Source organism: Felis catus, chromosome D1 (genome assembly GCF_018350175.1).
Source record: "Felis catus isolate Fca126 chromosome D1, F.catus_Fca126_mat1.0, whole genome shotgun sequence".
Lineage (NCBI taxonomy): Eukaryota > Metazoa > Chordata > Mammalia > Carnivora > Felidae > Felis > Felis catus.
Genome location: NC_058377.1, coordinates 65,822,026 through 66,054,503, shown reverse-complemented (window position 1 = coordinate 66,054,503; position 232,478 = coordinate 65,822,026). Strand labels below are relative to the sequence as shown.

At 39.7% G+C, this 232,478-nt stretch overlaps 2 protein-coding genes, 1 long non-coding RNA gene and 1 pseudogene across 8 annotated transcripts; all 4 read left to right on the top strand.

Annotated features, from left to right (window-relative positions):
• The first annotated feature begins 44,571 nt into the window (after positions 1-44,571).
• Positions 44,572-49,678, top strand: LOC109491995. Its single transcript, XR_002145677.3, has 2 exons — positions 44,572-46,826; positions 49,001-49,678. It is a non-coding gene; the product is annotated as an uncharacterized LOC109491995 (long non-coding RNA).
• A 6,291-nt stretch (positions 49,679-55,969) lies between these two features.
• TMEM41B (transmembrane protein 41B) lies at positions 55,970-80,453 on the top strand. The gene is made up of 8 exons (XM_023239553.2): positions 55,970-56,110; positions 56,235-56,357; positions 67,231-67,348; positions 69,587-69,715; positions 74,696-74,789; positions 75,347-75,451; positions 76,564-76,702; positions 78,543-80,453. The coding sequence occupies exons 2-8, from the start codon at positions 56,237-56,239 to the stop codon at positions 78,710-78,712; spliced, it is 876 nt and encodes a 291-aa protein (XP_023095321.1). The 5' UTR covers positions 55,970-56,110; positions 56,235-56,236; the 3' UTR covers positions 78,713-80,453.
• Positions 80,454-92,134: 11,681 nt separating this feature from the next.
• On the top strand, positions 92,135-93,588 carry LOC101091399 (annotated as a pseudogene).
• A 6,327-nt stretch (positions 93,589-99,915) lies between these two features.
• DENND5A (DENN domain containing 5A) lies at positions 99,916-218,733 on the top strand. Of its 6 annotated transcripts, none has more exons than XM_023239547.2 (24): positions 99,917-100,365; positions 139,098-139,169; positions 139,937-140,046; positions 141,767-142,424; positions 152,016-152,203; positions 163,754-164,071; positions 172,520-172,735; positions 173,125-173,359; positions 173,824-173,922; positions 187,919-188,069; positions 188,742-188,835; positions 191,923-192,054; positions 197,389-197,541; positions 203,323-203,407; positions 206,171-206,255; positions 206,937-207,065; positions 211,394-211,515; positions 212,727-212,872; positions 213,445-213,563; positions 213,974-214,155; positions 214,781-214,863; positions 215,357-215,480; positions 216,025-216,193; positions 217,698-218,733. In XM_023239547.2, the coding sequence occupies exons 1-24, from the start codon at positions 100,248-100,250 to the stop codon at positions 217,879-217,881; spliced, it is 3,972 nt and encodes a 1,323-aa protein (XP_023095315.2). In that variant the 5' UTR covers positions 99,917-100,247; the 3' UTR covers positions 217,882-218,733. The 6 variants fall into 6 exon arrangements, with proteins under 6 accessions (XP_023095319.2, XP_023095315.2, XP_023095320.2 ...); XM_023239552.2 differs by having other exon boundaries at positions 173,773-173,922; XM_023239551.2 differs by lacking the exon at positions 163,754-164,071 and having other exon boundaries at positions 99,916-100,365; positions 173,773-173,922.
• The last annotated feature ends 13,745 nt before the right edge of the window (positions 218,734-232,478 follow it).

Here is a 232,478-nt window from a genome sequence, read left to right as displayed (position 1 = left end):
AATGGAATATTACTCAGCAATCAAAAAAACGAAATCTTGCCATTTGCAACAATGTGGATGGAACTAGAGTGTATTATGCTAAGTGAAATAAGTCAGAGAAAGATAAATATCATGATTTCACTCATGTGGAATCTAAGAAACAAAACAGGTGAACATAGGGGAAGGAAAGGGAAAGTAAGATGAAAAGAGAGGGAGACAAACCATAAGAGACCCTTAAATATATAGAAGAAACTGAGGGTTGCTGGAGGAGTGTTGAGTGGGGGGATGGGCTAAATGGGTGATGGGTATTAAGGAGGGCATTTGTTGGGATGAACACTGGGTGTTACATGTAAGTGATGAATCACTAAATTCTACTCCTGAAATCATTATTACACTACATGTTAACTAACTTTGCTTAAAATAAAATTTTTAAAATTAAAATAAATAAATAATAAAAAATAAAAAAATAAAAATTGAAGCATGGGGCGCCTGGGTGGCTTGGCTGGTTAAGCATCAGACTTCAGTTCAGGTCATGATCTCATGGGTCATGAGTTCAAGCCCTGCATTGGGCTCTCTGCTGTCAGTGCAGAACCTGCTTCAGTTCCTCTGTCTTCGTCTCACTCTGCCCCTCCTGCAACACACTCTTTCTCTCAAAAATAAATAAGCGTTTAAAAAATTAAAATTATCAAAATTGAAGTATAATTTACATATAATATTGTGTTAATTTTAGTTGTACAACATAGTGATTTAATAATTATATACATTCCTAAATGCTCACCATGATAAAGTGTAGTTACCATCTGTCACCCTACAGGGTTATTATAGTATTATTGACTATATTCCCCATGACTTCTTTATTTTATAAATGGAAGTTTGTATCTCTTTTTAAAAAATTTTTTTAATGTTTATTTTTTTTGAGAGAGAGACAGAGTGTGAGAGTGGGGGAGAGGCAGAGAGTGAGGGAGCCAGAGTCCAAAGCAGCTCCAGGCTCCAGGTGTCAGGACAGAGCCAGATGTATGGCTCAAACTCAGGAACCGTGAGTTCATGACCTGAGCCAAATTCGGATGCTTAACTGACTGAGTCAACCAGGTGCCCCTGGAAGTTTGTATCTCTTAATCCTCTTCACCTATTTAACTCATTCGCCCACCTCCACCCCTTTAGTAACCACTAGCTTGTTCTCAGTATTTATGAGACTGTTTCTGTTACATTTGTCTGTTTGCTTTGTTTTTAGATTACACATATAAGTGAAATCACATGGTATTTTTCTTTCTCTTTCTGACTTATTTTACTTAACCTAGTACCCCTTTCTCAATCTATGTTACCACAAATGGCAAGATTTCATTTTTTTAATGGCTGAGTAATATTCCATTATTTATATTGACAGAGAGAGGAGGAGATCTAAAATTTCCTAGCTTTGGAGTACCTGGGTGGCTCAGTCAGTTGAGCATCCTTCAGCTCAGGTCATGATCTTGTGGTCTGTGAGTTTGAGCCCTGCGTCAGTCAGGCTCTGCACTGACAGCATGGAACCTACTCGGAATTCTTTGTCTCCCTCTCTCTCTACCCCTCCCCACCCATGATCTGTCTCTCTCTCTCTCTCTCTCTCTCTCTCTCTCTCTGTCTCTCTGTCTCTCTCAAAAAAAATAAATGTTAAAAAAATTTTTTTTAATTTCCTAGCTTTGACATGACTTAATGCTTCAATGTTTTATTCTGTAAAATAGGAACAATAGTAGTTCTATCATTAGATTATTGTAAGATCATGTATACCAAACAAGCCATGCACAGGTACAGGAAACTCAACAAGTGATAATTTGAACAGACACCTCACCAAAGAAGATAAACAGATGGGAAATAAGTACATGAAAAGATGCTCAACATCATATGTCATTAAAGAATTGCAAATTAAAACAATGAGATACCACGGCACCTGGGTGGCTCAGTCTGTTAAGCATCCAATTCTTGATCTCAGGTCAGGTCATGATTTCATGTTTTGTGAGATCGAGCCCTGTGTCAGGCTCTGTGCTGACAGCATGGAACCTGTTTGGGATTCTCTCTCCCTCTCTCTGCCCCTCCCCAGTTTGTGCACACTTACTCTCTCTCTCTCTCTCTCTGAAAATAAAATAAATAAACTTAAAAAAGAAAAAAACAATGAGATATAGCATTACACACCTATCAGAATGGCTAAAATAAAAAACACTGACAACATCAAGTGCTGGTGAGAATGTAAAGCAACGGAAACTATCTTTCATTGCTAGTGGGAATGTAAAATAGCACAGCCACATTGGAAGACAGTTTGGCAGTTTCTTACAAAACTAAACATATTGCTACCACACAATCCAGCAACTGCATTCCTTAGTATTTACCCAAATAAGTTGAAAACATATTACCATACAAAAATCTGTAAATGAATGTTTACTGTAGATTTATTCATAATTGCCAAGCTTGGAAGCAACTAAGATATTGTTCAATAGGTAAATGGATAAATAAACCACGTCCATCCATGAAATGGTATATTACTCAGCAATGAAAAGTAATAAGCTATTAAACCGCAAAAAGAGGAACTTTAAGTGTATGCTAAGTGAAAGAAGCCAACATGAAAAGACTACACACTGTATGATCCTAACTATATGACATTCTGGAAAAGGCAAAAACATGGGATAAATGAAAAGATTAATGGTTGGCAGAGGCTCAAGGGATGGAAAGAAAGAAGAACAGATGGAGCACAAGGGATTTTTTAGGTAGAAAACTATTCCACATGAAACTGTAATAGTGGGTCCATGTTCTTATATATTTGTCAAAACCCATAGAATGTACAACACACAGAGTGAATCCTAATGTAGACCATAGACTTTAGTTAATAATATGTCAATACATGCTCATCAATTATAACAGATGCACCACACTAATGAGAGATACTAATGAAAGGAGAAACTATGTAGGGAGCAGTGAAGGGACAAATGGAACCTTTGTACTTTCTGTTCACTTTTTCTATAAACCTAAAACTACCCTGAGAAAAATAAAGTCAATTCAAAAGTAAACAGTGGTAAAATGATAAAATTATATAAGTAGAGAACAAATTGGTGGTTATCAAGGGTTAGAGATGGTAATGGAGAAGGGGGGAAAGAAGTTGTGTGACTGTAAAGGGGGTAGCACAATGGAGATATGGTGATAAAATAGTTCTATATCTTTATTGCAGTGGTAGTTACACAAATCTATGCATGTGATAATATAACACAGAACTACACACATACATTACACCAATGTCAATTTCTTGGTTTTACTATTGTGCTACTTAAGATGTAATGGCAGGGCGCCTGGGTGACTCAGTCAGTTAAGCATCCAACTTCACATCAGATCTCATGTTTCATGGGTTTGAGCCACAAATCGGGCTCTGTGCTGACAGCTCAGAGCCTGGAGCCTACTTCTGATTCTGTGTCTCCCTCTTTCTTTGCCCCTCCCCCACTCATGCTCCATTTCTTTCTCTCTCTCTCTCAAAAATAAATAAAAATTTAAAAAAAGATGTATTGGGGAAACTGGGCAAGGAGTACACAGGATTTCTCTGTACTCTTTTTTTTTAAATTAACAATATTATATTAGTTGCAGGTGTACAATATAGTGATTCAACAATTCTACACATTACTCACTGCACATCATGATAAGTGTACTCTTAATCCACTTCACCTATTTCATCCATTCCCCCACCCACTTGCCCTCTGGTAACCACCAGTTTGTTCTCTAGATTTAAGAGTCTGTTTTTTTGTTTCTCTTTTCTTCTTGGTTCATTTGTTTTGTTTCTTAAATTCCACATATGAGTGAAATTTTATGGTATTTCTCTTTCTTTGACTTATTTTGCTTAGCATCATACCTTCTAGATCCATCCATGTAGTTGCAAATGGCAAGATTTCAACTCTTCTTCATGGCTGAGTACTATTCCATTGAATTATATAGATACATATACAGATGATGTAGATATGGATATAGATATCCATCTTCTTTATCCATCTTCTTTAACCATTCATCTATATGGACATTTGAGTTGCTTCCGTATCTTGGCTATTGTAAATAATGCTGCAATAAACACAGAGGTTTATTGCACAGAGGTGCATATATTTTTTAGAATTAGTGATTTCATAGTCTTTGAGTAAATAGTAGTAGAATTACTGGATTATATGATAATTCTATTTTTTTAAGTTGATTTTTATGTATTTTGAACGAGACAGAGGGAGCGTGCATGTGCACACACACATGGCAGCAGGGGAGGGGCAGAGAGAGGGAGAGAGAGAGAAAGAAAGAGAGAAAATCGTAACCATGTTACATGCTGTTAGCGTGGAGTCCAACTCGGGGCTATCTCACAGACTGTGAGATCATGACCTGGGCCAAAATCAAGAATTGGATGTTTAACCAACTGAGCCACCCAGATGCCCTGGTAATTCTATCTTTAATTTTTTAAAGAATCTCAATATTATTTTCCACAGTTTCTCTGGACTATCTTTGCAATCTCTTGTGAATCTGTAATTGCACAATAAAAAAACGTTTTTAAAAAAATTTTTAAAACGTTTATTCGTTTTTTGATAGAGACAGAGCAGGAGTGGGGGAGGGGCAGAGAGAGAGGGAGACACAGAATCCGAAGCAAGCTCCAGGCTTTGAACTGACAACACAGAGCCCGACACAGGGCTCGAACTCATGGACCGGGAGATCATGACCTGAGCTGAAGTAGGACGCCCAACCGACTGAGCCACCCAGGCGCCCCTAATAAAAAAAGTTTTTAAAAATGGATAGCATAACCAAGAGAAATCTAAGTAGATATAAATGTTAAATGCCACTTAGTATCCTAGGTGGGATCCTAGAAGGAAAAATGGACTCTAGGAAAAAATAAGACATCTGAATAAAATATGGACTTTAGTTAGTAATAATATACCAGTAGTGGTTCATTAATTGTAACAAATGTACTATACTAATATAAATGTTAATAATAGGGGAAACTCGGTCTGGGGTATAGGGGAGCTTTCTATACTATCTTTGCAATGATTCTGCAAATCTAAAGTTCTTCTAAAATAAAATTGTTATTTAAAAATAACAAATAAATAGTGGCAAGCTAATAAGATACATAAATCTAAATCTAAGTAGGACTTATATCCAGAGTAATAAAGAATTCCTACAAATCAGTTTTTTTAAAAAAAGACAGACAACTCAATTTAAAAATGCACAAAAAATTAAATAGACATCTCAATAAAGAGAAAAACAAAATTGACAAGAAACGTAAAAAGATGTTCAACATTATTAGTCATCTAAGAAATGCAAATTACAACCATTAGGTAGCATTACTCACCAAAGAACCTCTAAAATTTAAGGACTGACAATTCAAAGGGTTGATTAAGATGTGGAACAACTAGAACTCTCATGCTTTTCAGGTGGAGTATAATTTGGTACAATCACTAGAAAAATGTTTGCCAGTGACTACTAAAACTAAGCATACAAGGGTATGCCTGGCTGGCTCAGTCAGTACAGCATGTGACTCTTGATCTTGGGGTTGTGAGTTTGAATGCCATGTTGGGTGTAAAAGATTACTTAAAAATAAAACCTTTAAATAAATAAATAAAATTAAGCGTACATATGACCCTGGATATACATCATAAAGAAATCAATGTTTGTGTCCATCAAAAGACCAGCATGAGAATACTGATGGCAGTTTTCTTTGTAATTGCTCAAAACTGGAAATGACCCAAATATCCATTAATAGAATGGATAAATAAATTCATACAATAGAATGCTACACCGCAATGAAAAAGGACAAACTATTGATATACACACAACATGGATGAATCTCCGTGACAATGTTGAATGAAAAAAGTCACACAAAAGACAGTACATATTGTGTGATTCCACTTATATTAAATTCAAAGACCTGCAAAACTAATCAATGGTTGTAGAAGTAAGAATAGAAGCTACCCCTGGAGGAGATACTAACAGAGAGAGGGCACAAGAAAACTTCTGGGATGTTTTCTATTTGTGTAGATAGTGGTTATAACTGTTATATATACACAACCAAAAATTACCTAACCCTTCATTCTTAAGTGAATCTCAGTTTGTATACTCCATTATGTATGTTATATCTCAATAAAATTTTTTAAAAGAAACAATCAATAGCATTTGCCTATGTCAACCATAACCAATTAGAAAAGATAACAGAAAATAAGATATGATTCACTATAACACCATATTGATTTCTGTAAAACCATAGTAATTAAAAACATGCATCAACATCACTGGCTCAGAAACAGATAAATAGGAAAATGGGACAGAACCAAAGGTATAGACTGGATCCTTATATAAATGGGGATTTCATAAATGACAAAGTTGACACCCCAAAGTAATAGGGAGGTACAGGTTGTAGAATGAGTAGTTTTGGAAAAAATTGGTTCTTTATAAGGAAAGAAATAAAACTGGCTCCCTCACACTATGTACATAAGTGGATCCCAGATAGATCAAAGACATCATTTTGAAAAGCACAATTCTAACTAATAGAAAAAGTGTAACAGATTTTTTTTTTTACTTAGAAAAAGGGAAAGGTTTTTGAAACCCAAAACCAAAAATGTGTCTACATGAAAGTAAGGACTTCTGTCTAATAAAAGATGACATAGACAAGGTCAATAGACAGATGCCAGACTCTGTAAAGATATTTACCACATCTAAAACCCACAGAGGACTATTACTATGGGTTGTCACATACATGTGGAGTTTTTGAAAATCAGTAGAAATAAAACCCAAAAGAAAAATAAGAAAATGTTATTAAAAGGCAATTCATGGAAGGGGAGGCTTGAGTTACAAAATGGGACATACAGAAATGATCAAGGTCACTAGTAATTAGTGAATCATAAAACAATGAAATACCATTTTTATTCTGTTAGAATAAAGATAAAGTTGTATGATACCAAGTATTTACAAGTATATGAGAAAATTGGCACTCTTGTGCACTGCTCATGAGAATATAAACTGGTTCAACTATTTTGGAAAATAATCTGTTAGTGCTTTGCAAAATCAAATAGTGCTTACATACTATAAGGCTGTACTCCCAGTCCTAAGGTTTATATTTCAGAACTTAGTCTTCATGGCTTTTTGTTGTTATAGGGGGAAGTAGGAGGCAACCCAGATATCTATCACTAGAGCACCGGAAAAGATAAAAGTAATAAATTCACACCATGGAACGCCATGCTGCAAGTAAAAGCAACAGTATTTATGTTCCTATCTACAGCCATAGGAACAGATCTTTGAAAACACACTGTTGTGTTGGAAAGGAAGCAACTCAATGAAATTTATAGCATAATGACATTGATGTAAATTACAAACTCATACACATGCCAATTCTGATCACAACGGAATAGCTATAGGAATATCCCTCTCACTGTGAACAACTACAAAACTGTACCAAGTATGTGAGGTATTGATTTTTTGGCAAAGATAAAGAAAAAGAGAGTGTAGGACTGTGATCCCTGAGAGTAAGGAAACTTACAAAGTGAGTCCCATGATTGTCCATTTACCTGTCTAAGAATAATTCTTACCTATAGTTCACAGAACTAGGTTTTGATAGAACACAGGGATCCTGCCAAACTGAAAAGGCAGAGATCAGAGTTCAAGACAGGTGAAATTATTAGAATCTTTGGGATGAAATTTCATGGAGGAGAGAGCTTTATCGAGATGATCCCTGGAAGTCTGTGTAGTGGTCTCCCGTGAGAACACGGTTGCTGGTTGTACTGCACACACACACAGTGAGACCATTGAAGTCTTGCCAGAGAGAAGCTCCTAGGAGCTTAAGAATGGAACAGAGATGCTAGAGATCAGGCAGTCTGGGTGTCCTTGGAATTTTAGCCCTGAGAAAATGGAGAAATCTCGTCAACACCCCTGGACTTCAGCTGAAACACTAGAAAGGAAGTGCCTTAGGTGTAAAGACCATGTCTTAAAGAAAAATCTACACTGGATTCACCTTAACAAAATCTAGAAACAAGCCCTTAAAAATGTCTAATGTGCTTTTAGGAAATACACATGGAAAAATTAGTAGTAAAGGTGTATCATGTCTGCAACTCAATCTCAACCTTTTTGAAAAATATACAGAAAGAGAATGATAAAGCAAATGAGGTAAAATGTTAACATTTGGAGAATCAGGGTAAAGGATATACAGGAATTATTGGAGTCTTTCTGTAAAGTCTGAAATTCTTTCAATGTAAAGAGTTACAAAAGTAAAACATAATGAAAAAATATATCACATTGTCACTTAAATTTTTTTTTTTTAAATAACAGAAATTTATTCTCTCACAGTTCTGGAGGCGAGAAGTCCAAGATCAAGATATTAGCAGGGCAGTGTGCCTGGCCGGCTCGGTCAGGAGGAGCATGCAACTCTTTATCTCTGGTTGGGTGTAGAGATTACTTAAAGAAAAAAAAAAGTCAACAGGGCTAGTTTTTCCCAAGGCTTCTCTCCTTGGCTTGGAGATGGTTGCCTTCTCACCATGTCCCCACATAGTGTTTCCTCTGCATATCTGCTTCCTGGCATCTCCTTTTGTATGTCCTAATCTCCTTTTCTTATAAGAACACCCACCAGTCAGATTGGATGAGGGCCCACCCTAATGACTTCATTTCAATTTTGCCTCTTTTAAGGCCCAAAGAGGTCCAAATATAGGCACATTCTGAGGTACTGATAGAGCTTCAACATATGAACTCGGTGGGGGGACACAACATAACATCTCTAATCCTCTTATTTTTTCTAAATCCTCTTTGTTTTTAAAAAATTTTTTTTATTTATTTTTATTTTTTATTTTTTTAAGTAGGCTCCATGCGCAGCATGGAGCCCATGTTTTTTGAAACTTTTTTCAAAATAAAAATCAACTATGATTATGGATTCCTTTTCTTTTCTTTTCTTTTCTTTTTTTTGGTGGCAGGAGGGTAGGGAAGAGTGCAAGTGGGGGAGGGGTGGGGTAGAGAGAGGGGACAGATGATCCGAAGCAGGATCTGCACTGACAGGCTGACAGCAGCAAGGCTGATGTGGAGTTCAAACTCACAAACTCAGAGATCATGACCTGAGCTGAAGTCAGATGCCCAACCAACTGAGCCACCCAGCTGCCCTGATTGTGGATTTCTAAATTTGTCCTTATAATTCTGTCAATAAGTTTTTTACATTACATATTTGGGGCTATGTTATTTCCTGGTGAACTGAAACTCTTTAGGTTTTATTTATTTAAGTAATCACTACACCCCACGTAGGACTTGAACTCACAATCCTGAGATCAAGAGTTGCATGGGTGGCTCAGTGAGTTAAGCATCAGATTTTGGCTCAGGGCAAGATCTCTCTGTTTGTGAGTTCAAGCCCCACATCAGGGTCTCTGCTGTCAGCACAGATCCCACTTCGGATCCTCTGTCCCCCTCTGTCTTTTCCCCTCCCCCACTTGCGCCCTCTCTCTGTCTCTCTCAAAATAAATAAGTAAACTTAGAAAAAAAAGTTGCATGCTCTTCTAACCGAGCCAGCCAGGCACCCTGAACTGAAACTTTTATTATTATGAAATAATTCTCTTTATCTCAGTAACTTTTCTCATTAAAGTATATTTTACTTGACATTTAAAAATTTATCCTCACACAAAATAATATTATATATTCTACAAGGATTATAAATATTGGGGTGCCTGGGTGGCTTAATTGGTTGAGTGTCCAACTTTGGCTCAGGTCATGACCTCGCGGTTCGTGAGTTCGAGCTCTGTGTCAGGCTCTGTGCTGACAGCTCAGAGCCTAGAGCCTGCTTCAGATTCTGTGTCTCCCTCTCTCTCTGACCCTCCCTCACTCACACTCTGTCTCTCCCTCTCTCTCAAAAATAAATATTAAAATTTTTTAAGGATTATAATTATTTAGGGATGCATATCAAACATATTAAAGTGCTTGCCCGTGAAAGGGAATGAGATGCTAATGTGAGAGATGAAAAGAGGAAAAGTAGAAGAGTCTCACATGGGCTGATGATGATATGCACTAAGAACTGAGATTATATATAATTAAGTCAACTTTTCACATCTGAGACCCAAAAATTAAAGAATGAAACAGAGAAAGAAAGCGAGGTAGGGAAGGTAGAAGGAAAAAATATTAAGCCTAGAAAGATGGAAGAACAAACTATAGTTCAAAATTGCTAATTTTTTTTAAGTTTATTTATTTATTTTGAGAGTCAGAGGACATGTGCAAACAGGGGAGAGGCAGAGAGAGGGAGGGAGAGAGAGAATCCCAAGTAGGCTCCATGCTGTCAATGCAGAGCCTGATGTGGGGCTCCATCCCATGACTGTGAGATCACTACCTGAGCCAGAATCAAGAGTCAGATGCTTAACCAAATGAACCACTCAACGCCCCCCAAGATTATTAATTTTTAAGGTGTTCAGGAGGACTTTTCAGATGACTGTATGTCATGGTTTCTGAACTTAGAGGATGAGAAAGAGATGCTTCTGCAAATGGAGTTAAGACAAAGGATGTTTCAGGACATAGAGTAATGAGAGCACAGAACACGTTGGAGAGGAAAGCGGAGGACAATAATGAGAGTTGAGTTCAGAAAGGTCAGTTAGTGTGAAAACGTTAAAGTATTATATTAAACTTTGTGCTATAGATAAAAATACTTGTTAAGACACTACTGTGGAGGTGCCTGGGTGGCTCAATTGGTTGAGCAAATGACTCTTGATCTCAGCTCAGATCTTGATCTCAGGGTTCAGGTCCCTCATTGGTCTCCATGCTGGGTGTGGAGCCTACTTAAAAAAAAAAAAAAGACAGTACTGTGGAGTGGTTTAAAAGCTCAGACTTAAATAAAAAAGTCTTGGAATTTAATTTGAACTGTCCCATATGGCAGGGATATGATGGGGGGCAAGTTATTTAATCTCAAGGAGACTCAGTTTCTCATCATGAACATTTAAATAATAATGATATTTATCTCAGTGAGTTGTGAAAAATGAGTAAATGCACATGAAGCTCATGAAGCTCTAAATACTGCACCTGGCATATAGTAAATGACATGATAGTTATTATTAGTGTTATTATTTTGTCATCACCATCATTGTCATCACCATCATTGTCATCACCATCATTTTGTCATCATGATTATTATTTAAACCAGAGAATTACATATATTTTAGAAAGGGCATTCTGGTAGTACTATGAGTGCTGACTTGGAAAGAGTGAGACCAAGAGCAGGTAAACCAGATAAAAGTGAGCTGCAGTTGATAGTAAGGATCTAAGTGTTGCCAGAGAGCAATATTTCAGGAAGTAAAGTTCATGGGTATTTTTTAAAAAATTTTTTTCAACGTTTATTTATTTTTGGGACAGAGAGAGACAGAGCATGAACGGGCGAGGGGCAGAGAGAGAGGGAGACACAGAATCGGAAACAGCCTCCAGGTTCTGAGCCATCAGCCCAGAGCCTGACGCGGGGCTCGAACTCACGGACCGCAAGATCGTGACCTGGCTGAAGTCAGACGCCTAACCGACTGCGCCACCCAGGCGCCCCCATGGGTATTTTATATACCTCTTATGCACCACTTCAAAACCTTATAGCTACTGCTGTATTGACCAATTCCGTGCAGTTTTCATCTATCTTCACGTCAGGGTGCAACTTGACAACACTTCATTTCAAGCCTGCAATTTACCTCTCACTTTCTGCCCTAAGACTTCTCTATTTCCCATCTTGGGATCCTCGGGGCACCTGCTTGGGTATTTGTACATGTGTAAAACTCAAGTGCCCAGGCGGGTTTAAGCCTTGTGGGGCAACCCTTACCCAATGAAAACAGGAATGAGCAAATGTTTCCTCTCTCTTCCCTAAGGTGGATGGTCCTGAGATACATTTCAAATAATTCCTCAGATGTCCTCATGGGATCTAGCACCCAGTTCTCCAGAACATTATATATTTATATATATAAAGGTTGTCTTTTACTTCTGCCCTCTAGAATCACACTATAAAATAAACACATAAGCCTTTGTCTCAGGGTCTGCTATCCTGGCAACCCAGGCTAAGAGCATTGCTATATAAAATAGTCTTAAAAAGCAGACCCTAAGGGGGTTCCTGGGTGGCTCAGTGGGTTCACTGTCTGATTTCGGCTCTGGTCATAACCTCATGTTCAAGAGATAGAGACCTGAGCTGGGCTCTGCACTAACAGCATGGAGCCTGCTTGCGATTCTCTCTCTGCCCTTTCCCTGCTCGTGCACGCACACACACACACACTCTCTCTCTCAAAATAAACTTAAAAAAGAGAGAGAGAGAGAGAGAGAGAGAGCGAGCAGACCCTCAGGAAAGAATTGTATCACCTAATGAGGACTTCATTGCTGGTGATAACAAGTTTAGTTAGAGGGCTTAGATGACCTCTGACCTGCCCAGGAATCACATTTACTAAGAATCTCACCTGTGGTTGATTGGCATGTGGTGCTGGTGAAAGGGAAGTATTGGTTATGTATACAATGGCTGTGGCACTTGAAGAGCATAGGACAATGATAGCTATGAGATTATGGTTGGAGTTCACTTTTATTAGTACTGGAAAAGTGGAATTAAAAAGGAAAAGGACAGGGACACCTGGGTGGCTCAGTTGGTTAAGTGTCCAACTTTGGCTCAGGTCATGATCTCATGGTTCGTGAGTTTTAGCCATGCATCAGGCTTTGCACTAACAGCATTCTGGAGCCTAGAGCCTACTTCAGATTCTCCCTCTCTCTCTCTGTCCTTCCCTCCTCATACTCTCTCTCTCTCTCTCTCTCTCAAAAACAAATAAACATTTAAAAAATCAAAATAAAAAAAGGGAAAAGGACAAACTCCTCTAAGCCAATCAACCACTCTATGCTATGAAAGTGAAGGCTCCTATGACAGCATTTCAGGAGACCCTCAATGCCTGTGAAAAACTGTAGCCTGTGCTGAAAATCAGGCCTGTATTATGATCATCAGAGTACTATTGCTTCAAAGCCTCAACCTATCTCTTACATCAAAGTCAGTCCCTGATAGAAAGTGGAACTCTGAGATCTAGGATAAAGATAATTAGATGGGTAAGCATGAGAATTTTGAACCCCTGGATTCTCTTAAATCCTCCAAGCTAGTAGAAGCAGGAAGGAAGAAGCCTAGCTAGGAGAGGTCCCTCCCTTCACCTGAGGATCCTGCTAAGATCTAAGCTGAGGCAGATGTCTCATAAGATGACCCCTTCCTTCTTAAGATCTAAGTCTGTCCCCCTTCACTGCTCCAGGCTCATACTAAACTAGAGTTTAGTTTTTTACAGTTCAGAAGCTAAAAATGGTTTTTACATTTTAAAAGAGATTATACAAAAGAATATGCAACAGAAATTGTATGTTGTCTACAAAGTGTAAAATATTTACTACCTGACCCTTTAAGTAGTTGTTTGAGAAACAGTTTCCAATGTGTAACTGGGACCCAGTAGAGCCCAACTGCTTTTCCATGGGACATGAGTGACAATGCAATCAGAGTTCCCAATCACATGCTGCATGTTACAAAATCTGCTATGTCATAAGGTCAAGCATTCTGGGGCATCTGGTTAGCTCACTTGGTAGAGCCTGAGATTCTTGATCTCAGGGTTGTGAGTTTGAGCCCCACGTTGGATGTGAACAAATCAGAAGACTATAGATGCTGGAGAGGATGTGGAGAAATGGGAACCCTCTTGCACTGTTGGTGGGAATGCAAACTGGTGCAGCCACTCTGGAAAACAGTGTGGAGGTTCCTCAAAAAATTAAAAATAGATCTACCCTATGACCCAGAAATAGCACTGCTAGGAATTTACCCAAGGGATACAGGAGTGCTGATGCATAGGGGCACTTGTACCCCAATGTTTATAGCAGCACTTTCAACAATAGCCAAATTATGGAAAGAGCCTAAATGTCGATCAACTGATGAATGGATAAAGAAATTATGGTTTATATACACAACAGATTACTACTTGGCAATGAGAAAGAATGAAATATGGCCTTTTGTAACAACGTGGATGGAACTGGAGACTGTTATGCTAAGTGAAATAAGTCATACAGAGAAAGACAGATACCATACGTTTTCACTTTTATGTGGATCCTGAGAAACTTAACAGAAGACCATGGGGGAGGGGAAGGAAAAAAAAAGGTAGAGAGGGAGGGAGGCAAACCATAAGAGACTCTTAAAAACTAAGAATAAACTGAGGGTTGATGGGGGTGGGAGGGAAGGGAGGGTGGGTGATGGGCATTGAGGAGGGCACCTGTTGGGATGAGCACTGGGTGTTGTATGGAAACCAATTTAACAATAAATTTCATATTAAAAAAATAAAATATTTTTTTAATTTTTATTTAATTTATTTTTTAATTTGCATCCAAGTTAGTTAGCATATAGTACAACAATAATTTCAGGAGTAGATTCCTTAATGCCCCTTACCCATTTTGCCCATCCCCCTCCCACAACTCCTCTAGTAACCCTTGTTTGTCTTCCATATTAAAGAGTCTCTTATGTTTTGTCCCCCTCTCTGTTTTTTATTATTTTTGCTTCCCTTCCCTTATGTTCATCTGTTTTGTACCTTAAAGTCCTCATATGAGTGAAATCATATGATATTTATCTTTCCCTGACTAATTTTGCTTAACATAATACCCTCTAGTTCCATCCATGTAGTTGCAAATGGCAAGACTTCATTCTTTTTGATTGCTGAGTAATACTCCATTGTGTGTGTGTGTGTGTGTGTGTGTGTGTGTGTGTGTGTGTGTATACACATCCCACACCTTTTTCCATTCATCCACTGATGGACATCTTTCCACACTTCGGCTATTGTTGATAGTGCTGCTATAAACATGGGGGTGCATGTGCCCCTTCGAAACCGCATACCTGTATCCCTTGGATAAATACCTAGTAGTGCAATTGGTGGGTCGTAGGATAATTCTATAAAATAAAATATTTTAAAAAATAAGCTCAAGTATTCCATTGTACAATAGAAATGCTAGATTTGGGATTGGGTCTAGGCAGGATGAGAAGGCATGAGTAAATTATAATTAACAAGTAACCTAAATTCCTGTGTCACTTACCTCTGTAGTACTATAAAGCCTCTCTTTCAATTCACTTCAATGATGGGGGCAGGAAACTTAGGCCTGGTTCACAGAAAGATCAGCTACTATGTTGGTCCTAATAAAAAATGGACTATGCTAAACCACAACTCTACTCAGGTGCAGTCCTAAAGAACCCCTTGGTGGTGAAGGAAAAGTCTCCGAGCAGGTAGAGTTGAGAACAGTATACTTGTTCATCACTTTATATGGAGGGATAAGTGGCCTGAGATATGGATATATATGGATTCTAGTGGTGAATGTTTTATCTGGTTAATAAGGGTTCTGGATGAAGAAAAATTGGGTGATGGGACAAAGAAAACTGGGGAAAGGTAAATGGGTGGAATTAAAGAAATATGCACAAAGTGTATAGATCTTTGTGCCTCATTATGATACCCACTAGAGACTAAACATTACAAAAATGCACTCAGAAACCAGGTAGGCAGGATGTCTTGTCCTATGGATGCCAGCCAGACTCTCCTTGGCCATGCCAGTGCTTAAACAACAGGCCTCTTAAGGGAGTGGCCAAAATAGCAGGGATGGAGACTATACAGCAGAAGAGACTAATGTGGAGCACTCAATATCACTCCATCCCTTGAGGAAACCAGCCAGACACTTGGTAGCAGATTGATTCCATAAGATCCCTTCCACCCTGGAGGGGCAGCAATTAGTTCTTACTGAGATTGACAACTAGTCCAGAAATGGAGTACTGATACGAACATAAAACTGATGCTGCCGAGGGCACCTGAATGGCTCAGTCAATTAAGGGTCTGACTCTTGATCTCAGGGTTGTGAGTTCAAGCCCCACATTGGACTCTGCACTGGGTGTGAAGCCGACTTTAAAAAACAAAACAAAACAAAACAAAACAAAACAAAACAAAACAACCTGATGCTGCCTACTGTGTAGTGAGTAATAAATTCCTTTGCCTCTGGCCTAGGAGTCTCAGATCTTCTGTCAGCATCCCTGTAACTGTGGCTTGTAAATACAGCTCTTGACATATACCTATACAACCTGTCTGTGTGGCTGGGCCTTACCTCATGCCTGAACTCAGGCCTCTCACTTCCTACCCTAGGGCTTCTGTAATGCCATCTTACAGTATGCCCACAGAAACATGCTTGGCTCTTATGCATGTGCAACCTGGAAGCACAGGGAAGTTAACAGTCTGTGAGGCAATCCTTGACCAATGAGGAAGGAGAGTTGACTCTTCTCTTTTTTCTCTTGGTTAGATGGTCCTGAGATGCATTTCATAAATCTCACAGTCCCACAGGCCAGTCTTCCATAGTAGGAGACAACCAAAAGCCTTTCTTTGTATTGGCTCTTTCCCCTTCCTAGTTTTAGTCCTCACTCCTGCTCTCTGGAATTATACTTCCAAATAAATTACCGGCATTATGTCTCAGGTTCTACTTTGGGGGAAACTCAGACTATCACAATGGAACTTTAGATGTAGTAGCAAGACAACTTAAAGGTTTGTGTTTTTTTTTTAAGTTTATTTATTTTGAGAGAGAGAGAGTGTGTGTGTGCGAGCTGCAGAGGGGCAGAGAGAGAGAGAGAGAGAGAGAGAGAGAGAGAGAATCCCAAGCAGGCTCCACACTGTCAGCACCAATCCCGACTCAGGGCTCAAACCCACAAACTGTGAGATCATGACCTGAGCTGAAGTCGAGTCTGACACTTAACCAACTGAGCCACCCAGGAACCCCAAGACAACTTAAAGTTTTTAAGCCTGAGTGACTTAGAGGGTGCTCAGCATTGCAGTAGGAAGAACATGTTTGTTACTGAAAACATTAATTTGAAATATTGGGTATATCTTTTTGATGCCCAGGGCACAGGATGTGATGCTTACCGGGTATCAAGTAAAAGATAGATCTTCCTTTCAGCTGACATATATTAAAAATCCGCTATGTGCAAACCAGTTTTGGTTCAATGCCATGTTCTTGAGGATAGTTGACACCATGAAACAGGGAGAAGATAAGCAATATATCAGTAGAAGGAGCAGTAAATAATGAAGCATCTACTCTGCGCATGTTTAGCTCTGCTGCGAAGGAAACATATAATAGTCTTTGTATTTACTTCGAGGTGCTCATAATCTAATAGAGACGATGTTCTTATATAATACAGAGTTGGGCGTGATGTTTAAAAAAAAAGATTTACTTATTTACTTATTTATCTCTACACCCAACATGGGGCTCAAACTCACAACCCCAAGATCAAGAGTTGCATGCTCTTCCGAGCCAGCCAGATGCCCTGGGAGTGAAAAATATTCTTAAAAGCGGCAGAAATGGGGGCTCTGAGGAGAGAGGGGGTCTTTACTTGCAGCTGAGATATTAGGGATAGGTGGCTGGAGGAGGTGGCATCTGAGCTGGACTCTGGATACAGAGCGCTGAAAGCTGCAATAACAAGACTGAGGGCAGAACAATGCAAGCAGAGGAGACGACAAAGACACAGAAATAGGAGAGCATGCTTTATGACAATGTGGTAGTTAGGATCTTTGATTGCAAAGATCACATTACTTTAAGTGATAAAGATTTCTTCCAACACTATGTGGGAAAATAAAGAAGACAGGAATGTCACTCATGCAGGACTGAGACCTCACGAAAGATTGAATTCCATCTGGGAACTAGAGGTTATACCAGATCCAAGGCAGCTCAAGGGATCAGGTATTTTATCCGGATTCCTGTCTATGGTCTGTCACTATATGGGGATTTTCTCACTGTATCTACTACCATTTAACTTCTCATTTTGTTTCTACATACTCAAGACTGTCTATTCTTTATTCTGCTGTGTCCTAACTTCTAGTTACACCTGTTTCTCTGTATGCCTTTCATCTTCTGACCCTGCTATTAACCACTTTACTGTCTGGGTCTCAAATTCAATCTTTGCAAGAGAAAATTTTATTGATCTAGTTAATTATTATCAGTCATATTGAGCAACTCCCTTAGGCAATTGGACAGGCTATGAATAGAATGGTCAATTAGATGTGTCAAAGGTGACAGGGTCCTGTGGTATAGAACAAGGTGACCTCACAGCTGTGGGAGTAGAAGGCACCGCTCAAAAACTAGGCATATTAAGTAAAACAGCTTGGCCTGATCTTAGATATAACAAAGAGGAATAAACCTGGGACAAGATAATGATGGCCATAAGTGCCAGGATAAGTCACTTAGATTTATTTAACTAGGCCATTAGTTCCCAACCCTATCAGATCCCTTTTTGTAATGCTCTCTCTACTATTCCTAAATGGGGTACATACATACTATAGTCTAACTACACATACACACATTTTTAAGAAAATCAACAATGTTCTGTTTTACCAACCCCCTCCAAAGAAACAAAAACAAAACAAAAAGGAAAGTTATTTATAATAAAATAGTATGTACTTCAAAATGTAATTGTTCATGCATGGCTATACCAGAAGTCATAAAGCAGTAGTCAGATGCTTACAACTATACATAGCAAAACTATAAATGTTACAGTTGCAATTTGAACTGATATAAGCTGGTTGTGTTGGTGACTCAGATGCCATCAACAACACTGCAATCAGCAATGCAGCTTTTTAAAACGGTATCATCAACCCCTAGCAAAGTGTCCAGTTAAATTTGTGTTTTTTGAGATGATAAAAAATCTGAAAGCAGAAGATACACATTAAAGATTTTAAAAAGACAAGTGTCTGATTCAGAACAAACTTCAGGAAAATTTAAGACTCCTAAAAGACTATAAGCTTCAAGCTCTGGGCTGTTTTCATCTTTGGTTCAACTCCTACTCCTACCCCAGTGCTTATAAGTAGTACTCACTCAATATGTGATTTTGAATTGAATTGATTTAAATCAAATAATTTCTCCAGCAAAGTACCCACAGGGCCCTTTGGCATCACATTATCTTAGGGCAGAGCTCCAGAAAGACAGTATTAGTGGAAGTGACTCCCTCACCACAGCTATTTCCCATGTGCAGGACCCTGGAGTCTGAAGCAGAATTTCTAGGTCCAGGTCTATTGAAAACAAAACAAAACAAAACAAAACAAAACAAAACAAAACAAAACAAAACAAAAACCTATATTTTATTAGGTCATCTTAAGATTCACTAGCAACAAACCCAAGGACCCACAATAACAGAAGTCTTTAACAAAAATCCATTATATGTAGCTGGCACACATGTTCCAAATTTTGGTTGATTATTTAAAAAAAAAAAATCTTGGGGCGCCTGGGTGGCTCAGTCGGCTGGGCGTCCGACTTCGGCTCAGGTCACGATCTCACTGTCCGTGGGTTCCAGCCCCGCGTCGGGCTCTGTGCTGATGGCTCAGAGCCTGGAGCCTGTTTCAGATTCTGTGTCTCCCTCTCTCTGACCCTCCCCCGTTCATGTTCTGTCTCTCTCTGTCTCAAAAATAAATAAACGTTAAAAAAAAAAATTAAAAAAAAAATCTTCAGTACATAGCATAGTGTCTGGCTCATAATAGCCACTTAACAAATATGTGTTGAATAGATGAATGAATAACAACAGTTGAAAAAGTGCCTAAGAAGGAGAATGAAAAAAGCAAATTCTAGTGTGTATCACACCAGAACCAGATCTAGGACTCAGATTAGTTTTGAAGAACTGTTCAGCTTACTGACTCAGGCCACACATTCAAAACAAAACAAGAAATAAGTAGTATATTTGCATACTTACAATGTAGTACTAGAGAGTTTAAGATGAAAAGTAGCAGCTTCTTGATCTCCTTCTCTCCGCCCTCCCCCTTCACTCCCACTGTCTCCAATAGGTCCGAGTTTCTAAATATAAACTTTGTTCCAAAGATCTTGTGATATTATCTCTTTTCAGTTTTATCCATTATCTCTAACAACAAAATCACTGAGTTGATAGAAAAGGTTTACACATTTGAGTGATTTTTAAATGGGGGGGGGGAAGTTTGTGAGGAAATACTTCTATTATTTCAGCCTTGGTAGCCATGGTAGATGTGCCTGTCACTGCTCAATACACAGCTATTGTTGTCTTTAATAGCAGACAGTATTTATAACACTTCTGAACTACTCTGTGCAGGCATCATTCTTAGCACTGTACAAATGTTATCTTATCTAGGTCTCACAACAGTATATGACGTGTTATTATTAAAATTTTTTTTTTCAACATTTATTTATTTTTGGGACAGAGAGAGACACAGCATGAACAGGGGAGGGGCAGAGAGAGAGGGAGACACAGATACGGAAACAGGCTCCAGGCTCTGAGCCATCAGCCCAGAGCCTGTTGCGGGGCTCGAACTCCCGGACCTCGAGATCGTGACCTGGCTGAAGTCGGACGCTTAACCGACTGCGCCACCCAGGCGCCCCTGACGTGTTATTATTATTCCCATTTTTCAAATGAGAAAATGGAGACTGAGATAGGTTAAATAATTTGTTCCAAGTCACACAGAAGACTGTTAACAGTGGCACTTCAGCATAAAGGGCTTGATGAAAATCTGAAAATGTCTCAGACACAACTCTGAATTCCACTTCTGTCACACTCCTGCAAAGGTCTAGCCTTTTCAAATGTATACCTTAAAGCATTAAAGAAAGGCTATGATGGGGCTCCTGGGTGGCGCAGTCGGTTAAGCGTCCGACTTCAGCCAGGTCACGATCTCGCGGTCCCGGAGTTCGAGCCCCGCGTCAGGCTCTGGGCTGATGGCTCAGAGCCTGGAGCCTGTTTCCGATTCTGTGTCTCCCTCTCTCTCTGCCCCTCCCCTGTTCATGCTCTGTCTCTCTCTGTCCCAAAAATAAATAAACGTTGAAAAAAAATTAAAAAAAAAAAAAAGAAAGGCTGTGATTATCCAAGTGGGATAAAATATTAAAAGAATATTTGGGGAAATTATGGCAGCTCTTAAAAAGAAAATAAGCTTTCCTATAGTGCAATGGTCCACAGCCACTTTTCCACGTTAGATTCCACCATTTTGCCCAGTGAGGTTTCCTGATGGAGGACAAACATGGACAATCGGAAACAAAAAAAGAGCAATTCCAGTCAATAATCTACAAGCACACCACAGGAGGATTACTTAGTAGTTTATGCATAATGCAGTTATTTAAAATAATGATCCCGAAGATCTGTGAGACATGGGCAAATGTTTATATAACATTACCTTAAGACAGTAAAATAGAAGATGATACCTCTGATGCAGCTATATAAAAAACTTATTGTGAACAAAAATGTAAGGGGAGAAGCAAAAGTAATTGTGGTTTCTAGTTTCAGGGACTATGTAATTGGGTACGATTCCCTCCCCCTCCCCCCCCCCGGGATTTCTATAGTATCTTTTTTGACTAAAAAAAGAAAACTTGAATAAAAACAGTAAAATATAAAAAAATGGGCTTCTGGCCTCAGTAGCGTAGTAGTGGGGAGAAACTGGAGAAAGGTCTATGAATCAAGTTTATCAGGGACCTCTAGAAAGTCCCTGTGCAATGTTCCCATCCTGGGAGAACTTTATTTTCTGTAAACCTTTATTGCAAGGTTTATCCTCTCTTGGGATTCCGGATTTTTCGCTTTTGCATTAAAAAATAATTGTGTGTGTGTGTGTGTGTGTGTGTGTGTGTGTGTGTGTGTGTGTTGTTTTAATTATTATTTATTGCATTTTGGAACTGAGGCAGACAAATCACTTTTTGGTCCCGGGCAAGTCCTTTTGATCTTCAAAATCTTCCCCGTCTTAGACCCAAAGCTTGTCTCCTTTCACAAGGTCAGTAGCTTCCACCGAAACATGCGTACAGGATCCGCTGCTTGGGGCCATCTCAAGACTTCAAATTTCAGTCTCGGCTTCCAGCGTGTGGGCGCGATCGCCGAAGCCCTGCGCCCAACCGCGTCTCCGCGGGGCCGTGCGGATGGCTGGCCGGGATCCGAGCGCAGCCCCGGCGCCCTGGAGCTGCGGCGCGCGGCCCCCGCGGGCGTGCCCGCTCTGACTCAGCTCTTCCGGCCTCCGCCAGCCGCCGTCCGCTTCCCTGCGTGTGCCGACGCCGGGCGTCACGGCTCACCAGTGCGGGAGCAGCCGGCCGCCGGGCCCTGTCTTCGCGTGCTGCGTTTCTGCCCTGCGGTGACTCAGCCGCTTCCGCCCCGGGCCGCGCGCTGAGTCGCCGCCGTCGCCGCCGCCCCCGCGACGCGCCTTCTTCCGCCCTTAGGTGCGGGCCTTCAAGGTCCTGACCGCTCGTTTAAGCGTCCCTGTGCGGTGCTTGGGCCCTGCAAGGTCCTTCTCCGTAAGTAGAGGAGTTGAGGCCTCAGCTCAGGAATATTCCTCAGCCCGCAGTGCAGAGAGTGTGTAATCTTGACCCGGGCAATTGAGGTCTAGGTCTTCAGAGCCTGACGACCTATATTGGAAGTTCAGCACTGCCACTTGCATGGCGTGTGACCCCCAGAGAGTCACTTCATCTAGCCAAGTCTCACTTCGCACGTGGGCGAAATGGGGGTGAGTCCATACCCACCTTAGCGGTGTTGGCACTTGTAGCAAATCTGGAGAACTCAGCGAATCCCAGTTTTTGTTATTTTTCTTTTGAAATACCTTGTAGATGTAGTTCTTCCTCTCCATGCCACCGCAGCCATCTTGCATTTCTTACATCTCAGTGCTGGGTCACTGCAGGGACTTCCTAACTGGTTTTGCCACATTCCCATCCAACTCACACAATGACCTGGTACATTGTTACACAGCACACCATAGTCTCCAAGACCCGCTTAAGAAAATGTAACACTTTTCCTATTGTCCTTTCCTTAGTATTTAAAGCATAAAGCCTGGCTCATTCACAACCCCCATGCCTCCCATAAATATTTTATGCTTAGTCTTCATCCTACATTGTGGTACATAGATTCTTGTCCTGCAGAAGCTGGGGGCAGGGAAGATAAACACATAAGCACATACTTATAATACTGGGTAATAAGTGCTCCCATCTAAGTATGAGCAGGACAGGGAGCAACTACAGAGGGGAAAGAGGAAAGGTTTCACTGAGGAAGGGGGTGGGAGTGGGGTTGGCTTGACAGATGAGCAGTATACCAGCACTCTGATAGTGTATCCAGCAGTACCGTGGTTGGTACACAGCCTGGAGGTTGTATTGTGCTCTGGACTGTTACTGTTGTGGAATGCTTGCAACACTGAGCCCCTTTTCTTGATTTTTTTCAGGTCTAGAAGTACTATGGGAAATAAAATTTGGGTTGAGAAATGAACATCGCAGGGACACCTGCGTGGCTCAGTACATTAAGCAGTGGAGTCTTGATTTTGGTTCAGGTCATAATCCCAGGGTCATGGGATCAAGCCTGACATGGGGGCTCTGCACTGAGCATGGGGCCTGCTTGGGATTTTGTCTCTCTCTCTCTGTCTCTCTGTCTCCCTCTCTCTCTCTCTCTCTCTCCCTCCCTGCCCCTTTCCCCTGCTCTCTCACACACACACTCTCTCTATATATAAAAAAAATTTAGAGTGCTATGGTGTGTGTTGGGTGTCTGGGTGGCTCTGTTGGTTAAGCGTTAAATTAGGCTCAGGTCATGATCTCACAGTTCGTGAGTCCAAGCCCCTGCATGGGGTTTGTGCTGACAGTGCAGAGCCTGTTTGGGATTCTCTCTCTCCCTCTCTCTCTGCCCTTCCTCTGCTCCTGCTCTCTCTCTCTCTCTCAAAATAAATAAATAAAAACCTAAACAAAAAGAATGCTATGGTGTGTATCTCTGGGAATTAGGATTATAGAATTAAGGTTGTGTCAGTTGGGTTCTTTACGAAGCAAATGCTGAACTGGAGTTAGTGAAAAAGTTTGTTGGGGAGCTACACCAATGAAAAGAAAGGGGAGGAAGTAGAATTGGGCAGACGTGATATAAAATCTTTCCCAGCCCAGCAGGGAAATTTGGAGCAAAGAATGCCAACTGGAGGTGTCCTATGATGGGTAGAAATAAACAGGCCTTTGTACCACCACCTTCCACAGTCATTGGTTGGGGCCACTCTGAGAACAGACTGACCTTGGCTGGATAGCTGAGGATGACCAAAAAGTTAACAGCTGAATTTTGTCACTGCCTGCAGCTGGACATTACCTTTTCTTTTTTTAAGTTTATTTATTTATTTTGAGAGAGAGAGAGAGAGTGCACACACAAGCAGGGGAGGAGCAGAGAAAAGGAGAGACAGAATTCCAAGCAGGCTCCATGCTATTGCCATCAACACAGAGCCTAATGTGGGTCTCGACCCCATGAACCATGAGATTGTGACCTGAGCTGAGATCAAGAGTTAGACGCTTAACCTACTGAGCTACCAGGTGCTCCAGTAAGTCCTTTCTTGAGGGGAAGTCTGACCAGTGTATCTCTCTAACTGCAGTGAAGGGTGATTTTTTTTTTAAACCTATTTTTAGACATTTTTCTGTGATCTCCTAATTTTGGCCCCGAATATGCCATGTTTTTATAATGCAAATTTGAAAATTGTAAATAGACTCCAAATAAATAAATATTCCAAAGGGATCTCCTTAGGTAAAGTACATGTGTTTTTAAAGCATTGATGATTTTTTTTTTTTTTTTGGTCAGAGGTCATTACTGTCCCTTTCTGGTTTGCAGGCTATGTTCCAAATAGGTAAGGTTGCCAGAGCTGAGTTCTAGTATCTCATCTGTGTGATAAGAAAATCTTATCTCACCAAAATTGTGAAAATATTATTATTCCTCTTGATTGATTAGTTCTTTCATTTATTCAACAAATATTTGTTAAGTCTCTACCTGTTAAACTACTATACTAGGCACTTTGCTCAATGTAAAAATTAATGAGATGTTGATCATACACTTACAAAGCTTATAGTTTAGTAGATGAAATAAGTCATGCCCTTAATATGTTAAAAATGTACATACCCTTGGAGTTTCAGTTTTGCAAGATGAAGAGTTCTGGAGATTAGTTGCACAACCATGTGAATGCACTTAACACTACTGAACTTTATACTTAAAAATGGTTAAGATGGTAAGTTTTATGTCATATATATTTAAAATTATTTTTAAAATATTTTATTTTATTTTATTTTATTTTATTTTATTTTATTTTATTTTATTTTATTTTATTTTATTTTATTTTATTTTATTTTATTTTGTTTTTGAGAGAGAGAGAAGGAGAGAGCAAGCTGGGGAGGGGTAGAGAGAGGGGGATAGAGGATCCAAAGCGGGCTCTGCGCTGACAGCAGTGAGCCTGATGTGAGGCTCAAACTCATGAATTGTGAGATCAGATGAAGCAAAGTTGGACGCTCAACCGACTGAGCCACCCAAGTGCCCCCTAAAAAAATTTTTAAATGTACATACCCTATGACTTAGTAATTAATACTTCGAGGTATGTATTCCAAAGAAACTCTCACCCATGTGTACAAAGAAACAAGTATGAGGATGTTCTCTGCTCCATTGTTTATAAAAGCAGAAAGATGGAAGCAGCCTAAATTTTTATCAAAGAGTAATGGGTAGTAGTGCCTGGATGACTCAGTCAGTTAAGTGTCCAACTCTAAGTTTCAGCTCAGGTCATGATCTCATGGTTCAGATGGTTCGTGAGTTTGGGCCCTTCATTGGGCTCTTTGCTGACAGTTCGGAGCCTTCTTGGGATTCTCTCTTTCTCCCTCTCTCTGCCCCTCCTCCACTTGCACTATCTCGGTCTCTCTCAAAATAAATAAACAAGCTTAAAAAAACAAAGAGTAATAGGTAAATAAAAGTATATTCATAAATCAACCTGAAATAGTCTCAAAAAAACTTTGGGTGATAAAAGCAAGATGCAAAATGACACATTCATCATGATACCATTAATGTAAATTTGAAGACACAACATCATAATCCATTGGTGATGGATACATATATGCATGCAGATAAAATTATAGAGACTAGAATGGAAAGATTCACACAAAACTCATGTTAGCAATTGCCACTGGACATTGAGAGGAGAAATGGGACTAAGTGGGAGAGTATGTGGTTAAAAGAAACAATTTTATCTGTAATATTTCACTTCTATTAGAAATATGAAAGCAAATATGAAGCTTAAAAACTGGTGATTTTAGTGGCGCCTTGGTGGCTCAATCGGTTGGGGGTCTGACTCTTGATTGCAGCTCAGGTCATGATCTTGCAGTTGATGGGTTCAAGCACCGAGACAGGCTTCACGCTAGAGGTGTGGAGCCTGCTTGGAGTTCTCTCTCTCCCTCTCTCTCTATCCCTCCACCACTCATGCACATGCGCAAGTGTTAGTTCAGTAGTATTAAATGCATTCACATTGTTGTGCAACAAATCTCCAGCATTTTTCATCCTGCAAAACTGAAACTCTAAGGGTATGTACATTTTTAACATGTTAAATAAATAAATGGATAAATAAATATGTTTAAAAAATTGGCAATTCTCGGTGGTGAGGTTATAACAACTTTTATTACACTGTCTTGTACTTGTAAAATGTATTACCAAATTTTAAATTAAAAAAAATGGTTTTTTTTGAGAGAAAGTGCAGGGGAGGGGCAGAGAGAGGAGGGGACAGAGAATCTGAAGCAGGCTCTGTGCTGACAGCAGAGAACCCGACACAGGGCTCAAACTCACAAGCTGTGAAGTCATGACCTGAGCCAAAGTCGATGCTTAACTGGCTGAGCCACCCAGGTGCCCCAAATTAAAAATTTTTTACTTAAAAAAAATAAACGACTACAAGTTTTTTTGTTTTAAAGTAAATGATGCATACATAAACAGAGATACAGGTAAAGTTCTGTGGGAGCTCAAAAAAGACATTATCAAAGGCAGAATAGGAGAAAGAGGAGATCAGAACATGTGAACTGAGCCTTCAAGGATGGAGAAGTTGGAAATAGGTGAGTAGGGGACTGTGGAGTGGTATTCCAGCCAGGAGGAGTGGCACAAAAGAGGCATGGAGACAGGAAAGCAAGGGACTCTTGAGTAGTCAGATTGGCTAGACCAGAAGATACCTGGAAACATGTAGCAGGAAGTGAGGTCTAAAAGGTGGTTTCAGCCTCATCCAAAAAGACCCTTCTATAGGAAACCAAAGAATTTCAGTCTATTCTGTAGGGAGTGGCTTGTGACTTATCATTAAGGGTTTTGAAGTTGGCATGACAGGATCAGAACAGGAAGATTAATCTGATAGTGAAATATAAAATAGAAATAGAGAAGGACCAGGGGCGCCTGGGTAGCTCAGTCGGTTGAGTGTCCGACTTCGGCTCAGGTCATGATCTCACAGCTTGTGAGTTGGAGCCCCACATCGGGCTCTGTGCTGACAGCTTGGAGCCTGGAGCCTGCTTCGGATTCTGTGTCTTCCTCTCTCTCTGCCCCTAACCCACTTGTATTCTGTCTCTGTCTCTCTCCAAAATAAATAAACATTAAAAAAAAAAAAAAAATAGAGAAGGACCAGAGGCAGAAAGAGCAGCTAGGAGGAAATGATTGTACGAATCCAAGGGAGGGATGAATGCAGGCTGTCTCTTCTCCTTCCCCCTTTTTTTCACAGCTTTACTGATCCTGGTGCCCTTTTGACCACACACAATATTCTCTGAAAAAGCATGTCTGCCTCTGGGCAGATGTTTCCCAACCATTTTTCATGTCCCCACATGCAGTTGAGAGTTATAACATGCTCTCCTTAGTTACAGCGGTTCATTGAGGCAGGGTTTCTAGGGACAGCTGGTAGAAATGTGCAGTTTGGAAGAGGATTCAAGTGATTTGCTGATCAATCAGAACTTTCATCCTGTATAAACGCTGTCCAAAAATGTTCAAAGGTTCCCATCGCCTGGGTCTATTGAAAGATTCTAAGTCCCTGAGGACAGGATAGAAGCTGCACCCCTCAGCACACCCCACCCCTGAATTGGCAGCAGTTAACTCCTCCAGCTTTAGCTTCCTCTTCTATGTGGATTCTATACTTCAGCCATGTTGCTATGCCTTGTAATCCTGAAGATAGAGCCATTTTCTCACTCCTGCCTCTTAAAAAAACCATTTTTTTAAGTTTATTTATTTTGAGAGTTAGTGAGCAAGAGAGGGGCAGAGAGAGAGGGAGAGAGAGAATCCAAAGCAGACTCTGAGCTGTCAGCACAGAGCCTGATGTGGGGATCAAATCCATGAACTGTGAGACCATGACCTGAGCCAAAATCAGGAGTCAGATGCTTAACTGACTCATCCACCCAGGTTCCCCCGCCTTTTGTTTTGTTTTGTTTTTAACTGGAATGCTCTTTCTCCCAATCTCCGCTTACCAAAACTTTTGTTCATTCAAGGGCCCAGATTTGACTTCTTCCATGAGCCTTTTTTTGATCACCCCAGAAAGGAATTATCTCCTTCCTTTGAGTTATGGAGGCTTCTGCCAATCACAAGACAGCTTACACTGCCTCTCTGTCTTTAACATTGTGTTTCTTTCTTTAGTTAAAATTTGAATCTCTGGAGGTAGTGATCAAGTTTTTTTGCTTTTTTTTTTCTCTAATTTTTTTGTTTTTTTAAGTGGGTTCCACACCCAATTTGGGCCTTGAACTCATGAGCCTGAGCTCAAGAGATGATCTATGGACTGAGCCAGCCAGGTGCCCCTTGTTTTTATTTTTTTATTTTTTTTATTTTTTTTTTCAACGTTTTATTTATTTTTGGGACAGAGAGAGACAGAGCATGAACGGGGGAGGGGCAGAGAGAGAGGGAGACACAGAATCGGAAACAGGCTCCAGGCTCTGAGCCATCAGCCCAGAGCCTGACACGGGGCTCGAACTCACGGACCGCAAGATCGTGACCTGGCTGAAGTTGGATGCTTAACCGACTGCGCCACCCAGGCGCCCCTTATTTTTTAAACCCCTTAGCCCAAAGTCCTTGCAGCTCAAGATGTTATGTATTTTTTAAAAAAATTTTTTTTTGGGTTTTATTTATTTATTTATTTATTTATTTATTTATTTATTTATTTTGAGAGAGCATAAGTGGAGGAGGCACAGAGGTAGAGGGAGAGAAAGAATCCCAAGCAGGCTCCACACCAGCAGCACAGAGCCTAGTGTAGGGCTCACACCCATGAACCGTAAGATCATGACCTGAGCTAAAACCAAGAGTGGTCACTTAACTGACTGAGCTACCCAGGCGCCCCAAGATGTTTTGTAATGAAAATAAGCACCATTTATTGAAAACCTTTTAGTGCCAGGCACCATATACATTATATCTGTTTCTCATAATAACCCTAGGACATAGGTAATATTATTCCCATTTTACAAAAGGAGAAACAGAGGCTCAGAGATATTAATTAACATGCCCCATATAGGCAGCTAGAAAATAGAAGATTTAAGATTGAACAGGGATCTGATAGGCTCTGAACCTTGTGTTGTTTTTCATTGTATTATGCTGCTATTCTTATGTAATAGTTGAATGAATGAAAGAATACATTTTTGGGGCACCAGGGTGACTCAGTTGGTTAAGTGTCTGACCCTTGATTTCAGCTCAGGTAATGATCTCATGGTCATGAGATTGAACCCTGCATCAGACCCTGTGCTGACAGCATGGAGCCTGCTTGAGATTCTCTCTCTCCTTCTCTCTATGCCCCTCCCCCACTCTTTCTCTCTCACTCTCTCAAAATAAATAAATAAACATTTAAAAAAAAGAAGGGGCACCTGGGTGGCTCAGTTGGTTGAGCATCTGACTTCGGCTCAGGTCATGATCTCACAGTTTGTGGGTTCAAGCCCTGCATCAGGCTCTGTGCTGACAGCTTGCTCAGAGCCTGCAGCCTGCTTCAGAGTCTGTGTCTCCTTCTCTCTCTCTGCCCCTCCTCCGCTCATGCTCTGTCTCTCTCTGTCTCTCAAAAATAAATAAATGCTAAAAATAAATTAAAAAAAAAATAAATAAATTTTTAAATTTAAAAAAGAATACATTTTTGAGCATTTTTTTTCAACTTGCTTTTCTTCACTATATTTTCAGCCTAGAGGTTTAATCAGCTGGTCAAGCAGAAGGAAATACCAGTCAGTCTTGTCAGCTGTATTAATTTAATTTAATTTAATTTAATTTAATTTAATTTAATTTAATTTTAAGTAGGCTCCACACCCAGTGTGGGACTTGAACTTACAACACTGAGATCAAGAGTTGCACACTATCCTGAGCCAGACAGCCCCAACTGTATTAATTTTAAAGTAATGGAAATCCAAGTCCTACTGACTTACACACTAAAAGTAAATATGTTGTCTGATAAACCAAAGAGTCCATTGATGGATTGCTGGCTTTAGAATTGGATCAATGTTGTAACCAATTTGCTTCTCTCTTTCAGGTTTGCTTTCCTTTGAGTTGACTTCATTCTCAGGCAGGCTTTCCCTATGTGGGAAAAAAGATGGCCACCAGTAGCTCCAGGTTACATTCTACCAATTTAGTAACCCTAGCAGAAAGCATCTCTATCATTCTCAGGTAAGACTGTCATTGGTCCAGCTTGGGTCACGTGGACATTTCTGAAACAATCACTGTGTCTGAGGTGTGTTGTGTTGCTCTGGTTGGCCAGGACTAATGCTGGAGTTTGGGTCAGCCCAACCAGAACTTTATGGATTGAGAATGGGGATGGAAAAGTCATGATATCAGAAAAGAAGGGATGATGGGCAGGTAAAATGGATGTCCATCACACACACATCCATTGAACTAGTGGGACTCAACAGTCTCTGATACAGGTTGCCTATGCCTGAATAGACACTATGGGTGATTCTCTGATCTATCCTCAAAGGGCTCACTACACAGGGCTGTGCTTTTCCTAGTTTGGTCTCAAGGGTTGCACTGTTCTGCAGACCAGTTATATAACAAAGCATTCTGTTCAAGGGAAATGGCTCATGCCTGGCTTGAGTTCTGTGGTGGCCTGGGCCAGCTGAGTGAAAGAGACAGGTATCTAATACCACAAGGGGACAAGTGTCAGCTGCAGAAGCACTGAGCAGGCCAAATCTGCCATTGGGAGGGCATACTGACAGATAGCAAGCTGTAACATAGGCCAGCAGTTGGTATCTGAAGCCAAACAGAAAATGATGTGTTGTCTTACTGAGAAGAATTCTGAGATAGTAGATACTCAGGATTTCAGACAAATAGATAAGTCTGGTCAGCTGGTAGTAGGACCCCAGTCCCTGGACTAAAGTTCGGGGACATTCCAGTCCCAAGGAGTGGGTAATTGAAAGGAACAGGCAGGCATGCCCCAGTTGCAGGGTTATCAGGATTGGATGTAAGGCACTAGGACTGGGTCTGGAGTCCAAGGCAGGGCTGAGTCTTAATGAAACTGAAGGTCATCTATCTGATAGAACTTGGGTATAAGTTCAGATGAGCAACCCTAGCTAGAGTGAGGGACTAAAGTGCCATAAATTCCTCCTTCTGTGTGGGATCCAATGACCAGATCAAGCCTGAGCCTACAGGTGCTATTGATGGCCTCAGCTAAGGGGAAGGAGGGAGACAGAAGATGGCCCCACCACAAGGTCTAACACATTACAAAATATAAAAGGCATATGTTCTCTCATTGGAATGCATAACTTAGTAAAAATTAAATTGAAAAATTTCAGCTGGAATGTATTAAGAAACAAAGAACTGGGAAAGAAATAGATGCACTTCTAATTGGATGTTAAATGAGATATCCCTATTTCCTTAGTTCAGAGCTTAGAATAATAGGTTACAAGTGCCCACGTGTTGCAAGGAGATGTGTCAGATCATTTAAGCATGACTTGCTCAGGAGGTAGCCCCCTAATTGGTTCTAAAACCTGTAGACTGTCACCCACTTTTGTCCTGAGAAAAGAAAATTAAGGAGAAGAGGGTTTTTTTTTTTAAGTTTATTTATTTTGAGAATGAGAGTGTGCAGGCAGGAGAGGGGCAGAGAGAGAGGGAGGGAGAGAGAGAGAATCCTAAGCAGGTTCAGAGCTGTCGACGCAGAGCCTGAGGTGGGGCTTTAATTCACAAACCGTGAGATCATGACCTGAGACAAAACCAAGAGTTGGACGCTTAAATGACTGAGCCACTCTTGCACCCTAGGAGAAGAGGCTTAAAAAGCAAGGATTTCTTTGAAGACAATTTTCAGAGTGCTGTGTTTGTCTCACTTTCTAGTCAAGGGAAGGGAAAGAGTGGGGATCTGCCAGGAAAGGAGACTGACTGACATCTCATGGCCATGTGTGCTGAGTGGAAGAAATGCCCCCGAGGTAGCTGGGAGGTAGAGCAGAGTGTATGGAGATAGAGTTTTTGGGACAATCTGACCTGAGTGTCCAGAGTTGTGAGGTAGAGGGACTGATGTTTTATCTCAGTCCTGAGGGCTAGGTCAGAGGCTGGAGGACCAAACACTATAAGTTAAAGGGATTGGAAGGGAGAGTTGACAGAGTGAGTTTGAAAGGCAGTAGTAAGAAAGAATAAATTAAGAAAGAATAAAATTGTTCTTTCCTTTGTATAAAAGGGAAGATTGAGTTTTTTTTTTAGCTGTGCCACAAATTAGCTGGGCGAGTGTGGAAAACCACTTGATCTTTCTGGGTCTCAGCTTTCTTTTCTATAAAAAGAAAAATTGGATTAGACTGTCTTTTTTTAAATTAAAAAAAATTTTTTTTAATTTTTAGAGAGAGAAAGTGAGTGGGGAGAGGGGCAGAGGGAGAGAGAATCTCAAGCAGGCTCCATGCTCAGCATGGAGCCTGATGCAGGGCTCGATCCCATGACCCTGGGATCATGACCTGAACCAAAATCAAGAGTAGGACACTCAACCCAGTAAGCACCCCTGGACTGGACTGTCCTTAAGTTACCTTCCATGACTTTCTAATTCCATGGGTGTATTCGGCTGAACTCTATGGTGACTCCTGGACTAGAGCAGATTATTATAGTATATATACATTCTATTACACTAGATGCTAGAAATTCGGGTCAAGGGTACAGCATTATCCCCTTCCCCACCCCCCTTTTCTCTTAACAAGTATTTAAAAGATGAACTAACTTAAAAACTTCATAGGAAAAAGTCACCCATAATACCACCAACCTGACATATAACTAATTATATTTTGGTACTTTCCTTTCCAGATCTTGACCACTTACACATGTATTTGCTCTGGGTGCAATCACTACCACACACTTTTTGTGTTCTTATAGCACACCAGTTCAATAATAAACTGTTCATGACCAAGAGGAAAAAGCTTAGAGTGCTTCCAATTATTGCACAATAAGAGTAGGCAAGGAACAAGCTGGCCTTTGATAATACAGTCTTTTGGGGCACAGGACTACTCTGGTGTAGCCTCTCTTTCTTCTTAAGTCCCCTTCCCCCCATCCCCACCCTCACTTCCTGATCCTTTAGCAACAACAGGAACTCAAGAGGCCCAGTAGGGCTAAGCCACAGCAGCCTGTGATCTACATGACATTCATTCTGAGGTTGTTTCTGGGTTAGAAATACCAGATGATCCATTTAGCAGACATCACGACAGCCACCAGAGAGTTATGTCAAGCCCTGAAAACCACAGAGAAAACTAGTGTCAAGGGGGATAGAGAGATGTACTGGTGATTCTACTGTTGTTAAGGTAGGAATGAGGAGATGTTTGCAGATGATCAGTAGGGTGATGACACTCCACCCACTTCAGTGCCAACACTTCTGCCTCCATCCCTATGACTTCAGTCTTAATCACAGGAGAACAACTGAGTCCAGTGCCATCAAAGTCAAGTTTTTGGAGCAGCCTTTGTACTTCCTCACCTACACAGAGAAGGAGATGTCTCAGTTTAAACCTTGAGATGCTGTGTCTTATAACAGTCTGGTATTATGGAAACTTAAAGAACAGAGCTGGACGTAAAGGGCAATGGGGCTACAGAAGCAGGTAGGTAGGACTGGTTCATGGAGTCCCTGGGGCTTGCAGGGGCGGAGGAGTCTCAGACAATTTGAAGCAGGGATGTGACATGCTCAGATTTGTGTTTTAAAAAGATCACTCTGGTAAAAGTGTGGGTAATTACTTGAAAACGCCAAGACTGGAGGCAGAGACCTGAAGTTATCATAATTCCGTTAAGACATTAAAATTTGTAGAAAAAACATAGGATTTCATCATTAGAAGAGAAAAAGGACAAAATGTGCAAGATGCTAGAGAGAATACCATCCCCTTGGAGAGTTCCACAGCTGAAATATCTTCTGTGTGGGTTGCCTTCTTATTTGGCATTGAACATGCTAAAGAAATATGAGTTCACATTATATTCTGATTACAAAAACAATTGATACTCATTGTAAACATTTCAAACATTTCAGAAATATTTCATTTAGGAAGTAAAAGTCCTGCACAATCCACCCCTTACCCCTCACCCCGAGGTAACAGCTGTTGCTAGTAAAATACCTTTCTCACAGTGGGAAATCCTGCTCTTACCAAAGGACTTCAAATGCCTTACAACCAGATCTCAAAAGGCAATGCAATGCTCAGATTCCCCAAAGAGTAAATGATGAAAGAGTATTCAGAGAAGGAAAGCTATACAGAAATAACTGGGTGAAAAAGATTAAATGCTAAAGGAGGTAATTCCCAATTATATCTCCTGCTCAAGGGTTCACTTGCCTGAAGCAATCTAGGGTACTTGGCTAAGTGGGTAGCTAGTGTTCACTTCAGTGGAATAAATAAGCTGTAAAAGTTTACCTTCATTCTTGTTAACTGTTGATATGTTGCAGTTTACTTTTGGAAAGAAAAAAGTGTATTCCTGAGGCTAAAAAGGGTTTTCTATTCCTAGCAGGTGTGTTGACCTGGTAGATAACAATAGAAAATAATTAAGATCACAGGAATCTACCCCCAAAACCAAGAGTACACTGTATATGCTTCATGTTAGCCAACTTGACAATAAATTATATTTTAAAAAAAAGGAAACTAATTCAGGATCTTTGTGCCCATGTGTACTTGTCAGATTGGGATATTAACACCTCCTGACTCCCTAGACAGGTAATGAAGCAGTTGGGTGATTTCTTCTTGGTCACTTGCTTTTGAAATGACAGGGAAAAATCTAGATTTGAGGCCTTTTTAAGAAAGGAATTGTCCATTCTAGACAATTCTTGGAGAATTTCTTTAGAAAGAAAGCCTTTCTTGGAACCCATCCTGAGGTTTAACAATTTTTACCATCAGGAATCCTGAACTTTTTCAGGGCACCTGGCTGGCTCAGTTATTTGAACCTCCAACTCTTGATTTTGGTTCAGGACATGATCCGAGGGTCATGGGATCGAGCCCTCAGTTGGGCTCTGTGCTGAGCGTGGAGCCTTAAGATTCTGTCTGTCTTTCCCTCTGTCCCCTCTCCCTAACTCATGTGTGCTCTCTCTCTCTAAAATAAATAAATAAGTAAAAATAAATAAATAAAGTAATTAATTAATTAAATAAATAAAATAAAAATAGAAAGAAAGAAAGAAAGAAAGAAAGAAAGAAAGAAAGAAAGAAAGAAAGAAAGAAAGAAAAAGAAAGAAAAATTCTGAACTCTTTCGATTGCTATAACAGAAACTTAATTCAGACAATCTTCTGTGAAAAAAGGAAGGTTACTGTTTCATGCCTCTAACACTTGACAAAGGTAGAGTTGGTTTCAGGTATACAAACTTCTTTGGGAATTATAATTAGATTCGAGAAATTCTACTTCAGTACCTGCATGATGCTTGAGTGGAGGAGGCACATTCTTAGAAGTTGTGGAATGGTCATGTTTGGCCATATGCATGGTCAAAACATTGAGAGCTAGTCTGATGGCAGAGGATGCCAAAACAGCTGTGCAGAAAGAAATAGAAAGATGGTAAGGGGATGATGCTTTGCTGAAATACCTTTTCTTTGCACTAGTTTGATGTGAATTTCTCTTAGTTGCAACCCAAAGAATCATGACTGCTATGGATTGAATATTTGTGTCCCCTCAAATTTCATATGTTGAAGACTTTAATCCCCAATATGATGGTATTTGGAGGGGGGAGGCCTTTGAGAGATGATTAGATTTAAATGAGGTGATTGGGTGGAGCCCCCATGATGGGTTAATGCCCTTCTAAGCATTGGAAGAGATACTAGAACTCTCTTTCTCTGCCAGATGAAGAAGGAAACAAGAAGGCAGCTGTCTGCAAGTCAGGAAGAAAATCCTCACCAGGAGCCAAATCAGCAGGCACCTTGGTCTTGGACTTCCCAGCTTCCAAAACCGTGAGAAATAAACATCTGTGGTTTAAGCTACCTAGTCTAGGTATTTTGTTATGGTAACCTGAGGTGACTAGGACAATGACTAAGAAAACTACTAGAGAAAATTAGTAATAGCCTTTGTTGTATACTCTCTAAAAGATGTAGAGAAAACATCTATGCTTTGAGAGGGAAACCTCTCAAAGGTCATCAATTTCTAGTTGCCAAACCCAATGATTCTCATTCAGTTTCCATTCTTCTTTGCCATGTTGACTGTCCTTGCCTTCTTTTTGTTTTTTTTAAGTTTGTTTATTTATTTATTTTGAGATAGAGGGAGCACAAGCAGGGGAGGGGCAGAGAGAGGGAGAGAGAGAATCCCAAGTGAGCTCCATGCTGTCAGTGCTGAGCCCAACTCAGGGCTCAATTTCACTGACCACAAGATCATGACCCGAGCCAAAATCAAGAGTCAGTTGCTTAACTGAGTCACCCAGGTGCCCCATCTGTCCTTGCCTTCTTGAATCTCTTCTACTTTGGCCTCTGTGACTCCCCCATCCATGGATTCTCCTTTTACTTTTCTGACAGCTCTCTCTCTGTATCCTTCAGTCTTTTCTTTTCTCCACTTGCCCTATACAGATCTCTGAGATTTGTTCTTGGACATCCTATCCTCTTGCTCTACCCACTTTGCTGAATAATTTTATTTACTCCCACAATTTTCTGTCTCACTCATAGGCTGTTCCTACGTATCATTTCCTCATTTATTACTCATAGCCTTAAAGTTTGCTGAGCTTTAGGTCCTGATTTTTACTGTCCTGGTGAATACCTCCACCTGCATAAGATGCAAAGACTATAAATATGTCCCAAACTGAACTTCTCCTTACCCTAATCTAGTCTCAAAACACTTTTTTAGTTACCAGTACCTCTAATACTGGCAATCCACACTCTCTTCCAGGCTCTAGCTCAGTTTTATAGGCTTCCTTCACCAACACCGCTTCTCCTCTACCCCATTCCATTCTCACTTTCTTGTCTAAATCCTGCCTTGTCCAATATTCATTTTCCTCCTTTTGCTTTGTTGACTACTGCTTTCCAAGAACATGCCATACATTTTTATGCTTCCATGAGTTGCTTATGGTTTCCTTCTCCTTGGAACGCTGTTTCCCCACTGTTACCTATCTAAATCCTACTCATCTTTCAAAATCCAACTCAAATGCTAATTCTTCTATGGAGCCTCCTGACACACCTTGTCAAAACCAAGCATTCACCTCTTTGGGCTCCCACAGAACCACCAGAACAAGTACTATAAACCTTTTGGAGTTATCGTGAGTTATGTATTTTCTTTTCTCTCCTGGTAGCGTGTGATTTTTCTTGAGGGAAGGAAGCATCATAACAGTGCACTGCACAATTCAGATGCTCAATAACATTTGTCAAATTGAATCAGAGAAGAAAATAATTGAAAAAAATGAAGATATCTTTAATAAGAGGCAATGTTGCTTAAGAAAGACATTAATACTTTGGAGGACTATTCTCTTATATAAAGTCTTTGCTGTTAAAAAAATTGAGTGACAGGGGCACCTGGCTGTGTCAATCGGTAGAGCATGTGACTCTTGATCTTACGGTCGTGAGTTTAAGTCCCATATTGGTTGTAGAGCTTCCTTAACAAATAACAGTAGAGTGAGAGACAGGCAGTAGCACACAGGGCAGATTCCTTCTTAACTCTTCTTAGCAGGTGATTTTCATTTGGCCTTTACCCTGCAACCCAAGTGGGCCTTCCCTTTAAAATGTTTTGTTTGAATAAGCTGAGATTTCTTAAAATTCATATCTTGAGAGATTTTATTGTTTAAGCAGAAGAGAGAACTCTGAACTCACACATTATCACATTATATGGTTTTGATATGTGGTGGGCTCCACATATATTACTAATTGGCTTATGACGAAATCTAAACCTATCAGGACAGAAGAAGCAGTAGAACATGTTAAGTGAAAGCTTGGCTCTGGAGCAGGACTGCCAGAGCCTGAATTAGGCAAATTAACTTCTCTGTGCCTCAGTTCCCTCTTGCGTCCAGTGGAGATTGTAATGGACCTACTTCACAAGCTTATGAAGATTAGACAGATTGATGTATGCAAAGTTCTTGAACAGGCTAGGCACATGGTAAGCATTCAGTAATTATTCTGTGTTATTATTATTTTCAATTACCACTTTCAACTGGGATGGCAAATCCCTGTCTCCTGTACCTTAATGACACCCCTGGAAGATTCTATGACTTGACTACTACAATTCAGTTCAATCTGGTTTCAAACATCAGTCTCATGATTGGTTCAAAGTTCTCTGCCTCACCCAATACAAGCTAGACTTACTGGCAGGAGGACACTGTTTGACTTTTTCAATCATCCTCCTGTTGTAGTGACCTAGAGGGTGCCTGGAGGGGGGTGGCGTTGGATCATGTTCTGGGGCACTGGTTCCCCTTCCCAGTTCTTGGGACTGGGTCAGGAAGAGAGATGAGACAGTCAGAGCTCTCCTTATATAGCTAGCTTCCTCTTGTTAGGAATGCATCCCTGAAACTCACTGCTGTGGTTCTCTTTTGTTCTGCTCCTGCTGTGGCCTCTGATGAAATGGTAGCCTCCACTGGATGGGTGCACACTGTTTAGTTTTACCCTAGGTACCTCTTAGCGTTAGATTACTGAAGCACAGTTGATGCTGGAGAGGAGACTGGAAACGATGCTTGATTTTGTTGTTTTATTGTTCTGACAAGAGGGACAGCTTACAATTAGAACACTCTTATTTCCCACCATGCCTGCTGAATAAGCCTCCAGGGAGGATGTAGAATAAAGCTCAGTGTGGCTGAAGCAGATCACAGACCAGAAGCCCAGATGCTACTCAAAGGGTTTCTGGATCTCAAGTATCTTTATATTTTTATTTTAAAGCTTTTTAAAATGTTTATTTGACACAGAAAGAGAGAGAGAGAAAGAAAGAGAGAGAGAGAGTGAAAGGGGGAAGGGCAGAGAGAGAGGGGGACAGATCCTGGGCTCGAATTCATGAACCAGGAGACAATGACCTGAGCTCAAGTTGGATGCTCAACTGACTGAGCCGTCCAGTTGCCCCATGGATCAATTACTTTAAAGAGAGTGATAACCCAAAAATAACATTTATTGAATATCTACTAAAGCTAGGTACTTATGCCTAAAGCTAGGTATACATTATCTATTGTATATGATAAGGATAGTTCTATTTTACAGATGAGGAAAGTGAAGGTAAGAGGAATGAAATCAATTGCCATTATTTTTGAGGGCCTTGCTCCTTACATAAAATTTCCACACTGATCCAAAAAGATTTCAGAGAGGAGAGGTGTTTGAGTGGCTCAGTTAAGCCTCTGACTCTTGATTTCAGTTCAGTTCTTGATCTCACTTGTTCGTGAGAGGGTTTGTAAGATGGAGCCCTGAGTTGGGGTCTGCACTTGCTGTGGAGCCTGCTTGGGATTCTCTCTCCCTCTCCCTCTGCCCCTCTCCATTCACAGACTCAGTCTCTCTATCTCTTAAAAAAAAAAAAAAAAGATTTCAGAGAGGCAATATTACCAAAGTCATATTTTGGACATTTAGGATAAAGCTGTGATTGGTAATGTTAATTTTTTTAATGATGCAAATATACATCTTTACTTGGTATTAATTCATCACAAGTATAAAGGCCATAAAATATCTTAATTTTTACCATTCTTATAGTATTTTCCCCCAGTATTTACTTACTTACTTACTTACTTACTTACTTAATTTATTTATTTATTTATTTACTTACTTACTTATTTATATTTAAAACTCCAGTATAATAAACATACAGTGTTATGTTAGTTTCAGGTGTACAATATAGTGATTCAACAATTTTATACATTACTCAGTCCTCATCACAAAAGGTATGCTCTTAGTCCCCTTCACCTATTGCACATCCCCCTATATTGCCTATCCCCACCTCTCCTCTGGTAACCATTAATTTGTTCTCTGTAGTTCAGAGTCTGTTTCTTGGCTCGTCTCTCTCTCTTTTTTTTCCCCTTTGCTCATTTGTTTTGTTCCTTAAATTCCACATATGAGTAAAATCCTATGGTATTTGTCTTTCTCTGACTGACTCATTTCACTTAACATTATACTCTCTAGCTCCATCTGATGCGGTTTTGGAGTGGTGGTGGGGTCTGGAGCCTATGGCCAAGAAAGAATTCTTGAGACATCTTTGGAGCAAAAGGTGATTTTATTAAAGCATGGGGACAGGACCCGTGGGCAGGAAGAGCTACACTGGGATTGTGAAGAGTGACTGGTTATATATATACCTTGGAGTTGGAAGAGGTAAAGGCCAAAGGGAGATTTCCACAAGGACTTTGATATGCTAAAGATGACTCATAAGATACTGGAGGCCTAGCTATTGTCAAGCTAAGGTTGTTTTTCCCTGTAGCCAATCATTAACATTAAGATAGTTGGGAGTTTCTGGAGAAATGGTATATTTCTCCTGCCTCAAGTATTAGCCAATGGGCTGCACATTATAAAGGAATTTAATTGTATCTACCATTTCCGTCTTGTCTTTGTTCCTCACATCACTGTGGAAGGGATGGTGATGATAGGGCTCCAGGAAGCAGAGTCTATGGGTTTCTAGAGACTAGGCTATTGATAAGATTGCCTTTTTTTCTGGTGATTTACAAAGACATTTATAAACTGATGGAGACAGGAATATCACACATACCCCACCTGAGGGAGGAGGGTTTTGTAGGGCTTCAGCTTGATTTATGGTCCCTCATCACATTTACATCATTGAAAATGGCAAGATTTCATTCCTTTTTTATGCTAAGTAATATTCTAATATATATATATATATATATATATATATATATATATATATATTACTTCTTTATTCATCTAAAGATGGACATTTGGGATGCTTCCATATCTTGGCTATTGTATAATGCTGCTATAAACAAAAGGGGTACATATGTCTTTTTTTTTTTTATTTACATCCAAATTAGTTAGCATATAGTGCAACAATGATTTCAGGAGTAGATACCTTAGTGCCCCTTACCCATTTAGCCCATCCCCTGCCCTTGCACAACCCCTCCAGTAACCCTCAGTTTGTTCTCCATATTTATGTTTTTGTATTCTCTGGGTAACTACCCAGTAAGTGGAATGACTGGATCATATGGTAATTCCATTTAATTTTTTGAGGAACCTTCATATTGTTTTCCACAGTGGCTGCACCAGTTTGCATTCCCACCAATAGTGCACAAGGGTTCTTTTTTCTTTACACTCTCACCAACACTTGTTGGTTCATATCCATCTTTATAGTCTTTTCACCAGAGAACTAAAGAAAAGGATGATCTTATTGATACTAGTTCAATGCTCCCCCCCCCTTTTTTTTTCTGGTGGGCACTTTTTCTATCCTTTTTTTTTTTTTAATTTTTTTTAACGTTTTTTTATTTATTTTTGAGATAGGCAGAGACAGAGTATGAACAGGGAGGGTCAGAGAGAGGGAGACACAGAATCCGAAACAGGCTCCGGGCTCTGAGCTGTCAGCACAGAGCCCGAGGCGGGGCTCGAACTCACGGACCGTGAGATCATGACCTGAGCCGAAGTCGGCCGCCCAACCGACTGAGCCACCCAGGCGCCCCTTTCTATCCCTTTAAAATGTGTCTTCTCAGGGCGCCTGGGTGGCTCAGTTGGTTAAACGTCCAACTTTGGCTCAAATCGTGATCTCATGGTTTGTGGATTTGAGCCCTGCATTAGGCTCTGTGCTAACAGCTCAGGGCCTGCTTGGGATTCTCTCTCCCTCTCTCTCTCTGCCTCTCTCTCTCTCTCTCTCTCTCTCTCTCTCTCTCTCTCTCTCTTTCTCTCTCTCAAAATAAATAAACTTTAAAAAAAGTTTTACTGAAAACTATAGAAAGCTTATGAAAGAAATTGAAGAAGACACAAAAAATGGAAAAACATTCCATGCTCATGGATTGGAAGAACAAATATTGTTAAAATGTTGATATTGCCCAAAGCAATCTACATATTCAATGCAATCCCTATCAAAATAACACCAGCATTCTTCACAGAGCTAGAACAAACAATCCTAAAGTTTGTATGGAACCAGAAAAATGACCCCAAAGAGCCAACGCAATCCTGAAAAAGAAAACCAAAGCTGAAGAAGGCATAACAATTCTGGACTTCAAGCTGTATTACAAAGCTGTAATCATCAAGACAGTATGGTACTGACACAAGAACAGACACTCAGATCAATGGAACAGAATAGAGAACCCAGAAGTGGACCCCAAAAGGTATGGTCAACTAATCTTTGACAAAGCAGGAAAGAATATCCAATGGAATAAAGACAGTCTCTTCAGCAAGTGGTACTGGGAAAACTGGACAGCAACACGCAGAAAACTGAACTTGGACCACTTTCTTACACCATACACAAAAATAAACTCAAAATGGTTGAAAGACTGAAACGTAAGACAAGAAGCCATCAAAATCCTCGGGAAGAAAGCAGGCAAAAACCTCTTTGACCTTGGCCGCAGCAAATTCTTACTCAACGTGTCTCCAGAGGCAAGGGAAACAAAAGCAAAAATGAACTATTGGGACCTCACCAAAATAAAAAGCGTCTGCACAGCGAAGGAAACAATCAGCAAAACTAAAAGGCAACTGGCAGATGGGAGAAGATATTTGTAAATGACATATCAGATAAAGGGTTAGTACCCAAAATCTATAAAGAACGTATCAAACTCAATACCCAAAAGACAAATAATCCACTGAAGAAAAGGGCAAAAGATATGAATAGACACTTTTCCAAAGAAGACATCCAGATGGCTAACAGACACATGAAAAAAATGCTCAACATCACTTATTATCAGGGAAATACAAATCAAAACCACAATGAGATAGCACCTCACACCTGTCAGAATGGCTAAAATTGACAAGTCAGGCAACAACAGATGTTGGCAATGATGGGGAAAAAGAGGAACCCTTTTGCACTGCTGGTGGGAATGCAAACTGGTGCAGCCACTCTAATAAACAGTATAGAGTTTCCTCAAAAAATTAAAAATCAAATTACCCCATGACCCAGCAACTGCACCACTAAGTATTTATCCAAAGAATACAGATGTGCTGTTTTGAAGCACATGCACCCCAATGTTTATAGCAGTGCTATTGACAATAGCCAAAGTATAATGGAATATTACTCGGCGATCAACAAGAATGAAATCTTGCCACTTACAACAACATGAATGGAATTAGAGTGTATTATGCTAAGTGAAATTAGTCAGTCAGAGAAAGACAAATATATGAATTCACTCATGTGGAATTTAAGATACAAAACAGATGAACATAAAGGAAGGGAAGCAAAAATAATATAAAAACAGGGAGGGGGCAAAACATAAGAAATAATATAACATAAACATAGAGAACAAACTGAGGGTTGCTGGAGGGATTGTGGGTGGGGGGATGAGCTAAATGGGCAAGGGGCATTAAGGAGGATGAGCACTGCGTGTTATATGTAGGGAATGAATCACTGGATTCTACTCCTGAAATCATTATTGCACTATATGCTAACAAACTCAGATGTAAATTTTAAAAAGTTTTACAATGTGTCTTCTCCATACATGTGTAATCTCTTCATCTTAGTTGAGCAAACTTTTTCATTATTAATTTGCATGTTCCATTGAATAACAGTATGTTTTAGGGAGACTCTTGCAAGAGCTAATGAGGAAAACATGTATAATGGTTTCTAAGATTTGCTAATGGTTTTTGATTTCCTCTGATCTCAGATCCAAGTGGTGAAACTAGCACTCTGTGTTTTATACACTCATACCATGTAAAGAAACTGGGGCCAAGAGCACAGTTAGAAGTTGGCAATGGACACAATAATCCCAATTCATTTCTTTTTCTTTTTGGCAAGAAGATAATTCACTGAAAATTAAAAATTTTTCTTTTTAAATCTTTAAATAAATCACCCTTCCAAAGCTCTTTCTCTTAGTCACTTGCTTGCCATCTGTGAACCACCACCAATTCAATTATAAATAAATATTTATAAAAATCCTGCTGTGTACCAAGCAGTGCTGGAATACTGTGGTCACCAAGGGAGACAAGGTGCTTGCTTTCATGGTGCTTAGGTCTTACCTAGGGAAATGGACAATAATCAGATGAATAATAAAATTTCAGGTGACGTGATATAAGGACAACAAGACTAAGTGTCATGAAGCAGAGTGATGAGAAGAGGGTAATAGCAAGTAGGATAGTCAGGAAGGACCGACATTTGACTGAAACCTGAATGACGAGGAGGCAGCTACTCAAAGATTTGGGAAAAGAGCCTCTCCAGCCAAGGAACTAGCAGGCACAAGGGCCTGGGAATTATTTGGCAATTGTAATGTTTTGGATACTGAGAGTATGAGTCCTCTCTTCATTCCCCCCAGCCCTCACTGACAGAACCCGATGGCAAGTACAGTGTGAGATTGAAAGATTGTGTTGAACTTCTGGAAGTTAAAAGGCCTGTAGGGAAATATGCAGAAGTCAAGAAGAAAATAAAGGTGAACTGAAGCCCAAATTGTAGTCCAGGCCTACTAAGAAGCTTTCCTATGATGAAGGTAAATTCTACAATTTGATTCCGTTTTATTGATTCAATGATGTTATTGACTAGCAAAGAATCCACCCTAAATCACTCTTCTGTGCTCATTGCATCACTTTATTTATAACTAAATGTTTCCTGAAGTAAAGTAGAAAACAACTACTTTGCTCTCCATATTTATGCTCCTCAACAGAGATCCCATAGTAGACTTTCTTACATTTGTGGTAAACTACTTTTAACCGTGCATCAAGGCAATAAAAATAGTTTTCATATGATTATGCCTTTGGAAATCTGGCGCAAAATGTGATTTCACTTAGTGAGTGTGGTGTGACAGCTGTAAATTGCCACATTCCAGCTTAATGCTTCAATATTGTATTTTCAGTGTGGCTGAGTTGCTGGTTTTTTCTGGCTTTGATTGCATTTTCCACAGAGAAGCTGGCACTCAGACAAATCCCCTGAGACACCCTCACAAAGAGATGCTGACAGATCTCTGTCTCTCAGAGGTTCTAACTGGGCAGTGTTCCATCCAGACATGCTGGGCATGAGCCTGGGTTATCTGTGTCTGTTGGCCTATGGGAGGGTCTTCTCATTTTGTTTTGCCAACAGCCAAGAGATATAGAGAGCCCCTTGGGATGGGAGTTCTGTCCTGGGGCCAACATCTCTGGTAGGAAGGCACTGGACCATTTTAATAGGGCAAAGAGTCTTATTCAAAGAAGCCAGAAGTATTTGAAGAACCAAATTTGTCTACCCAGTATGAGGGTGGGTCATTGACTAAGTGCTTAATAAATAATTGGTAGAGTGTTCAGGCATTCTCCTCAATACTAGTGATGTATAGCTGAATACCTAATTCAAAGAACTCACCCTAACTTGTTTGGGGAAGTAGCCTGTAGTGGCCAGCCCTTTTTTGGCTGCCCCTTCCCAACCCTAAGACTGCTTATAACCCATTCAATGAATTTTCAAGTAGTTATTATCAAGTACTTCTTATGGGCCAGGGACTGTGGTCTGCCTAAGATGTGCAGAAATGAGCAAGACAGATTTTTCTAGGAATAGTATTGTACACACCAAAATGTTATAATGGTTATCTTAAGGGGGTAGAATTAGATGGAGACATGGTGAGGACACTTAATTTTTCATTTTGAACTTTACTATTTGAACTTTTTGTGACAAGCTGTTGGCCATGATACTTTTTTGTATCTCGACAAAAATCTTCCCTGGGTTCCTGGATGGCTTAGTTGGTTAAGTGTTGGACTTCGGCTCAGGTCATGATCTCACAGTTCGTGAGTTCAAGCCCCATATTGGACTTTGTACTGTCAGTGCTTCAGATCCTCTGTTTCCCTCTCTCTCTGTCCCTCCTCCTCCTCTCTCTCTCTCTCTCTCTCTCTCAAAAATAAATAAACATATTTTAAAAAGTCTTCTGAGCAACTGTTTGTGCCACTCTTCTGAGCTTTGAGAACACAGCAATGAATGAAGCAGAAAAAGTGCCCTGTTCTCACAGAACTTCCATTCCAACTGGAGAAGCACCACAAAACAAAACAAAATAGTCCACACAAGTATGCCATATAATGATGATCAATGATATGTCCTATGGAAAAAATAAATACTTTTTAAAAATAAAAGAGTTATTCTGATTTGTTCAGATACTCTTGACTCTTTGGAGACCAGGATTCTTCACTGGCCTGGGCAAATAGCATTGACGGAAGTGGGCCAGAGGGCCAACCCTCAAAGCCTTGAACCATTTGGACTCATTCTGCACTCTTTCCAGCCAGCATAAATGAAAAGGCAGTCTGACCTGCCTACATTCTTTGGGCATAAGAGTGATGTCAGTCCAGAGAGTCTGACCTGGCTAGTTGCTCTTGATTGGAGCCCAGGCCTTTCCCCACCCAGTCTGGGGACAGAACTCACTGCTGTGCCAGTATTTGAAGGTACTGACCCTGCCTACCCCACATTCATTGCCTGCTTCTTCTTTCCAACTTCACCAGCTGGTTTCCAGGGACCTGATCCTGCTGGCTTTTGGCCTGCCCTGTCTGACAGCTGCCTGAACACTGGGACTTAAAAATTAGTTCTAAATGCCTGAGTCCAGCCACCACATTCCAATCTATTTTTAGGACCAATCCTCCTTCTTTGGCTCCCTGAGAAACCACTCTTCTTTTTCTGTTTCTTAAACTACTTCCATTCCCAGTTCAGACTGAGGTCTCCTCACCTGGGAATGCAAAGCTTAGGGTTTCCAGTTCCCGGTCACCAGCCAAGGAGAAGATGCTGTTTTCATTCAATTTCTCTAGTCTGAGAAGAGGTAAGACTTGATATGATAGTAAGTTAAAGAAAGACAGCCAAAATTGTATGCACATGGACATTACTAACATTTAAAAATTATTTTTATTTTAATCATGAAAGTGACACAAGCGTATTGCAAAAACTTTAGAGAATACAGTAAGAATAATTTATATTTTAATTATTATTTTCTTCTTGATCTGTTCTTGTGCTCAGAAGTTTGTTGTTATTGGTTAAATATATTATTCGTGCACACAGGATAAAATTCAAGTAGTAAAACATCACTGTTCCCCTGCCATCCGGTTCTTCTCCTGAAGGGAATTGTTCATAATATTCTTTTATAATCCTTTTTATTTCTGTAAAATCTGTAGTGATGTTCTACTTTCTTTCCTGATTTTGGTAATGTGGTTTTTCTCACTTTATATTTCAGTCAACCTAGGTAAAGATTTGTCAATTTTGTTGATCTTTTTTAAAGAACCAGCTTTTGGTGTTGTTGATTTTCTTCATGTCGTTTTTCTATTCTCTTGTTTTTGCCTCCACGCCATTGTTCTCTTTCTACTGCTAGCTGTGGACTCAGTTTGCTCTTCTTTTTCTAGTTTCTTAAGGTGTAAAATCAGGTTGTTAATTGACTTTGCCACTCTTTCTAATATACATGTGTATGTATTATTTTTATTTTATTTTAATTATCCTACGGTATAATTGAGTTTTTGCAATGCTGTTTTATGAATTTTAGCAAATAAACAGATTTACATAACTAATGTCACAATCAGGATACAGAAGATCTACTTATTTTGTTAGTTACTGAGAAATGAATTGCAAAATCTTCAACTATAATTGTGATGTGTGCATTTATTTCTTTCATAATTGTTACCAGCAGTTGTTGATATGATATATAAAGTTACTTTCTCCTTTTGTAATTAATCATATTTTATGGTGTTTTGAAACTATGTAAATATTATATTTTCATCAAAATTTTAATTTATTCATTGATTTTAAATTTTTATTTATTTTTTATTTCATTTTAGAGAGAAAAAGCACATGAGTGGGGGAGAGGAGCACAGGGAGAGAGGGGGTGGGGGGAGAGAAATCTTAAGCAGGCCCCAAGCTCAGAGCAGGGTCAGGCTTAATTCTATGACCCTGGAATTATGACCTGGAATTATGAGCTGAAATCAAGAGTAAGACACTCAACCGATGGAGCCACCTACGTGCCCCTGATTTTTTATTAATATAAATTCATAATTTCATATTTTATCTGATGGGCTATAGTCTGTTAAAATATCATTATTTATTTTGCAGCTCACATTACATGTGATTTCATCACTAGAGCTTCTTCAAGCTTCCTCGAGTCCCTTTGATATGTCCCTGTCATTCTTTGAGCACTTCCTTGTTTCTTGCACAAGGTGTTCCAGTCTCACTTGTATTTTTCCATGCCCCAAACTTGCAATCAGCCATTTCTCCAAGAAATGGAGAATGTTATTTAGAACCAAGATCTTGACACTAAGTATATTGATTGTTTTTGGGTGTCATTGCCCCTAAGCTCTTTTATTTTTTATTTTATTTTATTTTTAAGCAAACTCTATGCCCAGTGTGGGAGTCAAACTCATGACCCTGAGATCAAAAATCACATGCTCTAGGGGTGCCTGGGTGGCTCAGTCGGTTGGGCGTCCAACTTCAGCTCAGGTCATAATCTCACCGTCCGTGGGTTCGAGCCCTGCATCAGGTTCTGTGCTGACAGCTCGGAGCCTGGAACCTGCTTCGGATTCTGTGTCTCCCTCTCTCTCTGCCCCTCCCCTGCTCAAGCTCTGTCTCTGTCTCTCTCAAAAATAAATAAATATTTTTTAAAAATTAAAAAAAAATCACATGCTCTATCATCTGAGTGAGCCACGCACTCCTACCCCCAGGGCCTTTTAGTAGACACACTTATTTATATTTATATTCATTCCTACATCGATCCATCATCTATTGATCTACCTATTATCTATCCATGTACTGAAAACTATGATTTTGCACCAATACCTCCAATTTCAATCCAACATCACGGGTTTCATTCCACTTTTCTACCTTTCCGTGTTTCTAACTCTAATACTGGTAAGAAAATCCAGGCTTCTATTATTCCTAATACTATTACTTATTTTTTATCGATCTACTAGTTTGTAACCAATCTCTTATTCCTGTACCCCTCTCTCTCCTGTGCAGATGCCCACCTTATCCCACTTGAACTCCAACAGACACCTTGCACCAGGTTGCCCTACATGGAGGCACTTTCACCCAGTTTTGCCTCTGACTTCTTGTGCCATCATTGCCTCCTGTGGGGACACTCTCCTCATCCTCCTTTGGCATTGAAAACCTGGTTTGAGCTGCTGCTTCTGAGGGATACCCTTGTCACCTGGTGAGCAGAGAAGAGTTAATATAGCAGACCTGAGACTGCTCTCCATAGAAGAGCCTGCTTGAAAGGTTGGCCTGTGGCTAGCATCTGGTAACTTGGATTTCAGGAGGGTTTCAGCATTCCCGTGAGAAGGGTGGCTCACTGTGTCCCAACTGTTTGTATAAATAACATGCTTTATACTGAACAAACTGCTTTCCTTGTGGGTATCTGGGATTCTGGCTAGGCATAGAGTGCCTATATGACCAACTTCCAACAAAAACTTTGGGCCCTGAGTCTCTAATAGGCTTCCCTGGTAGACAACATTTCACACATGTTGTCACAATTTGTTGCTGGAGGAATTAAGCATGTTCTGTATGACTCCACTGGGAGAGAGAACCCTCAGAAGCTTGTATCTAGTGTCCTCTGGACTTTACCTCATGTACCTTTCCTTTTGCTGATTTTGGTTTGTATCATTTTGCTGTAATAAATCCTAGCCATGAGTATGACTATGTGCTGGGTCCTGGTTAATCATTGAACCTGGGGGTAGTCTTGGGGACCTCTGTCAAACCTGGCTTGGGTTCTGAAAACTTGGAATGGGCTGCCTCTCTGTAAGGACACTCTCTTCACTTGCCTGGGTTTTAAACTTCTATGCCAAACCAGCCTCCTCATTCTGTCTGGGCTCTGACACCCTATGCCAGCCCACCCCACTTCAGGGACACTGTCCTCACACCATTTGTTTCCAGTGATTTTAGCTATTGTGATTATAGCTGCTACGAATATTTGTGTATAACTCTTTTTGTGGACACTTGTTTTCAGTCTTGATGGGTGAATACTTAAGAGTGGCATTGAGGGGTCATAAGGTAAGTGTTTATTTAGTTTTATAAGAAGTTGCCAAACCTTGTTCCAAAGTGGTGGCTGTACCATTTAAAACTCCCACCAATAATGTATGATTACCAATTATCTTCTAAAAATTATATGAGGAAAAGTTCTTTTATAGTTACCTGTGTTTTAGCATTTGGGGCACTCTTCATTCCTCTGTAGATCTGCATTTCCTTCTATATAGAAGGAAAATTTTATATATATATATATATATATATATATATATATATATATATATACATATATATACACATACATATATAAATATATACATACATATATATTTTTATATATATAATTATTTTTGAGAGAGAGAGTGAGCAGGAGAGAGGGGCAGAGGGAGCGAGAGAATCTTAAGCAGGCTTCATGCTCAGCAGGGAGACTGACATAGGGCTTAATCCCACAACTCTGGGATCATGACCTGAGCCAAAATTGAGAGTCACATGCTCAACTGACTGAGCTAGGTCAGCTAGGTCAGGTGCCCCTCCCACAACATTTCTTATGTTCCAAGTCTGCTGATGACAAATCTTTCATCTTTCGTTAAACTGAAATATCCTTATTTTACCTTTATATTTTAAGATATTTCTGCTGGATTTAAAATTCTCAGTTCACAGTTTTGTTTTCTTTAAGCACTTTAAAGAAATCATTCCATTTTCTTCTTATTTGCGTTATGTTTTATAAGAAGTCCACATTTGTTTTTATTGCTGTTCCCCTGAATGAAATGTGTCTTTTCCCCCAAGTCCCCTCTGGCTGTTCCAAAGATTTTCTTTTTATCTTTGACTGTCAGTATCAATATGATATACCTAACTATGTTTTTCTTTATGTTTATCCTGCTTGGGGTTCAATGAATTTTTTGGTCTTTGGGCTTATTATTTTTTTTTCAACAAATCTGTAAAAACATTGGCCATTATTTCTTAAAGTACTTCAGATACTTTAATTCTTTCCTCTCTCTTTCTGAAGTTCTAATTAGGCTTATGTTAGACTCAGCCTTTTTCTTTCTGTGCTACAGTTTGACAGATTCTTTTGCCCTGTCTTCAGGGTCACTGACTGGTCTTTTGTTCAATGGTGTCTGGTCTGATGTTAAATTCATCTAGTGAATTTTTAATATCAGATATTGTGTTTTTTAATTCCAGAATTTTTATTTGGTTCTGTTTTATGGGTTACATTTCTTAATGACCTCTGCAATCAGACAGCACAAAGAAATAAAAGGCATCCAAATCGGCCAGGAGGAGGTCAAACTTTCACTCTTCACAGATGACAAGATACTCTATATGGAGAACCCAAAAGATTCCACAAAAAAACTGCTAGAACTGATTCATGAATTCAGCAAAGTTGCAGGATACAATATCAATGCACAGAAATCGGTTGCATTCCTATACACCAACAATGAAGCAACAGAAAGAGAAATCAAGGAATTGATCCCATTTACAATTGTACCAAAACCCATAAAATACCTAGGTATAAATCTAACCAAAGAGGTGACAAATCTATACACTGAAAACTATAGAAAGCTTATGAAAGAAATTGAAGAAGACACACACACACACACACACACACACACACACACACACAAAAGGAAAAAGATTACATACTCCTGGATAGGAAGAATAAATATTGTTAAAAAGTTGATATTGCCCAAAGCAATCTACACATTCAGTGCAATCCCTATCAAAATAACACCAGCATTCTTCACAGAGCTAGAACAAACAATCCTAAAGTTTGTATGGGACCAGAAAAATGACCCCAAAGAGCCAACACAATCCTGAAAAAGAAAACCAAAGCTGAAGAAGGCATAACAATTCTGGACTTCAAGCTGTATTACAAAGCTGTAATCATCAAGACAGTATGGTACTGACACAAGAACAGACACTCAGATCAATGGAACAGAATAGAGAACCCAGAAGTGGACCCCAAAAGGTATGGTCAACTAATCTTTGACAAAGCAGGAAAGAATATCCAATGGAATAAAGACAGTCTCTTCAGCAAGTGGTACTGGGAAAACTGGACAGCAACACGCAGAAAACTGAACTTGGACCACTTTCTTACACCATACACAAAAATAAACTCAAAATGGTTGAAAGACTGAAACGTAAGACAAGAAGCCATCAAAATCCTCGGGAAGAAAGCAGGCAAAAACCTCTTTGACCTTGGCCGCAGCAAATTCTTACTCAACGTGTCTCCAGAGGCAAGGGAAACAAAAGCAAAGATGAACTATTGGGACCTCACCAAAATAAAAAGTGTCTGCACAGCGAAGGAAACAATCAGCAAAACTAAAAGGCAACTGGCAGATGGGAGAAGATATTTGTAAATGACATATCAGATAAAGGGTTAGTACCCAAAGTCTATAAAGAACATATCAAACTCAAAACCCAGAAAACAAATAATCCACTGAAGAAATGGGCAGAAGACATGAATAGACACCTTTCCAAAGAAGACATCCGGATGGCTAACAAACACATGAAAAAATGCTCAACATCACTCAGGGAAATACAAATCAAAACCACAAAGAGAAACTACCTCACACCTGTCAGAATGGCTGAAATTAACAAGTCAGGCAACAACAGGGGTTGGCAAGGATGCGGAGAAACAGGATCTCTTTTGCACTGCTGGTGGGAATATAAACTGATGCAGCCACTCTGGAAAACAGTATGGAGATTCCTCAAAAAACTAAAAACAGAAATACCCTACGACCCAGCAATTGCACCACTAGATATTTATCCAAAGGATACAGGTATTCTGTTTCGAAGGGGCACATGCACTATCGACAATAGCCAAAGTATGGAAAGAGCGCAAATTTCCATCGATGGATGAATGGATAAAAAAGATGTGGTATTATATACAATGGAGTATTACTGGGCAAACAAAAAGAGTGAAATCTTGCCATTGGCAACTACATGGATGGGACTAGAGGGTATTACAGTAAGTGAAATTAGCCAGATAAAAACAAATATCATATGAGTTCACTCATATGAGGACTTCAAGGTACAAAACGGATGAACATAAGGGAAAGTAAGCAAAAATAATATAAAAACAGGGAGGGGGACAAAACATAAGAGACTCTTAAATATGGAGAACAAACAGAGGGTTACTGGAGAGGTTGTGGGGGGGGGATGGGCTAAATGGGAAAGGGGCATTAAGGAATCTACTCCTGAAATCATTGTTACACTATATGCTAACTAACTTGGATGTAAATTAAAAAATAAATAATTAACAAAAAATAATTTCTTACCTTGTCTTTCTGCTGCTATTGGGACACTCCTCAATTCTATCACCGAGTAGTCAGAATAAGATTTGTAAATACTAATCTTAATATGTCCCTTTCCAGTTAAAAGTTCTTCAATGACTTCAGGTATCCTTGAGCATTAAGTTCATACTTCCAGCACTTTGTGACAAGTCCTTTGTCTTATCTCTCTCATCTCATTTCTTTCCATTCTCCCACTCTTTGCTTGCACTTATTTTTCAGAGATTAGTAGTAGCTTCCAGCTTTTGCAAGTTTCTTTCTGCTTTCTTTTGCTAATTCCTAGCCATCCTATATTTGTATTTAGAGAGAGAACAAGCTTGTGAGCAGGAGAAGAGGGGAAGAAGGAGGGAGAGAATCTTAAGTAGACTCCATGCAGGGGTTTTATCTGGCACCCTGAGGTCCTGACTTGAGCTGAAATCGAGTTGAACACTCAACTGACTGAGCCGCCTACGCACCCTTCCTATTCGTCCTTTAAATCGGCTTAATATTCATTCTACCTAAGAGACCTTCACTGCAACCCACTCTAATTTAGCTACTCCTCTTCTGCTAATGCATTCTATGTACCTCTCAGTCAGTGTTATCACACGGCATTAATGAGGTTGTTCATCTTTTCCTAATTTGTTGGCTATTTAACTTTTTCTTCTGAGAACTGACTATTCATATCCTTTGTTTGCTTTTCTGTTGAGTTGTGCTTTTGTTATTAATTTGTAGTAATTATTTAATTTTTAAATTAATCTCTGCACCTAATATGGGACTTGAACTCACGACCCCAAGATTGAGTCATATGCTCCATGGATTGAGCCAGAGAGGCACCCCCCCAATTTGTAGTAATTCTTTTTTATGTGGCAATATTTTTTCTCAGTCTATTTCTGGGTTTTGGGTTTTTTTTTTTCTTTTGGTGCTTTTGTTATACTTTTAACTTTTTTATGTAATAAAATATATCAAATGCTAAAAAATCGTTGTATCTTACTGAAGACTCTCTATCCTGGGATGCCTGGCTGGCTCAGTGGGTGGAGCATGTGACTTTTCATCTTGGGGTATGAGTTTGAGCCCCAAGTTGGGCATAGAGATTACATCACAAAAATAAATAAAAATACAGAAACAAAACAAAAATACTTTATCCTAAAATATAAATTTACTTTCTTAAGTATTTCATAGTTTTTGTTTTTTATACTTCTTTCAATTTTTGTCTTTTCTTTTTTTTAAAGTTTTTTATTTTGAAAGAGTGCGCTAGTGTGGGCACACAAGTAGGACAGGGCCAGAGAGAAGAGAGAAGCCCAAGCAGGCTCCGCACTGGGGGCTTGATCCCACCAACCATGAGATCATGACTTGAGCTGAAATCAAGAGTCAGTAGCTTAACCCACGTGCCCCACTTCTTTGAATTTTTGAATAAGCATTTTCCACATTATTAATCTCTTCATAAATATAATTTTCTATGGTTGAACATTTATTCAGCGAATTTATTGAATGCCCACTTAGATGCTGGCATTCTGTCAGCTGCTGGGGGATACAATGGTGAACAAAAAGACAAGGCCCTTACATTGTAGAGGTGGCAGACAATGAACAAGTAAACAAATAACCCAAATAATAATTGCTTTTAATGACGATCATGAAGGAAATAAAATGGGGAGCTACCTCCTAGAGTGGTCACTGAAGGTCTTTGAAAAAAAAATTTTTTTTAACGTGTATTTATTTTTGAGAGACAGAATGCGAGTGGGTTAGGGGCAGAGAGAGAGGAGACACAGAAGCAGAAGCAGGTTCCAGGTTCTGAGCTGTCAGCAGAGTCCCACACAGAGCTCAAACTCATGAGCTGTGAGATCATGACCTAAGCCCAAGTCTGACGCTCAACCGACTGAGCCACCCAGGTGCCTCTGAAGGTGTTAATGCAAGTAGGCAGAGGTTGTGTACATAGAACAGTTCCCTTCAATAAGCTCCCATAATTTAGTCAACTATTGTTTAGCGTTGGGTTTTTAGGTTGCTTCCACATTTACCATTATACTAATAAATAATGCTGTTAGGAATAACTCCCTGTGTATCCTTACTTCCATGAAATAGTTTCTTAGAAATATAATTACTGGATAGGAACAGTATTTTATACAGACTGCCAAGTTGCTCTCAAGAGGAAATTCCAATACACTCACCAGTAACCTGAACACTGTTCTGAGATTTAAGTGTGGAAAAAGTTAACAGTCAACAACGGCACGTTTGGGCTCAGTGAAAGAAAAAGCTAAATGAGGTGACCTGGGTTTGCTAGTGAGGGGCGACAGGGTGAGGCAATGGGAAAGCTTCTAAACCCTTCTCTGCCATCCTGTGACCTTCACAGGTTATAGCTCCTCTCTGAGCCTTAACTTTCCTTAAACTCGATCGGTTCGCTTCAGGCTTTGTATTTTTCAACATTTTCAGACGAAACATCTAGATCCGACAGAGTGAAGACAGCCGCTTGGAGAATTGGTGAAGTCAGTAAGCTGAATCACCATTCGCTGCGAAACGCCAACTAATCACTCGCGGGCACTTCCGGCGGCCGGGACAAAGGGTTTGAAGTTTCAAGGACCGCACTTCCGGATAATTAAAGCTGCGCATTAGATGCCTCTTGTCCTCGAGCTACTACCGACTCCGGGACTGCGACTGCGCATGCTCTATACAGTCGTGAGCAGGGGCGGGACAGTGAACGGGGCGGGCCAGGGCCCTGACTTGTCTCGCGGTTACTGGGCGAGCGTGAGCGCGCGAGGCACGGGGGTGGCGCGGGGCGGAGCCTACTCCGAGTGGGCGCTGTAGGTTTCAGCAGAGCGTCGCTGTGCTCTCCGGGCTGAGGTCGTCTCAGGTGAGGTGGTCGCCCCGGAAGTGGCTGTGGCTGCGGCTGCGGCCCCTGGTGTAAGGAGCCTGAGGCGGAGGTGTTGTTAAGCGGGGGCAGCATCACCTCTCTTCCTTCACCTTCCCTGCAGCAGCCATGGCGAAAGGCAGAGTCGCCGAAAGATCGCAGACGGGGGCACTCCACACGACCCCTGTGGGGGACAGGGTAGCGGGGACGCGCGGTCTCATGACGCCAGGCAGCGGAGACTACTTGAAGGGTGAGTAGAACCGGAATCAGAGCTGGGGTTGGCCCAGAGGGGGTAGTGTGCCGGAGGGGCTTCGGAGTAGAAAGGACCCCGGTCTGTCCCAGGGATTTTCGAGGGGGCCTGCTTGGCGCCCAGGGGCGCGGGAGCAGAGAGGTTTAGGGACCTGGGCTTGCTTGGGCCGCTGCCCACCTCAAGGCCAGACACTTAGGAGGTGGCTCGTAAATGCTGTTGTAGTTGAATTCAATTAAAAGAAGTGATGACACTGGCTTGTTTGAAGCTCAGGGAGGTTGTAAGCTTCATAATATTGAAGCTAGACAGAGCTGGAAGGAACTTAAAGACTCTTGCCTTATTTTCACTGATGAGGAAACTGAGGCCCAGAGTGGATATGGAACTTGCATAAAGTCACAAGATTAGTCAAGTAGTAGTTAAGAGCAAGGATTTAACTATGTCCAGGTGCCACTTCCAAGTAGCCTGCTCAACCACTTATGACTTTGGACTTGTTATCTTTAAAAACTCAGTGTCTAAACTGTACAGTGGGGATGACAAAGGTGATAGTAATAATAGCTTAGCTTGCCGTGTGAATTACGCAAAAATAATGGATGTAAAGCATTTAGTGTAATGGCTTGTGTGGAGACTAAATAAATGTTAATTATTATCATAGCTGAGATCTCCCATTCTCAAGCTTTTTTCCATTACACCATTCTGGCATTTCTCTGAACTTTAAATATTATTTTAAGAAGAAAGCATACCTGGAAGCTAAATACTTTGATTCCATCTTGGCATAGAGGTTTTCACTGCTTTTCAAAAGTTGAAATGATTAAATTCTTTAAATATTTTTTTAAAAGCCCATAAACTTGAAGGGATCGTAACAAATGGCCATTGTGGTCCACCACCGGTGATGAGTAGGGAGAGGGTCTTTGAAGACTGTCTAGCAACATCATAAGCATAGACAACAATAATGTATTGCACACTTTAGTTTAAAATGTCTTTAGTCTAATTTGACTTTTTAGGCTTTATGTATTTGGGTATTTCTCCATCTTATAGACAGTAGAGCCAAATAACTTCAAAACCCCAGAAATGAATTGTTGTTTAAGTATAAATACACTCTAAATTAAAGGAACATTGTTTTGAAGATGCTGTTATGGAGAGTGACAGTAATCCAAGTGTGTCCTGAAGACTTCTTCAGGAAGTCTTTCCAGATAGATCATTTGTAAAGATTGTCATTTGGTTTGCAGTAGCAGTCATTTTTTTTTATTGCTGATTTTTGTTGTTTTAACCTAAAGCTATTTGGAAAATAAAACCTTGAAACCTCCAAAATGCTTTTATAATTGTTTATCTTTTATCATTAGAATAACCCATTAACACAATTATTTTTATGATGCTATCAAACGACTTCTGTGCACTACACATCTATAGAAGCATAGAGGGAGATGTGAAGGCATGCCTTCAGGAAGAAGTAGGGTTTGCATTGTTAGAGAGAAGGTAAGGGATTCTGGGCGGAGGAAACATTAAGCTGGAAAGTTAGTGTGAATCTTTATGTCAGCAAACTTATTAACATTAATTTGTCAGGAATGGAGGATTTCTGTTGGGTATAGTAGGAGATAAGGTTGGCTATGATCAAAATAATGTTGGTACAGAGGGATTTAAGTGCAAAGTTAGTGGTTTTTTTTTTTTTTTAATGTTTATGTATTTATTTTGAGAGAGAGACAGCAGGGGAGGGGCAGAGAGAGAGGGAGAGAGAGAATCCCAAGCAGGCTCCGCACTGCTAGCGCAGAACCAGATGTAGGGCTCAAACTCACAAACCATGAGAGATTACGACCTGAACTGAAACCAAGAGTGGTTGCTTAACCGACCAAACCACCCAGGTGACCAAACCACCCCGGCGCCTCATTGCAAAGTTAGTTTTTTGATCCATCCTGTTAACTAGTGATTTCCAGTGTTTTCTTTTCCTTCTCTGCCTCTCAGTTTCTGTCTCTGTGTCTCTCTCTTTAATTAGTGTTAGGAATTCTTTCTCTGGGCAAAAGATTTTGTAGATCCCTTACATGATAGGGTTTGGTTGCTTATGGTAATGGTAATGAGCCAGTGATGTGGTGTCATTAGTAACTACTTAGCAACCAATTTTCCAGATTATGAAAAGCAATTTTTGTTAATTGCAGATGGTATCTAGTTTAACATCTCAAAAAAATTAAAGGTTTTGGAGAAGAGATAAAAATTTTAATAACTTTTTTTTAATGTTTATTTTTGAGAGAGAGAGATAGAGAGCAAGTGGGGGAAGGGCAGAGAGAGGAGGAGAAGAGCTTGATGTGGGGCTGGCTGAGTGTTGTGAACTGTGAGGTCATGACCTGAGCCAAAATCAAGAGTTGGACGCTTAACTGACTGAGCCACCCAGGCGCCCCAAATTTTAGTTAACTCTTGATTGAGAAATACATCTATGTAACTTTGACAAATAGTTGTCATTGTGTGTATGCTTGAACTACTTTACATTCTACATGCAGTGTTTGGTATGTTTTAGTGGATTCCTTGCTATGACTCTGATCTCTAGTCTAACATCTGAGCCTTACAGACTGAGGACCACTGTGAAGACTTGACCAAGATAATAACACTGAGAGTCTAATTCTTGCATGATGAGGAAGAGTAAGTAAGAAGCACTTATGAGGCTCTTGATCTAATCTACATGCAAGAGTGCCTGAATGAGGGTATTTTATTTTCTTCTGTGTTATTTGTTCTGGCTGATTTGTTTACTAGCAAGTCATAGAAGTTTCCCACTTCGATTCAAGAGAACTGCTAGGACTGTGTTTTTTAAATATATATAGATCATCATCCTTGTGAGCAGCGAGAGCACTGTGAGATCAGTTGATGGGTAATGATGAGTCATTTTAAAAAATGGAAGAGAAAATAGAGTGCTTCACATGTAGTAGGGCATAAGTGTTCTTTGAATTTTATTTTTTGTTTTATAGATTTTTGTGTGTACTACTCATGATATAAAGCCGTGTATTATGATTGCAGCCAAAAATGTTTGAGAAACATTGTCTCAAAGTTGATTTTACTACTTTTAGAAGACAATATTGTTCAACTTTGGATAATACACCCCTCTCAGATGCCTGTTCTAGATCCTGCCTTGTTTATTTGGTTCAGTAAATATTCTTTGAGCATCTGCTGTGAGCAAGGTACTGGCTTAGAGGAAGAAAGAAGCTCTGATTACTGATAACCGGGAGTTAAGACTAAAATTGGCAACTGGATGTCAACCAAGGTGTTAGTATAATTTGTTGAGACAGTCTCAACCAAAATATTATGTATCAGGATTTTTGTGCTTATCAATAGAAAATACAATTGAAACCCTTGCTGAAAGAAGGTTGATTGATATATATAACTAAAAAATTGATAGATTAAGTGGGATTCCCTGGCTTCAGCCTGGAACCAGTGGCCCAATGAGCCCAGTGATCAGGATCCGATTTCTTTCATATCTTTGATGTCAGCTTTACCTTAAGGTTGATTTCTTGTGAAAGTCCAGGTAAGCTAAATACGTCCTTGATAACTTTGTTAATGTTTTTCCTAGCACTGCCAATAAAAAATCTAAATATTCACACTGATTAGACTGTCTCAGATCAAATGCTTGTCCCTGAACCTATCACTGTTATCAGATTGGCTCAACCTGATTCATGTTTGACACCTAAAAAAAATGGGAGTAGGAATGAGGCTAACTCAGTTTTCCCAAAGATGGATCTCTGTGATGGGTCACTCATGATTTTTCTATTTGTGCTCAACCATCTTCGTGAAGAAGGTGAATTTATGTTACTGGTATTGGGTTAGATTAGATATAAGAAAAGGGTAAGGATTCTAATCAAAGGTGTTGCTTCAGATGATACATCATGAAATCGAGGTTGGGCATGGAAGGAAGAAAAGTGAGGAGCCCAAGAGAAGGGAGAAAGTGGAGGGAATAAGCTCACGAAAGAATAAAGGTGATCAAGGAATAGCATGTTGGAATTTAAAATGTCCAAGGTAGAGCTGTCTCGGGATGTGAGAACTTAGTGTGTTGCTGGAAGTGGGTGGCTAAAGTTGACTAGAAATGAACCTTAAAGACTTTTGAGCCTGGGTGGATCATCTAAATGGATGATGAATCTTTTAGGATTACGAAGAAATTTATTATAAGCTTGATCTCAGTCTTTGGTGAATGGAGGTGGGAAGCATCTGAAAATGGTTAACTGAGTCTGAAGGTATGTGGATTGAATGGTACCACGATTGCAGAGCATAATCCTTAGAGAATGAGCTTTCGTACAAAATTGGTAGTGCCATTTTGTCTGCTACCTACAAACATGTTTTGTGTGTGTAATAGTCAATTATTTGTATTTTATAGTTAGCTGTTTACATTTATACTTGATACTGCTACCATTTTTTTATTTTTAAAAATTAAAAATTCTAAAGCCCTTGAAATAAAATTTACTTACAAAAATACTGCAGTAGATTCTTGTGACCTTGAACACTTGTTAGAGTTTCTGTAAAGAGATGGGTCTTTTGCTTCTTCATGGTAGAATCAAGTAAGTTTAGAAAACATTAAATGTTGAGAACCTGATGACCTGATGGACCTGATGACCAGTAGAGTCATTCCTAAAATCTTGCAGATTTAGGAAGATTTTGCTTTTCAAAGGTTTTTTTTTGTATGTATGTATGTATGTATGTATGTATGCATGTATGTATGTATTTAAGAGAGAGTGAGCATGGGAGAGGGAGGGAGAGAGAGAGAGAGAGAGAGAGAGAAAGAGAATCTAAAGCAGGCTCCATGATCAGTGTGGAACCTGACTCGGGTCTTGATCCCATGACCTTGGGATCATGACCTGAGGCGAAATTAAGAGTTGGGTGCTCAACTGACTAAGCCCCCTTATGCCCCTCAAAAGATTTTGATATGAAAATAACGAAAATAGGGAGCTACTATAGGGCCATTAAGGTTATGACTTTTCAGAATGGATATATGCATATTAGGAGTTAGAGAAAAGGTGATCTTAAGAGGAAGAATTGAAGATATTGGGTGCATAGAGAAGAGACAATTCTTTGAGCAGAATCTGGAAGGAAGTGTGTTGGCATTTAATGCAAAGATAAGGGGAAAGGAGCAAGGGACGATAATTTGAGGAATAGATCTTAAGGTAGAGATTGGGAAGCTCACTGAAGTGTGGAGGGAGTGTCATTGTTTGAGAATTGATGAAGATAGAATTAAAGGCTTGAAGAGACTTGAAATAGCCCTTTTGGAGTGTGCTGTGAAAGGATTATTTGCTAGTGATAACCTTATTTGAAGATAGAAAAAATTGTGAATTTGGAGGCTAAGAGAACATAATCTTGACTTTCTCTAGTAGTCTAATAGTAATTTTCCCCTGGGAGGAGGTTGGAAAGCAAAATATGGGGATAATTCAGATTGGGAATTAGTATGATGGAAGATGTGAAGGTTAATGAATGTGTAAAGTACTGTTGTGGGTAGCTCTAAATGCTAAATGACATGGCACATTATAAAAATGTATGCTATACATGTAGATGTATAATTATTATTAAAACAAGATTTTCAACTTTTATTTGTGTAGAACTCTAAATCAATTACATGTTAGTCTCTGGACTTAATAGAATTACACTCAAGAATAATTGTTGAATCATAATATCTAACAACCCCTAGTTACCAGTTAGTGTGAAAGAAAGGAGAACTTCAGGGGCACCTGGGTGGCTCAGTGGGTTAAGCAGCCTACTTCCGCTCAGGTCATGATCTCGCGGTCCGTGAGTTCACGCCCCGCGTCTGGCTCTGTGCTGACAGCTGAGAGCCTAGAGCCTGTTTCAGATTCTGTGTCTCCCTCTCTCTGACTCTCCCCTGTTCATGCTCTGTCTCTCCCTGTCTCAAAAATAAATAAAACGTTAAAAAAAATTTTTTTTAAAAGAAAGGAGAGCTTCAATATTGAAGGTCATTTAGTTTCTGCATTCTCATCAGTTTGTTTTCTGTGTTACTGTTGAACACAATGCTTGACAAAATTTTCCTAATTTTAAAGAGAGCAGAAAATAGGTATCAAGTTAAACATGGAGGTTAATTTTATTCAAATGTCTATGTGTTTCATCATCCAACTGTAAGACAACAAGTAGCAGTCAGAGAAATGTGTACTCTGGGAGCATTCAGGGTAGTGTTCTGTAGTCCAATTAAAGGTTGCCTGACACCTTTCTTCCCTCTGACTCCTTACTTAGGACTGGCAAATGAATAATGGGAAGAAAATATTATAGTTTAACTTTAAAGCTAGGTTGCTTAATGTCTTACTTAATTTTTTTTTTAAAGATTTTATTTTTAAGTAATGTCTATACCCAATGTGGGGCTCACTCACAACCCAAGATCAAGAGTCTCTTGTTCTACTGACTGGGCCAACCAGGCACCCCTAATTGTTAATTTAAGAGAACTGTATAACCTGTTGAAATCTTTTTATATTTAACTACAGTATGGATTAGAAAGCTGTAAATTCTTCTTATCTTTTAGTCTTCAACCACGTTTCTACCTGCTCTGTGAATCTTGCCTCCATTACTCCAGCCCAGTAATCTTGCTTTCCTATATACTCAAAACCCCTTTGTGCCATTCATTCCTTGGTAATCTAGCTAATGGTGCTATCAGTTTCTTAGAAGCAGAGATTGAGGAAAACATTTTGTACATAATAGATGCTCAGCAGATCGTCCTAAGCAACTCTATATTTGACTGCATACCTTGCAGAGGAGAAGTCCTAAAGGAAAGTACCAGGAAAGAGGTGGGGGTTGGGGGGATATCAGCCATTTATTCTTACCAGTAATTCTTGTGTGCACAAATGTCTGCCATATGAAAAACAAACAAACAAAAAAAAAACCAGTGGTTTTGAAGAGTTTAAAAGATGCCAGTAATATTAAATTATTTGTATCAGTCCTTTTTGTACTGTGGACTTGATTCAAGCAGGGAAGTAAGTGAAAAGTGAAGGCTGAGCAAGTTAATTCCAGGTAGATTTAAAAGTAGCATGCCTTTAAGAAGTAGCAGACCTTTCGAATAATTGTACAGAGTATGTGTGTGTACATAAACTTTGCTTTGATGTCAGCCCATAGAAAACTATGCCATAAACCTCAATGTTTATATATTACTTTTATTTCTTTTCCTGTGGATTACCTCTTTATTTAACAAAGTAGGAAAATAAAATTTTAGCCTTGTGAGAAGTTTGTGTTTCAGTAGATTTTCTATTTAAAATCACATTTTTGGGGGCGCCTGAGTGGCTCAGTCAGTTAAGCGTCTGACTCTTGGTTTTGGCTCAGGTCATGATCTCACGGTTCATGAGTTCAAGCCCCACATCAGGCTCTGTGCCGAGCTCCCTGAGGCTCCCTCTCTCTCTGCCCCTCCTCTGCTCTGTCTCTCAAAATAAAGAAACTTTAAAAAAATAAATAAATAATTTAAAAATTTTAAAAAAATACATTTTTGGTTGAATTGGTTTTATCGCACACTGATTTTTTTTGTCACTTTTGGCTGATTATTCTTTTCTTTTTAGAGTGAGTAAATATGATTTCTTAAATTCTCAAGAGAAGCATTGAATTAGATATCATAACCAAGGCACAGATATGGACAATTAGGCATTTGTTATCATAAGATTCTGCAGAGGTCTTTTCATATTATGCCCACCTCAGATGTTTAAGATCTCTGTTTAATTTTCTGTGCTGCAAAACATACAAATACATTAGTGGATTAATGAACTATAGTGTTCAGTGGCAGGCATCCTGGTTTATTACTCCATTGAAGCCATCTTTTGTAGTATTTTATGATCCCATTGCTTCCTGCAGTAAATTTTAGAAATATGATACGAGTGGAGTGCCTGGGTGGCTCCATCAGTTAAGCGTCCAACTCTTGATTTCAGCTCAGGTCATGATCTCATTGTTCATGAGTTCAAACCCTATGTGGGGCTCTGTACCAAGTCTGCTTGTGATTCTGTCTGTCCCTCTCTCTGCCCCTCTGCAGCTCATGCTCTCTCTCTCTCAAAATAAATAAACTTAAAAAAAAAAAGAATATTTAAAAAAAAGTATGATATGAGCAAGTAAATTTCTATTTGTAACTTGGTTTTTGAAGTACAGTCCTTTTTTTTTTTAACGTTTGAAGTAAAGTCTTTTTTTTAACTTTAGTGTTCACATACTAGAGCTTGATAAACCTAATATTGTCTTTCAGAAAGTCAGCTTTAATGAACAGATAAGAACAATTTGTATCTGGTATATCAAAGCACCAAACCTAAGCAATTTGTGTTATAGCAGAAATTATGAGTTGATTATACATGGATATTAAAGGGCTTTGGGGATATACTTTATGCCATTCGGTTCCTTAGGAATTTTTTTAATAGCGCAACCTCCTTAGGGCCTCTATTTACTTACCTATAAAATAGGCAAAGTGGGCCATATTGTTTTCCCTTAAGTTTTAATGTACATGCAGATCACCTGGGTATCTTATTAAAACACAGATTCTGATTTAGTAGTTTTGGCATGTTGGCCTGAGAATGTGCATTTTTTAATGTTTATTCTGAGAAACAGAGAGAGTGAGCTAGCAGGGGAGGGGCAGAGAGAGAGGATCTTAAGCAGGCTCTGCTCTGTCAGCATAGAGCCCAGTGCGGGGCTTGATCTCAAGAACCAGGAGATCATGACCTGAGCTGAAACTGAGAGTCGGATGCTTAACTGACTGAGCCACCCAGGCGCCCTCTGAATCTGCATTTCTAACAAGCTCCTGGTAATACCAATTCATGTAGTTCACACAATACACCTTGCGTGGAGCTAGGTGGTTTGTATTGGTCCATGTTTAACATAGAATTGGGCAAAATCTTACCAATTCAGTTGTAAAATATATAAAACTACAATAAAATGAGACAAGGTATAAAAATGAAGTTTGTCTTTTAGTTAAGGCTTTTTGGTTGAAAGGAGCAGAAATAAGTTTAAACTAGCACCAATAAAAAAGGAGATTCTTCTAAATATGTGAGACAATCTCGGGGCTCCTGGGTGGCTCAGTTGGTTAAGCGTCCAACTTCAGCTGATGTCATGATATTGCATTTTGTGAGTTCAAGCCTTGCATGGGCTCTGTGCTGACATCTCAGAGCCTGGAGCCTGCTTTGGATTCAGTGTCTCCCTCTCTCTCTGCCTCTGCCATGCTCACTCTCTCTCAAAAATAAACGCTTAAAACTTTTTTTTTTTTTTTAAAGAGGCAATCTCACTGGCATCCGTGAGCAAGAAATGAAATATAGCTAGGCTTTAAGGGAAGTGGAAAGTTAGAAGTTAACAAGTAGGTTAGCTATAGCTCCCACTTGGGCTCTCTGGGTTTTTGTTTTAACCTCCACTCTTAGATTTTCTGGTACATGTCTTTGGCCTGCCTTGTCATTATCTGTGGCTTTCACTGCTTGATCTTTCAGCCTCAAGACATACCACCTCTTGACAACAGTATCTCTTTTAGTTCAAATTTTCGAGAGACAATTTGGTCAGCCAATAATGAGTTTCTACTTGAGTCAGGTGTCCAACCTTGGGCAAGTTAGCCTTCTGTTGTTTGGGAAGGTAGAGTGTTGGAATCAAACTGTAATAGGGCCAACGAGATTAGCCCCTTTGAGAGGAAGGGGAATATGAGAAAGTTTCCCTGAGGAGGAGGGTGTTACTCAACTGTGCAGTGACACCTATCTAATACGTTTATATAAATGTTTGAGAAGAAGAATTTGCCAAATGAATGAATAGAGTACAGGCATTTGTTTTAGGATACTTCATAAAAAGTATGTATAAAAGTTACACAGGCAGTAGTTAGGGAGGGGCATAGTGGTAGATTCATTCTCAGAGAACTAAAAGTAATTCTTATGGTATACATATATTTTTTAATCCCCTGAGCATTAAAAGTATGTACATGGAATAATGGTAGATGTGCGCAATAAAAATTATGCCACCACTTCTGTTTCCACAGAGAGCACTACTAAGGTATCTTGCTCTTGCCTCCCCACTATTGACTACTTCCTGATAAAAACAGCTCATTCTTGCTCATTCTTCTACTTGCTCTTTCCTGGATCTCATTCCATACTTTTATCTTTTTATTTATTTATTTATTTATTTTTATTTTTATTTTTAGAGAGAGAGCATGTGAGCGGGGGATAGGGGCAGAGGGAGAGAGAGAGAGAGAGAGAGAGAGAGAGAGAGAGAGAGAGAATCTTAAACAAGCTCCACACTCAGCAAGGAGCCTGACACTGGGCTCAGTCCCATGATGCTGGGATCATGACCTGAGCCAAAATCAAGAGTCAGACGCTCAACCGACTGAGCCACTCATGGACCCTATACTTTTATGTTGCATATAATTTTTTAGATAACACGAAGAGTACCTTGTGAGGGAATGTGAACAAATTCTGCCATTCTTGGAGTCCCAGAGAGCCACCCAAAACATTTGAGGCTCAACTATATTCTGAAGCGTTTGGTGTAAAAAGTACTGTATTAACATTCACCAGTTGTATTAGTCAGTTTCTGGGTTCTTGTGACAGTTGAAGTAATTGCCACTTTACCTCATTTTTCCTAAGAGGGCATTCTGTCTATGTTGTCAGCTCCCAATATAAATACATTTGAAAGTCAGTGATAGTAACTAGAGCAATGCCCTCTTTTCTCCTTTGGCTTATCAGCAAATCAGTGCTGCAAATTCTGGTGTTCTGTTTTTTCATGCTTCTGAAATGGGTATATCCCCCCGAAGCAATATGCCTGGTTAATAAATGGCAAATACATTAGTAGTTAAATTTTTATGTTAAAACTGAGCAAAAGTATGAACAGTTTATTGGGGAGGAAAGTTGTTAAGGAAATTATTTGCTGACTTGGAATACTGTCTTTTAAAAATATTTATCTTAATTATAGCTTTTTTTTTTTTCCCTTTCAGAAAAAGCCTGTGCAGAAGCTGGGTCAGCAAGAATGTCACTTCTTATATTGGTGTCCATTTTCTTATCTGCAGCTTTTGTTATGTTTTTGGTATATAAAAATTTTCCTCAGCTTAGTGAGTAAGTATACAGAAAGAAACTGAAAAATGCCTAGACATTTATAGATAAAGTAGATTAAAAGTTAAACTAATTTGAAGCAACAGAACTGTCATGGTGAGTGTATATTAGCTATCATGATTTGTAGCAAGTCTCTAGTGACACTTATTTAAATACTCTTTCCCAAATATGCCTCCTGATTTTCTGTGCAGGGTTTTCCTAGCACTGCTCCTGTAATTAAAGCCTCATCTTTCTAATGGCTTTCAAATTAAAAAAATATATATAACTATATTAAGAAATAGATTTTTATGTCATGATCCTGCAGGCATGTGCCTGTCCCTTGTACCCCGCTCACTTGCATACATGTATACATACAAAATTAAAGTTTCCTGAAACAGGTGGTGGTCTCTGATATTTTCTAAACTATTCTATTTATTTAATTTTTCATGCTAGTAGTGACCAAGCAAGCTTATTTTAAAATCCATAAAAGACACCTGTGGTTTGAAAACCATTGATGCTCTTTTTCTCTGCTTTCCCTACCTTTCCATCTATGTTTCTCCCTTCCTTCTTGTGATCAGTTTGTCTGCTTCTATTCATTCATTTCTATCCCCATCACATCTCTCTCTCCTAGCTCTTTTTCTTTTCTCTGTTTTATGGAAATGATATGACCTGAATAGGTAGTTTTCACAATGAAATGGACTTTATAAAAAAAATAACTTGTATTATCTTAAATACATCCAAAACTCCTTAGCCAAAACCTTGGGGTGAAATGTGTTTCAGAATTTAGAATTTTTCCATTTTTGGACAGATAACATGGAACAAATACTGTCTGTTATGTAGTACCTGCAGCAGGATCTGGGGAAGGATCCCATTATCAAATTTATTAATATTTTTTGCAGAGGAATGGGCATGATAAAAGACTATGATATTTAAGTGTGGGTCAATTTTTGCTGACAAAAATATGAAAAACTTTTGGTTTTCAGAGTTTTTTTGAATTTTAGGGAAGAGATTATGGAACTGAAACATACTTTAAGAAGGCAGAATATCCCAGGGCTGTTTAACCACAGTAATACCAACCTATGTTAATCATAGATTACATAAAAGACTTTAAAATGCAGTTAGACTTTCAACCAGAGCCAGACTAGTGTGGTAATGGAGAACTGTGAAATATGATTTCAGGGTGTTTGGAAGTTCCCGTTTCCTCTAAATTCCTTTCGATAACAATTCCTCATGCTTGAAATTTTTGTAATTAAACTTATTTTTATTTTCATACTTTGATTTCTTATGTCAGTGTAAATGCCTTTGGGAGGCTAGCATGTTATATTGTTAGGTTACTATTAGTGTTATTGAATTTTAGATCCTTTCTGGTTTTGATCAAGGAGGAGGCAGTTAAGAGCTGACTGAAAGAGGGCTCTTAAGGTTGTCTTTGCTCCCAATCTGCTCTAAGAATGATAACATCACTTGTGTACAAGTGTGCTGTTATACACCTGTGATGTTCCGCTTATTTCTTTGTGTGTGTGTGTGTGTGTGTGTGTGTGTGTGTGTGTGTACACACCCCTATAAAGAGTTTTTTGGTTTTTAAATTTATAAATGAGAAATCAGTTTACCTACTATTTTTATAGAAATTAGGCAGCAGTCTATCATTGTTCTGCAAGATTGGTTAAATTGTATCATGTAAACAAATGGGCACAATATACATTAAACACAAACATAATTATTTGAGCCTTTTATAAGTAAGAAATTTAGTTCCAAATAAGGCACCAAATATAAAGTAAGATTAATAGAAAAGGAAAAATGTGTAAGTTTTTATCTGAACTTTGAGTCGAAATATTCCAGAAGATATATGAACTGTAAATTCATCAAAAATTTTACTTAATTTTAGTTGTAATTAATTATTGATTTTAGCTTCTCATGAGGATTACCCAAAATGATGTTAAATATGTTTTGAATATGCTAACATCAGTTCACTTTTTAACTCAAAATTTATACCAGCGTTGGAGCAAATGCTTTTAATCTAATTTAGTTTGGGTCATTCTGAACTTTCATACATAGATAACATATCTCAAGAAATTATACTAAATCATTAAGAACAAATATTTATAGACTTCTGAACTTAAAACTTATGAATTTATGGTTAATATAATACAGATCAAAGCGCCAAATCATTTTGGATAAAACTTCATGTTTTGAACTTGATTTTGATATTAATTATCTTGGCAAATTTCTGCTTTAAAATTTTTCACTTTAATTTTATTTCTTTAGAGAAGAAAGAGTGAATATGAAGGTTCCCAGAGATATGGATGATGCCAAGGCTCTAGGAAAAGTTTTATCCAAATATAAGGACACCTTTTATGTACAAGTACTTGTAGCTTATTTTGCTACATATATTTTGTATCCTTTTAACTAAAAAAACTGTTAATCTAGTTTTGTTCAAGAAAGAGGTCTTAAAGGGTCTGTTTAGTTATGCATAACTATTTTTTTCTTTTAAAAGTTATTAATTTCATGTAACATTAAATAAAATATTGAAAAATTAAATGGAAAAATTCTCACTTTAAACCTATCTCCTCAACTCAGTTATTATTTTTGAATATTTACTACCAGTTTTTTTGTATTCTGCTTATTTCACTTATCATAAACATTTTCCTCTCCTCTGTATTATTCAAGATAATTATCTATTTAATTTATGATTGTATTAGTTAATTGATTATTTTAATTTAGTTTATTTATTTTGAATAGTCACCACAGCATAATTTTTAAAAATACTCCCTTAGGTTTGAAGATATAATTTGTAATTAACTTTTTGCTTTTATACATGTTGTGTTATAAAACTTCCTGTTTGTGATTTTTTTCTTCCATTTAATGGTTTCTTTGTAAAAAGATCTTAAGTGGAAAATTAGTCATTCAAAGGATATAAATTTTTAAAATAACTCTTGGATGTATTTCTTTGTTTTATAGAAATATATGTTGTATTAATTAGTCAGGAAAATAGCTTTATTCTTCCTGCGTATTTTCAAACTGCTTATGCTACTGGTGATTAGTCTTCCAGTTACGGGCTTTAACTTCAATCTGATTTTTGTATCTTTTATTTTAATCCAACCTATTTTCAAATCTTCTCGTTTAATGAAACACATTATCTCTTGATCCTGTAAAGGTAATCATTCTCCTTTTGAAACCAACATTTATTTTTAAAAGTTAAACTAGTTACTTTATTAATTCTCTCAAACTATATTCTTGCTTCCTGTTTTATTTCCTGAATTTCTTTTGGCTTATGGGACTTCGCAATTAAAACTTTTTCTTGTAAAATTCATTAGCATTTTCTTTTCTTGGATTTATATTAGACTAGATATTATGTATTTAACATATATATATGTTTTTCTATACTTGCCTCCTTATATAAATGTTGTCAGTATATTCTTAAATACCCTGAAGCAGTTATTCCTAGCATAAACAGTTTGTTATTAAGTATGTTAACAAAAACTTTTGCTGATAATACAAACATTATTCCTTTATCTACCTGGTGAGAATACATTTTTATTTAGGCGCTTTGTCATCTTATTTATTATGAGAAAAATCCAAATTTGGGAAAAATTTAGAGAATAATTATTATGCATCTGTCTTTCAGCAGGTTATTTGGCAGCTATTTGTAAAGTGATTTAATAATAATAATAAACTGTTTTAAGAAATCCATCACTGCTCCCCTTTCCTACTAATTCCATTTTAGAACCTATCTGGGAAAACCATAGTGTTAGTGTTAGACTTAAAGGTTATTTTGCCTCTATACACTTTAACTATAAATTAAAATATTTTCCTCAAGTAAGATAAAAACTTGATTCCTTTTTTTAATTTGGCATTTATAAGGTTTTTGTGAACAAGGCATATAGTTTTTGTTGACTTTGGAAAGTCATCTTTTTTTTTTTTTTTTTTTTTTTTTTAACCCTACTTTGCCTCTCAGCTTTGGGAGGGATAACATGTCTGAGGGATAAAGGAGATACCCACTCATAAGGTCAGTCAACCAGTTAGCATAAATGGATCTTGACAATCTCTGGGGTTATAAATGTTATAGCCTAGTTGTCTTAATATCCATATGCAAATTAGTAGAAAAGGATAAACTGTCCTATAGAAAGTGAATTGAAAGTATAAGAAGGGCTTTATTATTACAAAATACATTTGGTTTGAAGTTTTAAATTTTATCAATTTTTTAATTTTTTTTAATGTTTATTTTTGAGAGAGAGAGAGAAAGACAGAGAGTATCAACAGGGGAGGTGCAGAGAGAGAGAGAGGGAGACACAGAATCCGAAGCAGGCTCCAGGCTCTATGCTGACAGCTCAGAGCCAGACTTGAACTCAAGGACTGCGAGATCATGACCTGAGCCAAAGTCAGACGCTTTACCGACTGAGCCACCCCAGGAGCCCCTAAGTTTTACATTTTAAATATTGGTTAATAGTAAAAATACATATATTGGTTAATATTGTCAATTCAGGAGGTTTTATTGCATATTGTTATTGTTGCCTTGATATGTAAGTGATTGTAATGATTTCACATCTCATTTTAGATTTTTATAACATAACTTGTTAAATTCATGTTGTCTTATAATTTTCTATTTTCACTTTTGAATCTTAAGCTCTTTATTAAAAAGATACTTTTTAAAATTCAGTGAACAAAAAAGAGAAAAGACTTTATCTTAGGGCATATAACTGATACAGTGTTAATTAATAGAAGTATAATTGAACAACATGTAATTTTTACATTTTCTAGTTGACATTAGAAAAAGTAAAAAAACACTTGAAATCAATTTAAGTAATACATTTTACTTGAACCAATATCTCAAAGTATTATCATTTTAACACGCAATCAGCATAAAAATTGAGGTATTTTTACATTCTTTTTTCACACTAAGTCTTTGAAATTTGTGTGTTTTGCACTCATAGCACTTGAGTTCAGACTACGTACATTTCAGTGTCTCCATAGTTACATATGGCTAGTGGCCACCGTCTTCAGCAGTGTAGTATTAGTACCTTCACTGGTATTATGTAATGTCAAACTTGAATATAAATGGCTTTTTACATTATAATTATTTTATTCATAATCAGTTTTCTAATTTACTAATTATATTCTAAGTACAAATCTAGTGTTTTGAGCATTCAAAGGTAGAACAACTATTTCCATCTGGGGCACTAGGGAATTATGGGTAGAGATGGCACAGTCTCATTCTGAGCAAATCTAGAGCAGAGCTTACAAGCACAGGGTGTGGCTAACAAGTGATCAGTTATCCAGTTTAGTTGGACTATAGGGTGTGAAAAGGGGAGGATAGAGACACAAGTGTAGGGAGATAGAACAGACACTGCACTCAGACTGTAGAGGACTTTGAGTACCAGGCTGAGGAATTTAGAATATTCAGTGGTATTGGGTAGTCACTGAAGACTTTTGAGCTATGGATGACATTAAATGTGTCACCATCATCTCTTTTTTTATTTCCCTAAGGCTAAAATCTTAGGGTAATTTAAAAATTTCTTTTATTATGGAAAATTTTAAACCTACACTAAAGTAGAGAAAAATCATACAGTGGACTCCTGTGTACCCATCATCCAGCTTCAGTAGTTATCAGTATTATACCAGTTTTGTTCTTGGTGGTTACCTTTCTTTGGCTTTGTATTTTGGGCTGTTTAGAGAAAAAAGGGAATAGGTAGAGGACCCTGTTTAGGGTTGGGAAAGGAAGATAACATTTACTTTGATTTAGGACATGCAGAATTTTAAATATTCAAATAGAAGTATCCGTACCCAAATGTCAGTAGGGAACTGGTTGCATAAGCCATGGCAAGTCTAAACACTGGAGTGTACTCTAGCTATTTAAAAATGAGAAATGTCTCTCTATGTGGTTAAGGCATTCTTACCTCCAGGATATAATGTTAAATGAAAAGAGCAAGGTGCAGAATAGTAAGTCAGTATGCAATGTTTTATCTAAGCAGGGGAGGATGATATGAGTACACACATACACAAGGAGATAATTTATCTGTTTTTAAAAAGAAAAATTATTTTTTTTAATGTTTATTCATTTTTGAGAGAGCACAAGCAGGGGAGGGGCAAAAAGAGAGAGAGAATCTGAAGGAAGCTCCAGGCTTAAAGCTGTCAGTGCAGAGCCAGTCGTGGGGCTCAAACTCACAAGCCTGATCATGACCTGAGCCGAAGTTGGATGCCTAACCGACTAAGCCACCCAGGCGTCCCAAGAAAGGGTATTTTTAAAAGCCAATACAATGTTTACCTGTGGGGAGAGAGATGACAGAGGGATGGAAGTCATTCTCTAGATGTACTTTATTGTGTAGATTTGACTTTAGAACCAAGTAAATATTTTACATAATTATAAAATGAGTTAAATCAGAGTGAAAAAATAAACAGGAAAAAATCATTACTTTTGTCCGTGAGACGGGTGGATGAGTAAGTCAGGTTGCAAGGAGACAGGGAGAGAATCTCCTCTGAGGAAGTGAAGGTGAGGCACACTAGCTGGATAGAATATGATGGTCAAGGAAAGCCTAGGTTTTCTTGAGTTCATAGGCATCAGAGTGGGTTTATACAGCAGGGATCCTGTGGAAGAGCAAGAAACTGAAGATGAAAGAAGCCAGAAAAAAGAAAGGAGATTGAGATGAAAACATGAATAGAGTAGGAGAATGGGTGAAGATAGAAATTTTAAAAGAAGCATAGACGTTGAAGGAATTCACTCTGACTTGTAAGTAAATCATGTTAGGGGTTTTTAAAAGGGGGTAGGGGGCTTCCAGACTAAAACTGGGAGCAAACAGGAAGTAGTAAAAAGCATAATTCTTAAAAGTAAGGTTTGTGATGTTTATTCTGTAACCCCTATCCTTTTTTTTAATGAGTAGTGCATTGAGGTAAATGTTTATAAGTTAAATTAGAAACAAGTAATTATCATACCCTAGATTTCCACAGAAACCATGTTTCTTGAACACATTTAGGAGTAAATGCAGTGCATTAGAGAAGCATATAAGATTACTGAAGACCTTTGTTCTCTCTCTTTCTCTTTTTTTTTTTTTTTTTCCCCTCCCTTTTGTTTCTTTTGCCAAAGTGCCCAGTTCTTTATCTGGAACACATTGGATATTTGTCTTGGTTTTTCTTTCAGTAACACACTCTTAATAGCATTGTATTTATAATGCTAGAAAATGGTCAATTTAGAGTTAAAGGCATCATAACTGATGGTTTTTTAAACTTTTAGATACAATTTTGCTTTCTTAATACTGAGATACAGATATAATCTTATTAACATGATAACTTCTGTATTGATACTTGTTTTCTGAAATGTTTGATTTGTCTTTTAAAAATTCCATTGTATTATGTTTTAATCCTTAACTTAGAAGTTAACAGCTTGCAAACATTTGCTATTCCAGGCTCTATATTTCTCAGTATACTCTCAGGGTTTCTTTATCCCTTTCCGCTAGCCTTATTTCTTGTTTGTTTGGTAAGTATATAAAATGAATTTGGGAGACTAGAAAAAAAGTAGCTTTTGATAGAATGATGAGGGAGAAGGATGGCATCTGGTCCCACTAGTTTGTGTAAACATAAACTCGTTAGTTTTAAGAGGTGATTAATGTTTAAGTAATATCTTTTAAGTCCCCCCATAAGCAGATGTTATAGTTTGCTTTTTTCCTAGAACAGGGGCATCACAGACTTAAGTCCAGAGCTGGAGGTGGTATTTTCAAGCATAGCAGTTGAAAAAAAATTCGCTTTTAAATTTTATTCTTAGGCTAGCTAGATGCTATTATTAACTATTTGGATGTAATCACTAAGTTTAATCATAAGTGCCAGTTTGTTTTAGTTATTCTCATTTTAGTTATAATTTGGTCTGAGAAGGGACTGGATCAGATGGGTTCTTGTTCTCTGCACGAGAGATGTCATGTAGAGTACCCTCCCTTAACCCCCAAAATATATACTAGTTGAGCTTTGCTTTAAGTGACTATATCCATGTGACTAAGATGGAAAAGTACACAATGCTTATGGCTTTTTGTTATTTCCTAGTGTTCTGGACTCGGTGCCTCATTCTGCTATATGCTCTCCTATTTAGTTGGGAGGCCAGTTGTATACAAATACCTAACAGAGAAAGCAGTAAAATGGTCACAACAGGTAAACATGTATTTTTTTTTTTTAAGTTGTTTAGTGTCATTCTGTGCCTAATTGGGAGGTCAGTGTATAGTCCCTACATAAATTAACCCAGACTCAGGGCTTTAATAAAAATGATTTTTGACCAAAGTAAATTATAGTAGTAGTAGGCAAATAATGAATGTTAATCATTTCAAATATGCAGTTTCTGTACTGTAACAGTAATTGTAATTCTTCATTCCTAGTAAGTTCAGTCAGAGCAGAGAAGTCATCATTCTGGTGAAGACATTCACATATTTGGACACCTCACCTGTTTTGTGTTGATGCAGTCCACTGTCAGGGGGTCACTGAAAAACTTTTATCAACCAACTCCTTGAATGTATTTCATCAGTAGAAATGACTGTTCTCTTTAGTCAGGATTTCTACAAAGACATGCAATGACAAATATAGGCACCACTACACGGAAAGGTTTAATATGATGTTGCTAAGAAAATCTTATTTTTAGAAAGAATTGGAAGAAACAACCTGTTAAATCTCAAAGGAATTGCAGAAATCGTTCTGCCTTACCCTTTTGTTTTACAAACCAGGAGATGAGAAATTAAGCATTTTGCTGCAAATCACAATCATTATTTGTAAAGCAAGATTTAGAAGTATAAACTGCTTTTGTTTAATTGACTAAATATCTCCCTATACTTGTTCAATCTCACTTATCTAATGAATGAATTACTTATGTAATATATATCATAACACAAAAATAAAGATTAAATTAGAAGCTAGGTTTACTGATGTGCTATACTAGCCTTTTACATTATAGGAAGTTAAAAATTAATCACATGATATGTATCTTATGTATAGTTATAAATTTAATTTTGCTCTTTCAGGTGTAAAGGGTCATTGTTGAGCCATCTAATAGTGCAACATTAAGCTATATGTACAATTAAAAAAACAAACAAACTCATCTCATGTTACTTAGCTTTGGTAATGAGATCATTGTCATTTTCAGGTTCCTATGTTGATCATTTCTGCTGGATAGATTCTGAACTATCAGGGAATGAGAATTTGAAATAAGTATATTAAGGAACTTTTTCTCGATATTGGCCTTATCTTGATCCTAACTGGTTTCTTTCTTATGACAGGTTGAGCGTCATAGAGAACATCTCATTAACTACATTATATTTTTGAGAATAACACCATTTCTGCCGAATTGGTTTATTAATATCACATCCCCTGTGATAAATGTGCCATTGAAAGTTTTTTTTATTGGCACTTTTCTAGGTAAGGCCTCTGGTTCACGCTGTGTTAGAACTCGTGTACATACCTAACAGTGTCCAGCTGGGCTAGATTTCATGTTCTTTGCACATATTTCAGCACAGAGCCTGGCACACATAAATAGCTATCCTGAAATGTTTGCTGGATTGTGTTGATTTAAGTGTTCCTTCTTTTAAATTTTTTTTTTAATGTTTATTTTTGAGAGAGAGAGACAGAGAGCATGAGTGGGGAAGGAGCAGAGAGAGGGAGACACAGGATCCGAAGCAAGCTCCAGGCTCTGAGCTGTCTGCACAGAGCCCAGTGCGGGAACTGCGAGATCATGTCCTGAGCCAAAGTCGGACGCTTAACTGACTGAGCCACCCAGCCGCCCCTGTGTTACTTCTTTTAAAGAAGACTACTTTATTGGATATTTTTTTAATCATACTAAAGTGCCCATTTTAAAATACTGAACTTTAATTTTCAATAGAGTTGATTCTATTTTCTTTTTATTGACATTAGTATTTATTATGGGCATTACGAAAAGTATGGGGGATACAAGGATTCTTGCTTTCAAGGAGCTGGCACTTAATTCTGAAATTAATTAGTGGACGTAAAGATGCTTATGTATTTTGTGAATTCTGATGGTTCTTTAGTAAGAGTATTCTGCTTTTCTTTCAAATTTAATTTGAGTTGTTTAGATACCAACGAAGTGAACAGACCTCTTGTATTAAGTATCAGTTAAAGTTTAAGTTAATACTTACAGATCTTGAAAAGAATAATCAAAATCAGTTTTTTGTTGCTGCTCTTAAAGAATTCATTGAGAAACGTAAAAATCTTAGGGATATTTTGGATTTTGTAAAATAATGTTACAGAATCAGAAGAGAGAATTTTGTCCCCATCTCTTTAATTTTACAGATGGAATACCCACAGATTTAGTTAACTTCAACTTTGGCTAAAGTGACTTTTCCAATTTGTTCTGGTTTTTAGTAAAATGTAGTTGTTCCATCCATGCTGTGGTATAAACTGTTCTTACTCATATTTTGAGTATCTTTCCATATCTGAGTATCTCCTACCACTTCATTTTTATTTTAAGTATATTCTGTCAAGGATGAATGACAGTTTACTCAATCTTATTGTTGAACATTTAGATTGTTTCCAGATTTTTTGTTGTTTATAATGCTTTGATGGACATCCTTGAGCCTAGGTCTTTGCTCAGGTACATTAGTATTTCCTAAAGTGCAAATTGCTGGATCAAAGCACATTCTTTTTTTAAAAGCTGTTAAGAAATGTTCTAAATTATTTTCTAGAAAATTTTCTTGAATTTTTAAATTCCTTATCCTCCAGAGGTAGTTGAAAGATTGAATTCTTTATATGGAAATAAACTTGAGGGGCCTTATTTATTTTTAATTTATTTTTAATGTTTATTTATTTTTGAGAGAAAGATAGAACACAAGCTGGGGAGGAGCAGAGAGAGAGGGAGACACAGAATCAGAAGCAGGCTCCAGGCTCTGAGCTGTCAGCACACAGAGCCTGACACGGGGCTTGAAACCACAGTCTGAGGTCATGACGTGAGCCAAAGTCGGATGCTTAACCGACTCAGCCACCCAGGCACCCCGTGGGGCTTTAAATTAAATAACAATGTACCAAACAGAGATTACTATATTCTTGTAAGAAATTTTATACACACAGAAAATTTTAATTTTTTAAAATTTAAACATGGGTTTATTTGAATCAGTTTAAAATAGTACATTACAAAGTGTTAGAATAATGTCAGTGCTGTTTTGAGTTCTGAATAATTTTGTGAATATAAAATACATTATAAAATTTTATTTTTTAAAAATGGTTATGTTTTTCTTTTTTCTTTTAGGTGTTGCACCTCCCTCTTTTGTAGCGATTAAGGCAGGAACAACACTGTACCAGCTTACAACAGCAGGGGAAGCTGTTTCCTGGAACTCAGTATTTGTTCTAATGATTTTGGCTCTTCTTTCTATTCTGCCAGCCATCTTCCAAAAAAAACTAAAGCAGAAATTTGAGTGAGAAATCATCTGGGTTTCAGTTTTCCTATCATCATCATCATCATCCTCATCATCATCATCATCTCAGGATTGGCAGGCTTAGGTGTTAAAATCACCTCTTCAGTAATTGAAATGAGTTTGTAAAATAAAATTTCCTGTCACACAGTTAAAATAATTCATGTAAGAGGTAAGGGAGAGAAGAAAGTAAAAGTGGAAATTGATATATTACGAAAAGTACTGTCAGTAGTTACGATAGACATCTTCTAAATTACTACTCCAACGGTAGCTGTAGATAATCAGTATCTGTGTAGTGGGAAATTCTTGATCCAACTGATTCAGTTTAATAGTTTCATGAACTGGCTATCATATTTATTCTTGACTTGATAATTTAATATTTTCCTCTCTTTTCCCTTACTAATAACTGAAATAGGGAAAGCAAATACAAAATACAAAAGGAAAGATGCTAGCTTTGTAAAAATAGTATTGCAGTTCTTGCTAATGTTAGCCTTCTTCAAGAGCGTAAACTTGAAAACTAAAGCTCAAAAAGGAGATTTACGTTTTCTTCCTTTTTTAACTTTGAGGTAATGGATTTGTTTAGAAGGTGCATCTGGTGGACTACTGAATTTGGAAAGGATATCAAGCTGTATCTGTTGTGTAAATTTTATTTTTGTTTATTCCTGTTCTAGATTATCATGGGTTAGTCTGAAATTTAAAATTCTGGCCAGTCTATTTCCATCTTTTTTTCTAGCTTTCACAGTATTTCTACTGTGCATATAAAAATGACATTTACATGATAATTGTATTATATTGGTGTTGACGATTTATATTCAGATAATATTTTGTTACACAGTCCCCCTTTACTATCTCAAAAGGGGATCAAAAACAAACATTCAAAGTATGCAGTTTTTAGATGATAGGTTAATTATATTACTTTATATTTTGAAACGGAAGCAGTGGCAGCGCAACACTTAAGTGGTTAAATATAGTTTATTTGTTTCAATAACTGTAAAATTTACCTCATTTATTTATTGGTCTGGTCATTAAAATATGTATTATATAATTATCCTTTTTATGCATGATATAAGAATGCCTTGTTTTGGGTTTTTTTGATAGCTTTTTTGTTTGGGGCTGCTTTTGATTAATGCAGTTACCCAATTTAGTGTGTTTACTTTTTATAACTCCAAGTAAAATTAAATCCTTACATGGTAACTACTCTATTTAAATGGTCCTGGAAAAGCTTAAACAGCTTTCTGCTGCTTGCTTAATGGTAATACCCTTGATTTCCTGATTCTAGGACATAGCTGATATCTAAGGTACTTTGTCAGTTTTACCTTCACCCAAGACTGTCATGTTGAAAAGTACTTTAGCTGTGGGAGAAATCCTTGTATGTTTTTATTGTGAGAGGAATGGTCATCCTCAAAGCCTGTTTCTACTACATAATGTGGACTGATTATTTTTTCTATCACAGTATTAACAAATGGATTTATTGTAAATACAAAGAAAATATATTAATTAATATACTATTCTTACGTCACCTGGCCTTTTGTGTGAAATTATTTGTATTCATTTCTAGCAAGGTTTTTCTTCCTTCCTTATTGGCCAGAGATTGAGTGATAAAGCTTTTGTTATTTTTACAAATGAACTTAAAAACAGAAGTCTTTTTGGACAAAGTTCACTAAATATTACTGTATAAAATGTAATTGAGTACATTTTTATCAGACTTTTAAAAATAAAAGTAAGAGTTTGGACTCAAGAGAAGCCTATTTACTCCAGTGTGTATATATTATGTTTATTCTCAGAGTATTATCCCTATCCTTATCATTGATTCTATCCCTTCGCGGATTATTTTTTTCTGAGTTTCTTAGAAAACTGAGCTGCCACTTGGGTGGGGTATATATTCTTCTCCCAAGAGAATAGCCAGTCTTTTTTAGATTCATCGTAATTGGCTGCACCCTAAATGTAGTCAGTGGTCTATATTCATGGATATGTAGACTTGGTCTGATACCAGATTCAAGCTTCAGCCACATCTTGAAGACAATTACATAATAATAACCACCAGAGAGCAAGTATGTGTACACTGGGAGAGGCAAATAGGCTAACTAGGTAGCTGACCCACTGAGACTGCTAAATAATTAGTTAATGGCCTTTCTCTGGAGTTCTATTTGAATATAATATTTCCAAGATACTTAATAAATGCAAATTAAAATGTAATAAGAATAAGAATAAATTGTACTGAAACATTTAAATGTAGTACTTGGGATTTATTTCATGGAAGTATTTATGTTAAAACAAACTTGCATTGAATAAAAAGTAACATTCTCCTACAATTCTGATGCACATTTTCACCTCTAAGAACAAAGAAAATTTTGAAGACCTTTTATTTTTATAGTTGGCTTTTGAGAGTCTTAAATCAACTTTTCAAATCGTAGAGGTGGGGCGCCTGGATGGCTCAGTTGATTAAACATGCATCCGTGTGCTGACAGAGTGGAGCCTGCTTGGAATTCTTTCTCCCTCTATCTTGCCCTTCCCCCACTTATGCTGCTCGCTCTCTCTCAAAATAAATAAATTAAAATTGTAGAGGTAAGTAAATACAGGTAAACTTCTAAGTTTCTAGTTTATATAATGATTTCTTTATAAAAATTCTTTGTTCTTTTGAAAATGGTTAGAATAAATCAAAAGGACTGAAGCTTTCCTCATGTTTAAATGATCATTCACCGCTTGTAGTTTTAGAAAGCGGATCTTAGTGCAAAAATATTTTACGTATTTTCTTCCTTACCTGGGAAAAACTTGCTAGGCTGGGTGACATTAGGAGGGATTGTTTAAACTCTAGGCCTCATTTTTCTCATCTGGAACAAGTGAGTTCTAAGGTCCAGGTTCCCTACAGCTCAGACATGATAGAATTCTGAAATTAATGAAAAATATTAATAAGCCTCTTTTTTAAATGTTCATTTGTTTTGAGAGAGACCGCACGCATGAATGGGGGAGGGACAGAAAGCGAAGGGGAGAGAGAATCCCAAGCAGGCTCTGTCAGTGCAGAGACCGATGCGGCCTCGATCCCCATTGACCCTGGGTTCATGACCTGTGCCCGAATCAAGAGTTGGATGCTTAACCCCATCGGTGGCACCCCAATAAGCCCTTCTAAATAAAAATATTTAAGCATATCTTGCCTTCTATAGCTTGTTTTATAGCTTATAGTGTGCTTTCATGTACATTATCTCATTTAGACAAATTAGCCATTTTATTTGTAATGAAATATTTCAGAAAACAAAAGGGCTATTTCCATTTGCTTACTTTGCTAGTAATACAAAGTAGGGTAAGATGGAAATTGTATAGGGGGCTAAAAGGACTCTTCTAATAGAAAAGTCTTCTTGTCCTGGAAATATTTGGTATGAAAAGCAGAAACCATAATATCAAGTCTTATGATGACCACTAAGTATTAGCAGGGACTGTATTTTGAGAGTAGAAGGTGGGGAGACTCACTGAATTCCTAAATCCAAGGTTCAGTATCATCCAGCATCTGGAGCTGTGCCAAATGGGTACTCTTGTCATGATGACTGAACTGCTAGGTAAAGAGGGCTGGGGAGTAGAATTGACTCAGTATATTAACCATGAGAGTTCTGGAGCATTACCTCAACGTCTCAGGGGAGTTTTAAAAACTACTCAGATCAACATAATAACATGGAAGTCAAGGGAGGGAGGGAATATACTGTTCAAGTTTGTACATTTTAGATGGCAAACTAGTCATATTTTAGCATTGTCTCAACTTTCTAGAATGAGTCTCTAAGAATCTTCATCATGAAATTATAGTCTGGAAGATGATATTTTGTCCAGCATTAACTGATACTTCTTTGAGAAAACAGGTTCTTTCCTGGAAAACTAACAGGCCCAAGGCAGACATGAGTGTGGGTTCAAAACACCTACTTTACCTTGACCTTTGAGACAGGATTTCCTGGTGACTAGGTCAGCAATTGGGCTTGCTTTTAAATTGTTAGAATACCAGTCAAGGTTTGTGATAGTTAATTTTATGTGTCAACTTGTCTGGCCAAGGGATACCCAAATAGCTTGTTAAACCTTTTTATGTGTGTCTGTGAGGGTGTTTCAGAAGAGATTAGCACTTGAATTGGTCAGAGTAAAGCAGATAGCCTTCCCCAAGTCATTGAGGGCCAGAATAGAGCAAAATGGTTGAATTCACTCTGTCTGACTGTTGAGCTGAGACATTGATCATCTGCCCCTGCCATTCCTGTATCTCAGGCCTTCAGACCTGGACTAGAAACTGCCATCGTTGACTCTCAAGCCTTCCAACTATGCCACAGGCCTTCCTGGGTCTCCAGCTTGCAGACAGCTAATGGTGGGCCCTCTCAGCCTCCATAATCACACTAACCAATATCTTCTAACAAATCTCTTTACATATCTATATATCTATATCTGTATCTATGTATCTCTTCTTGGTTCTGTTTGTCTGGAGAGCCCTAATTCAAGGTTCTAAGCTACTGTTAACTAGAGACGTGAAGTAGCAATACATATTGCAGAGGAAACTTGGAACTTCTGGCTAGAACATGCCAAAATGTTATATAAGTAGAGGCTTTGGAAGTGATGAAGGAGTAGTGATTGATACAAAACATTACAATTTATCATCAAGAATTATATGTGGTCTTAAAGGTATAAATGCTCATGTCACTGTACTGGTATGCATGACTTCTCATATAATGTATTTGGTAACGTGGATAATCATCAGAATTTATACATACAGCTTCTGGCTACACAAAAGTAGAAAGGAAGAAGAATCTATGTAAGGCTTGGGAGATTTTACATCAAGTCATGTGATAAGGGTGCTATGGGGATGCATCGTAGAACATCAATCCTAGCTGAACTCAAACCTTACAGGAGTGAAGAGTTAAGTGTAGGAACTAAGACCACCAAAAACCTGAGAAGCAGTCAAATCATCTTTCTTAGGGCTGTAATCTGGGTGGAGGAGAAGCAGGATGAGAGACTGGTCATCAGATAGTAATTCTAACCAGTCTTGTTGGGAAGGGAGGCCTCAGTTCAGACTTGAGCTGGAATTGAGTTCAGAGGCCCACGGGGTAAGGTTCTGGGCAGTGGAAATAACCACATTCCTGTTTGGTCAAAATGCTGCCTGAATGCTACCCTGGACATCAATTTACTTCGGCTATGAATGTGTGGAAAGGCATGGTTATGAACAAAACAGAAGCCTAGGAGGCCTTAGAATACACGGGGAAGGTTCTGAGAAAACAAAGGGCTGCTTGGGGGTGGGAGGGCAGGGGTTGGGATCAACACTAACTCATTTGTTACTGTTGTGGTGAAGCTGGACATTTGGGGGGCAGGTTGCATTCATGTCCTGGTACTTTATAAACTGATTATTATTAGGTTTCATTGATTGCAAGCAACAACACTTGACTCTGGCTTGAGCAAAAGGATTTTTATCAGCATCTCTGGAGGCTGGAACCCAGAAACACCGGAATAACCTCATAGCAGGATGAAAGGCTACTGCTGATGGAATGAATAAATTACTGTCTTAACCATGTTGTCAGTTGCTCTGCATTCACATTCCAGGAGTCACATGCCCACCATTCAGCCAGGGCACCTGATTACAGTTCACCAGACTAATGCAAAAAGAAGTTGGAATGCAGACAGGGAGGAAAAATGGATTCAAGGTAACTAAAAAACAGCAAATGGGAAATTTGAAAAGAGCTGCAGTGACTGAAACTTATGAGTAGAAAACGTGGAGGTCATAGATGCCATGCCATGTCCTTTCCCCTAACAGTGACAGAGACTCTGAAATGAAACCCTAAAACCATCAGGAAGTCCATCTATGATATGCTTTCTTGGCAAGGGACAGAGACAAAAGAGAGACCTGGTTCTGAGGGTGAGGAGAGTGGCAGGCAGAAGACCCTGCCTGGGAACTCACCCAATTTGGAGGTTTTGCTGTTTATGCAATAAGAATATGCAATACAGAACTCTAAAAGTAAAAGTCCCCCAATTTTGCCTCTCTGTCAGTCTTTATCCTAAAATGGCTCCATGCACACATCCAGTTTTTTATGCCAAATAGTAGCCATTCTTTATTCTCTCTTCATCCAAATACAGTTAGTTCATCAGCAAGACTTATTAATTGTACCTCCAAAACTCTTGAATCTAACTTCTTCCATTTTTACTGCTAGCATCCTAGTTAGTCCAAGTCCATCATGACCTTGTTCGGAAGTACCTCAATAACCTCCTAATTTGTCTGCCTTGTCCCAAGCTTGCTTCCTAAACTCCAGTTTTTACACAGCAGCCAGCACAATCTCTTCAAAACTCAAGTTACCTATCAAAATGGTGAACTAGAATAGCCTGCTGGCTTCCTCTCCAAAATCAACCCTAGAGAAACGATGGAAGCAAGAGAGAAGCACAATTCTGAGAAGTCAACAACAAACCATGAGAAAGCCCTGGGGGGGAGAATGAAAGCTTTAGTTAGCTCTGTGTCTGTGTGCATGTGCGTGGTCACTAATATTAGCAGCTATAGCCATGGTGGAAGACTAGAGGGCAATGAGACAATGGAGTTTTAAAGTTCTGTTTTTCCCTTCCTGCATTAAATGATAGCTCAGACTTGCCATGTCACCAGAATAACAGGATGGTGCAAAAGCCCTGTTGGGGTGAAGAATTGGTAAATATCACTTCTCTCTCCCTGCTCCTCCATCAAGGACTGGGCAATCATAAACTAAGGAGACTACCTCCTACACTAGGGTTTCTGACCAAGAGTTTATAGGTAACCTGTTGCGAGCCCTTTTGGTTCCACATGTCCTTGGTTCTGCCTGTACAGACCCCCACCACTGTGACTTCCTGCAGAGCCAGCTCCTGGATGAGGAGATGAAACTCAGCAAGAAGCTGGCCATCACCTGACTAATCTCTGCAGGCTTGTTCCCAGACTGGGCTGGGCGAGGATCTCTTCGAAAAGCTCATCCTCCTCATTAGATTTATTTACTCTTCTGCTTCTCTTAACATGGGAGATCCTTGGGCACAGGACCTTTGCTGGTGGGAGGGAAGGTTGATGAGGTCTCAACCAACTGGTATTGCTTGAAGAAATGAAGGGGTAAAGGAACTACAAACCCTCAGGAGGTGGGAGAGCAAGTAGTATGAGTGTGGACAAAGTGTAGTTGGAGGGACAAGATGTGGGGCCAGCGTTGTGCAACTTCAGAGAGTGGAAGCTGGGCCTGGAGCTTTTCTATTTACGGTCAAAGCCTGGATCTGAGGCTTCATAAGAAGATCTTGAGCAGAATGGACTTTTCAACTCATACTTTGAAAAAAGAGAAGTGCTGTTGAAAAAGCTCTGAACATGAAGTCTGGGAGTTGGGACCATCACAGCAAGGGATCAGTGTCATCAAACTACTCCAGGTTTGTTTGTTTGAAGAAAGGGTTTAATGAATAAATGCATACTTACAAGTTGTGCATTGTATTTTTTTTATTGACCAGATGGTTTAGCTTAGTTTCATCATTATTAATGGTGGTATGGTAGGGGTGTATTCCAGTAGAACGTGTGATGTTTGGGAGCTGATTTCAAGCAAGTTGATTTTGAGCAAATTCTAGAAATTTTAAACGCAAAAGAGAACCTAATGAAGGGAATTGTAGGTTTTATGAAATTATTGAAACGTTTGGAGGAGCAGGTGTTAGACTGAAGATCAAAGAATGACTCCTAGAAAACTCCAGAACTGGCAGTAATTGTGTTCGGGAATTCACCAAATAGCTATGATTCAGAATTTAGGAGGACAGGATCTAAGCTACTGTATCAACCATTGCTGCTTCTTAGATCCTGGAAGAAAGAGGCTGCTACTTTTGTCACTGAAATTTTGTCACATCATCCACAAAGCTGGAGATGGACCATTGGCATCTCTACAATCCTTCCTGCCAGTGGAACACTGCCAAAAGCAGCAGGAAAATAGCCTTTGTTTTTCTTTTCCATTCAAATTTCTTGCAAGGGCATCTAATTTGTGAAAACTATTTTGCATGCAGAATTCTAGTTTTTAGCGTTTGTAGCTTTCCAGCCTCTGCGATATAGAAATAATCAGGGCCACCTACATAATTTGCAGGGCTCAGTGCAAAAATGACAATGCAGAGCCCTTTATTTAAAAAGCAGGAAAAAAAAGTTACCATTAAAGGTAGTAAAATATAAAGATTTTTCTTCTCTTCCAGGGTCTCCTCTTGACTTGGATATGGTGTTTGTCTTTTCTTTCTTACTTTTTTTTTTTTTTTAAGTAGTCTTTATGCCCAGCACGGAGCCCAATGCGGGGCCTGAACTCATAACCCTGAGATCAAGACCCAAGCTGAGACCAAGAGCCAGCCGCTTAACTGACTGAGCCACCCAGGTGCCCCTAGTGTTTTTATTTTCTATTTAATGTTGTTCTAAGTAAAGAAAAATTAAAATTGTAATTTGTTAGCTTGAAATTTACATTTATTTTTATTTTGTGCCATGCCAGCCTTAAATGCAAATATTAAGAGTATTTAACTGCATGTGGAATCTCTGAAATTATACGGTTCTACTTTAAAGCTCATACATGCATATGTATTTAATTCTAACATGAATAGTAGAAATGCTGCAGAAGGTAACTCAACTGTTTTTATTTCATTTCTGATGTGAGCACATTCTACCAACAGCTTCTACTTTCAACTTAGTGATGAGTAAAGAAGGACTCAAAGGAGAAGGAACTATGGGTGCCCTATTTTTCCCTTTCCTTCTATGTCATCATTTTTAGCAAGTGATTGTTACAACATAAAAATGTGGTAGCATTCCTCTGTCGTTTGTGTCTTAGAATGCCATTGCCTTCTTTCTGTGTTAGAGCCTGGGTGGCTCAGTTGGTTAAACATCTGACTCTTGGTTTCTACTCAGGTCACGATCTCACAGTTCATGAGTTCGAGTCCTGCATTAGGCTCTGTGTTGACAGTGTAGAGCCTGCTTGGGATTCTCTCTCTCTCTCTCTCTCTCTCTCTCTCTCTCTCTCTCTCTTTCTCTGCCCCTCCCCTGCTCCCTCTCTCTGTCTCTCTTTCAAAATAAATAAATACAGTTAAATTTTTTTTTTAAAGAAGCAAGTTCTGGTTTAAATGGAAAGCATGTCCTGTCAGGACAGTCAGCACCCCTGCTTATGCAGTTGTGGATATAACATGCTAGTTTTTGGGGTTTCTTTAATGTTTATTTCTTTTTGAGAGGGACAGAGACAGAGACAGAGCATGAGCAGGGGAGGGACAGAGAGAGAAGGAGACACAGAATCCGAAGCAAGTTCCAGGATCCGAGCTGTCAGCACAGAGCCCAAAGTGGGGCTCAAACCCACGAACCGCGAGATCATGACCTGAGCCAAAGTCAGAGCTTAACCGACTGAGCCACCCAGGCACCCCATAACATGCTAGTTTTGCTGAGCCCTCAGGTATCACAGGCACACTGGAATTGTCTGCTCATGGAATATTGCAAATGCTATATGGGAATGAAGCAGCAAGGAAGAGCAGGTGTGCACGTTGCCTACATAGCATCTGCTCATGTGCACGCCACTTTGTCCCATCAGACTTCACTTACAAAATACATGTTCAGAGATAAAGTTATTAAGAATTTTAAAACAGCAACAGCAAAGCATTAAACCAAGTTCATGGGCCTTCTGAATACAGAGCCCTGTGCATAGGAAATACCCATGAAGCTGGCCCTGGGCATAACAAAAGGAGGTAGGAATGGATGTTGACTGTGAACCACTTTCTACTTTTGTGAAGCCCGGTTATGCTTACTGTGTCCTGCTGTTTACTGGCACCACTTTGGGCAATGTAGAAAAAAAGCAGTCCCTCTGTTAGACCTTACTGATTTTTGAGTGAACTAGAAAAAGGTGCCCTTTCTTAAGATACTTTACTGCCATCTGTTGGAAAACTGTCATAACTTTATAAATTAATGCTGACTACAGTGAATGGTGTCTCTTGGGCAATGCTCAATCTGTAAAAATGTGAGTGGCAGCCCTGCCTGTTACCTTCAGGGTCCCTGGGCACCAGAGGCATATACGCTGACAACTCACGACCTGAGCTTGGCAACTTCAGTGGGCAGAGGGCAGGGGTTGAGGTGGCAGACCTACAGGTGGCCCAGGCATACCTCTGAATTCCAGCCTCAGAAGCATTCGGTTGAGAATCAAGACCAGTTGTTCCTCTTTTTACATTGTCCCGCCCCTTGGCAGCCCATGAAGATTGTCACGGTGGGGGCTTTTGGCCAGTTCCAACATCTGACAAAGCCTAGTGGATGGAAATAGTATTTTTTATCTAGAGCAAGACTATACAGGTGAAAATAAAATTTAAAAAAATTTCCTTTTTTTTTTTTTTTTTGGCTTTTGGCTGGAATTACATTAACTCTTTGTGATCCACATATCTTGTGCTAATGAAAAAATCTTAACATCAGATAAATGTACCTTTGTTTATAAAAAATAGGAAAACTGACTATAAATGCAATTTGTTCAGAGATTTTTCTAATTATAGGGCCCTTGGGGTGGGAAAGCAATAAAAGGACTCCCAAAGATGCAGTTATTGGAAACCCTGCTCATGCATAGGCCCTTCTTCACAGATGTGGGTAAGCCAAAGACTTGAGGGAGCAATGGGTCTGCCTGAGGTCACAACATCTGAGTAAACTGCAGAGTTAGGATTCTGACTTGGGCATCAGAATCAAGTGGCTCCTGAGCCTGGCACCTTTTCAATCCCCAAGAGTGGAAGAGTGGGCATCTGCTTCTTTCTTCCTCCTCCTTCTCTTCTTCTTCCTCCTGAAGTTTCATGAACCTTTATTCAGATTCAGAAAGAACCCAAACCATTTCATTAACATTTGCCAAAAGATTACTGGATATTGTGACTGCATTGCATTTAATAACAGTGGCTAAGAATTCTTTTGTAAGCTCCACACTTACTAGTGAACCAATGATATCTCTTCTTTGTCCACAGACTACATTAAACTGTACTTTTAAAAGTGGAGCATCTCCTTATGCATGGGTAAAGACAAAGTGTTCTCCAAATACGGTCTAGGACATATTGTTCTGAACTTTGGAAATACAGTTCATTTTGTGATTACAGTTAATTTTTTTTTAAGTTTATTTGGGGGCGGGGCACAGAGAGAGGACAAGAGAGAGAATCCCAATCAGGCTCCACACTGGCATCGCAGAGCCTGACACAGGGTCAAACTCATGAACCGAACTGTGAGACCATGACCTGAGCCCAAGTTGGATGCTTAACTGACTGAGCCACCCAGACGCCCCTTGATCTGCTGTTTTAATTCTGTCAATATTATTACTGTAAATTTAACCATCTCAATAATTAAATACCATTAGTTTTCTCTATAGTAATTCTGGTATCATTTTTCTGTCACACTAAAAGCAGATTGATATAACTTGGAAAACTGATAGTATAACTGTATGTTTTTGTTTACAGTCAGCTGGGAAAAAAGTTCTAAAATATTCAATTATCAATTCTATATGTGTTTTCCCATTTTTTATTAAGGTATCATTTACATATAGTTAAATTAACCCTTTTTAGTGTATGGTTTCATGAGATATGACAAATAGAAACAATTATGTAACCTCCATCACAATCAAGTTGTATTACAATTCCATCACCCCCAAAGAAATTTTTGAGAGTTCAGCCACAGTTAAATATATCTTCCTTTTGGGATCTTGTCCAAGGGCCTTTCACTTCCCTCACTAGACCATCTGGCCTTTCCCAGGAAGTTCTTAGCCCTCAAGTTGATGGGAATAGCGAGGCCACTGTGTTCACAGTCCAAGGGAGAGGGCTGGCAACAGCACATATAAGGCCATGTACCCAGACTCTCAAAAGAGTCCTCAACCTAGGAGGATTGAGGGGAGGAGTGGACCACCAGTGAGTCACTCCTGGGTTTGTCAAGAGGCAAAGGTACCCTATACTTACCTGTTCTTGCCACTCTGCCCTGCCTTAACCTCCTCAGGTACACACAACACACTGTTATTTATTTACATGTGCGCATACACAAAAATATCTCTAATATACGTAAATACATACATATACATGATCAACCCTATGCACAAATGTTCACTGACATATAAACTCAGACATGTACATAGACATGCACATGCATGTGCTCATGAACGACTTCTGGGAAAGTTGCAACATGTGTGGACATTATCTGCAATTTGCTCTTCCTGTTGCTCAACTTCATACTTCCCCATGCCAGAAGACATCAGATGCTGCTTGATTCTGACTCTTCTTTGGGGCTTCTCTCTTGCTATAGGTTATGGTAGCTAAAGGGTGATTTCTAATTTTCAACCAATTCAGGGAGTTTGTGTCATTGAGAGACAGAACGAGCCTGATGCTTATTATGAATGAGATATTGGGGGCTGGTGGGACAATAGGGCATGGGAAAGTAAAGCCTGTGTGACTTCTTTTGTAGACGTGGATCACTGTGCAGAAGCAGCTGGCTGCCAGAGATGGCTGTGAGGGTATCAGTCTATATCTAGCTGAATTTGTGTCTCTAGTCTTAAGAAAGCCCATATTGTAAAGCTTACATTTCTCTGGATCATCAATAGGATGGTGCACATGGTGAATTTTGCACATGGTGAACTCTTCACTGAGCATTGGAGAGCATTTTGAGCACCTGTGGGTTCATCAGCTGATCTTTCTTGAATACTGTGCTGTGAGCTGGGGAGTGGGCAGGTTCTACTTGGGTGGAGTCAAGTTAATTCCGGTCTTGCTAGAGGAAGTGCCCCTGCTAGTATAGGCCATAGACTATTTCTGGAAGGATAAACAAAGCATTGTGAACATTGATTGCTTTGGGGGAAGGAAACTGAGTAGCTGGTATCAAGGCCCTGTGTGGTGAGATGGGGAGGTCTCTGGGAGTTCTCAGTGGAGGACCCTCAGAAAAGGCAGGGCATGAGCTCAGCCATGAATGGGGTCAATAAGTGAAGGAGGACAATTAATCTTGTATTAGCTTGGAATCCAGCATTGGCCCTACCTCCTTTTCAGAGGTTCTACATAGAACCAAGGCAAGAATGTATAGATGAAAAGGTTAGGGAGGTTGTCCCAACCTCCTTGCCTATCTAGTATGTCAGGCCAGCAGAGGGTCCTCATATTTGCCTGGCACAGTGTCCCACAACTTGCTTTTCCCTTTTGGCCCAGGACAGGCCTAGCTTAGAAGGAGAAGGTGAGGATGCCCCTGTTCCCTGAGTTTTTTGTGGACAAAGACCATTGACCCAGTGATTTTTGGACCCACATAGCTCTTCCTTTTGGAATTACAAGTCTGAGTTGGAGCAGCAGGGCCCCATTCTAAAGCCTGAACTGCTAGGGCTGTTATCAGGGAGGGTCAGGGAGAAGGTTTTATACATGTTTGCTGACACAAATCAGAGAAAATGAGGTGGGAAAGGAGGTGCAGGGCAGGAGCTATAAACATGTGGTTCACTTTGGACTTTCCAAATTCTGAGGGGGGATGGGTAATGGACACTTTGGTCCCAAGGAGGTTGGCCGCTTGGAAAATAGTGAGCAGTAAGGCTTGACTAGACATATAGATGGTGTGAAGGGAGATTCTTGGAAGAATAATAGGATGGGTGGGTTGAGCCTGGATCAAAGAGAGCCTTAACAGTCACACTAGAAAGAGTTAGTATCCTACTAGCAATTTAGCATGACCAGAGTTGCATGGATGGCACATTAATCTTGTGTGAGTAGGCGAGACCGGAGAAAGGGGATGGCATTTAAAAAGTTTTAATATTATTTATTTTTGAAGAGATAATACATTAAAATGGTTTAAAACTCAAAAAAGTACAAAACAATATAAGATGAAATGTTTCCCTTCTATTTCTTATTCCAGCCATTCAGTTTCCTTCCCTAGGAGTAACCAACTTTAATAATGTCTTATTTTTCCAAAAATAGTATTATGTGTATACAAGAAAGAAAGTACATAGTTCTTTTATTTTCTTTTTTTTACACAGACGCTAACATATTATACACCCTTCTTTTTCTTACATGTTTCATCTCATTTAATTAATGCAGCAAACATGTAAGCAAGTAATATCTCTATTTTACAGATGAGGAAATCGAGGCATAGAGGGGTTAAAAAATTTACCTAAAATTACAGATTTTATAAATGGTAAAGTTGAGATTTGAACCTGGAGAGTCTGATTTCAGAGACCCATATTATTATAGGAATACATTATAATACCAATATTTATTGCACCAAAAATCCTAGCGGTAAAATTTATAAATCAGGAAACTGATCCCTTTCACATCAATTAAGAAGTGCTATCTTAGCATAAGTGTCTGTAAGGTAATTTTCAATTATTGACAGAATTTTCAGTTCTAGTAAGAGCTGTCTTTCGTCTATCTCACCTAGAGCCTTCTGGTCGCAGACCTCCTCCGAGAAGTTTCCTGTCCATAGCAGAGGCTCTTCAGGTTTTCCTCGGTCATTAGGTTCACAGTCTCAGTCCATTTGAGGAGGAACATTGGTATTATAGCAGCAGCATTTACTAAGGAACTTGATCCTGTACAGAAACTTTTCATCGATAAGATTAGAGAATAGAGAACTAAGCACAGGCATCTGGAGGACGTGTTGATATTGGCCCAGAGTACCAGCAAGAGCCGGAGAGGGAGTTTTTCAAAACTTAACCAAATGTATGGTAAAGCAGACATGAATACATTCCCTAACTTCACATTTGAAGATCCCAAATCTGAAGCCATCGAAAAACTCCAGTCCTGCAGAAATAATGTAAAATTTATTTGGTAATTTGTCCTAGATTAGTTGCACAACTGGTCAGAAGTATCAGAATAAATATGTATTTCTCAACTGTCAAAAAGAAATAAAAAGCTGTCTTTCAATACATGAGTGTATTTTCTCTACATTAAAAAAAAAATTCTCTGATGGGGTGCCTGGGTGGCTCAGTCAGTTAAGCATCCAACTTCGGCTCAGGTCATGATCTTGGTGGTTCAGGGGTTTGAGCCCCCCATTGGGCTCTGTACTGACAGCTTAGGGCCTGGAGCCTGCTTTGGATTCTATGTCTCCCACTCTCTCTGCCCTTACCCTGCTCATACTCTGTCTCTCTTTCTCTCTCAAAAATAAACGCGAGTGTGTAAGGGTCAGAGAGAGAGGGGAGACACAGAATCTGAAGCAGGCCCCAGGCTCCGAGCTGTCAGCACAGAGCCCGACACAGGGCTCAAACCCATGAGCTGCGAGATCATGACCTGAGCTGAAGTCAGATGCTCAACTGACTGAGCCACCCAGACACACTTACTTTTTCATTTTTAAAAACTAGTGTCCAGGAAGTAAGTTCAGAACAACTAAATAAAGATGAGTTACCTTGAAATTGCATTATTTTTCCAAATGTGGGATTTTTCTCAATTTAAAAATTAAAAATTCTCAAATTTAAAAATTTGTGGCAAAATAAATGTACATAACATAAAATTTACCATATTAATAATGTTTAAGTGTACAGTTCAGTGGTATTAAGTACATTTATAATGTGTAACCATCACCACCGTCCATCTCTAAAACTCTTTTCATCTTGCAAAATGGGAACTCTATACCCATTCAATAATGACTTCTCACTCATTCTTCTCTCCCCTGGCAACCACCATTCTACTTTCAAGTCCCTAGGATTTTGACTAGTCTAGGTAACTCAAGTAAGTGGAATCATATAGTATTTGTCTTTTTGTGACAGGCTTATTTCATCTAGTGTAATGTCCTCAAAGTTCATCCATGTTGTAGCACGTGTGTTCTTTTCCTTCTTTTTAAGGCTGAAAAATATTCCATTGTGTATATATACTACATTTCACCTATCCATTCATTCATGGATGGACATTTGGGTTGCTTTCACATTTTAGCTATTATACACACTGTTTTGCACTTGCTTTTTACATTAACAGTGTATCTTGGATATTTTTCCACATCAGTACACAATGTGTCTCCTTTTTTTATCTTTCCTTCTTTTTATTTTTTTGTTTTACAAAATACTTCAATTTTTTGCACGAACTGTAGTTTCTTTGACTTGTCCCCTATAGCTGGATATTTGGATTGTTACACATTGGTTTTGTTTTTGTTGCTACATACTATGATGTATATATTTACTTATCTCTCTCTCTATCTAAATATGATCCATCCTATATATGATCCAAGATACACCAATGACCTCATCCCATCCTTCAAAGCAGGGTTTGGCTCTGCTGTTGGGCTGATCTGTTGTGATCATATCCTCCTTCCCCTTTACTTTGCTATTGCTTTTTCAGGCTACAGGCTCACAAGGTACAGCCCTGCTGTTCCTACATTCCTTCAGGGCAGAGCCAACATTCAAGGGAGTAATAAAAAGGCAAATAATTTGGTGTCCCTTCAAACTGTTTTTTTTTTTTTTTGGCAGGAATTCTCTTTTTTTTTTAATTTTTTACTTTTAGAAATTTTTAAAAGTATTTTTTTATTTTTTAATTACATCCAAACTAGTTAGCATATAGTGAAACAATGATTTCAGGAGTAGATTCCTTAATTCCCCTTACCCATTTAGCCCATCCCCCCTCCCACAACCCCTCCAGTAACCCTCAGTTTGTTCTCCATATTTATGAGTCTCTTCTGTTTTGTCCCCCTCCCTGTTTTTATATTATTTTTATTTCCCTTCCCTATGTTCATCTGTTTTGTCTCTTAAAGTCCTCATATGAGTGAAGTCATATGATTTTTGTCTTTCTCTGACTGACTAATTTCACTTAGCATAATACCCTCCAGTTCATCCACGTAGTTGCAAATGGCAAGATTTCCTTCTTTTTGATTGCCGAGTAGTACTCCATTGTGTGTGTGTGTGTGTGTGTGTGTGTGTGTGTGTGTGTGTATATATATATATATATATATATATATATATATATATATACCACATCTTCTTTAACCAATATCCATCTATCTTTCCATACTTTGGCTATTGTTGATAGTGCTGCTATAAACATGCGGGTACATGTGTCCCTTCGAAACAGCACACCTGTATCCCTTGGATAAATGCCTAGTAGTGCAATTGCTGGGTCGTAGGGTAGTTCTGTTTTTAGTTTTTTGAGGAACCTCCATACTGTTTTCCAGAGTGGCTGCACCAGCTTGCATTCCCACCCTTCAAACTAGTTTAAAATACTTGTTGAGGGGTGCCTGGCTAGTTCAGTCAGTAGAGCATGTGACTCTTGATTTTGGGGTCATGAGTTCAAGCCCCACATTGGGCACAGAACTTACCTAAAAAAATAAATTATTAAATAGATATATATCAAGCAAAAAGAACTGATTTATTAATAAAAATGGTATATTTTTATATTAAAATGAGGGATTTATTACATTCATTGTATATATCATTGTGTTTTATTCAATGTGAATTTGTTTTTATTTCCCAGTTTTTCCACTATTGATATCATTATCTAGCAACATTCATTAAAAGTAGAGGTAACTTATAAAGTTCCAAAGTATTTTTTGAAATATGCTTAGTAATTTTCTGGATTTCATATAACCAGAATGTTTCACACTTTCAGTAGCTTGTTCTTTTTTCAGTTTCCTTTTATAATTTTCTGAGCCAGACAATTTTAAAGGGATTATAAGTTAGAAAGCATTGTGCTATGCTTTAATCATTATTTTCTGTAACTAAGAGAACTTTCTAACGTGTGTGGAGAGAGAGAGAGAGAGAGAGAGAGAGAGAAATCAAGAATGAGTGTAAGGTTTTTGCATGAGCTGAAAGAATGGGTTTTCCATTTGCTTATATGGGGAAAGAGTGTGGAAGGGGCAGCATCATGGAGACAAATCAGAAATACAATTTGGAATATGAAATGCCTTTTAGACCTCCAAACAGATGTTAAGAAGTCAGTTAGATATACAAATCTTGAGTTCAGGGACAAGTTCTAGGCAGAGTTAATATACATAAAGTGCTTAAAACAGTGTCTTGGAGATATATATAAAGTTTATTTATTTGGAGAGAGAACATGAATGGGGGAGGGGGGCAGAGGGAGAGAGAGAATCACAAGCAGTCTCCATGCTCAGTGCAGAGCCCAGCAAGGGGCTCGATCCCACAACCCTGGGATCATGACCTGAGTAGAAATCAGGAGTCAGATACTCAACTGACTGAGCCACCCAGGTGCCCCTCAATCTTTTATATTATGGATAGTGCTTTCTGTAACTTGTTTACAAAGTCCCTACCCAGAGGTTAGAAATGTATTTGTTAATATTATCTTTAGAAGATTTAAACTTTTGTTCATGATATTTATAACTTCTTAATACATCTCAGGTTGATTTTTGTTCTGGAGCCTTTCCTCTACATGCTTGATTCAGAGATCCAGGCTCCTTCTGTCTTCTGTTTCACCTTTCCTTAGAACCTCAGAATTCTTCTACATGGTGAAAAGCCTACAAGAGAGACTGAAGCCTCATTTACTTCTTAAATACCCTGACCCAGCAGTGACACACATAAATTCCTGCACATATTCCATTGGTAAGAACTAGTCACATGGCCACATCTAGATGCAAGTGGGACTGGGAAATGTTGCCATGAGCAGACAGTTGTTTCCTAGGGACAATGCGACACATTGTGTTAAGGGGAAACATGATTTTTTGAGCTACAAGGTAACTCCACAACTTTTTCCGTCTTCTACCGCTCTTCCCACCCCAACCCTTCCCAGCCACCTTAGGCTTCTTATAGCTCCTTGCACACTCCAGGCACACTTCTGCCTTCTGCCCTTTCCTGGAATTACCTTCCCTTACATGTTCACTTGCTCTCTCTAATGTCCTTCATTTTGAAATGGGTGCCCTGGAATGCCACTTATTAAGAATGTATTATGTCCCAGATATCTGAAATTCCTTTTTTCATTGATTTTTAAAAATTAATTTAATAATCTTCAAATCAATCTTGTGAAAAAGGTTAAGAATGATTATTCTTACTCCAGAGAGGTTAATTGATGTGCCTCAGTTCACACAGCTAGTAAAAGCAGGAGTGGGGATTTAAACACTAAATCTAAACAACATCCAGCTTTGTTTTCTCTCTGACTCTCAATAGAAGCAATCACTCTGCCAAACATATTTCCTACTGGGAAGGAGATCACTTTACAATTGAGTATTCTGGGCCTCTGAGCAGTTACATTTCCCAAGGCAAATTAATACAGTTGGGGTTTTGTTTCGAATTTGTGTTTTATGAGTTGACTTGGTGTGAGAGATCTCCCAGCACCTGATTGCCTTGGATGTATTGGATAAAAAGTCTCTGGACTAGAGAGAGCACGCAAGCTGGGAAGGGGCAGAGAGAGAGGGAGACACAGAATCCGAAGCAGGCTCCAGGCTCTGAACTGTCAGCACAGAGCTTGACGTGGGGCTCAAACTGACCAACTCATCAACATCTAACCAACTGAACCATCCAGGAGCCCCAAAAGTCTCTGGACTTTTAAACTGAGGACGTTTAAGCTTTTTTTTCAAGTCTCTTTTTCCATATCACCCTCAGTAATCGTTTTAAGATGTCAGTCAGATCTTGTCATTCTTCAGCTTAAATTCCTCTAAGTCACCATTCCTCACACACACTTCACAGAGTAAATTCTCTAGCCTGGCATTTGAAGACTTTCCTGCTCTGTCCCTCTTCTCTTTCCCTGGTTTCATCCCCCTTTAATTCTCCATTTCCCATTAAAATGAATTACTTGCTGTTGCCTGAATGTACCATTTTAATCTGTCACTCCCTGTTGTTGCCCATGCTTCCTGAAACATCTTCTTTCTCTCCCTTTTTACCTGAGAAGTTCCTTTTGATCCTCTGGAACTCAGGTCACATTATACCTCCTTCTGGGAACCTTCCCTGACCATCTCCCAACCTGGGGAGATGCCCAGATGCCTTGTAATTATTTAGCTCCCTAATCCCCCTCTACTGTCTGTGTCTCCAACATACAGCATGGGGGAGGATTATTCATATCATCCTGAATAAACTTTGTGAAGCTACTTTCTCCTCCCCACTTTTTGTCCCCTCAGTTCAGCCAGGTTACATACAGGGAGGGGCAGGTGCTATGGTTCCCAGTGATGTTGGTTGTGACCTCCAGGCCACCCTCCCCAAGGGAACCAATGCTTGAGAGAAGTACCCAGGAGAGAACCCAGGAGAGAGCCCAGGGTTAGTCCTTGGGGAAACCAGCTGCCTTCCAGAGTTCTTAGTAGCAGCCTGCCAGATCAAACCTTTTGCTGGAATAATAATAATTTATAATAATTATGGGGTGCTTTTTATGTTCCAGGCACTATTATGACCATTTTACCTGTTTGCACACTTATGTAATCTTCACAAAAACATGATGGCTGGCACCTGGAGAGTGCCCAAGGTCACATAGTAAATGACAAAGTCAGGATTCAAATCTGAGCATTCTGTTTCTAGAGCCCATGGTGGTAACCAAGATACTATATTACCTTCCTGGCTTCTGATCTCCAGTTTCCTGCCTACCTTCTACGGGAACCAAATCAGAGGGTCCCAAGACAAGGAGCAAGAAGCAAGTTTCTCTCCTCCTCATCCCCCACTTTTTCTCAGGAGGACCAGCTCAGAGACGGATCTGAGATTTCTCCTAAGTAGAAAGGGAGCTCCTGAGTGGCTGGGGCCTCTGGAGGCCCTAGGAGAGAGATGAGGACAGCCTGGTGCATGGGAAAAGGCCTGGCTGAGGTGGTGGGTGAAGGAGTTGGGAGCTGGCAGCGAGCCCAGGATTCCAGTCCGGGTTTTGTCTCTTAGACTCTATATAAAGTTGGGGGGGAAGTCTTTGCTTCTTTCTGAGCCTTAGTTTTCCCCATTTGTAAAACAAGGGTAAATACAGGACTGGCCGATCCATCTCCACCAAAAGAGGCGGCATCTTCAGCTCTCCTGCCCGAGGAAAGGGCAGGGCACGGAAGCCAGGGAGCAGGGGCAGGGAGAAGACGCTATCTGGGGTCTAGGTCTAGTCTGGAGATGGGAGCAGGTGGGGTGTTGAGCTCAGTCTTGCGACCCCATTCCTGTGACAGGGCCGGTTAAGGAGACGTCTGGACCGCCAAGTAGGAGGAAGAGGTGGGGGGACAGAACGTGGGCCAGGCTCTCGGCTCTGCAGGATGCGCCCACTCATCCCTCACCTCCTTATCCTCTCAAAAGGAGTCGCAGCCTGTAGAAGGTAGCGGTTGCCGGCGACCCGGCAGTGGCCGGCGGCGCTGCGGCTGCCGCCTGGGAAGCTGCCGCCCTCCGGGCCCGAAGAGCATCACGTCATCCTTTCCGCCAGGCTCCCGCCCCCCTCCCCGACGGCGCCTGCGCAGGCGCGGCGGGAGGGGGTCGCGGTGGGGGCTCCCTCCTCAGCGCTTTCCGCCCTTCTCCAAGCTCGCTCGGGTCGCGGCGCTCTCGGCGGGCGGCAGCGGCGGCGGCGCAGAGAGGAAGGCGTCCAGGATGCGGCGCGGGGCGGCCCGGTGCCCCCCTGACCCGTCACGGCAGCCGCGGCGGCCGCGGGGACCGGGCCAGGGCCGGGGGCGGCGGCCCGAGCCGCGGTAGCGGCGGCGGCGGGAGGGGCAGCCTGAGGGCGGACGGGCGGGCGCCCTGGTGCGGGGGCTCCGCACTCCGCACGGCCCGGCCCGGCTCGGCCCCGGCGCCATGAGCGGCGGCGGCGGCGGCGGCGGCGGAGGGGGCTCGGCGCCCAGTCGTTTCGCCGACTACTTTGTCATCTGCGGGCTGGACACCGAGACCGGGCTGGAGCCGGACGAGCTGTCGGGTGAGTGCGCGCGGAGCCCGGTGCTGCCTCCCTGCGCCCACTGCGGCCCGGGACCCTCGAGGAAACCTCCCCGCTTTGTCCCGGGATCTGGGCGAGGGCCGGTCCGCAGGACCCACGGCTGGCGCGGAGGAAGGGGGCATCGGGCTGGAGGTGGGGAAGCGAGGTTAGAGGCTCTGAGCCGCGAGGTGTCCGAACGGCCCCTGTGCTTCTCTGCGCGTTGTCCTGTAGTAGGGGACGAGGAGGAGAGGGAAGCGTTGTGTGATCTGTCTGGTGAAGGTAGAGTGACTTAGTACAAGATAAAGGTGAGCTTGTTCTCGAACACCCGTTAGGTGAGGGAAGAAGGTATTTCACGATTAGTGCAAGTAAGTTCTACCCAGACTTTTAAAAAAAACCAAGGAGAGCAAAACAGAAACTTGGTGAGTTTTTCTGGCCCCTTCCCAAGAAGCCAGTTCCTCAAAACCAGCCCTGGGATGGGCCCCCTGTTTGATAGGACATGAAGTAAAGTTGAGCCATGAAGTGAAGTTGAGCCACACGAAGAAGGGTAAGAACTCTCTTAGTTCTAGAAGGTCCTGTACCCCGAGGCTGTGCCTCTTTTTATGAAAAGTAATTGGTGGCCTTTTATGAGATCAGTGTCATCTGTGAATAAAAGCGCAGCAACCTAGTGGGAGAGTCTGGGTTGGGTCGTTAGGCTTCTCAAGTCATCTTTCAAAGAGGAAGTGGTAGGGGAGCGAAGATGGGGCCCAGATCAGATTTGGAAAGAATTGCAGAAGAATGTCATAATTGTAAAATCCCCATGAATTCCACTGCACCGTCATTGGAGCCTTTGAATTGCAACAGTTTTGAAAAAGTTTTTGTCCGGAGTGTCCAGTTTGTAGGTGTCACGTGAGTGGAGGTTTGTTGTTGTCATCCTGGCTTGAGAGAGGATCCAGTGCTCTGTCATGATGTATTCACTTAAGTTTCCTGAAAGTGATTACGCTGTTGACTAATTTTACTTCGTTTCAGAGATAATGGGACAAGGTTGTTGGTTTATTTTTTAATTTTTTTTAATTAAAAAAATATTTTTATGTTATTTATTTTTGAGAGAGACAGAACGCGAGCGGGGGAGGGGCAGAGAGAGAGGAAGACACAGAATCTGAAGCAGGCTCCAGGTTCTGAGCTGTAAGCACAGAGCCTGATGAGGGGCTCGAACTCACCAACAGTGAGATCATGACCTGAGCCAACGTTGGAGGCTCAACTGACTGAGCCACCCAGGCACCCGTTTGTTTATTTTTGTCACCAGAAAAATTTCCATGTTTCTTATAAAAAAAAAAAAAAAATTAGGTGCATACTTCAAGTGACAAAAATAGATCATCTTTTAAAAAACATGATAAATTGATGACTTTTATCAAGGTCAAAACAAATATTATTTTCTCAAATTTATAGCAGATGGAAAAGAATATCATGAAGCAGTAATGCCGTTAATACTAGGCCTTTTGTTGGGGTTGCTTTAGTGTTTCAAGTTCACTCTTTTAGGTCTTTAAATTCTTACAATAAAGATGCTAATTTTTCATCTCTGTTTCCTATTTATTAAATTTTTGACTTTATGATGTAGTTGTTGGAATTCAGTTCATGATGTTGGAGTTGGGAGGGACCTCAGAGAGGAAAATGAGCCCCAGGAAGGACTGTAGAGCCTACATCCTGTTACTTAATTGGCTGACTTTTGGTTCATTGCTCCTTACACTAAGCTGCATCTCTGCCTGGCTGGGTCTTTAGAAAACGCAAACATGTTGAGAAAGAATAAAAATAACAAAGTTGTCCCCAGTGAAAGAAACTTTAAAGTGGTGGAATAAACAAGTGTTATTTTTATACTGTGCTTTTGAGTGTCTATTAAATTATATAGAAACTTGATTTTAGAAAATAAAGAGAATGGTTTGCAAATGATAAAGCGTAAGAATGAAGCCGGGAAGTGATTTGTTAGAGCATGGATTTTGCGGTTAATCATTCCCCCTCTGCCAATACATTGGCTATCTTGGTGACTAGCGGCAATTCAGGTAACTGCTGGCATCTTCATGTATAAAACAGGTAAAGTAAATAAAAAGCATCTCATCAAGTAGACCTTCAAAAACGTTACTTTTCTTTTAGCGAATATCTGTTAATTATCTGTTTTTTCAGCAAGCTAAAATTATATCCCTGTGAAAGCTTGGGAGAATAAAGAAAAGGCGATCAATTGTATAAAATGTGTGAAGGAAGGGTGTTTTTTTGTCTTTTTAAGTGTGGTTGCAGTGGTGGAATGCCAAGACCATTTATTCAGTAGGTGGCCTTTGTTCGAATAGGCACTGATTGAAGGTTTTCTTTTTTCCTTCATTTCATTTCTGGTGAGTTGGTAGGGGAATCTGGACGACCCAGAGGGAATCTGAATAAAATAAAACAGAATACAAATAGCTCTATGCAGGTCAGTATTGAGACTCTCCAGGGTGTATTTTCTCTCCTTAGCGAGCCTTATAGCTCCCAAACTGATGATGTCATAGTAAGTGAAACTATAGTAAATTGTGAACTGTACCCAGGTTCTTTAGGGAGGTATGAGGAGTCTATGTTCTCTCCAGGCAAATTAAGTTCTATACCTCACATAGCTTCTATGCTTTTAAAAAAGTGAGTCCTGAACAAGCAAATCAAAGACATTCAGTGTTCCTTAGTTTTGTGGAGAAGGATTAAGATTCATTCTCTGGTTGCAACAATAAGTGGAGAGCTTAGATTCAATCTCTGGTTGCAACAATAACCATAGAGCTTGCTGCGTTGAATATAAACTCAAATCATTGGATTTTATAGGAGTCTCTCCCTGTCACCTCTTCCCCTTTTTTGCAGATTTAAGTATTTAGGCAAGTCATTTAGTTACTTGTGCAGGGAACGGAGGAAGGTAAGAAAATTGTTTTCTTTCTGGTTAGTTGAGGAAGTATTTTGGGTTGTGAAGAGAGGAAGGTAATCAATGAATGAATCCTAAGTCTAGCCAGCTTTAGGAAATAGTATCTGCTTGTTGGCTTTTTGAGTTTGTGGGATAGATAAGCAAATCTGTAAGAATTGCTTTCAACCTACGTTTTCATTACTGTTGGCTCAGCCTGAGTGGGGAGGCAGATGGCAGTAGAGTCCATTCCCACTCTTATCCTTTGATGGATGGGTGTCCTGGGCATTTTTGTTTCTCCCTTTTCTTCTTATGGTCACCACCACTGACTGCAGGAGAAGGCTTACCATGAGATAGGATTCCTGAGTTTACTTTCCCTGTTTCTGAGTGAGAATTAAGATTCTAGAATACTTGCGACCTGTTTTTTACCTTTTTTAAGTTCCTCTGAACTACCTGTGCCCAGCGTTGAGATGTGAGTTTTCTTGGTTCTTGCATCCACTACTCCAGTTGTCCCAGGCTCTGAGCAAAGGACTTTGCCAAGAATTGAGGAGAAGGGCTTGGGAATATAGAAATGAGACTGGCCAGTATCCTGCCAAGAATTGAGGAGAAGGGCTTGGGAATATAGAAATGAGACTGGCCAGTATCCTGCCAAGAATTGAGGAGAAGGGCTTGGGAATATAGAAATGAGACTGGCCAGTATCCTGTATGAGCCTATTTAGAACACTGAGAATACACTGAAATCATCTCTTAATGTCACCGTTTGAAGAGAGGAAAAAATGTTTACTGACTAGGAAGGTCAGAGGCCTGGTGAGATCATACTCCTCCTTAACCATATTGAGCAATGAATTTAGAACATTAAGAATCATGGCATGTCAAACATGGAAGCTCTCTTCAAGAGATTATATAACCTTATGATTTTACAGATGAAGAAACTGAGGACCTGAGAAAGAGAATATTTTTCTCCCTTGCCACATTTCATTCTTCTTTTCTGCTACTTGAGTGATGCTTTGAAGCAGTCCATTGAGTAGAGGGGACAAATAAAAAGGCAAGTAAAATATTTGTTTGGCAGGGGCAGGAGCAGACATTATGTCAGTTTTTCTAGTACAGGTTTCTGTTTCATTTTTTTTTTTTAATGTTTATTTATTTTTGACAGAAAGAGAGAGACAGAGCATGAGTGGGGTAGGGGCAGAGAGAGAGGGAGACACAGAATCCGAAGCAGGCTCCAGGCTCTGAGCTGTCAGCACAGAGCCCGATGCGGGGCTCGAACTCACAGACCACGAGATCATGACCTGAGCTAAAGTCAGACGCTCAACCGACTGAGCCACCCAGGTGCCCTGGTTTCTGTTTTATGTTAAGAAAGAATACTGTGTGTGATTCTCATGAGAGAGATCTTATTTTTTTTAGCTTTTTCTTTTCATATAATTTCACACTGAACATTCACATGAATAGTAGAAAGATCTTCAACATATCCTTTTTCCAGATTCACTGATTAACATTTTGCTCCATTTGTTTTGTTTTATCACTTGTATGCGTATGTTCTCTCTCCTTAACATATATATAAACAACTTCATTGAGATATAATTCATCTACCGTATAATTCACTTATTTAAAGTGTACAACTCAGGGATCCCTGGCTGGCTCAGTTGGAAGTGCATGCAGCTCTTCATCTCTGGGTCGGGAGTTTGAGCTTCATGTTGCATGTAGAGATTACTTAAACTTAAAAAAATATATATATAATTGAGTAATTTTTTAGTATATTCACAGAGTTGCTCAATCATGAGTGTAGTCAGTTATTTATCACTGGTGCTCCTCCCCCCCCCCAAGACCCACACCCATTAACAGTCACTCTCCATTTCCTTCCAACTCTCTCTCAGCACTAGCCAACCACTAATCTACTTTTGATATCTATAGATTTGCCTATTCTGGACATTTCATATAAATGAAGTCATATATGGTCTTCTGTGACTGGCTTTTTTCATTTAGTACATTTTTAAGGTTAATCCATGTTGTAGCATGTATTAGTATGTTATTTCTTTTTATGGCTGAATAATATCCTGCTGTATGAATATGCCATGTTCTATTTATCCATCAGTTGATGGACATTTGAGTTGTTTATAGTTTTTGATCACTATGAATAATGCTGCTGTGAACATTTGTATAATTTTTTTTTAATTAATTAATTTCAGTAGGGCCCACACCCAGTGTGGGGCTTGAACTCACAACTCTGAGATCAAGAGTTATATGCTCTACCAACTAAGCCAGCCAAGTGCCCCACATTTGTGTATATGTTTTTGTGTGGACATATATTTGCATTTCTCTTGGGTATATACCTGGGAGTGGAATTGTTGGGTCATACGGCATCTGTTTAACCTTTTGAGAAATTGCCAGACTGTTTTCCAGACCAACTATACCAGTTTACATTCCCACTAGCAGTGTATGAAGATTCTACTTTCTCCATGTCTTCACCAACACTTATTATCTTTATTTTTGATTATGGGCATCCTGGTGGGTGTGAAGATACCTCATTGTAGTTTTGATTTACATATGCATGCTGGCTAAGAAGGATATCTTATATTTAAAAAAAAAAAAAAAAAAAGAAGGCTATTTCTTTCCAGAGATGAAGTGGCTGTAAAAAGTTTGATGAGCCAGGTTCAAACAGAGAGCCAATACGAGTTATTTATTTTTTTATTTTTTTAATTTTTATTTATTTATTTATTTATTCATTCAAAAACCACCCAGAGGTATTTATTTATTTATTTATTTTTAATGTTTATTTATTTTTGAGAGAGACAGAGACAGAATATGAGTGGGTCAGGAGCAGACAGAGAGGGAGACACAGAATCTGAAGCAGGCTCCAGGCTCTGAACTGTCAGCACAGAGCCCGACACGGGGCTTGAACTCACGAGCTGTGAGATCATGACCTGAGCCGAAGTCAGATGCTCAACCGACTGAGCCACCCAGGCACCCCCGAGGTTTTTTTTTTTAAGGTTTATTTATTTTTGAAGGAAAGAGAGACAGAGCGTGAGCAGGGGAGAGGCAGAAAGAGAGGGAGACATAGAATCCAAAGCAGGTTCTAGGCTCTGAGCTGTCAGCACAGAGCCCATTGTGGGACTCACGAACCATGAGATCATGACCTGAGCCGAAGTCAGAAGCCTAACCGATTGAGCCACCCAGGTGCCTCAAACTAATTTTTATTTTATTTTTATTTTCCTCTACCAGTCTGTCAATTCTGTGCAGATTCTCTTATGGTCATTGTATAAAGTGTTCTCTGCTCTGAATCCCAGACTCCTAACTGAAGCAAAACTCAAATCCTGATAGCTTACCTTAGGCATCTTTGATAACTTACAGAGGTCAAGGTTGCTATAACAAGAGATTTCCTAAGTTAGTCATGTATTTCCTTTTCTAAAGTAGAGTAAAGGAGAGGTCAAGAGAAGAGACCAACACATAGAAAGCAGAGCAGTCCAAGGCAGTTTAAAATTACATGCTAAATTTAGTTGTAGAGACTGTATATTTTTCTTTTAATTTTTTTTAATGTTTATTTATCTTTGACAGAGAGAGAGAGACAGAGCATGAGCAGGGGAGGGTCAGAGAGAGAGGGAGACACAGAATCTGAAACAGGCTCCAGGCTCTGAGCTGTCAGCACAGAGCCCGACGCGGGGCTCGAACTCAACAAACCTTGAGATCATGACCTGAGCCAAAGTTGGAGGCTCAACCGACTGAGCCACCCAGGTGCCCCAAGACTGTATATTTTTAAACAGAACCTCACTTTGCACTCCCTCAGGTATGGAGGATCACACTGAAAGTAAGTGGATTTTGCTTGAATGGCACTGGAGCCTTGCTCTTCTCTTCTGAGAAGGAAATCCTGAGTCACAGTGTTCGGTGCTTAAACCAGATTCTCTTAGACTCTGCTTGGTCCTTTCTTCCTTCCTAGATTAGAAATAGTTTTCTTTGCCTAAGGCGTCCTTTGGCAACACCCATTTCCAGTTTTATGTCTTTTGTAAGCTTGTTTTCTGGCTGACTCTGGCAGACAGGAATTCTTGGACTTGGCTCCTTAATTCCCTGTTGCTATCCCTGGATATGAATTACTGTCAAGAGGTCTTAGAAGTCTCTCAGAAACCTAGGTACACATGAGGGAACCTGCTGGATATGGCATAGGATCCAGCAAAAGAGAGAAACACTTACTTTTTAGAAGCTGGTAACTTCTTAGGGAATTTAGTGCTTACACATAGGCTTTTATTGTTAGATTTTAAGATGTAGTTCTCAAAAGTTAACTAAAAAATTTTTTTTAATGTTTGTTTAGTTTTGAGAGAGAGACAGCATGAGTGGGGAAGGGACAGAGAGAGAGGGAGACACAGAATGTGCAGCAGGCTCCAGGCTCCAAGTTGTCAGCACAGAGACTGACTTGGGCTCAAACCCACGAACTGTGAGATCATGACCTCAGCTGAAGTTGGATGCTCAACTGACTGAGACACCCAGGTGCCCCTAGTTCTCAAAAGTTATTAAGTGAGGCAGATATTGAACATATGTCTGTGTTCCAGATGTTCTGTGATGACTGATTTTAGTTTGGAGTATATGGAGTCCTGAACTGTAAATTTAGGAGTGACAGAGTCTTATTATGGTAGAAAATGAGAGCATATGCCAGCTCTCAAGCCATTTTCAGTATGCTCCCAGAGGTTCAGATATGACTCCATGAAGTAAGATGGAAACAGGTATAGGTATAGTTTAGATTATCAGGTTTCTCAGATATTATACTTAGGATATTTGCTTGATGGTGATCCATGGAATCTGTCATAGTTTCCTATTAAAGAGAGCCAGGTTAGTAATATTTTTTTGTTCATTAGTGTGATGGGTAAGTCGGGTCAGACTTTTGCTAGGCCCTCTGTTATCTACTGTATGGGCTGAACTAACTGGGTTAGTCTATTTTTTTTTTTTAAGTTTATTTATTTATTTTGAGAGAGATAGAGCAAGCAGGGGAGGGGGAGAGGGAGAAGGAGAGGGAGAGAATCCCAAGCAGGTTCCACACCGCCAGTGCAGAGCCTGATATAGGGCTTGAGTTCATGAACTGACATTTCGACCTGAGCCAAAACCAAGAGTTGGATGCTTAACCAACTGAGCCACCAGGGACTGCTAGCTGAGTTAGTCTAAAATAGAGTTTCATGGAGTGCTGAGAGGCCTCAATAGGGAGAAGGTCTTTGGAGGTTCCTCTTGTTAAGCTTCATTCCTCTGTGAGTGTGGGATTCCGTGACTTCTAAACTATTTCTAGTTGGCACAACACACTAAAAAATGAGCATGCATTCATTAATATTGGTCATAGAATTTAAAAAGTCAGAGCTAGAAATCAGAGATAGTCTAGCCACCACTTGTGGCAGATGGTAATGATTAATATTTGCAAGTGACTTCATAGTTTTGCAGTGTACTTTTAAATAGTTTTTTAATTTTTTCAGCACCACTTGAAAAAAAAAATTTGGTCCATTGTTACCCAACAAGTTGGAAAGAACTATTAGAATCCAGGTCTTCTGTCTTCTGTCACCATTGATGAGATTATTGTTTTGAGTCATAGATTTGGGAAAACTGAAGCAATGGCTTAATCATTGAATAGCAAGAGTTTTATATGATGTGACCTCTTTAATTCAGTCCTCAGCCCACATTGCAGTAGAGGAGCTCTGTCAGAAGAAGAATCAGGTCACTCATTTTCTGAATTGTTGTTAGGGCTGGTTGTTATATATATATTTTTTCAAGTCTACGCCACTCTTAATCAGTTCCGAAAATGTTTTTCATAGATCAAGTAGTTACCAAGGCTTTGTTTCTAAGAAGCTCCCTTTTTTTGTGTGGCTATTTCAGGATGTTTAATGCTTCTTTGTCTGAGGTTTCTTTTCTTTGAAAAAAAAAAAAAAAGGTTTGCATCTGTTAGCCACAGACATCACTCAGTATAGGCTGCAGTTTGTATATTTTGTGGTTGTAGTTTGTGTGCTGGCTGTGACTTTTGGTTTACCACATTCATTCATACATTCATTCATTATTTATTTATTTATATTGTTTATTTTGTTTTTGAGAGACAGAGAGAGAGAGAGAGAGAGAGCACGGGAAAGGCAGAGAGAGGGAGACACAGAATCTGAAGCAGGCTCCAGGCTCTGAGCTGTCAGCACAGAGCCTGATGCTGGGCTCGAACCCATGAACTGTGAGATCATGACCTAAGCCAAAGTCTGATGTTTAACTGACTGAGCCACCCAAGTGCCCCCCACCCTGCTTTTTTTTAAGTTTATTTATTTTGAGAGAAACAGACACAGCATGGGTGGAGGAGGGGCAGAGAGAGAGGGAGAGAGAGAATCCCAAGCAGGCTCCGTGCTGCCAGGGCATAGCCCGATGTGGGGCTCAAACCCATGAACCGTGAGATCATGACCTGAGCTAAAACCAAGAGTTGGACACTTAACCAACTGAGCCACCCACATGCCCCGGTTTATCATATTCTGTATAATGAAAGAGTATGATGGGATACAACAAAGAAAGTTTCAGAATTCTTAAAGGCAGGAAGAGATGAGGAGATGATTTAGAAATAATAATCATAAGCCATGATTTATAACATAAGTGAATAAAACCAATTTATAACAAATTACATGCATTTTTATTATCATAACTTTAGAATTACTTTCCAGGAATGTCAAAGGATTTGGTTCTTTTCCCCATTGTGTTGTCTCTGATGCCCTTTTCCTCTTTTTGCTTTTGTACTTTTAAAATAATGGCCCCCGACCCTGTTTTAGCCTAGTTGTGAAGATAGATATTATTGTTAGATTGTTGAAGGAAACTAGAGATTTTATTTTAGGTGAGTTAGGTGTCTCTTCTTGTTTTTCCCAAAGTCTTTATTTGGCAATGACCATTAAAAAATTTCTTCTTATTTTTTTTGCTGATTCTAAAAACTATAGGTCATTATAAAAATTAAAACATTACAGAGCAATGTTATATTGGGGCACTGGGGTGGCTCAATTGGTTAAGCGTCAGACTTTTGCTTTTGGCTCAGGTCATAATCTTATAGTTTGTGAGTTCAAGCCCCATGTCAGACTCTGCACTGATGGTGTGGATCCTGCTTGGGATTCTTCCTCTCTCTCTGTCCTTCCCCTGCTTGTGTTCTCTCTGTCTCTCAAAATAAATAAATAGAAATTAAAAAAAATAAACAAAACAAATAAACAAAACAAAATATTACAGAGCTATGTTACAAATTCCTTTTGTCTGAGAGTCAGCTAGACAAATTTCTTAGAAGACAGTGCTTATACATAATAGTTGCTTGATAAAAGATTTGCTCTATTAATTATGAACTGATAGAGGCTGCCTATTCAGTTTTTTTTTAATGTTTATTGATTTTTGAGAGCGAGAGAGTGATCATGAGCAGGGAAGGGGCAGAGAGAGAGGGAGACACAGAATCTGAAGCAGGCTTCAGGCTCTGAGCTGTCAGTACAGAGCCTGATGCTGGGCTCGAACCCACAAACCGTGAGATTGTGACCTGAGTAGAAGTCAGATGCTTAACTGACTGAACCACCAGGTGCCGCCTCTCCACTTTTTTCCTGATATAAAGCATAGGACTTAACTTTTAGCATTCAAGCCAAGCTTCCACAACTTTTCTAAGTGCTGAGTAAGTGAAGAAATGTGGAGGTCAGTAGAAGAGAGGAATAGTATTGATTGTTTTCCCATACTCAAAAAGTCCAGGGCCAAAGTCAGGTGTGGCAGTAAGATGGTGATGGAAGAGACATTTTGTACTGCATTCCAATTGTTTTATAAATTTTAATTTATAAAGCTGAATTTTAGGGGCACTTGGGTGGCTCAGTTGGTTAAGTGTCTGACATCAGCTTAGGTCATGATCTCATGGTTTGTGGTTCGAGCCCCATGTCAGAGTCTGCGTTGACAGCTTAGAACCTGGAACTTGCTTTTGATTCTGTGTCTTCCTCTCTCTCTGCCCTTCCTCTGCTCGCACTGTCTCTCTCTCAAAAAATAAATAAACATTAAAAAAAATTTCTTAAGCTAAATTTTATAATAGTTAAGATGAACCTGATTTTTTTTTTTTTTAAATGAATCTGGTTTTAATTTGTCTAACCAGTTCTTTTGACTTAGGATCACAATCTCTTGTTGGGGAAAACCAAAACAAATATCTAGAAATATCAACTGCTAAACTGACATCCATTAAATTTGCTAACTCTGAAGTTCTATATGTCCAAATAGTATTTAATCCCTTTCATTGCTAGAGTTGTTTAATATTCTTCTCCTAGGCCATATTTTTAAAGTTTACTTATTTATTTTGAGAGAGAGAAAAAAGCATGAGTGGGAGAGGGGCAGAGAGAGAGAGAGAGAGAGAGAGAGAGAGAGAGAGAGAGAGGGAGAGAGAGAGAACCCCAAGCAGGCTCCAAACTGTCAGTACAGAGCCCCGTGTGGGGCTCGAACCCAAGAATCATAAGATTGTGACCTGAGCCGAAATCAGACACTTAAATAACAGCCACCTAGGCACCCCTCCTAGCCCAATTTTTTCACAACATCTATATGAAACACATTCTTTCCCCAGCATTTCTATTGTGTGGAAAGTAGTATGTAAGCACTTACGGTTTTATCTTTTAGGAAGGTATTTAGTGTTTTGTGAAGGATTGTTGGTCTGCTGATCCAGTTCTGTGGGCTGCTTAGCTCAGTTGGTTATGAGTGTGGTGCATTTAATGAGGCCAAGGTCATTGAGTCAGTTTCCATAAGGACCAGTTAGCTTTGTTCTATCTACGTTTGTGCTAGTCTTAGCCTGCCATCCCACTGACAAGGACACTGTAGGTCATAGGGAACACAGGAAGAAAGTGAGGTTAGAGTAGCATTTCATCCTTGTTATAATAGATGATAATTAAATTAATAAGTATCTATTGTTTATTGAGTACACTTCAATGCCAGGTGTGAGAGGGCATTATCCCCATTTTATAGATTTGGGACGTAAAGTGCAGAGAATTTAAATCATGTGCAAGAATTATATAGCAAGAATTGGAAGCCTGTTTTCCCTGTCTCCAAAGTCCGCTACCACAAACCTTTCTCTTACTGAAAGACCAACTTAGTGATGGGACACTTGTTTGCATAGCTGTGAGATACAATTGCTAATAGTCTTCTGAGGAGTCAGGAATGTAAACCACTTGTAACTGCAGAAAAGGTCAGTTCCTTGAGAGAGAAGCAGATTGTGGTGTGTCCTTGGGGTTCTGGAGAGTGAACAAGTTCTGTTCTCTAGCTTTGTCGTTTATATCTGGCAAAATTTACTACGGAAGGCTTAGCTCTGGTGTGACCCTGAAAAAAAACATGGCCTCTGATTTATTCATTTGTGCAAAAACACTTGTGGACCTGTACATAAATTATAGAATCTGAGGGTTAGAAAAAACATGTTTGAAGATCATGGTATTTTTGTCTATCTAAAAATAAAACAGTTATAAAATACATATTTCTTATAGGGAATTTAAAAATTTTAGAAAGGTATAGAAATAAGTGACTCATAATTCTTCTATCCAGATTTAAGTTGTTAGTATTTTGATGTCTTTATGTAGTTCCTTCTAGTTTTAAACATTTTTATTGCAGTAAAATTTAAACACAGATCCTAAGAATATAGCTTGATATATTTTTATATGTGTATGCATGTGTATAACCATCACCCAGATCAATTCTTTCTAGTTTTTACTATGTGTGGGTGTATGTATATATACTTTTACATATTGTGATAAAGTGAAATGTAAAATTTTGTGTTTTGATTTTTTTCAATTAATGTTGTCATGAGTTATTTCTCAATATGAAGTATTCTCTTGAAATTTTATTGATCCCAGTGAAGAGTTAATTCTAAGGAGCAGAAACTCATTCAGACAAACTGAAGTAAAAAGGGTATTTATTTCAAATTATAACATGTAATGTATTTATAAATAACATCTTAAAAGAATATCCCACGTCAGGAACATCTGGATGGTTCAGTTGGTTAAGCCTCTGACTCTTGATCTCAGCTCAGACCTTGATCTCTGGGTTGTGAGTTCAAGCCCTGCGTTGGGGAATTTCCTACATCAATATATAAATCTATGGAATATTTCAAATTTAATTATTTTTGAGAGAGAGGGCGCAAGTGAGCAAGGGGCAGAGAGAAAGAGAACCCTACGAGGGGCAGAGAGAGAGAGAGGGAGAGAGGGAGGGAGAGAGAGAGAGAGAAGCAGGGCTCACCTGGAGTCAGTTAAGGATCTGACACTTGGTTTTGGCTCAGATCATGATCTCACAGTTAGATCCAGCCCCACATCGGGCTCTGTGCTTACAGTGAGTGGAGCCTGCTTGGGATTCTCTGTCTCTTCTCTCTCTGCCCTTTCCCCACTCGCGATCTCTCACCACCACTTTTTAAGATTCCAGTTTCTCTACATCTGTAATAAAATGTTCTGGTTTTTCTAAAATGTTTCCATTCTGCTCGGAGGAAAATATCTTGTTTTAATCTGAATGTAATTATTTGTGAGGCTGAGCATCTTTTCATATATTTCATGTACCTTTGTATATTCTAGGAATTACCTGTTCAGGTCTTTTGTTCATGTTTCCATTGTGTTGATTATCTTTTTTTCATTCATTTGTGGAAACTGTGTATTAGGAATATTTTGTCAGGAAATAAATCAAAACTTGAAAAATGCTTGCAGTGAAAAATACATATGTACACTAGTATGTATTTATAAATTGGGGTCATAAGAGAAGTGCAATTGTGTATATACTGCCTTTTGAATTATATGTCCATAATTTTCCCATGGTGATTAAAAATGTCTTAATTAAAAATATTCTCATGCCATTAAATATTCTTCATATATACGATTTTAAATGTTATTTAATTCCAAAGTACGGGTGAACTGTAGGATTTGTTTTTAATTTAAATCCAAGTTAGTTAAAATAGTATAATAATGATTTTGGGAATATAATTTAGTAACTCGTCATTTACACATAACACCCAGTGCTCATTCCAACAAATGCCCTCCTTAGTGCCATCTCCCATTTAGCCCTTACCCCCACCCAACACCCGACCAGCAACACTCAGTTTGTTCTCTGTATTTAAGAGTCTCTTGTGGCTTGTCTCCCTCTGTTTTTTATCTTATTTTTCTTACCTTTCCCCCTCAGTTCATCAGTTTTGTTTCTTAAATTCCACATATGAGTGAAATCATGTATTTGTCTTTCTCTGACTTATTTTGCTTAGCGTAATACACTCTATAAACTGTAGAATTTTTAATGATTATTTGGCACTTGGGTGATTTATACTTTTTATAAATAATTTTACACTGTATTACTTTATACAAATCTTGAGTATCTTATTGCTCTTTTTTTAAAAAAAAGTTTATGTATTTATTTGAGAGAGAGGGAGAGAGCGTGAATGAGAGAGGGGCAGAGAGAGAGGGTGAGAGAGAATCCCAAGCAGGTTCTGTGCTGTCAGCACTGAGCCCAGTACGCTCAATCCCATAAACTGTGAGATCCCATGAACTTGTGAGATCATGACCTGAGCTGAAATCGAGAAAGAGTTGGACACTAACTGAGTCACCCAGGCACCGTTGCATCACTTAACTTTCTATATAATTTTGACATGGATGCAAAGTGGACATAGGGTAATAGTACTACATACATTATCTCATTTGGGCCATTAGCAACCACATGTGGTAAGTTCTGTTATTCCCATTAAAATTTTTTTTAAACATTTATTTATTTGCAAGAGACAGAGACAGAGTGCGAGTGGGGGAGGGGCAGAGAGAGAGGGAGACACAGAATCGGAAGTAGGCTCCAGGCTCTGAGCTGTCAGTGCAGAGCCCAATGCAGGGCTCCAACCTACTGTAAAATCATGACCTGAGCCGAAGTTGGACGCTTAACCGACTGAGCCACCCAGGCGCCCCTGTTATTCCCATTTTATATGTGAGGACACTGATGCACAATATGGTTAAATAACTTACGTAAGACTATTCAGCTAACAGATGGAAAGACTGGGATTCAAACTCAAATCTGTCAGAATGTGGAGTTTAGTTTTTTTAAGAGTAAAATACTTTATTGAAATCAATATATAATGCGGTAAAGTGCACATATCAAAGTGCACACTGTGGTGTATTTTCACAAACAGATCATACCTGTGTTTCCAGTACCCCAAAATCCTTCCTGTGCCCTTGTCAGTCAGTATTTGCTCTTTCACCTACCAAGGGTAACCTGACTTCTAACAGGATTGATTAGTTTTGCCTGTCTGTAATTTGTATAAATGTAATCAAAAGCTGTGCTATTTTGTGTTTGGATTCTTTTGCACATTATGTTTGAGAGATTCATTCATATTGTTATAAGTAGCTTTAGATTCTTACTGCTGTATAGTTTTCCATTATGTACCTGTATCACACTTTATCTCTCAGTTCTACTGTTGATGACACTGTGGGTAGTTTCTAGATTTTGAGTATTACAATAGTGTTATATTATGAACATTGCTGTATGTGGCTTTTTTGTGAACATTCCCTTTGTTCTTTTGCATGTTTACCTAGGAGTGAAATTGTTGGGTCATAGGTATATGTTCAGCTTTAGTAAGTACATGTACTGCCATACTGTTTTCCACAGTGGTTGTACCACTTTACAATCTCTCCTGCAGTGCAGTGAGTTGCTCCCTGTTCTCATCAATACTTGGTATTTTCCTTCCTTTTTATTTTAGCCATTCTGGTGGTTGTGTAGTGGTATTGCATTACTTAAATTTGCATTTCCTGGATGACTATTAAAGCTGAGCACCTCTCAAAAGTTTATCAGACATTTGTTTTTTGTTTTTTTAAAGTAGGCTTCATGCCCATTGTGGGGCTTGAACTCACAATCCTGAGATCCAGAGTCTTATGTTCTACTGACTGAACCAGGCAGGTGCCCTATCAGACATTTATTTGTATTCCCTCTTTTTAGAAGTATCTGTCTTTGGCCATTTTTCTTTCAGGCGGTCTTTTTTTTTTTTTTCTTATTGATCTAATGGATCAATTCTTTATATGTTTTATTATTTTTTTTTAATGTTTATTTATTTTTGAGAGTGCATGCACAAGTAGGGGAGAGACAGAGAGAGAAGGAGACAGAGGATCTGAAGCAGGCTGTGCAGTGACAGCAGAGAGCTGATGTCAGGCTTGAACTCACAAACTGCAAGAACATGACTCTGGCCGAAGTCAGATGCTCAACTGAGAGAGCCACCCAGGGGCCCCTATATGTTTTAGATAAGAGTCTTTTGTTAGTTACATGTACTGAAAATATTTCCTTTTAAAAATATTTTTACTTTTTTAGAGAGAGAGAGAGAGAGAGCTAGAGCAGGGGAAGGGGTAGGGGTTGGGGTGGGGGAGAGCTTCTCCAGCAGGCTCCACGCTTTGCTTGATTCCATGACCCTGAGATATGACCTGAACCAAAATCAGGAGTCTGACACTCAACCAACTGAGCCACCCAGGCGCCTCTGAAAATATCTCCTTCTAATCTCTGTGTTTCATTTTCATTCTCTTAATGGTGGCTTTTGAGGAACAAAAGTTTTTAGTTATAATATAATCCGATTTATCAGTTTTCTCTCTTTATGTTTATTGCATTTTATATTCTGTTTAAGATATTTTTGCTGTTGCAAAGTCACAAAGATGTTCTGTGTTTCCTCCTAAAAGCTTTATTGTTCTGTCTTTCACATTTAGATTTGCAGTCTCAGAGCTAACCCTCTTAATCACTATGCTGTGACACTACTCTGTACTGCCTGAAAAACGCTCTTACCCTGCTCATGCGCGCATGCGCATATGCACCACTTTTCAATATTCTGCACAATGGAAGAGAAACATTTCCATTGCTCTCACAGCTGGGCCTGTGGTACAACAAGGCTTTGATATGACCAATACAGTGCTTTTAATAGCAGTTTAGTAAAACAAATGCGTGTCTTTGTGCTTTGATTTAGTACCAGCTGGTAAAATTTTAGTGCTTAGGAAACTGAAAAAAAAAAAAAAAAAAAAAAAAGAAAAACGAATATTACATAAGAGGTAGAGGTCTGAAGGGTAAAGAGAACTCACTTTTGTTATTGAGGGTAACCTGACAGGAGATTCTTAAATCTCCTTGTACACTCTAGAGGAAGTGAGGAGGTGGTCCTTTATTATAAACTGTGGGTTGGAATTTGGATTTAGGGATATGTTAGTGTTCTTGGTACAGCCATGTTTGCTGCTCTGAACTCTGCTTTGGGCAGATACACGATATATGTTGTCACTTCTATGCAGAAGAGGCTTCCTTGGGAAGAATTTGGGAATTTCTAAGGCATTTCTGTGTCATTTTCATGGTTAAAGATTTAGAGGTGACTCTTGCATGTATGGCTGTCCTTTTGGGAGGAAAGGAGCTAATATTTGTTGGGTAGCTCTTGTGCTCTTTACAACTATGTCCCTTTACATATGTTAACTCACTTAGTCCCTTAATGGGCCTATCAAGGTATTATTATCCCTGTGCTAAAGATGAGGAAACAGATTTATTGAAGAAAGAGCTTGGGCAGGTTACTTAAAATTCATCAGGGTATGCAACTAGTATTTGAATCTAGATTTGCCTGTGTTTAAAGTCTTGTTTCCTTTACCAATCATAGTGTTTATATCACAGGATATACTGTAGTACCTTCCTAGCTTCATCTGGAAGAGAGGCTTCTGTAGATTTGTAAGTCCTGTCTACCCAGAGAAGGAGATACAGATTTGTTCACATGTCTTCATGAATTCCAGGAGGTGTTGGTTTTTAATGATAAATTTTTATGTCTCTATACCATTTAGCTTAGAGCTGTGTACATAGTAGGAACTCAGTCAAGATTAATAAATTGTTCGAGCATGGAATAATGTAGTAACGTAGTAGAACGGCTGAGTGTGGGGTAGACAATTCTCTATCCCATGGTGGCTGAATGGAGAAAACATCACTCTGTGCTTATATTTATAGCTTGAATTTGATGGGAGGGTATAAGATGTGAGGTTTTGGGTGAATTGTTTTAAATGTCTTGCACATTCAGTAAATATTTGTAGGTTGATAATATTGATGAGTTATGGAGATATTTTCCACCTTGAGGAAGAATTTAAATTTTTGGCTACACATTTTCTTGTCTCTGTGGTAGCAGAGGTGTATTCATTTTTAGAATTCTTCTTTAGCCTTATTTTGTAATAGATTGGCTAGTTCAGTTTTTGCTGCTGTGGTAAAAAGAACTGTTATAATTAGCATCTCTGCTTCCTCTCACAGTTTTATGGATTTGTTTTGAAGAACCTAAAAAGAAACAAACAAAAAGAAATGTTCATTGTGCTAAGTATTTCTTCAAGAAGGGTATTTTATGCTAGGTAGTACTCTAAATGTGAAATCCCAGGTAACCACATTTGAAAAAACCAAAAATCCCAGGACTGAAATGAAATGGTCCCAAAAGCTCCTCCCTGCATTGTCATGGTAAATTATCTATAGATTGGAAAGGATAGAACTGAGTTACTGAGAGGAGACTGAAACCTGAGATCATTAAGCATTTATATTGGAGCATTTAATTCCTGTGAATGAATTCAAGTCTCTAGACCCAAACAAATTATACCCCAGAGTTCGGAAAGAGTTTTGGGATGAGATCATTTAGTTGCTGTCAGTAACATCTAAGGAATATGGAATTACCACAAAAGGACATATTTTCAAGACTCAGAAGGTAAGAGCTTGACATTTCTAGTCAAAATCTAGAATGGCTTATTAAGGATGTAGTATGTGAATTTAGAAAAGGAAACTGATGATTATTATTTTTTTAAGTTTATTTTACTTATTTTAAGAGGGAGCAGGAGAGAGAGCACAGGAGGGGGTGGGGGGTGGGTATGGAGGGAGGGAGGGAGGGAGGGAGAGAGAGAGAGAGAGAGAGAGAGAGAGAGAGAGAGAGAGAGAGAATGAGAGAGAGAGAGAGAGAGAGAGAGAGAGAGAGAGAGAGAGAGAGAGAATGAATCCCAAGCAGGCTCTGCACTGACAGTGGGGGAACTCAACGAACCATGAAATCATGATCAGGAGTTGGTCGATTAACCAGTTGAACCACCCAGCTGCCCCAGGAAACTCGTTATTAAGAGCCCTTAAGGGGCTCCTAGGAACATGTTAGGTCAGATCAATCACATTTTCTTTAAGGGAGTAGACTGGTAGAAGTGGGGAATATTTCACCACCATTTTTGGATTCAGGGATTTATAAAAAAATTTTTTTAACGTTTATTTTTATTTTGAGAGAGAGAGAGTGCATGCGCACAGGGGAGGGGCTGTGAGAGATTTTTATTTTGAGAGAGAGAGGGAGAGAAAGAATCCCAAGCAGGCTCCATGCTGTCAGCACAGAGCCTGATGTGGGGCTCAATCCCACGAACTGTGAGGTCATGACCTGGATTCAGGGATGTTTTGATGGGAATGATTAGGATATACATGGAGTAGGAGAGAGATTTGAGCTGTATGATGAAGCAGGTGATACAAAAGTAGCAGTATAAAAAGAAGATTTTCTAAAAAAAAAAAAAAATGTGACTTAATAGCTGTTACATCCACACGACTCCTGAAACAGAATGATACGGGCACCAGTGACAGTCACAACAAAATTTATTGCAATGAGAGGCAACGCCAACCGATTGGGACCTACACTCTTGACCAGAGTGCGGTCTCGAACAGCCGGGGTACAGAGTTTTTATAGCCCACCAAAGCGTCTTATCATCACCTGGGAACAGAACAAAGAAATAGTTCCCAGATGGGGGTGGAAACAGTTCAGACATGCCCTTGCCCCAATCCAATCAAATACTAATCCAGATGATTTTCCTTGAACTTGTGTTCCCTTGATTGATAGGGCAAGGCTGTTATCTCTTAATCTACAGTGTTAAAACAAAGTTGTTATTTCTTAAGGCTACAGGTTAGCCCTACACTACAATTTAACCCTTACAATAGCAGCACTAAAATGTAAGGCTTTTGGTTGGCTGCAACTTTGATTTATGGCAAAAGTTGTGATTTTAGCTTGTGTTAATGGAGAGAGATTGTCAAAAAAGAGAAAATGGATAGTCCTGTTTTAAATGACATCTGTTAGACCACACACCTAGATTCTAGTTCTAGGAGCTAGGGTAGTGAGGGAACTGAAAACCATGTTACATTCAAAGGAGATTTGTTTATGACCAGTAAAATGGCTCTGACAATAGCTCCCACAGAGAAGTTTCAGAAGAACTTGGAGCTGCAGAATTGGCAACATTGTTGGAATACCTTAGATTTTGATAGCAGTCACTTGAATAAATGTAGATTGGCCAGTCAGGCAAAGAAGGGTTTGAAGGTTATTCTAGGCAGAGAACAGCATCTACAAAAGAATGAAGACATGATAAAGCATGCCAAATTTTAGGAACTACAAGTGATTTGGTGTGGATAATATCTATAGAGGGAAGGAGGGGGTAGGTAGGAGGTAAGACTGGAAAGTTGGCAGGAGGTGCCTTATGGAAGGTGGAGAAATTGGAGCCTAGGAAGAGAAGATTTGCATAAGGCTCAATTGATGGTATTGAACCAGGATGAATTCCAGGCTTCCTTTCTTACTTCCCTTCAGTAGCTCTCTCATTCCCTTCCTTCAAGTATGTTGTTTTAGGTTTACTTTAAAATGGTCACGGGATACCCCGTGTTTATAAAAGGATTCTAAATAAGCACACAGGACTATCTTTTACATTCTTTAGCAAGCTAAAAGAACTTATCAGAAAAGCTGTGACCTACAAGCAGTAGATTGAAATGTATTAACATTCCTAATTATCATTGCCAGATATTATGGTTTTAACTTTTAGAGACAGGCAGCCGATGGTCTAGGTTATGCTAGAATCAAGACCTTTTTCCACTTTACCATGCTATTTGCTTAAGAGAATTCTTTCTTTGCCTAGTTTAAATGATAGATTCAAGGATAAATAGTTGCATCTATAGTGATCCAGCAGTTAATAGCTGTACGAAGAAGATGTATTTATCAAGACTTTGGGATAATTTAGGTTGTGACTGATGTGGTTGTAGCTTATTGTTCCACTGCAGGTAGTGTTGAATTTCAGTATGGGAAACACGTTCTTCAGGCTTCTCTTCTCATTCTTTAGTCAGGGCTCTATCTAGGGTTGATATCTAGACTATATACCATATGTGTATGGCTAGCATTTGTTCTCATTGGTTGGTGCCCACACTGTACTGATAGTTAAATATTTTGAAAATCATGTCTACTTCTAACCATCCCTATTCTCTTATTTTATCCCAGATCTAAAGTTTCTTTGATTTGTTTGTGGTTTGTTTATATAGGGAAATTGACTTTTTCTCCTCATGCTCTTAACTTTATAAAAAAAAATTCCTGTAAACATTTTTTTTTCTATTAAAGACCATGATACAGTATTTTTCTTTATATCCATTCAGCGATTTTTTAAAGTTTATTTTTATTTTGAGAGAGAGATAGAGAGCAAGTGGGGGAGAGACAGAGCGGGAGACAGAATCCCAAGCAGGCTTCATCCAAGCAGGCGTCACACTGTCAGCACAGAGCCTGATGTGGGGCTCGAACTTACCAACTGTGAGATGATGACCTGAGCCAAAATTGAGAGTCAGACGCTGAGCTGACTCAGCCACCCAGGCACCCCTATTCAGTGATTTTTTTTTAAAAGCTAGTTTCAAACATGTATGAGATAACCAAGGAAATTTCAACACTGACTAGAGATTTGGCATTAATGTATTCATCATCATATTATGGTTATCTTAAAAGGAAAAAAGGTCTTTTAGAGACACATGCTTAAATATAGATAAAATGATATGTCTAGATTTGCTTTAAAATAATTTGGTATGAGGGAGTATAGATGTAAAGTATATTTGGACATGCATTGATCATTGTTGAAACCAAGTGATGGATACATGTTAATTCATCGTACTTTTCATAATAAAAAGTTAGAGGAAGGTTTTGTCCTCTAAAAACCCCTCTGTGTTTATAAAATTACAATTAGATTTTTAAAAATTCTCAATCAGATACATTATTGGTAGTTATAACTTTTTTTATGTTTATTTTTATTTTTATTAAAAAAATTTTTTTTTTCAACGTTTATTTATTTTTGGGACAGAGAGAGATAGAGCATGAACGGGGGAGGGGCAGAGAGAGAGGGAGACACAGAATCGGAAACAGGCTCCAGGCTCTGAGCCATCAGCCCAGAGCCCGACGCGGGGCTCGAACTCACGGACCGCGAGATTGTGACCTGGCTGAAGTCGGACGCTTAACCGACTGCGCCAACCAGGCGCCCCAGTTTATTTTTATTTTTGAGAGAGAGAGCGCGTGCGTGCGTGCTAGCATGAGCAGGGGAGGGGCAGAGAGAGAGCTGGGGGACAGAGGATCCAAAGAGAGCTCTGTGCTGACGGTAGAGAGCCCCATGTGGGGCTGAACTCATGAACTTGAGATCATGACCTGAGCTGAAATGGGACGCTTAACCAACTGAGCCACCCAGGCACTCTGGCAGTTACAATTTCTGATTGCTTTGTGCTATTTAGAAGTACAACTTGGGATTAATATACTTCTAGCCAAAGGCAAAGAAATTTGACCTTTTAGTTAGTTTATGTAATATTTTCACATATATTCCAATACAGCTTTTTGAAATATTAAAAATGATACCCCCCCATCCTTACTATTTCCTTTTGGACCTCTAGGTGGGAGCCATTGGCTTTAAAATTTTTGATCAACCTTGTTTATATTTAGATTTTTTTTTCTTCTTTTTAGAGAGAGAGAAAGAGTGCATGAGGGGGAGGGGCAGGGGAAGAGAGAGAGAATGCCAGGTAGGCTTTACACTCAGCACGGAGCCCGAAGTGGGCTCGATACCATGACCTTGGGATCATGACCCAAGCTGAAATCAAGAGTCAGATGCTCAACTGACTGAACCACCCAGGTGCCCTTGTAGCCAGATTTCTTAACTCAGCTGTAATTAATAAATGTTTTTCATTTTCTTTCTTTTACTGTGTGGATTGTTTTAATGGTTGGATTGTATTCCATTGTGTTGATGTATTACACTTTGCTCTAGTTATACATTTGCTCTTCTTTTTCTTGTAAATAGCTCTACTATGAGAAATTGTTTTTTCAAAAGTTTTTTTAAAAGTTTACTTATTTATTTTGAGAGAGACAGAGACAGCATGAGTGGCGGAGTGGCCGAGAGAGAGAGAGAGAGAGAGAGAGAGAGAGAGAGAAATCTCAAGCAGGCTCCTAGCTGTCAGCACAGAGCCCGATGCAGGGCTTGAACTCATGGAACCGTGAGTTCATGATCTGAGCAGAAACCAAGAGTCTGACTCTTAACCAACTGAGCCACCCAGGTGCCCTGAGAAATTGCTTTTTTAAAAAAGTGTTATTGGGGTGCTACGTTAGTGGGTGCTAGTTTTTTTTTCTGGTTCCTTTTTGGTGGGATATAGAAGCAGATTAAAGGGCATGGATTTTTTTTTTTTTTAAGCTTTTATGATGTCATGCTAGTTTGGTTGAGCTTCTGTCAAAGGTGTCATTTTGTTGGTTTGAACCATTTTCAATGTTTGATTCTCTGACTCCCATACCAAAGTTTTAAGGCATATTAACAGGCTGGAAAAAAAGAATAATTTGTTCTGTTCAAAAGAATTGAGCTTTCATTGGAAACCAGTTGAAGGATGGAAATGAATTAACTGTAATCTTGCCTTTAGTGAATTCATAGTTTGGTACAATACTGCCATTTAAATAGGGAGAACAGTTGCATATGTTGGCAGTGATCAGGGAAAGCTGCATAATAAAGGTGACATTTGAATACAGTTTTGAAGGATAGGAAGGACTTAGACCTAGAGGATATGGGTAGGATATGAATGGAGATTGGTAAAAGGTGGATGAACAAGGAACTGCTGGGCATGTTTAGGCACTATGGAGTCATCCTGTTTGGCTAGAAATATGCCATTCAGAGGATAGTAATGGAGGCTAGAGTGAACAAATAAAGCCAACAAGGATGTATCAGATAGATAGTATGAAAAAAGAATAGTGGGGGGAAATGGAGACATGATGGTATTTGACTGTAATAGCTTCAAGAGCTTGAAGACTATTCGCTGTCTCTGTTGCCTAATTAATAACTCAGTTGCAGGAAAATTGCTACTCTGTTAGTCATTCTGCTAGGATCCTCAGCTTAGCATTTAGTAGACCTACTGATTTTCCAGAAAAAGGGGGTTCTGTGTTTGTACAGTTGTTGATCTAAGTGGAACTGATTCATTTTCAGAGTTTGTGCAGACAAGAGAGCGTGAGAGAGAAGATGCTGGACATTGAGAAGGTGGAGAGAAAGAATTGACATAGTTTGCTCTTTAGACTCTTTCTAAGAAGCTGTGGTGGCTTTTCACCTAAAGCTTTGACAACAGTGGTGGCTTTTAGTCTTAGTTTTCTTCCAAGGACTGATAGAAGGCTCTAGCCTCATGTCTGTGTTTTCCTCTCAGTAAGCGCTCTCTCGCTCTCTCTTTTTTTGTTGTTGTTGTTGTTTCAGTAAGCTCTCTTACTGGCAGGTTGTCTCCTCCCCCATTCTCCACTCTCCACCTCCTACCATTTTAGCCTCATTTGTTACTCTTCCTGGATGTCTGCCATTCCAGGAGCAAGGAAAGGCTCTGAGGGGCCATCTGCTAGAGGGTCCTAACTGCCAGAGAGTAGGGCAGCTTAGAGATTGATATTGCTTGGTGCAGTGAAAGGATCCAGGAGATTTTGGGTTGATTTTAGTTAGGGAGGAAGCCTCTCATGACCTGTGGGTTGAGTATACTACTCTGTATTACAGTAGAGAATTTGTGATTTTATGGTTTTTAGACTTCTTGATGAAGATTACATCATCTATACTCTTAGAGTATTCCTTACACCAAAACTGTATTTCTTAACTCCTTTAAATTCTAAAGTTCTAATTTAAAATTTTTTTTTTCAACGTTTATTCATTTTTGGGACAGAGAGAGACAGAGCATGAACGGGGGAGGCGCAGAGAGAGAGGGAGACACAGAATCAGAAGCAGGCTCCAGGCTCTGAGCCATCAGCCCAGAGCCTGACGCGGGGCTCGAACTCACGGACCGCGAGATCGTGACCTGGCTGAAGTCGGATGCTTAACCGACTGCGCCACCCAGGCGCCCCTAAATTCTAAAGTTCTAAGAGATATCCACTCTGGTGTAGTAGGTGAAAAGAATATTAGAGTAGTAGGTGAAAAGAGTATTAGACAAGAGTGTCTGGAGAGGTTTCTAATCCCATTTTGTGTCCTACTTGTTGGGTGATTTATTATCTCTGAGCCAGTTTACTTATCTGTAAAATCTCTTTTAGGGTTGTAATGAATCTTAATGAAATAATATTTGTGAAATATATATATATAGGCGTCTGACTCTAATTTCGGCTCAGGTCATGTCATGATCTCATAGCTGTGAAATCAGGCTCTGTGTTGGGCATGGATCCTGCTTAGGATTCTCTCTATGCCCTTCCCCTGCTCACTCTCTCATAAAAAAAAATTATTTATATTTTTTAGTGTCATCTCTTTGTCATAGAGATTATACATGTTCATAGTAGGAAGTTCAGAAAATACAGAAAAGTATAAGGAAAAAATAGCAGTCACACATACTTCTACTTTTCAGAAGTCATGTAACAACATTTAATATTTTGTGTATTCATTTCTATAATTTTTTCTGTGTTGAATTTCTTAAAAATATATATTTCAAGAAAGCTGTCATTTGCAATTTTTAAGTTATGCCATAGGTGCTTACGAGCATGTTTCTTTGCTTTAAAAATGTTGTGATTTAAAATTTTTTGTATTGTTTTTCTTATATGTCTTATTTTTTGAGGTAGGTAGGACATAAATTATAAAAAAAACCACCTCTCGCTTCAGGATTTTATAAGCTCTGTAGAATAAGGTATCACGTTTCATCTGGAGTCATATTCACTAGGCTTTAACTGTGCCTCTATTTCCTTTCTTTTTTAAAATTCCTACCTGATGATATGCAGTCAGGAAAACTGTGTTGATCTGCTTCATTACTGTCTACATTTCTTCTCTTTGAGATTTGCAGTATCTGAAAGATTCTTGTTTTTTTCTTTGTTTGTTGTTTTTTTAATAGGAGTCTTGGGGTGCCTGGGTGGCTCAGTCGGTTAAGCATCTGACCTTGGCTCAGGTCATGATCTTGTGGTTCGTGAGTTTGAGCCCTGCATCCGGCTCTCTGCCTGCTTTGGATCCTCTGTCCTTCCTCTCTCTCTCTCTGCCTCCCCCTCCCCCGCCCCCCCCCCCATAAACATTTTTTTTTTTTAAAGAAAGAAAATAGGAGTCTTGTAGTTTGTCCTTTGGGTGGGACTTATTATAGATACCTTTAAAGCAGTGGTTTATGGAAGTTTTGGTTCAAAAATCTCTTTGAGAATCTGATACAAGGTATGGATTCTTGCCCTAGCTCCATCAACCTGGGTTGTTTGATATATTGGCTCTCTAGGCCTGTTGCACAGTGAACAGCTTGGGATGTTCCTTTACTTTATCTTGGAGTTATCCTTTGCCACTCTCTTGTGATGGATCCAGCTTCCTGCATCCTGTATGTACATCTTCCCTGGTTGATTCTAGTTTTGGCAGAGCACCTCTTTAATTTCCATAAACTTATTGTTGTCTTTTTATTTTACACAGTTTTATTGAGATGTAGTTTACATACCATAAAGTTACTCCATAGCCCCCCATTGCAGGCAAATACAACTCTATCTTCTGTCTCTATGGATTTGCTTATTCTGGACATTTTATTTATATGGGATATAATTTTTAAAACCTTTTCAGTAACATTTTAATTTTAGAATGGTTTCAGTTTTACAGAAAAGTTGTGAAGATAGTACAGGGAGTTCCCATACACTCCCACACCCAGTTTCCCCTAGTAATCACATCTTACAGTAGATGGTACATTTGTCACAAATAATGAACCACTTTTGATACATTATTATTATTATTGTTATTACTTACTGAAGTGTGAGTCTGTTTTCATTTACTGTGTTAGATCTTTGGAGACCACTTTCATTTTGGGAATTCATGCCCTTTATTTCTGGAGAAGTTTTGTTGAATTATTGATAATATCTTCCCTTTTATTTTCTCTCTTTTCTCTTTATGGAGTAGTCCTATTTGGATAGTAGACTTCTTGGACTGACTCCATACATACTTTATTCAGATTTTCTTAGTTTTTTGCATAATACTCTTTCTTTCTGTTCCAGGATTCCATTCAAGATACCGCATTGTGATGAGTTGTTATGCCTCCTTACACTCCTTTAGTAGTACACTTTCTTAGACTTTCCTTCTTTTTGATGTCTTTGGCAATTTTGAAGAATATTGGTTAGCAGATTTGTAGAATGTCGATCAGGATATGTGTGATGTTTTTCTCATGATTAGATTGAGGCTATGGTTTTTTTGAGATGAAGACTACAGAGGTAAAGTGCCATTCTCATCATATTACATCAAGAATACATGCATATTAGCAACATGACATCACTGTTAATGTTTAATTTTTTTTTAATGTTTATGTATTTTTGAGAGAGAGAGAGAGAGAGAGCGAGCGAGAGCGAGAGCGAGCGTGCACGCGCGCATGAGCCGGGGAGGGGCAGAGAGAGTGGGAGACACGGAATCTGAAGCAGGTTCCAGGCTCCTAGCTGTCAGCACAGAGCCTGATGCTGGACTCAAACTCACCAATCGTGAGATCATGACCTGAGCCGAAGTTGGATGCTTAACTGACTGAGCCACCCAGGTGCCCCCAACATCGATGTTGATTTTAATCTTGATCATCTGGTAGTGTTTGTCAGGTTTCTCCAATATAAAGTTACTCTTTTTTTCCTATGAGCAACCCATACTTAAGGGAGTTATTTTCCACCTCTTTGAGATCAGAGTATCTATGTAAATTGTTTGGTGTTCTTCTGTATAGGAAATTTGTCTATTGTCCCTCTATTTACTTACTTAATCATTTATTAAAAAATTTTTTTTTCCAACGTTTATTTATTTTTGGGACAGAGAGAGACAGAGCATGAATGGGGGAGGGGCAGAGAGAGAGGGAGACACAGAGTCGGAAACAGGCTCCAGGCTCTGAGCCATCAGCCCAGACCCTGATGCGGGGCTCGAACTCCCGGATCGCGAGATCGTGACCTGGCTGAAGTCGGACGCTTAACTGACTGCGCCACCCAGGCGCCCCAATCATTTATTGATATTAGTATGGATTCATGGATATTTATTTTATACTTTGGGTTCTAATTCAGTGTGTTTGTTTTGGTCAGATTATCCTAGATTTGGCCAGTGGGAATCTTTTAGTTGGCTCTTTGATGTGTCCTCATCACCATGGGTTTTTTTGAGTACTTCCTTGCTTTTTGGCACTCCAAAATACTCCAGGCTCCTCCCATGTATTTCCTGCTCCAGTTAAAGAACGAACCATTTCTTTAAGCAATCCTGGTTCTTTTTATTGGTGAATAGTATTAGAAACCAAGATCTGGGTGCTAGCTGTGCTTGTCACTCGGGAGTTGTTGCTTCTAGGCCCGAAGATAGTCCTTTTTTTTTTCTTTTTTTTTTTTTTAATGTTTATTTTGTTTTTTTGAGAGAGATAGAGCACTAGAGCAGTGGAGGGGCAGAGATAGAGGGAGACACAGAATCCAAAGCAGGCTCCAGGCTCTGAGCTGTCGGCACAGAGCCCAATGCAGAGCTTGAACCCATGAGCCTTTAGATCATGACTTGAGCTGAAGTTGGACGCATAACAGATTGAGCCACCCACGTGCCCCAGATAGTAATTTTTGAAGCTTTTTTTTTCTGCATAATTTTCTATTTTCTCAAAGTTGCATTGATTGATTGGCAAGAGGTGTCTTTCTTTAATCTTAGAGCCTTTCCCCATATATCTCATGATTCTCTGGCTATCCATTTACACTTAAGAATAATGCACCAAGAAGCTTGATGTTTATAATAGTGGGGCATTGGTTACTGAGGTTCACTATAGAATGATCTGGCTGCATAGTTTCTTCCCTGTAGTATGAGTATCTCTTGGTCTTTTTTCTTGGGCTCGTCAGATTCACATAAAACGTTCCTCTAAATCTCTGCCTCAAGGGAGTAATTCTAGCCGTCAACTTTGTGAGAGCCAAATAGTGGAAGAGCACCGGGAAGTCTCAACATTCAGTATGTAAGATTTTTCTTATTTTTCTGTTTTTAGAATGATACCCTTGCTCTCAGCTGTGCCTGTGGTTTCCCAGATGTTGATGCTTGATGCCTCGACTATAATCCCAAGTATAGATACCCATTCTTTAAAATTTGTTTTTATTTTTCAGTTGATATATAAATTTTTTTTTTCAACGTTTATTTATTTTTGGGACAGAGAGAGACAGAGCATGAACGGGGGAGGGTCAGAGAGAGAGGGAGACACAGAATCGGAAACAGGCTCCAGGCTCTAGGCTCTGAGCCATCAGCCCAGAGCCTGACACGGGGCTCGAACTCACGGACTGCGAGATCATGACCTGGCTGAAGTCAGACGTTTAACTGACTGCGCCACCCAGGCGCCCCATTCAATTGATATATAATTGACATATAATATTGTATTAGTTTTAGGTGTACAACATAACGATTTTTGATATATGTACATGTATGGCAAATGATTATCACAGTAAGTTTGGTTAACATCTGTCACCACATAGTTACATTTTTTTTTCTTGTGATAAGAACTTGTAAGGTCTACTCTCTTAGCAACTTTCAAATATACAATATCATATTGTTAACTATAGTGACCATGCTGTACACTACAGCCCCAGGACTTATTTATTTCATGACTGGAAGTCTGTACCTGTGACTACCATCACCCGTTTTGACTGAGACCTCACTCATTTCATTTATCCCTTGTGGGAGTAGTATGGGAGTAAGGTGGGGTCTAGTTCTTTTATTTAAAAAAATTGAGATACAATTCATGTAACATAAATAAACCATCTTAAAATGTACACTTCAATGGTTTTTAGTTTACTCACTGTGTTTTGCAGCCGTCACCACTATCTAGTTCCAGAACATTTCTGTCATCCCAAACAAACTGCACACCTATTAGCAATTAGTCCCCTGGCAGCCACTTTCTGTTTCTATTTATGGCTATTCTGAATATTTCATATAAATAGAGTAATACAATATGTAGCATTTTGTGTCTGGCTTCTTTCACTTAGCATAATGTTTTCCAGGTTCATTTGTATTGTAGCATCTAACAGTACTTCATTCTTTTTAATGGCTGAATAATGTTCCATTTTACAGTTCTAAAACAATTTATATCTTCATGAGCTGATGCCATCTTCAATAGACTTTCAACCAGTCCTTCTGTTTTTAGTTCCATTTCTATCCCTACTTCCATAAGTGCCTGATGCTACAAGTTCCTGAGCTTTTTGGAGGTTGTATTATATCTTAGCTTTCTCTAGTCTGTTGTCAGGAACCACTCATCCATCTCCTTTTCAGCTTCTAAAATTTTGCTGCTCTCACCTTCATTTTCATTCTGTGGCTATGCCACCCTGACCCCTACCCTTATGTTGTTCTCATGGGGTTTTGGGGAGAGAGGCAGCAGAGGGAGAACTAAAGCATGCCTTCTCATAATTCAAAGGGGACAGTTTCCATGCTGGGTCAGACTTGAGGCCCAACAGTCTTTAAGTCATGAAATGATGAAGCTAGAAAAACCTTTATAGATCGTCCTCTACTTCTTTATCTTTTAGGTGAGGAAAGTGAGACCCACAAGACTCAGTAAATTGTTTAGGTCACACAACTAGTGAGTAGCCAAGGTGGGATCTTAACTCTGTCTCCTGCGTTCTGGGTTAGTTGCTTACAGTTAATTTAGGCTGATTGGTTTACAATTTGGTGTTAAGGAGAGCATGAAGATTGCTCATATTTGTCCTTTGCCATTTCTTACTTAGAGATCCCAGTTCACTGGGTTTGCCTAAGCCTGTTTTACTGGAGGGGCTAGCTTTTAGAGAAAAGTGCCTATAGCATATGTATAGCCTCTGGGAGTTCTTACTCTATTTTAGTAATTCAGTATAGTATGTACTGTATGTAATTCAGTACAGTATATGTATATCCAGCTCACAAGAGGGGTTGGTTAGACTGCTCTGAAAGACCATGAATTTGATAGCTTGTTGCTTCCCATACAAAACAGAACAGATTATCTAAATTACAGATGTTAGCCCAATGGATGTGTGCCCTGTAGGGTTTTTGGCTGGGCTAAAAGGGAGGCAATGCCTATACTTGACACCTTGTTACCAAAGTTTTGTCCTACTTGTTTGGAGCAGTCCTATCTGGATCGGTTCTCAAACCTCTGACTCTTGTTTTTTTTGTTTTTTGTTTTTTAAACCTCAGACTCTTGTTAAAACTGGGTACATCAGGGGCTCCTAGGTGGCTCAGTTGGTTGGGTAACTGACTCTTGATTTTGGCTCGTCAGAATCTCACAGTTCAAGCCCTGCTTTGGGCTCTGTGCTGAGCATGGAGCCTGCTTGGGATCCTGCTTGGGATTCTGTGTCTCCCTCTCTCTCTGCCCCTCCCCTGTTCTCTCTCTCTCTCTCTCTCTCTCTCTCACACACACACACACACACACACACACACTTTCTCTCAAAATAAAGAAATAAACTTAAAAAAAAACAAAATTGGGTATCTGAGAAGTTCAGCCATTTTAGAAATATTAGATGCAGGAGTTGGACTAGGTATGGTGCCTGGAAGATGTCAAGCAGGAGGTAAAGCATCAAAAAAAGTAATGGCTGTATACCTAAATTGAAAGTTATCTGACAAAGAAAATATGTTGAGAAAGAAAGTGAACAAATGTACCTCAAGGGGAACACAAAGGGGTAACAGATGGTTTCTGTTGCTTTTATTGAAAAGTCTGGTGAGCAGCTTTTCTGGGTTATTGCCTTAGAAGAGGCCTTGTGGTGTGTCCAAAGTGGGGGGCAGCTCACTCCCTGCATTTTGGGTATTTGTAAATGTCTGACTCTTGAGCACAAGTCACCTGGTCATGTGGGCCAGGGTACAGCCTGTCTCTTCAAGGAGCAGTTACCCTCTTTCTGCTGCAGAAGCTGTAAATTTGCCTCAATTTCATATGTAGAAGACGTGAGGGAGAGCGATGAGTATAGTGTTAAATGGTTTTCTGTAACTACCAAAACATACCTAGTCTTACTGTGTTTTTAAAAAATGTTTATTTATTTTGGGAGAGAAAAAGAATGCATGCAGGTGAGCGGAGGAGGGGCAAAGAGAGAAGGGGAGAGAGAGAATCCCAAGCAGGCTCCATGCTCAGCACAGAGCTCAATGCAGGGCTCAGCACAGGGCTCAATCTCCCAAATCGTGAGATCATGACCTGAGCCAAAATCAAAAGTCAGATGCTTAACAGACTGAGCCACCCAGGCGCCCCCTTACTGTGTTTTTTAAGCTATCTCCATTTAAAAAGTGCTGATAGTAATAAAATGGCCATCTAAAAGGAATAGCAATGTTAATTTTTGTTTAGGTAGAAATTTGCATTCCCTTCTCTTACTGCACTGTGTCCCATCAGTCAAAGATGGCAGGAAACGATTTCTGATTTACAGGGGTTCAGATAATTATCTGGAAGATAAGGAGAATGCTGAGGCAGCAAGTGAATTAAAGGTAAAACACAAGCTGGGTTTTCAGCATGAGCGAGAAACCAAGTGTAGGTTGGTAGTAATACAATTTTCATGGTCAGTCTGTTTTAGAAATGTTTCTAACAGGAAAAATATAGTGACATCTTTTAGTACAGGAAGTAAACTTTATAGCACGAGTGGCCCTGAATTGGTCACCATTGTCACCAAAATGATCAGTTTTAGGACATCCCAGAATGCCAGTATGCAAATGAAGGCATAATAACCTGGTTGTATCCATTCCCAGAGGAAAAAAATTCTACTACTCTTGCTGTAGATAATGTGAATTAGACCTTATAGGATTGGTGTGGATGTGGTGAGATGAGGCAGCCCATGTGACACTTCTGTTTTGGGCCTGAAGGGAAAGATAGAGTTCAGCTGTCTTTGAAGAGTTCAGTCCAAGGTATAGCTTTGAATGCTTGAATTGTATTGCTTGAAGCCTCTGCTTTAAAACCTTGACAGGTTGTTAAAATCATTAAAAGTTTTTTTATTTTATGAGAGAGAGAGAGAGAGAGAGAGGGAGCGCAAGCGGGGGAGGGCAGAGAGAGAGACGGAGACAGAGACAGACAGACCAAAGTAGGCTCAAGACTCCCAACTGTCAGCACAGAGCCTGACGTGGGGCTTGAACCCACAAACCATGAGATCATGACCTGAGCTGAAGTCGGGTGTTTAACCAACTCAGCCACTCAAGCGTCCCTAAGAGAATTTTTTTTTTTGAAATTTTTTTTAACATTTATTTCTTGTTGAAAGACAGAGACAGAGTGCGATCAGGGGAGGGGCAGAAAGAGAGGGAGACAGAATCTGAAGCAGGCTCTAAGCTCGGAGCTGTCAGCACAGAGACCAACATGGGGCCCGAACCCACGAATCGGGAGATCATGACCTGAGCCGAAGTCGGACGCTTAACTGACTAAGCCACCCAGGCACCCCTAAAAATTTTTTTTTAAATTAAAGAATGTAGTTTTTAAAGACATTAAACTTTTTATTTGAGGTAATTTTAGATTCATATACAGTTGAAGAAATAATACAGAGACGACTCTCTACCCTCTACCAAGTAGTAACATCTTGCAATGCTATTGGATGCTCTCACAACCAGGATATTGACATTACTGTACTCAAGACACAGAATAATTCCATCACCACAAGGATTCTTGTGGGTTGCCCTTTTATAGACACCCCCTACTCCCCATTTCTGGCCTTTGGCAATCACCAATGTGTTCTTCATTTCTAAAATGTAATTTCAAAATGTTATGTATGTGGAATCATATAGTATATAACTTACTGGGATGGGCTTTTCTTGTAGCAGTACACTGCATGGTAGCAGTGAATTCTCTTAGTTTTGTTTTACTTGAAAATGTTTTGATTTTTCCTTCATTTTTGAAAGATTTTTTTCTGCTAATAGAATTCTGGGTTGACAGGTTTTTATTTGTTTGTTTCAGTACTTGTATGATGGTGTTCCAGGTCTTCTGATCTCTATTGTTTCTGGTAAGAAAGCCATGGTAATTTCAATCATTTCTTTTCCTTAATGTATCATTTTTCTCTGTCTCCTTTCAAGATTTTCTCCTTAATAGTTTTCTTCTTTCTTTCTTTCTTTCTTTCTTTCTTTCTTTCTTTCTTTCTTTCTTTCTTTCTTTCTTCCTTTTTTTTAAAGTTTGTGATGTACAGTTTTTATTTTCTTGGTATGTATCCTGCTTGGAATCCACTGAGCTTTTTGAATCTGTAAATCTATGTCTTTTACCCAATTTGGGAAATTTTTTATTATTATTTCTTCAATTAAAAAAACTTCTTTGAAAACCTCATTTGCTCTCTTTTTTTTCCGGGGCTTCAATTATATGTATATCAGGCTTGTTGCCCCAGAGATCTCTGGGGTCCTCTCCCCCACTCTCCTTTTCTCCTTAATCTTTTTTTCTCTTTGTTTTTCAGATTGGATACTTTTTTTGCTCTTTTTAAGTTCACTAACTCTTCTGCATCCCCAATCAGCAGATTGTTAAGCCCATCTTCTGAATTATAGTCTATTTTTGCTGTTGAGATCTACTATTTGTTCATTTATTATGATCATAGCTGTTTTCAAATCCTTGTCTGTTAATCCCAGTATTTGGAGCAAGTCAGGATCAGTTCCTGTTGACTGACTCTTCTTTTGAGAATGGGTCAATTTTTCTTCTTTCTTTTTTTTTTTTCTATTTCTTTATATGCTGAATAGTTTCGTTGGGTTGTGTCCTTGTTATTGAGTATGACATGTTGTAGACAGTCTGGATTCCATTACCTTCCTCCAAAGAACACTGAATTTTGTTTGTTTTGTCCCCTGCAGTGAATGGCAGTTTAAATCTCAGTTCAGTTCTTTTAGCCCTAACTTGGTTGCCTGAGGTCTGTTCCATGCATGCATAGTTCAGGGATTAGCCAGAGATTTCAGCAGAATTTATACACAGAGTTTGAGGCACCTTCTTCGGGTTCTCTTTGGAATTTCCCTCCCTCACTTCTCTGTGTTGGTTGCCTTACAGTTTGTCTTCTGGTTTGTGAAGCTAGTAAGACTGTGAATTTTTATCTGAATTTTAGCCATCTTTCATGGCACAGACTGGGACCTGCCCAGCCAAAAGCTATAAGAAGGGACACTTGGTGTCATTACCTTCTTCCAAATTTTGACCCTCTCTTTCCCTCATGATCTGCCTGACTTTTGTTCCCTAGTATCTTCAAGTAGTTGTTTTTTTTTATTTTCTGCCTAGAGTTCATAGTTATCTGCAAGAGATTTGGTCTCATAGGAGCTACTCTTCTATGACTGGAAGCAGAACGTCCATCATGCTAGATATTAATTATTCTATTGACAGAGTCATCTTTTTTTCAGTTGTAGTTTCACAGATATTTGTATTATCCTTCCCATCTCTTTTAAGGGATGAGATACAAAAATGCCCTTAGCTCTTGCTCTGTTTTCTCTTTTTTTTTCAGACTTCAAATTTTATGGAAAGTTTCTTAAGTGTATGTCAACTCTGATTACTGTTAGGTTTAGAAATTGAAATACTCCTTTTATTTGGTATATGTAATCCAAGATGTAGGTATAACAAATGTGTCCTGTAGACACTTTCCTAGGAACTGATGGTTACTTTTGTTTTGCTTGAATTTAAGCTAACACTGTGTTCTGGAGAAGTTTCGTGTAATTTAACATAAACCAGATGGAGATTTGACTGTATTGGGTCTTTCTCACGTTGTTGTTTGGGACATGCCTTTTTATATCTGCTCTACCATTTCAAAACTGTTGCTTTCCCCACAGATTGAAACTTGGTGGACATTTTCTGATGATTTTTCAGATGACTTCAGACAGAAGTTTTGAGGATAATATTTTTTTAACTTGTTCACATATATGTGTATATTTAAAGAGAGAAATTTGCATCCATAGTCTTCTTATGATAAAAAAGGAGAAAATAATGTCCTGTTTTGAGTCAACATCAACCCAGAAAGCAGTTATTTAGTAGTGAATATATTTTATTTTAGACTGTATGTAAACCTACCCATTTAGGTTAATCTGTAAGTGGTCAAATGTTTCCTGCCCAAAATAGAAACACTTGGAGCTGTGGTTTCTGATTTTTTTGGGTCATGGAACCCTTTGAGAATCTGATGAAAATTGTGTTTTATCTTGAGAAGAATGCACATATTTTCATACAAAATTTTGTAAATAATTTCAGAGTTTAGGGGCTCCTTTGAAGCTTCTCATTTGTAAGCATCCTACATTTAGGGTTATTCAAATCAACCTAGTACCAACAGGCTAATAGCAATACAAATGTTAGCTTGTTTCTGACTTGGTCAAAGCAGAACAAGTAAACAAAAGAACCTAATAGAAGTCCTTGTAAGGCGTGCAGTCTTAAAAAAAAATCTGTTATGATTTATTTGAATTGTACTTCCCCAGGGACAGATTCACAAAGATAGATCTATACCTAGTTGACTATTTTTTAAGTTGCTATTAGAAATGGGCCTTAGTTCTTGGTATCCAGAATTGCTGACATTTGTGGACTCTTTATGTGTTGGGCAAATAAGTAGTTACGGTTTCAGGACAATAGGACGGTTGTGGTTGTGATATCTTATTCCTAATATTGTTTGAATTTCCAAAGGTCTGAATAATTAAGGATTTAAGGGACCTGTGACATATGTACAGGTCTCAGGAGGTGGGGTATGTAGGTGTTTCTGTGGCATTAAGTCCCTGCCGCTTATTCTCAAAATTCATCCCTCACTATATTATGAAAGACTGAAATGTTTTAATAAAAATATCTTAGGTTTGTGAATCGTTTCACCCTGCGACTTTTCTAATGCTCTTCGTAGGATTCTTTAATAAACATAATTTGATCTCAGGGCTCTCATACCTCTTTATACATCCCCTTTCCCCCTGCAGTGAAAACACTAGGCTTCTGATACTGGTCCAGTCTAATACACAGAAAGACTTATGTCTAAGATTGGCACTCTCTTTGGTGCCTTTACTCAGAACCTGACTCTTTAACAAGAAATTTTTACTTAGCTTGTTTGAAGAAGGGGCAGGAGGTAGAGAGGTGATGGGGACAGAGGATCTGAAGACCATTTCTCCTTGTGATTCTTAGCTTCTTCCTCCTCTTTGTACTCCAGGTCAGCTCATCATTTTTACCTCTGGCTTCATCTCTCTGCTGTTTAAAATAGTCCCCTGTTCCATCTTTTGAATGTTCATCATGTCTTAAGGGGCACAGCCATCTTAGAAAAATATCTTTCTCTAAAGGCTTTCATTAGGGACAGTGGTAACTGCCCTGATTCCTGTTTATGTTCAAATATTTTGTGGTTTTTAGTGAGGGGATTTTCTGGCCTAGTAAGGAAGAAATGAGCAAACTGACAACTAAAAGTAATGAAGCTTAGAAGAAAGACATAGTTATCTTCTTAGAACTGAATATAGTTTAAATAAACATTCTGAGACTCTCAGACTATAGACAAGATCATTATGTCAGCTGCTTGCTGTTTAATTTTTTTGTACAGTAAGTGCAGGCTTGCCATGGTGGGCTCTTCGCAGGTATTACCGAAAGCTTGAGATTAGCTGTATATAGCTATAGGGCTTTGTTACTACCACTGTTACCAGCTGCCTGCTGATTTTGCCACTCTTCTTTAGTGACGATTACCAGATGTATTTTGAGAGATGAAATTTGCTGGAGAAGAGCTTCAGAAAACTAAGTTTGGAAGAAGGATCAGGAAATGGGAAGTATTGAAATTGCTCTACTGGCTTATTAATAGAAGGAAGGTTGAGTCTTGTCAGAAGTTGAAAATTATGAATAAGTGGACTTCTGATGATGGACAAAACCTGAGAGAAAGTGGAAGTGAAGGTTTTAGTTATAAAAGTGATAACTTTCTGACTGGAATCATTATTAATTTCTGGAACAGGCACTTCAGAATTGTTATAAATTCTTTAGAAACTTGAGATGCCTCTGGGATGATTTAGAGTGAAGGACTATCTGACTTTACATTTATCCCAGCCCTGTGTTTGTGGACAATATGTCTTCCTTAATCACCAGATCCTTTGTGTTCCAAACCAACTTAGAAAAACTGTAGTTGGAATAGAATTTATATTATCAACTAGAACATGTAAACAGGGTCCTCTACAAGCGTGCTCTGAATGGTTGGACCACATAGACTAAAAATCTGGAGCATGCCAGACAGTAACCTCTCTCTGAAGTGGTTATTTGTGTATGTTCTTTTTCCTATACAGTTAAGAGTATAAGGTCCTGAGGATGGGTACTTGATTTGGTTCATTGCTATCTCCCACAGTACCTCGGGCCCTTGTATGACATAATTACTCAATAAACAGGTATAGAATTCAGTTGAATTGTTTTTGATCATGTTTTCCACATATTTTTCCATGAGTCCTACTAAATTTATTTATTTGAAATATTTAGGTGCATTTAATTTGCCCCCTACTCCTTAACTCCTTTGGAAAAGCAGTATTTGGGACAGGATACTTTTGGATAAAGTACCAGTGACTTTATAGTAATTTTATATCTGTTGAGCGCTTCATCTTATTATGCTGTATTGTAATGTTTTTTCAAACCATGAATTGTGTTAGTAGGTCTGCAATTAGTATATTTGGTTTTAATGATATAGAGTAGAAATTATGAGAGGGCATCCCACAAAGTAAGGTAAGTATTATTTTGCGAAATTTGTTTTAGACAAATTTATATGCACGCATCATGTATGTATTTATTGCTCCATGATGTGAAGCTTGTTTCATACTGGAGTCATGGTCAAAAAAGTTTGAATAACATTGCTTTATTGTAATACTCTGTTATTTCATTTATCATATAGCATTATGCCAGTACATACAGGCTTCTAAAGCCAGGGATGGTGCCAGCCCTTTCATTTCCAGTACGACTGAAGGTAAAAACAAAACAAAATTGAGAACACCCAAAGCTTTCTGGTGGCTCTTACATATGTCTCTACAGTGGCATTTTGTACCCTTTGACCTTCTAACTTTCTTGTGCCTTTTTTGACCAGTAGGTTTTTCATATTTGTGTCCCTCTAGGTGGTGGGTTCTTTGGTTCTTCCTTTTTTCACTTTAATGTTCTTTATTTCAGTATACTCTGTTTTTAGGGGGAAAGGAGGAACAAAGGAGAATTTCAGAATTTCAAATGATTCTGAATTGACAAAATGGCTCATTAGATTTACCCTGAAATCTGCTTTCTTAATGTTCTTGAATCTTTTAGTCCCTTTGTGTTTTTTTCTGAGATCATAGAAATGCATACTTGATTCTGAATTTAAAATCATTTATGCTTCTATGTTATCAGTTGACTTAAAGCAAACTAAATTGTGGTTTTTTGGGGGGGAAAAAAGGATGGATATAATCCTTTGTCATTCCTTGCACTTTCTCCACTGTCCCAGGAAGGTTAACCATTGGGTTTGTAGTAATAATTCATTTTCAAGAAAAGAAAAGATAGTTGTGTCCAGTATTAACCATGCTAAACCTTTTCAGCTTCTTGCTTACCTAATGACTTTAATACCTTTCCTGTTCTTAGATGGTTGGCATACTAACCTAACCCCTTTGCCTTTACTTCTGTACCTTGCTGGACTACCAAGCTCAGACATTCATAACATTGTGATTTCAAGGGACTTTGTAGAGATGATTTGCTTCATTCTTTTTCTTGCAGGAGAAAATTTTGAGCAGACACCACTGAGACGAACATTCAAGTCCAAGGTCCTTGCCCGATACCCTGAGAATGTAGAATGGAATCCCTTTGACCAAGATGCAGTGGGAATGGTTAGTATTTGTTAGCTACAAGTATGAAGTAATTTACAAAGTAATTTATAGTGGAATTGTGAGTCCAGGCTGTGGTAGCAGTGATTCCACTAACTACCAGGAACTTTTGAAGAAGGGGTTATATGATTATTATTTATGATTCTACATTTTGATCAACAAATCAGATATTCAGGATGTATGAAATACACTGAAAAGTCACAGTGTGTTTCTGTTTTGTCAGACAAATACATAGTACTGGGTCATTGAACTTTGTGGTACTGAGCTACTGGTTGCTTATAGCATTGAGATTGCATAGTGAGTCCGATTTAAAGCAGTTTTCTCTCAATCTGGGTTGTATATATGTCTGAGTGATACTGCAGAAATGGGTATTTTGTTTCATCATAATTTTAGATAGGACAACATTTTAAATCTCATGTAGAAGAATACTACTGTGAATAATCTAACTTTTATTGAGTATTCACCTTGTGCTAGGCAGTGTGATAAGCATTTTACATGAATTAACTCACGTAATCTTCATAATACCCCTTACGTAGATGATAATACACACACACACACACACACACACACACACACACACACACACATATTTATACATGAAGAAACTAAGATCCAAAGAGTGATGTGTTTAAAGTCACATGACTAAGAAGCAGTTGAGCTACGATTTGATCACTATGCCATAGTCTGGTTCCAGTGCTATGCTTTTCATCACATCTTTGTACTGCCTGTATTAATTCTTAATAGCTTTCTGTACTTTTTTAGAGGATGATCTTGTTTGATGCACATAATAACCCTGTGAAGTAGGCAGAGTAGACTGTATTATCTTCATTTCACAGATGAGGAAACTGAGTATTAACCTCAAGTTTTTTGACTCCTGGTTCAGTGCTTATTTTATTTTTGACATGCTGTATTCTAGAAACATCTAGGTTTTGGGAAGTCAAGTCCAAAGGTAATGGATATACCATAAGGTTATATGTTATATCCTTTTATTTGTTAACCTAGGCTGCTGGTAGATCATTTGTATAGCCTGGTTTTTGTAAGCCTGGAAAATGGGGACCAATTGATGTAGGTCAGTTTGATTAGCTATCCAAGTTTCTTTATATAACCCATCTGAGGTAAAGTGAAAAAAACTGCATCTTTATCCTGATTATGTCATCTCCTTTATGTGCAATGCTCCCTTTTTTCTGTGAAAAGAGAAGGTTCTCTTGATGGCAGAATTTTGTGAGCTGATAAGAATCTAAAACTTTATGTTTATTTTTAGGTGCAAAATTTTATCTGTCTAGTTTTTAGGTATATTTCTAGCATCCTTTCCCAATAAATGCTGTCATGCTTAACCACCTACTTAAATTCTCCAAGCTTTCTCTTACCTCCTTATCTTTGGGCATTTTCTCCCTGTCCCTGAAATACCCTTCTCTCCCTTGTCTACCTCATGAATTCTAACATAACCTCATCAACAAGCCTTTTCTGATGTTTTTGGGTTGGGTTATCCATTCTGTGTTACCCTAGCACTTTGTTTCTGGATAGCCCTGATAACTGCATTGTAATTTTATTTACTTGCACGTCTTAGAATTGACGATCTTGAGGACAGATCTTTTCCTGTATTGATCTTGATCTCTCAAACACCTAGCATAATAGGTACTCTGTGAGTAAATCAACAGCGATGGTATTCTGAAGAGGACCAACAGTGAGTTCTCACCACTTGTTTCCTTGTTGTCTTTTGCAGCTATGCATGCCCAAAGGGCTGGCATTCAAGACCCAGGCTGATCCCAGGGAGCCCCAGTTCCATGCCTTTATTATCACAAGGGAGGATGGCTCTCGGACATTTGGGTTTGCCCTCACATTTTATGAGGAGGTGACTAGCAAACAGATCTGCAGTGCAATGCAGACCCTCTACCACATGCATAATGCTGAATATGATATCCTACATTCTCCGTCTGCTGATGGGCAAGATGACAGTGGCATGGACGATGGTGAAGGCACTCCTGGGACTAAGCTTCAGCGCTTCAACTCCTATGACATTAGCCGGGACACGCTCTACGTCTCTAAGTGCATTTGCCTCATAACACCCATGTCCTTCATGAAAGCATGCCGGAGTGTGCTGGAACAACTTCACCAGGCAGTCACTTCACCTCAGCCCCCTCCACTGCCCCTTGAGAGCTACATATACAATGTACTCTACGAGGTGCCACTTCCACCTCCTGGCCGGTCCTTGAAATTTTCTGGAGTTTATGGGCCAATAATCTGCCAGAGACCAAGTACTAATGAGCTTCCCTTATTTGACTTTCCTGTCAGAGAGGTCTTTGAACTGCTTGGGGTGGAAAATGTGTTTCAGCTTTTTACTTGTGCTCTTCTGGAGTTTCAAATCCTGCTCTACTCACAGCGTAAGTCGGTGCTTACTAGAGTTCTCTCCCTGCACAGGGCCTCCCTTCTTTCCGTATCAAATGCAGTGGCGCTGATGGCAAAGGTCCAGGGCTGTTAAAATTTGAGCAAAACTCAGATCTTTTGCAGGTAGGTGGTAGATGGAAAACCGATAGAACACAAGAGGGTCACAGTTTTTACTTGGCTATCATCACCATGGCCTTTTGCTGGACACTTCAGTCTAGGAGGGGATTCCTGCTTCCTGACATCCCTTCTAGTTGATGCTGAAAAGAGGGGTAGGAGGTGATGGTTCTGGGAAGCTGACTTTCTAACATTCTGCAGAGTTATTTCTGCCCCTTCCACAGCCTGACAGTAAAACTGAGGATTCACAAACAATGATTCTTCATATATTTGAAAAAAATATATTTGATAAAAGGAGGATGTGTTGCTTCTTCTTTCTGTTGTTTGTTATAACTGAATTGTTTTTTATAAATGAGAAGTGTACTGAATGTGAGCAGCAGATTTGGACAAAATAGTAAAGTAGATCAGAAGGAAACAGATGTTTATTAAATGAACCAGAAAAGTAACATAAAATGTATTCATTCAGTACTTATTTATTGAGAGCCTAGTGTGTGCCAGGCATTGTTTCAGGGTCTAGAGACACAGTGATGGACAAAACAGATAAAAACCCTTCCTATAATGGAACTGATATTTTAGGGGGGAAGGAGAGGTGATTATATAAATAAATAAAGCTTATAGTGTGTAAGGTGTTAATAAGGTCTGTGGAGAAAAGTAAAACAGGAAAGAGGGTGGTATTTGGAGAAGGGAAGTTCCAATTTTAACAGAGTGATTAGTTCAAGCCTTCTCCGAGTGACCCATGTCATATCTGTAAGAAAAATATTCTAAGCAAAGGGCATAGGACATATAAAGGTTTTGAGACAAGAATGTGCTTGTTATGTTCAAGAACAGTGAGAAAAATGGGTGGATGGAATGGAGTGAGAGAGCAGGGATATAGAAGCAGATGTTAGAGACTTAACAGCAGCCTAGATTTTTTTTTTTTAATTTTTTTAATGTTTGTTTATTTTTGAGACAGAGAGAGACAGAGCATGAGCAGAGGAGGGTAGAGAGAGAGAGGGAGACACAGAATCCGAAGCAGTCTCCATCCAGGCTCTGAGCTGTCAGCACAGAGCCTGACGTGGGGCTCAAACTCACGAGCTGTAAGATCATGACCTGAGCTGAAGTTGGACACCCAACCGACTGAGCCACCCAGGTGCCCCTAGATTTTATGGTCTCATAAGGACTTTGTTACTCTGAGATGCATAGTCATTGTAGGTTTTAAGTTTTTTGACTTTTTATTTTGAAGTAGTTTCCAGCTATGGAAGAGTTGGAAGAAGTGTTCAAAGAACTCTTGTATGCTCTCCCACAATTCACCAATTGTTAACTTTTGTTGGCCACATTTGTTTTATCATTCTCTCTCTGTATATGTGTGCACATAACTGAACCATTGAGAATCATTGCAGACACCATGGCCCTTGACTCCTAAATGCTTCGGCTTTCATTTCATAAGAACAGGAACATTTTCTTACATAACCATAGTCTGATTATCACATTTAGGAAACATAACATTGTTACAATATTGTTATTCAGGTTCTACCATTGTCCAATAATGTCTGCTTTGATAATTTTTTTTTTTTTTTTAAATTCCTGATCCAGGATCTAGTTGAGTAACATGCATTGCTTTTACTTGTTACTTCTTCATGTCTTTCATGACATGGACATTTTTGAAGAGTGTAGCAAGGCATTCTGTAGAATGTCCCTCAATTTGGGTTTGTCTGATGTTTCTTCATGATTAGACTCAGGTTATATAATTTTTGGCTGTAATACACAAAAGTGATGTGATTTTCTCAGTGCGTTACATCAGGAGGCACTTGATGTCAGTTTGCCCATCTTTGGTAATGTTAATTTGATCACTTGGTTAAGGTTATGTCTGCCAAGTTTCTTTCTTTCTTTCTTTTTTTTCTTTTAACATTTATTTATTTTTGAGAGACAGAGACATAGCACAAGTGGAGAGGAGGGGCAGAGAGAGAGGGCGACAGAATCCAAAGCAGGCTCCGGGCTGTTAGCACAGAGCCCGACACAGGGCTAGAACCCACGAACCATGAGATCATGACCTGAGCTGAAGTCAGACGCTTCACTGACTGAGCTACCCGGGCGCCCCTGCCAAGTTTCTTAACTGGAAAGTTATCCTTTTTCCCTTTGTAATTAATAAGTACTTTGTGGGGAGTTAATTTGAAACTCTGTAAGCATACTACTCCACTTTGAAGTTTGCCCAGTAGATTTAACATCCATTAATGATTCTAGTCTGAATTAGTTATTACCATGATGGTTACAAAATGGTGATTTTTCTAGCTACATCTATATTTATTGGTTGGCATTTTACTACAGGGAATAACATTCATTCTCCTTTGTTTATTATTATATGGGCTCATAGATTTTTATTTTATTTTATCTTATTTTACATATATATATATATATATATATATATATATATATATATATATATTTAATGTTTATTTACTTATTTTTGAGAGAGACAGAGTACAAGCAGGGGAGGGGCAGAGAGAGAGAGAGGGAGAATTTGAAGCAGGCTCCAGGCTCTGAACTGTCAGCACAGAGCCTGATGTGAGGCTTGAATGCACAAAGCTCGAGATCATGACCTGAGCTGAAGTCGGATGCTTAACTGACTGAGTGAACCACCCAGGCGCCCTAGATTTTTATTTTATTCAGTAGCGTAGATACCTGTAATGAAGTGCGAATGTTATAGAGGTGGAAAAAGGAGGATTAAAACCAGAAATATGATAGGTGACATTTTTCCATCAGAGTTTCTTCTTATTTTCCAAGAATATGGGTTATTGTATCCATAATAAGAATTTTAAAGAGGTTTGAAGGCAGTTGAGAAGATTTGTGTATAGAATCAAATGGAATTCAAGATCCAAAGTCATGTTTACAGTAAGGTCAAGAAAAAAGCTTTTTCCAAAAAATTCCTGGACATTGTGGAGCATGGCTGACCATAAAATGCAGTGGCCTTCTATTGGCTGTAGGTTATGTTCTGTATTAATAGAGTACTTTAAACAATTCAGGTTGGATTTCTTGAAATAGTTTTTATTTATGATTCAAAGGCCTTAGGTAGATGAAAATCACTCTGGACTTCCAAAAACATGTCATCACCACTCAGTTAGTTTTGACCACTGCTTGTCCTGCCTTCCGAATAGAAAATAAGCATTACTTAAGGAAAAAGAATGCAGGCAAAATTGTAAGAATCTCAAAATATAATCCACTGGGTGACTGAAGTGACATTTTTAGGAATTTTTAACTTGTACAGATCATTTTACCTACTCCTGGATATTTGTTCTTTGGTCCATATATAGCTTTTTAAAATAACTTAATTTTTAAAAAATATTTAAATGTTTATTTATTTTGAGAGAGAGGGAGACAGCACAAGCTGGGGAGGGGGAAAGCGAATCCCAAGCAGGCTCCATGCTGCTGTCATTGCCAAGCCTGACGTGGAGCTTGATGTCACGAACTGCAAGATCATGACCTGAGCCAAAATCAAGAGTTGGGCACTTAACTGACTGAGCTACCCAGGTGCCCCTTTAATAGCATATTATTCACTGGTTGGTGCAAAATTGTACATAGAGCAGAAGTTTTTTATCTGAGTTAGTAGGGTAGTAGATTGGATAATTGGAAAAGTCATTTCAGTCTGAGAATCCTAAAAATGATACATATATCCATTAAACATTGTATTTTAGTGTAAAACATGATTGTATAGTCACTAGTCTTTTGATGAAGGGTCTAGCTATTTCCTTGGATTATGGGTCCACTAATCTAATGTCTGCAGTTTTTCTTGCATAAACCACACCTATAATTCATTAACTAGGTTTTCCAGATACATTTTTTTTAAAGGGAAGTGAGAACTTAATGAACTTTACAAAAGAACTGGAATGGAGACTACCTGTAGATTTTTGTAGTTTTCCCTAGTTTTTTGCGCTTAATTGCCTCATGATATGCCTAATTCAATTATAGTATTTTTTAGCCACTTTGCATTATTCAGTCTTTTTAAAGCATTTAATTTTGTTTTCAGAGAAAATTCTTTTTTTTGTCCTCATTTCACCATTTATTTACATAATATTTGGTTAAATTATATAATTTATCTGTGTACACAGATACGTTATGTGCTAGTTGAACTAGCGCAGATAAGTCTTGTAACAAATGTAACTGATTTTTGATAAGCATACATTAGTTTTTATTGCAAAAGTAATGCATGCTGCTTAAGGCATACAATCAACACAATTCCAAAGGGAATAGAATGAACTCTCCTTTCCTCTCTCCCACTGGTGCTAGCAAGAGATCAAGTTTCTTGTATATCCCTGGTGAAAATAATCGTTTTTTAAAAATGTCTATGTATTTATTTATTTATTTATTTATTTATTTATTTATTTATTTTGAGAGACAGAGAGAGAGAGTGTGTGTGTGTGTGTGTGTGTGTGTGTGTGTGTGTGAGAAAGAGCGGCGGAGGGGCAGAGAGAGAGAGAGAGAGAGAATATCCCAAGCAGGCTCTGCGCCACCAGCGCAGAGCCTGACACGGGGTTCGATCTCACAAACTGAGATCATGACGTGAGCCAAGATTAAGAATCATATGTTTAACCAACTGAGCCACCCAGGTGCCCCATAAATAATAGTTTTTAAATAACAAATAAATAATGTATGGGCAAACAAGGCAAAGAACGTTGAAATTTTCCCTTTTTCACCTAGAATTCTATTTCTATGAAGTGACTTCTTAATTTCTTAGTGCCTTCCACCCCCCCAGATTTTTTTAAGCAATTAACTATTTTTATGTTAAGTGTTGAGTACATATGTATTAATTGTAATGTTCTTTAAAGTATTCATATACATTATGATACATGTATGGTATATTAAAAATTGATGCTAAAATTTAATATACATATGTATATGTTTTAAATATGGTATATTAAAACTTAGAAAAAAGCCTTTCAGTTATGTGATAGGAATTTTAACACATTGCTAAAGGTTATATAATGAAGTGTACCCCTGGTTATCCTTTAGAGAGATTACCACTGTCTCCTGTTTCCTTCCAGACATAATCATGCATATATGCCTTTTAGAAACAACACAAATGGGAGCATGCTAGTCATTGTTTTGCAATTTCTTTAATAATGGATCTTGGAGATATTGGACATAGAGATTAGTTTATTTCCTAAGAACAAAGAATACACAAGAAACATCCTTGTTCATACAGTTTTCACAGAAGTGTGAGTATGCAAGGGCAGTTTATGATTCGGTTTCTAATGTGCAGGACTTGCCCTGTAGATTGTTTAGGAGTGGACTTATCTGTAGAGTGTTCCCAAGGCTATTATCTTTCTCTGCACAGAGACAAGTCATAAAGACAAGCAAATTCCTCCCTCCTTCCTCACCACGAAGCAGTGGTCATTGTAATCCCACTATGCTTTGCATTATTACCTCTTTTTGTTAAAAGTAATTGCTCAGTTAATGTTAGGGGAGCCATAAGAGAACACAGTTGTCTAGAGCTGAAGTGTTTCCAGTTAATTTGATTGTTTGAAATGGTTTGGATGCACATGACCTTCAGCTGCATCCTATTTATTGGTTTTGCCTTCTTGGAATGATGAACACAGACACAGGCAATGGCAAAGGAAGTGCTGATTTGATCATTTGTGTTGTGTACACAAACGGGTTTTTGCTATTGCATACAGCTCTTGGAGGTCAGCATCCTAGTGTGGGTACCACAGATTACTGGAACCCTGAGGTATTGTTTGCTAGGCCATCCTTCAGGTGGGATGTTGCTTTTTAAAAATATAAATATAGAGAGAAAAAGAAACTCAGAACTCACATAGACCAGAAAGGCCATACAATTCCACGTTTCTAGTATCAATAAAGTTAAGCCACATAGATGGAAAGCAGCTTAGTCTTGAGAGGAGATTATGTCTGACCTCAAAAAGTGTTTTGTTTCTAAGAATCTCATAATTTCAAGTGCATCACAAGGAATTCTTCAGAGATTTCAATCTGAAGCAAATAAAGTTATCCACTTTTACAAAAATAAGTGGTCTGAGTTTTAGATGCTAGATTACATTTATCCTGAAGAGTAGGGAAAAACCAGAACTAGATTTCTGTGATACTGAAAAACTTGCTTTGATGGAGCTGAGAAGGCCTCTTTCTTCAGACTCTAGCATGCTCTGTGTTATGGTTATAGAGCAGATGTTCCCAGACCTGCAGCTAGGAACCATACATAGTAGTCCAGTGCCAGGAAGTCTCATGACAGAGGCATTTTTGGGACTCCTTTACTTAGACTGTCTGTTGGCCTTCTGTGAGATGTTACTGTCCCTGAGCAGACATGCCAGAAATGCCAGCCACATAAAACACCTGCTTTACTGACTTTGGGTAAAGGAAGGAGGAAGTTGTTTGGTTTTCTCATGATTAAAAAGACCTCTGGTACCCCTGACCCCCACCCCCTAAGATTCAGAAGTGTGTGTGTGTGTGTGTGTGTATACACACTGAAAATGGGGGTGGGATGTTTCAGTGAATATTTATTCAGAATACGTGTTTGAGAGCCAGTGTTCAGACATAGTAGTAAGACTAAACCAGCTTTAAATACCACTTGAAGGTTTTCTCCCACGCTTTTACATTCTTTTGATTCATCTTAATTTTGAATTTAAAAAAAAATTCTTAGGATGTCTGAGATTCTCAAGATTGTTGCTCTTGAGTAGATTATTTACAGACATTCACATGTAGAAGAATATAGGAATTGAAGTCTCATCTGGAGAATCATGAGAATTTGTCTTAATAACGATTATTGGGGCGCCTGGGTGGCTCAGTTGGTTGAGCGTCTGACTTTGGCTCAGGTTGCAGTCTCGTGGTTCGTGGGTTCTAGCCCCACATTGGGCTCTGTCCTGACAGGGTGGAGCCTGCTTTGGATCCTCTATCCTCCTCTCTCACTTCACCTCTCCTGCTCACATTCTTTCTCTCAAAAATAAATAAACATTAAAAAAATAATGATTGTTGGAGTAGTCATTGAGCAGAAGAATTTCAGCAGAAAGATAAAATAATAAGTTGTATGGTGTCCCATGGAATTGGGGTATCAGGTGAAGAAGAGGCTGAGGATAGAGCTTGCAATGGTGTAAATTTTGTTCCTCAGTTTTTGTTTACTTTCATGTGGGACTAAATACTTTTTCTGAAATTATTTATATTATTTATATAAAACCTAATTTAATTCTTCAAAGATTGCTTTTTTTTTTTTAATTTGGGAAATGTTTTTGTTGTTGCTTGAATGAGGTGGGGAATCTTGACAAAGTAGTTTTTTTTTAAAAAGTTTATTTACTAAATATTAAAAAATTTTTTTTTCAATATTTATTTTTGAGATACAGAACATAAGTGGGGGAGGGGCAGAGAGAGAGGGAGACAGAATTTGAAGCAGTCTCCAGGCTCTGAGCTGTTAGCACAGAGCCTGGCCTGGGGCTTGAACTCACAAACTGTGAGATCATGACCTGAGCCGAAGTCGGATGCTTAACCGACTAAACCACTTAGGCACCCTTTTACTAAATAGTTTTTAATACAGGAATGACGATGCTTTGTGTGGGCACAATGAAAAATGAGACAGACTCTCTCCTTGAACTCTTATTAGTTTGCCCTGATCTTTAGTGAATATGAGAAGCTCATGTTCTTTTGTCCTTCTGCTAAACTGTTTTTTTTTTTTAATTGATGTTCAAATCTCTGAGTTTACTTTTATGCACTGATTGGTTATATCACTCATTTGTCAAGTGCCTTAGTTTCCCCACAGAAGCATATGAGGCATTTTCCTGTAGTACCTTTAAAATGTTCAAGATAATGAAATTTTAGTCATTAATCTCTATTTATTTATTTATTTTTTTTAATTTTTTTTTTCAACGTTTTTATTTATTTTTGGGACAGAGAGAGACAGAGCATGAACGGAGGAGGGGCAGAGAGAGAGGGAGACACAGAATCGGAAACAGGCTCCAGGCTCTGAGCCATCAGCCCAGAGCCTGACACGGGGCTCGAACTCACGGACCGCGAGATCATGACCTGGCTGAAGTCGGACGCTTAACCGACTGCGCCACCCAGGCGCCCCATTAATCTCTATTTATTTGCATTACTAGTTAAAAGGCTATTTGTAGGTCATGTTCTTTTTTGCTTAGCTGAGAGTAAGGTGTTAGGCAGTTTTCAAAGCTTTATTAGTGAGCAAATGTAGGGTACTTTACTGAACTTCTACATAGTTGGTACATATCAGCTTTTGTTCATTTTTACTCAACCTTCCTCATTTTCTGGAAAGCTTTTTGTTACTTATAACTCTTTTATGAACCAAGCTGTGATTTGTTTAAATGATGGGGTGGGTTTTTAGTATATGAAACCACTTTAACCCTAATGAAAGCTCATTTGAAATCAACCATTCCAAAGGATATTACTCATATGATTTTAAAATTTATGTTCCTGCTTTGTCCTTAAATGCCTGAAACCATTTTACCATTTGTGAAGAGTAATTTAAAAAAAAGTTTTTTTAATGTTTATTTATTTTTGAGAGAAATAGGGACAGAGTGCGAGTGGGGGAAGGGCAGAGAGAGAGGGAGACACAGGATCCAAAGCAGACTCCGAGCCGAGCCATCAGCACAGAGCCCAATGCGGGGCTCTAACCAATGAAGCGCAGGATCATGACCTGGGCCGAAGTCGGCTGCCCAACTGACTGAGCCTCCCAGGTGCCCCTGTGAAGAATAATTTTTAAAATTTCACTTGTAACTGGTCCATTTTATTGGCTTTGCCAGTGTATTTATTACTTATTGTTTTGTAAAACACGTCCAGAAATTGTGTTCTAAAGGAAAGCAAAACTTTGAACACAAGCCTTCCCTCCCAAACTAAGATCCCTGACCTAGAGTTAAGAGTTTTGAGGCCTGAAAGTCAATGTTTTGAGTCTTTCACATCCTCGGGAAGCTTTTCATTGATCTGTTAAAATAACATATTTGTGCTGTTCCCATTGAGGAAAAGTTCCAGGTGAAAGACAGACTTGGCTAGTGTAGAAAACCAGCTGCTGCATGCTGTGTGGTTCTTTGGTCTTGATCTTGAAGGCAGAGCTCACATTAGTTCCTTACAGGATGCAGACATATCTGAGTGGTAAAAGAGCCTGTTTTGGCTTCCATGCTGAATGAAGACCCTTTTTTTTGTTGTTGTTCCAGTTCCCCAACCCCTTTCTACTTAAGAGAATCTACTTAACATTCTGGTTTAGTATTTGGAGCAAGGTGGTATTTAGGATTTCTACTGTATTTCCACACTAAATTTTATCACTTGCGAGAACCTGTATGTGAGGGTTAAATTTCAGCTTGTGGTCCACTGAGGTCTCTGGGTTGTCTTTCTGGGTACCCACAAGGGAATCACACTCTGAGCATACCCTTGCTGAAGTTTATCCTGTTTCTAAATGTGAAATTGTATTGAAGTTTTTAACTTGTTATTTGGCAAGCAGGTGCTTTGTTTTTGACTGGTTTGTTTTTTGTTTTTTGTTTTTTGTTTTTACCTAGATTACCAGAGATTGATGACTGTGGCGGAGACAATTACAGCTCTCATGTTTCCTTTCCAGTGGCAGCATGTCTATGTCCCTATTCTCCCGGCTTCTCTCCTACATTTTTTAGATGCTCCTGTTCCATACCTGATGGGCTTGCATTCCAATGGCTTGGATGACAGGTCAAAGCTGGAGCTGCCTCAAGAGGTAAGAGGAATGTGGAGCTTGAGTGCTGGTGCCTTTGGTCCCAATCCAGGATTGGAGGGAGGATGGCTTTGGGATGAGCCCAGGGTGGTGTCTCCAAGTTTATTTTATTTTATTTTGAGGAACATAAATTACTTTCCAGGAAATAAGTAAAAATGATGAACATTTAGCTTAGTTTATGTTGTTCCAGAAACACTTGTCATCTTTATTATATGGCATACATACATTGTAATCCCTGTGTTTATACTATCGTGAATTGCCTTTTTCATTTGCAGTTTTTCTTTTTTTTTTAAGTTTATTTATTTATTTATTTTTTAATTTTTTTTTTTTTAACCTTTATTTATTTTTGAGACAGAGAGAGACAGAGCATGAACGGGGGAGGGTCAGAGAGAGGGAGACACAGAATCTGAAACAGGCTCCAGGCTCTGAGCTGTCAGCACAGAGCCTGACGCGGGGCTCGAACTCATGGATCATGAGATCATGACCTGAGCCGAAGTCGGCCGCTCAACCAACTGAGCCACCCAGGCGCCCCTAAGTTTATTTTTATTTTGAGAGAGAGTGCACGTGTGCACCAGTGGGGGAGGGGCAGAGTGAGAGGGAGAAAGAGAATCCTAAGCAGGCTCCATGCTGTTGGCACAGAGCCTGACATAGGGCTCCATCTCACAAACTGTGAGATCATGACCTGAGCCAAAATCAAGAGTCGGATGTTTAACCGACCAGGCCACCCAGGCACTCCATATGTAGTTTTTCAAGCCAGTATTTTACATACTTTTCAAGACATTTATTAGAAAATCATTTTATTATGTAAAACTTTTAAATATACACAATGCATAATGAATTCTTGTGTTCTTAACACCTAGCTTCAGCAGTTACACATATTAAATTATATTTAAGAAATTTTTTATTTTAGAGAGAGACAGAGCTTGAGTGGGGAGAAGGGCAGGGAGAGAGAGAGAGAGAGAGAGAGAGAAAGAAAGAAAGAAAGAAAGAAAGAAAGAAAGAAAGAAAGAATCTTAAGCAGGCTCCATGCTGAGTGTGGCTTGATCCCATGACGCCAGGATCGTGACCTGAGCCCAAATCATGAGTCAGCCACTCGACTGAGCCACCCAGGTGCCCCTAAATTGCATTTTAATTCTATACCTCTCATTCCCTTATTATTTTAAGGAAATCCCACATAATATAATTTCATAATTACTTCATTATACCAAGTATTAATAAATCAGTGAGTTTCTTTTATAGGCCAAGTTTATATGTAATAGTTGACCTGATCATAGTAATTCTTGTGGTGCTGAACCAGCTTTGAAAACTTTCCTTTCAAGATAAGGAAGACCTTGAGAGAATGCTTTTCCTCTCTTTCTATGAAGATGGTCTCCTCCTCTTTGCTATTGTTTCAAATACCAAAGAATTAATTAAAAATATGTATTTACTTGTTTATTTTTTACTTTATCCAAAATATATTTAAAGCATGATTAAAATAAGATTGTTTTATTTTTTTATTTATTTTTCTTTTTTTAATGTATGTTTATTTTTGAAAGAGAGAGAGTGTGTGTATGTGAGCAGAGGAGGGGCAGAGAGAGCGAGAGAGAGAGAGAGAGCCACAGAATCTGAAGCAGGCTTTGAGCTGTCAAGCACAGAGCCCGACGTGGGGCTCGAACTCACAAACTGTGAGATCATGACCTGAGCTGAAGTCGGATGCTCAACTGACTGAGCCACCCAGGTGCCCCTTATTTTTCTGGAATTATCCATAGAACTGGTCTACCTTTTTATGTCATTTTGTGGCTGGTATGAAACTACTTGGGGAAAGGGCTTTCGTACGCTGAATTTCTCAGTCATTAGAAAGGCCTGGGAACAAGACTTTGGAGGATACATACACTGGTGTTAACATGGCTTTATTTCCTCACTTCATCAAAATGTTTTTGGAGGGAGATTTTTGCATAATTGAGTAATATTAGTATTAGTAAGGAGACCTCCAAAGAAGAGAACAGTCGCACGGACTTGTTTCTGAGCTTCATTCATGTCGTTGGGCATGTCTGGGCAGCATCCTTGATGAAACCCTGATAATTAGATCACACCTGTAATATTTAATATAGTCAAATGCATCTCTTTTTTTTCCTCTCTCCTTTGGTTTTACAATCAAAATGTCTTCCTCGTAGCTTCTTCTGTTTCCACCCCCTTTGCTTCTTTGGTTTTATAGAGCTTTGTGTTGTTTGGAGTAGGACAAGATTGATTAAGGAAGAAAAGATCTAAATGATAGAGAAAATCATTGAGTTGGGGTATTAGGTTTTTATGTATGTTTGTCTGTTTTACTGGTAAATACACATGAAGAGTAGTTATCAAAGATTGGAGATTGGGGAGTTTCTGTTTGCTTTGTTTTATTTTTTTAAGTTTATTTATTTATTTTGAGAGAGAGAGCATGCTCTCCAGTAGGGGAGAGGCAGAGAGAGCGAGAGACAGAGAGACAGAGAGAGAGAGAGAGAGAGAAACCTGAGCAGGCTCTGCACTATTAACAGAGAGCCCAATGTGGGGCTTGAACCCCTGAACCATGAGATCATGACCTGAGCTGAAATTGAGAGTTGGTTAGGATGCTTAACTGACCCACCCAGGTGCTCCTTCTTGATGGTTTAAACAAAGGCATAATTTAAATTGACACCTCTTCATAGTAAACCTAATTATAATTTTGTAAAGTCAAAATAAGAATAAGAACAAAAAATGGTAGAAGGTGGGAAACCTAAAGAGGTGTGCTACCTACCAGTCTAATGAGTAGGACTCTAGGCAAGAAGCCACTTTTCTCAGTTTTATTTTTATCTTTGGCATCAACTTGACATATGTTTGGGGCAAGTTCTGTTCCCTGTGGGATCCCTCAGCATCATTTTTTGGGTGCCTCACGTATATGGGTATATGAAGAGGCTGCTAGGAGCTCAGCAATTTTCTTAACTGGGGGATTCGGTGAGACTGAGAAACCAAGTGTTGTTTGAGAAACCCAAAAGTTCACTCTGTTCTGATGTTGCTGCTGCTTCCACTTTTGCAGTATTCCCCATCATTGCTACATCCTTTGCCTTTCCTTGTGGTCTGCTTGGGAAGGGGAGGCATGTGGAATACCTGTGCATACTTAATAAGTAGTTCTAGGATTTCAGAGTCCCACTTCATCCAGACTGGCCCTCTGAGGGTGACATATTTGTGTGGGGTGTTTGATAGCTGGATATTTACCTTGATTTTTAGCAGATAACCTCTAGAATATCTGAGCCTGGATAGTTCCCCATGGGGAACTTTAAGTTGGGGAGAACTGACTTTCTCATGGAGTAAAGCACCATGAAAGGTATACATAATGAATGAAGACTAATAAATAATATCTCTGAAAGACAACTTTGGGATGTCTCACAAATGATACACGGTTATAGTAAGACAACTTGGGGATGTCTCACAAATGATATATGGTGGTTTTTTGTTTTTGTTTTTGTTTTTTTTTAAGATTTTATTTTTAGGTAGTCCATACACCCAACATGGGACTCAGACTTATAAAGTTGGAGATTAAGAGTCACGTGCTCTATGGACTGAGACAGCCAGGTGCCCCATAAATGATATATTAAAAAAAATTTGTTTTTAGTGTTTATTTTTGAGAGAGAGTGTGAACAGGGGAGAGGCAGAGAGAGGGAGACACAGAACCGGAAGCAGGCTCCAGGCTCTGAGCTGTCAGCACAGAGCCTGATGTGGGGCTCAGACTCACGAACTGTGAGATCATGACCTGAGCCGAAGTTAGATGCTTAATCGACTTAGCCACCCAGGCACCCTGAATGATATGTTTATAGTAAAAAATTCTAACAGTGCCCCTATGAAGAATAAAGGGTGGCTTTATTGGGTGGCTCAGTCGGTTAGGCATCCAACTCTTGATATTGGCTTAGGTTGTAATCTTGGTGGTCATGAGATCCCTGCTGATCGTGGAGCCTGCTTTGAATTATTTCTCTCTCCTCTTCTTTCTCTGCCCCTCCCCCGCTCACACTTGTGAGCTTACTCTCCCTCCCTCTCTCTAAATAAACACTGAAAAAACCTTCCTTTTAAAAAAAGAATAAAGTAAAAATTACTTCGAATTTTTTCACCCAGAGATAACTACTTTTAACATTTTGGTGGACATCCTGAGGTATCTTTACACTACTGGAGGGACTTTGAGGCAGAACTAATGGGCCTGTGCAAGGGTGCATCATCAGGGTAGTAGAGCAAGCTTGATTTATAAAAGGGGCTTTCTCCAGAGGGATGGAGACTGTACATTTCCTGGATCCCTAAATCAGAATTCATCAGTCGCTGCCTCATCTTGGGGCATCAGAAGTCTGTGAAAAAACCCTTTGTTTCTTTTTATACCAACACATGAGTTCAGTTGTCCCTGAGCAAGGGAAAGTGCTGAGCTGCCTTTGTGAGGCATTCTTTGTCTTGTGCTTCTCTTTTGGGTGCTATTGTGTGAGTCCAGGAAGGAGTCATGTTGTCCATATGTCAGGGGAAGCAGGCAGAGGATATTAGAATAAAGGGTGTGTGTGTGTTACTTCTTTATGTCTTGGGTCTTTCTGTCTTTCCTGATGGTTTTTCTCCTTTCTCAGGACACTCCTTCAATAGCTTTTTTCCCAATAATGTGTGTGTGTTGAGCTCCTCCCCCTCAGTGAATAACATGGGAATAGACTAGAGGTGAGGCTGGCTGTGATTTGGTGTTGGGAACTCAGGGTGGGAAGGGGCATTGTGACCTCCTGCAGGAAAAGATTTGGGAGACTTTCTGGGATTTGGGGGATCCATGTGGTTATTACCCATGGCTTCTTCCAAACAACACAGGAGGTTAATTAACTGAGGAAAACTGATCATGTGGGTTCAGTGCCTCTTTTAGGCTTCTTGTCCCTCAAGCTGTTTTGTAGGACTTGTCCTCTTAGCTGAGGAAAGGGGTGCATGAGGAGTTTGAGGTAGGTTTGCAAATTACTTCTGTTTGCCAGAGCCCTCAGTGTGCTGTGAGGAAACAGTGTGAGGCTATGTATGAGTTTAGTATTTGAATGACGTCCTATTTCACTTTACCTTTTCATTCCTACCTTCTTCAGCCCAACACTGCAAAGAATGGCTATACTGGTGTCTACTCAGAGGTGCCTATCTAATCTAGCCCATCTCTAAAGTGTGCCTGAGTTGTATTCTCCCCTCTAGCTACCTCCTACCAGGAGTGTATCTATAATATAGGGACATAGCATGTGGAGTTCATAAAATTCTTTACAGACATTCTGTATTTGGCTCACATCAGTGGGAGAAAAGCCAACCAAGCATTGTTGAGTGGATGCAGTTATTTTTAGATGCTTCTGTGTTTCCAATTGGACAAAATGCTTTTTTTCTATAAAAAGAGGAGAGCCAGTGGGGTAAATGATTGCATTGTTTGCCTGTGGTGGGTTACAGAGCTTTATTCTGACGGGGCTTATGAGGCAGGTGATCTTCATGACTAGATTTAATTGTTTTACTATCTTTTTTAATGGCTTGATGTGAAAGCATTTATAATTTTAAATAAATCTTTTTAAAAAAAATGTTTTATTATTTTTTGAGAGAGAGAGACAGAGCATGTGTCGGGGAGGGGCAGATAGAGAGGGAGGCAAGGAATCTGAAGCAGGCTCCAGGCTCTGAGCTGTCAGCACAGAGCCCAACACGGGACTCAAACTGGTAAACCACAAGATCCTGACCTGAGCCGAAGTAGACGCTTAGTCTACTGAGTCACCCAGTCACCCCTATAATTTTAAAATCTTAACAGGAAAAACAAAAAGCCAATTTTTAGGTGTTAAAACACTTACTGGCCCTTTTTCTAGGCAGGGCTCAAACTTGTTATTCAGTGGAGGAATTACAAAAAGTGAATTTTAAAGTGATTCTTCTTTTAATCTTTGTATCTTAGATAAGAGAAAGTTCTCCCTCTCTCTTTTTTAACTTTATTTATTTTGAAAGAGAGAAAGAGCAAGCCGGGGAGGGGCTGAGAGAGGGAGGGAAAATCACAAGCAGGCTCTGCTTTAGTGTGGAGCCAGACATGAGGCTTGAATCCATTAACTGTGAGATATGACCTGAGTCGAAACCAAGAGTCTGGACGTTTACTGACTGAGCCACTCAGGGACCCCAAAAGTTCTCCTTTTTGATTATAGATTGGTAAATTGAATAGTTTCATGCACCCAGCAGATGTTTATGCATGCACATGTTAAAACATGCAGATTTAATAGATTGAGAGCTTGTGGAATAGTTGTATTTAGCTAGACTTATGTTACCCTCCTGCCTCTTCTTTTAGGATGCAAGACTTATTGGTATGGGGAAAAATAGAAGGATCAATGGATCGGCACTTTGATATAACATAGAGGTGCCATCCTGAAGGAGGGACTATTTAATAATGGAGCTGGAAAAATTGCTTGTCCATAAGGAGAAAAAATAAAAAAGGATCCCCACATTCCACTGTAACAAAAATCAACTTGAGATGGATTAAGAAGTGATAAATGTCACAAGCAAAAGTTTAAAATCTTCTAAAGATAATATTAATAAATGTATTTCTAACCTCTGAGTAGGGACTTTATAAACAAGATACAGAAAGCACTATCCATAAAATAAAAGATTGAAGGGAGTCTAGGTGGCTCAGTTGGTTGAGTGTCTGACTCTTTTTTTTTTTTTTCTCAACGTTTATTTATTTTTGGGACAGAGAGAGACAGAGCATGAACGGGGGAGGGGCAGAGAGAGAGGGAGACACAGAATCGGAAACAGGCTCCAGGCTCTGAGCCATCAGCCCAGAGCCTGACGCGGGGCTCGAACTCACGGACCGCGAGATCGTGACCTGGCTGAAGTCGGACGCTTAACCGACTGCGCCACCCAGGCGCCCCTGAGTGTCTGACTCTTGATTTCAACTCAGGTCATGATCCAAGGGTTGTGAGATTGCGCCCGTCACTGGGTTCTGCATTGAGTGTGGACCCTGCTTGAGATTCTCTCTCCCCCCCCGCCCACTTCTGCCCCTCTCTCCTGCTCTCTCTCTCAAAAAATAAAAAATTAAAAAAAAATTAAAAAAAGATTGATAAGTTTGATTTTTTAAATTAAGAGAAAGACATCTTAAAAAGATATGATAAAAACTGGAAGATACGTGTAACATATATAACCTACAAAAGTCAGCATTAGGAGATTGTAAAGAACTTGTACAAACCAGTAAAATGATAAGCAACCCAGTAGAAAAATGGTCTAAAGACATGAACAGGTATTGCACAAAAAATACACATTTTTTCACTAGCAACCAGAGAAGTGTAAATTAAATGCACCCAAATCAGTGGCAAAATTAAGAAATATGATGATACCAAGTTTTGGAAGGATTTGGATCAATAGGATCACTTTAGATTGCTGGTAAAAATATAAACTGTTATAACCACTTTGGACACAGCTAGGCCTTATCTTATAAAGTTGAACATTTGCATAGCTTACCACACAGCAGTTCCTTTCCTAGGGTACACCCAAGAGAAGATCTTGCATCCGTGTCCAAGAAAACGTGTAAAAATGTCAAAGCAGTAAACAGGAAAGAACTTAAATGCTCTTCATTGGGAAAATTGATAAATTGTGTTATATCCACATAGTGTGGAATATTATATAAGAGTGAAAATGAATAACATAGCTACATACAACAAAATGGCTGAATTTCAGTAGCTTCCTGTTGAGTGAAGAAAAGTAGTACCATAACATTCCTTAAGGAGTGGTAATCTTTTCATAAATTTAAAAAACAAGCAAAAACTTAAAGGCATATATAAATTATAAAACAAAAGCCAAAAAGGTAATAGAGAATTCTGGATAGTGGTTACCTGGGGAATGGGAATGTATAGGTTGGGGATGGTATTGGGGAGGATTAGATAGATAAAGTATCTGGTAATGTTCTAGTTCTTGGATTGGGCAGGAAAAGAATGTCTTTAAGATTGTCCTCAGAAAGTTTTCCATTTACATTCCTTTTTTTTGGTTTGTTTTTTTTAAGTTTTTTTAATGTTTATTTTTGAGAGAGAGACAGAATGAGAGCAGGGCAGGGGCAGAGAGAGAGAGGGAGACACAGAATCCAAAGCAGGCTCCAGGCTCTTGAGCTGTCAGCACAGAGCCTGATGTGGGGCTCGAACTCAAGAACTGCGAGATCATGACCTGAGCCGAAGTTGGATGCTTCACTCATTGAGCCACCCAGGTGCCACCAGTTTACGTTCCTAATAACAGTGTTTGAGGTGTTTGTTTTCCTATTATTTGGCTGGCATTGGACATTATAAATCTTGTAAATCTTTGTCAGCACAGTAGATGAAAAGTATTTTGTTTTTATTTCTTAGATTATTAACAAAATTGAACATCTTTTCATATATTTGATGTTAATCAGGTGAAAGAAAGTTCTTCTGTGTTTGCCTTCCATAACCAATTTCTACTTTTCAGTTGGGTGAATTTATTTTTATCTTAATGATTTCTTTCGCTATTAACCTTTTACATGTTATACATAACAATTACTGTTTCCTAGATTGCTTATCTTTTAATTTTTTTTATGGCAGTATTTACCTTTATGGTTTTTAGCTCTATATAAAGTTTAGAAAGCCCATTCCACCTTAGGATAGAATAGTAACTTTTTATAGTTTCTTTTAATGCTTTTGTGGGTTTATTTAATTTTTTTTAATGTTTATTTATTTTTGACAGAGAGAGAGAGAGAGAGAGAGAGAGAGAGAGAGAGAGAGAGAGACAGAGCATGAGTGGGGGAGGGGCAGAGAGAGAGGGAGACCCAGAATTTAAAGCAGGCTCCAGGCTCTGAGCTGTCAGCACAGAGCCCGACGTGGGGCCCAAACTCACGGACTGCGAGATCATGACCTGAGCCGAAGTCGGACACTCAACCGACTAAGCCACCCAGGCGCACCTTGTGGATTTATTTAACTTTTTTAAAACTTTTTTAATGGAAAATGTTGAACACGTGTAAGAGTAAAGGGACGAGCATCCATTGTTTTATGATAATCATCAACTCATGGCCACTTTTCTTTCTCTACCCTCCTCCTCCCCACTCACCTTACTTGATTATTTTGAAACAGATCTCACACAGCATTATTATGTTATTGAAATATATTTAGTTTGTATCTCTAAAAGATACTCTTTTTAAGAAAATAAGGTAGATATTTTTAAAAATTATTTTTAAATGTTTATTTTTGAGAGAGAGAGACAGAACGTGAGTGGGAAAGGGGCAGAGAGAGAGGGAGACACAGAATCTGAAGCAGGCTCCAGGCTCTGAGCTCTCAGCACAGAGCCTGACACAGGGTTCAAACTCACAAACTGTGAGAGCAAGACCTGGGTCAAAGTTGGACGCTTAACCAACTGAGCCACATAGGCGCCCCTGTTTTTTATATTTAAAGCTTCAATCTTAAATTTATTTTTGAGTATGGTATTCTATTTTAACATTTCTAAATGTACAGCCATTGTCCCCGAAACATTTATTCAATAATCCATCCACAATAAATGGGTCTGTTCAAGATTCTCCTTTTTTTTTTTTTTTTTTTTAATGTTTATTTATTTTGGAGAGAGACAGAACGTGAGTGGGGAAGGGGCAGAAAGAAAGAGGAAAACACAGAGTCTGAAGCAGGCACCAGGCTCTGAGCTGTCAGCACAGGACCCGACGCGGGGCTCGAACTCACAAACTGTGAGATCATGACCTGAGCCGAAGTCAGACGCTTAACTGACTGAGCCACCCAGGTACCCCAAGATTCTCTTTTTCCAACAGATTACTGTTTTATGTTTATATTAGAATCCAGTAAGGCAAGTATTTTCTTAAAATTTTCTTGGCTGTTTTATTTTTTCAGGCAAAATTCAGAATCAGTTCATCAGACATTCCTTTTAAAACAAAAATCTGGGATTTTGAAAAAAATTACATTAAACTTACAAATAAGTAGGGGCATTATTAGCATCTTTTCAATATGGAATGTTCCTACCTAGTAATATTGTTATGATATCCATTGATTGAAGTTATTCCACAGTGATAATAACAATGTTAATTGGCATTTGTTATGTACTTTGAGCCTAGCTATAAATCTCAACATTTATTGTCTCATAATCCTCAAATTTATGGTATAGGTAATATTATCATTTCTGTTATGAACAAAACAGAAATACTCTTAAGCATTTAAACACTGCAATGGAGGAAATAATAGTTGTCTTGGTTAGCTAGACAGGTTCATGGTTATAAGATAAATATATATATATATTTAATGTTTATTTCTGAGAGAGAGAGTGTGTGAGAGCACCAGCAGGTGAAGGGCAGGGAGAGGGGGACAAAGAATTCAAAATGGGCTCCGTGCTAACAGCAGAGAGCCTGATGGGGGGCGCAAACTCAGGAACTGCAAGATCATGACCTAAGCCGAAGTCAGACGCTCAACCAACTGAACCCACCAGGCATCCCGAGACAAATATTTTTTAAAAAGCCTTTTCTAATGTATTGCTACAAAGAAATTCCAATGGGAATAGGAACTATAATATATTTAAGTTAAATTGAATAAGAAATGTGTAAGACTTCTAAGGAGAAGGATGGATGGTTAAGAGCTTGAGTGTATGTCTAAAGTCAGGCTAGAGGAGTTTGGATCTCAGTTCTACTACTTACTAGCTGTGTGGCTTTGAACAAGTTACTTAACCTCTTTATGTCAGTTTTGTCTATAAAATGAGGATAGATGGATATTACCAAACTGTTCTATGTTAATCTAGATTACCTACCTCACTAGCAGTGTATGAGTGCTGTCTCTGTAGGTCCTCTCAAAAGCAACCTTAAAACCAGAAGGAATCACAGAAATCAGTAAGAGCAGCCACCAAATCTTACAAATTAGGACTAAGGCTCAGAAAAGGATGATGGTATGCTCAGGGTCATAAAGGGAGATAGTGATGGAGTGAGATATGGAACCTAGACTTTTTGACTCACTCCTGGTGTTCTTTTTACTATTATAAGAATTCATGAATTTATCAAACATTTTATGAGCATTTACTGTATGTGTGGATTTTGCACTAGATGCTCAACATCTGTGTCATCACAGAATCCCTACCCCTCTCTAAGATAAGTGTTTTTATCTCTTTTTAACATTCATAACTGAAGAGACAGAATCAGAAGATTAAGTAACTTTCCCTAGAAAGTGGCAGGGGAAGATTGGAACCTAGGTCTATTTCCTTCCTGAGCTCCACCTTCTTTTTTTTTTTTTTTTTAATTTTTTTTTTTCAACGTTTATTTATTTTTGGGACAGAGAGAGACAGAGCATGAACGGGGGAGGGGCAGAGAGAGAGGGAGACACAGAATCAGAAACAGGCTCCAGGCTCTGAGCCATCAGCCCAGAGCCCGACGCGGGGCTTGAACTCACGGACCGCGAGATCGTGACCTGGCTGAAGTCGGACGCTTAACCGACTGCGCCACCCAGGCGCCCCGAGCCCCACCTTCTTTATATCATATCTCATATATGCCTATTTCAAATATTTCCTCTTCCCTCTCCTGTTCATTATCCTTTCTAAAGCTTCTTCTTAATGCTCTGGAGTTGTTCACACTCATCCTGTTTTGACTGCCAGGCTAACCTCTGCTTTGTGGACATTGACAACCACTTCATTGAGCTGCCAGAGGACCTGCCTCAGTTTCCCAACAAATTGGAGTTTGTCCAGGAAGTCTCTGAGATTCTCATGGCATTTGGCATTCCCCCTGAAGGAAATCTTCATTGCAGTGAGAGTGCCTCCAAGCTGAAGAGGCTTCGGGCCTCTGAGCTTGTCTCTGACAAGAGGAATGGGAACATCGCAGGCTCCCCTTTGCATTCCTACGAGCTCCTCAAGGAGAATGAAACTATTGCCCGGCTGCAAGCCTTGGTTAAGAGGACTGGTGTGAGTCTGGAAAAGGTAAGATGCTGTATATGAGTTTGTGACAGGCTTGGTCTGTGCTAGGGGGCTGTCCTGCTGAAATAAACTGTGAGATGAGAAAGCACCTAGTTCAGGGCAAGGCTTATTTTCGAGCAGTGAAAGAATGCTCTTGTGTGGGAGACTGGATTTAGCTCTTGCATATATTATCTTAGTAAATGCTATATAGATCTAAATTTGGGTAGCTTCTCACCTGGACATCAAGGAGAGCCTACTGTCATTCTTTGTGAACGCAACAGCAGAGTGACTTGGAGGGATGACAGTGGTAATCTTTGTGTTCAGACCTCTTTAAAATCCATTGCCCTGTGAATTTCATGGCAACCTATAGCATACAGGGCAGATATTGTTAACTCCTTTATAGCTCAAGAAACCAAGGCTTAGAGAGCCTGAGTGGCCCAAGATTAAATGCCTGGTAAGTGGCTTAGCTGAGGCTAGATCCTGGTCCTCTTGATAAAGTTTTGAGGGTGATGGGGGGTTCATGGGGTCTGGAGCTGACAACCAAGAAAGAATTCTTGAAGGCATCATTGGTGCAAAATGGTGATTTTATTAAAACACAGGGACAGGACTTGTGGGCAGGAAGAGCTGCACTGGGGTCATGATGGGTAACTCATTATGTATCATCAGGTTGGAAGGGGGTCAGGGATAGAGTAAGTCTCCAAGGAATTTTGGAAGCAAGGTTTCCAGGAACTTGAGGGCCTAGCTGTTGTGAGGGAAATACCATTTGTTACCATTTAATAAAACCTCAGTCATGAGACCCTTCAGATGTATATTGAGGGGTCAGAAGCTTGGAGTATGATTGCTGGCATATATCTTGGGGCAGTTGAGATAAAGTAAGTAGACTTACAGGATCCTTGAGATTGGGATAATGTTAAGCCAAGGTTGTCTTTTACACCCCAGCAGAGTGTCATCCTTGAGGCAGCTGAGTTCTTAGAGGGAGGTCACTATGCCAGTCTCAAGGACTTGTCAATGGGCTGTAGGCAGTAAGGGAATTTAATTTTTCATTTGCCTTAATTTCCCACATTACCATGGCAAGCACTTAAAACCCTTTCCTTTGTTCTTGGGTAGCCAGGAGTGTCTGAGGAATATCACACATATTCCACCTTGGGGGGGGGGAGGGGGGCGGTGGTGGTGGTACCAGCCTGTATTTTGCCCTCAGCTTGCCTGACACTCTGTCATCATATCCCCCCTGAACAATTTTGACCATTACATCTTTAAGGTTGCTGAAGGTGGAAGGCCTCATCTTCTGTAGCTTCTTCCTATTGAGTAGGGGCGTAGAGTTGTCCCTACCTGTATGGGTCAATATTGGTCACTTGGGGAACATGTAGGGAGGGTTACAAAAACACAGAGGCAGCTGAATCCAACGTGGGCAACATGTATGAACCTCCTTGAGTAGAAAGGATCATCTGTTAGCTTGAAGTTATTGCAGTGATGGAGTCTTGGCACCAGGCAGAGAGGCATGGGAGAAAATAGCAAAACATAATTAGAATAACTAGAAAGATTGGCCCAAATGAAAGTCCTTTGGTAGCTGACAGAAATCATCCAGTCCAAGAGTTTAACTAATCATTAAAGGAAAGAGAGGGATGTTTAAAGCACCAATTTGAGTATTCATGTCAGTTAGAAATCCAGAAATATTTTTGTGGTAATTTGGAATGTATACACAGCATTTTGTTTTGTTTTTAATTTTTTTAATGTTTATTCATTTTTGAGAGAGACAGAATGCGAGTAGGGGAGGGGCAGAGAGAGAGGGAGACACAGAATCAGGAGCAAGCTTCAGGCTCTGAGCTGTCAGCACAGAGCCCGATGTGGGGCTTGAACTCACGAACTGTGAGATCATGACCTGAGCCGAAGTTGAATGCTTAACTGACTGAGCCACCCAGCACCCCAGCATTTTGTTTTTATAAAAGTATAAGTTCTACCTTGTGCAGCAATTAAAACATCTAAATGCCATTCTGTTTTGTAGAACTGTTTTAGGCATTTGAGTTATTTTAGTATTTAATATAATGTTATTTTGAGAGTCATTTAAGGCTTTAACTGTGTAGTAGGTGGTAAACAGCCATCCTATAGACTCTTGTTTAGTAAGCAATTAGGTAATTAATAAGATGTACTTTTATAGAAACAAGAAAAATGCAGGTTAATGGTTAGAGCACATTACAAACCCTGTGTCTGCCAGTGCTGCCAGTGAGATTTTTAGATGTGAGACTTGAACCATCCTCAGATGGGAGTGGGAACAGGCAGCAGGAATCCAATTGGTCTTTCTGGTTTGTAACTCACATGTCTGTGGTGATCCTTTTGAACGGCTCATTGTAAGAAGGAATTGTTAGTAGAAATTGGGGAAAGGAGAATGCAAAAGAAAGGTACAACCATCATAAGAGAAATTTGAGCTTTTCCACAGGTTCACAGGAATAAGAAGGCACATTAGTTTCCTTACTGATTCCCTGTAAAGGGGGTATAGATTTTATTTAGGTATGGGAACCTATGAAGAATGCCTCTCTAATTTTACTGCATTGGGAGTATATAATATGACCCAATAGGGGCCTTTTCATTTTGGAGTTAAGCCCCCTGCTGTATTAGACTTTTAATCCTTTAACTAAACCAGGTCTTTTGGATTTATATGGGGTGGGTTTCTAGTAACTGTCAGATCGGGTTTGGAAAGGATATGTTTTGCAATATTTAGAGATTTATGAATTAACCTGGCCTCAAGTGAATAATTTAGTAAAATACTATAGTCTTTATCTATTGATAGGTTTACAGTGAGAAAAGTCTTTTTATATGTAGTTGTTGAGGGAATCCATCCCATTTTCCAGTTGTTTAAATAATATGTCCATGGGGTCTTTTTTCTCACAGAATGACAAGCAAGGAGATTGTCCATACCTGTGCTATTGTGACAGTTTTTCAGAATTTTACCTCAAGTTGTCTAGTTTAGGCAAACAACAAACATTTAAAGACCATCAGAACTAGAATTTAACATCCATAACGGTGCGTTATTGAAACATCGTTTTTCTCTCAAAAAACCTTCATTTCCAGAAACAGCCAAATCAAGACTTAGTTTGTTTGTAGTACAAGTTCAGTTTTAACAAACTTGGCCTAATTATTTACATAAACTCAGCAAGAATAGCAATTGATCATAAGGATCTTTTAAAGTTTGTTTTGCTGGAGCCTTTTTATAAGAAATCTCCAGATTGAACTTTTAGTTGCCTCTCTAGGCCAGAAGCCAAGTGAAGTACTTGCCATCAGACATGCCTGCAATACCTGTAGATTTGGGAGAATTCCTCTTCACAAGGTCCCCAAGATATCCTGAGGTTCCTGCACATGCCAGGAAGTGACATTCTTTACTCACGTGGTAAGGCTGTTGGGAACTCTGTAAACAAGGTGACAGGCCAACATTTCCAAGGGGCTTTATCGTTCTGTTTCATAAGTTCAACCTTGGTTCCTTAAAGCTTTAGGGTCATATCTGAGTCTATGCATGTCATTCAAATAGGACATTCTAGTTAAAACCTTGGTAAAATAACCAGTATTTCCAGTGGTGTCCTGTTACAAGATGAACAGATTCCTATTGAACTTATGCAAACAATTGTAATTGCCATGAAAGAAAGAATACCGAGAGTTTTTGAATTTCAGAGGGTTTAGGTAGAGAGAAAAGATAAATGCTTCAGTTTACAAATGAATACTTTATGACATCTCTGTATGTTATACATATCTCAAGAGGAAGTTTACTTAATCTGGAAGAGCAAACATTAGAGAACCAGCAATATTTCGAATGAGTCACAAAAACTGTAATCTTCTTTAGTTTATTTAGTCCCATGTTCCTAATTCTTGTTCAGTTTGAATGCAGTTTTTTAGTTCTGGAAGTTCTTACCCATGTTAGTATTAATCTTAAAGATGTCAAATATTTGTCCTAAAAGTCCCTTTTATGAATCTCCTTGAAGATGAAATAGTTTTGTGAGAGAATAAGAACAATTATAAGTGACAAAATATCAGAAATGGACATTGTTAAAGATCTGATGAGAGTTCATTACGATGCAGTTGACAGGGAAATTCGGTTATTTCTGTAACACATTTCAATAATCAGAATATCAAGTGATAAAGCATTAAAACTTTAGGAATTTCATATATATTTGAGCAGTTATAACATTTACACATGCAATACAACCTAAGGTTAACCATTATTTGACAATGCTTTTCCAAGTAACTTAGCATATAAAATAAAAAGGCCTAATTGGTCAAAAAGACTTCATTTACCCTTTAAATCCTGGGAAGTTTGTTAAAATTTAGAAAGTTATAAAGCACATCCTAAATAGGATTACAGATCATTACAAATCTTATTTCTTTACCCAAGCTGGCAATAAGAAATCCTAAAGGCAAATAGGTAGTATTATACAGTTGTTAGCAAAACCTAGCTCCTTTAATATTGAGCAATTTTAAGTAATCAAAGACCTGATAAAGATGAAACGTAATATCACCTAATGTAACCTTTGTTTACATTTTCTTAATGAGAGCAGATCAACAATCTAAGAAAACTTTGTCTTTTGAAAAGAGAGAAAAACAGAATTTCAACCTTATACCAGTGTACTGTTTAAATTTTTAAAAATTTTTTATTTTTTTTAATGTTTATTTTTGAGAGAGAGACAGAGCATGAGTAGGGGAAGGGACAGAGAGAGAGAGAGAGAGAGAGAGAGAGAGAGACAGACAGAATCCGAAGCAGGCTCCAGGCTCTGAGCTGTCAACACTGAGCCCAACTCGGGGCTCAAACCCATGAACTGTGAGACTATGACCTGAGCTGAAGTTGGACACTCAACTGAGCCACTAGGGTGCCCCCCAGTGTACTTTTAAACTGTATTAATCTCAACCTTAGTCCATCCTGACTACACATAAATTCCTTTTCAAGATTTTCCTTCATGAACCTTCTACAGCTTTCCTTTGCCTTCAAATTTTGTCCCAAGCCATTTCTCTCCAACCAATCTCATTTAGGACAAAATTATTTTCTTTTACCTTCAACAAAAAATATATTTCCATTCCTTATATATTTCTTATATTTCTACTTTCCTACATATGGAGTTGCTTTTCTTATTTCCATCAGTCTTAAGTACATTTAGCAGAATTTTAACTCTTGGAAACCTTAGTCTCCAATGAAAACTTAGTAACCAATCATAAACCGTTACACCAGAGTTCTTTAGAGGGCAAATTCATGAACCAGTTAAGCACAAAGCATGTTTTCCAATAGACCCAAATAGCCTTAGTTTCTCTGCAATAAGGAGTTAAAAGCACAAGCCTATGTTCAGTAACAAAGTTTTAGCACTCTATCGTATTTGGAAAAGACCTAAATGTCCAATGAATTTAATCTCGTTTATTGTGCAAGCAAAACTTCAAAGTTTCAGGTTACCAAAGACTTTGAAAGCTCTTAACAATTACCCATGAAAACTTTGAAACAGACAAAATTAACCATCATTTTAAGTCATCTTTTTGCTAACAAATTGCAACAGAGATAACATGAGCTTATTTGACCTTTAGTAAACCTTGGTAGAATACAAGTTTCATATTTAATGCTGATAACTCTGAAGACATGTCTATCTTAATTAAACCAGCACACTTAAATTAGTTTAAATAAATGCTGAGTTGTTTCATATGTGTCCACTTAAGAGAAAGAGCATCCCAGGGCGCCTGGATGGGTTAGTCAGTTAAGCGTCTGACTTTGGCTCAGGTCATGATCTCATGGTTCGTGGGTTCAAGCCTTGCGTTGAGCTGTGTACTGACAGCTTGGAGCCTGGAACCTGCCTTGGATTCTGTGTTTCACTCTCTCTCTGTCCCTCCCTGCTTGTACTCTGTCTCTGTCTCTGTCTCTCTCTCAAAAATAAATAAACATTAAAACAATTAAAAATAAAAAGAGAAAGAGCATCCCCTTTGTCAGGGATGGCCTGTGTTTCCTCCAGCAACCTGGGTACTATCAGGAGGAGGCCCGTTTAGACAATTATCATCCAGTATATCAGGAGGGAGTTTACTGGCCTGGTTACTGACCAAACACATTGTGCAAGAGGCTCTTGGGTCCGGGTAGAGCCATGAAGGCCTGGACCTAGGGTACCTCCATCCATTTGCCCTGTTTACTAAGGCCATGCAGTGTTATAGGAGATCAGTTCTTTTCTACATTTTGCAAACCAAATTATTTCCATTGGGTTAAAAGGCATCCCAAGAGAGAGTCCCTGGGGACTGAGGAGAAGCTCCCCTGTTCCTAGACAGAAAAGTAGAGAGAAAGTAGAAAGAAGGTCCATTACCCCTGAGAATCCCCCTGACTCCTGGGTGGTATCCCATGCGCAGGATATGTCAGAGGTTCCTGGTGTCAAAGCAACCCCAGGTGTCCCTCGAACGAAACCACTATGACCACCAATCAGTCAATTAAGGGCTCCTGAAGGAGGGATGCTAGCATCCCCCTGCTTGCACATTGCATCCTAGGCTACAGATGGGTGCCTGGTGTTTGGACCAAGTTTGCCTTGCTGAGAAGGCCAAGAAACCACCATTTTGTAACCCATGGAAAACACTGGAAAAGTTTTACAAGGGGGAATTCCCCAATTTTGTAATTTAAGTAGTAGTTGATAGAGGACATTGATGGAAAGCAGCACAGATAGAAATCCATTATGATCTTAGTAAGGTTCCAACACACAGCCTTTATAGCCAACTTCCTTAGGAAATGGTAGGGTTTTAATTCATTTGGGTACTGGTTTTGGCCAGTGGAGATCTCAAGGCCAGAAGCTGCTTGACCAGAGACCTTGAGGAGGGAACCTCACACGGGAGTCTTAAGATTGGTAGCCATCTTGGTGATTTAGGTGGCTGTCCTGTGCCCAAGAGAGACAACTTTGTATAAGGACAGGAATAAAGAGAGGGCATCAAGTTTCTGGGTCTTATTACCATTCCAGCCAGGGTACTAACTTAACAGTCAGAAGGCAGGCTACCCCATAGAGTAGCCACAGGCTAGAGGATTGCAGCCAACATGAAAGTGTTCCAAAAGACCATGAAAGTAAAGGAGGAAAAGAGAAAGGGCACACCAAATTTACACCAAAACTCAGAGTCCAGATGAAAAGACTCATCGCCCCACACACTGGGTGCCTTATGATTAAATTTTGGGGTAATGGTGGGGTGGTCCAGAGCCATCAGCCAGGATAGAATTCTTGAAGATGTCTTTGGTACAAAAAAGTGATTTTATTAAAGCACGGGGACAGGACCTGTGAGCAGAAAGAGCTGTACTATAAGTGTGTGTGTGTGTGTGTGTGTGGGTGTGGGTGTGGGTGTGGGTGTGGGGGGGGGAGGGGGGGTTGACCGGTTTATGGAGGGGGGAGGGGAGGAGATAGGAGTTTCCAAAGAGACTTTCACATGCTAAAGACGTACTGGAGGCCTACTATTGTCAAGCTAAGGTTGTTTTTCCCTCTAGCAAAGCATTAACATTAAGACAGGAGTTCTTAGACTTTAGGCTATGATGGGATTGCCTTTTTCTGGTAAACTGGTGGAGACTCTTATCAGTTTAACCATTTGGGTTTTTTGTCCTTTCCTGTTTTGGGGTAGCTTGGAGTGTCCAAGAAATAGTATATATACATGTCCCACCTGGGGGGTGGGGAATGCTGTTAGCTTACATTTTGCTCTCAGCCTGCCCCTAGCTCCCTCAATCACTCTTGAATGTTAGTCCTATGCTCTTTTGGGGATGAAGTTAGTTTTTCATTTCTTGACTTTGATGAGACTATCAGCTTTCTGTAGTTTTTTACTCATCTCTTCACCCTCCTCCATTCTCACTGTTAAATTATTTTTATAAATTATGTATAAGCAAATGGGACAATGTAATCACTTTGGCTTTTTTTTTTTTTTTTTGTAGTGAAGTGTGAAACATTTCATTTTCTTGTTCTATTTAGGTAGTAGAGCAGACTTTTTGTTTTTTGTTTTTTTTTTTTGTTTTTTTTTTTTAATTGTGGCTAAAGAGGAGCAGGGAAATATTTAGAGAGGTTGGACACAGTAAGGAAAAATTCTTAGGGAGAAAGATAAGGACAGTGATGTGGGGGAGAAAATCAAAGAGATGAAGGGAGAGCCAGAGTCTTACTCTGTTGCTTTGCATTATCATTTTCTCATTGACTTCCCAGATTCCCTCCTTTCTCTGACCCTCGAGATAAGTAGCAGCTTTTCTTCTATTGCTGAATCTCTCTCTGCCTGTAATCTTAATCTCTATTTTCATTAAGTTCCTGGGTACCTGCAAGTGGAACACCCTCATTTTTCTCTTCTGCATGTCAGAATCTCTTTCTTTTTTTCCTTCTGATGTTTTTCTCTTTTGTTTCTTTTCTCCATTTGCTGTGAAGTAAGTGACCACTGGAAGGGGGGTGGGGGTGGAACGGATGAGTTGCATTTTGGGGAGGATAAAGGAAAAGCTTATATTTTCAACTGTTGTTTGATTTTTGGTAGCTGGAAGTACGTGAAGACCCCAGCAGCAATAAGGACCTGAAGGTTCAATGTGATGAAGAAGAACTGAGGATTTACCAGCTAAACATTCAGATCCGGGAAGTTTTTGCAAATCGTTTCACTCAGATGTTTGCAGATTATGAGGTGTTTGTTATTCAGCCCAGCCAGGATAAGGAGTCCTGGTTTACCAACAGGGAGCAGATGCAAAACTTTGATAAAGTGAGTAATCCTGCTGGCGAGGTGGTGAGAAATGAGAATATGCCAGACCCTCCTGAAGATTTAACTGAAGATGAGTTTTTCTTTCATTATACGTATATGCTGGAAGCAGAGCTGTCTTAGGTTAAGGTGCACGTGCAGGTTGAACATCAGGATTCTGGGAAGATTGGTTGCCCCAGTAGGTTACCTGAGTGAGTTTGGGCTAGTGTGTCAAAATTTCAGGATATCTGAAATTATATGAGTGTTAAAAAAAAATGAAGAGATTTTGCCGTTTGCTTTTCATAAAGACCTAGGAAACTTGAGAGAAAATTTAACCTACCGGATCCCTTCGGTGTGTTGCCTTTGCTGGTCAAGGCTCTCAATGACTCTGTGTTTCCTTTTGGTCCAATCAGGCATCTTTTCTGTCAGACCAGCCTGAGCCATATCTGCCCTTCCTCTCAAGATTCCTAGAGACCCAGATGTTTGCTTCTTTCATTGACAACAAAATCATGTGTCATGATGATGATGATAAAGACCCTGTACTCCGTGTATTTGATTCTCGAGTAGACAAAATCAGGCTGTTGAATGTTCGGACACCTACTCTTCGTACATCCATGTACCAGAAGTGTACCACTGTGGATGAAGCAGGTGAGGCCTTCTTGTTGCTGTACTTTCCTCTTGGATTATGTCACTAAAGTGTCCCTGTTTCTAAATATGCCAACTTCTTTCCCTTTTTCTGCTTTACATAAATTATTCCCATTGCCTGAAATACTCTTTCCTTTTGTTTTGCCTGGCAAACGTCTCCTTTAACACTGTGTCAGTTAGGAATGGGTCCTGCTGTAATAGAGAATCTAATCAACTTTGGGTTAGACAGATGGGGGTTATTTTTCTCAAATTAGCAAGGAGTGCAGAATTGGTGGTTTTTGGTGTTAGCTCAGTTGCTCAACAATGTAATCAAGAACTGAGATTCTACTTTTTACTCAGTTATCCATAGCATATTGACTTTTATATTCATACTTGTTGCCTCATGGTTACAAGAGGCTTTCTATGTTTACATTCAGGGCAAGAAGAGGGGAAGGTTGATGCCAGCGGTATTTTCCCTCTTGTTTCAGAAAACAAAAGCTTTCCCAGAAATTCCCAACAACTTCTGTTGTCTCATAGGCTACAGACATGTTCTATGACCATCCTTAAGTGCAAGGGAGGCTGTGAAAGTGAGTATTGAACTGGGTGTAATATTACCCTGAATGATATCGGGGCTGTATTAGCGAGAAAGAAGCAGTGAATGAGTTGTGATTAAGCACTAGTTGGTGTTTGCCACAAAAACTTAGCTGAAATGTCTCTTCCTCTGTGGAGCCTTCTCTGATGACCTCAGATTGAGTCAGTGAATTCCTCCTCAGTGCTCCTGTGGTGCTTTGTTGTTGCCTCTTCTCTATAATCTCTATTCATTTGAGCTATTATGGGAACAGTTTGAGAGCAGAGACTATTTACTCATTTTCTTGCCCCTAATCTGCTAGCACATATAGATGTTAAAAGTTGTTTGCTACATGCATGATTGAAAAGACCTTTTTGTTCAGAGTCCCTGTCTAGATCAGTTTAGGTAGAAAATAGTCTCATCTGAGGTATCAGATTAAGTCATGTGTTCACTTCTTTGTGGGTTGTTGAGTGTCCTTGTTGTAGCCTTTTTGTGTATTTTGTTTATTCACTTAACAAATTGCATAATACCTATTACACGTTCAACATATGGTAAGTGCTCAGCAAATATTTACTGAGTGAATGAATGTGCCTGGCATTTTTCTAGGTTTTGAAGATAAAACTGGTGACAATTTGGACAAAGTCCTGCCTTCATCAACCTTACATTCTCTAGCCTTCTGTCTTTACCTTGTAGCTCTTGTTCTAAGCCTTTCATTAAGATGACAGTCCTCTTGGCTAATGAGGACATGTTGCCTATGCAAGTGGACTACTCTAACACAATCATTCTTGCTTTCTGGAACACATCAGGCTTCATATTCCTGAACCCTGCCTAAGGTTTTGGTCCTGGGAAGCTTGACAGATTTTTACAAGAATGTGGAAACGTTTAGAGAAACATCTCCCAGGCCATCAGCTTAAATCAGGATTTCCTGATCTTTTCATATTTTGCTACCTTTGAAAATGATAATATTTGTATATGACTCACTAGAATAAAGGGAGAAGTTTGCTTATAGCTAGAGGCTATGGAGCTAGCAGCTCTAGTCACTTGAGGCCTTGCCCATCTGTCACAAGTGTCTAGGCAATCAGTTCTCAGCCCATCTCTAATCCATTTGTTGAACACCAAGCACTGAAGCATGCTGATTTGAATTACTCTGGTCTCAGTTGTGACCAGGACTTGTGTCTGTTCTCATGGAATATGGAAGGAGGGTCAACTAACCCTCATTCATATGATTAATTTCAGCAAAATTGGTGTCACAGACCCTTAGGCAACTCTATGTACTCCAAATAGTCTAAACTTTTTTTTAATGTTTATTTACTTTTGAGAGAGAGAGAGAGAGAGAGAGAGAGAGAGAGATAGGCGTGAGCAGGTGAGAGGCAGAGAGAGGGAGACACAGAATTTGAAGCAGGTTCCAGGCTCTGAGCTGTCAACACAGAGCCCAACACAGGGCTTGAACTCATGGACCATGAGACCCTGACCTGAGCTGAAGTCAGATGCTTAACTGACTGAGCCACCCAGGTGCCCCTGTACTCTAAACATTCTAGAGCAGGGTTCTTGTCACTGGCCTCAGATCTCTAGCCTGGAGGACTAGTTCAGTCATTTCATTCCATCTTACACTTTAGCATCTTGAAGCAGGCTTATTGGAAAATGGTAAACACATAAATAAGGGGATACTTCTGGAGATCCTTTAAAATGCTACATTTAAAAGGGATCTTGGGGCACCTGGGTGACTCGGTTGAGCGTCTGACTGGCTCAGCTCATGATCTCACAGTTCGTGAGTTCAAGTCCCACATCAGACTTGCTGTTGTCAGCCTGTCAGCATGGAGCCTGCTTTGAATCATCTGTCCCCCTCTCTTTGCCCCTCCCCTGCTTGTGCTCTCCCAAAAATAAATAAATATTTTTGAAAGGGGAGGAAATGGAAAGATGGCAGAGCAGCATGGAGACTCAGGTTTTCTTGTCCCTAAAACACAACTAGATCGCACCAAACCATTTTGTACACCTAGGAAATTGATCTGAGGATTAACACAACAATCTGCATAACTTGAGCCACAGAACTCAGCAAGTTCCCAGTGCGGAGAGGTGAACTGGGGGAGAGAAAAGCTGTGGAAGGTAAGAAGCTGTTTTTGCGGAGAGAGGGCAGAGAAAGAGCAATGGGGAGAGTGCGACAATTTGGGATCATGCAAGAAAAGCACTCCCCTGAAAGTAGTAGTTGGAGAGAAAGAGAGAGAAAGAGTGAAAGCACTTGCAGGGGACTGAACAAGAAATCTGTTCCCCAGAACCATTGACGGGGAGAAAGGAGAGGGTTTCAATACCATTAGGATTCTATAAACAGTGGAGTACAGAGTCTGAAATTCTGGAGCTCAGTGCCTGGCAGTGTTCTGGTGAGGAAGCAGGTGAATCCCCAGGAGCAGGCAGTGGGGTCCGAGGGGTCCATTTGCCACAGCGGAAGAAGCGGTTCCCATATATGTAGAGCATTTGGCTTTCACTCCATACAGCCTCCACACAGGCAAAGGTCCCAGTGGACCCCGGAGAGCAGTCACATTTGCTGGTATTGGGACAAAGACACCAGTGTGTGGTGAAACCTGGTGCCAGCTGTTTGTTGTGATTTGCCATAATCTCTGAACCTTGCTGCTGTGTGATTGCACAAACATTCTCTGGGGCAAGCCAGCACCCAGCCATTGCTCAGTGAGAGCCTCCCCAAGTTGTAGGGGTCTCTGAAATGAGGGGTTTGAAATGCATCCCCATCTGAGGTAAAACTCTGGAGGGAGGTGCTGCCTAGCAGGCTGATGGCTTGGACATGGACAGGGTAAAGGTGGGGAGTGGACAGAGGCCTGAGAAAAAGGAAGGGTGCTTGATCACAGGTTGGTGAGAGTGCAGAGTTCCTGTGCCAGAGACTAGAGAGCTGGTGAAGCCATTTTCATCTCTCAGGTGCATGCAAGTGCATGTGCGCCACACTGATCAATCCCAGTAAGCTAAGCAGCGCTATCTACTGGAGAATGGAGCCATTACACCACGCCCTGCCCAACTGCACCCTCTAAGCACATCCCCTTGAAGACCAGCACAAATCTCTCTGCCTGCTTAGTGTATGGACTATAGAGTGCTTCATAGTTTGAGTTTTAAAGGAAACTGGATATAACTTCATTCGGGTTTCATTCTGTTTGCTGGTTCATTTATTTGTGCTGTTTTTTTCTTTGCTTCTGTCTTTGTTTAAATTTTTCTTTTTTTTCTTAGAAAAAGAAAAAAATTTATTTTCTTTTTTGAAAATTAAAATTTAAAAATTTTTACTACATTTTTAATTAAATTTTTTAAATTCTATTTCATTTAATCTATTTCATTATATATATATTTACTTTTGAAATTTTTTCTTACCTTTTTTGTTTCTTTCCCTTTTTTCTCTATTCTGTCAAGCTTCCTTCAACAAGCAGCCCAAAATACACCTAGGATCTAGCTTCCTTTATTTGATTTTTTTGTTTTGTTTTTAATTTTTTAATTTTAATTTTGTTAATTTTTTTTCTTCCTCTAAAATTATAAAATGAAGGAATTCACTCCTAAAGAAAGAACAGGAAGAAATAACAGCCAGGGGCTTACTCAACTCAGATATATCTGAACTAGAATTTAGAACCACGATAATAAGAATACTACTTGGGGTTGAAAAAAAGCATAGAATCCCTTTCTGCAGAGATAAAAGGAATAAAATCATCAGGACGAAATTAAAAATGCTATAAGTGAGATGCAATCTCAAATGGATGCCATGATGCCAAGGATAGATAAAGCAGAGTAACAAATCAACAATATAGAAGACAAAATTATGGAGAATAATGAAACAAAAGGGAAACAAAGGGAAAAGAGCATGATACAAGACTTAGAGAACTCAGTGACACATTAAAAAGGAATAACATCTGAATCATAGGAGTCCCAGAAGATGAAGAGAGAAAAAAAGGGTCAGAAGGTTATGTGAGCAAATTATAGTGGAAAACGTTCTTAATCTGGGGAAGGACACAGACGTCAAAATCCAAGAAGCACAGATAACTCCCATTAGATTCAGCAAAAACCTGCCATCAGCAAGGCATATAGTCAAATTCACAAAATACACAGACAAGGAAAGAATTTAAGAAAGCAGCAAGGGAAAACAAAAGTCCTTAACCTATAAGGGAAGACAGATCAGGTTTGCAGCAGACCTATCTACAGAAACTTGGCAGGCCAGAAATGAGTGGCAAGATATGTTCAACGTGCGGAATTGGAAAAATATACAGCCAAGAATTCTTTATCCAGCAATGCTGTCATTCAAAATAGAGCGATAAAAGGGCACCTGGGTGGCTCAGTCAGTTGAGTGTATGACTTTGGCTCAGGTCATGATCTCCCAGTCTGTGGGTTTGAGCCTTGTGCTGGGCTCTGTGCTGACAGCTCAGAGCCTGGAACCTGTTTCGGATTGTGTGTCTTCCTCTCTCTGCTCCTCCCTGGCTTGCACTCTGTCTCTCTCTCTAAAAAATAAATAAACATTTAAAAAAAATTTTTAAAAAACCCAAAAAACAAAATAGAGCGATAAAGAGTTTCCCAGACAAACAAAAACTAAAGGAGTTCATGATGATTAAACCAGCCCTGCAAGGAATTTTAAGGGGGACTCTCTGAGTGGAGAAAAGACAAAAAAACCCAAAAAGACCAAAAAGCAACAAAGACTAGAAGGACCAGAGAACATCACCAGAAACTTCAACTCTACAGGCAACACAATGGCACTGAATTTGTATCTTTCAGTACTCACTCTAAATGTCAATGTACTAAATGCTCCAGTCAAAAGACATAGGGTATCAGAATGGATAAGAAAACCAAACCCATCTATATGCTGCTTACAAGAGACCCATTTTAGACTTAAAGGCACCTGCAGATCGAAAGTAAGGGGATACGGGGTGCCTGGGTGGCTCAGTCGGTTAAGCGTCCGACTTCAGCTCAGGTCATGATCTCATGATTCCTGAGTTCGAGACTCGCATTGGGCTCTGTGCTGACAGCTTGGAGCCTGGAGCCTGCTTCAGATTTGGGGTCTTCCTCTCTCTCTCTCTGCCCCTTGTGCATTCATGCTCTCTCTCTTAAAAATAAACATTAAAAAATTTTTTTAAAAAGGTAAGGGGATGTAGAACCATCTATCATGCTAATGGTCACCAAAAGAAAGGCAGAGTAGCCATACTTATATCAGACAAGCTAGATTTTATTTTTTTATTTTTTATTAAAAAAATGTTTTTTAATGTTTATTTATTTTTGAGACAATGCGAGAGACAGAGTGCAAACAGCAGAGGGGCGGACAGAGGGAGACACAGAATCTGAAGTGGGCTTCAGGCTCTGAGCTGTCAGCCCAGAGCTGGATGCAGGGCTTGAACTCACAAACCATGAGATCATGACCTGAGCCAAAGTTGGACACTTAACCGACTGAGCCACTCAGGCGCCCCAAGACAAGCTAGATTTTAAAATAAAGCCTGTGACAAGGGATGAAGAAGGGCATTATAATTAAGGGGTCTGTCCATCAAGAAGGCTTAACAATTGTAAACATTTATGCCCCCAAAGTGGAAGCACCCAAATATGTAAGTCAGTTAATCACAAACATAAAGAAACTCATTGGTAATAATACCATAATAGTAAGGACTTCAACACCCAACTTAAAGTAATGGACAGATAATCTAAGCAGAAAATCAACAAGGAAACGATGGGTTTGAATGACATACTGGACTGGATGGACTTAAGACACTTTCAGAACATTTCATCCTAAAGCAACAGAATACACATTCTTTTTGAGTGCACTTGGAACATTCTCCAGAATAGATCACGTACTGGGACACAAATCAGCCCTCAACAAGTACAAAAAAATAGAGATCATACATTGCATATTTTCAGACCACAACACTATGAAACTCAAAATCAACCACAGGAAAAAATTTGGAAAGACCCTGAATACTTGGAGATTAAAGAACATCCTTATAAAAAATGAATGGTTAACCAAGAAATTAAAGAGGAAATTAAAAAGTACGTGGAAACCAATGAAAATGAAAACATGACAGCCCAAAACCTCTGGGATGCAGCAAAGACAGTCATAAGAGGGAAGCATATAGCAATTCAGGCCTTCCTAAAGGGGGAAGAAAGGTCTCAAATACACAACCTAACCTTAAACCTAAAAGAGGTAGAAAAAGAACAGCAAATAAAGCCTACAACCAGAAGAAGGGAAATAAAGATTGGAGCAGAAATCAATGATATTGAAATTAAAAAAATAAAACCCTGGTAGAACACATCAATGAAACCAGCAGCTTGTTAATTCTTGGAAAGAATTAACAGAATTGATAAACCCCTATCCAGATTGGTCAAAAAGAAAAAGGAAAGGACCCAAATAAGTAAAATTACAAACAAAAGAGGAGAGATATAACCAACACCACAGAAATACAAACAATAATGAGAGAATATTATGAGGAATTATATGCCAATAAATTGGGCAATCTGGAAGAAATGGACGAATTCCTAGAAACATAAACTACCAAAACTGAGACAGGAGGAAATAGAAATTTTGAACAGACCCATAACCAGTAAAGAAATTGAATCAGTAATTAAAAATCTCCAAACAAACAAAAGTCAGGGCTGGAAGGTTTTCCAGGGGAATTTTACCAAACATTTAAAGAAGAGTTAACACCTATTCTTTTGAAGCTGTTCCAAAAAATAGAAATGGAAGGAAAGCTTTCATACTCATTCTACGAGGCCAACATTACCTTTATTCTAAGATCAGACAAAAACCCCACTAAAAAGGAGAACTACAGAGCCAATTTCCTGATGAACATAGATGCAAAAATTCTCAACCAGATACTAGCAAATTAGATCCAACAATGCATTAAAAGAATTGTTCACTGCGATCAGTGGGGTTTATTCTTGGGATGTAGGGCTGGTTCAGTATTTGCAAATCAATCAATGTGAGTGATACATCACATTAATAAAAGAAAGGATAAGAACCACGTGATCCTGTTAGTACATGGAGAGAAAGCATTTGACAAAATACAGCATCCTTTCTTGATAAAAACCCTCAAGAAAGTAGGGATAGAAGGATCATAACTCACGATCATAAAAGCCATATACAAAAGACCCACCATTAATATCATCCTTGTTGGAGAAAAACTGAGAGCTTTCCCCCTAAGGTCAGGAACATGACAGGGATGTCCACTCTCTCCACTGTTACTCAACATAGTATTGGAAGTTATAGCCTCGGCAATCAGAAAACACAAAGAAATGAAAGGCATCCAAATTGGCAGGGAGGAAGTCAAACTTTCACTCTTTGCAGATGACATGATACTCTATATGGAAAACCCAAAAGATTCCACCAAAAAGCTTCTAGAACTGATCCATGAATTCAGCAACGTTGTAGGATAATAAAATCTGTACAGAAATTGGTTGCATTTCTATACACCATTAATGAAGCAGCAGAAAGAGAAATCAAGGAATCAAGCCCATTTACAATTGCTTCAAAACCCATAAAATACATAGAATAAACTTAACCAAAAAGGTGAAAAATCTATGCACTGAAAACTATAGAAAGCTTATGAAAGAAATTGAAGAAGACACACACAAAAAAGGAGAAACATTCCATGCTCCTGAATAGGAAGAACAAATATTGTAAAAATGTCAATCTACCCAAAGCAATCTACATATTCAATGCAATTTCTATCAAAATAATACCAGCATTCTTCACAGAATACCAGCATTCTTCACAGAGATAGAACAAAGAATGCTAAATTTGTATGGAACCAGAAAAGACCCCGAATAACCAAAGCAGTCCTGAAAAAGAAAACCAAAGCTGGAGGCATCGTAATTCTGGACTTCAAGCTGTATTACAAAGCTGTAATCATCAAGACAGTATGCTGCTGGCACAAAAACAGACACATCGATCAGTGGAACAGAATAGAGAACCCAGAAATGATCCCATAACTACATGGTCAGCTAATTTTTGACAAAGCGGGAAAAAATATCCAATGGAAAAAATTGTGTTGGGAAAACTGGAGCAACATGCAGAAGAATGAACCTGGACCACTTTCTTACACCATACACGAAAATAAACTCAAAATGGATGAAAGATCTAAATGTAAGACAGGAAGCCATTAAAATCCTAGGGGAGAAGACAGGAAACACCCTCTTTGACCCTAGCCTCGGCAACTTCTTACTTGACATGTCTCTGGAGGTAAGGGAAACAAAAGCAAAAGTGAACTATTGGGACCTCATCAAGATTAAAATCTTCTGCACAGCAAAGGAAACAATCAGCAAAACTAAAAGGCAACGGATGGAATAGGAGAAGATATTTGCAAATGACATAGGGTAAAGGGTTAGTATCCAAGATCTATAAAGAACTTCTCAAACTCAGCACCCAAAAAACAAATGACCCAGTGAAGAAGTGAGCAAAAGACATGAATAGACACTTCTCCAAAGAAGATGTCCAGATGGCTAACAGACACATGAAAAAATGCTCAACATCACTGATCATCAGGGAAATACATATCAAAACCACAATGGGATACCATACTTGTCAGAATGGCTAACATTAACAACTCAGGCAATGGCAGATGTTGGCAAGGATGTGGAGAAAGGGGAACCCTTCTGCAGTGCTGGTGGGAATGCAAACTGGTGCAGCAGCCACTCTGGAAAACAGTATGGAGGTTCCTCAAAAAATTAAAAATAGAACTACCCTACAACCCAGCAATTTTACTACTAGGTATTTATCCAGAGGATACAAGAGTGCTCTTTTGAAGGGGCCCATGCACCCCAGTGTTTATAACAGTGCTATTGACAGTAGCCAAAGTATGGAAAAAGCCCACATGTCCGTTGACTGATGAATGGATAAAGAAGATGTGGTGTGTGTGTGTGTGTATATATATATATATATATATATATATATATATATATAAAATGGAATATTGGCGATCAAAAAGAATGAAATCTTGTCATTTGCAACAATGTGGATGGAACTAGAAAGTATTAATCTAAGAGAAATTAGAGAAAGACAAATATCATATGATATACATATATCATATAATATAAATTCCACATATGAGATATAAAACAGATGAATATAAGGGAAAGGAAGTAAAAATAATATAAAAACAGAGAGGGAGATAAACCATAAGAGATTCTTACATATGGAGAACAAACTGAAGGTTGCTGGAAGGGTGTTGTGTGGGGGGATGGGCTAAATGGGCAAGGGGCATTAAGGTGGATACTTGTTGGGATAGCACTGGGTGTTACATGTAAGTGATCAATCACTAAATTCTATTCCTGAAGTCATTATTATACTATATGTTAACTAGGTCAGATTTAAATTAAATAAATAACTAAAATAGGGGGATCTTGATGGCAATCAATTCTACTCACCCACTAATTTTATAGATAAAGACATTCCTTTGATTCACCACTATATCTGCAGGGCCTAGAGTAGCACCTGGCACTTTTTTTTTTTTTTTTTTTTGAGAGAAATGGGGAGGGGCAGTGAGAGATAGGGAGAGATAGAATCATAACCAGGCTCCACGCCCATCACTTAGCCTGATTCAGGGCTTGGTCTTACAACCCCGAAATACTATACAACCCTGAGATCATGACCTGAGCCAAAATCAAGAGTCGGACACTCCTGGGCTCCACCCAGGAGCCCCTGGAATTTTATATAAATGGAATCATACATTGTTTTCTTTCTTTCTTTTCTTTTTTGTCTTGCTTCTTTTACTCAGCATAATTACTTTGAAGTTCATTTATATTCTGTTTATTGCTGAGTAGTATTCCCTTGTATGGATATTACTGCAATTTATTTCTTTTCCTGTTGGTGGACGTTTGGGCTATGAACAGTTTTTTTGTTTGTTTTTTTGTTTTTGTTTTTGTTTTTTTTTACATGTTTTCTTTTCCCTTGAATAAATACCTAGGAGTGGAGTGACTAGATCATGTATGACAGGGTGCCAGTGGGGGAGGGGCAGCTGTCAGCACAGAGCCCGACATGGGGCTCAAACTCACGAACAGTGAGATCATGACCTGAACTGAAGTCGGACGCTCAACCGAGTCACCCAGGTGCCCCTGTATGTTGACTTTTTTAAAGAAACTGACAAATTGTCTTTCACAGCACATTTTATATTCCTGCTAGCAGTGCATAAGAATTATAGTTCCTCTACATTGTTGCTAACATTTTTTTATGGTCAGTCTTTTCGATTTTAACCCTTCTAATAGGTCTGTAGTGATATCTCATTGTGGTGTCACAATGAGATATCACTACAGACCTATTAGAATGTGTTGATTTGGGTCTTCCTGATGATTAATGATGTTGAACATTTCTTGGTCTGCTTATTTGGCATTCATTCATTCATTCATTCATCCATCTTTTCTGGTGAAATGCTTATTTAAATATTTCTCCCCTTTTTGGAGGTTGTTTTCTTATTGTTGAATTTTCCAAGTTTTTTATACATTCTTCATACAAGTACCTTATCAGATACATAATTTGCAAATATTTCCCCTACTCTGTGGCTTGTCTTTTCATTCTCTTAACTGTTTTCTGAAGAGCAGTGTTTAAGAAAAACAGTGCTTTTAAAATGTTGATGAGGCCTGATTTACCGTTTTAAGAAAAAATGGATCAAATCTTTAAAAAAATAAATGAGATGCCTGGTTGGCTCAGTTGATAGAGCATGTGACTCTTGATCTCAGGGTTATGAGTTCAAGCCCCACCTTGTGTGTAGAGAATACTTAAAAATAAAATCTCAGGGGCACCTTGGTGGCTCATTCAGTTAAGCCTCTGACTCTTGATTTTGGCCTAGGTCATGATCTCATAGTTCCATGAGTTCAAGCCCTAAGTTGGGCACTGTGCACTGACTACATGGAACCTGCTTGGGATTCTGCCTCTCTCTCTGCCCCTTCCTGACTCGGACTCTTTCTGTCTCTCTCAAAATAAATAAATAAACTTTAAGAGAAATCTTAAAAAAAAGAATGGGGTCCCTGGGTGGCTCAGTTGGTTAAGTATCCAACTGTTGATTTTAGCTCAGGTCATAATCTCATGATTCATGAGATCGAGGCTCACATTGGGCTCTGCACTGATAATGTGTTGCCTGCTTGGGATTCTTTCTTTCCTCTCTCTCTGACCTTCCGTACTCACACACTCTCTCTCACTCTCAAACAAACATTTTAAAAAAGGATTATACTTTTGCTATTATATGTAAGAAATTTTTGCCTATCCAAGGTCACAGATTTTTTTTTTTTTTTTTTGGTGTTTATTTTGAGAGAGAGACAGAGATTGTGCATGTTCGCATGTGCATATGGGAGAGTCAAAGAGGGAGGGAGAGAGAATCCCAAGCAGGCTTCATGACCTCAGTGCAGAGCCCAGGGCGGGGCTCCATCTCACAAACTGTGAGATCATGATCTGAGTGGAAACCAAGAGTCGGATGCTTAACTGACTGAGCTACCCAGGTGCCCCACAGATTTTTTTCCCCCTCTGTATTTCTTTCTAGAAGTTTTATATTTTCAGGCTTTATATTTAAGTCTATGATCCGTTTCTTGTTTTGTTTTAAGTTTATTTATTTTGAGAGAGAGAGCATGAGCAGGGGTTGGGCAGAGACCGAGATCGAGAGATGATCCCAAGCAGGCTCCAAGCTCTCAACATGGAGCCCAGTGTGGGGCTTGATCACATGAACTGGGAGATCATGACCCAAGCCAAAATCAAGAGTTGAACACTTAACCAACTGGTCCACCCAAGCCACCCCTATAATCTACTTCAAGTTAATTTTTTTAGATAGTGAAAGCTAAGGATCCAAATTCATTCTTTCCATCTTTCTTTCTCTTTCTTTCTTTCTTTCTTTCTTTCTTTCTTTCTTTCTTTCTTTCTTTCTTTCTTTCTTTCTTTCTTTCTTTTTCTTTCTTTCTATTGAAATTGCCTTGAATCTGTAGACCAATTTAGGGAGAATTGATGCCTTAACATTACTGAGTCTTATGTTCCATGAACACAGCATACCTCTCCATTTATTTAGACCTTTAGTTTCTTTCAAGAGTGTTATATAGTTTTCGGTGTGCAAGTTTTGCATATCTTTTGTCAGATTTATCTTTTAAGTGTATCATTTTTTGAGATGTTATTTTAAATGGTATTGTAAAATTTTAATTTCTCATTGTTCATTGCAAATATATAGAAATACAATAGAGTTTTGTATGTTGATGTGTGCCTTGCAACCATACCATACTTTTTTCTAATTGCTTTCTGTACATCTAGCCAATTTTATACATAGATAATATTGCCTGCAAATAATGATAGTTTTACTTTTTCCTTTCCAATCCAGATGCCTTTTATTTGTTTATCTTGTCTTATTGCACTGGCTAGAACCTTTACTATAGTGTGAGACAGATATGGTGATAATGGGCAGTGTTGTCTATTCTTGATTTGGGGGGAAAGTATTCGCCGTTAAGTATGATGTTAGCTGTAAGTTTTTCAAGGGATATCTTTTATTGGTTGGTGTTTGCTTCTGTTACTAGTTTGCTGAGAGTTTTTATCAGAAGTGGATGTTGTATGTTGTCAGATGCTTTTTGTGCACCTATTGAGGTAATTATATGGTTATTAGAATTGGTTTTTTAATTTGGTGAGTGATATGCATTGATTTTTGAATATGTAAATCAGCTTACATTCCTGAGAGAAACTGTATTTGTTCATGACATATTATCCTTTTTGTATATTATTGGATTAGATTTACCAAAAATTTGTTTATAGAATTTTTGTATCTGTGTTCATGAGGGCTATTGGTACATGTCTTGGTCTGATTTTGTATCAGGATAATGCTGGCTTCCAAGAATAAGTTGGGAACTATTATTTTTCTTCTCTTCAGTTTCTTGGATTATTTCTTCTTTAGAGATTTGGTAGACTTCATCACTGAAGTCATCTGGACCCGGAGTTTTTTTTGTGGGAAGGCTTTATAAAGCTGTTTGTTTGTTTGTTTGTTTGTTTGTGTTTGTTTGTTTGTTTATTTATTTATTTATTTATTTATTTATTTATTGTTTATTCATTCAGGGAGAGAGAGCACAAGCAGGGGAGGGGCAGAAAGAGGGAGAAAGAGAATCCCAAGCAGGCTCCATACTGTCAGCACAGAGCCCAGTGTGGGGCTCCATCTCACAAAATGTGAGATCAGACCTGAGCTGAAATCAGGAGTTGGATGCTCAACTGATTGAGCCACCCAGTTGCCACAAGATTTTTAAGAAATGTTTATTTATTTATTTTGAGAGAGAGAGATAGAGAAGGAGGGGCAGGGAGAGAGGAAGAGAGAGAATCCCGAGCAGCAGCAAATTCAATTTTTAAAACATATATAGGGCTATTCAGATTATCTATTTCTTCTTGAGTGAGCTTTTGTGGTTTGTGTTTTTCTAGGAATTTCTCCATTTAACCTATTGTTAAATTTGTTGACATTAAATTATTTGTAATATTCTGTTGTTAATATCTATAGAATCTGTAACAATGTTACCTCTCTCATTCCTGACACTGTTTATTTGTGTCTTTTTCTTTTTATGCTAATTAGTCCAACATTTTACATTAGTTTTACTGATCTTCTAAAAGAACCATTGTTTGGATTTATTAATTTCCTCTCTCTTTCATTGACTTTACTCTGGCCTTTATTGTTTCCTTTCTTGTATTTACTCTGGATTTAATGTCCATGTCCTTTTCTGGTTTCTTAAGGTGGAAGCTGAGGTCAGTAGTTTTGAGAACTTTCTTTTCTAAAATAGACATTTATTGCTGTAAATCTCCTCTCAAGTAATATTTTAATTACGTATTCTGATATTTTGTGTTTTTGTATTTCTTCAGTTTCAAACTTTATTTCTCTTTTGGTTTCTTTTTTAACCCATGAGTTATATAGAAGCATACTATTTAGTTTCAAGATGCTGTTATTGATAATTGTGGTTAGAGGACATAATTGTATGATTCAAATTATCTTAAATGTATTGAAACTTATGGTTCAGAATATGGTATATTTTAGAAAATGTTTGACTTATTTTTTGTTGTTCTCATTCAGAGAAAGCAATTGAACTGCGTCTGGCAAAAATTGACCATACTGCGATTCACCCCCATTTACTTGACATGAAGATTGGACAAGGGAAATATGAGCCAGGCTTTTTCCCTAAGTTGCAGTCTGATGTGCTTTCCACTGGGCCAGCCAGCAACAAGTGAGTCAACCCCAGGGATTCTCTTATCCAGCTCCCTAACCACAGTGATGAGGGTTCTCCCATATCAGGGCCTGAGCTTGTGGAAGATGCCTGGAATTTTGTAAAGTAAATATGAAGATGACCCAGACCATCCAGGTTGTTCATTTGTTTGAACAAGAATACAGGTGACAAAGTATAATTCGCTCCTGTCTCTACTCTGCAAATTGGGATAGCTCCACATGCCCAGAAGCTACAAAAAGCCAGACTACAGATAGCTGGCAGTCATCTCTCAACTAAATCCCATACCACACCTAGCTAGCTAGCATTGTGTCTTTAATAAGTGGTGGTTGAAATAATTAGAGTCTGAACCAAAAGTAGATACCTTAGTGGGGTTGCTCTTTTTTAGTTACTTTTGGAGATGAGTGTGTCAAAACCCAGACAGAGAAGGAGTATAGTTTTGGGTCTGCATGTGAAGTTTTTACATGTGTTTTAAGAGAGATATGTCTATATTCCCCTGGGGAGTTTTCTCTTTCTTGCCCAGTCACTGAGCTCTCAGCTACTTTTCCTCAAGGTCTCTGAGCTATCTCTATTGATTGTTAGGTATTTTTCCCATGCCCAGCGTTATTCCCTAGACATAACCTGACCTTACTTTCTTAGTGCAATGTTCATAATTGCCTGCTTGGATTCTGTCAGGTGGACAAAAAGGAATGCCCCTGCTCAGTGGAGGCGGAAAGATAGGCAGAAGCAGCACACAGAACACCTGCGTTTAGATAATGACCAGAGAGAGGTAAGACATCTTAAGGGTGACAAACAGTGGCTCTTGACTATTCTACACTCTACTTCTCTTTCCCATTTTCATGACCTCTGATCTGATTCAAATGTCTTAGTAGTGATCTCTCCCATAAAGATGGGTTAATACTAGGGTTAGTTCCCGATACCTGATACTGGGCCTTGGTTATGACAAATCTAGGATATATGATGTTTTGCAAGTGACCGCTAGTAGGTCCTCTCCCTGAGCCAGGCCCTGTTTGCAGCCCTATCAGGAGTAATGTCCAGGCTTTCACTGTCCTTTCAGTACTCAGTCATGCATATGCTCCCTGGGGAGTGTGACAGGAAAACTCAGAAGATAAGAGTCTGAGATTTGGAAGAAATTCTTTTAAAATTTGTGAGACTTTGTGTGTGTGTGTGTGTAATATGGTAGAAAAAAGTTAATTCTATGAAAGTGAGAAGGAAGAAAAGCTGAACTTGGGTTAATGCTGTGAATTTCTGAAACGGGTATGGGGGACTTTTCTTCTATTTTTTGTGTATATTAATTTAAAACAGATAATCTTTTCTTTAAAATTTTTTTAAATGTTTATTCATTTTTTGAGAGAGAGAGCGAGCGTATGAGGGGGGCAGAGAGAGAGAGGCACAGAATCTGAAGCAGGCTACAGGCTCTGAGCTGTCAGCATAGAGCACGACAGGGGGCTCAAACTCACGGACCAAGATCATGACCTGAGCCAAAGTTGGTCGCTTAACCGACTGAGCCATCCAGGGACCCCTAAAACCAATAATCTTGACTTTTTTTCTTAGAGAAGCAAAAGAGAGGAATGTTATCATTAGGTGCCTGGGGATTGGGGATTCCTGAATTGACCTGAGTTTACCAGCTGAGTTTCTCAGCTCTCCTATAACTCGTTCCCAGTGAAGTTTCTACTTCTAAACCTCAGGATGGAGACCCTGCCTTAGTTGCAGAGAAGTTGTAAAAATGGGGCTTCACCTTCAGAAACCTATTTCAGGAACTTCTCTTTGAGAAAAGAACCTGCAATTTGCATTTTATACATTTAAAACCTATTAAAGCATATTGTTTTCATATTAGTCTGACACCTCAGTGAATTGGAAAATAAATACTATTTTGTCTTTGCTGTTTTTTAAAGGAATAAATTAGAATTGCAAGGTATGGCGATGAATTTTTAAAAAAGGTTTATTTATTTTTGAGAGAAAGGGGGTTGGGGGAGGGCAGAGAGTGGGAGACAGAATCCCAAGCAGGCTCTGTGCTCAGTGCAGAGCCCTATGTGGGGCTTGAACTCACGAACTGTGAGATTATGTTTTGAACTGAAATCAAGTGTTGGACGCTTAACTGACTGAGTCACCCAGGCAACCCTGGCTATGAATTTTTAACTGCTGATTTATAGGATATGATTGTGCTTCGCATTGTTTTTTTTTTTTTTTTTTTTTAATGTTTATTGGTTTCTTTTGGGTGGGGGGAGGGGCAGAAAAAGATGGGGAGGGAGAGAGAGAAACCCAGGCAGGCTTTGCACTGGCAGTGCAGAGCCCAACACAGGGCTGGATCTCACAAACTGTGAAATCATGACCTGAGCCAAAATCAAGAGTCAGGTGCTCAACCGACTGAGCCACGCAGGCATCCTTGTGCTTAGAGTTTTTGTTTGTGTGAGGGTGGAAATGAAGTGTTGAGTATTGGTGTTATTTTAGAAGTGTCCCCTGGGTCTTCCATCTCACCTCCATATTCTTTCAACAGTGTTTATTGAGCATGTTTACTTGGTCCAATCGTTGTAATAAGCACTTTGAAATATAAAGATGAGAAGGAGATAGACTTGTCCTCAGGGATACCAGTTTATTAGGGAACAAAGTCAGATACACAAATAACTTTAGTAGAATAGTCTTTTGGAAGGATCCTATGAGAGGCAAGTCAGTGTTTGATCACTGATTAGAGAAAGCAGAGGTCAGTTCTACCTGGGGTATTATTCAACAAGACTGATGGAGCCATCATCTCTTTAAGTCTGGGAGGATGATAGGGTTTTGAGAGACAAAGAGCAGTCAAGTGGAAGAAATAAATGCAGGGTCAAACACTTGGTATTTGTCTTGTAATGGAGGCTGTAGGCTGAATATTTTGGAGTAAGGAGGTACAGGAGGTAGGTAACAAACTAGGAGGCAGGTAGTCTAGGTGAGAGAATTGAAGCCTAACCTTGGGGGTTGGTAGTAGGAGCAGATTGAGGGACCAGAAGGTAGAATGGACACAATTGTACTACTGGAATAAAGTCTGGGGTAAAAATATTGGTTGTGAACTTGAGATACTGAGAGGATGTCAGTGGGTTCTATGTTAAAACAAATAGTGGGGCCTCTGGGTGGCTCAGTTGGTTAAGATTGGACTCTTGATTTCGACTCAGGTCATGATCTCATCATTTGTGAGTTTGAGCCCCGTGTTGGGCTCTGCACTGGCAGCGCAGAGCCTGCTTGGGATTTTCTCTCTCTCCCTCTGTCTCTCTGCCCGTCCCCTGTTCTCTCTCTCTCAAAATAAATAAATAAACTTAAAAAAATAGTATATGGAAAATCACCAGCACATTGTAGAAAAGTGGAAAATGCAGTTATTATTTTAAATGTGCAGTCTTCTATTAAATGTGCAGTCTTCTTTTCTAGGCTCTAATTTAGCAAGGCTATACTTTATGATAGTAAGGGTAGATACCTTTGAAATGGGCAGAGGAGTTAAATTCCTCTCAGCTTGTTGGAGAAAATGATTTTCTCAGTAGTACTCTGAAATTTGGGTGGGTTTGTACATTGAACTATACATGTTGCAGCCATGTGTTAGCTCTGTGTTAACCATGTGTTTTTTTTTTTACCTCTTCTATCATTAAAGCAAAGGTAATTACAGTACTCATGGAATGCCTTACATCAAAGAAAACAGAACTCATGTTGTCTGTTTTTCTCTTTGCTGCAAGAGTTGTGTTTTAAACTTGCCACTCCCAACTTTGAGCATAGGAAAGAGACAATAAGAAAGTGCAGGTGGTAATAGTGCCCTCTTCAGGCTCTCATTAGTACTGGTCACCCATGGTTTGTGTGCGCAGACACAAAGAGCTTTTGATTTTTCCGTTTGCTGTAGAAGTACATCCAGGAAGCCAGAAATATGGGCAGCACCATCCGCCAGCCCAAATTGTCCAACCTCTCCCCGTCAGTGATTGCTCAAACCAACTGGAAGTTTGTAGAGGGCCTGCTGAAGGAGTGCCGCAACAAGGTGAGCCATGGTTTTGTGTGTGTGTGTGTGTGTGTGTGTGTGTGTGTGTGTGTGTGTGTGTGTGTGTTGTTTCCCTTGGCAGCCACGGGGAGACACATCTTGGCCCTGATCACTCTTTCTTGGCTTTAAAAATATTGTTAATATAATGGGATACTACTGATGTTGAGATTCTGTTAACTTAGAATTAGGTGTATTTGCTTTAAATAAATATACCATTAATAGAGAGCAAGCACACTTTGCTTGATATTAACATGTATTTTTTAAAACTGAAAGATAGATATAGTTTTCAATTTTAGACATCTTATACTATTTATATAAAATCCTTATAGTTGAATTGTCTTCAACAGATTAGTCTTATGCACATGAAAATGTTTTTGCCTCTCTGTTTTAATTTGATAGAGGTGGTCTCATTATTTAGATACAAGAATTTACTGAGTGCCTACTGTGTGCCAGGCCAAAGTGTGTTGTTGGGATATTTTTCTCAATTCTACAGACAGTAATTTTTTAAAGGTTTTTTTGAGGTATACTTGATACACAAAAAAATTACACACATATTTTAATGTATACATTTTGACAAGTTTGGACATACGTATACACCCATGATAATATCAACCATAGTCAAGATGCTAAACTTATCTATCATTTCCAAAAATTTCCTTGTGTTATTTTTTTGGTTTTTGTTTGTTTCTGTGGGTAAGTATACTTAACATGAGATCTGTCTCTTAACATATTGTGAAGTGCCCAATAATCTATTGTTAATAATAGGTACTGTGTTAAAAAAAAATAGACACATAGGTAAATGGAACAGAATAGAGAGCCCAGAAATAAACCCATGACTATATGGTCAACTAATCTTTGACAAAGGAGGCCTGAATATGGAATGGGAAAAAGTCTCTTCAACAAATGCTATTGGGAAAATTGGACAGCTATATGCAAAACAATGAAACTAGACTACTTTCTTACACTATACACAAAGATAAACTCAAAATGGATTAAGTATCAAAATGTGAAACCTGAAACCATAAAACTGAAAGAGAGCACAGGCAGAAATTTCTCTGGCATTGGCCATAGCAACATCTTTCTAGATATATTTCTTGAAGCAAGGGAAACAAAAGCAAAAATACTATTGGGACTACATCAAAATAAAAATCTTCTGTACAATAAAGGAAGCAGTTAACAAAACTGAAAGGTAACAACATACTGAATGAGAGAAGATAATTTGCAAATGACATCTGATACAGGGCTAGAATATGTAAAGAACATATACAACTCAACACCAATAAAACAAATAATTCAATTAAAAATGGGCAGAAGGCATAAACAGACATTTTTCCAAAGAAAACATACAGATGGCCAACAGACATATGAAAAGATGCTCAACATCACTCATCATCAGGGAAATACAAATCAAAACCACAATGAGATATCACCTCATACCTGTTAGAATGGCTAAAATAAAAAACTCAAGAAACACCCAAGTGTTGGCAAGGATGTGGAAAAAAAGGGACCCTCATGCCCTCTTGGTGGGAATGCAAACTGGTGCAGCCACTGTGGAAAACAGTATGGAAGTTCCTCAAAAAATTAAAAATAGAATTACCCTATAATCCAGCAATTGTACTACTGGGTATTTACTCAAAACATACTCATTCGAAAAGATATATGTACCTCTATGTTCATAGCTGCATTATTTACAATAGCCAAATTATGGAAGCAACCCAAAGGTTCATTAATAGATGAATGGATAAGGAAATGGTGTATACACACACACACACACACACACACACACACACACACACACACACTAGAATATTACTCAGCCATAAAAAAGAATGAAATCTTGCCATTTGCAATAACATGAATGGATCTAGAGGGTATAATGCTAAGTCAAAGAAGTCAGAGAAAGACAAATATCATATGATTTCACTCATATGTTGAACTTAAGAAAGAAACGAACAAAGAAAAAAGACAAACCAAAAAACAGACTCATAACTATGGAGAACAAACTGGTGGTTACCAGAGGGAAGGTGGGTGGGGGGAACAGGTGAAACAGGTGAAGTGAATTAAGAGTATACTTACCATGATGAGCAAGCACTGAGTAATGTGTAGAATTGTTGAATCACTATACTGCACACCTGAAATTAATATAATACTGTTAACTATACTGGAATCAAAAAAAATAATAGATGCTATGTTGTGTAGCAGACCTCTAAAATTTACTCATCTCACATACTGAAATTTTATACTTACAGAGCAACAATTCCCTATTTCCCCCTTTTCCCCCTCTGGCAACCACCATTCTGTTTGCTTCTGTGAGTTTGACTATTTTAGATACCTCATATAAGTAGAATCATGTAGTATTTGTCTTTTTGTGACTGGCCTGTTTCACTTAGCATAATGTCCTCCTGGTTCATCCAGGTTGCTGCAAATGACAGGATTTTGTTCTTGAGCACTTGAATTGTTTCCATATCTTGGCTATTGTGAATAATGTGGCAATGATCATAAGGTACAGATACCTCTTTGAGATTCTGATTTCAGTTCTTTTGGATATATACTCAGAAGAAGGATTGATGGATTAAAATATAATCATTCTTAGTTTTTAATGTTTTAGTTATGAATGTAGTTTCTAATAAAAATAGACTTTCAACCAAGTCGGTGTACCATACTTTTTAGGACAATTCAACTAGCTTGGTCTCTACTACATCTTGTTTATTCATCAGTAGAAAAAAGATTTTCCTGCATCTTCAGTTTGTTAATGGCGGTCATTTATAGAATGAAATCAAATATACTTTCTTTTACAGAAGACATCATTGCAGTCACAAATTAGATGGATATATCAGTACTGATATTTTGAATTCAGGTATTTAAAAAAACAGCTTCTATCAGCTCACTCTGAGCCATTGGTATCCATTATTTTCCATACAATGTTGTCTTCTCTGCTATTAAGAGCATAGGTGATGCCGCCTTTCTTGAAAGAAGCCTTTTCTCTTGTCTCTGAGTTTTGTTTTCCAAGTTGAGGACATTTATTCTCAAGTTTTGAGGTGCCTGCCTAGCCAGTGACACCTTTCTTATGTCCACTGTCTGGTCCACAATGACTATGAAATACATCCCAATTTCAGAGATGTTAACATGCAGAGAAAAATGTACATAATTCGTGTAGCAGTGCCAAATGTTGGTTAGCATGTGGAGCAACAGGAGTTCTCATACTGTTGGACGTATAAATTAGTGTGACCACTTTGGAAAACGGTGTAACATTATCTAGTATTCTTCTCCTAGATCTTTTCCCTAGAGAACAGTGTAACCCAGGAGGTATGTACAAGTAGTTTACAACATTCTTTGTAGTATCCCCAAACAGGAAACAATCCAAATGCTAATCAGTAAGAGAATTAATAAATAAATTGTGAGTATATTCATATGTTGGAATGCTATACAGTGATGGAAATGGACAACAGCTATACCCATAAATGCGTGTGAATTTTACAAACAAAGTTTAATGAAAAAGCAGATCACAAAAGAAAACATATAGGCAAAACTAAACTACATTGTTTAGCAATGCAAATATAGGTGATAAGCATTTCTTTGCTTTTCTGTATAGTTCTGTTGTGTAGGTCAGGATAGTAGGCACTTCCAGAGTGGGAAGGTGATGAGAGAGGACACATGGAACGCTTCAAAGATATGGATGGGCAGTGTTTCATTTCTTAATTTGGGTGATGGTTGTAATGGTGTGTGTGATATTTAACACACATACACATGCATACATATACACACACACATAATACAGGTATATGAGATATATTTTACAGAAAAAGTATTAAAAATAACAACACTGGAAAGAAATATGCCAAAGTATTAAGAATTGTTGCTTCTGAAAGGTAGAATTAGGGGTGATTTTCTTCCTGTTCTTTAGATTTTTGTATGTCACAAATTTATAACATAACTAAATAAGTGTTAGTTAAGGACTTGAACTCAGTATTCATGCGGAGTTAGAATCAGAGGCCAGATCTTCTCTTTCTTTGCTGTGTGATTTTGGCAAGTTCCTTAAGTTCTCTGACCTCAGTTTCCTTATTAGTAAATTGGAAACAATAATAATACTTTACTCATAGAGTTGTAGTGCTTAATACAGTGCCTGGTACACAGTAATAAAGGTTGCAATGATCATTACACAGTGTGTGTTTTTTGGTATTTTTATAATAAGCATTTGGAAATTTTACTTAAAAGTAAATCATTTGACCTTAATTTTTGATCCCTTTGACAGGTACTTCAGATGTATTTCTAGCATTAAATACTTGAAGGTTTGTTTGGTAAGATCAGTTAAACAATGAGAATCAGAGAATCTCAGAAGTGAGCATGACCAATTTTATTTAACTTTTTTCAGTTCATAAATGAAAAAACTTAATCCAGAGTGAGGACATCACAGAAAGAAGAAGTAGGCCCAGGATCATACAGTGATTGCTGTTTTCTTATCTTTGAAACTAAACTTTAAAAATATAAGGGCGCCTGGGTGGCTCAGTCGGTTAAGCGTCTGACTTCAGCTCAGGTCACGATCTCACGGTCTGTGAGTTTGAGCCCCGCGTCGGGCTCTGGGCTGATGATGGCCCAGAGCCTGGAGCCTGCTTCCAATTCTGTGTCTCCCTCTCTCTCTGACCCTCCCCCGTTCATGCTCTGCTTCTCTCTGTCTCAAAAATAAATAAACGTTAAAAAAAAAAATTAAAATATATATATATATATTTATTTATTTACTGTGAGGGGAAGAGAGAATCCCAAGCAGGATCTGTGCTGTCAGTGCAGAGCCCAACCTGGCGCTCGATCTCCTGAACTGTAAGATCATGACCTGAGTCAAAATCAGGAGTTGGATGCTTAACCAACTGAGCTACCCAGGTGCCCCTATAACTAAACTTTTTTTTTTTTAATTAATTTATTTTTTTTTTAATTTTTTCTTTTCAACGTTTATTTATTTTTGGGACAGAGAGCGACAGAGCATGAACGGGGGAGGGGCAGAGAGAGAGGGAGACACAGAATCGGAAACAGGCTCCAGGCTCTGAGCCATCAGCCCAGAGCCTGACGCGGGGCTCAAACTCATGGACCGCGAGATCGTGACCTGGCCGAAGTCAGACGCTTAACCGACTGTGCCACCCAGGCGCCCCTATAACTAAACTTTTAAAGAATGTACCATAACCTGACGTACATGGTGGAGAATAAATATACTGTGTCTCTTGGTCTTGTTCATCTTGTCCTTCCCAGCCCAGCAGATGTGCTGTGCAGGTGGCCACAACCCTCTCTAGTTGCACATGATCCTGCTCACTGGGTTATCTAATCCTGCTGACTGATTCCTTGTAGACCAAGAGGATGCTGGTGGAGAAAATGGGCCGAGAGGCTGTGGAGCTAGGGCACGGGGAGGTGAACATCACAGGGGTGGAGGAGAACACCTTGATTGCCAGCCTTTGTGACCTCCTAGAAAGGATCTGGAGTCATGGGCTACAAGTAAAGCAGGTAAGGAATGTGTAGACTCTCCCTGCTGAGCAAACTGTCTTTCTGTTTTCACTGACTAGCTTTCCCATACTTCTCCAGCTGGCTGGCTTTGAAGAATGGTGCATGGCATGGTAGAGTGAGACTTGAAATAGCTAAACAAACTAATAAGTAAATAAATATGATCCTATTTATTTTTTTTTTTAATTTGCTTCATAAACCTGTGTGTTTGTGAAGACATTTTTAGAGTGGCATCTTCCTTTTTGTGAATAGAGCTGAAGGCCAAATTGATAGATCCTTTTTGGCATCTGGCCCTAGTCTGGAAATGGAACACAAAAGAGAGAACTTGGAGCTCCTAAGTACCAGATGTCCTCTAAAGGTCCTTCAGTGTACATTCCCAGTGGAAAAAGGTCTGTCATTAACATTTCTTTTATATGCAGATAGCTTAACTATCTAAAGATTTGAGAAAGGACTGAATGACACTAAGTTTGATTTTTACTGCTGAATACCAGAGAATTTCCTTATTTCAGAATACTCTACAATGAGTATTTGGTTAAGATGGACAACTTTTATTTTTATACATTTTTAAATTTGAGAAGAACTTGAAATCTTTTCAAAAGCAGTTTTAATATGGATAAATTAGAAAATATATGTAAGTATGTTGCAACTATTTTTTTGAGAGCCAACAGTGTCCGGCACTGTTGTAGGCACTTGAGATACCTAAGTGAACAAAACAGACCAAGATCTCTGCCCTTCTGGAGTTGTCATTGTTATGGGTATAGAGACAGTTTACTACATCTGTTCTTCAAGACATTTTTCTATGCACATATACCCATATACAGTGTATATTTAAAAATTCAACTACAGTGAGATACCTTTTCACATCCGCTAGGATAACTAAAAAAAGACAGACAAAACAAGTTTAGTAAGGATGTGGACAAATTAGAACCTTCACACATTGCTGGTGGGAATGTAGAATGGTGCAGCCACTTTGGAACATAGTCTGGCAGTTCCTCAAAATGTTAAACATGGTGTTATCATATGACACAGCAAGTTCACTTCTAGCTGTGTACTCAAGAGAAATGGAAATATGATGTCCATATAAAAACATGTACTCAAATGTTCATAGCAGCCTTATTCCTCAGAAGTAGAACAATTCAAATGTCCATCAGTTGATGAATAGATACACTAAATGTGGTATGTCTGTACAATGGAATTTAATTCAGTAGTAAAAGGAATGAAGGATGATAGATGGTTCAACATACTAAGCGAAAGAAGCCAGTCACAAAAGACCACATATTGTGTGATCCTGTTTATATAAAATGTCCAGAATAGACAAATTCGTAGTCAGAAAGTAGATTAGGAGATGTCAGAGGCAGGAGGGAAGGAGGAATAGGGAGTGACTGATAATTCTTTTTGGGTGATGACAATGTTCTAAAATTAGGTAGTGGTGATGGTTGCACAACTCTGTGAATGTACTAAAAACTGGATTTTTTTTTTTTTTTACAGAAAATTGTATAACTTTATACATGTGAATTTTACGGTAACGTGAATTATATCTCAGTAAAACTGTTTTTACAAAAATCTAGATGGGATCATACTGTACATAATGTTTTGTAACTTGCTTCTTCTTTTTTTAACCTCAGAATATTTTTTCTATGTCCTTATCTAATTTTTAGGTGATACTGTAATGTTTAAGAGTTCAAACTAGGAATCAGATAGACATGGGTTTGATTCCCAGTTAATAACTTTATAAGATTGATCAAGATATGTAGCTTTTCCAGGCTTCTGTTTCTTCCTATATATGATGGAATTTTTAAAGTACCCACCTCCATAGGATTCTTGTGAGGATTTAAGATAGTTCATGTGAAGCACTGAACTCAGAGCCTGGAATGTGGGAGGTGCTTTGTAAATGTTTACGGTCATTACTCTTCTCAGATCTCAGTTTTAGTTACTGTATCTACTGTATACATTTTCCATATTTGAATCAATCCTTTATTACCGGTCATTTAGATTATTTCTGATTTTTTAATATTATAAACAATAATGTGATTATAAAATTTTTTAAATGCTAAAAATTGTGCATCACCAAATTCCTAAAATTTTGAGATTCCTGTAGTATAATAGCAACACCATGGGCTTTGGAGTCAGGAGGCCTGGGATTTTTGAATCTTAGCTCCACTGGATGACTTCCAGTAACTTGTGATTTTTGAGTTTCATTTTTTTTATCAATACTATAGAGTTAATCAAGTCTACCTTTGAGGGTTATGATAATTAGATATAATACAAATAACCTGGCGTGTGGTAGGTATATAACATATGAAAGCTATTATGCTAGGTTCTACATGAAGAATTTGTTTCTTTTCTTTATAACAAATGAATAGAATATAAATAATCATTTTATCAATTTCCTTGAAGTTGAGCGAGCCTGGCACTATAGTTGAGCTCTTCAGCTTTTTGGTAAAACATACGCCACCAAAACTTTTTAATATTTGCCATAAAAATTTCTAGAGCATTAGTGAGACTTCTCCTGCAGTTTAAGAACTAATAACCATACCATGTTCTAAACCTGTCCTCTGAGGCTTTGTAGCCATATTCTGCAAAAATTCCCATAGTATAAGGAATATCTTTTGGAGCCAATTTGATTCCCTTCTCAGTTTGGATGGATAGGGGCTACTTGTTTAGTGAGAAACTAGTTCAAAATAATGGGGACTTTTCAGTTGAGGTCCCATTTTGTTCTGAAGTCTGCATTTGGAGTGCTAGAAGTAAAGCACTAACAGTGTCACCAGAGGGAAGCAAGGGTATGTGCTTTTTTGGCAGGTCATTTATACCCTCAAAGACACACGGATGTTCAGCTGAGGATTGACCAAGACTATCTATGTTGGGTTTCTACAGCATGTCCTCCTTAGGCCTCTACTTTGCTAGCTTGTGTGTAGAGCGCTTCTCTCCTGCTTAGACATTCTTTGGTTATGTCCTAATCCAAAAACTATAACCTGGTTACCTGGTCTCCATCATGCAGATTATGCATGATCATGCAGTGACCAAATTTACTCTCAGAAGGTGATTTTACTGCCCCCTTCTGAGGGCACCTTACTGATCAATTACCTATTTTATCTACTTAGAAAGTAGAGAGAATCCAAACAGCAGGTTTTGCTGCTAGCTTTCTAAATTTTGTTATTATACAACTGTCTACACGCAGGGCTGCCTTCAGCAAGTCCTCTTAAGCTCTGTTATCTTCACAGCTCTCTTTGGCTTTCAGTGACATTTTTCAAGGAGATGTGTATCCTTCTCTAGTATATTCTTCTGACAATAAGAGGTGAGGTTTGGTTTTTCATACTGGTTTTGTAACTGCTGCCCTTGGGGTAAGTGAGAAGGGGTTGTTTCGTACCTTCCATGTATATGACATCCCTGGAGAATCTGGTGCTACTTAGATCTTGCTATCTCTATATAACTACCCCAAATGGGTGGTTAGGCTAAATTGAACCTTGCAGTCTCAATCAGCCTCTTCAAAAGAGGAAAAAGAATAATCCATGTCTCCTGAATTAGAAAGACCCCCCCTGAATTAGAATTAGCAGCCCAGCTGCTGCTCTCTCACTCCTGCCTTTGCTCTCCCTCCTCATGAGTAAAATCACTGTGAGCCAGGGCATCCTCCTGGCATGGCAGCCTGGTGTTGCTCTAGCCTTTGGCTCTTCAGTATCATTGCCTCTCTGGTGACCAGCTATATTTAGTGTGTGTCACATTCACACAATTCTGTTAAGGGAGGCTGCCTTCCTGGTCTTCCTAGATTCTGAGATACAAGTGACAAGCCAAAGTCCCTTTCAGGAGCCTACTTTAATGGTTTTGGTGGATAAGTGGATGGATTTCTAGAAGTTGAATTATTAAATCAAAGAGTGTGAGTATTTTAAGCTCTTGCATTGTCTTTCATATTTATTGTATTAATATACCAGTTAGTGTATAGGGGTTGTAAGTCTCACTGATGTTGTTAAACATTATTTTTTCCCCAAATATTTGTTTTTTTGATGAATAAAAAAATAGTCGTTTCTAGTTTTAACTTGTGTTTTTTAAAAAAATGCCATGATGATTATTCGGTTTTGTTTTAAGCTGTCTAAATCTTTTTTCTTTTCTTTTTTTTTAAAGCTGGTTAAATCTTGTAGGATATCCAAACATACAGCAAGTTTATGTCACCAACTTGCTGATTTATAGATGAGGGTTTTTCTTCCATTCAGATGCTTGCTTTTTTCTCCTAAGATAGATCAAGTTGGTGGATGGAAACAAAATAAATACTCAGTATTCTCAAGGGACAAATCTTGAGACCTTAAAATCTTCGCATTCATTTGAGAGCATAAAACTTTCTTCAGAAAGTATAACTTCAAAAGTTAAATCTCTTTTAGACAGTCTGTATAGCATCATTATTGATAGCAGTGGTTCTGATATTAGATAGATTGAAGCTTGAATCCCAACACTCTGCTTACTAGCTCTGTGATCTTTTACATGTTACTTAATCTTTGATCCCCAATTTGACCTTGTCTAAAGAAAATGAGGATAGAGCTACCTATCTTGTAGTATTGTTGAAGCATTGAATAAAATATATTTTGAACATTTAATGTAGTACTTAGTTTATAGCAAGCCTCAAGACATGGTAACTTCTATTATTATTACTATTCTTTAAAAATACAGAACTAAAGTCATTTATAAAATTATTATAATAAATCCTACTACTAAAACAAACATAATACTGCATTTATATTATGTCAGCTATATAGAAACATTTACCATGAATCTGATATAAAGTTTTTTTTTTTAAGTCACATACAAGGGTCACTGTGTACTGCAGGATGGCTAGAAAAAGACAAAACAGTTACTGGATGGCCAGCTGGGCTCACTCACCACCTAGGCAAATTGCTCCCTCACATCAGGCTTGCAAATGCTAATCAAATCTGTGCCTTGGTAAAATGACAAATTGCTACATGTCTTAGTTTAAACTGCAACTTTTACATTTCCAAATGCTAAGGTTCTGTTACACTGACTGTAGTTAAGTACCTGCAGCCTTCTTCAACTTTACCTTCAAGAGTAAATCTTCATCTTAGTGACAGCTTCTCCTCAGCCTACACTAAAGACAATAATGCCTTTAAGTATTTAAGGAAACTCAGGAGTTGTCATGGAATCTTATAGACTGGGTATTAGCTCCTATGTACAAAAGCCATCATGCTCTACCCAAGCTAGCCTTTAACCAACTCAGAAGTTGGTAGGTTATTTGCTTTTTTCTTTCTTATAAACTGGCCCATTCACAGATTCTGTGTGGCCATGTCCTCCTTCCTGTTTCAAGTGGTGGGCCACTTCTCTTTTCTCCCTTCCATTCTTCTTTATATTTCCTCTGCATTTTAGTAGGGGGATGTATTTGTATGTGTTGCACTAGGTGTACATCAAGATAAGACATAGTACAGATATTTTTTACTAAAAGCCCATATCTATATGTTTTATCTATGACTCTGTTCACTGGATGCCTTGGTCTCTGAAATCTAAACTGACAGGAGTTTCGGGGCACCTGGGTGGCTCAGTCGGTTCAGCACCCAACTTCATTCGGGTCATGGTCTCACAGTTCATGGGTTCGAGCCCCACGTGGGCTCTGTGCTGAGAGCTCAGAGCCTGGAGCCTGTTTTGGATTCTATGTCTCCCTCTCTTTGCCCCTCGCCCGCTCATGCGCTCTCTGTCTTTCTCTCTCTCTCTCTCTCTTAAAAATAAATAAATATTAGAGAAAATTTTTTTTAACTGACAGGAGTTTCTTCTCCCTTGTGTTGGTTCCAGGGGAAATCAGCCTTGTGGTCCCACCTGTTACATTATCAGGAAAACCGGCAGAGAAAACTCACATCAGGAAGCCTCAGTACCTCAGGTAAGTTGGTCTCTGTAGCATTGGGGAGAGCCCCCTTCATCCATTTTCCCATCTCCCACTGGAGTGATCATCTGCGGTAGACTATTCCAGGTCAATGAAGCCTTTGTCTGGAATGTTTTCTTTTTTAAATATTAAGCTACTTGGCTCTCTGACCACAGAGTATGCCAAAGCAATGGGGTTTGCTTTCATGATGTGCTTCTATACTTTTTTTTTTTTTTTTTGAGTAAATTCTACACCCAACATGATGCTTAAACTCGTGACCCTAAGATCGAGAGTTGCATGCTCTACTGACTGAGCCAGCCAGGCGTCCCTGTCTCTATACCCTTTTGATGAGTGAGATAGGTGACTTATATCAGCAAAAGGCCAGTGTTTGTAAATTTTCTTTTTTAACATTTATTTATTTTTGAGACAGGGAGAGACAGAGCATGAACAGGGGAGGGTCAGAGAGGGAGACACAGAATCTGAAGCAGTCTTCAGGCTCTGAGCTGTCAGCACAGAGCCCAACGCGGGGCTAGAACTCACGGACTGCAAGATCATGACCTGAGTCGAAGTTGGCCGCTTAACTGACTGAGCCACCCAGGCGCCCAAGGCCAGTGTTTAAATGAATTTAGGTTTTCAGTGAATTTGTGTGTTACCGGTGTCCTGTGTTTGGAATAGGTTGTCTTCATAGGTTTTTGTTTTATTTCTCTGAAATGGGCATTGAGATGATCTATCAGTTAAGAGAGCCTGTTTGTCAATGTGTTCTACCTTGGAGTTCCTCAGAGTCAAGGCCTGATGTGAATGATCCCTTAAACACTTCTTTTTCCATTTCTAATTTAATAAAAATATTAGAGTTGGCAGGGACCCCAGAGATTATCTAGTCCAGCCCCTTTATTTTACAAGAGGAGGAAACCGGGATCCAGGAGGAATTGAATTTTTTCAGGATCACACAGGGCATTCATGGAAGAGGCCAGATTAGGAGCCAGACCTCTTGTCTCCTGGTCTGGTGTTCATTCTGTAGTGCCCCTTCCAAGACAATACTCCTCCTTCCTTTACTTCTTGGCAGCATCTCCCCTTTGCATCATCCTTCATTTTCTTCTCTCTGCCAGGAAGTTTGTTTACTTTTCTTGGGTGTTCTTATCCTAATGGTAAAGATCAGTTCAAATGGAAGTAAAGAGATAGGCATGAATTCCGTGGTTTCTTTCCTCTTGAGCTAATTGACTTCAGCTAGCACTGAAAGTGGGGAGAATAGTTGGCTGGAAACCAGGTACAAGAGCTTCCTAAGCAGCTTGATGAGGAGTTCTTTCATCTATTCTCTGGATATTAGAACAAAAATTCTTCTCAGGAAGGCTATAGAAGTTACTGCTGAGGGATAGACTATATAGCCAAAAATTCTCAACAGTTAGATGATGAAGATACTATGTTTTATGTATTGGACCAGACATATGGATATAAATATACAAGCATACCTCAGAAATATCGTGGGTTTGGTTCTAGACTACCACAAAAAAACTGAATATTATAAGGAAGTGAGTCAGGTGAATTATTTGGTGTCCCATTGCATATAAAAGTTATATTAATGCTACACTGAAGTCTGTTAAGTGTGCAATAACATTATGTCTAAAAAATGTATATACCTTGATTTAAAAATATAGCTAAAAACAATGCTAACCATCAGTTGGAGCTATCAGCAAATCATAGTCATGGATCACAGATCACCATAACAAATACAATGACAATGAAAAATTTTGACATATTGTGAGAATTACCAGAGTGTGACACAAAGACATGAAGTGAGCAAATGCTGTTAGAAAAATGGTGCCAGGGCACCTGGGTGGCTCAGTTGGTTAAGTGTCTTGAGTCTCTTGATTTTGGCTCAGGTCATGATCCCAGGGTTGTGGGATTGAGCCCTGTGTCGGGCTCTGCACTAAGCATGGAGCCTACTTGGGATTCTCTCTCTCCCTCTGCCCCTCTTTCCCACTCATGTGCTCTCTCTCTCTCTAAAATAATAATAATAGGGGTGCCTGGGTGGCTCAGTCGGTTAAGCACCCGACTTTGGCCCAGGTCATGATCTCATGGTTCACAAGTTTGAGCCCCACATCAGGTACTCTGCTGTCAGCACAGAACCTGCTTAGGATCCTCTGTCCCCATCTCTTCCTGCCCCTCCCCCGCTCTCTCCCTTTCTCTTTTAAAAATAAATAAAAACATTAAATAACAATAATGATAATAAAAATGGTGCCAGTAGACTTGCTTGACACAGCGTTGCCAAGCTGTTTTGCAAAAAACACAGTATCTGTGAAGCACAATAAAGCAAAGCATAATAGAATGAGGTATGCTTGTGTCTAGAGATCCTAAGCATTCTGGAACATGTTCTTTACGCATTTGCTTGGCTCTTTTGTAGCACATTTTGAGGCAAGACCAAGTACATGAGTAGTAGCTCCAAATGGAAATAGTGCTTCCATAGGTTAGTGATGAGAACATGCTGGATTAGGAGCTAGAAGATCTGTGTTCCCTCCAGTCCTGATTTTGCCACTTGGTGACTGAGGCAAAGCAGTGTTCTCTGAATCAGTTCCCTTCTCTGTGATACTTTCCTTGGCTATCTAACATTAGAGGGTTAAATGAGATAATACGGGTAAGAGTATAACATCTGATACCTAGTAGGTACTTAATAAATATTCATGAAATGCTAAGTGTTACCAAAGTAACCATTTCCTGTACAAATTTGGGTAATCAGCTCTTTGGATAATCCTGTCTCTTGAGACATGAACAACTTTTTTGTTCTAGGAATACTTCTTGATTCAGAACGGAGGAAGTCTGATGCCAGCTCAGTCATGTCTCCCCTGCGAGTCTCCCTCATTCAGGATATGAGGTCAGTCTGGGTTCATATATAATAAGCCACTAAAAGCCTGTTTTCAGTTACTCCTTAGGTGTCTACTTTATTTTTTTTAATTGAAAAAAATTTTTTTAAATCTTTATTTACTTTTGAGAGAGGGAGAGACAGAGTGTGAGTGGGGGTAGAATACAGAGAGAGGGAGACACAGAATCCAAAACAGGCTCCAGGCTCTGAGCTGTCAGCACAGAGCCCGATGTGGGGCTCAAACTCATGAACGATGAGATCATGACCTGAGCTGGAGTCGGACTGAGCCACCCGGGCACCCCAGGTGTCTACTTTAAATAGCAGGGTCTCAGTGACTTGGGCTTCTATAGGCTCTCTGTTAACCAGGAAGCCCTCCTTATTGGTCTTGTGCTTCATGATGCTGTTGTAGAGCTATACAAGCAGTTGGGTTTCCTGACAGTTTTGGCGAATTATACCAGAGTTATCACAAGACCTTAAGGTTCCAGGGTTAGCTTGGCTTTTTGAGAACTGTGTTATTCCCCCTCAGCCCCCCAAATTGTAGTGAGCCTATCTGCAAAGCTACATGGAAGCTGAGGATTTAGAGAACAAGAGAGATGGGCTCTCACCAGGCTTCCTTGACTTTACAGGGGAGGTATTAGTAGTCAGTTCATTTTCTACCCCACTCCCCATCTCCTTTTTTCTATTCTCCCTCAGGCACATCCAGAACATCGGGGAAATCAAGACTGATGTTGGAAAGGCTAGAGCGTGGGTGCGATTGTCAATGGAAAAAAAGTTACTTTCCAGACACCTGAAGCAGCTTCTCTCAGACCATGAGCTCACCAAGTAAGGCCATTCCACCTAGATTAGAACCAGGCTCCCAGGAATGGTGGGAGAGATTGGAAACTCCTGTGTGGGAAGGGAGACTATTCACTACATCATTTCTGTTGTGTTCAGCTGAACTCAAATTGCATATGAAGGTTTTGTAGCTTTTCCTCTTCTCCCTCTTTATCTATAGAGGAAAAATTCTATGTTTGTTCTTCCTACCTTTTTTAATCTGCATGTCCCCAAATAGCTTTCTTAAAGAGATAATGAGAAGGATGGGGTCCTTATTGGGTACTTGAGAGTTTTGGGGCTCCCTTCTCCTTACTGCACCCAGGTGATTTGTATACCTCTTAGGCACAGGGCATTTTTTGGTCTCTTTCCTGTCCTAGGGAGGAAAGGATTAGAGAATGAAAAGAAAACTTCTAAGAGCTCCCCTTATCTGTTTTGTTCTCTCCTGAGCTCAGGGCCAGCCCAAGTCCTTGCTCTTTCTCTTTCCACCCTGTCTGAGTCTCCCTAGAGCTCAAAAGGGCTTTCAGTTAACCTTCCTAGGCCCTCTCTCTCCACGCTTTCCACCTAGAAAGAGGAAGGGGAGAGATTCCATCACACTCACACTCGCAGGGGCCATTAGCCTACAGTTCCCTTCTCTGGATTTGATATTCCTTGTATACTTTCTGTACCCTAGTTACCAGGGGAGGAGCAGGAAGGAGGGCTGTCCTTCTCTGCCTCTTGGACTACCACCTCTCTACCTTTTTCTATGTTTGGCTCTTTCTTCATTGGCAAACCTGTTGGGCACTTTTGTTTAACATTTCCGTAGACATCTTTTCATGGTGTCCTTTATTATTGACTTCTCCAAGGATGATAAAGCAGAGGAGTGGACCTTGGTGAAATTTAGTGTAGCCAGTTGATTAAACCTGCAGAATCTATTTTTATTCAAAGTGAAAATAAAATTTTTTAGATTGTTTATTGTGTATAAATAACAAGCAAGAATTAGGTTTAAAACTTTGATAGGTTAGAGTGCTTACCTTGAGAGGTTTTAAAACAGCAATTCTTACAGAACTTAAAAATTAAAAAAAATTTTTTTTAATGTTTATTTTTGAGAGAGAAGGAGACAGAACACAAGCAGAAGAAGGGCAGAGAGAGAGGGGAGACACAGAATCCAAAGCAGGCTCCTGGATCTAAGCTGTCAGCATAGTGCCTGATGCGGGGGCTTGAACTCAAGAATGATGAGATCATGACCTGAGATGAAGTCAGCCGCTTAACTGACTGAGCCACCCAGGCGCCCCATTAAAGCACTTAAATTTGATTGCCTATAGATACATAAGGGTTTAGGAATAAAATTTGGAGATTGGGAGAACAACTAAAAGAGAACAAGTGAACATGTTAAGTGTGGAATTTGGAATGGACGTGTTTGAATTCCAGCTTCTGGGGACAATTGTGCGTGGTTAAAAAAAAAAGAAAAAAATCAGTGTAGCAGGACAGGGCAGCAAGTCTTTCCTGCTGGCCAGTGTGGGCGTCGTCATCAGGAGGACAGATAGGCATCTGAGAGGGGGTCAAGCGTAAGAACTTTGTGAAGTCTGGGGCAGTGTATAGGTCTAGGGTATGTTTGATCTTAAAGGCCTAGGCAATAGCAAATAAGGCACAGACCTTGGTCAGGAGGCTAATTTTTCTTTCTCTTTCTCTTCTTTTCTCTTTTTCTCTTTTTCTCTTTTTCTCTTTTTCTCTTCTCTTCTCTTCTCTTCTCTTCTCTTCTCTTCTCTTCTCTTCTCTTTTTCTTTCTTTCTTTTTTAAATTCTGGTTTCTTTAAACCATAGCCCTATTAGAGGAAATAAGCTCAGAAGTTACTCAGTCCTAGAAACTTTCCATCTGATATCCTGGCCCCAGTGCTGCTCCAGTGAATGGAAAATGAGTTTTGCTGCCACAGATTGTATTTTGGATGGGGTATGGGGAGAAAAAAGGGGCCTTTCATCAAAACCTGCTTACTCCTTCTCCCTATCCTGTTCTCTCTTATCTTTCTCTTCAGTCGACTTAAAGTTTTAGCCACATCATACCACTCACCCTTCTCAGGATGTCTTTAGTCCTTTCAGGGCCTGGTCAGTTTTCTTTGCCAGAGTTTGCCTAGATGCTCCAGAGACTTGGTCTCTTCTTCCTCCAGGCACCCATAGCATTTGTCACAGTATTTGTTCAAACCTGCTTCACCACTGATGGGCTGTATTATTATCTAGTTGCTTGCTGCTTATTACAGTTTGCTTTCATTGAGGGCATGAATGAGCATGCTGCCTAGCACCTAGAAGGTATTAAATTGGGCACATAAAATGTGTGCATAACTGCACAGACAGGAGGAGGTAGCCTTGGAGAGTGTATCTTGATAGAATGGTCCTGACTCTGCGATTTCCAGGTACCCTCCAACACTGTTGGCAGCTTGGAGAAGGGGGTAAGGTTGAGGCAGGATAAGGGAGCTGTATAGTTTAGGGGGAAAAGTTAGCTCCTATACAGTGAGCTCACGTGGTTTCTCCTTGACCTCCCTACAGTGATGCTGTGTGGTAGCTGCTCTACCTTGACAATCACTTTGCATGACTGCCGTGACCTTATACCATCCTGTTCTGTTTCTCCCCCTACTCTTTCCAGGGTGTTGGCTTCCACATTCCTCAGTTCTCTGCATGCACACACATTCTTTTCACGCTTTTTCTCTCACTTAGTGATCTCACCTATTCTCATGACTTCTGTTACCTATCCGGTGACTTCCACATCTGAAGCTCAAGCTTTGACTTTTCTTCTGAGCTCCAGTCCTGCATTTATTTCCATTCAGATATCTTACCTTTAGCTCAGAGAGAACAAAACCAAGTTCCACAGAGTCTTCACCATAACCACCTTTCAAATTTTTTTTGTTAATGTCACCACTCTTCTCTCTGAATCTGCTTTGAAATTTGGAGTCTAGTTTGACTCCTTGCTTTGCTTTACCTTCCACATGCACATTTCAGGTCCTTAACTTCTGCCTCCACCTGTTTTCTTATCTGGTGCTGCTGTCTTAGTTTTACTCATATGCCCTTTCACCCCTCAGCTACACTAAAATGAAATTATCTGTAACTGGTTGTGGCTTTCTACTTCTAAGGTAAATTGCCAAAACTGACTACTTGTAGGGCAAGTTGCAAACTCTTTAGCCTGAATATTTAGAGTCTTTCTTCATTTGACTGTGGCCTAACCTTTCAGCCTCATTGCTAACTGATCACCTCCCTGGGTCCTCAACTCCAGCCAAACTGGTTTTCACACCCCGTCCTCTTTCTTCTGCAACACCTGTCTAAATTCATGCTGTCCTTTGGGCCTCTCCTTTTCTAGGACCACTGAAGCTTATTGCTCTTTAAATTCCCAGAGAGAGCCTTTCATTTGCACCTCATTATGGGCAGTGTTATACCATGGCCTTTACCTAATTGATTCACCTGGACTGTATTTGAGGATAGGTGTTTCTCTCTCCAGCACCTGCATATAGTAGGCCCTGGCTGGTGAATTAATCTCTTGGGTGTGCCTTATAAATAGAACCTCACAGGTTTACTAAATCTCTACCTCTTTGGCCATGGTGATTGCAGTCTTGGCAGCCAAGATGGTTACCTTCTTGGATTCTCTGTGTGTTTCTCTGTGCTGAAGGCCTGTGCACATGGCTATTTATGTCCCCTCTATTTGGGGAAGGTATCATTACTGTTGCAAAGTGTCTACAATGTCAGGCAAAGGAGTTGGCCTTTGATAAATAAGTGAGGATGGGGATGGGGATAGGAGAAAATTTGAAAAGAGGGGAAGGGCATGATGTGTGCAGCTCTTCCTTGCCTGTGACCTGGGTCATTCCCTTTATTAACTCTGAAACTGTCCTGTGCTTACATTCACATTCAGAACAGTGTTCTGACTCAGGGGTCTTAGGTCTGCTGAGGGTGTGAGGCTGGCTCTGGTAATGAATGGCAGTCACAGACCTTCTGCCATTGCTATTCCCACAGCACACACTAGCTAGTGATGCCTTAGCTAGAAGCCTGAGAAGGCCTGTGTCATCCCTGAGGGGTGATAGTTCCAGCCCCCAGTTTAGGAAAGGAGGTCCCATGACCTCTGACACCGCATTATAGTAGCATCAACCCTTAGACACAGGTAGAGTTTGGTTTTTATTGTTCCGGCTGTAGTTTCAGCCACTTTCCCTCTAGCCCTCATTTCAATGGAGAAGCCGGCTTTATTCCATTTTTTAGGTGGCTCTAAGGAACTTGAAGCTTGACATCTTACTCTTCCCTTAGCTGTCTCCTTCCAGAACTGAGTAATTCTAGTCTCTTTCCCCTCCTTTTGGCTGGGGGACTGATGTATTGCCTCCTCTCCGACAGAAAGTTGTACAAGCGCTATGCCTTCCTGCGCTGTGACGACGAGAAGGAGCAGTTCCTCTATCACCTCCTCTCTTTCAATGCCGTTGATTACTTTTGCTTCACCAATGTCTTCACAACTATCCGTGAGTAGCCCTGTGTCCCCCAACTAGCCTTCTCAATGCCAATCTTCATGAGCTTGCTGGAGGCTAACTCACTGTCCCCTTTTTAAAGAAAGAAGATTGCCACTTGCACTTTCTACTTACCTTTTGCTTCTGTGGCAGAGAGGTGCATTGGCCCTCCTTGGAGGTTGTTTTTTCTCCAAAGCTTCTTATTCTTGTTCTTAACTGGGAAGTTCAGTCTTTTTGGCCATCGTGTTGTTACTGTTGTCCTAGTACTGCTCTGGGGACCTAAGGCAATGAAGGTGGAGTGGAGTCGGGCGGTTGGTGAAGTTCACTGCCCTGTTTGTACACCTTTAAAGAAATCTCCCTTTTGTTTTGGGCTGAGGGAATCATTCAGCATCCTGGGTTTCAGACCAGCCCACAGGGAAAGACAACTCTTCCTGAAGTAGCAGAAAAAAAATCTAGGTTGTGGTGGGAGATTTGGGTCCAGGCCTTGCTGTGTCCTAACTCACTATATTTCTGTGAGCAGAGTCAATCCCTGCTGTGGGCCTAAGTCTCTGTTTACAGAGTGAGGAAGAGGGTTCAGTATGGTCTAAGGAAGGGCCTTGAAGCCTTACCTTTCTTTGGTGCCAGGATGCCCTGTTCGGTAGGAGGTAGTCTCTGAATTTGCCCCATGGCTCATTGTGTGGCCAGTGACTCAGCAGCTTCAGCAGTGTGGAATCTTGTTTCTACATGACACCCATCCTCCCTCTCCGAGATGAGAGTTTATAGGCTACAGGAGAAACAGCACTGTACTGGAGCTTAGGAGATTCAGGGGAACGATTTCCCTCTCGGTACCTCAGAAAAGGCATTGTAAGACCGGTATGGCCTCTCTGGAGATTGTTATTAGAGTTCATGAGGTTATAGACTGAAAAGTACTCTCCAAAGCAATTCAATACAACATGGAGTTGGTGATACTATTTAGGGAACAAGTTCACTTAGCTCTGGGCCTGAAGATGGGTTTGGATCTTTGATGTTTGGGTAGTAACCCTAAGAGGAGTGAGACTGAGGGTAGGATTGGCTAATATTCTAAGCCAGCCAGAGATTAGGTCCTGGGACCTGCTGCTCCCAGCTCCGCTGGGGCCAGTACAATAGGGGCCACAGTCATGCCAGCACACCTGGACAGGTCAGGGCCCTTTCAGGTATGGGAGGGATTCCTGATGCTTCTCAATGCCTTTGTGGCTTCCCCAAAACAGTGATCCCGTACCATATCCTGATCGTACCGAGCAAGAAGCTGGGGGGCTCCATGTTCACCGCCAACCCATGGATCTGCATCTCTGGAGAACTGGGTGAAACACAGATCCTGCAGATTCCCAGGAACGTGTTAGAGATGACTTTTGAGGTATGTGTTATCCAGGGACCACAACCCTAGGCTCAGTGGGGATCTGAGTTTGTAACAGCTGCCTACAGAAGTTTTCTGCAGGGTTTTATGGTGGTCTTGCCCTTATAGTATTATGCATCAACACAGTTGACCTGTCCTGAGATGATCAGAGGCCGGAGTCAAGGATTGGCCCAAGAACGAGGGAGCCCACCCTGTCTAAGTGGTCTCTGGCTGGAAGGCACTTACTCATCTGGACTTGCGTGTCTCCCTGCCCACGGTGTATTGAGAAATCCCCAAGAATTCTTTCAGTTGCTGAGCCTGTGTCACAGACAGCTCTGAATCTCAGACTGCTTCTGCTCTTAGGCCCTATTCTTCCTCTAGGTAGTAGCACCTTCTTTCTCAGTCATTTCCCCCTCATGAGACAGTGCTGTACTACCAGCCTTAGTGGTAGGTGGAGCCATGAGTTCTTCCTCTGCAGATGCTGAGGGGCCAGATTGCAGGCAACCAGTCAGATCTGTGCCTCTGAGCAATGCCTTTCTTTTCTCTTATTGTCTTGACCTACGCGCCTTCTTTATCTGACTGTTCATTCACAGTGCCAGAACTTGGGGAAGCTCACTACGGTACAGATAGGCCATGACAACTCTGGACTGTATGCCAAATGGTTGGTGGAATATGTGATGGTCAGGAATGAGATCACAGGACATACCTACAAGTAAGTGTTCCCTCGGCTAAGATATCTAAGATAGTGGGGCAAGGTGTACTGCCAGGTGCCAGGGGCTGTGTTTGATCTGTGGGTATGTGGAGTTCTCAAGAAGACTCTTTAGGTTGTGGTGGACTGAGGTAACTTCCTGTTTGGCCCTGTCTTATGTGCCTGGAAAGAATTAGGAGAGATTTCCAAGCAAAGATATATGATGTTGCTGTACACAGGTTCCAGGCCACCCATCATTCAGGTGGCTTCTCGATGATGCACAGTGGGATGAATGGGCAGGGTCTTGAGGGATCCCTAGCCTGGTTTCAGAGCCTGTCTCCAAGGTTTGGCTTTTTGATGGCTTTTGCTGAGCAGCAAGGAGAAGGGACACTGGAGGAACTGGCAGCTCTGACAGGCCATTGCCTGACCTTTAGGTTCCCATGTGGCCGGTGGTTGGGAAAGGGCATAGACGACGGGAGCCTGGAGCGGGTCCTGGTTGGGGAGCTGCTCACGTCCCAGCCTGAGGTGGATGAGAGACCGTGCCGGACCCCGCCCCTGCAGCAGTCCCCTAGTGTCATCCGGAGGCTCGTTACCATCTCACCCAACAACAAGCCCAGTAAGTGGGAGGAGGGCTGGGCCCTTGTGCTACCCAGGTGGGGGATGTGGGCACATCTCTGGAAGCCCTAATATGGGTGTCCAGATCCCAGCCTATGCAGCTGCCTCAGGAACCAGCTGTTCTAGCAAAGTAGCCTTAGGCATTTGTCACCTTCGTCTCAAGAATCAGTGTGTGTGTGTCAGGCTGAGGGGGTGTCACACTCCTTAGAGGTCTGGAAGGAGAAGGGAGAGTTCATACAGCCTGCCCTGGTCCTCTGTACCATTTTGTTTATGATTCTAGAAAGGAGAGGGATCTACTTTCTGGCCTTGTCCTTCATGATTCCTGGGCCTCGCAGCCAAGTTGTGGACCTCTTTTGGTTGCCAAAGATTCCAGGGTAAAATGGGAAATAAACTTTACCTGTATCTTTTAGAGACGGAACTCTAAGGTATTAGCTTTTGCTTTCCCCCCAAGATTTTAGGAAGGGCTAGCTTAGCAAAGTTGGATAGGCAAGAGCCACTGTTTCCAGGGTCCAGCTTCCCAGTGTCCTGCTTCTCCCATGAGCCCTTCCTATGTCCTCAGTCTTGTGCTCAGTCAGCTAAGCACTATTAGCCTCTGAGATTGGTTAGGGATGTCTTCTTTTTATCAGAGCTGAACACTGGGCAGATCCAGGAGTCCATCGGGGAGGCAGTCAATGGAATTGTGAAGCACTTCCATAAGCCTGAGAAAGAGGTGAGCCTTTCTGCCCTCCAAACCTGGGCTTTATATTGAATAAGAGAGAATGATCTTTTTCCAGGGCCATGTACTGTGAGCAACGCGGAGTCTAGAGTGTGTGTCTCAGTTTGACATTGAGCAGATTGTTTCCGCAGGGGCCTCTGCCTTAGGTTACCCTGTTTTCACTATACACTGATGACCCAACAGAGTCCCTGGGCCCCTAATGAACAGTGTGTGTTCCTGTCTTCTTCTGGCTTTGTCTGAGCCTCGCTGAACGGAGGTCACTCTGACTTTGTCCCACTTCTGAGGACCCAGATCCATCATCTGTTCATTAGCTATTCACTGACAGCTGCTCTGTGTCATTCACTGTGCCGGGTACTGGGGGAAATAGACAAGATCCAGCCTATCTTTTGCTGCCCTCCCAGCTGTGGACTATGGGTTTGGGGAAGCAGTGGTGGGAAGGTAGTTTGGCTGAGGCAAGCCTGGCACTCTCTCCTGTTTCCTTCCATAGCGAGGCAGTCTGACGCTGTTGCTCTGTGGAGAATGTGGCCTTGTCTCGGCCCTGGAACAGGCTTTCCAACATGGATTTAAATCCCCTCGGCTCTTCAAAAATGTCTTCATTTGGGATTTCTTGGGTGAGTTGGACCAGGGTCTGAGGGTGGGAAAGCATGCAGAGACATGGGAACTCACCAACATAATGTGGGTGCTGAACACTGGAATCTGAGAGGCAGAAGTCCAACCAGGTGACTCTCAAATTAGATCTGTTGTTTGTTTGCCTTGACTTTTCTTGAAGTTACTCAGTCCTCACACTTTCTCCTTGTAGGTCCAAAAGGCCAGTTGATAGCATTTGGAGCCCAAACACTGTGTTGTACCCACTTGAAGAATTTTTATACAAGAAGTTTCTCCCTTAAGGGTTTCTTTTTTCTTTTTTTTTCTTTTTTATCTTCAGAGTAGAGAAAGGACCATTTTCTATCAAGGGCCACATAAAGAAATTTAAAACCTAAGAACAGGGACTTTACATTTTGAAATGTGACCAATGATGTCAAAATGTTCATGTTATTCACATTAAGTTACCTAGCATCAACATGGAGAGGCCCATGGCTAGTGGCCTGCAGGGCAGTCATGGATGGGTTGGTTTTGAGAGCCTTTGTCACTGGCAAACTTTTCTGCTCTTCACAGAAAAAGCACAAACCTATTATGAGACTTTGGAGCAGAACGAACTTGTCCCTGAGGAAAACTGGCATACAAGGGCCCGGAACTTCTGCCGATTTGTCACTGCAATCAATAATACTCCCCGGAACATTGGCAAGGACGGCAAGTTTCAGATGCTGGTGTGCTTGGGAGCCAGGTACTGCAGCCTCATGGCCCAGAGTGCACGGCGCCACCTTGGAGGTGGTGCTGGGAGCCTAGTGTGGTGCAGGGGGTGGGAGCGGCTAATGACCAGATGCCGCCCAGCAGGTGAGACCTTGGAAACCCTTAATTTCCTTCATGTACCAAGCCTATGTGTGGGGATGTGTAGGGGTGGTAATGAGGGTGTGTGTAACTGGGTGGAGGCCCATTTTGATGGGAAGGAATAAAACCATCCCACTGGTGAAATTTGAAGTAGAGTATATCTAGTCATTCCTTCCAACAACCATTCAAATGTTTCAGGCCTGATGGAAGATAGTGGGAATGAGCTGAATAAAACATGGTCCCTACCATTTAGAAGCTTACTTGTCCTAATTAAGTACAGTATAAGGCAGAAGGTTGTGAGAGTCCCAAAAGGAGCATTCATAAGGTATGCTGAAACTGTAGAGGAGAAAGATCAGAGAGGGGAGGAGGTGGTATTTGAGTTGAGCCTTAATGGAAGGGTAGAAGTGGGGAGAGAGTTTGAAGCAGACAGAACTAGCAGAGAGGCCCTAAAGGAAGCAAAGAGTGTGGGGTTAGGAAATAACAGGTAAACTTGGGAAGGGCGGTTGTAGGAAACAGTTGAAAGGATGGGGGCCTTGGGGAGCTGGGACAGGGAACCCTTCCATATTAGAACAGAGTTGTTTAAACAGGCGACTGAAATGATATGAATTTGATACCATGGGTGGTATGCATCAGAGTGGATAAGATTGTTAGGGACTATTCCGGTGGGTGACATGAGGGTGTGAAAGCCAAATAAATTTAAGGCAGTAGTTTATTTGGGCCAGGGAAGAGAGGGAGTTGGCGTTGTACTTAAAAACGGACTATGGAACCAGATTCACTAGGTTCATATTCTCAGATCAGCCATTTCCCAGCCATATGATCTTGGACAAGCTACTTAACCTTTGTCAATTTCTTCATCTATAAAGTGGGGCTAGTAATAGCACTAATAGCACCTGCCTCATATCACAGGGTTGTTATGAAGGTTAAATCTCTTAAAACATTGTCTGGCACATGCCAAATGCTATGTGGATGTGAGCTCTTAGGATTATTCCTGGTGGTGATAGCTCTGGGGAGGAGTAGTGCTCTGGGACAGATGGGCTGTTGAGATGGAGGAGGTGGTGTTGATTGGTCCTGGAGTCTGGTTGGTGGTGGGCTGGTCTGGGGAGGCAGGGGGAGACAGGAGAGGAGGTGTGGGCCTTGTGGCAGGTAACTGGGTTGATTTGGCTCAGATTGGGTTGGTGTCCCTGGGACTGAGTAGTCCCTAATAGGAGCCTTTTAAAGCGATGTAAGGCCTCTTTGCCAAGAGCTATTAGGGGAGGGAAAGGGGGTTGAGGAAGCTATCCACTTCTCCAGCTTTAGACTTTGTTCAAGGAGTGATGGAGCAAGTTTCCTCCTCGGCCTTGTACTAACTGTCTCCCTTCCACTTCCCTTCTGACCCATCTGGACTGACCCTTCTCTGCCAGAGATCACCTCCTACACCACTGGATTGCCCTGCTGGCCGACTGTCCCATCACCGCACACATGTATGAAGATGTGGCGCTCATCAAAGACCACACACTTGTCAATTCCTTGATCCGCGTGCTGCAGACATTGCAGGAGTTCAACATCACGCTGGAGACGTCCCTTGTCAAGGGTATCGACATCTGACCTCCCAGCACCAGCTAGCAGTAGGACCGAGAGAGACTCACCCTGCAGCTCTGACCCTTCTACCCAAAGGGATTTAAGCGAGTTGAGCAGGAGACGGAGAGGAGATGTACACTCACTGTAAAAAGAAAAGTAGAGGATTTTTGGAATAAATAATCTATTTTAGAGTTTATTTGCTGATTTGCTTTTTACACACTTTCATGTGAAAGAGTGATAGGGAGAGGGAGACGAGGTTGGTGCCGCTTATTTTGAAGCTGGTGCCCTCCCTCGCCGTGGCCGCTGCTGGGAGCCTGCGGCCTCCCCAGACTGAGCCTGCGTCGCGGGCGGGGCAGTTCTGCTTCCTCACTGCGCTGGTCATGAGGCCATTCCACATTGTTTTTAAACTAATGTTTTCTAGATTAACATTGTTACGGATATTTGGCTTTCACCAGCCACACACAGGTGTGCTGGGTGGGAAGCCCCAAGCTCCAATCAAAGGGATTTTTAGTAGTGCCTCTGTAAGCACTGATGAGTCAGTCCCACATCTTTTCTGTTTCTGTCAGTATTATTTGGAACGGAGACATGCCGGGATGCACCATCATGCAGAAGATCATGCTTCCTCTTGGCACACAGCTGCACAGAAGTAAACATAAGCATGTCTTAACAGGGTTTCTTTTTCTTTTTTTTCCTATTATTTATTTAACCCTCCATTGTGTGTTTTAAGTCTTTCTTTTTCTTTTCTTTTTTTCTTTTTTTAAAGAAGGAAAAAGCTTGTCACAGTCTAACTGGCTATGTTATTATTGTTAAATTTATGTTGTTTTGCGACCTAGAAACCAGCTACAGTATGGCCCACTTAATAAAACACCTGAAACAAAACTGCATGGATCCCTGACTTTAATGGGGGTTTGTGAGCAATGGGTGGTGAGGGGCTACGGTTTGGTCTGTGTGAGAGGACCAGTGCGAGCTCCTCCCTCCGCAGCTGCCCAGGGTGCCCCTGAGGACCTGGCGTCTCCTGGGTCTGGGTTCTTCCCACTGCAGCACCATGAGCTTTCATAGTTGTCAACTCAGATGGCTGTTTGAGAAGGATGCAAATAAGGGTTATTTTCCCACTCCACAGAGGAGGAGGCTGAGGCACAGAGGGGGAAAGACCTGGCCAAGGTTTCAAAGGTTGTCACTTGACTGAGACAAGAGTGGGTATTTCTTGAAAGGTAAGGAAGACCAGGGGTGGAAACATAAGGCACATGAGACCGTATCTGCCCTCAGGGGGAAAAAAAAAGGTTTTTCTTGAGAGAAGGATTTGTTTTTCCCAGGATGATAGGTGGTAGAGCTTTATGAGGGTCCTGGAAACCAGCTTCCTTCAGTTTTATTCTTCAACCAAGCTGCTTTTGCAGGAAGTTTCAGAAATGTAGCATGGTCAGGTAGGTAGCGGGCTCAAACCAGTTCATATCCTCTTTTATGCTTCCGTGATTTTGCCTGTACTATTCTCTCTGCCTGGAATGCCTCCCCTGGTGCCTACTTCCTGTTCATTGTTCAAGGTCACTTTAGGAGTCACCCACTTTGAAGCCTTCCCTAATCTTCCCTGGGCGCAGTTAATCATTCCGTCATTGTGTTCCTGTAGTTGCTTAGATGCTGGCACCTCCTATCTGGATTATCATTGCTGCTTTCATGTTGGGCCTACCTCCCTAGGCTGTGAGCTCCTGGAGGGGCCAGAGAAAGTCTGTCCTTCATCTCCCTCCCTGGTGACTGGCTGGTGGTGGTGAGTGCCTACCTAAGGCCTTTGAAGAGATGAGGAAAGGGACTGGTTTTGAGGACAGCTGCAGTGCAATATCCTGCCAGCAGGTGGTGTGAACGGGCCATGGGAGTCCAGTGTTTTGGAAGTTGGGGAGGTAGGCGGCATTTCTGGAGTGGGAAGGGAGATTCCTGGCTGGACAAGAGGGGCAGCATGGAACTCACTGAATGTATGTCTGTTGTGGGCCTAGGCCAGAGATGACCTTAAGCTAGGTGCTTTGCACACAGACTTACCCCTTTTCCTCACAACTCTGTAAGGCAAGTATAGATTATTGCTGGTTTATAAGTGAGGAAATTGAGTGTCAGAGAAGTATACTTACTTGCCCAAGGGCACACATCCAATAAATAGTTCGCAGTTACCAGAACTGTCTCCAAGCTTGTGGCTTTTCCACTGACAACTACTTTGCTTGATTCAGGTCTCTGCTCAGATGTCCTCAGAGAGACCCATCCTGACCACTCTAAAATACTAACAGATCCCATCAGTCACTTTTATCCCCTTATTCTGCTTTATTTTCCTTGTGAACACCTACAATCATTGTACTAATTATTTGCTAATTCTAATGTTAGTTTTATGAGGGAAGGACACAAAGTAGCAACTGGCACATAGTAAGTACCCAGTAAGTATCTGTGGAATAAATGAATTCATTGGCAGTGGTTAAGATGACAGACTGTGGAGCCAAAAGTCCTTCAGTTAAATCCCTGCACTGCTAATGTGTCCTAGAACAAGCTACTTAATTCCTGAACTTCCATTTACTCCCATCTGTAAAATGGGAATGATGATAATAATAGTGCCTGCATCTACTAGAGTTGTTGTGGTTACTAGTTGACTATACATATGTCTGGAACAGGGTCAAATGTGTAATAAGTGCTAGATGAATATTGGTTGTTCTTACTACCCTATTGTATCAAACCCTGTTGTTGTTCCTGAGACCCAGACCCCCTGTCCTCAAGGAACTCAGAGGCAAGTGCTGTGGGGGAGTATGACACCAGGGAGGGTATTGACCATGATGAGTTGTGCTCAGGGTAGGGGATTGTCAGAAGGAGTGGATGTTGAATATTGACAGAACAGTGTGAGCAAAGGCATGGAGATTAAGAAGTTTGGGGAAGTCTAGTGCTAGAGTCAAGTCTGAGATGGGGAGGGGAGCAGATCTGGGGGCTCCACACCCACAAAGTAGGAGACAAGGAAAAGGCTGACAGTATCCCACAGCCTTGAACTTTGCTTGTGCTCAGTAGATGTGGGCTGAATGAAAGACCACATGCTGCCGACCCAAAAACCAGAGCCATGTCACCTGCATGTGGCATTCCCAGTGCACACTTCCACCTGTGAAGAATATTTCTGCCGCTTTGGGCCCTCCTGTGTGACGTGAGGAAACCTGTGGTCAGAGCACAACTGCTGGGTTGAGGCATGGCAACTGTGTATCTCCGGTGCAGTGTGTGACCTGAAAAATTACAACACACAACAGACTCACCCACAATAGGTCCCTGCATCTTAGGGGATAAGGGGAGGGAGTCTCTTTTAGGCAACCTAGAAGTACTTCTTTGTCTTCCAGCTTTTAGGTGCTCATGCCAGTCAAAGGTAGATGACACTGTATGTGGGGATGAGTCTAACTTATAGAACTATCCAGTCATTCATGGTTCTGTATGGTGCCTGTACAGCACCCAGCACTTGGATATGTGCTTTAGTGGAGGGTGCTAGTGGCCTCAGGCAGCCAAAACAGTGCAGGAGCAACACCTTTTCCAGCAGTCATTGCTGAGAGAGTGAGTGTGAATCATGTTTTATAATCAAGACTCTTCTGGGACCATCTATCTCTCTATTCCTTCTAACAGCTGATTCTGCTGTGAATGTCTCACTTTCTACTGCATTTTGTTTTATAATCTGCAAATCCTTTTTGAAATGATGTGTGATTGAAGAGAGCAGACGTGTTCAGTAGCTCAGTATTTCAAGGATGCTTGAGTCAATTGCCTCTCCAGTAGCTCTGGGTAGATCAATGCATTCAGTTCAAGTGCTGCCTGCTTCGGCATTTGCACCTGCTCTAATTCAATGCTTCTCAGATTCTAAGATTTTAGAGACTGATAAATAAACAAGCACACAAATGAGCTCAGTGAATTATTGCAGAGTGAGCACCCTTGTAACCACCACCCAGGTCAAGAATAGAGCTTTATCAGCCTTCCCGCAGTCCTCCTTGTTCCCAGTCTCAGCTCACTCCTTCCTTCCAACTTCTTGACCTTTATAATAACCACTTCCTCAAGTTTATTGTTGTGTAACTCAAGTGTACACCCCTACATGCTATAGCAGTCATACCGGTTTTTAACTTGATACATCTTTAAAGTCTCTTTTAATCGAAGGGGTCCCCTCTACCCCTTTATTTTCCTTACAGTTTGTCTCTGAAGAACCTGGGCTATTTGATATGTAGTCCCACAGCTTGAATTTTGCTAATTTCATGCTGGTGGTGCAGTTCAATGTGCTCCTTCATTCTCTGCATTTCCTGTGAATCAGCGGCTAGATCCAGGGACCTGATTTGCCTCAGGTTTGATCCCTTTGATGAGACCCTATAGGTGGTGGTATACTCATTCATCAGAAAGCATGTCATATCTGGTGTCCACTTTTTAAATTTCTTCTTATTTTCTTATTTTATTTTAGAGAGAAAGAATGAGGGTATGAGCCAGGGAGAGGGGCAGAAGGGGAGAGAGAGAATCTTAAGCAGGCTCCATGCTCACTGTGGAGCCCTGGACTCGATCCCACTACCTTGGGATCATGACCTGAACTGAAATCAAGAATCAGATGCTCAACTGACTGAGCCACCGAGGTGCCCCAGTGTTCCCTTTTTTTTATTTTAGCAGCTGTCATCCTGTAAGTAATTCCCTGGGGGGGTTGCAATATGAGGATATTCTAATCTATCATTTTGTTTTATTTATTAGGTGGAATAATTTTATAAGGAGATGCTGCCCTTCATGTATTTGATTTCTCAGTAGAGTGTATAGGAAAGGCGGGGTAAGTGCTTACTTACTTAATTCTTTCTTTTTATTAACTTTTAAGATAATGTAGTGGACTGGTTCCCTGCTATCATCAGAAGGTGGCTATTTTTTTAATTATTATTTTTTAGGGTTTTTAAAAAAAGTTTATTTTCTTTTGAGAAAGAGAGAATAAGCAGGGGAGGGACAGAGAGGGAGAGAGACAAAGAATCCCAAGTGGGCTCCATGCTGTCAGTGCAGCACCCAACACAGGACTCAATCCCATGAACCATGAGATCATGACCTGAGCTAAAATAAAGAGTTGGACGCTTCACTGACTGAGCCACCAGGCACCCTGGAAGGTGACTTTTTTTTTTTTAAAGTTTATTTATTTATTTTGAGAGAGAGAGCACAAGTGGGAAGGGGCAGGAAGAGAGAGGGGAGAGAGAGAGAATCCCAAGCAGGCTCTGCACCACCAGTGCAGAGCCCCACGTGGAGCTCGAACTCATGAACTGCAAGATCATGACCTGAGCCAAAGTCGGATGCTTAACTAACTGAGCCACCCAGGTGCCCCAGAAGGTGGCTATTTTTAAAAATAATGTTGTGAACTCACAGACTTAAGTGTATTTCATGGGTTTCATTCCATTGCACTTACTATCTTTATTGTCCTGTCTTGCCTGTTGGGAGCCTCTTCAAATTGCCTTCTGAGTTGGTTGACATGACTCTGGCAGTTGCTTTCTGAAATTTCAAGATGACCTAGGCTCATCTTGTACATTTTCTATCCCAGGATTCAAATCAGTTATTTATGAAGCAATTTCTCTGGGTTTCACATGTATTTTACCCATCCCCAATGTATAAAGGCAGCCCTGCCACCTCCTGTTGTTCAGGCCCAATGGTTTCTGCCAAGATGGTGACTCTTGTCTTCTGCTGCAAGAAGTCCGAAGTACCATGGTGGCAGCTGACACTTGTGGTTCAATGCACTGGGACCTACAGAATGTAGCTCTGTGTCCCCTGACAAGATTGTGACTCCTCTGGGGACCAGTACTTCCATCTTTGCAGAACTTATATGTAACTTGCAGATATACAAGGCACAATGTCCTTCAGTGAGTCCTCGGAAGTAATGGTAAGTGTGGTCACTCTTTCTTCTGCCTCTTGGTTCCTAGACTTGAGTATTCTTCCTTAGGGACTTAGCCCCACATAAAAGTCTCTGATGTAATGCAAATACTAGATTCTGAAAGATGGCACCCCATTCTTACAGAGTATTGACTCAGATGATTGAAGCCACTGCTTCACTTGTGCCTTCAGTAGGCCCTTCCAGCTCTCTTTGAGATTGACAGAATCTGGATGGTGCAGTGTATTATATGACCTGTATGGTATATATGACTTAATGCTATGGCCCACTCCCTAACTTCCTTTACTGTCTAATGAGTATGCTGATCGGATGCTATGCTGGATGGAATTCCGTACCTGAGGATTAGGTATTCTCTAAGCTTTTGGATATCGGTGCTGGCTGAGATTCTATGGACAGAAAAAGCAAACCTATTCCCAGAATATATCTCTATCCCTGTGAAGAGGAACTGCTGGCCCTCCCAGAATGGAAGGGGCCTGATGTAGTTGATTTACCAACAAGTGGCTGGCTGGTTTCCTCAAGGAATAGTGCTGTATCTGGGCTGAGCATTGGTCTCTTTTGCTGACAGATTGGACATGCAGAGACAGCAGTAGCTAGATTAGTTTTGGAACGTGGGAGTCTGTGCTGTTGCGCCTATGTGTGACCTCCATCTCTGCCACTATAACCAACTCCATTCATATGCCTGTTGTGCCAGTTCCAGGATGGCCAATGACAAAGTGGCTGAGTCATTTAATCTACTCAGTTGTTCTTTTTGGTGGTAGGTGCTCTCTGGTGTGTACTGACGTGTGATACAAAAATCTTCATACTTTGTGCCTACTGCTAAATGTCCAGCCACATGCCTATTCCCCAGACCTTCTTGTCTCCAGTCTTCTTGATGTTTTTCTTCCAGTCCCCTGACTAGCCAGCTAGACCATTGGCCACTGCTAAGGAATGTACATGTAGTCTCCTGTATATAACCCTCTTTCCATAACCAGGTGTACCGTTTGCAGCTCTGCTCGTTGGGAAGATTTCCCCTTGCTTTTCTTTGCTTCCCACTGTCTTTCAAGGCAGTCCCTGAATGTGATTGTCATGTAGCCACTATCCATTTCTATTTTCCACCCACATACCAAGCTGACCATCAGCTAATCAAGCTTGGTTACCATGTCCGTTTTACAGTGAACTACTATTCCATTTACAGTGAACTACCCAACTTTATGGTTTGATAGAACCCAGTTCATAATGGGAAGTTCTTGATGTATTGCCACTTGATGCTCATGGTCAAGAATTTCATCTAAACCAGGGCCCAGTCATATGCCAAGAGCTGTTTCACAAAAGGTATATAATTCTCTGTTGCACGTGGCATGGTTTTGCTCCAGAATCCCAGGGGCCTACTTTGTGATATTTTCTAATTGTTGAAGCTGGATGAAGTACACGGAAACTCATTAAATATTTTTTTTAATTTCATTTTTAATTTTTTAAAATTTGCATCCAAATTAGTTAGCATATAGTGCAACAATGATTTCAGGAGTAGATTCCTTAATGCCCCTTACTCATTTAGCCCATGCCCCCTCCCACAACTCTTCCCGTAACCCTCAGTTTGTTCTCCATATTTATGAGTCTCTTCTCTTTTGTCCCCCTCCCTGTTTTTATATTATTTTTGTTGCCCTTTTCTTATGTTCATCTGTTTTGCCTCTTAAAGTCCTCATATGAGTGAAGTCATATGATTTTTGTCTTTCTCTGACTAATTTCACTTAGCATAATACCCTCCAGTTCCATCCACATAGTTGCAAATGGCAAGATTTCATTCCTTTTGATGGCCGAGGAGTACTCCATTGTATGTATATATCTATATCTATATCTATATCTATACCTATATCTATATCTATATCTATATCTATACACACACACACACACACACACACACACCACATCTTCTTTATCCATTCATCCATCAATGGACATTTGGACTCTTTCCATCCTTTGGCTATTGTTGATAGTGCTGCTATAAACATGGGGGTGCATTTGTCTCTTTGAAACAGCGCCTATGTGTATCCCTTGGATAAATGCCTAGTAGTGCAATTGCTGTATCCCTTGGATAAATGCCTAGTAGTGCAATTGCTCAGTTGTAGGGTAGTTCTTAGTTTTTTGAGGAACCTCCATACTGTTTTCCAGAGTGGCTACACCAGCTTGCATTCCCATCATTAAATTTTGTATTAAAATTTTTTTTTAATAAATACGGTTCTTGCCTTTATGGAGTTTGTAGTCTAACAAAGAGATAGATATCAATTTTTAAAAAATCACTCAAATGTTAAGTTGCAACTGTGATAAATTCTATGAAGACACCCAGTGCTATGAGAACCTAGGGGATTTGGCCTACTCAGTGAGGTCAGGAGGATTTCCCTGAGGTTGAAGGTTGAAATTGACTGGGCAAGTGGGGAGGAAGGGAAGACTGTCTAGGTAGACGAAGCAACGTTACACCAACTGTCTGTGCTGGGAAGGAGCATAGAGCGTACAATTCCAAAGGCTGGCTTGCACAACTGGAGCAGAAGATGATGGGGAGTGTGGTGGGGCTGAGGCTGAGAGAGAGCGGGAGGCCAGCTATGCAGGGCTATGGAGACCACCTGAAGGACTTTTATGTTTACTATTTGTGCTCTAAGAAGTCATGCAAAGGTTTCCTGGAGGTGGGTGACATGTTCAGATTTTCATTTTGAGGAAGGGATGTGAGGATCCCAGTTAGTGGCCAAAGGGGAGATAATGGAAGCTTGGACTAGGAATGGTGGAATTAAAGGGAAAGGAGTCTAGAGTTGCTTCAGAGGCAAGACTGAAAGGACCTGGTGATGGATTGGGTACAGGCTGAGAAAGAAGAGTTGTCAAGGGTATCTCCTAGGCCTTAGGCGTGCATAGTCTACTCTTCAGTTCACTGTGCAGACTTGTGCTTTTAGCCAAATTAAAATGTATGGGTTGGTGTGTATATCCGTGCTTACTGACCCAGTCACCCATGGGACACCCTGAAGCTCTTTTGAACTTCTTTTGCTCATATTGATTCTGAGGGAGGTGGGGCTGGCTGAGCACTCGAGAATCCTTGGAATTTGAGGTTCCTCCCTGCCTTTCCCTCACGCTACTGTTTCCTCCAGGGTAAGGCAGGCCCTGAACATTTCTGCTTTTGTCCTCAGACTGGGGTTGCAGTGATCTCAACTTTCGAAAGAGGCTTATTGTAGGGTCTGACCTTTAACTCGAGCTGCACGGCAACCTTGGAACTACAGGATTAATTGCTGAAAGGTTGGTTTCAATTGCTTGATTGCTGACCTCAGTGCTTGACCAGGAGCCATTCCTAGACCAAACTGACCAAACTGTATGTTACTTTTCATCTTGGTCCAATTCTTGGTTCCTAATCTCCGGCTCCATCTTTGGTAAGTTCTGGCTTTGGGGGCAAACAATACCTTCCCTTCCTCTGTGAGCAGTCCTGGGCCAGACAACTCTTTGAATCTTAATGTTCTACTTTCCAAAATGTTGCTGTTCCCATTGATGTTACAACTGAGAACCAAAAATTGAACACATTAGGGATAGGTCTTATTCTTTTTTTAAAAAATGTTTATTTATTATTACTATTATTTTAAAGTTTATTTATTTATTTATTTTTTGAGAGAGAAAGAGTGCAAGCAGGGGAGGGGCAGAGAAGCAGAGGCACAGAATCCAAAGCAGGCTCCAGGCTCTGAGCTGTCAGCATAGAGCCTAATGCAAGGCTCAAACTGACAAACCATGAGATCATGACCTGAGCTGAAGTTGGTCGCTCAACTGACTGAGCCATCCAGGTGCCCCAGGGTTAGGCCTCCTAATAAAGAAACCTTTAAGTAAGATCTTGTAAGACTTTGTAAAAGCTTCCTGGTCTTATGTTTGTGCCTCTTTATTTCAGTTTTGGGAATTGGAGAAAACACCAGTGAGAACTGGAGTTGCATGACCTTAGCCCACCACAGTTGCTCACCTAATTGTGCAGTTTGCTAAGCTTAACCCTCTAGCATGATGAGACAACATGGATTTATGCAGTTTTGTAGCAAAAAGCAACCAGAAGTTTGAATTACATTGGTGCTTGGTTTTATTTGCAACATATTTCAATTTACTGAATTCACAAAGGTGATTCTCTTAGATATTTCTTTATTTAGAATAAGGTTGCTGATGATGCACAGGGGAACTTGTACCCCAATGTTTATAGCAGCACTATCAACAATAGCCAAATTGTGGAAAAAGCCTAAATGTCCATCAACTGATGAATGGATAAAGAAATTGTGGTTTATATACACAATGGAGTACTACGTGGCAATGAGAAAGAATGAAATATGGCCTTTTGTAGCAACATGGATGGAATTGGAGAGTGTGATACTAAGTGAAATAAGCCATACAGAGAAAGACAGATACCATATGTTTTCACTCTTATGTGGATCCTGAGAAACTTAACAGAAACCCATGGGGGAGGGGAAGGAAAAAAAAATGAGGTTAGAGTGGGAGAGAGCCAAAGCATACGAGACTCTTAAAAACTGAGAACAAACTGAGGGTTGATGAGGGGTGGGAGGGAGGGGAGGGTGGGTGATGGGTATTGAGGAGGGCACCTTTTGGGATGAGCACTGGGTGTTGTATGGAAACCAATTTGTCAATAAATTTCATATATATATATAAAAAAAAAGAATAAGGTTGCTGAATCCCAAATGCAGACTTTAATCTGGGAAGCTGAAGCAGCTATGTTGCAGTCTTAAAATACTGTGGGTCCCACAAACTCAAGTAGAGTGCCTTCCTGTTCTCAGTTTCCTCATATGTAAAATGAGCACATTAGCCTCCTGTTACTGGTGTGTGCTGAAGACTAAAAGACCTAGGAAGTAAATGGCTTTCCAAAACAAGTCACTAGCAATTAGGCAAGAAGACTAAACAAAATGCTTCCAAATTGGAAAGGAAGAAGTAAAACTATATCTGCAGATGACATGATCTTGTATTTAGAAAATCCTAAGGAGTCTACTAAAAGCTATTAGAACTAATAAATGAGCTTAGTAAGGTTTCAAGATAGAGGATCAATATACAAAAATAAATTATATATCTATAAAGGAGCAATAAACAAACTGATAATTAAATTAACACAATTTTATGTTCAATAGTACCAAAAAGAATAAAATACCTAGGAATCTTTAATGAAAGAAATCACATACTCTGAAAACTTGCAAACATCACTGAAGGAAATTAATGAAGACCTAAGTAAATAGAATGAAATCCACGTTCATGGATTGGAAGACAATATTGGTAAGATGGCAGTACTCCCTAAATTGACCTATATAGTTCACTGCAGTTTCTATCACTATTCCATTTGACTTTGCAGGAATTGATACACTGATTCTAAAATTCATATGGAAATTCAAGGGATCCAAAATAGCCAAAACAAACTTGAAAAAGAAGAACAATGTTGAAGAACTCACACTTCCCAATTTTAAAACTTACTACAAAGCCACAGTAATCAAGACAGTGTGGTATTGGCAGAAGGACAGACATGTAGATCAGTGAAGTAGAATTGAGTCCAGAAATAAATCCTTAACATTCACAGTCAATTGATTTTTGACAAGAGTGCCAAGATAATTCAATGGGAAAAGAATAGTCTCAACAAATGGTGCCGAGACAATGATATCTACATGCAAAGGAATAAAGTTGGATGCCTACCTTGCATCACATACAAAAATTAATTCAAATTGAGTTTCAGGGCAGGTAATGACCATGTGTAATTTCTTAGTTGGCCTATTTCTTCTCTGCAAAGTTTTAATCAAGTCGGCATTGAGCACAAGTTCTGTGCTGGCACCTGGGCTGGATGTGATGAATAGAGATAAATCATACCAGGCCCTGCCCTGGGCCTGGAGAGCTTCCCACATATGACCATAAGATGCCTTGGTCAAGGACAAAGTCTGTGGACATAGTGACAATAATAATGATGATGATGGTGATGCTTACTAACATTATGGAGCACTAATTCCTGAAACAAGCACCATTCTAACTACTTTATAAGTATTTTTCCTTTGATTCTCACAAATATTATTATCCCCCATTTTACAGATGAGGAAACTGTGGGGAAGGTGGACTAACTTGACACACAGCTGTACCAGAGCTAGTGAGAGAGAGGACTTTTCAGGGAAGGCTTCCAGGGGAGGGGACAGCATCTGAGCCAGGCCTGGGCAGATATCAATAGAGAGGAAAGGGGAAGGCATCATGGTCCCCCGGGGCAAGGTCTCAGCTTGTTTGCACAGGCCAAATGTGTCCTTGGAATTCTGTTGCTGACCTGTTCACGCTGCGCTCAGCAGCCTTATGGAACTCTGGACCTCCCTTGGCCTCCACATTCCACACTGCGCTAATGAGTGTCTCCTCAGCCTGGCATGGAGTTGTGGGTGGTTGCTGCAGTCATGGGACTTGACATTTATACTTACTCATGGGCTGAACTCCTGACTTCTGTGGTATCTCTCCTATAGAAAATAATTTGTGCCTCTTGTTTCAGGTTTGAGGATTGGAGGAAATTGTGGTGAGAGCTGGAATTGAGTGAGCGTAGCCCACCATAGTAGCTCACCTGGTTGTGAAGTTTGCTCAGCCTGCAAAACAATTACAAAATGATACATAAAGTTGTTATAGAAAATGCACAGTCATTACGCATGTAATGGGAAGGCAAACAGAAGAACTGGCTCTGGCCGCTTTTTCAGGTTGGAGGAAATGACTCTTAAAAGAGTTCTTTTTTTTTTTTTTTTTTTTTAAGATTTTATTTTATTTTTGAAAGAGCATGTATGCAAGCAGGGGAAGGGCAGAGGGGGAGAGGATCTCAAGCAGCGTGGAGCCTGATTAGGGGCTTGATCCCACGACCCTGGAATCATGACCTGAGCCAAAATCAAGGGTCAGACATTTAACCTACTGAGCCACCCAGGCACCCCAAAAGGGTTCTTGATCATCTTGTGCATATGAAAGGTCAAGATTTTTCTGCTGGGAAAAGTAGATTGCCCAAAGGAGGCCTCATACTCTGTATAAGAAAACAAAGGACTTGAAAGATTTGGTAGTTTGGTAGCAAGTAAGGACCTCTAGAGAGGGTTCCAGCCACTTGGTGAAAGGCAGGGATGGGAGAAGAATGTCGAGTGAGAATCCCCAAGAAGCAGGGTCAGCCAGGACATGTAGGAACAGGAATCCTCCTGCTGATATTAATGTTTATTTTAGAGAGAGAGTGAGAGCATGAGCGGTGGAGTGGCAGAGAGAGAGGGAAACAGAGAATCTGACACAGGCTCTGCACTGTCAGTGCAAAACCCGATGTGGGGCTTAAACCACAAGCCGTGAGATCATGACCTGAGCCTCAGTTGGATGCTTAACCAACTGAGCCACCCAGGTGCCCCCTTCCTGCTGATTTTAAGTTGTCTCCTGTGCCATGTAGAACTTTAGCCCCCTCAGCAGTGCCTCATGTAAGACAGTCTTTGGGGAAATCAAGGAAAAGGGTCAGTGTTCCATATTTGTTTACTAGGGACATAGAAAAGGGAACAGCTGCAGAAAGTGGGATGCCAGGGTAACTGAGAGTGGCAGGAAGAGGAAATCGTAGTAAACATAACTAAGCACCTGGATATTTGCACTAGTGTTGGGGGAAGGCATCAGAATTTGCTTATATATATTTGCTTACATTTAAGTATATTTGCTATATACTTTCCTCAGTATATAGGATGAAGATTTCAGCCATTTGTTAAATGTTTGTTTATTTTGAAAGAGTGAGAGTGTGAGTGGGGGAGAGGCAGAGAGAGTGTGGGGGAGAGAGAATCCCAAGCAGGCTCTGTGCTGTCAGTTCAGAGCCCAATGTGGGGCTTGATCCCATGAACTGTGAGATGACCTGAGCTGAAATCAAGAGTCGGTTGCCCAATGAACTGAGCCACCCAGGCGCCCCTCAGCCATTTTTATTTAAATGTTAAAGGGTAATCCTGTGAAGCCAGAAGACTTGGGGATACAGAGATGGGAGATGTCTGTGCATGTCATCTTGAAGTCTGCTTTTACCACTTAACATCCTTCCATTTCAATAATATTCATCTTGGCATCATTTCTAGGTATCTTGTACGGAGATACCATAGTTGACATACCTGATCACACAGTCAAGTCTTGATATTTTGATTTTAGCTACATGTGTTTTATTTTCATCCATTTTATTTATTTAAAAAATTTTTTTAAAGTTTCTTTTTAAATGTTTATTTTTTTATTTTTGAGAGAGAGAGACAGAGTGTGAGCAGGGGCAGTGGGGAGGCAGAGAGACGGAGACACAATCTGAAGCGGGCTTTAGGCTCTGAGCTGTCAGTACAGAGCCCGACATGGGGCTCGAAATCATGAGCTGTGAGATCATGACCTGAGCTGAAGTCAGCTGCTCAACTGACTGAGCCACCCAGGTGCCCCTTATTTTATTTAAAATTTTTAAAATTCAAATATAATTAACATACGGTGCTATATTGGTTTCAGGTATTCAATATAGTGATTCAGTAATTCTGTACATAACTCAGTGCTCATCACAATAAGTGTACTCTTAACCCCCTTCACCTATTTCACCCATCCCCCCGCCCACCTCTGGCATCCACCAGTTTGTTCTGTATGCTTAAGAGTCTAGGAGCACCTGGGTGGCTCAGTCGGTTAAGCGTCTGACTGTTTATTTCGGCTCAAGTCATGATCTCATGGTTGTAGGATCAAGCTTCAGGTCAGGTTCCACACTCAGCATTCTCTCTCAAAAAAAGAAAAAAAGGTTTTTTTC

What these genes read in the sequence shown, in the direction of transcription:
- TMEM41B (XM_023239553.2), top strand. Translation starts at nt 56,237, where the DNA reads ATGGCGAAAGGCAGAGTCGCCGAAAGATCGCAGACGGGGGCACTCCAC. An exon ending in CAGTAAAATGGTCACAACAG is followed by an intron (nt 75,452 to 76,563) that starts GTAAACATGTAT and finishes TTCTTATGACAG; the next exon opens with GTTGAGCGTCATAGAGAACA. An exon ending in TTTTATTGGCACTTTTCTAG is followed by an intron (nt 76,703 to 78,542) that starts GTAAGGCCTCTG and finishes TTTTTCTTTTAG; the next exon opens with GTGTTGCACCTCCCTCTTTT.
- DENND5A (XM_023239552.2), top strand. Translation starts at nt 100,248, where the DNA reads ATGAGCGGCGGCGGCGGCGGCGGCGGCGGAGGGGGCTCGGCGCCCAGT. An exon ending in TGAAGGAGTGCCGCAACAAG is followed by an intron (nt 192,055 to 197,388) that starts GTGAGCCATGGT and finishes GATTCCTTGTAG; the next exon opens with ACCAAGAGGATGCTGGTGGA. An exon ending in ATGGGCTACAAGTAAAGCAG is followed by an intron (nt 197,542 to 203,322) that starts GTAAGGAATGTG and finishes TGTTGGTTCCAG; the next exon opens with GGGAAATCAGCCTTGTGGTC.